We start from the raw sequence: 288,358 nt of genomic DNA on the forward strand, positions 1-288,358 counted from the left end.
ATCACACAGTTGTCCGGAACAGCTGATGCTCTCATGCATGCCTCAGTGTTGCTTGCCTCGAAGCGAGCATAGAAGTGATTTAGCTCGTCTGGTAGGCTCGTGTCACTGGGCAGCTCGCGGCTGTGCTTCCCTTTGTAGTCTGTAATAGTTTGCAAGCCCTGACATATAAGACGAGCGTCAGAGCCGGTGTAGTATGATTCAATCTTAGCGCTGTATTGACGCTTTGCCTGTTTGATGGTTCGTCGCAGGGCATAGCAGGATTTCTTGTAAGCTTCCGGGTTAGAGTCCCGCACCTTGAAAGCGGTAGCTCTACCCTTTAGCTCAGTGCGAATGTTGCCTGTAATCCATGGCTTCTGGTTGGGGTATGTTAGAGGGACGTCGCGACGTAAGAAGTCTGTTGAGGAGAGACTGACTCCATCACTTATTTTTATAAGAAACATTAATGTGTTGAAAATCCCAAATTGTTTGCAAAGTCAACTTACACACAGCTCTGACACACACACTTACCCCACCAGACATGCCACCATGTGTCTTTTCACAGTCCCCAAATCCAGAACAAATTCAAGAAAGTGCACAGTATTATATAGAGCCAATATAGCATGGCTATACCATCTCATATTGCTCAAGTGAACAGCGAACCTGGTTTAAAAAACAGATAACGCAACACCTCACAACGCCTCTCCCCTATTTGACCTAGATAGTTTGTGTGTATGTATTGATATGTAGGCTACGTGAGCCTTTTGTAAAATTGTTTAATTTAATTTATGTCCATGAGCTCTTCTTGTGTATGAATGTTCTGTATTATGTCATGTTTCATGTTTTGTGTGGACCCCAGGAAGAGTAGCTGCTGCTTTTGCAACAGCTAATGGGGATCCTATTTAAATACCAAATGCCAAAACTCACGGAAATTCTACTCTTGACCACTGCCGCACGCCTTTTTGACACAGTTTAAGGTCCTCTCCCATCCTTCTTTCAGAAAACCCAACCATGACTCCATCTTGCATCTTCCTGCCTACAAACAAAGATTCAAGAGGGAAGTTCCGGTGATCAGGTCTGTACAGTGTTGGTCCGACCAATCAGAATTCCCACTCCAAGACTGTTTTGATCACGTGGACTGGAATATATTCCGGGTCGCCTCTGGAGATAACGTCAATGAACATGCCGACTCAGTTACCGGATTCATAAAAAAATGCATAGATGACGTGATACCGATAGTATCTTTCAAAACGCACCTGAATCAAAACACGTAGATTGATGGCAGCCTTGTAGGAGAACTGAAAGAGAGAGATTCTGATTATCAACAGGGCAAGGTGACGGGGGACAATAGTTTGGTTAAACACTACAAATATGACTTGATCAAGATGGCGAAACACAAGTACAGAGACAAAGTCGAGGAGCCATTTCAGCGGCCAGACACAAGGCGTACAGTATGTAGCAGGGGCTCCTAACAATCATGGATTACAAAAAGAAAGCCAGCCACATCGCAGTCACCAACGCCACCCTACCGGACGAGCTAAACAACTTTTCTCAAGAGGACAGTGACACAATTATTGTGAGCTGCTGAGGAGCGCCCCCGATGACAACATGGGCTACAAACTCAGTCTCCACTGAGGACGTATGTAAGTCATTCAAACGTGTTAACCCTCGCAGAGCTTCCGACCCAGATGGCATCTCTAGCTGTGCCCTCAGAGCATGTGCAGACCATTTCAATCTCTCCCTAGCTCAGGCCTCTATACCCACCTGTTTCAAGATGTCCACTATCATCCCTGTGCCCAAGAAAGGGAAAGTAACTTAATTAAATGACTACCGACCAGTAGCACTCACTTCCGTCATCATGAAGTGCTTTGAGAGGCTAGTTAAAGACCATATCACCTCCTCCCTCCCCGAAACACTCGACCCTCTCCAATTCGCCTACCACCCTGACAGATCCACGGACGACGCAATCGCCATTGCACTACACACTGCCCTTTCCCACCTGGACAAAATAAATGCATCTGTGAGGATGCTGTTCATTGACTACAGCTCTGTCTTCAATACCATAATGCCCTATAAGCTCATTACAAAGCTCACGGCCCTGGGTCTGAACTCCTCTCTACGTAAATGGGTCCTGGACTTCCTGACGGGCCATCCCCAGGTGGTGAAGGTAGGCAACATTAACCCGTCGACACTGATCCTCAACACAGGGTCCCCACAAGCTTGCGTCCTCAGTCCACTCCTGTTTTCTCTGTATACTCACGACTGCGTGGCCTCACACAGTTCCAACTCCATCATCAAGTTCGCTGACGACCCGACAGTAGTATGCCTGATCACCAACAACGTCGAGACAGACTACAGGGAGGAGGTAGGCACTCTGATGGCGTGTTGCCAGCTAAAAAAAACTCTCCCTAAACGTTAGAACAACAAAGGAGTTGATTATGGACTTCAGGAGGAACCAGGCTGGACACGCCCCCATCCTCATCAAGAGGGCCGCTGTGGAGATGGTCAATAACGTCAAATTCCTCAGCGTACATATCTCAGAGAAGCTGAAATGGTCTAACCACTGACTCTTCAACCTCAGGATGCTGAAGAAAGTTGGCCTGTCCCCGAGTGACCTTAAAATGTTCTACAGGAGCAGCATAGAGAGCACACTGTTGGGCTGCATCACAGCCTGGTACGGCAACTCCGCCTCCACGGACCGCAAGGCTCTTCAGAGGGTGATTGGGTGCACCATTGGGTGCACACTGCCTGCCCTACAGGACACCTACAACACCAGTTGTCGCAGGAAGGCCAAGAAGATCATAAGGGACCCCGGCCACCCACGCCATGACCTGTTCTCCCCACTTCAATCACTTAGACGCGGGCAGTACAAGAGCATCATGGCAAAAACTGAAAGACTGCTCCCCACCCCCTCATTATTGTATTTCACTAGTCCTGCACGTTGGCGCTCGAAGCCTAAGATTGTCACTGTACCCTGTCATTACCCCTGCAACCTGTACATGTGACTATTAAACAATATGAACCTGAATTCTTCCAACAACTGTACACCCTGCTACATATCAGAGAATCTACTCCCACATACACAAATAACACCATGACCCTTATTCAGTCCCTGAGAAGAGTGAGTCATGTCAACTGACACCAGCTCCCTGACACAGCTAGAGGCAGGATACAGGAGACACCCTGGTGGATATAGAGAAATAGGTTCATTACCAATGTAAATCAACAAGTGGCTTGAATGTAAACTGCCTCAAGTCTCTGGAAAGGTTTACATTACTGTAGAGCCCTTGGTGAGGAGTTTAAAGTGAATGTCCATCTGTAGATGGGTAGTATAGGGAGTGTGTGTGGGTGTGTATTTTATATTTTAATATTTTAGTCATTTAGCAGACGCTCTTATCCAGATCGACTTACAGGAGCAAATAGGATTAAGTACCTTGCTCAAGGGCACATCGGCAGATTGTTCACCTATTCAGCTGTGTGTGTGTGTGTGTGTGTGTGTGTGTGTGTGTGTGTGTGTGTGTGTGTGTGTGTGTGTGTGTGTGTGTGTGTGTGTGTGTGTGTGTGTGTGTGTGTGTGTGTGTGTGTGTGTGTGTGACCTGTACAAGCCAGCCCGGTGTATGAAACACGAAACAGTTAAGTCTAGAGAATCAGAGAAGAGCTATTCATTCACAAGTTCACATGCTATGAAGAAACTTGAAAAATAAATGGAAGGATGTTCTGGCAGTTGCAAGGTATTGTGCAAATGTTGAATTTGGGAAAAGATATATGCACCAAGGCAAAGACAGCCTTTAGATAGCCTTTTTGAGAGTGACCTAAAGAAGATCCTTCTGTGTTTGCCAGTAAATGGCATGCTGTGTTAAATATTAGTCAGATCATTTTCCTCTCCAGATGCACACTCAAGTTTCTGCTGCTGTCCTTTTGCAGACATACTTCTTCCTTTTTTAGACTTCTTTTGCCCCCCCCCCCCCCCCCCCCCCTTACTACCCCCCCTTACTAAATTGCTGTGGAAAACCTTTTTCTTTTTTTATAAACCGATTCTCTACATCTCCTGTTCTTTTGGGATTTGGCAGCCAAATTTTGTATGACAATGACCATAGGAGTAGGCAAGACATCAAAAACAGACCTGGCGCTAGGCTAGTAATATAGCAGGATGGCAACAGAAATTAGATGACAGTAGCAGTATGAAACTCTCTGTGCCCAGAACCAAAAATGAAAAACTGCAATTTATCTTCTTGAATGTCTCAATCTTGGTAAAATTATCTGACATAGTGTAACTGCCTTTAAGGACAAACATGAGAGTAAAAAAAGAGAATGTGCCAAACGGCCATGAACATAATGAAGTTCGGGGGCTCATGGCAGCCAGACTTTGAGTGTTTCATTCCTCTGAGACACATACGTCTACGTCTGGTTTTCCATGTACTTAAAGGGTGAAAGAAAAATAAACTGTAAGAACCAAAGTGATGTGTTATGTAATCCCTTTTAATTTTATAGGGCCATTATAAAATAATGTGCTACTGCATTCTAGATCAAAGCAGAAACAGCTGCAATTTACATTTACCACAAACATTTTCTTCACAAAAAAGGTACAATAAAACAGAACATTAGCTACATACCACAGGAGGCTGCTGAAGGGAGGACGGCTCATAATAATGACGGGAATGGAGTGAATGGAAAGGGATCAAACATATGGAAACCAGAATGGAATGGTATCATACACACAGAAACCAGAATTGAATGGTATCAAACACATGGAAACCATGTTTTTGATACCATTCCATTGATTCCATTCCAGCAACTTCTGTAAGCCCGTCCTACCCAATTAAGGTGCCAAAGACTACCTGTGCTACAGTTGAAGTCGGAAGTTTACGTACACTTAGGTTGGAGTCATTAAAACTCATTTTTCAACCACTCCACAAATTTCTTGTTAACAAACTATAGTTTTGGCAAGTTGGTTAGGACATCTACTTTGTGAATATCACAAGTAATTTTTTCAACAGTTGTTTACAGACAGATTATTTCACTTATAATTCACTGTATCACAATTCCAGTGGGTCAGAAGTTTATATACACTAAGTTGACTGTGCCTTTAAACAGCTTGGAAAATTCCAGAAAATTATGTAACGGCTTTAGAAGCTTCTGATAGGCTAATTGACATAATTTGAGTCAATTGGAGGTGTATCTGTGGATGTATTTCAAGGCCTACCTTCAAACTCAACGCCTCTTTGCTTGACATCATGGGAAAATCAAAAGAAATCAGCCAAGACCCCAGAAAAAAAATCCACAAGTCTGGTTCATCCTTGGGAGCAATTTCCAAACACCTGAAGGTACCACGTTCATCTGTACAAACAATAGTACGCAAGTATAAACACCATGGGACCACGCAGCCGTCATACCGCTCAGGAAGGAGACGCGTTCTGTCTCCTAGAGATTAAAAAGCGTGTGCGAGCAAAGAGGCCTACAAACTTGACCCAGTTACACCAGCTCTGTCAGGAGGAATGGGCCAAAATTCACCCAACTTATTGTGGGAAGCTTGTGGAAGGCTACCCGAAACGTTTGACCCAAGTGAAACAATTTAAAGGCAATGCTATCAAATACTAATTGAGTGTATGTACATTTCTGACCCACTGGGAATGTGATGAAAGAAATAAAAGCTGAAATAAATAATTGTCTCTACTATTATTCTGACATTTCACATTCTTAAAATCAAGTGGTGATATTAATTGAACTACGACAGGGAATTTTTACTAGGATTAAATGTCAGAAATTGTGAAAAAACTGAGTGTAAATGTATTTGGCTAAGGTGTATGTAAACTTCCGACTTCAACTGTACATCCAGTATAATGTTGTTTACTGGCCATGTTCCGTGCTTGAAAGTGATAGCAACATGATTAAGACACTACTTACTGTATTGTTTAAATATATTTCCAACGGCATACCGTAAGCTATTTACAATAACAATATCCAAACCATCCCATTTACCGTTCCCCCGTAAATTCCCAGTAAATGTTGTATTTATAGATGTAGCCAAGATAGAGTGCGTATAACAAGTTTAGGATGCTTGTGAACCTTACAGAACTTATAAACTGTATTTACAAAACATACTTATAAAGATACTTCAGATGAATAAAGCACTGTGTTACCCCGGAGTGTCTTTGCATGGGGCATCAAGTAAAAGCATGAATATGATCACTCGTCATCCCATTATGGCATTTTCACTATGAACTACAGATGGCTATAAAGTCTGAAAAGATGGACACTGGTACGTTATTGTCTCACTATAAAACTGAAAACAAAGAGTATCAAGAGTAAACGCTGACTCTGCCTCATGCCAAGTAAAGGGGTTGAGTGCCATAGATAGTTCAGGTCTTGATTAGGAACAGTCAGTATATGCATTGCATTGAGAACAGACTTGGGTTGAAATACAATTCGAAATCTTTCAAATACTTTAAGCATTTGTGTTAAAATGCCAAGAGCGCCAGTTGGGCAGGGTTAGCACTTTCTAGACTTTTCTATCTGTTCTGTTAGGTTCTAAGTTCTGGTACAAATCCAGTCGGACACCAAAGGAAGCTTAGACTAGATTTATTTACCCAGACTGAATGCATAACATAACATACAAGTCACACAGCGTATATTTACACCCCTCGACTAGGCAGAGATCCCCTCCTTGTATGTTAAGATAAACAATCAGTCAGTTTTTGTTGCTGGGCAGAAACTAGGTCTGTTCCTCTTCGTTGTGATTGTCATGGCCCAGCTTGAGTCCAGAACCTTTGTGTGTGGGTATGTGTGTGTGTGGGAGATAATGCTACAGTTAGTGTGTCGTTGAGGTGGGCCCCTCTGGCTCCCTTCCCAGATGTTTCCTACCTCTTCAACTGTTATCCTCACATCGATATTGAGTTCCACCACCACTTCTCCTTTCCCTACAAGTTACTGAAACTAACTTGGCTTGACAGGAACCGAGACCCGACTATTGATCTTTTGCCTAATCCTTAAAAAGTCTATAAAAAAACTGAATGCCATATTGGTTCCCTCTTAGTGGCCAAGAACACTAGTGGATGTCCTCTGGTCTACAGTACCCTGACTGTCTCCACCATACATATTGTTCCATCCAGACAGTACAGAACAGTACATTCCCCATACACTGAGTATACCAAACATTATGAACACCTTCCTTATATTGAGTTGCAAGTGACATTGATAAGGGATCATATCTTTCACCTGGATTCACCTGGTAAGTCTATGTCATGGAAAGACATTCCTAACGTTTTATACACTAAGCGTATGTTCAAAGCATCAGCAACAGGGAGAGGGAGGGAGAAATATGTTATCTGAGCAGTAGGCCTAATTGCCAGAACTATGGAAGAAATCATCGTACAGCTACTGCTAGTGTGGAATACAGAAGGACAGTAAGAAGCACAAAAACAGTTAAGCATTCTGTATGCATTCAAATCAGTTTAATCTTGAATATTCAAATTTCACCTACTGTACTGTTGGGATATAGGTGATATATGGTACTGTACTGAACATACCAGTCTTTTCTTTCTGTCTAGGTCTGTCTGTGTGTGTGTGTGTGTGTGTGTGTGTGTGTGTGTGTGTGTGTGTGTGTGTGTGTGTGTGTGTGTGTGTGTGTGTGTGTGTGTGTGTGTGTGTGTGTGTGTGTGTGTGTGTGTGTGTGTGTGTGTGTGTGTGTGTGTGTGTGTCTGTGCCTGTGAGTGTGTGTGTGTGTGTGTGTGTGTGTGCGTGTGTGTGTGTGTGTGTGTGTGTGTGTCTGTGTGTGTGTGTGTGTGTGTCTGTGTCTGTGTGTGTGTGTGTGTCTGTGTGTGTCTCCATTCTAATGTAAATACATCTGTACATGTGAATGGGTGTGTTAGTATGTAGTAACGTCTGCGTGTCAGACTCGCAGGCTGCTGAGCGGTGCAGTCAGATGGTGATGTCACTGTGGCCCCTGGGTCTCAGTAATGCTGCTGTAACTCTCCAGGCCCTGGCATCCATCCCTCTGTAAAGCCTCACTGTGAGATCACAGCCAATGGGATAAAAGGAAGCTCTCTAGCTAACGAGGCCCGTTGGTCCCCATTACAGTATGGTGTAAATAACACAAGCGTCATCGTCAGGTCCAGACCTGGGTTGATATATCATTTGCTTTCTTTCAAATGTTTGAATGCGCTTGCCTGTCGTAATGGGAACCAGCCCCTGTTGTCATGACAGGGCGACCCTGATGGCGGCGTTGCCAGGGCGGAACAGACTCAGCCTCCCGTCCAGAGTCCCGGTCAGCAGCTGGGAAGGAGAGAGACAGAGAATAAGAATGACATCATCACGCTACCCTTTGACTGATCACATGAGGGTGATTATAAACAGAGACTGACTGTATTCCCTTTTCCTGACGACTTAAACTGAGATCTTCCGCTGCTCTACAGTATGTTCGCTACATACTTCAGTTTGAGACTGGCACCGTTGAAGTCGTTTCTGGGGACGTCAAAATGAGGGGTTCTGTACAAAACAAAGTCTTTAGCGATTGCATCTGTAACTAAACAGAGTAGCAAAGCCAACTACGAAATGTTCTAAATGCCGCATTAACTATGTGTTTTGGCTCTGGCCCAATCCATCGGTTTCTGGGACAAATCAGAACGGTTAGAATGTGTTTGCGTTCTAGAAATGGTCAGGGAGTTACTCAGATGGAGACTCGTTGAAGAGAAGAAACTAGCGCTGTGGGTGTGGCGTAGCGTTTGGCTGGAGCAAGGAGTTTGGGTAGCCAGGCAAGTATCCATACCTATCACGCTAAACTCTTTAGGGTGCCTTTCTACATGATCCTATAGTCTGATCCCAGATCTGTTTGTGCTGTCTTGCTAAGTCCTATAAATATCAACTGGCATGAAAACGACCGTAGCAGTTGGCAGTTTTCTCATGACAACGACCATAGGAGCACAAAAGACAGTAGAGAAATATCTGGGACCAGGCTAGTAGGCTATTCCCTCTATCATACTGTTGCATTTAACTCAGCATGATCCAAACTTCTAATTGGGGAAAGCCATGCAATATTGCATAACAGCACTGATCTCTACAACAAAGCTAAACTAAGAACTTTGCAGCAGTTAAATCCCAGGTTTATAATATCTCATAGCAATTATCAAACTGTCCACACTGTGGCCCAAATAGCACCCTATAACCTACATGCTCAGAAAAAAAGGTTATTCGGCTGTCCGCATAGAATAACCTTTTTTGGTTCCAGGTATAAGCCTTTTTTGATCCCGGTAGAACTTATTACCCTCTGTGGAAATGGTTCTACATGGAACTCAAAAGGGTTATTTCTACCTGGAACCAAAAGGGTTCCACCTGGAACCAAAAAGGGTTATTTAAAGGGTTCTCCTTGCGGACAGCGGAATAACCCTTTGAGGTTCTACATAGTTCTACATAAGTTGCATGGACTCTGTATGCAATAATTAACATGATTTTTTAATTACTACCTCATCTCTGTACCCCACACATACAATTATCTGTAAGGTCCCTCAGTGGAGCAGTGAATTTCAAACACAGATTCAAACACAAAGACCTGGGAGGTTTTCCAATGCCTCGCAAAAAAGGACACCTATTGGTAGATGAGTAAAAATGAAAAAAGCAGACATTGAATACCCCTTTTAGTATGGTGAATTTATTAATTACACTTTGGATGGTGTATCAATACAGCCAGTCACTACAAAGGTACAGGTGTCCTTACTAACTCAGTTGCCAAAGAGGAAAGAAACTGCTCAGGGATTTCACCATGACGCCAATGGTGACTTTAAAACACTTACAGAGTTTAATGGCTGTGATAGGAGAAAACTGAGGATGGATAAACAACATTGTAGTTACTCCACAATACTACAAAAGTAGGAAGCCTTGTTGCAAACATACATTCTGTTTGCAACAAGGCACAAAAGTAAAACTGCAAATAATGTGGCAAAGAAATGAACTTTATGTTCTGAATATAAAGCGTTATGTTTGGGGCAAATCCAACACAACACATCACTGAGTATCAAGCATGGTGGTGGCTGCATCATGTTATGGGTATGCTTGTCATTGGCAAGGACTAGGGAGTTTTTGGGGATAAAAAGAAACGGAATAGAGCTAAGCACAGGCAAAATGACATGGAATGTTCTTGAGTGGCCTAGTTACAGTTTTGACTTAAATCAGCTTGAAAATCTATGTCAAGACTTGAAAATGGCTGTCAAGCAATTATCAACAATCAACTTGACAGAGCTTGAAGAATTTTGAAAATAATGTGCAAAAAATATTGTACAATCCAGGTGTGCAAAGCTGTAATAGCTGCCAAAGGTGATTCTAACATGTATTGAGTAACGGGTGTGAATACTTATGTAAATTAGATATTTCTGTATTTCATTTTCAATACATTTGCAAACATTTCAAAAAAATATGTTTTCACTGGCATTATGGGTTATTGTGTGTAAAAAAGATATTAAGCCAAGCAGCCTGACCCACACACTCATGGATACAGACACACGCATTCACGGAAGTAGACACTCACGCACGCACACACACACACACACACACGTATGCACGTGCACACAGATCACACACAACTCTCCCCCACACACGTATCCCCTTGTCCTCAGCAGCATATCTCTCTCAAAGAGGAGGGACCATGATCTCAGCTATCCCCTGTCGGCCAATCAGCCAGTGACCCAGGCCAGAGCAACATTACCTCACCACTACGGCAGCCAATCTACAGGCTCCAATGCAACCTGGGAAACCTTCCATTTAGAGTTCATAGTGAGATTCTGTCCTGTGTGAGAGAGTCTGTGTCCTCAACAGCACTCCATTACCTATTAAGTGTACTACTTTTGACCAGGACCCATAGCGCTCTGGTCAAAAGTTGTGCGCTATAAAGGGAATACGGTGCCATTTGGGACGCATACTGATAAACCTTCCATTTGGGGTTCATAGTGAGACTCATGGTACTCATTCATAATGGGTTATGAGAGCTGTGGAAATTGATGGCACTCCGAGACATTAGTCAACACTGTACTGTGCTAGTCTGTGACCTCAGGTTAACATACACCAAAAAATAATCTGTATTTCATCACACAAAAGATCTGCACAGGTGCAAAAAAATGACAGGGACTATTCCATTGGTTTCATTGTGCCAGGCAAGCTCAATGAAGCACAAGTATTTAAAATATATTAAATATGATTGGAGCCAGGTCTGATATCAACGAGAGACCAGGACATCAGCTAAATGAGTGAATAGGCCCATATGCAGTCAACACCCTGATATGATAGGAAAGAGTCAGAAGATCAATCAAACACCAGTAGTCTGCTGAGCCCTAACCATGCACTTCAGCTAAACTTTCTGACGATTGATGAGTGAATACGCCCCTGTTGGGAAAGAGTCAGAAGAGTCTGAAGTGTTTGGAATGAAGATGAGTCAAACACCAGTAGGGCTGACTAGTTTCTATCAGGGTTTATTTATTTAATCAGACACACACACATGCGCACGCGCACAAACGTACGCACACACACACTGTCTAGCCCTATATCTATCAGGGTTTATTTATTTAATCTCTTCTGGTTTGGATGTTGATGCTGTAGCAGATCCTCCTTACAGGAGACACAGGGACAATACCCAGCTGTGTGTGGAACGCTAGGAGAGGAGAGTTCACTGACACACACACGCAGGGCTGGCTCTAACCTTTTGGGGGCCTTATGCAAGATTTGGTTGGGGGCCCCCCCACCTTGCCGCAAATCATTTTAATTTCACACAGTTAATTTCACACAATTCTACAATCTTTGCCATTTGGCGTTAAGAAAATGTAGCAATCATTCTATTCTAATTATTTTGGCTTGAGGCAGAGGGAATTTTTTTCTTCAATTTTACAGCTAATTTCCTGCAATTCTATCCATTTTATCATGTGGTGGAAATACATTTTAGCAGTTTTAAAGCTAATTTCCTGCAATTATACACATTTTTCCATGTACACATTTTTCCATGACTGATGCCATGTTAATATGATATCTGAGTGAGAAAGACTAACAAAATCAATGGTGGCCTCCTGGAGGTCAGGGCCCTGTGCAGGTTTTTTTTTTTTTATAGCTGGCTGGATTAACTAACAATCTAAACATTGCTAGCTGACATGGCTAATTGAGAGACTCTCAGTTCCTCACATAACAAGAGAAAAACTACTGGTCCTGCTTTATTTGGAGTGCATCTTCATACAGGCTTCATAAGCACTACATAGATGCTTCACAAATCATATATCATGTCATGCGCTATAAAGATTCATAATGTGGCATAAGTGTGTGACATAACTATCAATGTATTTATTCACATTTATTAGAGCATGAAATACAGTTATAGATGATTTGTGACCCATTTATGTAGTGCTTATGAAGCCTATATGAATGCTTTATGGTGGCCCCCTAAAGGACGGGGCCCTAAGCGACCGCTTATGCCTGGAGCAGGCCCTGCACACACGCTGACTGTCTGTTTGTGTCTCTCTCACTCACATGCTCTGCAGGAAGTCAGTCACGCCGCCCATACACATGTACACATACACGCACGTACACACACACATGGATCCATGCACACACACACACACACACACACACACACACACACACACACACACACACACACACACACACACACACACACACACACACACACACACACACACACACAGACACACATTTTGTTCTTATATTCTTGTGGGGACCTAAAATGTATTTCCATTCAAAATCCTATTTTCCCTAAACCTAACCCTAACCCTAAACCTTATCCTAACCCTAACCTTAACCCCAAACCTAACCCCTAAACTTAAAATAGCCTTTGTCCTTATGGGGACGTGGGAAATGACCCCATGAAGGAGAATTTTCCTTGTTTACTTTTCTTCTGGCAGTAAAACATTAAATGAACACAGTCCATTTAATGTGTGAAAGTGAGAAAGGGAGGCTGAACCTAAAAATACCCCTAACCCTCTAGCTAACCCTCCTATTACCCCTAACCATCTAGCTAACCCTCCTATTACCCCTAACCATCTAGCTAACCTTCCCATTACCCCTAACCATCTAGCTAACCTTCCCATTACCCCTAACCATCTAGCTAACCCTCCTATTACCCCTAACCATCTAGCTAACCCTCCTATTACCCCTAACCATCTAGCTAACCTTCCCATTACCCCTAACCATCTAGCTAACCCTCCTATTACCCCTAACCATCTAGCTAACCCTCCTATTACCCCTAACCATCTAGCTAACCCTCCTATTACCCCTAACCATCTAGCTAACCTTCCCATTACCCCTAACCATCTAGCTAACCCTCCTATTACCCCTAACCATCTAGCTAACCCTCCTATTACCCCTAACCCTCTAGCTAACCCTGCTATTACCCCTAACCATCTAGCTAACCCTCCTATTACCCATAACCATCTAGCTAACCTTCCCATTACCCCTAACCATCTAGCTAACCCTCCCATTACCCCTAACCATCTAGCTAACCCTCCTATTACCCCTAACCATCTAGCTAACCCTCCTATTAAATGGCCCTAACCATCTAGGTAACCATCATATTACCCCTAGTCATCTAGCTAACCCTCCCATTACCCCTAACCATCTAGCTAACCCTCCCATTGCCCCTAACCATCTAGCTAACCTTCATATTACCCCTAACCATCTAGCTAACCCTCCTATTTCCCCTAACCATCTAGCTAACCCTCCCAATACCCCTAACCATCTAGCTAACCCTCCTATTAAATGGCCCTAACCATCTAGCTAACCCTCCCATTACCCCTAACCATCTAGCTAACCCTCCTATTAAATGGCCCTAACCATCTAGCTAACCCTCCCATTACCCCTAACCATCTAGCTAACCCTCCTATTAAATGGCCCTAACCATCCAGCTAACCCTCCCATTAGCCCTAACCATCTAGCTAACCCTCCTATTAAATGGCCCTAACCATCTAGCTAACCCTCCCATTACCCCTAACCATCTAGCTAACCCTCCTATTAAATGGCCCTAACCATCCAGCTAACCCTCCCATTAGCCCTAACCATCTAGCTAACCCTCCTATTAAATGGCCCTAACCATCTAGCTAACCCTCCCATTACCCCTAACTATGTAGCTAACCATTTTCTTAAATGGCCCTAACCATCTAGCTAACACTCCTATTAAATAACACCAACCATCTAGCTAACCCTCCCATTACCCCTAACTATGTAATGTAGCTAACCATTTTTTTAAATGGCCCTAACCATCTAGCTAACCCTCCTATTAAATAACCCTAACCATCTATCTAACCCTCCTATTAGCCCTAACCATCGAGCTAACCCTCCTACAAGCCCTAACTGTTTAGCTAACCCTTCCAATACCCATAACAATCTAGCTAACCCTCCTATTAAGTTCCAACTGGAACTCAAAATAATTATAACTTCAGCTGTGTGAGTTTAAATGAAGTCATGCAATACAATAAGTGTACACATTTGGTGAATCATAATAACTCAGATAATCATGCATGTATGTAAGACGTGTCTTGTAATTAGAAATATGATGTTGGCTTCCTAGGGAGTGTGTTTATGATTTGATGCCATGATAATTATGACCTGACTGAAGGAAAAAAACAACACACTCATACATATTGGTTGGTAGATAAAATTAGGGTAGCAAAGCAACCGGTAGTTTCCCAAAGTTACCAGAATTTTCAGTCGTTTTGGTAATTAACAGAAAATCTATGGCTATCTATCAGAACTTTGGTCATTTTTACTTGAATAACTTAAAAAAAAAAAAAAATCATATATGTATGTAAGACGTGTCTTGTAATTAGAAATATGATGTTGGCTTCCTAGGGAGTGTGTTTATGATTTGATGCCATGATAATTATGACCTGACTGAAGGAAAAAAACAACACACTCATACATATTGGTTGGTAGATAAAATTAGGGTAGCAAAGCAACCGGTAGTTTCCCAAAGTTACCAGAATTTTCAGTCGTTTTGGTAATTAACAGAAAATCTATGGCTATCTATCAGAACTTTGGTCATTTTTACTTGAATAACTTAAAAAAAAAAAAAAAATCATATATAGTATTCATTTTATATACAGTGCTGTGAAAAAGTATTTGCCCCTTTCTAATTTTCTCTACTTTTGAAAAATAAAATTACATGTACTTTTTCGTGATATCGAATTGGTAGTTATAGTCTTGTCCCATCGCTGCAACTCCCGTACAGACTCAGGAGAGGTGAAGGTTGAGAGCCATGCGTCCTCCGTAACACAACCCTGCCAATCCGCACTGCTCACTTAACCCGGAAACCAGCCGCACCAATGTATCGGAGGAAACGCTGTACAACTGGCGACCGAAGTCGCTGGATCAAACCAGGGTATGTAGTGATGCCTCTAGCACTGCGATGCAGTGCCTTAGACCGCTACGCCACTCAGGAGGCCCTACTTTTAAATATTTTCAATACAGAATGTTATCAGATCTTCAACCAAAACCTAACATTAGATAAAGGGAACCTGAGTCAACGAATAACACAACAATTACATACTCCAATTTATTTCATAAACAAAGATTTGCAACACCCAATGCCCCTGTGTGAAAAAGCAATTGCACTCTTCCACTCAGTAACGGGTTGTGCCACCTTCAGTTGCAATGACTCCAACCAAACACTTCCTATAGTTGTTGATCAGTCTCATGTCGCTGTAGAGGAATTTTGCCCCACTCTTCCATGTAGAACTGCTTTAACTCAGTGACATTTGTGGGTTTTCAAATATGAACTGTTCATTTCAAGTCTTGCTACAACATGATTGTCTTGCTTCATGACCCAGCTGCGCTTCAGCTTCAGCTCACAGACAGATGGCCTGACATTCTCCTGTAGAATTCTCTGATACAGAGTAGAATTTATGGTTCCTTCTATTAAGGCAAGTCGTCCAGGTCCTGAGGAAGCAAGGCATCCCCAAACCATCACACTACCACCACCATTCATGACCGTCGGTATAAGGTTCTTACTGTGGAATAAAGTGTTTGGTTTTGGCCAGGCATAATGGGACCCATGTCGTCCAAAAATATATACTTTTGACTCATCTGTCCATAGAACATTCTTCCAAGATTCTTGATGATCATCCAGGTGCTTCCAGGTACATTTTCTGCAAACTTCAGTCAACCTTTTGGATGAGATGGGTCCCAATATGTCTGTCGAAAACCAAACACTGCATTCCACAATTTTTTGTTATTTGTAAACTCAGGTTCCCTTTATCTAATATCAGGTTTTGATTGAAGTTCTAATAACATTCAGTATTAAAAATATGCAAACATAGAGAAAATCAGAAAGAGGGCAAATACTTTTTCACGCCACTGTATCTGTGTCCATATTGTCCATGAGTTTCTTGTAGAAATAATGACAAAATAATCTAACGAACAATGGCATTATTTTCAATTAACTGCAACTCTTCCAACTATTGATGTTTTTCACAACTGCCACCAAACATTTACAGCAAAAACATACTGACATAGTAAAATAAATAAATACATGTGTGTAAAAATATATAAAGGATATTTCATGCTGAAACCCTCATATTAAACACCAATGGTATTCACTAAATTGATGGTTTATATTTCAGATCATGTTTTACAGCTTTGTCCTTACATTTTTATTTTAAAATCATAATTTCATATATTTCACATGGCCACAAAGTCAGAGATCATTACAGACACCTGTAAAAATCTGAAGAGCCACTAGATGTCTTGTGATAGATTACATGAAATCCTTGAAAAATACCAAAATTCTGGTAGTTTACTGGTAAACTTAGAAAGTTTCCAGTAATATACTCTCCCTTTGCAACCGTAGGTATAATAGTACATAGTAATTGCATCAACTTGCTGATTGTTCCCCATCCGCTTAGTACAGGGCATTCCATGTCTTTATGTCTGTCTGAGGTGGGCCTTTTAATGGGCAATCTACAGTTTCTACATCCATTAGTGGGCTTATAAATTAATGATATACACATCGATTCTTGAAGAATATAACTTATAAATGCCTCATGAGCTTAGTTCAAATATCTAGCCCCATCAGAACCCCCCAAAATAAGCTTGTTTTAGTCCTTTGATTGATTGTAAACAATGTAATTATAAACAAAGACTGTATTGCTTCAACATATGGTTAAAACGATATTTTTGATTTCATGGATCGTCAGACCTTTCATCCATAGTCTATGAATTTGAGAATGGTTACATTTCTCCAGCCCCATCCGTCAGCTTTTTACAGCTTCAAAACATGGTTAAAACTATCATTTTGATCACATGGATGGTCAGTCCTTGCATCCATAGTCCTGTCTATGAATTTGAGAGCCGCATCCCTCAGCTATTTAAACAAATCGGTGACCCATTTGATATTGTTTGAACTGCAGATTGCTGCTTTAACATTCCCAGGCAGTACAGACAGCCAGATCAGACAGACATATGGAAGACTGACATATGGAAGACTGACAGGGTCAACATTGCTCTTCAGTCCAGATGGTCTAGCTTACCACAGATGGTTGAGCTTACCCCAGGACAGGACCCCGACTGAGAAGGTTCCAACTACACACTGACACTGACTGTCTGTCTGACTGACTGAAGGATGGACGGACAGACGTCGTACTCATGGTTGGCTGGTCTTATCATAGGGGTTAACTACATCCTTATTACTACATCCTGGCTATGGCCACTACATACTGGCTATTAGCAAACAGAGTAGAACTGATCGCCAAATCAAATGGTCAATTGAGTAGTCTCGTTAAGTAGTTATGACATTACTCTTTCCATGAAATTTGATTCCTGAAAATATCTGACGTGAGACAATGGAAATACAGTACATACGTATTTAGACAGAAATGAATGGGTTTTGGTCTCAATAGGAACCCAGGAACCCAGGTAGTCTAGCAGTTATGAGCGTTGGGCCAGTACTTAACCCTAATTGCTCCTGTAAGTCGCTCTGGATAAGAGCATCTGCTAAATGACTAAAATGTTAAATGTACACCAGGACCTTTTCTACTGTATTGTTACATTCAGAGTATTATGTCTCCATAAAGATCATCTAGGATCACAAATCTCTTTCATTATTTTTCATTTATTTTACTAGGCACGTCAGTTAAGAACAAATTCTTATTTACAATGACGGCCTACCCCGGCCAAACTTTTGTCAAAAGTAGTGCACCATGTAGGAAATAAGCCCATAGGGCTCTGGTCAAAAGTAGTGCACTATATAGGGACTAAGGTGCCATTTGGGATGCATGCAGCCCAAGAATATCAATCACCCATAGCAACACACAATACATTTCCACATCACCTCCCCTTGGTTTGGGATCGGTTAATCCTCCCTGCAGACAACCCAGGTGTCTCTCTGTGTGTGTGTGTGTGTGTGTGTGTGTGTGTGTGTGTGTGTGTGTGTGTGTGTGTGTGTGTGTGTGTGTGTGTGTGTGTGTGTGTGTGTGTGTGTGTTCTTGGAACAGAGGCTGAGTGGTTGACTGCTTGACCTTAGTGTCTCTTCCATCCTCCCCTGTTCCCTCTCTTCAACTCCCCCATCTCATCTCCCTGCTACCTCATCTCATCTCTAGCACATATTACAGTATGGAACATCCCACAGTGATGTGTGTGTCATCTGGGATCCTAGCTCTACGGTAGGGAATAGCCTGCTCTGGTCTGTAACTCTGATAAATGTTGTGCTTAGGGAGGTTAAGATCCTTGTCTGGCTCAGACATTATTGTCAAAGAGAATGATGGAATCGCCATAATCTACTTTTTTATTTTTTATTATTGAATATTTAAAACATACAATATACTTGCAGTGAAGCCGCTCAACAACTACATCACATTAGTCATCTAACAGACTCACATCCAGAGCAACAGACAGAAGCAACCAGGGTCAACGCCCTGCTCAAGGGCACGTCGACAGATCTTCCACAACGTCTGGCGCGACAGGAGGAACGAATCGATGAACTCTGCGACCTCCTTCGCCAGTACATTTCTGCTTCACCGATATCAGGTGCCACAGCCTCCACTCGTTCATCTCCCCCCATATCCATGCCTAATAAATACCACGGCTCTCCAGGGAAATGTCAAGGATTTCTCATGCAGTGTAACCTGTACATAGACCCTCAACCCGCTGACTTCACCTCTGACAAAGACAGGGTGGACTTCGTCATCTCCCTACTCACAGGCAAAGCTCTGGATTGGGTCACAGCCCTGTGGGCCACTCAAAGTTCTGATATGTCCTCTGAATCACGTGTCCATGCCCTCTTCAAGGAGGTGTTTGACCATTCAGTTTCAGGTCGTCACACAGCTGTTATGTGAGCTGCGACAGGGCCGTATCTCCACCACTGAGCATGCCCTTGAGTTCAGTACCATGGCTGCCGGCAGTGGATGGAGTGAACCAGCTCCCATTACAGTCTACCGGAGGGGTCTTAATCGAGAGTTACAGACCGAACTGGCCTGCAGAGGAGATTTAACGGACCTAAACCAATACATCTGGATGTCCATATCCATTGGCACCCTACTGGTGAACCGCAGACCTATATAGTCGCCCATGGCCTGCGAGTCTTTCACGCCCTTCTTTCGTCCATCACGGTCCAATAGCCCAGAACCCATGCAACTCGTCCGCGCCCCTCTCATTGTGGAGAGAGTAACCACCTACTCAATAGCTGTCCCATTCGCCACCCCACGACGGGGTGACCACAACCCCTCCACTTCCACCCGGGTAAGCACCTTTACTTTTTTTTTTACCTTATCAAAAAGGCAGTTTGGGATCCCGGCTCTTCTTTCTGCTAATGGGGTCACTCAGTTTGTGGAGGGACTAGAGGACTCGGGGCTGCAGGAAATGTCATTGACGAACAATTGGCACAACAGTTAAGGATCAAACTAATCCCTGTTAATCCTCCCCTTAGGATCAAAGCGCTGGACGGACAACCTCTCGGAACTGGTCTTGTGACTCGCATGACCGAAAGGATCACCCTTCAGATTGGCCTCCTTCACTCGGTCATTCAGTTAATGGTGTTGTCTTCACCTCATCCTCGGTCACCCCTGGCTAGCCTTCATGACAATGCCACCTCCTGGCGGCAAGGGGAACTACTGTCATGGTCTCCCGCCTGTTTTAAAAACTGCTTCAGTCTACCCTTTCGCGCTACCTCTATAGAAAGATCGGAGTCTGCCATTCCAACCCACATCCCACCTGTATATGCCCAGTTCCTGAGTGTCTTCATCAAGAAAAAGGCGTCCATTCTGCCACCTCATCGCCCTGAGGACTGCGCGATCGACCTTCCTGGGGCATCGCCCCCTATGGGTTGGATCTACCCCTTGTCCATCCCAGACAAATGAGTTTCTCATTTGTAAAAAAAGAAGGAAAGGATGGTAGTCTCCGTCCCTGCATAGATTACCGACCCCTCAATGACCTTAACATCAAGAATCGCTTCCCTCTTCCTCTGATTCCGGCCACGGACAAGTTGGACAGGCTACCATCTATTCCAAACTGGACCTAAGTAGTGCTTACAACCTGGTCCGTATCCGAAGTGGGGATGAGTGGAAGACGGCATTCATCACCACTAGGGGTCACTAGGAATACCTGGTTAGGCTCTGCGGTCTCACCAATGCTCCCACAGTCTTCCAGTCCTTCATGAATGAAGTTTTCCAGGACAAGATCAACCAGTTCCACATCGTGTACATTGACGATATCTTGATGTACTCTCACTCCCTTACAGAAAACGTACAGCATGTACAACAGGTCCTCCAACGGCTACAGGACCACCATCTTTATGTCAAGGCTGAGAAGAGCGCCTTTCACGTTACTATGGTAACTTTCCTAGGGTTCGTAGTGACACCAAAATGGACGAAGGCAAAGTCACGGCCGTGCTTAACTGGCCCAAACCTACCACTGTAAAGGAACTACAACATTTCCAAAGATTCTCCAACTACTACCGCCAGTTAATCCGAAACTGCAGCAGCACAACCGCACCTCTCTCAGCCTTCACCAGTACCCTCCAATGGACCGACACCGCCCTTACTGCATTTGAGACCTTGAAACGCCTCTTCACCTCTGCACCCTTCCTTAGGCAGCCAGATCCTACCCTTCCTTTTGTTCTGGAGGTGGATGCATCTGAGGACGGCGTGGGAGCGGTTCTCTCTCAGCGGGACAGGACACCTTCCAAATTACACCCATGTTGTTTAAATTTAAAAACCAATAATATCTTGTCATCTGGTTTGCCTGATATAAGGAATTTCGAAATTATTTATACTTTTCCTTTAGATATTTAAGTATATTCTTAAAATTACATTTCCTTTTAAAACTTAAATATATTTAAAATCAAATCTTTTTTGACTTTTACTCAAGTAGTATTTTACTGGGTGACTCGCTTTTACTTGAGTCATTTTCTGTCAAGGTATCTTTACTTTTACTCAAGTAGAATTTTACTGGGTGTCATTTTCTATCAAGGTATCTTTACTTTTACTCAAGTATGACAATTGGGTACCTTTCCACCACTGGTCACAAGAAAAAACGTTACCATGATGAGATGAAAGGTCTACATGCACTGTGAACTGTGCTCCATACTGAGATTGGCTGTCTGTCCCCACCCTGAGCGTTGATTCATCATGCAAGAGGCCATAGAGAAGCCAGATTTAGACATTGCATATCATTTAACAGTTCCATTTCACGCCATGCTGCTCTCATAAATAATTTATTATAATTTACCGGTTTCTCGCAGTTATTTATCCTGGGAAATGGGAGTGGTTTAAATCTAACCGGGTTCCTGCCATTCAACCCTACTTTGAACTGTTGATTTGTGCCTCTTCCATCCATCGCATTGAGCCAGCTAGCTTAGCCTAGCAATAACTCACATTACAGACACACACACACACACACACACACACAGACACACACACACACACACACACACACACACACACACACACACACACACACACACACACACACACACACACACTAACTCACATTATGTAACTGAAGCTAAGAACACGTTTTTTTAGGTTGAGCTACAAGATCCATCAACCAGATACAGATAGCTAAAAGATGATAAAGAATGATTAATAAAATACATCTAGGGAGGCCCTATATGAAATACTTCCATGTTGGTTCATATCATTTGTCTGAAGACTTGCAACGCCAGGGTTGTGGGTTCGAATCAAATAAATACATGATCTATTTGAATAGTTGAAGGAAAGTCATAAATGGTTAGTTGAAAGTTTGAAGTGGTTAGTTGAAAGTTTTAAAGCGCCCCTGGCCTGCAGTGAGCGGTCAACACATTACTCCAGCTTTCTAAAGCTTTTCTCAGAAGGGGAACAGGGGAACAGAACAACATAACTCAATACAGAGAGCAGGGGGAAAGAACTGGAATGCTGACGTGAACTTGAAGCCCAGCATGTGTGTGTGCGTGTGACCCTGAAGGTCATCCACACATTATAACCAATCATAACCAGTCAAGGTTGCATCGTGATTCTCCACCCTTCTCTCATTGATTTTAAAGCATAAGATTGGTGCATTGGGTCTGGAGGGAGTTTCCACCATAGTATATCCATTACAGAAAGTGTTCAAGTGCACACTTCGGAAGAAGGGTGGATAATCTGTGCACAGCCTAAGATGTTTCTCATTGAAGGAATCATTTTGAGCAAAGCGGGACCATAGACATACATCATCGGACACAGAAATTATGTTATAGTTAAGAGTTATTTGGGAATACAAGGTGAAAGATCAGTTCATTGATCAGTGATTCTGCACAGTAGCCGATCCCAAACACTACAAGCATGTTTCCTTAGCGTGATACCCTAAGTGTCATGAACATTCATGCCAAGCATATCCGTCAAACGGATCGAAGGAGACTGAATGTGAACTTTCAAGATAATGGCGTGCTGCGTGTGATGTGTTTCTCATAAATATGTAATGAAACTAGCCCTGGTAAGGCAGCAACCTCAACTCACTCCCTCTCCTTGTCTCTATCCAATGTCTAGGTGGAGGAGAGATGTTAAAAACTACAAGAGCTCCCACTCTCTTTATCACGTGTCTAATAATGTAGAGTGGTTGTGGGGAGATGTCTAAAACCTTCCACGTCTTTGATCAATTCGCCTTTAAAAATTATAAACTTGGAATAGCTAACACAACGTGCCATTGGTTGCTGATAATGGGCCTCTGTACACCTATGTAGATATTCCGTAAAAAATCTGCTGTTTCCAGCTACAATAATCATTTACAACATTAACAATGTCTACACTGTATTTCTGATCAATTTGATGTTATTTTAATGGACAAAAAAAAATGCTTTTCTTTCAAAAACAAGGACATTTCTAATATGTTATGTGGTTACTGTTGATCCTCTGGGGCCTCTGTGTATATATATATGTGTTGTGTGTTGTGTTGCTGCACAGCTGTTTTTATGTCTCTCCAGAGATTTTCGATGGGGTTCAAGTCCGAGCTCTGGCTGGGCCACTCAAGGATATTCAGAGACTTGTTCTGAAGCCACTCCTGCGTTGTCTTGGCTGTGTGCTTAGGGTCGTTGTCCTGTTGGAAGGTTAACCTTTGCCCCCAGTCTAAGGCCCTGAGCGCTCTGGAGCAGGTTCTAATCAAGGATCTCTCTGTACTTTGCTCTGTTCATCTTTCCCTTGATCCTGACTAGTCTCCCAGTCCCTGCCGCTGAAAAACATCCCCACAACATGATGCTGTCACCACCATGCTTCACATAGGGATGGTGCCAGGTTTCCTCCAGACGTGACGCTTGGCATTCAGGCCAAAGAGTTCAATCTTAGTTTCATCAGACCAGAGAATCTTGTTTCTCATGGTCTGAGAGTCTTGTAGGTGTCTTTTGGCAAACACCAAGCAGGCCGTCATGTGCCTTTTACTGAGGAGTGGCTTCCGTCTGGCCACTCAACCATAAAGACCTGATTGGTGGAGTGCTGCAAAGATGGCTGTTCTTCTGGAAGGTTCTCCCATCTCCACAGAGAAACTCTGGAGCTCTGTCAGAGTGACCATCGGGTTCATGGTCACCTCCCTGACCAAGGCCCTTTCCCCCAATTGCTCAGGTTGATTCCTTGGCCGGGCGGCCAGCTCTAGGAAGTCTTGGTGGTTCTAAACTTCTTCCATTTAAGAATGATGGAGGCCACTGTGTTCTTGGGGACCTTCAATGCTGTAGAAACATTTGTAGGTTTTCTGTAGGTTTAAGTCAGTGTCCATGGCTGCTTATCGATCCCCAATTCTGCTCTTTTTTCCACTAATTAGTATTCAGAAATATAGGGTCCCACAGTTGACAGTGAATGTCAGAGCAAAAAAAGCCATGATGTTGAAGGAATTCTCTGTAGAGCTCAGAGACAGGATTGTGTCGAGGCACAGATCTGGGGAAGGGTACCAAATGTTTTTTTGCTCATCTTTATCAAGGGTGCCAATCATTTTGGACCTGACTGTATGTAGCTCTTCTGTTGACAACTGTCAATTATTAATCCCAATGACCTGGATTCTAGTGCAGTAGAAATTACCAATGTTATGAACCATTTTGTTGATAACAGGACACAAATTACCGTCAAGGAGTAGCTTACAGAAAGGAGATTTATCAAACTGTAGGCCCAATATATAGGCCATTTGCTCCACTTGGAGCTAAAAGGAATAAGTTAGTGTCAGACTACTGTGTATCTGTTCATGTTAAGTACAGTCATGAGGATTCTTGATTGATATTGATATTGTACTGCATTGTTGAGGAGAGTCAACAAGAAAGCATTTCACTGTACCGTTTACACCTGTGACCAATAAACTTTGATTTGATGTCTTGTGATGTTAGCATCAAGATTAATCACAAGGCATCCATGTCTTTGACCAGATGGTACATGCTCCATATGATGGGCTTGAACATTTACAAGCTTCCAGCATCCAATGAAACCTAGAATATTGCTGTAAATAAGCCAAAACTAGGTGTAACTCTTCTTTGATTGAGCATCAACTGAAAATTAAGATCATAGAAGAAGTTTGAATTTTGAAGATCATAGTAAAAGGCATGGGGGGAAGAAACAAATCAAATGCTCTACGTGAATGACTTGTGGTTCTGACTTCCATATCCTGGAAACCTGATATGTGACTTTCTCAAAAGACCCCATTATGACACACACCACCACCACCACTACCATGACACACCACCACCACCACTACCATGACACACCACCACTACCACCACCACCATGACACACCACCACCACAACCACCACCATGACACACCACCACAACCATGACACACCACCACCACAATCAATACCATGACACACCACCACTACCATGACACACCCCCACCACCATGACACACCACCACCACCACTACCATGACACACCACCACCACAATCAATACCATGACACACCACCACTACCACCACCACCATGACACACAACCACCACCATGACACACCACCACAACCATGACACACCACCACTACCATGACACACCCCCCACCACCACTACCATGACACACCACCACCACCACCACTACCATGACACACCACCACCACTACCATGACACAATCTTGACTCCCTGACTCTTACATATGCACACTGTCAGTTTAGTCAGTTAACTGAACTTCAGAGAGAAAGGGAGAGAGAGATATAGAGATGAGGACGTGACAGAGTGAGAAAGAAGGAAACACAGAGATTGAGGGAGAGAGAGAGAGATAGGTCGAGTACAGGTGTATTTGAGAGGATGTGTGGAAGTTAGTGGAGGAGTGTGATAGCTCTCTGAAACCAGTAGCTGTCTGTGGAGTGGAGCGTTGTGGAGGGAAACACTCTAATGCTCTACCTAACTGTCATCTTGACAGGGCAAAATTAACGAGGAATGAATCACCTAAACAGCTCTAAAGATGAGCAAAAAAGACTGTATAAAATAAATAATACAAATACTGAGCTATATTGTACGGAACAAAAAAAATGGGACAACTATATTATTTTATACTAATTAAATTGCTCGCCGAAAGTTATACTTTTTTCTCTCAAAAAGTTAGGGATCAAAATTATTGGCACCCCTGTTTTCAATCAAATCAAATAAAATGTATTTAAAAAAGCGCTTTTTACATCAGTAGATATCACAAAGTGCTTATACAGAAACCCAGCCTAAAACCTAAAACAACAAGCAATGTAGATGTAGAAAAACTCCCTAGAAAGACAGGAACCTAAGAAGAAACCTAGAGAGGAACCAGGCTATGAGGGGTGGCCAGTCCTCTTCTGGCTGTGCCGGGTGGAGATTATAAGAGTACATGGCCATTAAGGCCAGACTGTTCGTCAAGATGTTCAAATGTTCAGAGATGACCAGCAGGGTCAAATAATAATCACAGTGGTTATAGAGTGTGCAACAAGTCAGTACCTCAGGAATAAATGTCAATTGGCTTTTCATAGCTGAGCATTCAGAATACAAGCATTTCACTACACCTGCGATAACATCCGCAAATCTGTGTAAGCGACCAATAAACTTTGATTTGAAAACCTTTCAATACCGCACCTTGCAAGGTAAATGGCACTGAGGCTAATAATATAACATGTTTTATGAAATTGGAGAACACATTGGGAGGGATCTTAGACCATTCCTCCATACAGAATCTTTCCAGATCTTTGATATCTTTTGTCTGCGCTTATGAACGTCCCTCTTCAATTCAAACCATAGGTTTTCAATGGGGTTCAAGTCCGGAGACAGAGAATACAATTGCAAAATGTAGATTTTGTGGTCAATTCACCATTTCTTTGTGGATTTTGATGTGTTCTTGAGGTTATTGTCTTGCTGGAGGATACACTTGCGGCGAAGTTTCATGGCAGAGGCAACCAGTTTTTTGGCAAAAATGTCCTGGTACTTCAGGATTTTGGCACTGAGGTCCTTTGTCTACTTCCCCATAGACTTCTAGTCATTGCACCAACGCTATTTAGCATTGGCTCACGAAACTACCTCTAACTTCCTTCATACTGGACACAGGAACATAGAAATGGTATCCACAAGTTCATCTGACTCTGGGGAAGTAGATACAGTACATGGCATCATTAACAAGGGCTCCAGGACCAGTGGAAGCAAATTAGCCCCATAACATCAAAGATCCACCACCATATTTTACAGTAGGTATGGGATTATATCTGCTCATACATTCTTATTTCAATGCCAAACCCCACCTGTGGTGTGCGTGGCCAAAGAGCTCTATTTTCATGTCATCCAGCAAATGTCAATGCACGGTGCTACGGTCAGATGACATGAAAATAGAGCTCTTTGGCCATGCACACCAGTGGATGTTTGGTGTCGAAATAAGGATGCATAAGCAGAAAATAAGACCCTATACTGAGCTATATTGTATAGCTATTCAACACACAAGCACAAACTTGCATTGCATTGATGCACCAGCCTTCAATGCAACACCTGTATTGTTCAAACAAGAAGTTTTAATAAAGTAAAGTCATGCTATCCTCTTTTATAAACACGGCACATGTAGAAATAGTTGCAACAAGGCATCATCCCTGGCTGTTACAAGTGTGAAAGTACTTAGACAAGCACTTGCGAGGTAAGGGGACTTTTATGGTAGCCGATTTAGATCCTACACAGGAGACCTATTAAAGGTTTACAGAGGTATGCCCCTATGAAAACCGACAGGAGTTTACAAGACGAAGAAGGCCAGGGGGAATAACAGTAAAGCTGAGCGCTGGGATCTGTCATTATTGTGTAAATACAGGGGAGGCAGGGTAGCGTAGTGGTTAGAGCATTGGACTAGTAACCGAAAGGTTGCGAGTTCAAATCCCCGAGCTGACAAGGTGTTGTTCTGCCCCTGAACAGGCAGTTAACCCACTAGGCCGTCATTGAAAATAAGAATTTGTTCTTAACTGACTTGCCTGGAGAGCAGATGGAGTTTAACATATATTAAGAGGGTAGTGCTTTTTGAAGTACGCAACTACAGTATGTGATGACTTGTTACAGTTTCTCCTTACTCATGGTATTCACTTAAAGCCGCACTCTCAAATATTTGTATAATTTCAGCCAGTAGTTTGGAAAGTGGTGCTAATGAGCCAAAACAGGTCCCCGTTTTTTGTGTTCTACATCATCCAATTTGTGCAATATGTTACAAATGTCTTGTGCTTAAGGTCCCGGAGTGCATCTGTAATGTTTGCATAAAGATGTTTCACACCCACACCCTGCGAGCGGAAACATTGTTTAAGGGATAGTTCACGCAAATGACAAAATTACATGTTGGTTTCCTTACCCTGTGAGCAGTCTATGGACAAGGTATGACAGCAATCCTAGCTTTGGTTTTGTTTCCCTGGCACTGTTTTCAAATGCTAATGTTTTAGCATGTGTGGCACAAATCCATTGCAAGTTATGGTACCCATATTAGCATTTGTCAGCTAATATACTGTAGGTACCATGTGAAACTGTGAATACTGTAGGCCTACAGTACATGGGTGTTGGAGGATTGACAGTATTGATTCACATTGATATGGAACTAGGATAGACTCAAGTGTCAGGGTTAATTCAACCACAAGCTTTGTCTTGCTCTCTCCTGAGTCAAACCCTTTCAACAGAAGGGGGCCGTCTTTGTTTCTGCATCCAACTTAATCCTGTAATCTCTCTGTTATTTACACTTCTGGTTGTCGACCCCATACAAGAGAGAAACAACAAAGGAAATCCACCCACTCTGGCCAAACATTAGATCAACAGAAATCCTAAGTTAATCAGAAGCAGCCTGGTCCAGATCGGCCAAGGCACTCAGCACATCACGGCATTTTGGTGGATAGGATCAACACGAGACAGAGATAGAGAGAAAGAAGAGGGGAAACATTTAGAAGAAAAGAGAAAAGGGATGAGAGAAGAAGAGAATAGAGGAGAAGAGAGGACAGGAGAATAGAGGAGAAGAGAAGAGCGGAGAAGAGAAGAAGAGAATAGAGGAAAACAGAATAGAGGAGAAGAGAAGAGTGGAGAAGAGAAGAGCGGAGAAGAGAGGGAAGAGAAGAACAGAATAGAGGAAAACAGAATAGAGGAGAAGAGAAGCGAAGAGAGGAGAAGAGAATAGAGGAGAAGAGAAGAGCGGAGAAGAGAGGAGAAGAGAAGAAGAGAATAGAGGAGAACAGAATAGAGGAAAACAGAATAGAGGAGAAGAGAAGCGAAGAGAGGAGAAGAGAATAAAGGAGAAGAGAACAGAGAAGATAAGAGAAGAGAGGAGAAAAGCGAAGACAAGAGGAAGCAGCTGTTTCTGGATACAGAACTGAATTAAACCCTCCAGGGTCCTGACTGAAAGACTCACAAATCCCCCAGGACAGAATGCCTTTCCCATCTGCCTGAACTAGGGCTTGAACTGTCAAAAAAATGGAGCTGGCTAATGCTAGCAGTGATAGCCCACCGGTGTTTCTATCCACGGCTGGGTACAAATGCTTATTTCCACACAATCACAAGATGAAGATAAGGTGGAACTGGAAAATGGACAGGGATTTGTCTGGCCACCCATCTATTCGAGAAAATCCGATCCAGCTATCAAACAGCTTTGCCCAGCTTGAGACGGACCTACTAGCCCCGGGAGTCAGCACGGATCCTGGGTGCATACTAACAGCCGGCACCACCCAGTGGCACCCTCCTAAATTAGGACAAGACCGAGGTACTTTATTGTTGGAGCCAAAGCACAGAGAGAGAATCTGGCCGCACATTTTAATTAATTGGCAATAAAGATAAAACACAAGGTAAAAAACCTAGATGTAATTTTAGATTCAGAACTTAATTTCGAATCACACATTAGGAATGTGACCAAAATAGCTTTTTATCACTTGAGGAACATTGCCAAGGTGCAGACGTTTCTCTCTCAGGCTGACACAGAGAGACTCATCCATGATTTTATTAAGCAGGCTTGACTACTGTAATGCTCTCCTGTCTGGTCGACCCTAGAAAGCCATTGGTCAACTGCAAAACATACAGAAAGCTGCAGCACGGGTAGTGACCAAGACCAGACAGAGAGCACACATTACACTGGTTTTAAGGTCTCTGAACTGGCTGCCTGTGAGTTTTAGAATTATTTTAAGATTCTTCTTTTGGTTTTTAAATCAACCCCCGATTGTACACACCAATACATGCCAGACATGCTTTTAAGTTATGTACACAGTAGGTCCCTCAGGTCCTCTGGCACTGGCCTTTTTACTATGCCAAAGCCTAGGACCAAGAGACATGGAGAGGCAGCTTTTAGTTACTATCCCCCCAGCCTCTGGAATAGCCTGCCAGAGAACCTGAGAGGGGCTGAAACTGTGGACATTTTTAAAAGACATCTTAAAACACACCTTTTTAGCTTTTGTGCTTTATTTTTTGCTTTGCATTTCTTTAGGATGCTTTTTAGTCATTTCGTTTTTATTGTTATTCTTTTGTTTGTAGTAAATATTTCAGTTTTTATTTTCATTGTTTTTATTATTTTTCCCCCCTGTGAAGCACATTGCGTTGCAATCCATGTCTGAAATGTGCTGTATAAATAAAGCTTGATTTTATTTGAATTGTGTCACCACACAACGGTGAACGTCCAGAACAAGAAGGTTCTCTCTCTGCAGGGCTCAAAGTGTTATACCTTCAACCACAGGTGCATTACACTTTAAAGCCATCAACGGATTGTGGATGCAGGAAACGAGGCTTGGCTTGGCCGAGTCGTTATAGCATCATAGCCACCATAAGGCCAAGAGTGATGAATCAGAAGATTCACAATCATCAATCTCTCATCTCACAAAATGACTGTGGAGTCCAAAGCCCCAGTTCACATTCAGCGACTTTCAGATGCAGGACACAAAAAAAGTACAGTCATAAAAAAGATCCTGTACGCTCCTGTAGTTGAACTGAGTGCAACGTTTTGACCAGATGTCCTTTAACAGTCCTGGTTTGCCATGATCTAGTAACGTCTAGCATCATTTTCAACCGGTCTACACTAAAATTGCAACAGTTCTACGTTGTACCAACCACATACTCAGGGGAGAAAACTTTAGAATGTCAACCTTTCCAAGACCAACTTTTCTCTGATCCATTGGCTCCGATTTAGATGCCAACACTATGCCAACTTTAGCCCATATAGGCTAGTCTGCAATGTATGCTCCATTTGGTTTCTCTGTGTAATTTAATTTCATCCCGGCTATCTAAACCAATCCCACATTCCTGCTTTTAGCCTCCTTATGATGTAAGGCTTGGCACTTTACTCCTTATCCACACACAGTCAAGCCTGAGCCACTGATTCAGATACACACTGAGATGATGCCCTACTAACTAAGAGAATTATTAATCACATTCACTAAGCTCTCTGTGTCAGTGGCATAATTTTATTTAAATTATCTACTAATTTAATTATTACCAATCCCTTCCAAAACAGTCAACCCCAAACCATTGCCTGAGATACACATAATGGTGATGAAGGTGCCAGGTAGCCTAGCGGTTAAGAGAGTTGGGTCGGTAACCAAATGGTCGCTGGTTCGACGAGTAGACGAGGTTAAAAATCTGTCAATGTGCCCTTGAGCAAGACATTTAACACTAATTGCTACTATAAGTCGCTTTGGATAAGAGCCTCTGCAAAATGCAATGACCTCACTGTTTCAGATACACATAATGGTGATGACCTCACTGTTTCAGATATAGTATATATCTTTTAAAAATATATGTTCCTTTATTATTTTCCCCTAACCCTACCACCCCTCCCTCAATTGAAGTAAACTAATGGACAACAACATTTAGGATTATACATACCATATACATTTTACGGACACATGTTTTTAAACCCATCCTTTAGCTACCCTCAACCCCCCCATCTATCGCTGAAGACCATTCAGTTTGATTTCTATTTGCCATACACTACCGTTCAAAAGTTTGGGGTCACTTAGAAATGTACTTGTTTTCCGTGAAAACATAAATTAAATGATTTGCAAAATGAATAGGAAATATAGTCAAGACGTCGACAAGGTTATAAATAATGATTTTTCATTGAAATAATAATTGTGTCTTCAAACTTTGCTTTCGTCAAAGAATCCTCCATTTGCAGCAATTACAGCCTTGCAGATCTTTGGCATTCCAGTTGTCAATTTGTTGAGGTAATCTGAAGAGATTTCACCCCATTCTTTCTGAAGCACCTCCCACAAATTGTATTGGCTTGATGGGCACTTCTTACCTACCATTCGGTCAAGCTGCTCCCACAACAGCTCAATAGGGTTGAGATCCGTTGACAGTGCCAGCCACTCCATTACAGACAGAATACCAGCTGACTGCTTCTTCCCTAAATAGTTATTGCATAGTTTGGAGCTGTGTTTTGGGTCATTGTCCTGTTGTAGGAGGAAATTGGCTCCAATTAAGCGCCGTCCACAGGGTATGGCATGGCGATGCAAAATGGAGTGATAGCCTTCCTTCTTCAAGATCCCTTTTACCCTGTACAAATATCCTACTTTACCACCACCAAAGCACCCCCAGACCATCACATTGCCTCCACCGTCCTTGACACGTGATATGAAGCACTCCTCCAGCATCTTTTCATTTTTTCTGCATCTTACGAATGTTCGTCTTTGTGATCCGAACACCTCAAACTTAGATTCATCTGTCCATAATTTTTTTCCCCAATCTTCCTCTGCCCAGTGTCTGTGTTCTTTTGCCCATCTTAATCTTTACATTTTTATTGGCCAGTCTGAGATATGGATTTTTCTTTGCAACTCTGCCTAGAAGGCCAGCATCCCGGAGTCGCCTCTTCACTGTTGACATTGAGACTGATGTTTTGCGGGTACTATTTAAAAAGCTGCCAGTTGAAGACTTGTGAGGCGTCTGTTTCTCAAACTAGACACTCTAATGTACTTGTCCACTTACTCAGTTGTGCACCAGGGCCTCTCACTCCTCTTTCTATTCTGGTTAGAGCCAGTTTGCGCTGTTCTGTGAAGGGAGTAGTACACAGCGTTGTACGAGATCAGCTTCTTGGTAATTTCTCGCATGGAATAGCCTTCATTTCTCAGAACAAGAATAGACTGACGAGGTTCAGAAGAAAGTTATTTGTTTCTGGCAATTTTGAGCTGTCACGCCCTGACCATAGAGAGCCTTTATATTCTCTATTTTGGTTAGGTCGGGGTGTGACTAGGGTGGGTGATCTAGTGCATTTATTTCTATGTTAGCCTGGTATGGTTCCCAATCAGAGGCAGCTGTTTATCATTGTTTCTGATTGATCATATTTAGGCAGCCATTTCTCCACTGGTTTTTGTGGGATCTTGTTTTTGTGTAGTTGCCTGGGAGCAATGCATTTGCTGCACGTTTCGCTTGCTGTTTATTGTTTTTGTGAGTTTCATTTAATAAACATGTGGAACTCTACGTATGCTGCGCCTTGGTCCGAGTATGATTACCACGACGATCGTGACATGAGCCTGTAATCGAACCCACAAATGATTCTCCAGATACTCAACTAGTCTAAAGAAGGCCAGTTTTATTGCTTCTTTAATCAGAACATCAGTTTTCAGCTGTGCTAACATAATTGCAAAAGGGTTTTCTAATGATCAATTCGCCTTTTAAAATTATAAACTTGGAATAGCTAACACAACGTGCCATTGGTTGCTGATAATGGGCCTCTGTACACCTATGTAGATATTCCATAAAATAATCTGCTGTTTCCAGCTACAATAGTCATTTACAACATTAACAATGTCTACAGTGTATTTATGATCAATTTAATGTTATTTTAAATGGACAGAAAATGTGCTTTTCCTTCAAAAACAAAGACATTTCTAAGTGACCCCAAACTTTTGAACGGTAGTGTATATTTTTAACTGTGCTGTTTTACAAAAGTTCTGAACCTATAAACATTTTACGGACACAGCATATTTTACATTAGTTATCTTGTTTTTGATTCCACCCTTCAGCGCCACTCAACCCCTCCCATCTATCTCTTAACACCATCCATTTTTTATTTCTATTTGAGTTCAGAACCTTCTGGACCTTTCTATTCTCATAGTTTCGACAGATTGTAAATTAAAGATAAGCATTTTTTCTAAAAGCAATATTATATTATTGATCGATTGACTATGGCTTTTCAAATCACCCAGCACTGCTATTTGCAGAGTTAGCTCCCGGTAAATGTTCCAATTCTTTGGCCATTCCTGGACCTTCGACCAAAAACAAGCTACATATAGACAGCACCAAAACAAATGATCTAATGATTCTGTCTCGACGTAGCAAAATCTGGAGAGGTGGGATGGTTGTATCCCCCAGATACAGTGGGGAGAACAAGTATTTGATACACTGCCGATTTTGCAGGTTTTCCTACTTACAAAGCATGTAGAGGTCTGTAATTTTTATCATAGGTACACTTCAACTGTGAGAGACGGAATCTAAAACAAAAATCCAGAAAATCACATTGTATGATTTTTAAGTAATTCATTTGCATTTTATTGCATGACATAAGTATTTGATACATCAGAAAAGCAGAACTTAATATTTGGTACAGAAACCTTTGTTTGCAATTACAGAGATCATACGTTTCCTGTAGTTCTTGACCAGGTTTGCACACACTGCAGCAGGGATTTTGGCCCACTCCTCCATACAGACCTTCTCCAGATCCTTCAGGTTTCGGGGCTGTCGCTGGGCAATACGGACTTTCAGCTCCCTCCAAAGATTTTCTATTGGGTTCAGGTCTGGAGACTGGGTAGGCCACTCCAGGACCTTGAGATGCTTCTTACGGAGCCACTCCTTAGTTGCCCTGGCTGTGTGTTTCGGGTCGTTGTCATGCTGGAAGACCCAGCCACGACCCATCTTCAATGCTCTTACTGAGGGAAGGAGGTTGTTGACCAAGATCTCGTGATACATGGCCCCATCCATCCTCCCCTCAATACGGTGCAGTCGTCCTGTCCCCTTTGCAGAAAAGCATCCCCAAAGAATGATGTTTCCACCTCCATGCTTCACGGTTGGGATGGTGTTCTTGGGGTTGTACTCATCCTTCTTCTTCCTCCAAACACGGCGAGTGGAGTTTAGACCAAAAAGCTATATTTTTGTCTCATCAGACCACATGACCTTCTCCCATTCCTCCTCTGGATCATCCAGATGGTCATTGGCAAACTTCAGACGGGCCTGGACATGCGCTGGCTTGAGCGGGGGGACCTTGCGTGCACTGCAGAATTTTAATCCATGACGGCGTAGTGTGTTACTAATGGTTTTCTTTGAGACTGTGGTCCCAGCTCTCTTCAGGTCATTGACCAGGTCCTGCCGTGTAGTTCTGAGCTGATCCCTCACCTTCCTCATGATCATTGATGCCCCATGAGGTGAGATCTTGCATGGAGCCCCAGACCGAGGGTGATTGACCGTCATCTTGAACTTCTTCCATTTTCTAATAATTGCGCCAACAGTTGTTGCCTTCTCACCAAGGCAGGCCACGCTTGGAGGCCACGCTTGCTGTTCCTAATATAATGGAATATTTTTTTCTCATATAATTAAAAAAAAGGTTGCTAGGTGTAGGCAACGCCATAAGCAAATAGGTAAACTGGGATATGACTAAAGAGTTAATCAGGGTGATTTTTCCACAAATAGACAGGTATTTCCCTTTCCATGGGAGCAAGAGCTTATCTATTTTTGCGAACTTTCCATTAAAATGTATTGTAATGAGATCATTTATTTCGGGACATGAATACCGAGTATGTCCACATCAACGTAAGAGCATCACTCTTGTTTTTTGTTGTTGCTCTTTTGATATTTGGGATATGAACTATATCTAAACTATATCTAAACGTACATTTCCCTTTCACATTATTGCTTGTGTATGTTGTGTGGAGCTTGTGTATGTTGTGTGGGACTTGTGTATGTTGTGTGGGACTTGTGTATGTTATGTGGATGCTTGTGTGATGAATGTGAATATTGAACTTAACCCTAACAATTGCATGTACTGTATGTTTCTCTCTCAAAATGCACTTCAAAATGCACAACAACCACCATGTCTTCGTTCTTTAAATCCATTTTGCAACATGTTGTTTTGATATTTATTGTCCTGCAGGCATTCTGACACAATGATGAATTGTGTCAGAACGTTGATACTCAACAATGTTTGCCAGTACACATAGTTCGAGAGAGAGAGAGAGAGATAGATAGAGAGAATTAGAGATACAGACAGAGAAAGAAGACAAAGTCCTGTCAAAAACTAAACATAAGCACTTTTGCAGAGCACACTCAGTTCACTTCGTTATTGGTCACACCTGACCATCCTAAAGGCCAAAACAAGGAAACTATGCAGTGCATCTGAGGCCAAATAAAGTGGGAAAACAAGTTTATCAACTTTCAAAGCAGCATAATTTACCCATTTTTCCTCCAACTACGGTGTATGATATACCATTTCGAAGTCTTGGAAAGTTTCTGGATTTCTGTATCTCTACACAAGTGACTGAGAGCAACATACCATATTTCTCCTGCGTTGTCTTGGCTGTGTGCTTAGGGTTGTTGTCCTGTTGGAAGGTGAACCTTCGCCCCAGTCTGAGGTCCTGAGCGCTCTGGAGCAGGTTCTCATCAAGGATCTCTCTGTACTTTGCTCCGTTCATCTTTCCCTCGATCCTGACTAGTCTCCCAGTCCCTGCCGCTGAAAAACCCCACAGCATGATGCTGCCACCACCATGCTTCACCGTAGGGATGGTGCCAGGTTTCCTCCAGACGTGACGCTTGGTATTCAGGCAAAAGAGTTCAATCTCGGTTTCATCAGGCCAGAGAATCTTGTTTCTCATGGTCTGAGAGTCCTTTAGGTGCCTTTTGGCTAACTCCAAGCGGGCTGTCATGTGCCTTTTACTGAGGAGTGGCTTCTGTCTGGCCACTCTACCATAAAGGCCTGATTGGTTTAATGCTGCAGAGATGGTTGTCCTTCTGGAAGGTTCTCCCATCTCCACAGAGGAACTCTGAAGCTCTGTCAGAGTGACCATCGGGCTCTTGGTCAACTCTCTGACCAAGGCCCTTCTCCCCCGATTGCTCAGTTTGGCCGGGCGGCCAGCTCTAGGAAAAGTCTTGGTGGTTCTAAACTTCTTCCATTTAAGAATGATGGAGGCCACTGTGTTCTTGGGTACATTCAATGCTGCAGACATTTTTTGGTACCCTTCCCCAGATCTGTGCTTCGACACAATCCTGTCTCGGGGCTCTACGGACAATTCATGGCTTGGTTTTTGCTCTGAAATGCTCTGTCAACTGTGGGACCTTATATAGACAGGTGTGTGCCTTTCCAAATCATGTATAATCAATTGAATTTACCATAGGTGGATTCCAATCAAGTTCTAGAAACATCTCAAGGATGATCAATGGAAACAGGATGCACCTGAGTTCAATTTCGAGTCTCATAGCAATGGGTCTGAATAATTATGTACATAATGTACATTGTTTTGCTAAATTATCGGAAAACATATTTTTTTGTCATTATGGGGTATTGTGTGTAGATTGATGAGGGACATATATATTTTTTTAAAGTCATTTTAGAATAAGGCTGTAATGTTACAAAATGTGTAAAAAGTCAAGGGGTCTGAATACTTACCGAATTCACTGTATATATACACACACCTTCATGAGCTGGATTGCCTGTCTTTGCAATTCATTTATTGTTGTTTGCGCTCGTTAACATATTTAGCAAGCAGACTCCATTCTTTTGGCACCCCCTTATGTACTAAGCCGGTAATACCGTAAATCCTGGAATGAGAGAAGGACGGTATGACAATATGAAAATCTGGATACCGCCCAACCCTAGAGTGAAGCCCATGCTTTGACCACATGTATGTCCTATCTGTCCACTCCAGGCAGCAGACTGGGCTACAGAGGGGCTGAGTCTGAGAAAGTGAAGCACACTCTGACTGAGTGAAAGTTAGAGAGAAAAATAGAGAGCGAGAGACTGATGAAGTGTCTTTAAACTCCACAGTAATCAGGCCAGTAAACTATCCACGGTTCAATGTTTCCACTTTCAACAGAGAATCTCAACGTATCAGTGTGAAGGGTAGAAGAGAAGAGACAAGGGAATAGAAGAACAGAAGTAGGCCATGCATGCGTCTTCAAAACACGTGTCCAAATCGACTTTCCCATCCAAAGCAAGTAAATGAAGAAAAGAAGAAGGTCCCATGATACAAGCAACAGAAGTGATCGATCAATGTTGAGGGCTTTGTAAAGGGGTTCTTCGCAGACTACCGATGGCACTTGCAGAACTCAGGGTCTTTTATCAGACAATGTTCATTCTGCAAAAGTTTCTCTGAGGATGTAGTAGAGGCCTCCATGCAGGCATGTGTTGGCCTAGTCATTGTCACGGCTCTGAGCACTAGTAGTAGCACTGTTGCTTTTCATTTTTATTTCCTCCATAATGATAATTCAAGAGACTCTAATCACGAGAATGAATGGCTGTCTGCCTAAATGTACAGGGCCGGCTTTAAATACAGTACCTCCTTGCCAGTCCAAATAAAATATTGAAATATTGATAACTTACTTGACTGAGACACACGCTTTCTTCGGCGATATAGTTTCAGCAGAGAGAAAGAGGCGGGTGCACAGTGCACTGTTAAGATGCTGGATTGCCCTGAAGTAAATTGATAATTATATGATTACTCCTGTCTAAATAAAATCATTCAAAATACTTCACCAGGGAGCTTGACTTAGCCACAGAGGATCCTTAGCTTCTTTAAAAAAAATAGCTGCGGCTTGTTTCAAATCACAAGTGTGTAGGCATGCCTATTTGGGAAGCCCGCAATTTGGGGTAGTGCGCGTGTCAATAGGTCTAGCTGATTGAGTTGCGGTTGTCAGTGAAAAGCATCTAAAATGTGTGTGAAGACAATGTGTCTTGAGTATACTTGAAAATGTTGCATGAAGAAGAAGGGGAGGGGTGTGTGGCGAAGATATGGTGTGTCTCTCCCTAGAAGCATGCATATGTAGGAAAGTGCCCATTTGGCAATGTCTTATTTCTGATTGTCATAAATAACCACGTACATCATGTTTTTTTAAACATCCATTGCGAATGTTTTGAAAAATCTTTCCAACACTCCCGGCCTCGATAATCACCAAGCCTCGGTGTGAAAGAGCAAAATATTATGATCTAATGATCCCATATATCCAGTGGAAACGTAATAAAAAACAGCTGTCTGTCCCGAGCTTAACTGGCGCAGGAAACTCTTGAGGGCCCGGGAATAGGGTAGTTGATACAATGTTGCAAGTTCGCTAGCAAAAGCTTTAGCCGGACCCAGTGATGATTTGATACAATGTTGCACAAGTCAAGACAGATAGAAAGGGAGGCAGACAGGTGGAGTAGAGAGATACATGTGATTGAAAGAACCAGAATTTTCATCAGCATATTTTCTACTGTTTTATTTTGTCGACTTTAGGCCTACTGTATGTATTTTACTTAGCTGACGATGGAAGTTGTAGGCCAACTGCAGCATTGGCCTACAGGCTATCTCTGAGTACTATACTCTCATTTCATTAGCCTCCTATGGATCACAGTGTATCAATGTGTCCATATGGCAGAGGCTGGTCGTCTCGCCATAGTTGAATTTTAACATTTCGATTTTTTATCTTTTTACTTCAGATTTTTATAATTAACCACGTGACAATGATTTCGAGAAAAGTTATTATTGAAATTAAAATGTTCCACGAAAATGCGCATATAAAAATTATCATAACTGGCACACAGATCGGTAGAAATAGTAGGATCAATTGTAAGCCAAACTTGAAACTAACAAGCTACCTATGGTCTTTACTATTACACTCATAAAAAAATAGTGAACACGCAAGCTTGTGCACACATAGGAGGTCCCGCAAAAAAATTCGCCCCTCTATGGAAATTGAAGGCCCGTTCAACTGATTTGTTCTGGCGCTGGCCCTGTTTGTACTCATCCATGTTCCCAGTCACCTTAAAATGCATTGGTTCACGCTTTCAGTTTGGCGCAGATGTTTCCATCTATCCACGGTTTTTGGTTTGGATAAGTTCTAATCGTTTCAGTGGGAACAACATCCTCTATGGACTTCCTGATGAACTCAGAGTCAGCGTATACGTCAATGTTATTCTCAGAGGCAACCTGGAACATATCCCAGTCCAGTTGATCAAAACAATCTTGAAGCTTAGATTCCGATTGGTTAGACCAACATTGAACAGTCCTTACAACGGGTACTTCCTGTTTAAGTTTCTGCCTATGGGCAGGGAGGTGCAGAATGGAGGAGTGATCTGATTTGCCAAAGGGATGGCGGGGGAGGACCTTGTAGCCTTCCCAGAAGGGCGATTAGTAATCGTCAAGAATTCTTGATGAGCGAGTAGCGAAAACAATGTGTTGATAAAACTTCGGTAGCTTTTTCCTCAGATTTGTTTTATTAAAGTCCCCAGCTACAATAAATGCGGCCTCAGGATATGCGGTTTCCAGTTTACATAAAGTCCAGTGTAGTTCCTTGAGAGCTGTCCCGTGTTGGCTTGATGGGAAATATACATGGCCTTGAAGATGACCGAAGATAATTCTCTCAGGAGGTAATGCGGTCAGCATTTGATAGTGAAGTATTCAAGACCAGGAGAACAAAAGGACTTGAGTTCCTGTATGTTACCACAATCACACCATGAGTAGTTAATCATGAAACATACACCACCGCCTTTCTTTTTTTCCCAGAGAGTTATTTTTCCTGTCTGCGCGATATACAGAGAACCTTGCTGGCTGTCTGGATGGGGACAGTATATCTGGAGAGAGCCATGATTCTGTCTACTTTATTGACCAAGGACTGAACATTAGCGAGTAATATACTCGGAAGCAGTGGATGGTATGCACGTGTCCTGAGTCGGACTAAAAGCCCACTCCGTATTCCTCCTCTCGGTTGCCGAATCATGGAGCAACCCTTGGGATGAGTGGAAATGCCTCAGGGTTACGAACAAATGATCCAAATCAGGAAAGTTACATTTCTAGTCGAAATGGTGGTGAGTGACCGGCGATCTAATATCCCAAAGTTATTTCTGGCTGTAGGTAATAATGCAAGAAACGTTTTGAGCATATAATGTAAGCAAATAAAACACACACAAAAAAAATACTGCAAAGTTGGCTGGGAGCTAGGAAATGGGCGACCATGTCTGTCGGCACCATCTTGTCTTCAGGTCTAGGGCATCTTCTTAGAGGCATATGTCACACAGCAGCAACGTACCAAACATCTGATGTTGAACAAGAAGAGCCCTCGGAATGGAATAAGACTAGGGATGCTTCCACTTTGAGGTTTTGGCCTGGGCCCTCCTTAAAAGGATTTGTTTTTAAGCAAAATAAGGCTGGGAATCAATCCAACACAGCACACAGCGATAGACTTTTAAAGGCAATTTCCACAATGTCTGCAGAGATCACGTCCACAAATGGCCAACTGTAGTTTATCTCTACAATCATCAATAATCAACAAAGTTCATATTCTCTCCAACAAAAATGCCATATTTTCACATTCATCTGACACATACCCCACTAAATAAGAGCATGGCGGAGTTGCATATTAGGATCTATTTTCTGATTCCAGTTTGAATCATCAGTCAGAGGCGTCTTTTATCAGACGACATTGTGTTTCATTCTGCAAAAGTTTCTCTGAGGATGTAGTAGAGGCCTCCATGCAGGCATGTGTTGGCCTAGTCATTGTCACGGCTCTGAGCACTAGTAGTAGCACTGTTGCTTTTCATTTTTACCATACTGTACATGCCATTGAGAAGTTTCTGTAATAATAGCCAATTAATGGACTAAAAACAACGCTCAATGGAGAATCTCCTTTGAAAGTGCTTTTTTAGTCCAGAAGTAGTCTGCAAAAGTTCGGAAAACTAGCACTGAACAACAAGCCTAGCTGGAAAGTCCTGAAAAGTAGTTCTGGATGTGAAGGAATGTGGTAACCACCTTGAACGCCCTATGGATTAATTCATCTGAAGCCTTGACTGACTGGCAGGATGAATTTGTTAACCTCAACCTGTATTAGGAGTGGGGGTTTAAAATAATTTTAATATTCTAATAGTATCATGAACTTTAGTTGGATATCCAGATATTCTAAATAGATGTCTTTTTTTTACCTGTTACCTGCACTGTTGCGCGAGAGGCTGGCGCTCTATTGCTGCAGCTGCTGAGGGGCAGGTGAGATGGAAGTGAGCAGACGGAGTGAGAGAGAGAGACCAGTAACCAAGGCAACTCGGCTACAGTCAAGACTAGCCAACTTCTAGTAGTCACAATGTTATTTATCATCCCATATAAGAGTGCCTGTCTTGACAGGAGTAGCCTAGAGAAGCTAGCCAGCTATAGCTAGCTAGGCTAATTCTTGAGAACACATGATGCGCTTTCTCCCCAACCACATTCAGATAACACACCAGCCTACTTGTTGGTTGCTCGTTGTAGCCTGGTTCTCATTTCACTAACTTTTAATTCCATAATTGTATTCCATCTTGCATTGCATTTAGTGAACTCTCACTCCACTTGCTATACATTGAGACTCTTTGCAGCTTTGATTGTCCAACATAAACAAGCTTCACACGTGAAGGCTACCAGTCTTTTTATAGGGTGTCATAAAAACAACGTTAAAAAAGACCCATCCCACCTCAGAGGCTTAATCCGGCGTGGCCGGATTATCTTTTAGCAGACGCTCTTATCCAGAGCGATTTACAGGAGCCATGCCTTGCTCAAGGGCACATCGACAGCTTTCTCACCTAGTTGGCACGGGAATTCGAACCAGTGACGTTTCAGTTACTAGCTCAACGCTCTTAACCTCTAGGCTACCTGCCACCCTAAAAATGAAGAGAAACATTAATCTGTGTCTGAGACCTATAGTAATACTACACAGGTGTAGGGAGTTTCCTTACAGGCATATGCCACACAGAGGCAACGTACCAAACATTTGATGTGGAAGAAGAAGAGCCCTCGGGAATAGTTTGAGACTAGGGATGCTTCCACTTTGAGATTTTGACCTGGGCCCTCCTTGAAAGGATTTGTAAATAAGGCCTGGATTCAATCCAACGCAGGCCATTTCCACGATGTCCGCAGAGATCAAATCCACAAATGGCCAACTGTGGTTTTCATCAACAATCAATGAAGTCCATATTCTCTCCAACAAAAATTCCATGTTTTCACATTCATCTCAAACATACCCCACTAAATAATAGCATGGTGGAGTTGCATATTAGGGCCTGCTTTCCTGGCATTATGTTGAGGGGACTTTATGAAAAATAGTTGATCAATCTCTTCCTCCCCTATCTCCTGTGAGTCAGTCATCTTCCCCTTTGAGCCCAACCTCTTCCAGTTACCTGTTAACTAATGGATTTAACAGTGACTGACTACACTGCTGGGGACTAAACGTTATGGAACTCCCATAAAAACAAACTTTTAAATCACTAATAATAAATCCTCTGATACAACACATTGGAAACATTGAGATTTGAGCCAGAAACAAATATTTTTCAGTTTTTCATGTTTGTTGGTAACATATCACAAAGCGCTCAAGACTAATATATTTTGCAGGCAGAACAGACGTTAATATCTCCAATCAACTGACCTGAAAACAAACATAAATCTATGAATACCTATGAAGTAAGACTTTGAACGTTTCATAAATATTCTATTAAGGACAAGAACAAATTGTATTTTACTAGTCTCCCCAAAACTGCTGAAGTGAAGCAGCTTCAATTGTAAAACATGTCACTTATCTTATCAGCACTGTTCAGGATGTTTGGAAGCTAAGAAGAGGACTGAACTACTTATAAGCAAATGGACAGGGATATTTAGTGAGAAAAAGTTTTACTTACTATGACTGGTTGTCTTATCTGGCTACCTTAAGATCATTACCTCTGCATAAGAGCGTCTGCTAAATGGCTAAAATGTAAATGTACAGATGAGGGAGGGAGTAGGTATGAGAGGCTAGGGCAGTATTAGTATACAGTATTTCATCTATCACAATTCACAATGTAAACAACAGTTTCCATTCAAGACACATTACTCAAACAAACGACTAGGTAGCGTTGTAACCTCATCTAACTACTGAAAAGCAGTAACCATCATATCATCCAGAGTTTTATGGGCTTGACTGTTGTTTTAAAGGGGGGGGGGGGGGGGGGTGTCATGATAAAGAATGCAGAGAGCAGAAAATCTTTTCAGCAGAGGTATTTCAGCTAAACTTGTTTTGTAATACAGCTAAGGGATGGAGTTGTGATGAAGTAAGACAGTTGTGCTAAGCTCATGATGATTTATAAGTTATATTCTTCAAGAATCAACAGTAACTCATCTATCTGCTGAAGAGATTGTCTGCTCTCCACATTCTTTATCAGGACAATAACCCCCCCCCCCCCCCCCCCCCCCCCCCCCCGACAGTGCCGTCACTTGTTTTGGTATACAGCTAAGGTGGAAGCAAATGGCTTTTTTGTCCTGATAAAGAATGCAGACAATCTCTTCAGCAGATAGATGAGTTACGGTGAAAAGGTCTTGGCACACCAACCTTTCCTGGAATACAGCAGTAGTCTGTCTGAGGCTGAGCGTCCCATCTTTAAAGCTACAGTCTGGGATTTGTTTTTCAGCTAAACGACAGCCCCGCCACTTGTTTTGTAATACAGCTAAGGAATGGAGTTGTGATAAAGTAAGACAGTTGTGCTAAGCTCATGACAATGCATGAGTTATATTAGACAAGAATCAAAGGGTAAATATCAAGAATGGAAATAACCCTTAAACAGATTCCGAGGAGTGAGGCATGGCTTCTGCAGCTGCTCCGTGGGCCAGAGAGAGGAGTAGTGCTGACTGCTGACTGCTGACAGCTGACGCCATATGAAGTCATTAAGAAACATAGGCAGTGCGTCCCAAATGGCACCCTATTCCCTATATAGTGCACTATATAGGGAATACGGTGCCATTTGGAACACATACATAGCTTTCCTCTCAGAAAGGTGTTGAAGAGCCAAGCAGTGATAGAAGGAAAGGTGAGTATTAAGTGAAAAACTTACACAGAGTCAGCATGGAAAGAGGAGACTCGTTTCCAGAAAAAAGTTGAAATCTTTCTCTCCATTTTGTCCCAAAAAGGACTATGAACACATGACTGATATTCCCTTAGACACTGAGGCTCCCTATAATTCTCCATCAAAAGTTGTTGAGTAGCCTAATTGGTACTGGCTGTTGACAAAGTCTATCAGTAGCCTATTCTATTCTAAAAGCAACCAATCCTGAACATATAATAAAACCATGCCAAGTCAACCTGGATACCATCATCTCTTCAACTTTTCAACTTTCCCTCTGAGTACTGTTGAACACGTGGAAGTGAGTTATACAACCTTTATGTGATTTAAACACTGACTAAGTCTCCACTCCAGGCTTTTGGACCAAGTCCTGATCTTTACTGATCCTAGAGGGCTTCCATATTCTCCCAACAAGAAAACTTGCAATATCAGGGGATCTCATAGGAACAAAGCATATTAAGCAACTTGATCAAGGAAATGTTCTGTATCAACCACTTCAGACGAGGTACAAAATATACACTGAGTATACAAAACTTTAAGAACACCTGATCTTTCCATGACAGACTGACCAGGTGAATCCAGGTGAAAGCTATGATCCCTTATTGATGTCACTTGTTGAATCCACTTCAATCAGTGTAGATGAAGGGGAGGAGACAGGTTAAATAAGGATTTTTAAGCCTTGAGACAATTGAGACATGGATTGTGTATGTGTGCCATTCAGAGGGTGAATGGGCAAGACAAAACATGTAAGTGCCTTTGAACAGGGTATGGTAGTAGGTTCCAGGCGTTTTTTCCATGCTCAACAGTTTACCGTGTGTATCAATAATGGTCCACCACCCAAAGGACATCCAGCCAACTTGACACAACTGTGGGAAGCATTGGAGTCAACATGGGCCAGCATCCCTGTGGAATGTTCCGACACCTTGTGGGGGGGTGAAACTCAATATTAGGAAGGTTATAAAACAGCAAATTATTAGAGCAGTAAAGGAAACTGATATAAATACGAATGGAACACTCACTGACACTTTAATCGATTTGACAGTTTATGATATCTGTGGCCCCAAATATAGTTTGAATCCCCAAGCCGACAACCTGGAAATGTGTCAATGCGCCTTTGAGCAAGGCACTAACCCCAAATTGTTCTGAGGGTGTCTCAAGCAGAGTTGGGCCATGCAAAAAACACATTTCCAAATCACACAGGCATATTAATAAACACTTGTACATGTGTGAAACAGAACAAATACAAGCACCCAAATTATTATTTGATTAAATATGTGTGGTGGTCATACAACATACATCGCTTTACCTCAGGTGCTGAGTGTACTCTATATTTATTTCATACCATATTATGGACAGCAATCCACATCCAAACTACATCAGACTGGGAGTTGATCTGTGCAGGCTCCTTCCTCCCACACAGACCCACCAATCATATTCCTGCATATTGCACATTTTAGAGCACTATCAATAATATCAAAGCCTTTTATGACAAAAGCCTTCTCACACATCTGCAAAGCATTAATCATTGTTTTTCCTTGGAACACTAAAAGAATGGAATACATTTTACTACACTGTAAATCTGACATAAATACATTTCTAAAGTTTAGATTGCCATCCATTAAGATAATCCTAAAGTAGTTTGTCCCTCTATGACATCAGTCTATTACAGTCTATCAATCAGTTTATCTGTATCCACTATAAGTATCCTAATCTCCGTAAAGGCTCTGAAACACCGGTAGCGCTTGCCGGCCGAGAGTCGCAATTTGCAAACCGAGTGCAAAGCGGGCGAAAATGTCGGCAGTCAGACGTCCATCAGACGGTGGTCCTTTAACTTTGTAGAGTGGTGTGATGAATCACACTTGGTCCTCAATACTAACAAGATCAAAGAGATGTGCATAGACTTCAGGAAGCGAACAACACCCACCTCTGCAACATCTATCAAAGGTCAGAACATAGAGATTGTAGAGTGTGGCAAGATGGCGCCGACAGAGAGGGTAGCCTCGCTTCTAGTCCTTAGGAAACTATGCAGTATCTTTTTTTTAATGTATAATTTCTTACATTGTTAGCCCAGAAAATCTTAAGTGTTATTACATACAGAACTATTGGATATGAGAGCAACGTCAAGTTACCAACATTACGACTAGGAATACGACTTTCCCGAAGCGGATCCTTTGTTCGCACCACCACCCAGGGCATTTAATCTGATTCCAGAGGCCGGTCCAAAGCAACGTCGCTGGCAGAAGGTAGACGGAGCGGCCTTCTGGTCAGACTTCGGAGGCGTGCACACCACCCATCGCTTCGGAGTATATTACTCGCCAATGTCCAGTCTCTGGATAACAAGGTTGACAAAATTAGGGCAAGGGTTGCTTTCCAGAGAGACATCAGGGATTGTAACATACTCTGTTTCACGGAAACCTGGCTCTCTCGGGATATGTTGTCGAAGTCAGTACAGCCACCGGGATGCTTTATGCGTCGCGCCGACAGAAATAAACATCTCTCTGGGAAGAAGAAGGGCGGGGGTGTATGCCTCATGATTAACGGCTCATGGTGTAATCGTAACAACATACAGGAACTCAAGTCAATTTGTTCACCTGACCTAGAATTCCTCACAATCAAATGCCGACCATATTATCTCCCAAGAGAATTCTCGTCGGTTATTGTCACAGCCGTGTATATTCCCTCTCAAGGGAACTTCACTGGACTTTATGCAAACTGGAAACCATATATCCTGAGGCTGCATTCATTGTAGCTGGGGATTTTAATAAAGCACATTTGAGAACAAGGCTACCTAAATTCTATCAGCATACTGATTGTAGCACTCATGCGGGCAATACTCTGGATCACTCCTACTCTAACTCCACGATGCATACAAGGCTCTCCCCCGCCCTCCTTTTGGCCAATCTGACCATGACTCCATTTTGCTCCTCCCGTCCTATAGGCAGAATCTCGAACTGTATGTACCTGTGACAATAACTAGTCAATGCTGGTCTGACCAATCGGAATCCACGCTTCAAGATTGTTTTGATCACGCGGGATGGAATATGTTCCAGGTAGCCTCAGATAATAATAGCGATTTATAAGCTGATTCGGAGAGTGAGTTTATAAGGAAATGCATTGGAGAGCACCAGCTGTTCTAGATGACTGTGTGGCAAAGCTCTCGGTAGCCGATGTGAGCAAGACCTTTAAACAGGTCAACATTCACAAAGCCGCGGGGCCAGACGGATTACCATGACGTGTACTCAAAGCATGCGCGGACCAACTGGCAAGTGTCTTCACTGACATTTTCAACCTCTCCCTGACCTAGTCTGTAATACATACATGTTTCAAGCAGACCACCATAGTCCCTGTGCCCAAGGAAGCGAAGGTAACCTGCCTAAATGATTACCGCCCCGTAGCACTGACGTCGGTAGCCATGAAGTGCTTTGAATGGCTGGTCATGGCTCACATCAACAGCATCCTCCCGGATACCCTAGACCCACTCCAATTCGCATACCGCCCCAACAGATCCACAGATGACACAATCTCAATCGCACTCCACACTGCCCACCTGGACAAAAGGAACACCTACAGTGGTTCCTCCTTTAAAAGTTGAGAGCTTACGCTGCGGGACTTAGAGGTACCCAGGGTCGCGGCTTCAATGCTCCAGACCACTGCAAGGTGGTGTTAGAGCACTCATTATGCATTTAGGTCTCAAGATTTTTATATGACCAATCATATCGAGTGGTTCCAATGAATTTGATGCGAGCCACCCGTCCCTGGTGACTTTCTTCAGCAAAGATGGCTGACAAAACATTACGGCGGAAGCTAATTTAAGTAATTATAACGTAATAACGAGTCAAGAGAAGAATGTACAATTGAGAGGAATACGTTAGTTAATGTAGAGAAACGATTGTGTCACGTTCTGACCATAGTTCTTGTGTGTTTTACTTGTTTTAGTGTTGGTCAGGACGTGATCTGGGTGGGCATTCTATGTTGTGTGTCTAGTTTGTCTGTTTCTATGTTTGGCCTAATATGGTTCTCAATCAGAGGCAGGTGTTTTGTGTTGTCTCTGATTGGGAATCATATTCAGACGAAGAGGAGGAAGGCTGCCGTTACAGATTGTGCATATTTTTTTGTCATATAGTTAATTTACGAAAATATTTAGCAAGTTTTTATTCAGTCATATCCAATACCAGGTGTATCAAACTCCATTCTTTGAATGATGCTGTGTCTGCATGTATGCATTACAATTATACACTTCAACAGTGTTTACCACTCCTGCTCCTGGGACATCAATGTTTACATATTCTAACTATGCAATAGACTAGAAACATGATTTAAGTAAAGGCTGATTTGTAATTCATATATACAGAATAAAAAACTGTACATCCTGCCAGCACGCCCACAAGCAATCAACTCAGGCGGAGAATGACGCATGGAAGAGAGCAGGAACGAGATGGGAGTAACAATCCAGGCTATTTGCTCTGAGACCGGCATAATAATGTAATGAAACAAGCAGGGAGCAGGTATCGAACCCTCAACATTCTAGCCCGAAGTCCAGCACGCTATCGACTGTGCCCAAATGTATTAATTGGGGTTGGGGCCGATTGTGGCTAAAAACACTTTATAAATTGGAATCTTGAACATGAGTAAAGGGGAAAAAGTATTATTAGTTTTTCACAAGCGTAGCAGGATGGGCTATTAGCTGAACAATAGACTATTCAAGGTGTGCCACAAGGTGTGCCGCAGTATGACGCAACTTTTAAAAAGAGGAACCACTGTATGTGAGAATGCTGTTCATTGACTACAGCTCAGTGTTCAACATCATACTGCCCACGCAGCTCATCACTAAGCTAAGGACCCTGGGACTAAACACCTCCCTCTGCAACTGGATCCTGAACTTCCTGACGGGCCGCCCCCAGGTGGTAAGGTTATGAAACAAAACGTCTGCCACGCTGATCCTTAGTCCCGTCCTTTACTCGCTGTTCACCCACGACTGCGTGGCCAAACACGACTCCAACACCATCATTATGTTTGCTGACGACACAACAGTGGTAGGCCTGATCACCAACAACGATGAGACAGCCTATAGGGAGGAGGTCAGAGACCTGGCAGTGTTGTTCCAGGACAACAACCTCTCCCTCAATGTGAGCAAGACAAAAGAGCTGATTGTGGACTACAGGAAAAGGCGGGCCGAACAGGCCTCCATTAACATCGACGGGGCTGCAGTGGAGCGGGTCGAGAGTTTCAAGTTCCTTGGTGTCCACATCACCAACAAACTATCATGGTCCAAACACACCAAGACAGTCATGAAGAGGGCAAGACAAAACCTTTTCCCCCTCAGGAGACTGAAAAGATTTGGCATGGGTCCCCAGATCCTCAAAAGGTTCTACAGCTGCACTATCGAGAGCATCCTGACCGGTTGCTGACCGGTTGCATCACCGCCTGGTATGGCAACTGCTCGGCATCTGACCGTAAAGCGCTACAGAAGGTAGTGCGTACGGCACAGTACATCACTGGGGCCAAGCTTCCTGCCATCCAGGACCTATATAATAGGTGGTGTCATAGGAAAGCCCATAAAATTGTCAGAGACTCCAGTCACCCAAGTCATAGACTGTTTTTGTCTGCTACCGCATGGCAAGCGGTACCGGAGCGCTAAGTCTAAGACCAAAAAGCACCTTAATCTTGTCAATATGGGGGCGCTGTTTTCACTTTGTAAAAATTCGTTCCCAAATTAAACTGCCTCGTACTCAATTCTTGCTCGTACAATATGCATATTATTATTACTATTGGATAGAAAACACTCTCTAGTTTCTAAAACCGTTTGAATTATATCTGTGAGTAAAACAGAACTCAAGTTGCAGCTAACTTCCTGTCAGGAAGTGAGAAATCTGAAATCGGGCACTCTGTTCCAGGGTCAGTTTATTAATTTGCATGTAATCTATGAGTCGACATGCACTGCATACGATTTCCCCTAGATGTCAGTAAGCAGTGAGAATTGGAATGGTGTTGCTAGGCAGATCTGAGGCCATATAAAGGGTCTTGGAACTTGGGGTGCACTCTTTTTAACGTTCGTCATGGCGCAAGACAGACCTCAGGATGGCATTCTGAAAAGCTCTCGTTATAGGCCTTAGATATATCCAGCTCTGATTTTATTCGATATAGGTGTTAAAGACATCATAATGTAGTTATTTTAAACCGAGTTATATCAGTTTATATCAGTATATTGCGATTTTCAGATATTTCTTTGTGCTGCGTTATGAAGAGTTGGACACGGCTGGGCCACATAGCTAATGTTTGCTGCTAATTCCTAAGCTGAAGACGTCAATCTACAACCGAGCAACGATGATTCTGGACAAAGGACCACTTGCACAAGATTCTGATGGAAGCTCATCAAAAAGTAAGAACTATTTATGATGTTAATTCGTTGTTCTGTTGAAAAATGTAAAACTACTATTCCGCCATTAATTTCGGTGCGGTCTCGCTTTAACGCACGCTGTATGTCGTAGTAACGTTAATTTTAAAAATCTAACACAGCGGTTGCATTAAGAACTAATGTATCTTTCATTTGCTGTCCAACCTGTATTTTTTAGTCAAGTTTATGATTAGTTATTGATTAGATTAGGTGCCTCTCCCAAGATTTCTCCCGACATTTTGTTGGCAGCTTGGCTACTATTCTCATTGTATAACCACGATTTGTGCCGCTAAATATGCACATTTTCGAACAAACAATATATGTATTGTGTAATATGATGTTATAGGACTGTCATCTGATGAAGTTTTGAGAAGGTTAGTGAAAAATGTAATATCTTTTGCTGGTTTATTCGCTATCGCTAACGTGCATGAATCAATGCTGCTGTGTGGTTGGCTATTGTAGTAAGCTAATATAATGCTAAATTGTGTTTTCGCTGTAAAACACTTAAAGAATCTGAAATATTGCTGGATTCACAAGATCTTTGTCTTTCATTTGCTGTATGCTGTGTATTTTTCATAAATGTTTTATGATGAGTATTTAGGTAATTCACGTTGCTCTCTGTAGTTATTCTAGTTGCTTTGGTGAGAGTTGTGATGGTGGCTGCAATGTAAAACTATGATTTATACCTGAAATATGCACATTTTTCGAACAAAACATATGCTATACAATAAATATGTTATCAGACTGTCATCTGATGAAGTTGTTTCTTGGTTAGTGACTATTTATATCTTTATTTGGTCGAATAAAAAAAAATTGGATTTTTTTTTTTATATTTCTATTAGCTATCGTGGTTAGCTAATAGAAATACATATTGTGTCTTCCCTGTAAAACATTTTAAAAATCAGAAATGATGGCTGGATTCACAAGATGTGTATCTTTCATTTGGTGTCTTGGACTTGTGATTTCATGAACATTTTATTATATGATATCCCTGTGGCTTTAGGCTAGGCTATGCTAGTCAGCTTTTTTGATGGGGGTTTGTGACTCGTTAGACAGCTTCTACCCTCAATCCATAAGACTGCTGAACAATTAACCGGACTATTTACATTGGACTGCCCCCCACCCCTCCATTGGTTTTGTACACTGCTGCTACTCACTGTTTTTTATCTATGCATAGTAACTTCACCCCTACCCACATGTACAAATTACCTCAACTAACCTGTATCCCCGCACACTGACTCGGTACCCCCTGTATATAGCCTCATAATTGTTATTTTATTGTGTTACTTTTTATCATTTTACATTTTGATTATTTGGTAAATTTTTTCTTAACTCATCTTGAACTGCATTGTTGGTTAAGGGCTTGTAAGTAAGTATTTCACGGTAAGGTCTGTATTCGGAGTATGTGACAAATAACACAACTCTAAACTCTGTATGTTTGGGTATAAAGTGTATATTTATGTTGTATATACAGGGCACATTTGTTAAAATAAAGGTACAAATAAATAAATGAAAGGCCTGCTTACTCGTTGAATACATTTTTTTCATCCAAACCAAGGTTAGGGATCGCTGTTCTGATGTCCAGAAGCTGTTTTTGGTTATAGGAAATGATGGCAGAAACATTATTTGCCCAAAAAACAAGATCAGAGTAAAAAAATTGACAAAATAGCAGAATTGGTCAGGAGCCCGTAAGGCTGCTGCTATCCAATGCAGCTCCATCTTCCAAGTGTGTGTTTTCATACGTGTGTGCCTGCATGCTAAATACCCCACTGGGGATGTTTAATACCCCACTAAGCAGTGTGTCCAGAGAACACTCAGCGCCATAGCACAAGCCATTCTTACCTGTAAATCAACATGCTCTCCAACTACTCTGCTTCCTTCCAGCTCTACTTTCACTCCTGTCTCTGTTTAGTCCATCAGAGATATTTATAATTTCTACCTCGGATTTCAGGGTTTCATGGTTCAGTTCAATCCTAGTGCTGGTATCAAAAAACATCCTTCATCTTCATGGTGTTTGACGTGATGAAAGTTTGAGTTACAGTACACTGAGTTGTGTTAGACCCTAAACAGAGACAGAACGACAGAACTAGGCTACTTTTAGAAATACTGGTAGCCAGTTTAATTATTTAGTTGTGTGTTGATTAACGTCACTGCTATATTGAGGAAAGAAGCAGTGCCCTAGAGGCCCCTGTTAACCCCACTTAACTTGACTGGATGTTAGGCCAAAGTGTTCCTTTCCATCACCATGCGAGGTGAGAGTTGTAAAACGGATTGAGTGCCTCTGTCATCCTGTCTTGATGACTCCAGATTCAGGAGGAGAGCTAAAGAACTATAAACCATACTGCAACTTTAAATCTGACACATTGAGTTCAGTATGTTGAAAAAGATATATTCATCCACAATGAGATGAGACTGGGAGTTCATGGAGGGTGACTAAGGGCACTGAATATCGATATGCACTTTCATCTGCAATTTGACTGCTGTTCGTTCAGCGCGTTTACTTTATGTTACGGACTTTTTTGTTGCAGAATCATGAACACGTTTAAAGTGGCATTTAAATACAGTAGACTTGATCAAATTGATCAGAAATACAGTGTAGACATTGTTAATATTGTAAACGACTACTGTAGCTGGAAATTGTTGATTATGAATGGAATATCTACATAGGCGTACAGAGGGCCACTATCAGCAACCATCACTCCTGTGGCACGTTGTGTTTGCTAATCCAAGTTTATCATTTTAAAAGGCTAAATGATCATTAGAAAACCCTTTTGCAATTATGTTAGCACAGCTGAAAATTGTTGTTCTGATTAAATAAGCAATAAAACTGGCCTTCTTTAGGCTAGTTGAGTATCTGGAGCATCATTAGTGGGTTCGATTACAGGCTCAAAATTGCCAGAAACAAATAACTTTCTTCTGAAACTTCTCAGTTTATTCTTGTTCTGAGAAATGAAGGCTATTCCATGAGAGAAATTGCCAAGAAACTGAAGATCTCGTACAACGCTGTGTACTACTCCCTTCACAGAACAGCGCAAACTGGCTCTAACCAAAATAGAAAGAGGAGTGAGAGGCCTCGGTGCACAACTGAGCAAGTGGACAAGTACATTAGAGTGTCTAGTTTGAGAAACAGATGCCTCACAAGTCCTCAATTGGCAGCTTCCTTAAATAGTACCCACAAAACGCCAGTCTCAACGTCAACAGTGAAGTGGCGACTCTGGGATGCTGGACTTCTAGGCAGAGTTGCAAAGAAAAATCCATATCTCAGACTGGCCAATAAAAATAAAAGTTTAAGATGGGTAAAAGAACACAGACACTGGACAGAGGAACTCTGCCTAGAAAGCCAGTATCCCGGAGTCGCCTCTTCACTGTTGACGTTGAGACTCGTGTTTTGCGGGTACTATTTAATGAACCTGGCAGACCTTTAGTACAAAGTGGGATTCAACTAATCTAATAATCCTGGGGGTTTTCCTTTCCATGGAATCCACACAGCAGACATTACCAGACATGGGTTCAAATATTTTTCGAAATCCTTTCAATTAATTTGATTGAGCTTGCCTGGCACAATATTACCAATGGTATACAGTGATCCCTCGCCACTTCGCGGTTCACTTATCGCGGATTCGCTATTTCGCGGATTTTCATAATGCATTTTTTTTTTTTTTTTGGTGCATTGTGCTCTGCATTCTGATTCGCTAAAAACTCACTCCCGCTTCTTGTATCAAAACATGCTACGAATTGTGCTATCATTTTGTCGTCTCGTGCAGTTATGTGTACGTACATAAAACAGCTTGGCAAATTTACATTAAGTTGGCCAAATTATCTTGTAATTTCGAACATCTCCTAAACCCATAATGTCGACGAAACGGCCTGGACCGACAAAAGCACCTGCGGATGGGCCCAAACGGCGGAAGATGCTACCTATCTCAGATAAAGTTAAACTTCTGGACATGCTAAGGGAAGGTAAAAGCTATGCAGCCGTTGCTCGCCATTACGGAATCAATGAATCTTCCGTTCGTTACATAAAGAAGGAGGAAAAAAACATAAGGACGACAGCAGCAGTCAATTTTAATACGAATGCAAAAAGGGTTGTAACTGTCCGCAACAAGACCATGGTACGGATGGAGACGGCATTAGCTCTGTGGATTAATGACTGCAGGAAAAAAAACATAACCCTGGATACAAACGTTATCTGCACAAAAGCGAGAATGCTGTATGAAAACTTTGCTGTCAGTGACGGGGAAGAGGGAGAGGATGCCGGGCCCTCAGCAAGTGCTGCTGACACAGTGGGAGAGGATGCCAGGCCCCCAGCAAGTGCTGCTGACAAAGTGCCAAGCGCATTTAATGCAAGCAAGGGCTGGTTTGAAAAGTTTAAGAAACGCTTTGGACTTAAAAATGTTTGTCTGCACGGTGAGATGGCGTCTGCGGATACCGCTGAGGCAGAAGCCTTCGTGAACAATAAATTCAAGGCGATCATTGAGGAGGGGGGATATAAGCCCGAACAAGTTTTTAACATGGATGAGACTGCCTTATTTTGGAAACGAATGCCCTCCCGCACCTTCATCATGCAGGAAGAAGCCAAAGCCCCAGGATTTAAAGTTCACAAAGACCGTTTGACCCTGGCTATGTGCGGAAATGCCGCAGGTTTCATGATTAAACCGGGGCTGATTTACAGGTCTAAAAATCCCAGGGCGCTGAAAAACAAAAATAAGGATGATTTGCCTGTTTACTGGATGTACAATGCAAAGGCTTGGATGACAAAAGCGCTCAATCTGGATTGGTTCAAAAACTGTTTCATCCCGGAGGTCAAGTGTTATTTGAGAGGAAAGGGACTGAACTTTAAAGTGCTTCTGCTCCTTGACAACGCCGGAGGTCACGGTAATGATTTGGCATATGATGGTGTGCAAATCGAATTTCTGCCGCCAAACACTACATCCCTGATTCAGCCCATGGACCAAGGAGTCATCCGTGCTTTCAAGGCTCTCTATACGCGCAACACCCTGCAACATCTTGTTGACGCTATGGACTCGGATCAAGATTTCTCACTGAAGGACTACTGGCGTGGATACACCATCGCATCGTGTCTCCAAAACATTCAGAGGGCCATTCAGGAAATGAAAACGGAAACTCTGAAGGCCTGCTGGAAAAAACTATGGCCAGAGGCAGTGCAAAACGCAACCGGAGGCTCGCTTGACGAGGTCCACCACTCTGCCGTAGAAACAGCTGTGAATCTGGCTAAACAGATTGGAGGAGACGGCTTTAATGACATGAGTCCGGATGACATAAACGCCCTGATTGATGGAGACGCACAGCCGCTGACCGATGCAGAGCTGGCAGAAATGACAAAGCCACAAAGCGACGATGAAAGAGAAGAGGGAGAAGAGGACACGAGAGATGAGGAGGAAGGACTAACGCTTGGTCGCTTAGCAACCATGGTGCGAATGGCCACTGAACTTAAGCGAGTAGCTGAGGAATGGGACCCTTTGATGAGCCGTTCATTACAGTTCTCCAACGTAATCGATGGTGGCATGTCGGTGTACAAGGATCTTTTTGCAAAGAAGAAAAAAGAGCGACAACAGCTGCCTATCACTATGTTCTTCTCCCGAACAAACACACCTGCACCGCGGGCTTCAGAAGAAGAGAACACTGCAGAGCGCAGTCAGGATGCAGCGGCCCAGTCTGAAGAGCAGTGAAACGGCCTACACGTGAGTCACTGTATTTGTATACATGTAATAGTTGCTAATTGTAAAAAAAAAAAAAGTTTTCTATTTCGCGGATTTCACTTATCGCGGGTCATTTTCGGAACGTAACCCCCGCGATAAACGAGGGATTACTGTAGTCCCAAAATTGCTAACCCCACCCATATGGCACCCAGGGCAGACTCAAACAAACACTCAAAGTATTTGAAAAAACAAACACATACCATCATTTGAACCCAGGTCTGTAATCCCAGGGGTTCTCCATGGAATCCAACACAGCAGCAGAAATCACAGTGTGTTTTTGTATGCTGGGCCTCCCTCTGAAGCTGTGTCCAATATCCGATTAATAGGAGAGGAAGTCCAAGGGGAGCAGGACAACAAAATAAACCAGAAGCCTTATTCTATGTCTGGTTAATGAATTACCACCATGCTCAGACTGACTTGAGTCTGTACGGATATTTCTTTCACAATAAGTTAACAAGAGAGGGAGCGAGGTGAGTTGGAGGAAGTATAGTACATGACTAGTATACGACAACAGTATGTGGACACCTGCTTGACAAACATATCATTCCAAATTCAAGGAATTGAATATGGAGTTAGTCCCCCCTTTGAACTATAACAGCCTCCACTCTTCTGGCAAGGCTTTCTACTAGATGTTGGAACATTGCTGCGGGGACTTGCTTCCATTCAGCCACAAGAGTATTAGTTAGGTCGGGCACTGATGTTGGGCGATTAGGCCAGGCTCGCAGTCGGTGTTCCAATTCATGCCAATTCAGGCGAGTCAAGTTCTTCCACACCAATCTCGACATACCATTTCGCTATGGACCTCGCTTTGTGCAAGGGGGCATTGTCATGCTGAAACAGGAAAGGGCCTTCTCCAAACTGTTGCCACAAAGTTGGAAGCACAGAATTGTCTAGAATGTCAATGTATGCTGTAGCAGTAAGATTTCCCTTTATTGGAACTAAGGGGCCTAGCCTGAACTATGAAAAACAGCACCAGACCATTATTCCTCCTCCACCAAACTTTACAGTTGGCACTATGCATTGGGGCAGGTAACGTTCTCCTGGCATCTGCCAAACCCAGATTCGTCCATCGGACTGCCAGATGGTGAAGCGTGATTCATCACTCCAGAGAACACGTTTCCACTGCTCCAAAGTCCAATAGTGGCGAGCTTTACACCACTCCAGCCGACGCTTGGCATTGCGATTTTATACACCTGTCAGCAACGGGGGTGGCTGAAATACTCGAATCCACTAATTTGAAGGGGTGTCCACATAATTTGTTATATACAGAGTATACAGTGCCTTCAGAAAGTATTCAGACCCATTTGATTGTTCCACAATTTGTTACGTTACAGCCTCATTCTAAAATGTATCAAATGGTTTTTCCCCTCATCAATCTACACACAATACATCATAATGACAAAGCAAAATCAGGTTGAGAAATGTCTGCTAATTTATTAAAAATAAAAAACATGAAATATCACATTTACATAAGTATTCAGACCCTTTACTCAGTACTTTGTTGAAGCATCTTTGGCAGCAATTACAGCATCGAGTCTTCTGGGGTATGACGCTATAAGCTTGGCACACCTGTATTTGACGTGCTTCTCCCTTTCTTCTCTGCAGATGCTCTCAAGCTGAAAAACCCCACAGCACGATGCTGCCACCACCATGCTTCACCGTAGGGATGGTGCCAGGTTTCCTCCAGACGTGACACTTGGCATTCAGGCAAAATAGTTCAATCTTGGTTTCATCAGACCAGAGAATCTTGTTTCTTATGATCTGAGATTCTTTAGGTGCCTTTTGGCAAACTCCAAGCGGGCTGCCATGTGCCTTTTACTGAGGAGTGGCTTCTGTCTGGCCACCCTACTATAAAGGCCTGAGTGGTGGAGAGCTGCAGTGATGGTTGTCCTTCTGGCAGGCTCCACAGAGCTCTGTCAGTGACCAACGGGTTATTGGTCACCTCCCTAACCAAGGCCCTTCTCCCCCGATTGCTCAGTTTGGCAAGATGGCTAGCCCTAGGAAGAGTCTTGGTGGTTCCAAACGTATTTTATTTAAGAATGATGGATGCCACTATGTTCTTGGGGACCTTCAATGCTGCAGACATTTTTTTGTACCCCTCCCCAGATCTGTGCCATGACACAATCCTGTCTTGAAGCTCTACGGACAATTTATTTTGACCTCATGGCTTGGTTTTTGTTCTGACATTCACTGTCAACTGTGGGACCTTATATAGACAGCTGTGTGCCTTTCCAAATCATGTCCAATCAATTGAATTTACCACAGGTGGACTCCAATCAAGTTGTAGAAAAATCTCAAGGATGATCATTGGAAACAGGATGCACCTGAGCTCAATTTCGAGACTCATAGCAAAGGGTGTGAATACTTATGTAAATAAGGTATCTGTTTTTTATTTTTAATACATTCGCAAAAATGTCTAAAAACCTGTTTCTGCTTTGTCATTATGGGTTATTGTGTGTTGATTGCTGAGGAATGCATTTTATTTAATCCATTTTAGAATAAGATGTGACAAAATGTGGAAAAAGTAAAGGGGTCTGAACACTTTCCAAAGGCACTGTATATGTGAAAGACAGACCAAAGAAGAAGACAATAGAATGCGGAGGAGAGAGGGTGTAATTTTAAGAGGCGATCGGCCAGTCCTCACCTCGGGTGTAGCAGGGTTAAAGGTCACGTTGAGGATGGTGTCGGAGTGTCTCTCGAGCTTGTGGAGGTAGCTGCTGTTGCGGATGTCATACACATAGGCCTGCAGAGAGCAGAAAGGGGGTACATCAAAATATTTTGGCTGCTGATGTCAAAACGTAAAGTATAAGGTAGTCAATCTGTAACTTATAAACCTTCAAAGAAAGTCTGGATACTGCAGAAGAGGACCAACATAATAAAGTCTGTAGGTATTTGATTATTTTGTACAATTTGGAAGTTTCTACTCCAATCTCTTCTCCACGAACAAACTGACAAAGCAAAGTAAAGAGACTTTTCACAGTGTGTAAAAAATAAGAAAGAACAGTGAGGGAAAGATAGTTGGAGAGGAGGAAGAAGAGGAGGAGGAAGAGGAGGAGGGAAAGGAGGGATGAGGACGGGGGACCATAAGCCATGAACACAGATAAAACCAGATGTGGGGATGTTTGTTACCAGACGACGACTCATCAGATTCCTGCAGCTGCTTTTTATTAGGCTTCCCCGAAAAAGGCATGGGGATAGTGCTCCCTAGAAGGGCCCATAGCATGGTAGAGATACAGAGCTACAGATACAACCATAGAAATATAATTACTAGAATGTACATTCTTATTGATGCACTCTGATGGGGTTTGTAAGGCCAGGGCATCACATCAGGCAGTTGGAACAGGAAGGAATCCTCAATGAGGGGTCCAGTCCTGCTACCTCACCACAGAGGTCATCTGGCCCTGCAAGCCTTGCCTCATTCCAGCCTGAGGCCTCCTATAGATCTCCACAACAGCTGTAGAGTAAGAAAGGTAGGGGGTAACGGAACACACCTCTGAAGCCTAACATCAGGGCCTACAGTCTCATAATCTATGGCAATAATGACCAGGTCTCCCTTGGGACAGAGGTCTTCTGACATCAATGGGATTGGTTAAATGAAGAATTAAATCAAAAAAGACGGACAACATGCCGTAGGGTGATTCATTTTAAAATCGGCGGATGGTCCAGGGCTCTAAAGTGTGACCATTTTACTAGCATATGCACCTAAATATTTTCTTGTGCGACCTGGAATGTTTGTAGGACCACCAGAGTGCCTAGAAAAATAAAGGATTCTAGCTTTAAAATGTCAAATAGTTTTCATTGTACTCCTAAATTTATTTTAGTGCGGCGAATTTAGTGAATAAGGTCCGCGTAGAGTGATGAGGTCATGCATGGTTATGATGATGATCCTAATGTGTGACAACACTATGACTCAGTAGGGTCTACTAGCCTATAGTGATAACTAACTACTTACACTCAGTGCACAAAACATTAGGAACACCTTCCTAATATTGAGTTACAGCTCCTTTAATCCTCAGAACAGCCTCAATTCATCGGGGCATGGAATCTACAAGGTGTCGAAAGCGTTCCACAGGGATGCTGGCCCATGTTGACTCCAATGCTTTCCACAGCTGTGCCAAGTTGGCTGGATGTCCATTGGGTGGTGGACCATTCTTGATACACATGGGAAATTGTTGAGCGTGAAAAACACAGCAGCGTTGCAGTTCTTGACACACTCAAACTGGTGCACCTGGCACCTACTACCATACCCCGTTCAATGGCACCTCAATACTTTGTCTTGCCCATTCACCCTTTGAATGGCACACATACACAATCCATGTCTCAATTGTGTCAAGGCTTAAAAATCCTTCTTTAATCTGCTTTCTCCCTTTAATTTACAATGATTGAAGTGGATTTAACAGGTGACATCAATAAGGGATCATAGCTTTCACCTGGATTCACCTGGTCAGTCTGTGTCATGTAGTGTTTTGTACACTCAGTGTATATGTACAGTGCCTTCAGCAAGTATTATTCCTAATTTTGTTGTGTTACAGCCTGAATTCAAAATGTATTAAACAAAAAAAAATATCACCCATCAACATACAATACCCCATAAGGACAAATGAAAACATGTTTTTTTAAATGTTGCAAACACCCCTAGGTCAATACTTTGTAAAAGCACCTACAGCTGTGATTACAGCTGTGAGTCTGTATGTGTAAGTCTCTAGGAGCTTTCCATACCTGGATTGTTCAACATTTGACCATTATCTTTTTCAAAATTCTTCAAACTCTGACATATTCGTTGTTGATCATTGCTAGACAACAATTTTCAGGTTTTGCCATAGATTTTAAGTAGATTTAAGTCAAAACTGTAACTCGGCCACTCAAGAACATTCACTGTCATCTTGGTAAGCAACTCCCGTGTAGATTTGGCCTTGTGTTTTAGGTTATTGTCCTGACTGGGTGTATTGATACACCATCTAAAGTGTAATTAATACCTTTACCATGCTCAAAGGGATATTCAATGTCTGTTTAAAAATAAAATATCACCAATAGGTGTCCTTCTTTGCGAGGCATTGGAAAACCTCCCTGGTCTTTGTGGTCGAATCTGTGTTTGAAATTCACTACACGACTGACGACTTAACAGATAATTGTATGCAGTTGAAGTCGGAAGTTTACATAATGTCACGACTTCCGCCGAAGTCGGTCCCTCTCCTTGTTCAGGCGGCGTTCGGCGGTCGGCGTTGCCGGCCTTCTAGCCATCGCCGATCCACCTTTCATTTTCCATTTGTTTTGTCTTGTCTTCCCACACACCTGGTTCCAATTCCATAATTACATGTTGTGTATTTAACCCTCTGTTTCCCCAATGTCCTTGTCTGGAATTGTTTATTGTAAGTGTATGTGCACGTTATGTCTGGCGTGCGAATGGGTTTTGTCCCATTGTATATATTGTTTTTGTTCACGGTGATTTTTATTATTAAACTGCGCCGTTGGAACACAGTCTTTGCTCTTCTGCGCCTGACTTCTCTGCCGCCAGTGCGCACTCCTTACACACGCACTCCTTACACCTCAGCCAAATACATTTAAACTCAGTTTTTCACAATTCCTGACATTTAATCATCGTAAAGATTCCCTGTCCAAGGGAGGTTAGCATCACCACTTAATTTGAAGAATGTGAAATGTCAGAATAATTGTAGAGAGAATGATTTAATTCAGCTTTTATTTCTTTCATCACATCTTCAGTGGTTCAGAAATGTACATATACACTCAATTAGTGTTTGGTAGAATTGCCTTTCAATTGTTTAACTTGTGTCAAACATTTCAAGTAGCCTTCCACAAGCTTCCCACAATAAGTTGGGTGAATATTGGCCCATTCCTCCTGACAGAGCTGGTGTAACCGAGTCAGTTTTGTAGGCCTCCTTGTTTGCACACGCCTTTTCAGTTCTGCTCACATATGTTCTATGGGATTGAGGTCAGGGCTTTGTGATGGCCACTCCAATACCTTGACTTTGTTGTCCTTAAGCCATTTTGCCACAACTTTGGAAGTATGCTTGGGGTCATTGTCCATTTGGAATAACTATTTGTCACCAAGCTATAACTTCCTGACTGATGTCTTGAGATGTTGCTTCAATATATCCACATCATTTTCATTCCTCATGACGCCATCTATTTTGTGAATTGCACTAGTCCCTCCTGCAGCAAAGCACACCCACAACATGATGCTGCCACCCCCGTGCTTCACTGTTGGGATTGTGTTCTTTGGCTTGCAAGCCTCCCCCTTTTTCCTCCAAACATAACGGTCATTATGGCCAAACAGTTCTATTTTTGTTTCATCAAACCAGAGGACATTTCTCCAAAAAGTACGATCTTTGTACCCATGTGCATTTGCAAACTGTAGTCTGGCTTTTTTATGGCGGTTTTGCAAGCAGTGACTTCTTCCTTGCTGAGCGGCCTTTCAGGTTATGTCGATATAGGACTTGTTTTACTGTGGATATAGATACTTTTGTACCTGTTTCCTCCAGCACCTTTGCTGTTGTTCTGGGATTGATTTGCACTTTTTGCACCAAAGTACGTTCATCTCTAGGAGACAGAACGTGTCTCCTTCCTGAGCGGTATGACGACTGCGTGGTCCCATGGTGTTTATACTTGCGTACTATTGCTTGTACAGATGAACGTGGTACCTTCAGGCGTTAGGAAATTGCTCCCAAGGATGAACCAGACTTGTGGAGGTCTACAATTGTTTTTCTGAGGTCTCGACTGATTTCCTTTGATTTTCCCATGATGTCAAGTAGTTTGAAGGTAGGCCTTGAAATACATCCACAGGTGCACCTCCAATTAACTAAAATTATGTCAATTAGCCTATCAGAAGCTTCTAAAGCCATGACATCATTTTCTGGAATTTTCCAAGCTGTTTAAAGGCACAGTCAACTTAGTGTATGTAAACTTCCGACCCAATGGAATTGTGATACAGTGAATTATAAGTGAAATAAACAATTGTTGGAAAAATAACTTGTGTCATGCACAAAGTAGATGTCCTAACCGACTTGACAAAACGATAGTTTGTAAACAAGAAATTTGTGGAGTGGTTGAAAAACAAGTTTTAATTACTCCAACCTAAATGTGTATAAACTTCCAACTTTAACTGTATGTGGGGTACAGAGATAAGAGTTATTCAAAAATCATGTTAGACACTATTATTGCACACAGAGCGAGTCCATGCAACTTATTATGTGACTTGTTAAAGGAAAACTCCATCAAAAAACAATCTCTGGGTGTTTGTTTCATTAGTAAGTTGTTGACAAAGTCCCAGTATGTTTTGCTTGTCAGCAATCAAGTTTTCAAGATATTTAACTTACAAAATACAGAAATCATCCCTGTATGATGCATACGGTTTTGGGTGGAGTGTTCCTTTAAGCACATTTTTACTCCTGAACTTATTCAAGCTTGCCATAACAAAGGTGTTGAATACTTATTGACTCAAGACATTTCAGCTTTTCATTTTTAATTCCACTTTGACATTATGGGGTACTGAGGGTGTTGGGACAGTGACACATTGGTGGTGATGAGTTTACTAAAAATGGGAGGACAAACTAAGCTCTAAAAGCAAATAAAACAATCAATGTTATTTTTGTGTTTGCAGGTTTAGAGATAGTTTTCCCTCAACACTGGGAGTTGTGTAAGCTGAACATCTAACTTTACAGTTAAAGTCCAGGCATACACACTGAATCCCGAAGCCTTCTGATAACAGCTTTGTTCTAGTGTACTTGCCTACATTCTGTTCTTATTGGAGTGTGTGGAAACTGTGTCATATGATATAGGCCCTTACACAATTTCAATTTTTAGGGAGTCTTTTTGGGGGGTGTTCAGTTCTTTTTTGAGAGTTCTTTTTCCATGATTGTCTTGTTGAATATGAAGACAAATATAAATGCCTCTGGCTCACGCCACTCTCAGGGCGGTCACAAATAAGGTATGGTGTAGCTCACTACCGTACACACTTCACCAAGCCCCACCGGCTGCCAAGAAATGCCTGGAAGCGTCCACTCTCAAAGGAGATGCTCTCAAACTTTTGTTGCTTCATCGAGAGAAGACAAGTCCCTGTGATTAATAATCCGACAACCATCAGCATTCATATATTATTCCACTGCTTTCACCAAACACACAGAAGGAAAAAAGGAAGGTAAAGTCGGCTAGGGAGAAGAAGGGATTCTTCAGAAAAATCTTGGATGTCTTACAGACACAGTTTGATACTCACTAGTCTGGAAAAGTAATTAAAACCACTCTGCCTCAACAAAAATGTTGCATTGGAAAAAATACCATGAGAGGCGCTATAGGGACATAATATGTCATATCCTCCCTCAAAAACAAATGGGTTGAAGGAGGGAATGCATTTTTAAGTAGATTTAAGTAAAAACTGTAACTCAGCCACTCAGGAACATTCACTGTCTTCTTGGTAAGCAACTCCCGTGTAGATTTGGCCTTGTGTTTAGGGTTATTGTTCTGCTGAAAGGTGACTTCATCTCCCAGTGTCTGGTGGAAAGCAGATTGAACCAGGTTTTCCGCTAGGATTTTTCCTGTGCTTAGCTCCATTCTGTTTATTTTTTATTTAGAAAAACTACCAAGTCCTTAACGATTACAAGCATACCCATAACATGATGCAGCCACCACCATGCTTGAAAATATGGAAAGTGGTACTCAGTAAAGCGTTGTAATGGATTTGCCCCAGACATAACACTTTGTATTCAGGACAAAAAGTGAATTGCTTTGCCAAATATTTTGCAGTATTACTTTAGTGCCTGGTTGCAAACAGGATGCATGTTTTAGATTTTTTTTAATTCTGTACAGGCTTCCTTATTTCCACTCTGTCATTTAGGTTAGTATTGTGGATAACTACAATGTTGTTGATCCATCCTCAGTTTTCTCCTATCACAGCCATTAAACTCTGTAACTGTTTTAAAATCACCATTGTTCTCATGGTGAAATCCCTGAGCGGTTTCCTTCCTCTCCAGCAACTGAGTTAGGAAGGACGCCTGTATCTTTGTATTATCTGATCATTTGAAGTTTCACGATCTGAGATAGGTGGAGGTCATGGTTTCGTTGAATTGACATGAAATGACCCCCATGTTTTATACCTGAGCCTCGTCAGGTCATCAGACCGAAAAACCCCTGACTCAACTGTATAACCAGCCTTTCATCTTTCTACAAACATCTAAACCGTATAACCAGCCTTTCATCTTTCTACAAACATCTAAACTGTTTAACCAGCCTTTCATCTTTCTACAAACATCTAAACTGTTTAACCAGCCTTTCATCTTTCTACAAACACCTAAACGGTATAACCAGCCTTTCATCTTTCTACAAACATCTAAACTGTTTAACCAGCCTTTCATCTTTCTACAAACATCTAAACTGTGTAACCAGCCTTTCATCTTTCTACAAACATCTAAACTGTTTAACCAGCCTTTCATCTTTCTACAAACATCTAAACTGTTTAACCAGCCTTTCATCTTTCTACAAACATCTAAACTGTTTAACCAGCCTTTCATCTTTCTACAAACATCTAAACTGTTTAACCAGCCTTTCATCTTTCTACAAACATCTAAACTGTGTAACCAGCCTTTCATCTTTCTACAAACATCTAAACCGTATAACCAGCCTTTCATCTTTCTACAAACACCTAAACTGTATAACCAGCCTTTCATCTTTCTACAAACATCTAAACCGTATAACCAGCCTTTCATCTTTCTACAAACATCTAAACCGTATAACCAGCCTTTCATCTTTCTACAAACATCTCTACATTTGTTGTTAGATGTACTGTACATCATGCACTGTAAATAACAAACAATCATGAGTTCATAAGTAAACGAACACCATTGGGATAAAGATACAAGACAAAACATCAATCAAGACAGTTGATCGAGTCATCTGGCACAAAGATTTGGCTGAAGAACATGCTCGGTTATATTACAGATATATATCACTAAGTAAAGGGAGGGGAAAATGTATTCGCTTTGACCTCCAAAACCAGGGCAAGATTTATACCTGGCGAAAGAAGCATTCAAACCACATAGTTTAAGGTCTGGGTTTCTTATTACCAAACCACCAGGGTGCTATTCACTGTCTTTGCTCAACAGCCATCTAAAATAAGCTTAATGACTGGACTGAGTGGTAGGCCTCTTAGGTTGTGATGGTTCCCAGGGCCTTGTACTTTCTCTGTAACTAACATTTGAGTTAGAGCTCGAGTTGAGTGTGCTTGACCCTCTCACCTACCTGACTAATTCAGATTGGTGGAAGCAATCCATCACATTTTAGTACATTGTCCTAACCAGCTAAATGTTGGATGGCAAGTGGACGCTTTCATGTCTTTCACTAACAACTCTTTTATACAAATTAAATCTCTTACTGAGTCTGGTCCACACATGGCAAGAAGCTATGTTGAGCCAACTCTTTAAATACTAAATTGAACAGTCTTCTTCAAGGAATTGGACTCACCAGGCCACCAAAATAGCTACTACATGCATTCATATATTTTATCTGTACACCAAAACACGATAACCGTGTTCAAGTTCTGTGTAGAACAAGAAAGTACCTGACTTAAAAGTTACAAGTTATAGGCCTATACCCAAGGGTTCAATGTTCTATTCAGTGCTCTAGCTTTAAAGATAAATGTTTGAAGGTTAAACGCATCATTGGTTCCGTTGTTTACTCTAGTGGTCTACTCTAGTGGTCTATTGAAGTGATCTACTCTAGTGGTCTACTCTAGTGGTCTATTGAAGTGATCTACTCTAGTGGTCTACTCTAGTGGTCTATTGAAGTGATCTACTCTAGTGGTCTACTCTAGTGGTCTATTGAAGTGATCTACTCTAGTGGTCTACTCTAGTGGTCTATTGAAGTGATCTACTCTAGTGGTCTACTCTAGTGGTCTATTGAAGTGATCTACTCTAGTGGTCTATTGAAGTGATCTACTCTAGTGGTCTACTCTAGTGGTCTACTCTAGTGGTTTATTCAGTTCAATGTTCAATCGACTGTGCTGTTTTACTGTTTAGTGGCCCTGAAGCCAATTGAACAGAACTTCCCAACAACTCTGTGTCTCAACACAACTGTGCTAGTGGACAGCCATGGAATAGAAGTTCCACTGACTGTTGTCTTGGTTGGGAGGGATGAATTGTTGTGACGGATATACTCATCAGTTCTGGAGCAAGGCACTTAAACTCCCACACAAACTGCTCCAGGGGCACTGTAGTATGGCAGCCTCCTGCTCCAACCTGTATGTATATGCATATGTGTGTCTTTCGTAAGCATTGGGATAAAGTGGAAGTTACATTTTCATTGGACCTTGTGTACAATTGGACGGATAAACTGATCTTGATCTCTTGATCTATTCAGTGTTCTAATGGACTGTTTAGTGGCCCAGCAAAGGTAAACAGAACTCCCGAGCTCTACTTTGTGTCTCAACACAATGACAACACTGGACAACCATGGAAGAAGTTCCAAGTTCCACTGACTAATCTTCAGAAGAATGAATTCTTGTGACATCGGTAGTGTACTATTTCAAAATGATGTTCCAGTGTTCTGTTTTACTGTTCAGTGGCCTGTTTAGAAGGTTAACATAACTCCCCAGCTCAACACGATGACTTCATGTAAGAAGTTCCACTGACTGTTGTCTTGGTTGGGAGGGATGAATTGTTTAGACAGTTCTGGCGCTGGTTTGGCACCAGTCATAGAGAGGATCAACCCTTACAGAAAACCACATGATTTCACATTGAAAATCACATAATTTCACATGAAATTTCACATGTTAAATCATGTGAAAACATGTGTTTTAGGAACACTTTACACATAATCAAGTTTTTACATGTTCCAGCCATTATTATGCCGTGAAGCAGCCTCCACTGGTGAGAACATGTAAAGCAAAAGGTGATAACGTGAAACCATGTGTTTTAGGTACACTTCACACGTGATCACATGTTATCACATTTTGCTTTACATGTTCTCACCAGTGGAGGCTGCTGAGGGGAGAACGGCTCATAATAATGGCTGGAACGGAGAGATTGGAATGGCATCAAACACATGGAAACAATGTGTTTGATACCATTCCGCCCATTCTGTTCCAGCCATTATCACAAGCCCGTCCCCCCCAATTAAGATGCCACCAACCTCCTGTGGTTGTCACCTGTTATCACATTAACTTCACATAAGATCACATATGATCACGTGATCACATAAAAACATGTGTTTTTGGAACACTTCACATGTATTCACGTGAAATTCATGTGTTTTTTCCGTAAGGGAACACTAAACACAAAGCAGCTGCTCAATAAAAGACCAGAGATGAGATTTACTCAGAAGTCCAGAGGAAAGACAGACACGATTGGAAGAAAAAAAAACTGTGAAGAAAGAGGGAAGAGAGAGCAAATAAAATGTGACAATGAATGTGGATTTGTGACCTCTACACATCGTTCAGGAATGAGACCTTTCGCTTTGCCATGTGGTAAAAATCTGAGGTGAGTATGTGTTTTTTGGCCTTTGAAGATCCAATTCCATGACAGTCTTTGTCTCTCACATTCCCCGTCATGAATTCGAAAGCATTGGATTGGGGTAAGCACTGGCTTTGGGTTTCCACCATTTTTAAATCCATGACGGGGAGAAGGGTGGAGAATTGGGATGCAGACAATGTTTTGTACAGCAAGAAGAGGGAAGACCTATTCTGTAGCAGGTTTAAAAGGTGTCAGTCATGGAAATAACAGAATAGTATGGCCTGTACTGTGCCATGTTTCCCATGTACCATGTTTTAATCATGTACTGTACAACTACATACACCTAAACCACCAGCAGTACGTTTTGTTGTTTCATAGGCAGGCAACTAAGGCTACAGCCCAACTGGCAGACCGTGATTTTAACTGGTTTCCTGAGCAAATATGAAACAGGGTATTATTATTATATATTTCTTTGGACAAAAAATACTGAAAATAAACACCAGCAAATCTGCTCCAAGGGATTTTAATTTTGGAAAACTGTTCCAACGTAATCCCATGCATAATAGAGAGATATGTGATCGTATACAAATGTAAGCAAGGTTTGAAATTATTATGTTTTAATCAAATATTATATCTGTAGTCAATAAATTATTGTAGTCAATTTGTATTCAACAAATTATTAGTAATTATGTTCTGGCCCCCCGACCATCCACTCAAGACAAAGTATGCACTACAGTGCATCAACCTTTTCACCTGAGCGCTATAGTTACAGTAGTTGAGTGTGCCCCTGTCCATAATCTTATGCATTCTGCAGTTACTGCAGCCCAGATGGCGCACACGGCTTGTCGATAAAGTAAAGTCGGAGCTTTAGAAGTTACCCATAATAGCGTTATAACTCAATTTGAACCTATAACTCGAACTGGATGCCAGCGTATAAATTATACACCCAGAACAGAAAGAATTCTTCTGCAAATCCATCTCTATCAGGAGATAAAAGGAAAAGAAGGCATTGTACTGCAGTAAATCTGGACTGCTCTGTCTAGATGCCCTCTCACACACACATTCACACACACATGCATGCACGCACAAACACGCGCAAACAAATTAACGACAAACACACATACACTGGAATGAACTGCCTGGAAATCACATACAAGCACAAGCATACAGACATGCAGGGCCGGTTCCAGGCATAAGCAACATAAGCGACCGCTTTGAGCCCCACGGCTGCTAGGGGGCACCCACCCATTCTTTGACAATAATATAAAATTGGGGGACTCTGGATCAGCAGTTTTTCTCTTTTTATGTCAGTCACTGACAGAGACTCAAATAGCCCATGTCAGTGTTAATTTTGGCAGCTATTTTAGTTTTAGTCTTAAAATAACTTTTAGTCTTAGTAAAATGTTTGTAATTTCATCCATAGTTAGTTTTAATTATTATTAGTCGACTAAAACTGGAGTATTTTAGTCTCGTTTTTGTCAAACAGGTCACCTTTGGCTCAGTTGGTAGAGCATGGCGCTTGCAATGCCAGGGTTCAATTCCCACAGGGGACCAGTATTAAAATGTATGCACTCACTAACTGTAAATAGCTCTGGATTAGAGAGTCTGCTAAATGACTAAAATCTCACAGTCATAACTGTCAAGGGAGTAAATAACAGGAGAGAATTTGAGGCCAAAATTATTACTGTACTCCTAATATTCAACAAAAATCAACCGCAACTCGCATTTGTGGACTACAATGCGAGTGTGTCAACACAGACTAATGAATAACAGCACACATGGGAAAACAGAGCTTCTGTCGTGATCAAAGAAAACATTGCCTACATGAAAGTAAGAGAGTAAACATTGTTTCTAGTTGAGGTTAGTTACAAGTCAAGTCACAACTGCCTGAAATATTATGCATGTATGCTGGCTTATGATTGGACAAAACAGATGAAAAGGAGTTTCATGTCAAATTAAATGCCCATTAGTCTCACATGGAATTCTTGTCTCGTCCCATTTTCATCAACTAAAATGAAAAGTAATTTGTAATAGTTTGCGTTTTTTTCCAGGGCATCTCTTCTAGCTATCGTCATAGTTTTATTCAGGAATAAGTCGTTGATGAGTACTTTCCCTCATAGTTATTGTTGATGAAATTAACACTGCCATTCCATGTCAGCTAAATGTTCTTAGATTGGTAAATGAGTCTAGTCAGCTGTCTAAACTTGTAGTAATCATGGTTGAATTACCAACCGGGCACGCAGGGATTTTGTTAGTCACTCTCACTCAGATGTCATAATAACATGGTATAAGTCCCGTGGCAAAATGTGTAGAATTGCAGGAAATTGACTCTACAATTATATATTTTTTCTCTGCCGTCAAGAGGGGGCCACTAAAATGTTTTGCCCATGAGGTCTGGGGGCCCCTAACAAAATTTAGCTTTGGACCCCAAAAGGCTAGAGCCGGCCCTGCACGCATGCATGCACACACATACGCACACACACACACACACACGCATGCATTGATTTACCAGTGATGCGCTTGCCATGACAAGCATTCCCACTGCTTCCTATTCTCTGTGGGACTGTCTTGGAAAAAGCATGAGTCACGTCATTCCATTGTCAAATTAACATCAAACAACTCTAGGAAAATGTACTAAAGACATAAAACAGGTCAGTGGCCGTATTTAAAGTGATTCTCCGGTACTTTTGTATACTTTTTAGCCAGTAGTGAAAGTAGTGCTCATGAGCTGGAAATTGTGTACTACGTCACCAATGTGCAGATATTTGCACCACGTCATTGCTCTCTCTCGCTTTGCTGATGTGTGTGCATCTTGTTAGTTGTCACTCAAATGGTGAGGGGCTGAAGATCATTGGCTAGAACTCAAATTGCTAGGGAGTTGGCCCACATGGGAGGAAATGTAGGGAAAATGGCACAGCACAGCTTCCAGAATAACAGTTGCTTTCAAACTAGGGATTTTGTGGCTAATTGAGGTAAAACAGTAATTCTGCTCATAGATTATGCATGTATGAACTACACATTGACACATCCAGCCCAAAGCGGGAAGTTTCAAAAGTTCCGGAGCATGTCTTTAATGTTGTGTAAAATGGTAGTGCTTCCTATTCTCTGTGGGACACGGGAAAATTATTTACATAAAATAAATTACTATGTATCATGTGTCACTGTAACATAAAACAAATGCACCTACTGTACACTGTAATATGAAATACAGAATTGTACTTGCCACCTTGCTCCCTTTAAGTTACTGTCAAATTCATGGCAACCCCTTTACAGTGCATGATTTACTACAGCTATTACAATGTAGGGTGATGGCCTGTGACACCATACAGTACAGACTCCAGTTAAAGGTATTTAAGACGTATTACAGCGTATTACAGCGCTTTATGCAGACCAGGGCCATTGACACCACATCATAGATGCTTTCCATGACATTTCCTGATGTGTCATGTGTCACTTTAACATTAAACAACTCTAGGTGAAGATATTTCAGACTTATTACAGGTATTGAAGGTATTTTAGATGGTGTCAAAAATGATTAGTGCAGGGGAGAGGACGAAGCCTGTGAAATCCAGTAACATGAACCTCTGACTCTCCACCTGTATTTCAACCCCTACCTTTTAACTTCCATACCAGGTCACACTTTTCCATAGTAAGGAGGAAGATGAGGAAGAAGACAGAAGAGGAGGAGGAGGAGAGGGAGGGAAAGGAAGAGGAGGAGGAGAATAGGGAGGACAAGTAGGAAGGAACCACCACTCACACAGTTGTCTTCAGAGCCAGAAGCAATGAATCGTCCACAGGGTGAAAAGGCTGCGGTGCAGGGATGACAGCGATTCAAGTGGTTCTCATACCGCCGCACACACCTATGGAGAGACAACAGAGTGGGAGATTTAAAGAATGACAATGAAAACTACTATTGCTGCTCTATTTGAAAGGGCAAATCAATAGTGACATTTCATGATTCTGCTTAGATTTATTTAGGTGTGTTGTATTTCAGTTATTATGGATCCCCATTACTCTTCCTGGGGTCCAGCAACAATTAAGGCAGTAACATACAATAAAATACAATTTTGAAACATTAAAATACATTTTACAACAGATTTCTCAATACATTTGCAAACGATGGCCTCAGTCCGGGTATCCACAGTCGTTCTTATTGGGTGGTTGTGTTTGTGTGGTTACCCAGGATGCCAAATATTTCCACTAGTTGCAAAAATGCCTTGTTCAGAACACACACACACAACACACAAACATACTGATTTACGAGAATGTAAAATGTCAAACATCTCACTATTGAGATCTCAAAAAGAAGCAGTATCAAATATCACATTTATTCTGCTACCCTTAGGGACTAGGAACGAACCTAGTCTAGCAGCAAAGTGCCACTGCACCCCAGAGCAAGCTCAGGGACCGTAAAATATGTCAGAGACCGTAAAATATAAACATACACTGAGTACACCAAACATTAGGAACACGTTGCCCTCAAAACACCCTCAATTCATCGGGGCATCGACTCCACAAGGTGACGAAAGGGTTCCACAGGGATGATGGCCCATGTTGACTCCAATGCTTCTGAAGGGACTGTACATACAGTATGTATAGTATGTATAATACTGTATTATAGTCAAGGGACATCCTATGTACAGTGCATTTGGAAAGTATTCAGGCCCCTTCCTTTTTTTCACATTTAGTTACGTTAGAGCCTTTTTCTAATATGGATTCAATAAAAAATTAGCATCATCAATCTAGACACAATAACCCATAATGACAAAGCGAAAACAAGTTTTGATTGATTGGACATGATTTGGAAAGGCACACAGCTGTCTATATAAGCTCCCACAGTTGACAGTGAATGTCAGAGCAAAAATCAAGCCATGAGGTCGAAGGAGTTTTCCGTAGAGCTCTGACACAGGATTGTGTCGAAGCACAGATCTGGGGAAGGGTACCAAAAACATTCTGCAGCATTGAAGAACACAGTGGCTCATTCTTAAATGGAAGAAGTCTGGAACCACCAAGACTCATCCTAGAGCTGGCCGCCATCCTAGAGCTGGCCGCCAAACTGAGCAATCAGGGGAGAAGGGCCTTGGTCAGGGAGGTGACCAAGAACCTGATGGTCAATCTGACAGACCTCCAGAGTTCCTCTGTTGCGATGGGAGAACCTTCCAGAAGGACAACAATCTCGGCAGCACTCCACCAATCAGGCCTGTATGGTAGAATGGCCTGAAGGAAACCACTCCTCAGTAAAAGGCACATGACAGCCCACTTGGAGTTAGCCTAACGGCATCTCAGACCATGAGAAACAAGATTCTCTGGTCTGATGAAACCAAGATTGAACCCTTTGGCCTGAATGCCAAGCGTCACGTCTGGAGGAAACCTGGCACCATCCTTATGGTGAAGCATGGTGGTGGCAGCGTCATGCTGTGGGAATGTTTTTCAGCGGCAGGGACTGGGAGACTAGTCAGGATCGAGGGAAAGATAAATGGAGTAAAGTACAGAGAGATCATTGATGAAAACCTGCTCCAGAGCGCTCAGAACCTCAGACTGGGGTGAGGGTTCACCTTCCAACAGGACAACAACCCTAAGCACACAACCAAGACAACACAGGAATGGCTTCGGGACAAGTCTCAATGTCCTTGAATGATCCATCCAGAGCCCGGACTTGAACCCGATCGAACATCTCTGGAGAGACCTGTGCAGCGAAGCTCCCCATCCAACCTGACAGAGCTTGAGAGGATCTGCAGAGAAGAATGGGAGAAACTACCCAAATACAGGTGTACCAAGCTTGTAGCGTCATATCCAAGAATACTCGAGGCTGTAATCGCTGCTTCAACAAAGTACTGAGTAAAGGGTCTGAATACTTATGTAAATGTGATATCTGTTTTTATTTTGAATATATTTGCAAAACTCTAAAAACCTGTTCTTGCTTTGTTATTATGGTGTATTGTGTGTAGATTGATGAAAAAAAAAATATATATTTATAAGGCTGTAATGGAGCAAAAAGTGGAAAAAGTCAAGGGGCCTGAATACTTTCCGAATGTACTGTAACTACTGCCGTACACATATACACTGAGTATACAAAACATTAGGAACACCTACCTAATATTATGTTGCACCGCACCCCCCTTTTGTCCTCAGAACAGCCTTTATTCATCGGGGCATGGACTCTACAAGGTGTGGAAAGCGTTCCACATGGATGCACACAATGCTTCCCACAGCTGTGCCAAGTTGGCTGGATGTCCATTGGGTGGTGAACCATTCTTGATATACATGGTAAATTGTTGAGCGTGAAAAACCCAGCAGCATTGCAGTTCTTTACACACTCACTACCATACCCCGTTCAATGGCACTTCAATATTTTCCCTCTGAATGGCACAGATACACAATCCATGTCTCAGTTGTCTCAAGGCTTAAACATCCTTCTTTAACCTGCCTCCTCCCCTTAATTTTCAATGATTGAAGTGGATTTAACAGGTGACATCAATAAGGGATCATAGCTTTCACCTGGATTCACCAGGTCTGCCGTCCAAACACTTAAAAGACACACCCTCGTCCACTTACCCTCGCCTTATGCCCTTGGGGGAATCCCCGTCGCCATCTTGGAGGGCAGGCCAACTGATTAGCCAAGCAAGAGAAGTTTGCAACGTAAGCCCCTCAGCCCTCGTTTTTAGTCGAGTTTGCGAGTGTACAATTATGTTCACTCCGGGGCCTGAAACTCCCCATAATTAAATTTGCAAGAAGTCAACATACAAGTGTAAGTAAAAACGAATGCAAATAAGTCAGAAATATTGCTACTATTGCACATGACGGCACCACAAACACGTCTCGTAAAAAGTAAATATGTTTTTGTTTGGTTGTCTTTTGGAAATTGTAGAAATAAAAGCATTTCCTTCTTCAGAAGTTCCAGCTAGGCAGGCTAACGTTAGTTAGCTAAATCATTTGCTAGCTATCATAAAGTAGGCGCATATTAATAATTAGATACTTAATATAAGTAGACATGCATAATTGACTGTAGCGCATTTAAAGCACCCACAAGCTACCGGTGGCTGAAAACACAATAATCGCGGGATGAACGAGTGATGAATTTCCGGTCCATTTAAAAATCATTCCTTCCTCCCTCGCCCCTTGCCCTGCAAGTGTATACTCGTCAGACGTCATGATACGTCATCAGAAGTGTCCACTTAATTTGAGGGCTGAGGGGATAGGGTGTGTCTTTTAAGTGTTTGGACCGCAGCCCTGGATTAATTCTACTGCAGTACAGGCTAACAAACTGAGCTGAGCCTTGCTCTCTGCTAATGAACAATGTCGGATGTTGTGTGTGTGTGTGTGTGTGTGTGTGTGTGTGTGTGTGTGTGTCCTGGACTTTCACATTATAATCTCATCAGACCAAAAACTAGGTAAAACCTAATGACTGGTGTCCTCATAGGGGCCCATAACAGATGTGGATGGTGGTGGGGTGAACACCTTATTTTACATTGTGTAAGCCACCAATAGGTGAATGTCAATGTTAACGGGAATGTTAACATACAGACAGACAGACATACAGATACAGGTAGACAGATGAACAGACATACAGACAGTGAGCCAGACAGACAGGCTGACAGACACTAGCAAGCTCTGCCGCCGTAGTGAAACTTTGTTGCCAAAACAAAATAAGATGGCATTACAAAGTCAAAGGTCATGAAGCTTTCAATTCCAGCCAAACAAGTGGCAGAATGGTAGATTTTTCCACGTTGCTGGCTCTGAGATTAAAACCAGCGACCTTTCGGTTACTGGCCCAACGCTCTTAACCGCTATCTACAATCACACTGATGATGAAACATGGTGAAGCCCCAAAATTGCCTACCCTGGAAACCTGTGTTTCAGACACAAGGAAGTGGATGGCTGCAAATGTTTTACTTTTAAACTCGGACCAAACAGAGGTGCTAGTTCTAGGTCCCAAGAAACAAAGAGATCTGCTGTTTGATCTAACAATGTATCTCAATGGTTGCAGTCGTCTCAAATAAAACTGTGAAGGACCTCAGCATTAGTCTGGACCCTGATGTCTCTTTTGACAAAATTGTCAAAAACATTTCAAAAGCAGCTTTTTTCTATCTTTGTAACATTGCAAAAATCAGAAACCTTTAGTCTAAATATTATGCAAAGAAGCAAATCCATGCTTTTTTACTTCAAGATTAGACTACTGCAATGCTCTACTCTCCGGCAACCCGGATAAGGCACTAAATAAACTTCAGCTAGTGCTAAATATGGCTGCTAGAATCTTGATTAGAATCCCAAAACTTTATCATATTACTCCAGTGCTTGCATCTCTACACTGGCTTCCTGTTAAGGATAGGGCTGATTTCAAGGTTTTACTGCTAACCTACAAAGCATTACATGGACTTGCTCGTACCTCTATCTCCGATTTGGCCCTGCCGTAAGAGACTGGTACCAGACGAGCCTGGTGGGAGGAGCTATAAGAGGACAGGCTCATTCTAATGGCTGGAATGGAATCAATGGAACGGAGTCAAACATGTTGTTTCCATGTGTTTGATGTGTTTGGTACAATTCTATTGATTCCATTCCAGCCATTACAATGAGCCTGTCCTCCTATAGCTCCTCCCACCAGCCTCCACTGGAACATACCTACACGTACTCTACGGTCACAAGATGCATGCCTCCTTATTGTTCCTAGAATTTCTAAGCAAACAGCTGTGGGCTTTCTCCTATAGAGCTCCATTTTTATGGAATGGTCTGCCGATCCATGTGAGCGACGCAGACTCGGTCTCAACCTTTAAGTCTTAACTGAAGACTCATCTCTTATGTAGGTCCTATGATTGAGTGTAGTCTGGCCCAGGGGTGTGAAGGTGAATGGCAAGGTACTGGAGTGACGAACCACCCTTGCTGTCTCTGCCTGGCCGGCTCCCCTCTGTCCACTGGCATTCTCTGCCTCTGGGGGCTGAGTCACAGGCTTGCTAGCGTTCTCCCATGCCGTCTCTGAGAGGGATGCATAATGTCTTGCCAGGCTTTTTTTCGCTATACTCGACTTAAGTGGGTTGAGTCAATGACGTGATCTTCCTGTCCGGATTTGCACCCCCTCGGGTTTGTGCGGTGGGGGAGATCTTTGTGGGCTATACTCGGCCTTGTCTCAGGGTAGTAAGTTGGTGGTCTGTTGATATTCATCTGGTGGTGTGGGGCTGTGCTTTGGCAAAGTGGGTAGGGTTATATCCTTCCTGGTTGACCCTGTCCAGGGGTATTGTCGGGCAGGGCCACAGCGTCCCCCCGACCCCTCCTGTCTCAGTCTCCAGTATCTATGCTGCAATAGTCTATGTGCCAGGGGGCTAGGGTCAGTCTGTCCAATCTGGTGTAATTCTCCTGTCTTATCTGGTGTCCTGTGTGATCTTAAGTATGCTCCCTCTAATTCTCCAATCTCTCTCTCGCTTTCTCTCTCTCCCCTTCTCGGAGGACCTGAGCGATAGGACCCTGCCTCAGGACTACTTGGCCTGATGAACTTTGGCTGTCCCCATCCCCAGTCCACCTGGTTGTGCTGCTGATCCAGTTTCTGCTGTTCTGCCTGCAGCTATGGAACCCTGACCTGTTCACCAGATGTGCTACCTTGTCATGCTGTTGCTCCAGTTTCAACTGTTCAGCCTGCAGCTATGGAACCCTGACCTGTTCACCAGATGTGCTACCTTGTCATGCTGTTGCTCCAGTTTCAACTGTTCAGCCTGCAGCTATGGAACCCTGACCTGTTTACTGGATGTGCTACCTTATCCCAGACCTGCTGTTTTGAGTCTCTCTCTCGACCTCTCTCTCTCTCTCTCGATCTCTCGACCCCTCTCTCTCGACCTCTGAATGTACGGCAATGAAAAGCCAACTGACATTTACTCCTGAGGTGCTGACCTGTTGCACCCTCTATAACCACTGTGATTATTATTTGACCCTGCTGGTCATCTATGAGCGTTTGAACATCTTGAAGAACAATCTGGTCTTAATGGCCATGTACTCTTATAATCTCTACCGCGCACAGCCAGAAGAGGACTGGCCACCCCTCAGAGCCTGGTTTCTTCCTAGGTTCCTGCCTTTCTAGGGAGTTTTTCCTAGCCACAGTGCTTCTACATCTGCATTGCTTGCTGTTTGGGGTTTTAGGCTGGGTTTCTGTATAAGCACTTTGTGACATCCGCTGATGTAAAAAGTGCTTTATAAATACATTTGATTGATAACAGACAGACGACCTAATGCTTTTTTGTCTCACTGTGACTGAGCAGTAGGAGGAGGAGGATGGAAAGGAGAAAGAAGGAGGAGGGAAAGGAGAATGAAGGAGGGAAAGGAGAATGAAGGAGGAGGAGGGAAAGGAGAATGAAGGAGGAGGAGAAGGGAGGAGGGAAAGGAGAAAGAGGAGGAGGAGAAGGGAAAGGAGAAAGAGGAGGAGGAGAAGGGAGGAGGGAAAGGAGAAAGAGAAGGAGGAGAAGGGAGGAGGGAAAGGAGAATGAAGGAAATAAGAAGGGAGGAGGGAAAGGAGAATGAAGGAGGAGGAGGGAAAGGATAAGGAAGAGGAGGAGGAAAAGGAGGGAAATGAGAAGGGAGGAGGGAAAGGAGAATGAAGGAGGGAAATGAGAAGGGAGGAGGGAAAGGAGAATGAAGGAGGAGGAGGTAAAGGAGAAGGAAGGAGGAGGAGGAGGGAAAGGAGAAGGGAGGAGGAGGTAAAGGAGAAGGAAGGAGGAGGAGGAGGGAAAGGAGAAGGAGGAAGAGGGAAAGGAGAAGGAAGAAGAGGAGGAGGAGGAGGAGGAGGAGGGAAATGAGAAGGGAGGAGGGAAAGGAGAATGAAGGAGGAGGGAAATGAGAAGGGAGGAGGGAAAGGAGAATGAAGGAGGAGGGAAATGAGAAGGGAGGAGGGAAAGGAGAAGGAAGGAGGAGGGGGAGGTAAAGGAAGGAGGAGGAGGAGAAGGGAGGAGGAGGAGGAGGGAAAGGAGAAGGAAGAGTGTGTGGGGATAATATTTTTCCTGATTAATGACAGCACAGAGAGGAAGAGGTGGAGGAAGAGGAGGAAACAGAGTTTGGTCCAACACACTTTGGTCCAACACACCATCCCAGCGTTCTCTGAGTGATAACAATGCATCGTGTGTGTGAGTGAGTGAGTGAGTGATGACAATGCGACATGCTGCTGATGACTAACCCAGACAGGGATAGGAAGGTCTGTTCCCCTTGGATCCGAGCCGACGACGTTACTAAATCCACCTTGGTACTCTGAGTCACTCGTCAATGTAATCAACAAGCTAATCATAGAAATCATCTGGCTACTAAATGGCTAATGCTAGATTCCACTTCAATCACTGTCTCCTCAAAGGCTAGGTGAATAATATCATAGTCATTTTCCCATAAGAGGTTTTTGTAGCCACCATAATTGAATTTGCAGACCACTCTAAAGATAAAATATGTAAAAAGTTACTTTTTTTGCTTTATTTTATTATTTCTTCCCTTTCTTGAAACTAGACTGCATGATGTCATCCCTGTAAGAGACAGTCAAGTAATGCAACCACCTTTAACAAGGAAGCAGTTGGGCCAAAATTAGTTTTATTCTCTATTCATCCTTCTTTTTTTAAAGTTCCAGCGTATAATGCTAGATTACAGTATGGATTTAACAGTGGGGGTTTCCAGCAGATTTGGAGTTGAAGATATTTCTGAACTAAGCAGAAACAGACCGCTAGATATTCACTTTCATCTCAGAAACAGGAAGCATGCTGATGTGATGTTCAGGGCCTGTATTCCCAAAGCATCTCAGAATAGGAGTGCTGATCTAGGATCAGTTTAGCATTTAAATCAAAATGCATAATAAGGCAGACCCACCTGATCCTAGATTAGCACTGCTACTCTGAGAGGCTTCTGACTACAGGCACAGAATCTTAGAACACTGGTTACCCAGCACATAATGATGGGGAATGTTTTTTTTTTCTGCATCTGGGCTGTTGTCTCATTGTTTGGAAATGTGCTGGAGGCCACAACTGCACACACTATGACGTGTGTAGGGATAACACATTGCTGAGTAATAATAAACGCTGGTCAGTCCAGTGGTTTACATGGCTTATAAAGCCAGTTTCTCCCAACTGAGGCAACTATTCAAATAGGAGAAGCCACAGTACAGAAACATTGAAGTTTCAGTGGTAGCTGCGGTGCCAGTGGGAGAAAGAGTGTGTGTGTATTTCCTGGTAGATCTACACAACAGTTAAATTTAAACAACACGCAGGGAATATTACCCTTGGTGCTTAACCTACCCTGAAAAGCTTAATCAGAGTCCCAAATGGCACCCTATTCACTATCTAGGGCACTACTCTGGTCAGAAGTACCATTTGGGACGCAAAGGCATCTATTAACGTAAAGGTCATAATAAAAAGGAACGCTAATTCAAATGCTCTCATCCTGTGTGTGAGAACCAAACACCTTGGGTGTGTGTGTTCGTGTGTCTGTCTGTCTGGGTTTGTGTGTGTTTGTGCATGTTTGTGCATGCATGTGTTTATCCTTCCCAAACCGACCGCCTGCCTTCTTTTTATTCCGATTTTTTTTTAAATTCCCCTTTAATGTTCCTACTTCGCCTGCCAGGCAACATTACTAAGAACTTTCAGACCTGGGCTCAAATACTATTTGAAATCTCTTAAAATAAGTTCAGCATTCAGCTTCAACCTTCCTGGAGTACAGTACAACAGTGGGCAGGGTTTGCACTTTTGGAAAAAATATATACTGGTTCCATTGAAACACACAAGCTCAATCAAGCCCAGCTGAAGTATTTGAAATTATTTCAAATAGTATTTGAACCCAGCAATGTTAATATTGTGCCTTTTGTTCATTTTCTCTTCACAATCCAGGTTGGGTCTGCCTGGTTCTCGTTAGAATGAAAGATTACGACAACTAAGATCAACAACTATATTTAAAAAAAATCCCTCATATTTCAATCAGTGGACCAGAACCAAACAACAGATTGCCTGGTGCAACAGACTGGTGGTGCCTGGTGGGTGGGTGGGTGCGTGTGTGCCTGGCCGCCCTGCAGTGCATTCTGGACCCTGTGTCATCAACCCTGGGAGCGCTAGGAAGATGTTTGCAAACATTTCATTTTTGGGAAAAACAATATAACATATTTAGCGAAGAGCCGAACCAACTAAATGAATAACAGAGCTGTGTAACAATAGGAGCTGATTTCCTGGACACAGATTAAGCCTAGTCCTGGAATAAAACTATGCTCTATGGAGAATCTCCATTAAACTAGGTTTTTGAGTCCAGACTAGACTTAATCTGTGTCCAAGAAACTGTCTCTAGCTGGACTCCTACCAGTGGAGCCTAGCTCTCCTATGACTCCTGTTCATACTATATTAGAAGAATAACAGTGGGATGCTGGCTAATGGGTGACGGAGTTTGCTGAAGTTGGCTAGCTAGCTAGCAAGTGACAAGAACGTTATCCATCATGCATAGCAACCATCTTGTTTAGAAGGACGACCAGTCATTTTCTATAGACGGTAGCAGTTAATTGCGTTGGGCCAGTAACTGAAAGGTCACTGTTTCCAATCCCAGACCCGGCTAGGTGAAAAATCTGTCAATGAGCCCTTGAGAAAGGCACTTAACACTAATTGTGCCTGTAAATCGCTTGTGGTAAAAGCGTCTGCTAAATGACTAAAATGTAAATGTATGTGTTGACTTCATTGACCCAATGAGTCAGTCCCCCCACAAGGCCCGAGGTCGATGTCAGCGCCCACGTGGAAATCTATTTAGCATAATACAAAAATCCCCATAAAAATCAAGGTATCTGTTTTTTTTGTTGCATTGGATGCATCACAATCCACCGCATCTGCCTATGTCGTGACAGAGCTAGAGCGGTGTTTGTCAGACCATGAGGCATCCCGAAAATCGGTCTTCTCACAAAATCATCTGTAGCATCCAAACAGTTTGGGATGCACACTATTATGACCCCTCTGTGGAAAGGTGACTCTTACGAACATTTTGTTTTTGCTCTAGGATGCCCACAGGCCTCAGAAGACTTGTCTGAAGGTCCCCCGGTACCAGTTGAACAAATGTATGGAGGTATATATGGAGACTATTTAATGCCAAAAATAAGGTGTTAAATATATGTATAACATTTTTTTTTTTTTACAAATGTTTCGTGATCTTTCTTATATCTCTCAGACATAGGACTGACACTTCAGAACAAACTTCCTTTTGAATTCTTGGGGTACCATCTGTTGGTCTATGTAGTGAATCTGTTATTCAATATGTTGTATGGGCTAATAATTTTCTGCAAATATTTTTGATATATATTTATTTTATACTTCAAGGTATCTTAAAATTCTAAATCAAAGTAGCAAAATGATCCTTGGTATAACCTTGTTAAAACAATTCCATATAGCTTAGTAGAACCCCCCCAGGGCTTAAGACTCTTCTGGGTCATAAAGCAAACAGTATCCCTTAGGTCTTCAACAGCAAATACGTCAATTGTTAAAGCATATGTTGCAGCGATTAAAATATTTTTTTCTGAATATTGACAAAAAATATGATCTTAAGGGGGTTAGCAATCAGCGACGGAGCTGACAACAGATACTCAAAACAGACATAATTTTGCGATACAAAATACAAGTTCAATTTCAAACATTTATAAAATATGATTCATTTGAAAATCCCAAATAAAAACATAACCATTCAATCGGCTCTTTCAGCTCTGACCGAATTGAGTTGATGTTAGACAAAAAAAATAAGAAAATTCTTCATTCAAGTGGTATGCACAGTAGCAATTTAGCGTTTCCTCTGTTGCTTTATGACACTAAAACCTAATTAAATTTAACATATTTGAAACAAAATTCCTCTTCTATCAGGCAGATGGAGTTGACAGTTTGTTAGTGACCATGGTGATTCCAATTGTTTGTTTAAATCTATCAAAAGTAGAGAACTTTATAGACCATGAGTGGTCTTGTTGCACTACATGTAATGAGGACATGAAGGGGTACTTCTGGAATAGCTGACCATGCTCATTCCCGATTCATTTAGGATTTTAGACCAATCTGACAGAGTTCACGTAATCTCCAGACATCTTTTAGAACTCACAGTTTTGAGAGAAATATTCTTCAAGCTCAAAGAGGGCTATTGCAAGAAAATACACTGAAAACAAATATAAGCGCAACATGTAAAGTGTTGGTCGCATGTTTCATGAGCTGAAATAAAAGTTCACAGAAACATTCCATACACACAAAAAGCTTATTTCTCAAAAATTGTGCGAACAATTTTTTTTGCATCCCTGTTAAGTGAGCATTTCTCCATCCACCTGACAGGTGTGGCATATCAAGAAACTGATTAAACAGCATGATCATTACACAGTTGCACCTTGTGCTGGGGACAATAAAAGGCCACTTTAAAATGTGTAGTTTTGTCACACAACACAATGCCACAGATATCTCAAGTTTTGATGGAGCATGCAATTGGAATGCTGAATGTAGGAATGTCCACCAGAGCTGTTGCCAGGTAATGTAATGTTCATTTCTCTACCATAAGCCACATCCAACGTGGTTTTAGAGAATTTGTCCAACTGGCCTCACAACTGCAGACCATGTGCATGGCGTCGTGTGGGCGAATGGTTTGCTGATGTCAACGTTGTGAACAGAGTCCCCCATGGTGGCGGTGGGGTTATAGTATAGGTAGACATAAGCTACGGACAACAAACACAATTGCATTTTATCGATGGCAATTTGAATGCACAAAGATACTGTGACGAGATCTTGAGGCCCATTATCGTGTCATTCATCCGCCACCATCACTTCATGTTTCAGCATGATAATGCACGGCCCCATTTCGCTAGGATCTGTACACAATTCCTGGAAGCTGGAAAATGTCCCAGTTCCTCCATGTCCTGCATACTCGCCAGGCATGTCACCTATTGAGCATGTTTGGGATGCTCTGGATCGACCTGTATGACAGCGTTTTCCAGTTCCCGCCATTATCCAGCAACTTCGCACAGCCATTGAAGAGGAGTGGGACAGCATTCCACAGGCCACAATCAACAGCCTGATCAACTCTGTGTGAAGGAGATATGTAGCGCTGATGTGTACTGACTGGTTTTCATTAGTACACAGCGTTGAACGAGATCTTCAGTTTCTTGACAATTTCTAGCACAGAATAGCCTTAATTTCTCAGAACAAGAATAGACTGACGAGTTTCAGAAGAAAGTCCTTTGTTTCTGGCCATTTTGAGCCTGTAATCAAACCCACAAATGCTGATGCTCCAGATACTCAACTAGTCTAAAGAAGGTCAGTTTTATTGCTTCTTTAATTAGCACAACAGTTTTCAGCTGTGCTAAAATAATTGCAAAAGGGTTTTCTAATTATCAATTAGCCATTTAAAATGATAAACTTGGATTAGCTAACACAACGTGCCATTGGAACACAGGAGTGATGGTTGCTGATAATGGACCTCTGTACGCCTATGTAGATATTCCATTAAAAACAGCTGTTTCCAGATACAATACTCATTTACAACATTAACAATGTCTACATTGTGTTTCTGATCAATTTGATGTTATTTTAATGAACAACATGTGCTTTTCTTTCAAAAACAAGGACATTTCTAAGTGACCCCAAACTTTTGAACGGTCGTGTATATATTTTCCACTTGTGAAATACCCGTAAATGTAAATGTTAAGCTCAAATAATGCTACGCCAGTGACACACACACACACACACACACACACACACACACACACACACACACACACACACACACACACACACACACACACACACACACACACACACACACATCCTCCTCTACTGAGCCACAATACTCACTTCTGGTTTGTGACCCATTAGGGAGCAGTTTAAAGAGTTGGATGAGGTTGGGACATTACAGGTCACTTGTAATGAGGCCAATGTCTATATAGAACAAATCCTTAGCAAATAGACCAAGGCTTCGTCCCAATTGGCACCCTTTCCCCTATTCACCCTTGTGGAAAAAAAACATGAATTTCATATGTGAACACAAAACACATTTTCATATAATCACGGCATTTTATGTAAAGTTAATGTGGTAACAGGTGACATGTAAAGCAACACTTGATTACTTGAAACTACATGTGATCACATGTGAAGTGTTCCAACTCATGTGAGTTGTGAAATTAGGTGATTTTTCTGAAAGGGCAGTACACTACTGTTGACCAGGGCCGAAGGGGGCAATAAGGATCTGGTCAGAAGTAATGCACTATAGGCAGTTTTGCACCATTTGGGACACAACGCAAGCAAATATACTTCCATCTGTCTGAAAAGGTATATGACTGATGGCCAAAATGTTTCATTTTCACTTTTCTCTTTCTTTTCACTGAGATGATGTCACTTTATTTTTTAATGAAGCTTGGAAAAAAATGTAAGCTTTTCCGAGCTCTTTGGGTTTTGGTACCAAATCCTTTCAGGTACGTGATGTCAACACATGGTCATAGCAAGGCAATTAATATGACCCAAATGGCTTCCTATCTCCTATATAGTGCACTACTTTTGGCCAGATCCATATGGGCCCTGGTCAAAAGTAGTGCACTATCTGGAATAGGGTGTTATTTGGGACAGTCCCTGAGACAATGGAAAATAACTCAGTTTGGTTATAAATACAATATTAGAGTGCTCAGGGAAATATCCACTAATAACTAATGAACTGACACAGGCCAATGTTATGACCAGCTGCCTGTCACATGTGTGCTGTGTGCACCTGCATGATTAAATAGTCTGACATCATCAATATGAGATATTCCTTGGAGGATTCTACATTGACCTTTAACCCTAGGCTTAGGGGCAGAGGTAAATAAAATATCCTGACCTGTTTCAAGAAACCGTCTGTTAGGTGATAGGTTGTGAGTACAGGAAGACATCTTGACAGGAACCAGACTTTTGAAGAACAAACCCAAAACCTGATACGTATCTTCAGGAAGAAGAAGAAGACAAGTGAAATGGAGTGGAGGAGGGAGACAAAGATTTGTCTTTGTCGCTGAACAATGATCATGATGAGTAGGGTGCAAGGGTGTGTAGCCTCTATAATGTAGCATCAAGGCCACACCACAAAAGAAAAAGGTAAAGTTATCCTTAACTTGTCCAACCACTTCTACCAAGTAAATGTAAACTATGTTTGGCTTTGCTGAGACGCAGTGTTCCGCCTGCAGATTCTTAAATTGAGCAATGATATCGTCAAGGATTGAGACCGAAGGAAATGGCAAGAGAGATGAATGAAGCCCTCACACATATTTCAATATCACATCCACCATGTGGTTTCCTCTAAGAGACAATCACACACACACACAGACAGGATTGGGCCACTATATGACAGGCCGTAGAACAAGACCCTGACCAGAACATGACCTGGAAACGGGGCACAAATATTTATCTAAACGGAATCAGGCTTTGACAGACACTGTCTGGCCCTTGGATAGGACCAGAACTGGGTTCAAAAAACAATTTGAAATCATTTTGATTATTACCTGGTGCAATGGAACCAATAGAATAGTCCCAAAAGTGCAAACCCCACATAACCTGGCACTCCAGGCAGACAAAATCAAACGGTAAGGGTTTTTAAAAAATATTTCAAATAGTGTTTGAACCCAGGGCTGGATGGAACACATGGCATGTAAGCAGTCTCACTCAGCTCAGACACAAAAGAATGAGACACAGGATGTGTTCAAATTCCAAAGCAAAGTGGAGTTCGACATCAATTGGCATTGATAGCCACATAGGATAGGCTTACTCAAAGTCAATGACTCTAGCCTAGACCTACCCCTCAATAACCTGCATACATGCAGGTTGTGGATATCTATCAACAGGGTGGAAAACAAAATGTACAAAACGTAGTTCAAATTCATTTGTCAAGGAGATACCATACTAATCAACTTTGGAATTATACATTTAAAAAAATATTTTGTATGTTTATTGGGTAGAGAGAGACAGAGGAGAAAGGTAGGTGAGAGAGTGCTGAAAAAGCAGTGGGTCAAATTTGAACCCATGCTGGCAGCGGTACATAGTACATGTGCTCCAGAGGTAGCGGCTTAAACAGCTAGACCACAACTTATTTGGAATGTTCACATTTGAAGTTTTAGACATTTTATTAAATTATAATGTATGTGTATTTGAATAGACAGAAATGGGACCTATATCCCAAACATAGGGTGTTCTACAAATGTTATTGTGAACATTCAGATCCTGCTGAGAAGGATTTAGTGTTGAAGAATGAAAGTCCTTTCATAAGAGAGAATGGAATCCTCATTGAGAGAAGCAATGTATCAATCACAAAGTGCTTTATAGTAACCTGGCCAAGATCCCAAAGAGCAAGCAGGGGCAAAGTGGCAAGGAACAACTCCCTAGAAGGAAGAAACCTTGAGAGGAACCAGAATCCTAGGGGTGGCCTATCCTCCTCTGGCTGTACTGGGTAGAATTACTTTTCAATACATTTCAAAACAACTATTCAGATAACCTTTATTTGAAAAAACAAGTAGTTAAATATTGGAATATATTTGGAAATACACTTGGAAAGTATTTCAAAATACTCAAAAACACTGACGCAAATAAACTCCCATGTACTGAACTCAGTTATCCCAAAATAGTATTTAAAAAACATATTTTACTTTCAAATACAATTTGGTCAACTATTTTCTTTTTACAAATTACCATTCAAATACTCAAAGACAGTGCATTCAGAAAGTACTCAGACCCCTTGACATTTTCCACATTCTGTTACATTACAGTCTTATTCTAAAATTGATTAAACTGTTTTTTCCCCCTCATCAATCTACACACAATACCCCATAATGACAAAGCAAAAACAAACGTAACATTTTTAACCCAAAAAATTTAAAAACGAACTGAAATATCACATTTACGTAATTAAACAGACCCTTTACTCAGTACTTTGTTGAAGTACATTTGGCAGCGATTACAGCCTCGAGTCTTCTTGGGTATGGCGCTACAAGCTTGGCACACCTGTATTTGGGGAGTTTCTCCCATTCTTCTCTGCGGATCCTCTCAAGCTCTGTCAGGTTGGATGGGGAGCTTCGCTGCACAGCTATTTTCAGGTCTCTCCAGAGATGTTCGATCAGGTACAAGTCCGGGCTCTGGCTGGGCAACTCAAGGACATTGAGAGACTTATCCCGAAGTCACTCCTGCATTGTCTTGGCTGTGTGCTTAGGGTTGTTGTCCTGTTGGAAGGTGTACCTTTGCCCCAGTCTGAGGTCCTGAGCGCTCTGGAGCAGGTTTTCATCAAGGATCTCTCTGTACTTTGCTCCGTTCATCTTTCCCTCGACCCTGACTAGTCTCCCAGTAACTACAGCTGAAAAAAATTCCCATGATGCTGCCACCACGCTTCACCATAGGGATGGTGCCAGGTTTCCTCCAGATGTGACGCTTGGCATTCAGGCCAAAGAGTTCAATCTTGGTTTCATCAGACCAGAGAATCTTGATTTTTGCTCTGACATTTACTGTCAACTGTGGGACCTTATATAGACAGCTGTGTGCCTTTCCAAATCATGTCCAATCAATTGAATTTACCACAGGTGGACTCCAATCAAGTTGTAGAAACATCTCTATGAAGATCAATGGAAACAGGATGCACCTGACCTCAATTTCAAGTCTCATAGCAAAGTGTCTGAATATTTATGTAATATTCTATTTTCTATTTTTAATACATTTGCAAACATTTCTAAAAACCTGTTTTCGCTTTATCATTATGGGTATTGTGTGTAGATTGATGAGGAACATTTTGTATTTAATACATTTTTGAATAAGGCTGTAACGTATCGAAATGTGGAAAAAGTCAAGGGGTCTGAATACTATTCGAATGAAAATACTCAAATGCACAAAAAAAGCATTTATAGTGCCTTCAGAAAGTATTCACACACCTTGACTTTTTCCAAATTGTTCTGATCAAATATAGATTTTTTTTGTCATTGGCAAAGTGGAATAAATTTTTGGGACATTTTTACAAGTTAATTAAAAATGAAAAGCTGAAATGTCGAGTAAATACATTCAACCCCTTTGTTATGGCAAGCCTAAATAAGGTCAGGAGTAAAAATGTGCTTAACAAGTCACAAAATAAGTTGCAAGGACCCACTCGGTGTGCAATAGTGTTTAACGTGATTCTTTAATGAGTACTTCATCTCTGTACTCCACACTTAAAATGATCTTTAAGGTCCCTCAGTTGAGCAGTGAAATTCAAACACAAAGACCAGGGAGGTTTTCTAATGCCTCGCAAAGAATGGCACCTATTGGTAGATGGGTAAAAAATAAATAAAGCAGATATTGAATATCCCTTTGAGCATGGAGTAGTTATTAATTACACTTTGGATGGTGTATCAATTCACCTAGTCCCTACAAAGACACAGGTGTCTTTCCTAACTCAGTTGCCGGAGAGGAAGGAAACCGCTATCACCATGATGCCAATGATGACTTTAAAACAGTCACAGAGTTTAATGGCTGTGATAGGAGAAAACAACATTGTAGTTACTCCACTGGCTTCCGTCTGGACATTCTACCATAAAGGCCGTATTGGTGGAGTGCTGCAGAGATGGTGGACAGAGTGAAAAGGAACCCTGTACAGAATAAAAATATTCCAAAACATGCATCCTGTTTGCTACAAGGAACTAAAGTAATACTGAAAATATTGTGGCAAGGCAATACATTTTTTTGTCCTAAATACAAACTGTTATGTCTGGGTGAAATCCAATGCAACACATTACTGAGTACCACTCTCCATATTTTCAAGCATAGCGGTGCCTGCATCATGTTATGAGTATGCATGTAATCGTTAACAGGGCTTAAAATTAACACCCGCCACCTGCCAAACTCGGATCAATTTTGGCATTGGTGGGAAAGAATGTCTAATTCACCAGCCACATTGGCGCGTGGTAACACTCCGGGCTCTAAGGTGTGAGCATTTAATAAAGATAGTCAAGTATGGGAACAAGTGCGAGTTGTGATTTATAGCAAAATAAATATTCCAGTAGCTGTTTTCACAAGTATTTCTGCCATTTTGTTTCTTATCTGGTAATGCACAAAGAAATCTGAATCCTAATGTTATAGCTATCCCACCTCGCGCAGCAACACTGCCTGTCTGGGGGGCTATGAGTCTTGCAATATTTGTTTTTATAAGCAATGAGCACAGGCATAAAAGTTGGTCTAATTTAATCGAAAGTCTACTCAAGTGAGACTTTGTCCTTGTGTTTCTTAGCTATTTACATTGTTTTGTTCACAAGCTAGGTTGCTTTTCGTTGTTTGAGTTTGCTCCCACTGCTAGCAAAAAGAGACATCGTTGGCCTCCGCTAGTGATATTCTCACAGGCACACTTGATGACTCGAGTGGCCATGTTACCAAGGTAACCATAAAGGGGCAGCTAAACATTTTTGTATGATATTTTTGTTAAAATACTCATCATAGAATTTTTTATGAAATCGAGCAATATTTTGAATATGCGAGGGTCAGCAAGAGGAGTACACCTGCTCTAAAGTACATTACTAACACCTAGGCCAGCTGGCACTCAGCCAAAAGCTTTGTCATGATTTACGTTGAATTAGTGCTAATACTTTAAGGCTCATCCTTAACAATGCATAAGACAAACTATTTGGGATACTGATTGTTTTCAGATGTCCTGTAGTTCAAATATAGACCGGTCCCAGATCTGTTTGTGCTGTCTTGTTGACAATGACCATAGGAGTTGGCAAGACAGCTAAAACAAACCCGGACCAGATTGGTTACATCATGGGGCAAAGACAATGGAGTGCTGGTAAGCACTGTACCATCAGTGGAGAAGAGCTCAGATTTTACGGTTGCTCAGACCTGGGTTTAACAACTACACAGCACTTATCTCAGACCTGGGTTTAACAACTACACAGCACTTATCTCAGACTTGGGTTTAACAACTATACAGCACTTAGTTCAGACCTGGGTTTAACAACTTCACAGCATTTAGTTCAGACCTGGGTTTAACAACTACACAGCACTTAGTTCAGACCTGGGTTTAACAACTACACAGCACTTAGTTCAGACCTGGATTTAACAACTACACAGCACTTATCTCAGACCTGGGTTTAACAACTATACAGCACTTAGTTCAGACCTGTGTTTAACAACTACACAGCACTTAGTTCAGACCTGTGTTTAACAACTACACAGCACTTATCTCAGACCTGGGTTTAACAACTACACAGCACTTATCTCAGACCTGTGTTTAACAACTACACAGCACTTAGTTCAGACCTGGGTTTAACAACTACACAGCACTTAGTTCAGACCTGGATTTAACAACTACACAGCACTTATCTCAGACCTGGGTTTAACAACTATACAGCACTTAGTTCAGACCTGTGTTTAACAACTACACAGCACTTAGTTCAGACCTGTGTTTAACAACTACACAGCACTTATCTCAGACCTGGGTTTAACAACTACACAGCACTTATCTCAGACCTGTGTTTAACAACTACACAGCACTTATCTCAGACCTGGGTTTAACAACTACACAGCACTTAATTCAGACCTGTGTTTAACAACTACACAGCACTTAGTTCAGACCTGTGTTTAACAACTACACCGCACTTAGTTCAGACCTGGGTTTAACAACTACACAGCACTTATCTCAGACCTGGGTTTAACAACTACACAGCACTTAGTTCAGACCTGTGTTTAACAACTACACAGCACTTATCTCAGACCTGTGTTTAACAACTACACAGCACTTATCGCAGACCTGTGTTTAACAACTACACAGCACTCATCTCAGACCTGGGTTTAACAACTACACAGCACTTAGTTCAGACCTGTGTTTAACAACTACACAGCACTTATCTCAGACCTGTGTTTAACAACTACACAGCACTTATCGCAGACCTGTGTTTAACAACTACACAGCACTTATCTCAGACCTGTGTTTAACAACTACACAGCACTTATCTCAGACCTGGGTTTAACAACTACACAGCACTTATCGCAGACCTGTGTTTAACAACTACACAGCACTTATCTCAGACCTGTGTTTAACAACTACACAGCACTTATCTCAGACCTGTGTTTAACAACTACACAGCACTTATCTCAGACCTGTGTTTAACAACTACACAGCACTTAGTTCAGACCTGTGTTTAACAACTATACAGCACTTAGTTCAGACCTGGGTTTAACAACTACACCGCACTTAGTTCAGACCTGGGTTTAACAACTACACAGCACTTATCTCAGACCTGTGTTTAACAACTACACAGCACTTATCGCAGACCTGTGTTTAACAACTACACAGCACTTATCTCAGACCTGTGTTTAACAACTACACAGCACTTCTCAGACCTGTGTTTAACAACTACACAGCACTTATCGCAGACCTGTGTTTAACAACTACACAGCACTTATCTCAGACCTGTGTTTAACAACTACACAGCACTTAGTTCAGACCTGTGTTTAACAACTATACAGCACTTAGTTCAGACCTGGGTTTAACAACTACACCGCACTTAGTTCAGACCTGTGTTTAACAACTACACAGCACTTATCTCAGACCTGTGTTTAACAACTACACAGCACTTATCTCAGACCTGTGTTTAACAACTACACAGCACTTATCTCAGACCTGTGTTTAACAACTACACAGCACTCATCTCAGACCTGTGTTTAACAACTACACAGCACTTAGTTCAGACCTGTGTTTAACAACTACACAGCACTTATCTCAGACCTGTGTTTAACAACTACACAGCACTTATCTCAGACCTGTGTTTAACAACTACACAGCACTTATCTCAGACCTGTGTTTAACAACTACACAGCACTTATCTCAGACCTGTGTTTAACAACTACACAGCACTTATCTCAGACCTGTGTTTAACAACTACACAGCACTTATCTCAGACCTGGGTTTAACAACTACACAGCACTTATCGCAGACCTGGGTTTAACAACTACACAGCACTTATCTCAGACCTGTGTTTAACAACTACACAGCACTTATCTCAGACCTGTGTTTAACAACTACACAGCACTTAGTTCAGACCTGTGTTTAACAACTACACAGCACTTATCTCAGACCTGTGTTTAACAACTACACAGCACTTATCTCAGACCTGTGTTTAACAACTACACAGCACTTATCTCAGACCTGTGTTTAACAACTACACAGCACTTATCTCAGACCTGGGTTTAACAACTACACAGCACTTATCTCAGACCTGTGTTTAACAACTACACAGCACTTATCTCAGACCTGTGTTTAACAACTACACAGCACTTAGTTCAGACCTGTGTTTAACAACTACACAGCACTTATCTCAGACCTGTGTTTAACAACTACACAGCACTTATCTCAGACATGTGTTTAACAACTACACAGCACTTATCTCAGACCTGTGTTTAACAACTACACAGCACTTATCTCAGACCTGGGTTTAACAACTATACAGCACTTATCGCAGACCTGTGTTTAACAACTACACAGCACTTATCTCAGACCTGTGTTTAACAACTACACAGCACTTATCTCAGACCTGTGTTTAACAACTACACAGCACTTATCTCAGACCTGTGTTTAACAACTACACAGCACATAGTTCAGACCTGTGTTTAACAACTACACAGCACTTATCTCAGACCTGTGTTTAACAACTACACAGCACATAGTTCAGACCTGTGTTTAACAACTACACAGCACATAGTTCAGAATTGAGTTTAGCAACTATATAACACTTTTCTCCAAATAGACTTACAGTACATATTGTAATTTTTTTGTATGTGATGCCTGCAGGAATTGAAACCACAATCTTGGCATTGATAGTGCCACGCTCTTATCAATTTAGCCAAAAGCAACTTGTGCCTTTGCAACTATCCCCCAAAGCTTCTACCACCACACTGAAACTGCATGAGGTGGAAAAATGTTTTTTTTTTTTTTTTTTGCAAGAGCAGGGAGGAAAAAAGCTGCCAAATATCTCTCTTTCTCTCTGAAAGTGTGAAAAGTCTCACCAGCTCTCAGTGGAGGACATGTTTCAGGTTCCCTGTAGCAAGAGGAAATGGAAAGAAATAAAATGCTTTTAAACCACATGTGGAGTCAATTCCTGCTTTAGCTATCAAATATTTAAAAGTACTTATTTTATATAGCCCGCAGATTTTGAATGGTTCCGGATGGCAGTTGGTTTGAAGTTCTTGGTCTGTCAATGTGCAGTTAATCAGTAATCAAAGTCTCAAAAATGTGTGAGTGAAAAGGATTAGCGATTCCAACTGCATAAGAAATAGGGCAATCATGGTGTGGAGTGCCAGAGTGAGCGTCAGTTGCGGTTTAGAGTCAGTTGAGGGTGAGTCAGTTGAGGATGAGAGTCAGCAGTGGTAGAGAGTGAATGCTGCCACAGTGAGTCTCAGTAGAGGAGAATAGGGTAACAGTGAGTCTCAGTTGAGGAGAATAGGGTAACAGTGAGACTCAGTAGAGGAGAATAGGGTAACAGTGAGTCTCAGTTGAGGAGAATAGGGTAACAGTGAGTCTCAGTAGAGGAGAATAGGGTAACAGTGAGTCTCAGTAGAGGAGAATAGGGTAACAGTGAGTCTCAGTAGAGGAGAATAGGGTAACAGTGAGTCTCAGTTGAGGAGAATAGGGTAACAGTGAGTCTCAGTTGAGGAGAATAGGGTAACAGTGAGTCTCAGTAGAGGAGAATAGGGTAACAGTGAGTCTCAGTAGAGGAGAATAGGGTAACAGTGAGTCTCAGTAGAGGAGAATAGGGTAACAGTGAGTCTCAGTAGAGGAGAATAGGGTAACAGTGAGTCTCAGTAGAGGAGAATAGGGTAACAGTGGTTATGAACAGAGTGCCGGAGTAAGAACCAGTAGAGTTTGACCAACCAACCTGAGTGTCCTCAGGTCCCACAGCTTAACTCCGTCGGTCACTGCACTGGTCAGGAAGAGGTTGTAGGAGTCTGGAGTCTGGCTACTGAACATAGAGCCCTAGAGGATAAACAAATAAATAAATAAGATATTAAGGCTGGAATCCTTAATGGTGACACGTCTGTTAAAGAACAACAAAGAAGCTTCTGCAAACAACAAACACTGTTTTTCCCCCAACATTGCACGCACGATAGAAGAGCACAATATAGATTGCACTTTTTTTTTTACATGCTGCGCGACGCTTTCCCTGCTTGGCAAGAAAAACAATAACAGTGGTGATGGGGCAGTCAGTGCTGCTGTTTCCCCCTACTGCAGATTTAATCTTTAATGTTAAATTGAATGTGATTAATATAGAATTATTTTATGTCAAGTTAAGAAGAAAGAACACGTTTTAAACAGGGTGAAACAGCGAGGTACTACCCAAACGTGTCCGAAGAACACAGAACGCAAAATGTTTTGCCTCGGTGTGTCCATCTCGAAAAACAGTTCTATAATACATATATTATTCATATTCATAAGACTGCACAGAATTATCGCTGGGTAATTTACCACCCCTGAATGTGAGAGAGGCAGAGAGAGGCAGAGTAGAGATAATCCCTGCATGTGAGAGTCCGAGACAGTAGATAACCCCTGAATGTGAGAGAGTCCAAGAGAGGCCATTGAGATAACCTCTGAATGTGAGAGAGTCAGAGAGAGACAGTAGAGATAAACCCTGACTGTGAGAGAGGCAGAGACAGTAGAGATAATCCCTGAATGTGAAAGAGTCCGAGACAGTAGATAACCCCTGAATGTGAGAGAGTCAGAGAAAGACAGTAGAGATAAACCCTGACTGTGAGAGAGTCAGAGAGACAGGAGAGATAACCCCTGAATGTGAGAGAGTCAGAGAGACAGTAGAGATAACCTCTGAATGTGAGAGCGTCAGAGAGAGACAGTAGAGATAAACCCTGACTGTGAGAGAGTCAGAGAGACAGGAGAGATAACCCCTGAATGTGAGAGAGTCAGAGAAACAGTAGAGATAACCTCTGAATGTGAGAGCGTCCGAGACAGTAGATAACCCCTGAATGTGAGAGAGTCAGAGAAAGACAGTAGAGATAAACCCTGACTGTGAGAGAGTCAGAGAGAGACAGTAGAGATAAACCCTGACTGTGAGAGAGTCAGAGAGACAGGAGAGATAACCCCTGAATGTGAGAGAGTCAGAGAGACAGTAGAGATAACCTCTGAATGTGAGAGCGTCAGAGAGAGACAGTAGAGATAAACCCTGACTGTGAGAGAGTCCGAGACAGTAGATAACCCCTGAATGTGAGAGAGTCAGAGAAACAGTAGAGATAACCTCTGAATGTGAGAGCGTCCGAGACAGTAGATAAACCCTGACTGTGAGAGAGTCAGAGAGAGACAGTAGAGATAACCCCTGAATGTGGGAGAGTCAGAGAGAGACAGTAGAGATAAACCCTGAATGTGGGAGAGTCAGAGAGAGACAGTAGAGATAAACCCTGACTGTGAGAGAGTCAGAGACAGTAGAGATAACCCCTGAATGTGGGAGCGTCAGAGAGAGACAGTAGAGATAAACCCTGACTGTGAGAGAGTCCGAGACAGTAGATAACCCCTGAATGTGAGAGAGTCAGAGAGACAGTAGAGATAACCCCTGAATGTGACAGAGTCAGAAAGACAGTAGAGATAAACCCTGACTGTGAGAGAGTCCAAGAAAGGCCGTTGAGATAACCTCTAAATGTGAGAGAGTCAGAGAGACAGTAGAGAAAACCCCTTAATGTGAGAGCGTCAGAGAGAGACAGTAGCGATAAACACTGACTGTGAGAGAGTCAGAGAGAGACAGAGTAGTCAAAGAGAGACAGAGTAGAGGTAACCCCTGAATGTTAAAGAGTCAGAGAGAGACAGAGTAGTCAGAGAGAGACAGAGTAGAGGTAACCCCTGAATGTTAAATAGTCAGAGAAAAACAGAGTAGAGTCAGAGAGAGACAGAGTAGAGTCAGAGAGAGAGTAGAGGTAACCTCTGAATGTTAAAGAGTCAGAGAGAGACAGAGTAGAGTCAGAGAGAGACATAGTAGAGTCAGAGAGAAATAGAGTAGAGGTAACTCCTGAATGTTAAAGAGTCAGAGGGAGACAGAGTATAAGTAACCCCTGAATGTTAAAGACTCAGAAAGAGACAGAGTAGAGGTAACCCCTGAATGTTAAAGAGTCAGAGAGAGACAGAGTAGAATCAGAGAGAGACAGAGTATAATCAGAGAGAGAGAGAGGTAACCCCTGAATGTTAAAGAGTCAGAAAGAGACAGAGAGAGAGAGAGAGACAGAGTAGAGTCAGAGAGAGTAGAGGTAACCCCTGAATGTGAGAGAGTCAGAGAGAGAGAGAGTAGAGGTAACCCCTGAATGTGAGAGAGTCAGAGAGAGACAGAGTAGAGTCAGAGAGAGAGAGAAGAGGTAACCCCTGAATGTGAGAGAGTCAGAGAGAGACAGAGTGGAGGTAACGCCTGAATGTGAGAGAATCAGAGAGAGACAGAGTAGAGTCAGAGAGAGAGAGAGTAGAGGTAACCCCTGAATGTGAGAGAGTCAGATAGAGACAGAGTAGAGGTAACCCTTGAATGTTAAAGAGTCAGAAAGAGACAGAGTAGAGTCAGAGAAAGACATATTAGAGTCAGAGAGAGAGTAGAAGTAACCCCTGAATGTTAAAGAGTCAGAGAGAGACAGAGTAGAGTCAGAGAGAGACAGAGTAGAATCAGAGAGAGAGAGAGTAGAGGTAACCCCTGAATGTGAGAGAGTCAGAGAAAGTAGAGGTAACCCCTGAATGTTAAAGAGTCAGAGAGAGAGAGTAGAGTCAGAGAGAGAGAGAGAAGAGGTAACCCCTGAATGTGAGAGAGTCAGAGAGAGACAGAGTGGAGGTAACCCCTGAATGTGAGAGAGTCAGAGAGAGACAGAGTAGAGGTAACCCCTGAATGTGAGAGAGTCAGAGAGAGACAGAGTAGAGTCAGAGAGAGAGAGAAGAGGTAACCCCTGAATGTGAGAGAGTCAGAGAGAGACAGAGTGGAGGTAACGCCTGAATGTGAGAGAATCAGAGAGAAACATAGTAGAGTCAGAGAAAGACAGAGTAGAGGTAACCCCTGAATGTTAAAGAGTCAGAGAGAGACAGAGTAGAGGTAACCCCTGAATGTTAAAGAGTCAAAGAGAAACAGAGTAGAGGTAACCCCTGAATGTTAAATAGTCAGAGAAAAACAGAGTAGAGTCAGAGAAAGACAGATTAGAGTCAGAGAGAGATTAGAGGTAACCCATGAATGTTAAAGAGTCAGAGAGAGACAGAGTAGAGGTAACCCCTGAATGTTAAAGAGTCAAAGAGAGACAGAGTAGAGGTAACCCCTGAATGTTAAATAGTCAGAGAAAAACAGAGTAGAGTCAGAGAAAGACAGATTAGAGTCAGAGAGAGATGAGAGGTAACCCATGAATGTTAAAGAGTCAGAGAGAGACAGAGAGAGAGTAGAGGTAACCCATGAATGTTAATGAGTCAGAGAGAGACAGAGTAGAGTAAAAGAGAGACAGAGTAGAGTCAGAGAGAGACAGAGTAGAGTCAGAGAGAGACAGAGTAGAGTCAGAGAGAGACAGAGTAGAGGTAACCCATGCATGTTAAAGAGTCAGAGAGAGACAGAGTAGTCAGAGAGAGACAGAGTAGAGTCAGAGAGAGACAGAGTAGAGTCAGAGAGAGAGAGAAGAGGTAACCCCTGAATGTGAGAGAGTCAGAGAGAGACAAAGTGGAGGTAACCCCTGAATGTGAGAGAATCAGAGAGAAACATAGTAGAGTCAGAGAAAGACAGAGTAGAGGTAACCCCTGAATGTTAAAGAGTCAGAGAGAGACAGAGTAGAGTCAGATAAAGACAGAGTAGAGGTAACCCCTGAATGTTAAAGAGTCAGAAAGAGACAGAGTAGAGTCAGATAAAGACAGAGTAGAGGTAACCCCTGAATGTTAAAGAGTCAGAGAGAGACAGAGTAGAGTCAGAGAGAGAGATAGAGGTAACCCCTGAATGTTAAAGAGTCAGAAAGAGACAAAGTAGAGTCAGAGAGAGACAGAGTAGAGTCAGAGAGAGAGAGGTAACCCCTGAATGTTAAAGAGTCAGAGAGAGACAGGGTAGAGTCAGAGAGAGACAGAGTAGAGTCAGAGAGAGACAGAGTAGAATCAGAGAGAGAGAGTAGAGGTAACCCCTGAATGTGAGAGAGTCAGAGAGAGTAGAGGTAACCCCTGAATGTTAAAGAGTCAGAGAGAGATAGAGTAGAGTCAGAGAGAGAGAGAAGAGGTAACCCCTGAATGTGAGAGAGTCAGAGAGAGACAGAGTAGAGGTAACCCCTGAATGTTAAAGAGTCAGAGAGACAGAGTAGAGGTAACCCCTGAATGTTAAAGAGTCAAAGAGAGACAGAGTAGAGGTAACCCCTGAATCTTAAATAGTCAGAGAAAAACAGAGTAGAGTCAGAGAGAGACAGATTAGAGTCAGAGAGAGATTAGAGGTAACCCATGAATGTTAAAGAGTCAGAGAGAGACAGAGTAGATGTAACCCATGAATGTTAAAGAGTCAGAGAGAGACAGAGCAGTCAGATGGAGACAGATTGGAGGTAACCCCTGAATGTTAAACAGTCAGAGAGAGACAGAGTAGAGTCAGAGAGAGACATAGTAGAGTCAGAGAGAGAGAGTAGAGGTAACCCCTGAATGTGAGAGAGTCAGAGAGAGACAGAGTAGAGGTAACCCCTGAATGTTAACGAGTCAGAGAGAGACAGCGTAGAGTCAGAGAGAGAGAGTAGAGGTAACCCCTGAATGTTAAATAGTCAGAGAGAGACAGAGTAGTCAGAGAGAGACAGATTAGAGTCAGAGAGAGAGTAGAGGTAACCCCTGAATGTTAAAGAGTCAGAGAGAGACAGAGAGTAGAGTCAGAGAGAGACAGAGAGTAGAGTCAGGTGGAGACAGAGAGTAGAGTCAGGTGGAGACAGAGAGTAGAGTCAGGTGGAGACAGAGAGTAGAGTCAGATGGAGACAGAGAGTAGAGTCAAAGAGAGACATAGAGTAGAGTCAGTAGGAGACAGAGAGTAGAGTCAGGTGGAGACAGAGTAGAGTCAGGTGGAGACAGAGTAGAGTCAGGTGGAGACAGAATAGAGTCAGGTGGAGACAGAGTAGAGTCAGGTGGAGACAGAGAGTAGAGTCAGGTGGAGACAGAGAGTAGAGTCAGGTGGAGACAGAGTAGAGTCAGAGAGAGAGTAGAGGTAACCCCTGAATGTTAAAGAGTCAGAGAGAGACAGATTAGAGTCAGAGAGAGAGTAGAGGTAACCCCTGAATGTTAAAGAGTCAGAGAGAGACAGAGAGTAGAGTCAGGTGGAGACAGAGTAGAGTCAGGTGGAGACAGAGTAGAGTCAGGTGGAGACAGAGAGTAGAGTCAGGTGGAGACAGAGAGTAGAGTCAGGTGGAGACAGAGTAGAGTCAGGTGTAGACAGAGTAGAGTCAGGTGGAGACAGAGTAGAGTCAGGTGGAGACAGAGTAGAGTCAGGTGGAGACAGAGTAGAGTCAGGTGGAGACAGAGTAGAGTCAGGTGGAGACAGAGTAGAGTCAGAGAGAGAGTAGAGGTAACCCCTGAATGTTAAAGAGTCAGAGAGAGACAGATTAGAGTCAGAGAGAGAGTAGAGGTAACCCCTGAATGTTAAAGAGTCAGAGAGAGACAGAGAGTAGAGTCAGAGAGAGACAGAGAGTAGAGTCAGGTGGAGACAGAGAGTAGAGTCAGGTGGAGACAGAGTAGAGTCAGGTGGAGACAGAGAGTAGAGTCAGGTGGAGACAGAGAGTAGAGTCAGGTGGAGACAGAGAGTAGAGTCAGGTGGAGACAGTAGAGTCAGATGGAGACAGTGGAGTCAGATGGAGACAGTATAGTCAGATGGAGACAGTAGAGTCAGATGGAGACAGAGTAGAGTCAGATGGAGACAGTAGAGTCAGATGGAGACAGTAGAATCAGATGGAGACAGTAGAGTCAGATGGAGACAGTAGAGTCAGATGGAGACAGTAGAGTCAGATGGAGACAGAGTAGAGTCAGATGGAGACAGAGTAGAGTCAGATGGAGACAGTAGAGTCAGATGGAGACAGAGTAGAGGTAACACCTGAATAGGGTGCTGAGAGGCGTAGCTGCATTACTATGCTGAATGCTGGAATGGAAACAAATGTGTCATTCTTTTCATCTTCCCCCACCACCACAACCCACCGAGATGGGATAAGAGACTTTGTCTGTCCCCCAAACGGTACTCTATTCCCTATATAGTGAACTACTTTTGACCAGAGCTGATCAAGAGTAGTGTACTATATAGGGGATATGGTGTCATTTTGGAGACAACCTTGGAGTGAGGCTGTTTCTTCACTCACTAAAACAAACAGACTTTTTATCATCTTGCCCTTTAGGGATATTCATGGGGTCAATTTATGACTTTTACACCAGATTCTTTGATGATGCACATAATGAAGGAGAGGAGGTTTGTTTTGTTTAGGTTAGGTTTCCAGTAAGAATGTGGGAAAGTGAGTCTGAGAGAGCATTTCAAGTTGTAGTTTCCGAGAAGTGCCTCGGCTCTGATGATTTCCAGGTGATCTTTGCAGAGAGAAAGGAAAAGATGGAAAGTTTAAGCAGTGCTGGAGAAGCTGCTTCAGTTCACAATGTCTGAGCCACATGTCCGGTCAATATACAGAGATATGGTGCACACACAAATCCCTCTACGTTGAACTCTTCAATACTTTTTGGGGGGTAAGCAACACATCTTATAAAACAGCTTTATTTACATTGATGTACCTTTATTAAAAAACTTTGCTTGGTGCAAGAACCCAAGCCATCCCAGGGATAAGGTCGGAGAAAGTGAGGGGAGGAGATTAGGTGAGGAGAGGAGAGGGTGGATGTTATCTATGTTATGTACGCTTTGTGTGTGTGTGTGTGTGTGTCAGCTTTTTGTTCGCCCGCCCGCAATTACCAATAACCCATCAACAACCGCCCGACTATGAGTGAAAATCTGAGGCCCTCACCTGACCCTAACTCGCAAATATATAAAAGAGCGGAAATAATTTTTTACAAGGGGTACAGAATTGTTTTTGCCTGATTTAGATTTGTTTCTGCTTATAATTTCCAACATTTTGTTGGCTATTTGTTAGTCAACTTGTCTATAATTAGATAGATGTAGCTCCTCTTCTGTCATTAATGTTGCCCTAGAAGACTAAATTAACCCTTCCTCACCAGAATGTCATAAATCGACAGAAATAATTATCAACCTAGTTCACATCGGTACAGTTCTCTCTGTCATCTCTGCCTTTTTTGCTGAGCAAAGACATTTAGGAACCGGGAAGAAAATGCAATAACCAAAAATAAACAGGAACGATTTTCTGTGCAAAATGTCCAAATGACATCAGTTTGACAAAGCTGTGAAAACGACCCAACATGTTTCTGATCAGATTTAAGTGCAGCTTGGGTGCATATTTTGTGGTTGAAATACTATCAGCTTCAATGATGCTGATAAAGACAGCACCTCTACAGACGGTATCTAACTTTTCATTTGCATTTTCTCAAGATGCTGAAAGAAATAAATCATATTTCTCCACTCCTGTTCCTCAGTCAAAATGTTGGTGTATCATTTTACTGCTTTGTGAGAGGTTATAGACCGACAGTCAGTGTCCAGATTTCAGTTCCCATGTAACCCAACTGAACAATAGACTACAGTTCCCATGTAACCCAACTGAACAGTAGACTACAGTTCCCATGTAACCCAACTGAACAGTAGACTACAGTTCCCATGTAACCCAACTGAACAGTTGGCTACAGTTCCCTTGACGTGCTATAGGCCTATTTGAAGTCCCCGTCTTGTGACTGTGGAATTTGTACAGCCCCTCATAATCATCACAACCGGCACTGCTATCCTCCTCTTTAACACTTGACCAAATCTTTCCCAAACATGACTTTTCTGGACCTCCCTTCACTGTTTTTTCAACTGTCCCATTTCACAGCTTTTCTCTTCCTGAATTAAACTCTGACATTGTTCTTTTTGCCTCCGTGGATCAGCGTTAACATTTTCTGCCTGTTCCCAAAAGTATTTGGTGATTGGAGTGTAGGCTATTTGGCCCACGTACAGTTAGGCCCTAAAGCTTAGGCTCACACATTAATGCAATATAGCATTAACATAATGAAATAAAAACCTCAATGTAGCCTATAGATATAAATTGCACAAGAATGATACATTCATGGATTTTTTTATGTATTATCTTCTCTTTATTCAACCTGCCCTTCATCCATACAATATTTCATGACACTAAACCCACCCGCCCTTCATCCATACAATATTTCATGCCACTAAACCTGCCCTTCATCCACACAATATTTCATGCCACTAAACCCGCCGTTCATCCATACAATATTTCATGCCACTAAACCCGCCCTCCATCCACACAATATTTCATGCCACTAAACCCGCCCTTCATCCATACAATATTTCATGTCACTAAACCCACCCGCCCTTCATCCATACAATATTTCATGTCACTAAACCCGCCCTTCATCCATACAATATTTCATGTCACTAAACCCGCCCTTCATCCATACAATATTTCATGTCACTAAACCCACCCGCACTTCATCCATACAATATTTCATGCCACTAAACCCGCCCTTCATCCACACAATATTTCATGCCACTAAACCCGCCCTTCATCCATACAATATTTCATGTCACTAAACCCACCCGCACTTCATCCATACAATATTTCATGTCACTAAACCCACCCGCACTTCATCCATACAATATTTCATGTCACTAAACCCACCCGCACTTCATCCATACAATATTTCATGTCACTAAACCCGCCCTTCATCCATACAATATTTCATGTCACTAAACCCGCCCTTCATCCATACAATATTTCATGTCACTAAACCCACCCGCACTTCATCCATACAATATTTCATGTCACTAAACCCGCCCTTCATCCATACAATATTTCATGTCACTAAACCCGCCCTTCATCCATACAATATTTCATGTCACTAAACCCGCCCTTCATCCATACAATATTTCATGTCACTAAACCCGCTCTTCATCCATACAATATTTCATGTCACTAAACCCGCCCTTCATCCATACAATATTTCATGTCACTAAACCCACCCGCACTTCATCCATACAATATTTCATGTCACTAAACCCACCCGCACTTCATCCATACAATATTTCATGTCACTAAACCCACCCGCACTTCATCCATACAATATTTCATGTCACTAAACCCGCCCTTCATCCATACAATATTTCATGTCACTAAACCCGCCCTTCATCCATACAATATTTCATGTCACTAAACCCGCCCTTCATCCATACAATATTTCATGTCACTAAACCCACCCGCACTTCATCCATACAATATTTCATGTCACTAAACCCACCCGCACTTCATCCATACAATATTTCATGTCACTAAACCCGCCCTTCATCCATACAATATTTCATGTCACTAAACCCACCCTTCATCCATACAATATTTCATGTCACTAAACCCGCCCTTCATCCATACAATATTTCATGTCACTAAACCCGCCCTTCATCCATACAATATTTCATGTCACTAAACCCGCCCTTCATCCATACAATATTTCATGTCACTAAACCCACCCGCACTTCATCCATACAATATTTCATGTCACTAAACCCGCCCTTCATCCATACAATATTTCATGTCACTAAACCCGCCCTTCATCCATACAATATTTCATGTCACTAAACCCGCCCTTCATCCATACAATATTTCATGTCACTAAACCCGCCCTTCATCCATACAATATTTCATGTCACTAAACCCACCCGCACTTCATCCATACAATATTTCATGTCACTAAACCCGCCCTTCATCCATACAATATTTCATGTCACTAAACCCGCCCTTCATCCATACAATATTTCATGTCACTAAACCCACCCCCGCAGATATAACGGCTGGGACTGTGCGTTATGAGTCAATCCGCGCATCCCTAGTGTGTGTGTGTGTATTTGTGAGTTCTGGTGTGTGTGTGTGTGTGCTATATTATGTACACAGTCTTTCCAGGCATAGAAAGACATTCCCCATGATGATCCTGAGGCATTACCCCTCCGGCCCCTGTGCCCTGCACTGTCCCTAAGACCCCAAGGCAGCGCCCAGGTGGCCCCATAGCCCTAAGGCACCCAGAAAGAGGGATGACCCCACATTGACGCAGCGTGCCGCCTGAGTCAACACAGGTCAGCATGCCATGGCCGGTACAGCCGGCCCACAATGCGCTGCACACAATGGGGTGGCGTGACTAGGAAAAGACATGGTGAAAAGAGACTCAACACACTGTCTGCATCCCAAATGGCACCCTATTCCCTATATAGTGCACTACTTTACCCTGACTCTCACTCTACTGATTCGCCATCTAGCCTCAAAAGTAGTGAACTACATAGGGGATAGGCTGCAGCCTACATTCTATGCTATCCTATGTTGCGTGAAAGAGAAGGGTGCCAGACGTCTTTGGGCCGAGGGAGACAGGTGGTGGGAGAGCAGGTGGTGCGAGAGAGCAGGCGGTGCGGGAGAGCAGGCGGTGGGAGAGAGCAGGCGGTGGGAGAGAGCAGGCGGTGCGGGAGAGTAGGCGGTGCGGGAGAGCAGGCGGTGCTGGAGAGCAGGCGGTGGGAGAGAGCAGGCGGTGGGAGAGAGCAGGCGGTGGGAGAGAGCAGGCGTTGGGAGAGAGCAGGCGGTGCGGGAGAGCAGGCGGTGGGAGAGCAGGCGGTGGGAGAGAGCAGGCGGTGGGAGAGAGCAGGCGGTGGGAGAGAGCAGACGGTGGGAGAGAGCAGACGGTGGGAGAGCAGGTGGTGGGAGAGAGCAGGCAGTGGGAGAGAGCAGGCGGTGGGAGAGAGCAGACGGTGGGAGAGCAGGCGGTGGGAGAGCAGGCGGTGGGAGAGAGCAGGCGGTGGGAGAGAGCAGACGGTGGGAGAGCAGGCGGTGGGAGAGAGCAGACGGTGGGAGAGAGCAGGCGGTGGGAGAGAGCAGGCGGTGGGAGAGAGCAGGCGGTGGGAGAGAGCAGGCGGTGGGAGAGAGCAGGCGGTGGGAGAGCAGGCGGTGGGAGAGAGCAGACGGCGGGAGAGCAGGCGGTGGGAGAGAGCAGACGGTGGGAGAGCAGGCGGTGGGAGAGAGCAGGCGGTGCGGGAGAGCAGGCGGTGGGAGAGAGCAGGCGGTGGGAGAGAGCAGGCGGTGGGAGAGAGCAGGCGGTGGGAGAGAGCAGGCGGTGGGAGAGAGCAGACGGTGGGAGAGCAGGCGGTGGGAGAGAGCAGGCGGTGGGAGAGAGCAGGCGGTGGGAGAGAGCAGACGGTGGGAGAGCAGGCGGTGGGAGAGCAGGCGGTGGGAGAGCAGGCGGTGGGAGAGTGGTTCCCAGCTGAAGGAGGGATCAGGATGGGTTAATGCAAGTTAAGCCAGGCCACTAGGTGCAGTTCACCCAGTTAATCCAGGCTACTGCCTCTGTGACTGTGTGTGTGTGTTCTCTGAGTGATGACAATGCAGCGTGTGTGTGTGTGTGTGTGTGTGTGTGTGTGTGTGTGTGTGTGTGTGTGTGTGTGTGTGTGTGTGTGTGTGTGTGTGTGTGTGTGTGTGTGTGTGTCAAAGGCCTGTGTTGGGCGGGTCAGGTCAACACGAGAGTAGATCCGTGCCCCCTCTTCACAGTAAACATAGTCGGGTCAATGGGTGCAACCATCCTGTTGTTCCAGTTTTACTCAGTTCAACCCCATGATCATTGTCTGTCTGTTTGCTTGTCTGTCCATGTGTCAGTCTCTGTCTTTCTGCCTGTCTTCTGTCTGTCCATGTGTCGGTCCACGTCTCGGTCCACGTGTCGGTCTCTGTCTTACTGTCTATCAATTTGTCTGTTCATTTGTCTGTCCCCCTATCTACTGTCTGTGTCTGTGAGCGATTAAATATTCCAGACATATCTCAGATACATAAAACATGGCTACTTATAGATATTCCTATTGTTACAAAACTGGCTTGGTTTCATATTAATAACTTGGTCTTGTATGAGACATAATATATAATATTTTAAATAGAAATAGCTCTGAAACATGTTGAATTAATTTGACAGTTATGTCAAAGACTGGAATGATATGCACACCCCTCCTATACACTTGTATCATTTATTGAACATGCATGCATTTACTGCACAAAGGATATTTCCATATGTTTCCATGCACTGGTTGAGGCTGAGACCACTCTTGGGCTCCGGTCCAAATGGAAACCTATTCCCCATATAGTGCACTACTTTTAACCAATGTGTGTGTGTGTGCATGTGTGTGTGTGTGTGTGTGTGTGTGTGTGTGTGTGTGTGTGTGTGTGTGTGTGTGTGTGTGTGTGTGTGAGAGAGTGTGGCTTTACTCCTAAGATAGATTAATTATACCGATGATGGCTCAACGAGTCCTTCACTCTTGGAAACACTGATTACATCTTAAATGGCATCCTATTTCCTTTATAGTGCACTACTTTTAACAAGGGCCTATAGGGTGCCATTTAGGATATATCCACTGTCCCATCACGGTCTTCTTCATTCACACCACAGCCTGACACTTTCATCCCCAGAAAGAGATTTGTTTCTTACACAACGTAGGCTAAGACCCTATCATCTTATATAATACAACACCCATGTCTGGTATGCCAAGGAATACATCCTCTGACAGTCCAGTATGATGGAAGATGGGTGTTGCTGATGTACCACTGCATGCGCGCCCAAGGCAAGCTAGCTCACTTTCATTATGTCCTCCAGAAAAGTTCTGTGTCGTGGGAGGACTGTGAAAGAGTTAAAGGCTGAGTCCCAAAAGGCACCCTATTCCTACACAGTTTGACCAGATCCCTATGAGCTTTAAGGTAAACTAATACGGCTCCTTAAATAATATAATACCTATGTCTGGTCTGCCAAGGACTACATCGTCTGACTGCAGTATGGGTGTTGCGGACGTACCAAGACAAGACGACTGTGCACTTTTCCACTCCAATCTGTCCTCCGGTAAACTTGCTTTTAGTGATGCACTACTTTTAGGATACACACTTGCAATAAATTTGCTAGCCAAACGCACCAAATTCCGATCTACAGTAAAACATGGTGGCATATTACTAGGAAAGGGTTTGCTTTAATGGATTTCAGAGTGATTTTATTGACCTATAAAGCTGCATCTTTCGAGGAACCCAGTGTGCTTTCCAGAGATGGAGGAGTGTGCCATCACAGCCCCACTGAGGGAAGGAAGTGACCTCAGACCATGAGCTTTCAGCTTTTATAGACTCAACCATTATGTGGTATTTTAATCACTAACTCCATCCCTCTCTGACCTTTCCTGAACGAAAAACCCTAGTGACATCACCTCAATCACTTCAACATCCGACAATGTCATCTGAACTGTTCCATGTACATCCTAGAACGGTCATAATTCAAACACATTTTACAACATATAGGGCTGCTTTCTTGAACCCAGATGAAGCCTCCTCCTGGTAAATGTTTATGCTAGCCTATGTAGTGGTTTTGAATGTGTTGTGACTGTTGTGTGCTCAGGGTTCTCTTCTTACCTTGTTCTGTGTGATGTGATGGACAGCTCTGCTGTGGGCATCAGGGAGCTGTGAGGCCACTGTCCCTGTGTTCATGTCCAACACCTGGATGGAGCGGTCAGCACCACTCACCAGCACTATGTCTGACACATACAGCTGCTAAGGAAAGTCCATTACAGTACTCAATGGGCAGTTAAGTTTCACTCTGAAACTCACATTGATCATTCTTAAAGGGGCAATCAGGAGTAGAAACAATAACAAAGCATCCTTCCTGCCCGTTTCAGTAAAAAGCTGAGGGATGGGGCTGGAACAATGTAACCACTCTCAAAGAGCTATGGATACCATCCATGACATCAAAACTACAGTTTTAACCATGTTTTGAAGCTATGGGGTACAACAGTTGAACTAAGCACATGAGGCATTTATAAGTTATATTTTTCAAGACTCAATGGGTACATATCATCAATTTATAAGTTTAAAAAAATGTATGTAGCAACTGCCGATTGCCCCTTCAAGTGAAACTCCAGTAAGTTATACCACTCAGTGAGAATAAACCATTCATTTCAATATGTTTTATGAAACCATTCTGGTAACACAACCGTGTCATATCCACCACAGCACCAGGTCCTGCTGCTCTAACCTATTCTGCTCAGGAAGGGCTTCAAACCTCACGTGTAGCCTCCGGTCTGCCACAGTTGATCTTGGCACTAAATCAACACGATGTCTGCATCCCAAATAGCAACATATTCCATATTTAGTGCACTACTTTTGATCAGGACCCAGAGGGAATAGGGCACTGTAAAGAGAATAGGGTGCCATTTGGGACACTGACAATTACTTGAATGTTTCAGGAATGTCTCCATCCCGAATGTCTCCTTGTTAAAGAGTTTTACAATACATTTATTTTCTAATAAATCCTCTGAACCCTAAAGTCCATTTATAGCAATGTTTGGAGGACTGAGTGTCGTTTTTACTGAGGTATTAAGCTGCGTTGTGCTTGGCAACGGACAAAGTAGAAAGGAAAGTAGACATCCGATGATTGTGTAAGATTTTCCACTCTCTGTGTGTTACTGTGTTATTTGTGAGTTTGCTTAGAAATGGAGACTGCTCTCTGAAGAGATTCCTTGCTGTCAGTCAGTGAATGATATGGGTTATTGTTGATCAGCGCTAGTGATAAAGACTCTCTACAGATTGTGATCCATAACCAAAGGCTTTGTAGAATTGTGTTAACTGTAGATAAATACTATCAAATAGTGTCACTAATATTAAGAATAAACTACTATGGTAAGTAGCTATGAGGGTAGATGAATGCTTTTGGTAACGATGATCTAAGACATGAATGAACTGCTACCTCGGTTTGAGGAGAGATTGGATACTGATCCTATATTTCTCAGTTACAGTGATCACTGGATTGAGTGATGAAGGATACAGGAGTAGAAGTCATTGATGACTGACACAGCAGTGATGTCTGTTCCTGACTTTGTCTCTAAACATCTTGTCAGTTTGATGGCACTCCTCTGCTGGTACCTGAACAAGAATAAAGATAGATTTGTGCTTGGAGTTAAATCGTGGAAACTAGATATATACTGTAAGCTTCCAGTCTGGGTACTTAGTAATTCAAGTCAGATGCGGGCCCATACTCAAAAAGTGTCTCAAAATCATTGGGCATTGTGATCTAAAAAACAAAAATGATCCTGACTCAGCACTCCTACTCTGAGACTTTGAATGAAAACGGGCCCTGGCCTAAAAATACTGCCCTACACCCCCAATAACTGGTGTTGAACTGACGACTGCTAGCCATGATATACTACTGCTCTGTAGAGAGAGACTCAGTCTGGAATAAATGATCATGCAGTCAGCATGCTCTGTAGAGAGACTCAGTCTGGAATAAATGATCATGTAGGCAGCATGCTCTGTAGAGAGACTCAGTCTGGAGGAAATTATAATACAGGCAGCATGCTCTGTAGAGAGAGACTCAGTCTGGAATAAATGATCATGTAGGCAGCATGCTCTGTAGAGAGAGACTCAGTCTGGAATAAATGATCATGCAGGCAGCATGCTCTGTAGAGAGAGACTCAGTCTGGAATAAATGATCATGCAGGCAGCATGCTCTGTAGAGAGACTCAGTCTGGAATAAATGATCATGCAGGCAGCATGCTCTGTAGAGAGAGACTCAGTCTGGAATAAATGATCATGTAGGCAGCATGCTCTGTAGAGAGAGACTCAGTCTGGAATAAATGATCATGTAGGCAGCATCCTCTGTAGAGAGAGACTCAGTCTGGAATAAATGATCATGTAGGCAGCATGCTCTGTAGAGAGAGACTCAGTCTGGAATAAATGATCATGCAGGCAGCATGCTCTGTAGAGAGAGACTCAGTCTGGAATAAATGATCATGTAGGCAGCATGCTCTGTAGAGAGAGACTCAGTCTGGAATAAATGATCATGTAGGCAGCATGCTCTGTAGAGAGAGACTCAGTCTGGAATAAATGATCATGTAGGCAGCATGCTCTGTAGAGAGAGACTCAGTCTGGAATAAATGATCATGCAGGCAGCATGCTCTGTAGAGAGAGACTCAGTCTGGAATAAATGATCATGTAGGCAGCATGCTCTGTAGAGAGAGACTCAGTCTGGAATAAATGATCATGTAGGCAGCATGCTCTGTAGAGAGACTCAGTCTGGAGGAAATTATAATACAGGCAGCATGCTCTGTAGAGAGAGACTCAGTCTGGAATAAATGATAATGTAGGCAGCATGCTCTGTAGAGAGAGACTCAGTCTGGAATAAATGATCATGTAGGCAGCATGCTCTGTAGAGAGAGACTCAGTCTGGAATAAATGATCATGCAGGCAGCATGCTCTGTAGAGAGACTCAGTCTGGAATAAATGATCATGCAGGCAGCATGCTCAGTAGAGAGACTCAGTCTGGAATAAATGATCATGTAGGCAGCATGCTCTGTAGAGAGACTCAGTCTGGAGGAAATTATAATACAGGCAGCATGCTCTGTAGAGAGACTCAGTCTGGAGGAAATTATAATACAGGCAGCATGCTCTGCAGAGAGACTCAGTCTGGAGGAAATTATAATACAGGCAGCATGCTCTGCAGAGAGACTCAGTCTGGAGGAAATTATAATACAGGCAGCATGCTCTGTAGAGAGAGACTCAGTCTGGAATAAATGATCATGTAGGCAGCATGCTCTGTAGAGAGACTCAGTCTGGAATAAATGATCATGTAGGCAGCATGCTCTGTAGAGAGAGACTCAGTCTGGAATAAATGATCATGCAGGCAGCATGCTCTGTAGAGAGAGACTCAGTCTGGAATAAATGATCATGTAGGCAGCATGCTCTGTAGAGAGAGACTCAGTCTGGAATAAATGATCATGCAGGCAGCATGCTCTGTAGAGAGAGACTCAGTCTGGAATAAATGATCATGTAGGCAGCATGCTCTGTAGAGAGACTCAGTCTGGAGGAAATTATAATACAGGCAGCATGCTCTGTAGAGAGAGAGACTCAGGCGTGTGTGTGTGTGTGTGTGTGTGTGTGTGTGTGTGTGTGTGTGTGTGTGTGTGTGTGTGTGTGTGTGTGTGTGTGTGTGTGTGTGTGTGTGTGTGTGTGTGTGTGTGTGTATTACTATCCTTGTGGGTGCGGGAAATCCCCAAAAGTCCCCACAAGGACAAAGGCTATATTAGGCTTAGGGGTTAGGTTTGGGTTATGGTTACAATAAGAGTTAGGTGTTAGGGTTAGGGGTTAAGGTTAGGGTTAAGCTTAGGGAAAATAGGATTTTGAATGGAAATCAATTGTAGGTCCCCAAAAGGATAGTAAAACATATGCTGCGTGTGTGTGTTTTAGTTTTTATACCCTTGTGTGGACCAGACGTTCTCACAAGGATAGTAAAACAAGGAAAATTCGGATAAGTGGGGTCATTTCGCCAGTCCCCACAAGGAAAAAGCATATTTTAGGCTTAGGGTTTAGGGTTAGAATTAGGGTTAGGGTTAGAATTAGGGTTAGGAGTTAAGGTTAGGGAAAATAGGATTTTGAATGGGAATCAATAATTGTTGTTATGTCCCCTTGCTTAGCGTTTCTCGGCTAACGTGCTGGGCATGGCTATCTCCTCGTTGGTGATCTTCCCACATGCATTCCATACCCCAGTCAGGACATGTTAACATGATACTGTAGAATATAAACTTGTTGGTTTGATCATAAACAGGAAGTGGAGAGCCAACTCTTGTCCTTTGCCCTATGCATCTCTCTCTCTCCTACAAATGTGTTCTCAGAAGTGATTTTCAGGAATGCAGGTAAGTATGTGACTGTGATGTGACTGTAAACTAATTTAAATGATTTTACTGAGTTACAGTTCATTTAAGGAAATCAGTCAATTGAAAAAAAGTAAATTAGGCCCTAATCTATGGATTTCACATGACTGGGAAAGGCCCACCCACATAGGTTCCTGCCTTTCTAGGGAGTTTTTCCTAGCCACCGTGCTTGCTGTTTGGGATTTTAGGCTGGGTTTCTGTATAGCACTTTGTGACATTGGCTGATGTAAAAAGGGCTTTATAAATACATTTGATTGATTGATTGACTCGGGAGCCAGGCCCACCCACTGGGGAGCCAGGCCCAGCCAATCAGAATGAGTTTTTCCGCACAAAAGGGCTTTATTACAGACAGAAATACTCCTCAGTTTCATCAGCTGTCTGGGTGGCTGGTCTCAGACGATCCCACAGGTGAAGAAGCCAGATGTTGAGGTCCTGGACTGGCGTGGTTACATGTGGTCTGTGGTTGTGAGGCCAGTTGGACATACTGCCAAATTCTCTAAAATGATGTTGGAGGCGGCTTATGGCAGAGAAATTAACATTCAATTCTCTGCCAACAGCTCTGGTGGACATTCCTGCAGTCAGCATGCCAATTGCACGCTCCCTCAAAACTTCAGACATCTGTGTCATTGTGTTGTGTGACAAAACTGCACATTTTTGAGTGGCCTTTTATTGTCCCCAGCACAAGGTGCACCTGTGTAATGATCATGCTGTTTAATCTTCTTGATATGCCAGACCTGTCATGTGGATTAACTTTCTTGGCAAAGAAGAAATGCTCACTATCAGGGATGTAAACAAATGTGTGCACAAAGCTAGCTAGCTAAGCTTTTTCTGCTTATGGAACATTTCTGGAACACTTTACATGTTATGGAACACTTTACATGTTGCATTTATATTTTGTTCAGTATGAATTGTTGGGATGACACATAAAATAAAAATCTGTTGATATCCAAACATGTACCAATAGCCTCCTCCCAGATGCAATCAAAGATTAGTGCTTCCTAGCTGAGCTATTATACATGTTTGTTACATGTTTGGTTGAAATGTACAATAGAACGATGGAGACTGAGCTCCAACACCAGCAGAACTGGGGCACAGTGGAGAAGATGACCAAGGACAGCCAGAAGTTGGGAACCTTTTGTTGCCCTATCCACCAGCAAGCCCAATGGCAGATGAGTATGTGTTGTTCATATAATTAAAATGTGATTCCTATCATTAAAATATTGCTCCTATCATTACCTTTTAATGTCATCCTGTGTGATATCCAGCCAGGTTATAGAGATACCGGTGTAAGGAGGGGTCATACGTCAGCAGAGGCAACTTCTATCTATCAATCTATATACTTTTCTATCTTTCATATCCTTACCTTTTAATGTCGTCCTGTGTGTTGTCCAGGTGATACAGGTAGAGGTGTAGGGAGGGACCAGATGCCAGTAACAGGAACTTATCCAGGTAGTAGAACTGAGCCCCCCGGATGGTTTTTGAGAACTTCTCATCACCCCCCTGAAGGAAGAATAGTTATAAAAGCTTACAAATGGTTTATAACAAGTTATGAAACATATCTGCAGAATGTTACCAAAAGTGTGTTTGGTTAAGTGTTACCAAACCAATCACTACCTGATGAATAACTTTAATTATCTGGCATCCGTCTCAGCTGAGGGCCAACCATTTGATGACTGTTTAATAAGGGTTATTATGAGAAGTTATTTAACTTCTTATGGATCAGTGGGACGCTAGCGTCCCATCTCCACAACTTCCGGTGAAATTGCAGAGCACCAAATTCTAATTAAATTACTATAAATATTTAACTTTCATGAAATCACAAGTGCAATACATAAAAATAAAGCTTAACTTGTTGTTAATCCAGCCGCCGTGTGTCACGCCCTGACCATAGTTTGCTTTGTATGTTTATATGTTTTGTTTGGTCAGGGTGTGATCTGAGTGGGCATTCTATGTTGTATGTCTAGTTTGTTTGTTTCTGTGTTTGGCCTGATATGGTTCTCAATCAGAGGCAGGTGTTAGTCGTTGTCTCTGATTGGGAACCATATTTAGGTAGCCTGTTTTGTCATTGTGGGTTGTGGGTGATTGTCTATGTTAGTTGATGTTGCATGTCTGCACTCGGTTTCATTAGCGTCACGGTCGTTTGTTATTTTGTTTAGTTTGTATAGTTTGTTTAAGTGTTCTTCGTTTAATAAATAGAAGAATGGATTCACATCACGCTGCGTTTTGGTCCTCCTCTCTTTCTCCCAAAGAAGATCGTGACGCCGTGTCAGATTTCAAAAAGGCTTTACGGCGAAAGCAAACCATGCGATTATCTGAGGACAGGGCTCAGCACACAAAACATTACAAACAGTTAGCAGCCAAGTAGATTAGTCACGAAAGTCAGAAATAGCAATAAAATTAATCGCTTACCTTTGATGATCTTCGTATGGTTGCACTCACAAGACTCCCAGTTACACAATAAATGTTAGTTTTGTTCGATAAAGTCCCTCTTTATATCCAAAAACCTCCATTTTGTTGGCGCGTTTTGTTCAGTAATCCAATGGCTCAAATGCGGTCACAAGAGGCAGACAAAAGTTCCAAATAGTATCTGTAAAGTTCGTAGAAACATCTCAAACGATGTTTATAATCAATCCTCAGGTTGTTGTTAGCCTAAATAATCGATAAAATTTCAACCGGACAATAGCGTCGTCAATATAACAGAAAAACAAGAAAGGCGCGTTCTCGGTCGTGCGCAGCAAAGAGCTCTGGGGACATCCCAGGATCCACTCACTCAATGTGGTCATTCTCCCTCATTTTTCAGACTAAAAGCCTGAAACAATGTCTAAAGACTGTTCACAGCTAGTGGAAGCCATAGGGAACGGAATCTGGGTCCTATCCCTTTAAATGGAGGAAAGACCTTTATTGGAAAAACAGCCATTTCAAAATAATGGCACTTCCTGGATGGATTTTCCTCAGGTTTTTGCCTGCCATATCAGTTCTGTTATACTCACAGCCATTATTTTAACAGTTTTGGAAACTTTAGAGTGTATTCTATCCAAATCTACCTATAATTATATGCAAATCTATAATTATATGCATATCCTAGCTTCTGGGCCTGAGTAGCAGGCAGTTTTCTTTGGGCACGCTTTTCATCCAAAATTCTGAATGCTGCCCCCTATCCTAAAAATGTATATAGCCTCAAATAACATTGAAATTTACTATTGGAATATAATTATTGCTCTATGAGCCTCTACTTTCATGGCCTGATACCACATGTGCATTAAATAGATTTACCCTTTAATAGATGGGTTTAATAGATGGGTATAATAGAAGGGTTTAATAGATGGGTTTAATAGATGGGTTTCATTCATAATAGGAGGGTTGGTTGCATTCATAAATCCCTCTCTCTCTCTTTCCCCCTCTCTCTTTCTCACTTTAAAACGCTTTGAGGAGTTTTCCCTGGCCTCAAAGTCAGTAAGACACAGGAATTTCTATTTTCCATGTGGAAAAAGAGACTCATGAAAGAATATCCTTTGGATTGAAGCAGAGGGAGAGGGGCTGTGTCCTTGTCAGCATGCTATGCTCTCGTTGTGGAGCAGTTATGTGGTCCCCTTTTTTGAAGCCACTCTTTTCATATCTTTGATGCTTTTATTTTGGCAGTATAGAAGTAAAGAGGTTTATAGATAGAGGAGACAGTGGGAAAGACAGAAGCAGGTGGTCTTCTTGGTCGACATATGTTAGGAGCCGGGTGTGGTACCACTGGAACAGGCTCTGCATAATGTGGTACTCTTTAACAGAGAGAGAGAGGGGAAGAGAGAAGAAGAGAGGGAAAGAAAGGAGAAGAAAGGGACAGAAAAGAGAAGAGTGGGGAAGAAAGGATAAGAAAAGGACAGAGAAGAGAAGAGTGGGGAAGAAAGGAGAAGAGAAGGAAAGAGAGGAGAATAGAGGGGAAGAGAGGGGAAGGGTGAAGCGTTTTTCAGTGCCAAAAGACAAACCAAGAGATTATAGGCCGTCATGCCTCATCAGGCGCTTAGCCCCAGGGCTTGTAGGAGCTGCAACGTTATATAGCCTATCTAATGTAACAGAAATTCCTGAAAAACCTGGGAAAGATTCTGGAATTTTGCAACCCTAATCAGAAAACCACCAGCTGTGATGCGGAATGTATGACAGTTTGTTCCAACCTGAAAATAAAGTGCTGAACTAGTTCGAACCCAAGTTAGGGTTCATATAGTCCTTTTTCGTATTTTTTTAACATGTGAAATCAACATAGCTTTTTACAAAATAGCTAATTAATTTACTCGACCCATTAGCACAGAAGAGAAGCTTGCTATGGAACACTTAATTAAGCTAGTTATTTACATGTTTGATTGGTCAGATGAGGCGCAAATGAAATTTCACCGGTGGGGAGAGAGCAAGAGAGGGGTGGCCATGGAGGGGGCTTGGCTTGAAGCGCTGAACATCATGACATGATGTGAACTGGAATGTGTTTAGGCTTTTACTAGCATTATAACTTTACAGAATTATATACTAAACATTAGGAACAATTTTGGAACAAAAAATAACATTATTAACCAGTTCTCAAGATTTGAAAATAATGGTTCTGTTACAGAACACCAGAGATCAATGTCTTTCACAGTTCTTTTCCCTGAACCAATTCCAATGCCTGATAGATAGTGGATCTTCATTACACAGACATCTTATCAACTTCATTGTGCAAAGCCATGTGCAATAATTCTTCACCCTGCATAGTTTCCCTCCCCGAATTACATGTCTTTGTTGATGCCAAGATGCTTGCTTAAACTGCTTCAGTTCACGACAAATAGACAAACTGAAAGAGTTCCTGCCAAGTCTAGGATCTCCTCATTTAGAAGAGAGATGCTGGGATGGTTAGCAGCAGCTGAGGGGAGAAAACTGCTTTGAAAAAGAATCAGAATATGCTGCCAAAATGAAACATCACAATGCGCTCTAAACCGCTCTGGAGACAAACAAACTCTGTTGCCCTGTCTCCAATTGTCAGAAGCTTCTGTCAAAACTATTAAAGCAGTCTTCGGGAAAATTGGAATTGAATTGAGACGGAATTGAAATGGAACTGATCCCCACCCTGAAAAGCATGGGGATATAAAGGAAAGACATATACAGTATTATAAGCATTTCACACGGCCAATAAACTTTGATTTGAGTAAAATGTTCTGGGACTTCTAGGAGAGAGTGTGATGTCCAGTTAAGGAGTGAAGAGGATCTGCACATGCTCACAGCCAACAGACAAACAGATAGACAGACGAGCAGAGTTCTGTGCAGATGTTCCCTCTAACAACATCACACAACGCCGGGCCAAGAGACACAGTATGTCATCAACCTCATTAACTAGGTTTTTACTATTCCATGAGGCTTGTCACATCATGGACACTGGAAAAACCTGAGATGGAAAGTTACTATGCCACGATGATAGAACTATTTTGTTACATTATATACACTGAGTGTACAACACTTTTGCCCTCAGAACAGCCTTAATTTGTCGGGGCATGGACTCTAAAAGGGTCGAAAGCGTTCCACAGGGATGCTGGTCCATATTGACTTAAATGCTTCCTGCAGTTGTGTCAAGTGGGCTGGATGTCCTTTGGGTGGTGAACCCTTCTTGATACACACAGGAAACTGTTGAGCATGAAACAACTAGCAGCGTTGCAGTTCTAGACACATACCGGTGCGCCTGGCACCAACTACCGTACCACGTTCAAAGACACTTTAAATGTTTTGTCTTGCCCATTCACCCTATGAATGGCACGCATACTCTGCCTACATGTACACACTACCTCAACTAACCGGTGCCCCACACATTGACTCTGTATCGGTACCCCCCTGTCTATAGTCTCGCTATTGTTATTTTACTGCTGCTCTTTAATTACTTGTTACTTTTATCTCTTATTCTTATCCATATTTTTGGGAAACTGCATTGTTGGTTAGGGGCTTTCACTGTAAGGTCGTATTCGGCACATGTGACTAATAAAATTTGATTTGACATGTCTCAAGGCTTAAACATCCTTCTTTAACCAGTCTCCTCCCCTTCATCTACACTGATTGAAGAGGATTTCACAAGTGACATCAATAAGGGATCATAGCTTTCACCTGGATTCACCTGGTCTGTATATGTCATGGAAAGAGCAGGGGTTCCTAATGTTTTGTACATTATGTGTACAACACATTTGGGGATTAATTGTGTCTTCTGTATGTATGCTGAGTGTTTACCATGGTAACGGCAGGCTCAGGACTTCCAGTGGGCCAGATGCGGAGGGTCCTGTCTTCTGAGGCACTCAGCCACCACTGTCTGCTGTGACTCCAGGCCACACTGCTCACTGCCTTGTCATGACCTGCAAACACATCCAGAGTTGTGCTGAGTCAGCCTGGAGTTGATGAAACAGCAGTAGTGAGTGAACCTGGTACCCTTTTAAGATGAAGATCACTTCATTTGTCAAATGTACACAAAGTCCAACCGAAATTTGACTTCATCTTTAACCCTACCCCTCCGAAAGACACACATACATTTTCATTGTGCTAACCCATGCTGTAATGCCATGTACTGGCTCTGATAGGTTCTCAAATGGCACCCTATTCCCTAGTCCCCTACCCTTGGCCAGAGCTTCATAACGACACAGACAAAAGTAGTACCCTACATAAGGAATATGGTGCCATTTTGGACGCAGCTATTGTCTTTTCCAGCAAAGTTCCAGAAACTATATTATGGCCGGCTTGGCTTCACCACAGTAGTGAATCTGAAACCTGAGTACTGGACAGCTAAACAGAGTGAGGGTTACAACAACATCCCCACAGACACTGACATATACTTTCATACATCCACTGCTCTTGGAACAATGTCATGTCTTTGGTCTCAGGCACAGGAGAGAACTATTATAATGACCCTCTGCCCTCTAGTGGAGCCAGTCTAACAGCACCTAACCAAGCCCTGGCCTACTGAACTGTCCTCTAGTGGAGCCAGTCTAACAGCACCTAACTGAGCCCTGGCCTACAGAACTGTCCTCTAGTGGAGCCAGTCTAACAGCACCTAACCAAGCCCTGGCCTACTGAACTGTCCTCTAGTGGAGCCAGTCTAACAGCACCTAACTGAGCCCTGGCCTACAGAACTGTCCTCTAGTGGAGCCAGTCTAACAGCACCTAACCAAGCCCTGGCTGACAGAACTGTCCTCTAGTGGAGCCAGTCTAACAGCACCTAACCGAGCCCTGGCCTACAGAACTGTCCTCTAGTGGAGCCAGTCTAACAGCACCTAACCGAGCCCTGGCCTAAAGAACTGTCCTCTAGTGGAGCCAGTCTAACAGAACCTAACCGAGCCTTGGCCTAAAGAACTGTCCTCTAGTGGAGCCAGTCTAACAGCACCTAACCGAGCCCTGGCCTAAAGAACTGTCCTCTAGTAGAGATGGTCTAACAGCACCTAACCGAGCCCTCGCCTACAGAACTGTCCTCTAGTAGAGATGGTCTAACAGCACCTAACCGAGCTCTGGCCTACTGAACTGTCCTCTAGTAGAGATGGTCTAACAGCACCTAACCGAGCCCTCGCCTACAGAACTGTCCTCTAGTGGAGCCAGTCTAACAGCACATAACCGAGCCCTGGCCTAAAGAACTGTCCTCTAGTGGAGATGGTCTAACAGCACCTAACCGAGCCCTGGTCTACTGAACTGTCCTCTAGTAGAGATGGTCTAACAGCACCTAACCGAGCCCTCGCCTACAGAACTGTCCTCTAGTGGAGCCAGTCTAACAGCACATAACCGAGCCCTGGCCTAAAGAACTGTCCTCTAGTAGAGATGGTCTAACAGCACCTAACCAAGCCCTGGCCTACTGAACTGTCCTCTAGTGGAGCCAGTCTAACAGCACATAACCGAGCCCTGGCCTACTGAACTGTCCTCTAGTGGAGCCAGTCTAACAGCACCTAACCGAGCCCTGGCCTAAAGAACTGTCCTCTAGTGGAGCCAGTCTAACAGAACCTAACCGAGCCTTGGCCTAAAGAACTGTCCTCTAGTGGAGCCAGTCTAACAGCACCTAACCGAGCCCTGGCCTACTGAACTGTCCTCTAGTAGAGATGGTCTAACAGCACCTAACCGAGCCCTCGCCTACAGAACTGTCCTCTAGTAGAGATGGTCTAACAGCACCTAACCGAGCTCTGGCCTACTGAACTGTCCTCTAGTAGAGATGGTCTAACAGCACCTAACCGAGCCCTCGCCTACAGAACTGTCCTCTAGTGGAGCCAGTCTAACAGCACATAACCGAGCCCTGGCCTAAAGAACTGTCCTCTAGTGGAGATGGTCTAACAGCACCTAACCGAGCCCTGGTCTACTGAACTGTCCTCTAGTAGAGATGGTCTAACAGCACCTAACCGAGCCCTCGCCTACAGAACTGTCCTCTAGTGGAGCCAGTCTAACAGCACATAACCGAGCCCTGGCCTAAAGAACTGTCCTCTAGTAGAGATGGTCTAACAGCACCTAACCAAGCCCTGGCCTACTGAACTGTCCTCTAGTGGAGCCAGTCTAACAACACCTAACCGAGCCCTGGCCTACAGAACTGTCCTCTAGTAGAAATGGTCTAACAGCACATAACCGAGCCCTGGCCTACAGAACTGTCCTCTAGTAGAGATGGCCTAACAGCACCTAACCGAGCCCTGGCCTACTGAACTGTCCTCTAGTAGAGATGGTCTAACAGCACCTAACCGAGCTCTGGCCTACAGAACTGTCCTCTAGTGGAGCCAGTCTAACAGCACCTAACCGAGCTCTGGCCTACAGAACTGTCCTCTAGTGGAGCCAGTCTAACAGCACCTAACCGAGCTCTGGCCTACAGAACTGTCCTCTAGTGGAGCCAGTCTAACAGCACCTAACCAAGCCCTGGCCAACAGAAACAAACATCTCTCTGGTACGAAGAATGGCGGGGTTGTATGCCTTATGATTAACGAGTCGTGGTGTGATCATAACAACATACAGGAACTCAAGTCCTTTTGTTCACCTGACCTAGAATTCCTTAAAATCAAATGCCGACCGCATTATCTACCAAGAAGATTCTCTTAGATTATAATCAGTCGTGTATATCCCCCCCAAGCAGACACCTCGACGGCCCTGAAAGAACTTCATTGGACTCTATGTAAACTGGAAACCACATATCCTGAGGCTGCATTTATTTTAGCTGGGGATTTTAACAAGGCTAATCTGAAAACAATGCTCCCTAAATTTTATCAGCATATCGAATGCGCCACCCGGGCTTGCAAAATTCTGGATCATTGTTACTCTAACGTCCACGACGCATACAAAGCACTCCCTCACCCTCCTTTCGGCAAATCTGACCACGACTCCATTTTGTTGCTCCCAGCATATAGACAGAATCTGATTCCACGCTTCAAGATTGCTTCGATCACGTGGACTGGGATATGTTCCGGATAGCGTCGAACAACAACATTGATGTATACGCTGACTCGGTGAGCGAGTTTATTAGCAAGTGCATCGGTGATGTTGTACCCACGGCGACTATTAAAACCTTCCCCAACCAGAAACAGTGGATTGATGGCAGCAATCGCGCAAAACTGAAAGCGCGAACCACTGCTTTTAATCAGGGCAAGGCGACCGGAAACATGACCGAATACAAACAGTGTAGCTATTTCCTCCGCAAGGCAATCAAACAAGCTAAGCGTCAGTACAGAGACAAAGTAGAGTCGCAATTCAACGGCTAAGACACGAGAGGTATGTGGCAGGGTCTACAGTCAATCATGGACTACAAAAAGAAAACCAGCCCCGTCGCAGACCCCGGTGTCTTGCTCCCAGACAAACTAAACAACTTCCTTGCTCGCTTTGAGGACAATACAGTGCCACCGACACGGCCCGCTACCAAAACCTGCGTGCTCTCCTTCACCACAGCCAACGTGAGTAAAACATTTAAACGTGTTAACCCTCGCAACGCTGCCGGCCCAGACAGCATCCCTAGCCGCGTCCTCAGAGCATGCGCAGACCAGCTGGCTGGTGTGTTTACGGACATATTCAATCAATCCCTATCCCTGTTTGCTGTTCCCACACGCTTCAAGAGGGCCACCATTGTTCCTGTTCCCAAGAAAGCTAAGGTAACTGAGCTAAACGACTATCGCCCCATAGCACTCACTTCCGTCATCATGAAGTGCTTTGAGAGACTAGTCAAGGACCATATCACCTCCACCCTACCTGACACCCTAGACCCACTCCAATTTGCTTACCGCCCCAATAGGTCCACAGACAACGCAATCACACTGCACACTGCCCTAACCCATCTGGACAAGAAGAATACCTATGTAAGAATGCTGTTCATCGACTACAGCTCAGCATTTAACACCATAGTACCCTCCAAACTCGTCATTAAGCTCGAGACCCTGGGTCTCGACCCCGCCCTGTGCAGCTGGGTCCTGGACTTTCTGACGGAAGCCCCCAGGTGTTGAGGGTAGGAAACAACATCTCCACCCTGCTGATCCTCAACACCAGGGCCCCACAAGGGTGCGTTCTCAGCCCTCTCCTGTACTCCCTGTTCACCCATGACTGTGTGGCCATGCACACCTCCAACTCAATCATCAAATTTGCAGACGACACTACAGTGGTAGGCTTGATTACCAACAACGACTAGACCGCCTACAGGGAGGAGGTGAGGGCCCTCAGTGTGGTTTCAGGAAAATAACCTCACACTCAACGGCAACAAAACAAAACAAAGGAGATGATCATGGACTTCAGGAAACAGCAGAGGGAGCACACCCCTATCCACATCGATGGGACAGTAGTGGAGAAGATGGAAAGTTTCAAGTTCCTCGGCGTACACATCACGGACAAACTAAAATGGTCCACCCACACAAACAGCGTGGGGAAGAACTTTCCACCTTCTCCACTACTGTCCCGTCGATGTGGATAGGGGGTGCTCCAGCTGCTGTTTCCTGAAGTCCATGATCATCTCCTTTGTTTTTTTGACGTTGAGTGTGAGGTTATTTTTCCTGACACCACACTCTGAGGGCCCTCACCCCCTCCCTGCAGGCCGTCTCGTCGTTGTTGGTAATCAAGCCTACCACTGTAGTGTTGTCTGCAAACTTGATGATTGAGTTGGAGGCGTGCATGGCCACGCAGTCATGAGTGAACAGGAAGTACAGGAGAGGGCTCTTCAACCTCTGGAGGCTGAAGAAATTTTGCTTGTCACCAAAAACACTCACAAACTTTTACAGATGCACAATCGAGAGCATCCTGTTGGGCTATATCACCGCCTGGTACGGCAACTGCTCCGCCCAAAACCGTAAGGCTCTCCAGAGGGTAGTGAGGTCTGCACAACGCATCACCGGGGGCAAACTACCTGCCCTCCAGGACACCTACACCACCCGATGTCAAAGGAAGGCCAAAAAGATAATCAAGGACAACAACCACCCGAGCCACTGCCTTTTCACCCCGCTATCATGCAGAAGGCGAGGTCAGTACAGGTGCATCAAAGCTGGGATCGAGAGACTGAGGGACAGCTTCTATCTCAAGACCATCAGACTGTTAAACAGCCATCACTAACATTGAGTGGCTGCTGCCAACATACTGACTCAAATCTCTAGCCACTTTAATAATAAAAAATTGGATGTAATAAATGTATCACCAGTCACTTTAAACAATGCCACTTTATATAATGTTTACATACCCTATATTACTCATCTCATATGTATATACTGTACTCTATACCATCTACTGCATCTTGCCTATGCCGTTCGGCCATCGCTCATCCATATATTTTTATGTACATATTCTTATTCATTACTTTACACGTGTGTGTAAAAGGTAGTTGCTGTGAAATTGTTAAGATTTCTTGTTAGATATTACTGCATGGTCGGAACTAGAAGCACAAGCATTTCGCTACACTCGCATTAACATCTGCTAACCATGTGTATGTGACCAATCAAATTTGATTTGGCCTACAGAACTGTCATCTAGTGGAGACAGTCTAACAACACCTAACAAGCACTGGCCTACAATATGCCAAACCACTCATCCTTTCATTGATATATGACATCCACTGACTGGCCATACTAGTCTCTGTCTTAGCTGTTAAGAACCCAACCACACTGACTGGCCATACTAGTCTCTGTCTTAGCTGTTAAGAACCCAACCACACTGACTGGCCATACTAGTCTCTGTCTTAGCAGTTAAGAACCCAACCACACTGACTGGCCATACTAGTCTCTGTCTTAGCAGTTAAGAACCCAACCACACTGACTGGCCATACTAGTCTCTGTCTTAGCTGTTAAGAACCCAACCACACTGACTGGCCATACTAGTCTCTGTCTTAGCTGTTAAGAACCCAACCACACTGACTGGCCATACTAGTCTCTGTCTTAGCTGTTAAGAACCCAACCACACTGACTGGCCATACTAGTCTCTGTCTTAGCTGTTAAGAACCCAACCACACTGACTGGCCATACTAGTCTCTGTCTTAGCAGTTAAGAACCCAACCACACTGACTGGCCATACTAGTCTCTGTCTTAGCAGTTAAGAACCCAACCACACTGACTGGCCATACTAGTCTCTGTCTTAGCTGTTAAGAACCCAACCACACTGACTGGCCATACTAGTCTCTGTCTTAGCTGTTAAGAACCCAACCACACTGACTGGCCATACTAGTCTCTGTCTTAGCAGTTAGGAACCCAACCACACTGACTGGCCATACTAGTCTCTGTCTTAGCTGTTAAGAACCCAACCACACAGACTGACTGGTGTTTGTGTGTGGATCACAGGGCCAGATATTTAGAATCCTGTGGTCTGCTGACTGTAGAAAGCTCTATAAATCAACACAATTCACCTCCAAGAGAATGCTGCTATCAAAGCAAGCATCAGGGATATGTGTGTGTATGTGTGTGTGTGTGTGTGTGTGTGTGTGTGTGTGTGTGTGTGTGTGTGTGTGTGTGTGTGTGTGTGTGTGTGTGTGTGTGTGTGTGTGTGTGTGTGTGTGTGTGTGTGTGTGTGTGTGTGTGTGTGTGAGGGAGGGAGGGAGGGAGGGAGGCTGTGGGTTAGATGGAGTGCAGATGTTGAGCAATATCTTAAATTAGCTCCAGAAGCAGTTAGGGAGACATGTTGTTGTAGTGCCCATCTGCGGAGGAGAGCGGAACACAGCTTTCTCCCTTCTCTCCAAACCATCAATAAGTCCTACTCTTTCTCAGGAGAATGTAAAAGACAATGTTAACCAAACACCTTACTCACGCTCACGCCGTGGCAGAGAACCCGATAATGCTTCACCATCACCAGGATATATTTTTTTTTATCTAGATGTTAGAGGATATGGGTGGATGTTTGGATCTTCTCCTGAAGCCTTTTATCTTAAGCCTCTGGACCTGTTTCCAGTATCGTTTACGATCCCAGATTAAATAAGTAACTCATCATAGGGTATCAACAGTAAAGAAAATATCAGATAATAGTTGAGTTTAAATAGCATTCTGAAGAGTATTCACTTCACTCACCCTTTATATGAAAACAGTAACGAAGCATTAAGACAAAGGCCAGCAACACTCACTCCATCAAGTTCCTAGCATACAGGCTTTAAAGGCTAAAAAATCCTGTAAGGCTAAAAAATCCTGTAAGATTTCAAAGTGAATGTGACTCTGGTGCAGGTTACTATTTCCATCACGGTTAGGGGACACTTTGGGTCTTGGATAGCTTGGGCTGAGAACAGTGTGAAAATAAGCTAGGTAGTGATTTAGTCTGTATTCCACTAGGCTTATAAAAACAGGCTTATAAACTCAGTTCCTCTCTTTATTTTTCAGCCATATAGTAACTAAGTTTCACCCTCAGTAATAAAGTGGGAGAAAAAGAAAAACAATCCTCTCCACAGTTGCCTTGATTCACCTCAGAGCTAGAACATCATTCTCAACATGATTGACAGGTGAGATAGATAAAAAAAAAATGTGGTTCAATAAATAATAAAACAAATAGTCATCAAAAACCACACCGTCCTGTTCTTTGGGTTTTAAGGTTTCGACTGCTTTTCTTTTTCACTGAGACTTATTTTAAAGGAGAGTGAAAAGGAGGGAACAGGGAGGAAAAGGGAACCGTGGACCAAAACAGTCTTGAGGTAAAATAAACAGAATTTGAGGTTTCTAGTCAGTGTGTGTGTGTGTGTGTGTGTGTGTGTGTGTGTGTGTGTGTGTTTTTCTTGCCCCACTACCTGTGTAAACAGCTGGAGTGCCAGTGAGGGAGGACTTGTACAACAATACAGATCTGTCTCCCAGACCACACAGAATCTGCTTTCCATCTCCTGGGAAGAGAAGACAAAAAATACAAATAAACAAATATTTACATATATATATATTAGCTTGTATGATTCTAATGATTCTTGGTAAAGGAATAAATGAAAGTATGATAAAAAGAGACCAAAAAAAGAGAGAGTTACCTGAGTATTGGGTACAGCAAACTGGTGTAGGGGTTTTGACTGTGCTGAGGTTAGTGTGTGGGACACTGGGTGCTGCAGTGTCTCCTGGGTAATCACTAACGAGACATCCTCTAAAATAAAGCATAATTATGTTGATATTCATATGGAAAAAACATCAAGAATTTTGTACAAAACAAAGGGCTGGATTCCCAGACTAAGACTAAACCTACTAATGGTCTAAAATGCATGTTCATTGAAGATTTTCCATGAAACTAACTTTTAGTCCAGGTCTAGGCTTTGTACTGTATCTATCTGTCTGAGAAACCGGCCCTAAATATATCTGGACATGGTGGTCTGCTTACATCTTCTTGTTGGTCTTTGTAGGTCCTGGGGTCTTCTTCTGAACACTAGTCTTGGGTGAGAACATTGTCATTCTGAAAAGCAAACATATTTATGTAAAATTGCATTTTCTTCATTTTATTAACAACATAATATAATAACTTTAACCCTGAACCCCAACACATTGGCCTTAATATTGATGCAAGAACAGGGGCGGACTGGCCATCTGGCATTTGCCCGTGAATTTTTAGCCCAGTGGGCCTGTCTAACTTATTTTTTTTATGCAAAATGATCAATATCTGGCTAATAATGGGGGTGGGGACTCAAAGAAAAAAGGTTACTGGTGTATTACAAACGCAAGGGCCGATTTCTGGTCCCAGTCTGCCCCTGTGCAAGAAAACATGAAAGAGAGGGAAAAGCATTTTATTTAAAAAAACTTTCCACATAAAATATGACCAAAGAATAAATTAACTGGAAACTAAAACAGTGAACAGAAACTACACACCCCAAGACCAAAAATATATTCTGCATATACTTAACATTTATTTTTCTAACACTGTCTTAGTTAACACCTATGTAAAAAGACAGAAAGAAATGTAACAAAAACATAATCTATCTAATATGAAGGCTGGTTTAATATTGTAAGGTTTTGTGTGTATTTTCTCTGTGACTTATTTCCTTGTCTCATTATAGCTCTCTGATGTGTAACGTGCTCTTCCAATGGGTAGAAAAGGACAGAAAGTCTTGCTGTTGGAACAATTCCTCAACCGTTGGACTCCCGTCTCGCACACATGCACAACCTACCGGGGAGATTGTGTGTATCCTGATGACTTGACCTGTGTGTGGAAAACTAGAGGCTGCTCCTTCACACCACGTTTCCCTGAGCCAGAGAGGGAGAGATAAGACATGTAGTCATTGATAGGATATGCAGAGATTTATATGAACCCTTCATTCACCAACAGTATGAACTAGTTATATTCTACCTCATATGATCATCATTAGGATCCTACAGACATCTCTGTCTCTGTCCTCGTGGAGTAAGGGAGGGAATGATGGTGTGTGTGTGTCTGTGGGACGTAGCCCATTGCTCCTCTCCTTGCTGTCAGAACCTTCACTTCTCTGGAGTGGAGTGAGCTCACTTTTTCCACAGCCATTAAAACATGTGTGTGGTTTTCCCAAAAAACGTATCCTGTCGTCCGCAGGCAAAATAAGGACAAGTCAAATAGCCTCGTAACTAAGAAAAGCTATATTAACGTTACACGTTACATTTGAAAAAGGAGAGACGGTTATTTTGTGTTTTCTGGAGCATACTTTGATTGTTTTAACAAAGTCCTTTGTTCTTAACTAAAACTAGAAGGCAGTTTTATGAATGTTAAAAGTCTTTGTAAAAAGTGACACACTTCCATAAAATAAGAGCTGAACTGCACCGCACTGCTTTTGCCATAAGGTAACTAGGGAAGGCCGAACAGTGCAAACTGTAACTCTGGACTAAGGTTCCAAAGCTAGCCTAATTAATGGAAAAAAGCATCTAATCAACAATGGCATTATTTTCAATTAACTCTGCAACTCTTCCAACTATTGACTTTTTTCACAACTGCCACCAGTTTGACAACAAAACATTTACAATGAATCCATAAAATAATAAAAGTGTGTACAAAATAAATAATGGATATTTCATGCTGAACCCCTCATATTAAACACTACGGTATTCACCAAGTTGACGGTTTATATTTAGGATCATGTTTTACAGCTTTGTCATTCAAATTTTTATACAAAAATCATATTTGATTTTATAAACATATTTTACATATGATAAGGCCACACAGAGGGCCAGAGACAATTAGACACCTGCAATTATCTGAAATACACAAAAAGGCCACAATATATTCCTTGAAAGTTACCAGAATGCTGGTAGTTTACTGTTAAACTTAGAAAGTGTCCAATAATATACCCTCCCTTTGCAACCCTACTCTGGGCAAGAAAAAGCATTGAGTACAATTCAAGCCTCCAAGTATTGTAAAAATGGTAGGTAGCGGTGCAGTGTCTATTCCGTAACATAAGCCTGCCTCTGTGTGACTGTATGGCTGCATTGAGACTGGAGGCTGGAGCGAGTCCACAATATAAGGGGTACTGTATTCCGATCTGGCAATCTAAGAAATCAAATTGTATTGGTTGCGTACACATATTTTGCCGATGTTATCGCAGGTGCAGCAAATGCTTATGTTGCTAGCTCCAACAGTGCAGTAATACCTAACAATACACACAAACCCCCAAAATAAAAATAAAGAAATTAAGAAATATCGGAACGAGCAATGTCAAAGTCCGGAATATAAATATATATGCATATGATGGTGTGTATACACTGTATGGACAGTATATGAAAAAAAGGTGTGTACACAGTTATATAGGATGAGCCTTGACTAGAATACAGTATATACAGTACATATGAAGTGGGTAAAACAGTATGTAAACATTATTGACCAGTGTTCAATGACTATGTACATAGGGCAGCAGTCTAAAAGGTGCAGGGTAGAGTACCGGATGGTTGCCGGCTAGTAACAGTGACTAAGTTCAGGGCAGGGTACTGGGCGGAGGCCGGCTAGTGGTGACTATTTAACAGTCTGATGGCCTGAAGATAGAAGCTGTTTTTCGGTCTCAGCTTTGATGCACCGGTCTCCACCTTCTAGATTGTAGCAGAGTGAACTGGCCGTGGCTTGGGTGGCTGATCTTCTTTGTTTCCTGTGATGCCGGGTGCTGCAGTGTGCCCCCGGTGACACGGTGGGCTGACTGCACCACCCTCTGGAGAGCCCTGTGGTTGCAGATGGTGCAATTGCCATACCAGGCGGGGATACAGCTCAACAGGATGCTCTCAATTGTGCATCTGTAGAATTTCATGAGGGTCTTAGGGCCCAAGCCAAATTTCTTCAGCCTCCTGAGGTTGAAGAGGTTGTGTGGATTGACCATTTCAGGTTGTCAGTGATGTGCACGCAGAGGAACTTGCAGCTTTTCACCCTCTCCCCGTTGATGTGGATGGGGGTGTGCTCTCTCTGGTGTCTCCTGAAGTCCACGATCAGCTCCTTCATTTTGTTGACGTTGAGGGAGAGGTTATGTTCCTGGCACCACTCCGCCAGGGCCCTCACCTCCTCCCTGTAGGCTGTCTCGTTGTTGTTGGTAATCAGGCCTAACACTGTTGTGTCGTCTGCAAACTTGATGATAAAGTTGGAGATGTGTGTACCCACGCAGTCATGGGTGAAGGAGTACAGGAGGGGGCCGAGCACGCACCCTTGTGGGGCTCCTGTGTTGAGGATCAGCATAGGGGAGGTGTTGTTGCCTACCTTCACCACCTGGGGTCGGCCCGTCAGAAATCCAGGACCAAGTTTCACAGGGCGGGGTTCAGACACAGGGCTCCGAGTTATGGTGTTGAAGTCTGAGCTGTAGTCGATGAACAGCATTCTTACATACAGTTGAAGTCGGAAGTTTACATACGCCTTAGCCAAATACATTTAAACTCAGTTTTTCACAATTCCTGACAATTAATACTTGTAAAAATTCCCTGTTTTAGGTCAGTTAGGAACACCACTTTATTTTAAGAACGTGAAAAGTCAGAATAATAGTGGAGAGAATGATTTATTTCAGCTTTTATTTCTTTCATCACATTCTCAGTGGGTCAGAAGTTTACTACATACACTCAATTAGTATTTGGTAGCATTGCCTTTAAATTGTTTAACTTGGGTCAAACATTTCGGGTAGCCTTCCACAAGCTTCCCACAATAAGTTGGGTGAATTTTGGCCCATTCCTCCTGACAGAGCTGGTATAACTGAGTCAGGGTTGTAGGCCTCCTTGCTCGCACACGCTTTTTCAGTTCTGCCCACAAATGTTCTATGGGATTGAGGTCAGGGTGTTGTGATGGCCACTCCAATACCTTGACTTTGTTGTCCTTAAGCCATTTTGTCACAACTTTGGAAGTATGCTTGGGGTCATTGTCCATTTAGAAGACCGATTTGCGACCAAATTTTAACTTCCTGACTGATGTCTTGAGATGTTGCTTAAATATATCCACATAATTTTCCTGCCTCATGATGCCATCTATTTTGTGAAGTGCACCACTCCCTCCTGCAGCAAAGCACCCCCACAACATGATGCTGCCACCCCCGTGCTTCCCGGTTGGGATGTTGTTCTTCGGCTTGCAAGCCTCCCCCTTTTTCCTCCAAACATAACGATGGTCATTATGGCCTAACAGTTCTGTTTTTGTTTCATCAGACCAGAGGACATTTCTCCAAAAAGTACAATCTTTGTCCCCATGTGCAGTTGCAAACCGTAGTCTGGCTTTTTTATGGTGGTTTTGGAGCAGTGGCTTCTTCCTTACTGAGCGGCCTTTCAGGTTATGTCGATATAGGACTTGTTTTACTGTGGATATAGATACTTTTTTACCTGTTTCCTCCAGCATCTTCACAAGGTCCTTTGCTATTGTTCTGGGATTGATTTGCACTTTTCGCACCAAAGTACATTAATCTCTAGGAGACAGAGCGAATCTCCTTCCTGAGCAGTATGACGGCTGCGTGGTCCCATGGTGTTTATACTTGCGTACCATTGTTTGTACAGATGAACTTGGTACCTTCAAGCATTTGGAAATTGCTCCCAAGGATGAACCAGACTTCTGGAGGTCTACAATTTATTTTCTGAGGTCTTGGCTGATTTATTTTGATTTTCCCATGATGTCAAGCAAAGAGGCACTGAGTTTGAAGGTAGGCCTTGAAATACATCCACAGGTACACCTCCAATTGACTCAAATGATGTCAATTAGCCTATCAGAAGCTTCTAAAGCCATGACATCATTTTCTGGAATTTTCCAAGCTGTTTAAAGGCACAGTCAACTTAGTGTATGTAAACTTCTGACCCACTGGAATTGTGATAGTGAATTATAAGTGAAATAATCCATCTGTAAACAATTGTTGGAAAAATTACTTGTGTCATGCACAAAGTAGATGTCCTAACCGACTTGCCAAAACTATAGTTTGTTAACAAGAAATTTGTGGAGTGGTTGAAAAACAAATTTTAATGACTCCATTAAGGTGATATGAAAACTAGCAACTCAAAGCACTTCATGACGACAGAAGTGAGTGCTATGCGGCGATAGTCTTTTCAGTTACCTTCACTTTCTTGGGTACAGGAACAATGGTAGACATCTTGAAGCAAGTGGGGACAACAGACTGGGACAGGGAGAGATTGAATATGTCTGTAAACACTACAGACAGCTGGTCTGCGCATGCTCTGAGGACGCGGCTTGGGATGCCGTCTGGACCGGCAGCCTTGCGAGGTTTAAAATGTCTTACTCACGTGTACCATGGAGAACGAGAGCTCACAGTCCCCGCGAGCGGCAGTGGCCCGCGTTAGCGGGGCTGTGTTTTCCTTAAGGTAAGAAGGTGTTTAGCTTGTCCAGGAGCAAGGCGTCACTGTCCGCAACGTGGCTGGCTTTCCCTTAATTACAATCTGTGATTGTCTGAAGTCTCTGCCACATAGGTCTCATGTCTGAGTTATTGAATTGACTCCACGTTGTCCCTGTACTGACGTTTTACCGGTTTTACTGTTCTCTCCTAGTATGAAGAACACTAGCTGAACGTGAAAGACAAGTAAGTGCCTATCTGCCTGTCTGCCTACCTGTCTGAATGTCTACCTACCTACCTGCCTGTCTGTCTGCCTGAATAGCTGCCTGCCTGCATGTCTGCCTTTGTCTGTCAGTCTCCCCATCTGTCCATGTGTCTGTCTGTCAGCACATCTATCTGTCTGTCTGCCTTCATTCCTGCCTGTCTACCTGCCTTTCTGTATGTACATTGGTTTGTCTGTCCTTCTTTATGTATGTCTGCCCGTCTGTGCATTCATCCTTTGGTCTCTCTGTCTGCAACACAGTACACGGACTGATTGACTGACTGAAACCGACCACAGTACACAGCTCGCCAGCTGAGGGTCAGAATAACACATTCCTCTGCTGCTGTCCTGTCGGTCTACTGATGCCCCAGTCAGACAGACAGCACGTTGGTACACTTCCTCCTGTCCACACACACACACACACACATGCCAGGAAGGGCCTGGAGAGAGGCCTCATCACCACTCATTCACTCTCATAACCCCTCGCTCTTTTTCTTCTCTCCTCTCCTTTCTCCCATGTATCTCCCCCTCTATCACTTTCCTCTCTCCAGTCTACTCTCCCATCTCTCAGTGTGGTAACTCTGAAGTGTCCCCTTGGACTGTGTCCCTAAGCAGTGAGCACAGGTCCTGGCCCGCAAAGTACTGTATGGAATCTATAGGAAGGCAGTGGAGCATAAATCTTGCCACAACAACAAACACCCCATGAGTGGAAGATGTTGTCACACAGGACAGGATACAAATTAGAAACTGTATAGTGGTTTCAAAAAATCCTCAAAACATTTGTAACTATTCTATAACAATAACACACGTGTCATTGATTTGTGGCCTTGTTTTTCAAAACAACTTGAGGATCATTTAAATTAAGAAGGTGCAGTCATGTTGTTCATCTAATTTGATAAACTCTTTCTCTCTCTCTTCAGAGAACAGGAAAATATATTTGTTGTTGTTTTTAACCCTGTCTGGGCCGAACATGTGGAGGGTTCTCACTGACATGCCAAAGATGGAGTGAAACAGTGTTCCACACGTCCTCCCCATTAACCGAAACGGTACGTGTGTGTGTGTGTGTGTGTGTGTGTGTGTGTGTGTGTGTGTGTGTGTGTGTGTGTGTGTGTGTGTGTGTGTGTGTGTGTGTGTGTGTGTGTGTGTGTGACGTGAAACAGTGTTCTACACGTCTTCCCCATTAGATGGGGAATCCAGAGGAAAATGGCAGCATCATAGCCTATGTGCCTGCCTGCCTGTCTACCTAAGTGCCTGCCTGCCTTCATGCGAGCATGCGTGCCTGCCTGCGTGTCTGCCTGCGTGTATTCACCGCAAACTCCTTGTGTTTGTATTCTCCATGGTATATATAGTATGTGTATAATCAAAACAGCAAATGGCCATGAATTACGGGAATCCTAGGAAAGTTTTCTACTAGGGTTGAGCATGGTGTAGGCCGAGCTACACACATACACACTCTCTGGGGAGCCATGTTCTTTAACAGTAGATTTCTGTTAGCTTTAACTGTGTGTAAATCACAGTCTCTCTCTCTCTCTGTGTGTGTGTGTGTGTGTGTGTGTGTGTGTGTGTGTGTGTGTGTGTGTGTGTGTGTGTGTGTGTGCGTGCGTGCGTGCGTGCGTGCGTGCGTGCGTGCGTGCGTGCGTGCGTGCGTGCGTGCGTGCGTGCGTGCGTAGAACTAACTGTCTGTAATGGCAGTGTGTAAAACACAGTCTGTGCTACTGTCTCCAACAGAGTAAAGTCAGAGCTTCCAGGGTCTAATTATACACCACAGATCTGTCACTTTATCTACTGAACAAGACATGGCCTCACTTTATTTACTGAACAAGACATGGCCTCACTTTATCTACTGAACAAGACATGACCTCACTTTATCTACTGAACAAGACATGGCCTCACTGTATCTACTGAACAAGACATGGCCTCACTGTATCTGCTGAACAAGACATGGCCTCACTGTATCTACTGAACAAGACATGGCCTCACTTTATCTACTGAACTCAGACATGGCCTCACTTTATCTACTGAACAAGACATAGCCTCACTTTATCTACTGAACAAGACATGGCCTCACTTTATCTACTGAACAAGACATGGCCTCACTTTATCTACTGAACAAGACCTACTGAACAAGACATGGCCTCACTTTATCTACTGAACAAGACATGACCTCACTTTATCTACTGAACAAGACCTACTGAACAAGACATGACCTCACTGTATCTACTGAACAAGACATGGCCTCACTTAAAAAGACATGGCCTCACTTCATCTACTGAACAAGACATGGCCTCACTGTATCTACTGAACAAGACATGGCTTCACTATCTACTGAACAAGACACGGCCTCACGTTATCTACTGAACAAGACACGGCCTCACGTTATCTACTGAAGACACGGACTCACGTTATCTACTGAACAAGACACGGACTCACTTTCTCTACTGAACAAGACCTACTGAACAAGACCTCACTTTATCTACTGAACAAGACATGGCCTCACTTTATCTACTGAACAAGATACGGCCTCAGTTTCTCTACTGAACAAGACATGACCTCACTGTATCTACTGAACAAGACATGGCCTCACTTAATCTACTGAACAAGACATGGCCTCACTTTATCTACTGAACAAGACATGGCCTCACTGTATCTACTGAACAGGACATGGCCTCACTTTATCTACTGAACAAGACATAGCCTCACTTTATCTACTGAACAAGACATAGCCTCACTTTATCTACTGAACAAGACATAGCCTCACTTTATCTACTGAACGAGACATAGCCTCACTTTATCTACTGAACAAGACATGGCCTCACTTTATCTACTGAACAAGACATAGCCTCACTTTATCTACTGAACAAGACATAGCCTCACTTTATCTACTGAACAAGACAAGGCCTCACTTTATTTACTGAACAAGACATGGCCTCACTTTATCTACTGAACAAGACATGACCGCACTTTATCTACTGAACAAGACATGACCGCACTTTATCTACTGAACAAGACATGGCCTCAGTTTCTCTACTGAACAAGACCTACTGAACAAGACATGACTTCACTGTATCTACTGAACAAGACATGGCCTCACTTAATCTACTGAACAAGACATGGCCTCACTTAATCTACTAAACAAGACATGGCCTCACTGTATCTACTGAACAAGACATGGCCTCACTTTATCTACTGAACAAGACATAGACTCACTTTATCTACTGAACAAGACATGGCCTCACTTTATCTACTGAACAAGACATGGCCTCACTTTCTCTACTGAACAAGACATGGCCTCACTTTCTCTACTGAACAAGACCTACTGAACAAGACCTCACTTTATCTACTGAACAAGACATGGCCTCACTTTATCTACTGAACAAGATACGGCCTCACTTTATCTACTGAACAAGACATAGCCTCACTTTATCTACTGAACAAGACAGCCTCACTTTATTTACTGAACAAGACATGGCCTCACTTTATCTACTGAACAAGACATGACCGCACTTTATCTACTGAACAAGACATGGCCTCACTGTATCTACTGAACAAGACATGGCCTCACTTTATCTACTGAACAAGACATGGCCTCACTGTATCTACTGAACAAGACATGGACTCACTTTATCTACTGAACAAGATATGGCCTCACTTTATCTATTGAACAAGACATGGCCTCACTTTATCTACTGAACAAGACATAGCCTCACTTTATCTACTGAACAAGACATTATCCTGCACACCTGTCACCATCGTCTCACGCACCTGTGCCTCATGACACTCACCTGGACTCCATCATCTCCTTGATTATCTTCTCTATATCTGTCACTCCCCTTGGTTCTTTCCTCAGGTGGTATTGACTCTGTTTTTATGTCGGTGCGTTGTTTGTGTTATGTGTTTATTGTTTTATTTCATTATTAAAACACTCACTCCCAGAACTTGCTTCCCGACTCTCAGCAAAGAAAAAGAACACAAGGTTGAGTAAGAAAAGAAAAGCAGAACCTTACAGTGCCTTCCCCCCCCCCCCTGCATGGGTATCCACTGTTATGCAGAGGTAGAAAACGTGTCTGTCCAGAAGTTTGACCATCCCATCTGTTATGCAGAGGTAGATAATGTAATAATTCCATCCTGCCCTCTATATTTTCAGATAATGATGATCAGTAGCTCTAGTCTATGCGGCTGCAATTAGCCAGGGGAAGAAGTTACAGTATCTCTAGTAATAATAGATGTAGAATCCCCCTATGGAACATGATATAGTTTAAGGGAAGTGACCTGTAGCCAAACTAAGCAGTGGACATGCCAATCATAAAAGAAAACCATACAACGGACCGGTAAATCCTTTTAATAATATATATGCCTACAGTAATACTGTTATATGCCATTTAGTATACATTTTTATCCAAGTGAGTGCATATTTTACACATGTATTTTAGTATATGTGACCCCAATGGAAACCAAACCCACAAACCCTGCTGTTGCTAGCACTACACTCTTACCAACTGACCAACACCGGACCACAAACTCAAATTCATTCAACAGTGGTTCTTGGGTAACACTGTGTGGGCTATAACATGTGGTTGTGTGCATTAGTGTGTTTATGTGTGAAGGGGCAAGCCCGGTGCTTGTGTGTGTGTGTGTGTGTGTGTGTGTGTGTGTGTGTGTGTGTGTGTGTGTGTGTGTGTGTGTGTGTGTGTGTGTGTGTGTGTGTGTGTGTGTGTGTGTGTGTGTGTGTGTGTGTGTGGTAAGCCAGGACGGTTGATACTTGCTGCTGACCTGTTTTTGTGGGAGGTTTAGGACCCTTCTTTTTCAACTCAGCATTGAGAGGAGATTCAGGCATCAGAGGGGCACTAAAAGGAGGAAGAGGGAAAAAACTAAATTGCTCCTTAGCTACTGGAAATAAAAAAGCTGTGTGTGTGTTGCATTTTCCAATGGATGGTTATGGATGAATAACCCCCGCCACCCACTTTTCAGCAGTATGATACTGTTGAATCATCACAAAACGACACAGTATAAAAGGTTCAGAATAGGTCTTTAAGATGGTAATAGCAGGGAGAGCAGGAGGGGATGGAAGTTGAGGGTAGGGGGGCACACAGTCAGCTGTAAAGTAAAGTACCGGAACACACACACAGGCTGGGTGGTGCCAGTCGGGTGCCCTGGCATGCGTCTGCATGAGAGGAACACACACACACACGATGGCAATGGAGAGACCCTGTAAAGTAAAGTACCCCTACCCACGTACTCACACAATGCGTGCCAGTCGGGTGCCCTGGCATGCATCTGCGTGAGAGGGAGAACGAGCCTCAGTGCTGTTTCTCTATCTTGCTACTCTTTTATGAGTAAACATGTCCAATTACACTGATCTAATGGTGCCAACACACCTCAAGCAGCAACCGGTTTAGTGAATGGGGTTTGAACCACACATGCATGTAAGTTATTGGTTTGAAACAATGTGGGTACAGGGCCCAACCGTATAACTTTCTGTTTAACCCTGCAAAACCATCCATACATACCATGGTTACATAATTGTGAAATGTACATCTTATTTTTCACAGTGCTGTAAGGTCAAGCTGAAGACAGTTTACTGTCAAAACTTTGGTTGTTAATTGTATGGCATAAGTGCAACAGTGTCTAACTACGTATTTTTCTTTGTAAAGTCTTGGCCCAACATGAGCTCAGACATTCTTTACAGTTCACACTTTATTCATTACAGATTACACGGTCTTTGATGCACAGAGACTCTCATTTGTTAGAGATGTTCACAGGGTTTGTACAGACAGTGGCAAGTCAAATTCAAGGACTTCCAAGTACTTTTTCACACTAATATTTATTTTCAAGGACCATCAATTTGTAATAGTTCCTATTATGCCATTGTTTCTGGTCGCCACCAGGTGGCAGTATATCGCCACAACCTCATGAAAAATACTAAAAACGTACTATTCATCACTACCTTACAAGTTCTACTCAATAATACGTGTTCCACTACTTATTTACTACATACATGAGCGGTACGTCAGTACTGATGATGTTGACTGATTTCCTTATATGAACTGTAACTCAGTAAAATCTTTGAAATTGTTGCGTTTATATTTTTGTTCAGTGTACATGATAATAATATTAAATTGTCTTTATATTTAAATTGTCTTTATATTTTACTAAATTGTTGGTCCCACAGGCTGTCCCAACACATAACGACACAAAAGTGAATTCTGACATTAAAAGGCACTTAGTTGACTCTAAAATGTTGCATTCTATACCCATATGAAGAGAAACAAGTCATTCATGTATTTGATAACAAAAATTCTCTCATGAAACCCTATTTAAATTTTAGGGGACCCCACATGGGTCAAGGACCCCAACTTTGGGAACCACTGTACTACTAACCTCTCTCCCTGCTTGCTTCAATGCTTCCTCTCTCTGTGTATCTCCTTTGCCTCCTTCATTGCAGCCTGACTCATCACTGTCTATCTCACTACTCTCTATAAAGTAAATGTATTTTGTTATGAGAACTTATAGTAGCCCATCCTTTGATTATAGCTAACTTAATTTCAGTCAACTTCAGCTGCTAAGGTCAGGCTCCGTTCAATGTTAGCTTCTAACTTCATCCTTCTAGCCAGCTAGTTAAAGCTAGCTACTTAACTAGCTAGACATCTGACTGAAATATCAGCAAGTCTTTACCAGTTGTACACTCATTCTCCGAGTCTGTTTTTTTTTGTTTGGGGGATGCTATAGATGTGACGTTTGGCGCCTAATCAGTCAGTTTTGTAAAACTCGGTAGTCTGCCTGAAAACTAATTAGCAAGACCAATACATTTTTGTAATATTTTTGTAATATATTTGATCATTTTCTGTTCTCCTCTCATTTTAATTCAAGTACTTTTTAAGTACTAGCTTGAGTACATTTCTGATTTTCAAGGTATCCAGTACTTGAATTTCAGAGTGCCAAATTCAAGTACTTTAAGCACCTCACGCACCTAGTGCGAACCCTGTGTCCACTATACAGATATACCCTCCACCCCAAACAAGGTTTCCCCAGAAGTTAACAGAGGTACACACACACAAACACACACCTGGGCATGACGGAGAGCCCCTCTAGGTGCTGACAGAGGTTGTCCACGGACCCTGACCCCAGCAGTCTCACCTCCAATACAGACACCAGGGCCTCAAATAGAGAGGTCACCACAAAGATCATCTGGAGGAGGGGGAGAGAGAGAGAAAATGAAATTATGTGAGTACTGTACTGTGACTGAACACTTTTACTCTGTGAGGAGCATAGGTCATTGACAAATGTACTGTATGAGAAGTACTATATATTAGTGGTGTGAACGTTTAAACACTTAAACGAAATTAGGATCCTTAACGTTAACAGGCTGACCACACCACTCGCGTTGCAAAATAAATTTAGAAATCTATATTATTCAATTATCGCAACCACACTGCTCGAGAGCGTCTGCGTTGCCAAGGGCTAAAATAGAAGTCAGTTCTATTTGTGACGCAGATCGCGCTGCAAGTCCTGCCTTTCCTATCTCTTCATTGGTTTATAGAAGCAGGTACCCACATGCCATCTCCTCATTGGTTATACCCACGTGGGTGACTGAAAGACGAACGAGGTTAGTGGCGGTAATGCACCTAATTTATGAAAGTTGCCAATCGCAATATAAAGTCAAGAGAAGAAAAAGCCAAGAAAGAAACGATTTGGTTGACTGTTTTATGTGTGGATTCATTTTCGGGAATAGAGGACCTTGTGCATTTCAGGTAAAATAACAACTCAATGTTTATATCCCAGGACAAATTAGCTAGCAACAGCAAGCTAGCTAAATAGGACAAATTAGCTAGCAAGTGCAAGCTAGCTAGCTAAATTGCCATAAATGTTTAATGCTTTTCGACCTGTCCCCAAATTAATGTAATTGGTTCAGAGTTTGTTTTGATATTTTAACCTGCGTGTCGTGATCGTGTTTGGTGTGGGGGTAAAAAAAAAAATTATGCACGATGGCGCACGCGGCAGGCGGTTTGGGTTCCGTGTTAACGTTAAGAAAAATCCTTTATGTAGATGCAGAAAGTAAACAGCATAGTGGGTCAATTTCCACAACAACTAAGAGCGTTGAAGCACGAAGCTCAACTTCTCTGCTGTTTTGGTGCCCTGTCTACCACGTGCACATGCGCAGATAAAAATCAAATCAAATCAAATGTTATTTGTCACATGCGCCAAATACAACAGGAATTACAGTGAAATGCTTACTTACAAGCAAGCCCGTAACCAACAATGCAGATTTAAGATTTTTTTGTTTGTTGATATAACAAATAATTAAGGAGCAACAATAAAATAACGGCAGCGAGACTATATACAGTGGGTTCTGGTACAGAGTCAACATGTGGGGGCACCGGTTAGTCGAGGTAATTTATACATGTAGGTAAAGTGACTATGCATGGACAATAAACAGAGAGTAGCTGCAGTGTAAAAATGGGGGGGGGGGTGGGGGGGGGGACACTGCAAATAGTCCGGGTAGCTATTTGATTAACTGTTCAAGAGTCTTATGGCTTGGGGGTAGAACCTGTTAAGAAGCCTTTTTGACCTAGACTTGGCGCTCCGGTACCGCTTGCCGTGTGGTAGCAGAGAGAACAGTCTATGACTCGGGTGGCTGGAGCCCTTAGCAATTTTATGGGCCTTCCTTTGACACCGCCTGGTGTAGAGGTCCTGGATGGCAGGAAGCTTGGCCCCAGTGACGTACTGGGCCGTACATACTACCCTCTGTAGTGCCTTGCGATCGGAGGCCAAGCAGTTGCCATACCAGGCGGTGATGTAACCAGTCAGGATGCTCTCGATGGTGCAGCTGTGGAACTTTTTGAGGATCTGAGGACCCATGCCAAATCTTTTCAGTCTCCTGAGGGGGAATGGGCGTTGTCGTGCCCTCTTCACGACTGTCGTGGTGTGTTTGGACCATGATAGCTTATTGGTGATGTGGACACCAAGGAACTTGAAGCTCTCAACCTGCTCCACAACAGCCCCGTCGATGAGAATGGGGGCGTGCTCGGCACTCCTTTTTCTATAGTCCACAATCATCTCCTTTCTCTTGATCACGTTTGAGGGAGAGGTTGTTATCCTGGCAACACACTGTCAGGTCTCTGACCTCCCTATCGGCTGTCTCATTTTTGTCTGTGATCAGGCTGTTGTGTCGTCTGCAGACTTAATGATGGTGTTGGAGTTGTGCTTGGCCATGCAATCATAGATGAACAGGGAATACAGGAGGGGATAGAGCACACACCCCTGAGAGGCCCCTGTGCTGAGGATCACAGTGGCAGATGTGTTGTTACCTACACTTACCACCTGGGGACAGCCGATCAGGAAGACCAGAATCCAGTTGCAGAGGGAGATGTTTAGTCCCAAGGTCCTTATCTTAGTGATGAGCTTTGAGGGCACTATGGTGTTGAACGCTGAGCTGTAGTCAATGAATAGCATTAAGCATCTCCAATCCAAAATTAAATCCAGAATTGGCTTCCTATTTCGCAACAAAGCATCCTTCACTCATGCTGCCAAACTGACTATCCTGCCGATCCTTGACTTCGGCGATGTCATTTACAAAATAGCCTCCAACACTCTACTCAGCAAATTGGATGCAGTCTATCACAGTGCCATCCGTTTTGTCACCAAAGCCCCATATACTACCCACCACTGCGACCTGTATGCTCTCGTTGGCTGGCCCTCGCTTCATATCCGTCGCCAAACCCACTGGCTCCAGGCCATCTATAAGTCGTTGCTAGGTAAAGCCCCGCCTTATCTCAGCTCACTGGTCACCATAGCAGCACCCACTAGCAGCACCCACCCGCAGCACGCGCTCCAGCAGGTATATTTCACTGGTCACCCCCAAAGCCAATTCCTCCTTCGACCGCCTTTCCTTCCAGTTCTCTGCTGCCAATGACTGGAACGAACTGCAAAAATCACTGAAGCTGGAGACTCATATCTCCCTCACTAGCTTTAAGCACCAGCTGTCAAGAGCAGCTCACAGATCACTGCACCTGTACATAGCCAATCTGTAAATAGCCCATCCAACTACCTCATCACCTTATTGTTATTTATTTTGCTCCTTTGCACCCCAGTATCGCGACTTGCACACTCATCTTCTGCACATCTATCAACCCAGTGTTTAATTTGCCATACTGTAATAATTTCGCCACTATGGCCTATTTATTGCCTCACCCCCTTATCCTACCTCATTTGTACACACTGTATATAGACTTTCTCTATTGTATTATTGACTGTATGTTTGTTTATTCCATGTGTAACTCTGTGTTGTTGTTTGTGTCGCACTGCTTTGCTTTATCTTGGCCAGGTCGCAGTTGTAAATGAGAACTTGTTCTCAACTGGCCTACCAGGTTAAATAAAGGTGAAATACATATTTTAAAAAAGAAAAAGCATTCTCACGTAGGTGATCCTTTTGTCCAGGTGGGAAAGGGCAACAGATCATCTGTGGATCTGTTGGGGCCGTTTGCAAATTGGAGTGGGTCTAGGGTTTCTGGGATAATGGTGTTGATGTGAGTCATGACCAGCCTTTCAAAGGACTTCATGGCTACAGACGTGAGTGCTACGGGTCGGTAGTCATTTAGGCAGGTTACCTTGGTGTTCTTATGCACATGGACTATGGTGGTCTGCTTGAAACATGTTGGTATTACAGACTCGGTCAGGGACAGGTTGAAAATGTCAGTGAAGACACTTGCCAATTGGTCAGAGCATGCTGGGGGTAAACATCCTGGTAATCCGTCTGGCCCTGCAGCCTTGTGAATGTTGACCTGTTGAAAGGTCTTACTCACATCGGCTACGGAGAGCGTAATCACACAGTAGTCCGGAACAGCTGATGCTCTCATGCACACTTCAGTGTTGCTTGCTTCGAAGCAAACATAGAAGTTATTTAGCTCGTCTGGTAAGCTCGTGTCACTGGGCAGCTCGTGGCTGTGCTTCCCTTTGTAGTCCATAATAGTTTGCAAGCTACTGTGTGTGACTGTGTGAGAGCGACGTGTTGCATCGCGCTCATCTCAGTATCCTAGCTTATCCATTGATGATGGGTCCTGCTTTACTGAAGTTGTGAGACATTGCATGGCAAGAAATTGCGAGATACAGCATTTGATTGCAGATAGAAAAGCCTAGCGCACAGTTCTGACTATCTGCCAGGTGACCGACCTGCCTATACTGTGCCTCTCCCTCTTTTTCAATCACTCGCTAGCTCTCAAAGAAAGATGTGAGTGTTTGTGTTCTCGGAAGTGTGGCAACTGATCAGTATCCTTCATTCCAAAACCACTGAATCTTAAGAGAATATTGAGACTCAGAAATGGGAGTCGACACCAGAGTTGACTCCCATTTCTGAGTGTCAATATTCTCTTAAGATTCAGTATTTTTGAGTTGAGGAATCAATTCTTCACCACTACGTCATCGTCGTTAACAGTTGGAAAAATTACAGAGAAAGGCAAGCGACAGGAGCGAGGTGCTGTATGGCAATACTTTAAGAAGTTAAATGAAAAGGAAATGCAAACTTTGTGAAGTGGAATTTAGGTACAGTAATGGTAGTACAGGTGCAATGCTTAACCATCTTAAAGGGACGTATCGTGAGACCAAAACTGTTGCTGGCATCGACGCAGATGTATTGTGAATTCACTTTTTTTTTTTTTTTATCTTATCGCTTTAACGGAAAACAGATTAAAAAAATAACTGCAGTTTAAATGTTAAGAAAATATTTATATTTGTCACATCCCTACTATATTTGTAGTAAATCAAGTCAAAGTGGTATGAGAAGGGACATTTCCAAACAAGTCAGGGATGTATAGCCTGGGATCCACACTAAAAAGGCGACAATCTTTTTGTCACACCCTGATCTGTTTCACCTGTCTTTGTGACTGTCTCCACCCCCCCTCCAGGTGTCGTCCATCTTCCCCATTATCTCCTATGTATTTATACCTGTGTTCTCTGTTTGTCTGTTGCCAGTTCGTCTTGTTTGTCAACCAGCGTTTTTGTGTCTCAACTCCTGCTTTTCTCAGTCTCTCTTTTTCTCTCCCTCCTGGTTTTGACCACTCTGCCTGCCCCTGACCCTGAGCCTGCCTGCCGACCTGTACCTTTGTCCCAACTCTGGATTACTGACCTCTGCCTACCCTGACCCTGCCTGCCGTCTGCTACCTTTGCCCCTGCCTGCCTTGACCTGTCTATTGCCTGCCCCTGTTGGATTATCTATTGCCTGCCCCTGTTGGATTATTTGGGCGGCAGGTAGCCTAGTGGTTAGAGCGTTGGGCCAGTAACCGAAAGGTTTATAGATCGAATCCCCGAGCTGACAAGGTAAAAATCTGCCATTCTGCCCCTGAACAAGGCAGTTGACCCACTGTTTCTAGGCCGTCATTGTAAATAAAAATGTGTTCTTAACTGACTTGCCTAGTTAAATAAAGGTTATAAAAATAAATAAAATGAAACCATTGTTAATTTGACATTGTCTTCATCTGGGTCATACCTGATACTTTTGGTATGAGACACACTGGTGTGAGACACACTGCTCACCATCTTATGAGAGGACCTGTGTGTTGTATTCCTCCACCATTCTGTCCAATTTCCACACCTCTGAGTATTTTCCACACCTCTGAGTATTTTACACACCTCTGAGTATTTTCCAGATCTCTTGGAAGCTCATTTTGACATTTTACCCCATACAAAAAATCATTTCAATAAAAATGCACTGTATGTTTTCAAACTGTTGTTCCCTATACTTCATTTTGAGTGTCTTAGAGACTTCACATACACTGAACCTACAGTATTTTTATAACTATGCAATTAGCAGTTTATGGTTTCACGAGACTAGGACTATGAGAGATGTAAAGGCTTTACAAGGTTTGCCTGTGGTTTGCATCCAGGAGGAAAGTGAGTTTTTCTGTTCGAATGAGAGGCAATTATGTGTTACAGTGTAGGGTAGGCCTAATTTCAGGGAATTACACCCGTGTCGGTCTGCCTCCCCCTCCGTCTTGCTTTTGTCCTAAATTCCTATTCAGTAAAGTGAAACAATAGTGAAGCAGGTCTCAATAGTGATTTACTCACGCTGTTATCCAGTCCTTGGGACATGGCCCATGATCCAGCCATGGTGATGCTCAAGTTGGGGTGGTCTGTAAGAGAGACAGAGTGGGATAATAGCTTACATAAATAATAAGGGTGGAATACAAATGTCTGCTGAAGGGTAAAACCATAGATCTCAGGGACTCATCTGGCACCATGGTCTATGTAGGTGAGACAAACACACACCTATCATACACATGGGCATATGGTAACACACACACGCCTACCTATCTCCACTAACTCTTATCATACACATGGTCTATGTCGGTGAGACACACACTACACTGGATCCCCTAATAAATACAAATACTGTCATAACTCATGTACAGTATACAGTGCATGGTGTTATTCTTTTTCATCTTCCAAGCTGTTCTTCCCCGTTCCCCACAAGATCGACACATCATTCATTCTCTCAAACACACACACAAACACACACACACAGAGGGCAGTAGCATACCTCTGAAAAGTAGTGTCATGTGGAGCTCAGAGGTGCCCAGGTCAAGCAGGTAGAGGCCATCAGAGCTTCCCATCCACACCCAGCTGTAATCAATACAGGTGGCATAGAGAGAGAACCTTATGCCATATGGATAAACACTTATATATACACACACACACACACACACACACACACAGCAAAGGGGCACAGGAAGAGAACCATGTGGGAAAAGCTGTTACACATTATTCCATCAAAGGGCCTTTGATTCAGTAGATTGAAGAGGAGATTACAATGTAACCCCACACTAAAGAGGAGAATACAATGTAACCCCACACTAAAGAGGAGAAGAGAATGTAACCCCACACTAAAGAGGAGAAGACAATGTAACCCGACACTAAAGAGGAGAAGACAATGTAACCCCACACTAAAGAGGAGAAGACAATGTAACCCCACACTAAAGAGGAGAAGACAATGTAACCCCACACTAAAGAGGAGAATACAATGTAACCCCACACTAAAGAGGAGAATACAATGTAACCCCACACTAAAGAGGAGAATACAATGTAACCCCACACTAAAGAGGAGAAGACAATGTAACCCCACACTAAAGAGGAGAATACAATGTAACCCCACACTAAAGAGAAGAATACAATGTAACCCCACACTAAAGAGAAGAATACAATGTAACCCCACACTAAAGAGGAGAAGACAATGTAACCCCACACTAAAGAGGAGAATACAATTTAACCCCACACTAAAGAGAAGACAATGTAACCCCACACTAAAGAGGAGAAGACAATGTAACCCCACACTAAAGAGGAGAATACAATGTAACCCCACACTAAAGAGGAGAAGACAATGTAACCCCACACTAAAGAGGAGAATACAATGTAACCCCACACTAAAGAGGAGAATACAATGTAACCCCACACTAAAGAGAAGACAATGTAACCCCACACTAAAGAGGAGAAGACAATGTAACCCCACACTAAAGAGGAGAAGACAATGTAACCCCACACTAAAGAGGAGAATACAATGTAACCCCACACTAAAGAGAAGAATACAATGTAACCCCACACTAAAGAGGAGAATACAATGTAACCCCACACTAAAGAGGAGAATACAATGTAACCCCACACTAAAGAGAAGAATACAATGTAACCCCACACTAAAGAGGAGAATACAATGTAACCCCACACTAAAGAGGAGAATACAATGTAACCCCACACTAAAGAGAAGAATACAATGTAACCCCACACTAAAGAGGAGAATACAATGTAACCCCACACTAAAGAGGAGAATACAATGTAACCCCACACTAAAGAGAAGAATACAATGTAACCCCACACTAAAGAGAAGAATACAATGTAACCCCACACTAAAGAGGAGAATACAATGTAACCCCACACTAAAGAGGAGAATACAATGTAACCCCACACTAAAGAGAAGAATACAATGTAACCCGACACTAAAGAGAAGACAATGTAACCCGACACTAAAGAGGAGAATACAATGTAACCCCACACTAAAGAGGAGAATACAATGTAACCCCACACTAAAGAGGAGAATACAATGTAACCCCACACTAAAGAGGAGAATACAATGTAACCCCACACTAAAGAGGAGAATACAATGTAACCCCACACTAAAGAGGAGAATACAATGTAACCCCACACTAAAGAGAAGAAGACAATGTAACCCCACACTAAAGAGGAGAATACAATGTAACCCCACACTAAAGAGGAGAATACAATGTAACCCCACACTAAAGAGGAGAATACAATGTAACCCCACACTAAAGAGGAGAATACAATGTAACCCCACACTAAAGAGGAGAATACAATGTAACCCCACACTAAAGAGGAGAATACAATGTAACCCCACACTAAAGAAAGACAGTGTTGTCGCAACTGGTGAGATGGCAAGGTGCACACACACACAACCAACTGGTGAGATGGCAAGGCGCACGCACACACAACCAACTGGTGAGATGGCAAGGCGCACGCACACACAACCAACTGGTGAGATGGCAAGGCGCACGCACACACAACCAACTGGTGAGATGGCAAGGTGCACGCACACACAACCAACTGGTGAGATGGCAAGGTGCACGCACACGCACACACAACCAACTGGTGAGATGGCAAGGTGCACGCACACACACACACAACCAACTGGTGAGATGGCAAGGTGCACGCACACACACACACAACCAACTGGTGAGATGGCAAGGTGCACGCACACACAACCAACTGGTGAGATGGCAAGGTGCACGCACACACACACACAACCAACTGGTGAGATGGCAAGGCGCACGTACACACAACCAACTGGTGAGATGGCAAGGTGCACGCACACACACACACAACCAACTGGTGAGATGGCAAGGCGCACGTACACACAACCAACTGGTGAGATGGCAAGGTGCACGCACACACACACACAACCAACTGGTGAGATGGTAAGGCGCACGCACACACAACCAACTGGTGAGATGGCAAGGTGCACACACACACACACACAACCAACTGGTGAGATGGCAAGGTGCACGCACACGCACACACAACCAACTGGTGAGATGGCAAGGTGCACGCACACACAACCAACTGGTGAGATGGCAAGGTGCACACACACACACAACCAACTGGTGAGATGGCAAGGTGCACGCACACACAACCAACTGGTGAGATGGCAAGGTGGACACGCACACACAACCAACTGGTGAGATGGCAAGGTGCACACACACAACCAACTGGTGAGATGGCAAGGTGCACACACACACAACCAACTGGTGAGATGGCAAGGTGCACACACACACACAACCAACTGGTGAGATGGCAAGGTACACGCACACGCACACACAACCAACTGGTGAGATGGCAAGGTGCACGCACACACACACACAACCAACTGGTGAGATGGCAAGGTGCACGCACACACACAACCAACTGGTGAGATGGCAAGGTGCACGCACACACAACCAACTGGTGAGATGGCAAGGTGCACGCACACACAACCAACTGGTGAGATGGCAAGGTGCACACGCACACACAACCAACTGGTGAGATGGCAAGGTGCACGCACACGCACACACAACCAACTGGTGAGATGGCAAGGTGCACGCACACACAACCAACTGGTGAGATGGCAAGGTGCACACACACACAACCAACTGGTGAGATGGCAAGGTGCACGCACACACAACCAACTGGTGAGATGGCAAGGTGCACACGCACACACAACCAACTGGTGAGATGGCAAGGTGCACGCACACACAACCAACTGGTGAGATGGCAAGGTGCACGCACACACGCACACAACCAACTGGTGAGATGGCAAGGTGCACACGCACACACAACCAACTGGTGAGATGGCAAGGTGCACACGCACACACAACCAACTGGTGAGATGGCAAGGTGCACGCACACGCACACACAACCAACTGGTGAGATGGCAAGGTGCACGCACACACAACCAACTGGTGAGATGGCAAGGTGCACGCACACACAACCAACTGGGAGCATTGGGTTTGGCTGAATTTTCCCCTGGTTTAATGCTGTATAGTGCCTTCGGAAAGTATTCAGACCCCTTGACTTTTTCCACATTTTGTTACATTACAGCCTTATTCTAAAATGTATTAAATAAATAAAAAAGTTAGCAATCTACACACAATACCCCATAATAATGAAATGAAAACAGTTTATGTATAAAATGTATAAAGTATTAAAAACAGAAATACCTTATTTACATACGTATTCAGACCCTTTGCTATGAGACTCGAAATTGACCTCAGGTTCATCCTGTTTCCATTAATCATCCTTGAGATGTTTCTACAACATCATTGGAGTCCACCTGTGGTAAATTCAATTGATTGGACATGATTTGGAAAGGCACACACCTGTCTATAAGGTCCCACAGTTGACAGTGCATGTCAGAGCAAAAACCAAGCCATGAGGTCGAAGGTATTGTCCGTAGAGCTCCAAGACACGATTGTGTCGAGGCTCCAATCTGGGGAAGGTTACTAAAAAATGTCTGCAGCATTGAAGATCCCCAAGAACACAGTGGCCTCCATCATTCTTAAATGGAAGAAGTCTGGAACCACCAAGACTCTTCCTAGAGCTAGCCGCCCGGCCAAATCAAACCAAGAGCCCGATGGTCACTCTGACAGAGCTCCAGAGTTCCTTACAGAAGGACAGAAGGACAACCATCTCTGCAACACTCCACCAATCAGGCCTTTATGGTAGACGGGCCAGACAGAAGCCACTCCTCAGTAAAAGGCACATGACAGCCCGCTTGGAGTTTGCCAAAAGACACCTTAAGACTCTCAGACCATGAGAAACAAAATTCTCTGGGTCGATAAAACCTGAAAATAGCAGTGCAGCAACGCTCCCCATCCAACCTGACAGAGCTTGAGAGGATCTGCAGAGAAGAATGGGGAAAAACTCCCCAAATACGGGTGTGCCAAACTTGTAGGCATACCCAAGAAGACTCGATATGTAATCGCTGCTAAAAGTGCTTCAACAAAGTACAGAACAAACAAAGTAAAAGTTCTGAATACTTACGTAAATGTGATATCTGTTTTTTATTTGTAATAAATTTGCTAAAATGTATAAAAACATGTTTTTGCTTTGTCATTATGGGATATTGTGTGTAGTGTGATGAGGGGAAAAAATGTAATACATTTTAGAATAAGGCTGTAATGTTACAAAATGTGGAAAAAGTCAAGGGGTCTGAATATTTTCCGAAGGTACTGTATGTACATCATAAGGTGGAAACCAGGGAACTATAGTCATCTCACGCTGTAGGATAAATAAGACAGGGTGGCAGAGGAGAGGAGACAGGAAGAGGGAGAGGAGGCTCTTCAACCAACAACGATCGTGTCCAACATAGTCCACTGTTTAGTTTAAGTAGTGAAATCCATGCCTTGCCTCGACTTTACAAATAAACTCAGGAAAATGTTGTGTCTCTATAACTGCTAAAACATGTATTTTTATATACTGATGTGCCTGGTCTCAGATCTGTTTGTGCTGCATTGTCACCTCCTATGGTCATTGTCATGCCTTCATGAGTTAGCTGTACAGATGGTTATGTATACTGAGTTGAGTTGGTTATATAGCACAAACCAATCTGGGACCAGGCTTCTGTTGTGACACACTGCATAGCTTTGATGCCTACTCTAAGACTCCTTGTGATGGACATATCAAAGTCAGAGTCTTGTGCCCTGAGAGTCCTGACCATTCTATACTAATCAGCCAGTCACCCTATGGCCTACAGCTGCACATGCACCCCTTGTGCATCCCAGGCTTTGCATAGTGTCTACAGTACTTCACCATGGCAACAGGTGCGGATTGGACAGCCTGAGACTGTTAATGGCACTTTAGTTAGCCTTTAATAGGAAGTGTCCTGCTATCGCTGTGGAAACACCACTCTGACTCCCCAACATACCCTGTTAGTCACTACCAATAAAGACATGAACACCTGCAAGGCTGGAGAAATGTAAATGACGACGTTATATATTTACATTTATGATATCATATTTTCCTGGATCACTCAAAACTCCTGGTCTGTGGAAATAATGACAAATCAAGCACTCTCTACATGACCTGGGGAAACAGGCCTAGTAGGCTGTAATAGGCTGTGACAATGGGTTAAACACGTGATGTGTCAAGTGATAAATTAAGAGATGTGTTGCATTAACCACTTTTATCTACAGCACATGGACCCTGGAGAGAAACCCATTTTACCTCTGCTGCCCATGATCAATGTCAGGTAGCCGCCTGTGATAAGCACAAATTCTGAGGACTGGCTTTGCCATCTCCACTGGGTCTGGAGTGATTCCTGGAACGAAACACAAGAGGTGGCTTGGGGTCATTTATTATTTTATTTGACCTTTATTTAACTAGGCAAGTCAGTTAAGAACAAATTATTATTTACAATGACGGCCTACCAAAAGGCAAAAGGCTTCCTGTGGGGACGGGGGCTGGAATTAAAAATAAAACGAATAAAATAAAAAATATAGGACAAAACACACATCACGAAGAGAGAGACAAGACAACACTACATAAAGAGAGACCTAAGAAAACAACATAGCATGGCAGCAACACATGACAACACAGCATGGTAGCAACACAACATGACAACAACATGGTAGAAACAACATGGCAGCAGCACAACATGGTAGCAGCACAAAACATGGTACAAACAACATTAGAGCACAGACAACAGCATAAAGGGCAAGAAGGTAGAGACAACAATATATCACACAAAGCAGCCACAACTGTCAGTAAGTGTCCATGATAGAGTCTTTACGAAATATGACAAAAAATGCTATTGAGTTATTGGATGGACAGTCAGACACAGCATATTACTATATAACCCCAAACCTCCTACAGAACATAACTCAGTGTTCTGATTCCATCTAGTGTTAGGAAAAACACTTTCAAGTTTACATTTTATTTATTTTACTCATAATGTGAGAGAAAAAGTGGGAAATAAGTTCAAGTTCATGTTCCAAACGTTATGTGAAAATGAAAATGTGTCTTTGGCTAGCAGGCATATGGCTAAAACACATCACAGGAAACAAACAAATCACGTCCATAACTACTTTACTATCTTCTCTTACCTAGTATACCACCAATCTGTGGGGCCACTGTGTCCAGGTGTCTTTGGTGTCGTTGTTGCACCTTGTGAAGGTCCAATTTGGTCACCAAATGACATCTGTGGTCCTCAGGAAGATTGAAGCTCCACACCTGGAAATGAATGAATGAATGAATGAATGTCTGTCTGTCTGTCTGTCTGTCTGTCTGTCTGTCTGTCTGTCTGTCTGTCTGTCTGTCTGTCTGTCTGTCTGTCTGTCTGTCTGTCTGTCTGTCTGTCTGTCTGTCTGTCTGTCTGTCTGTCTGTCTGTCTGTCTGTCTGTCTGTCTGTCTGTCTGTCTGTCTGTCTGTCTGTCTGTCTGTCTGTCTGTCTGTCTGTCTGTCTGTCTGTCTGTCTGTCTGTCTGTCTGTCTGTCTGTCTGTCTGTCTGTCTGTCTGTCTGTCTGTTGTGTGTGTGTGTGTGTGTGTGTGTGTGTGTGTGTGTGTGTGTGTGTGTGTGTGAGAGAGAGAGAGAGAGAGACCAACCTGTCCATCAGCAGAACCAGTGACAAGCTGCCTGCTCTTCTCCAAGAACAACATACTGAGTAGTGGAGATGCTGGAGGACAGAGGGCGTGGACAGAGAGTTATTATTGATTAAATATCAAACCAAATGTACCGTAAACTGGTGTATCCACTGTTCACATACCTGACAATACAGCAGACTGATAGAGAATCTGTTCCATTTTTAATCCCCAAACCTTTCGAAAAAAGAAATTATCAATTGGTAAATGTTTAAAACCTGTTCCTATGGACAACAGTCTCTCTTGGAACAATAAACAGACGATCGCACACGTGAAATGATGCAAGCTACAGCTGACTTAGTAGCTAGTCATTTCATTTGTACTTAGAAAGCTACAGTGTAGCGTACACTTTGATAAGGGATGCAAAAACGACTTCAAGCAAAACAACTGAAGCCAAGTTATTTCACTGGTTAGTGAATAACCTGACTGTACCTTAAATGTGCGGTCTTCTGATATGGACACCAGGATGTCTTTGTTCCATGGACAGAACTCAGCTGCTGTCAAAGGTCCCAGGTGGCCAGCCAGCACGGACAACACTTCCTCTATCTGGAGGTCAGTCAAATAGACAACACATTCTCTATCTGGAGATCAGTCAAACAGACAACACTTCCTCTATCTGGAGGTCAGTCAAATAGACAACACTTCCTCTATCTGGAGGTCAGTCAAACAGACAACACTTCCTCTATCTGGAGGTCAGTCAAACAGACAACACTTCCTCTATCTGGAGGTCAGTCAAACAGACAACACTTCCTCTATCTGGAGGTCAGTCAAACAAACAGTGTATGCAATAGAAGATAAGATAACTTTATTGTCCAACTTTATTGTCCATTCATTTGTCATCATCTTACAAGAATTATAAAAACATAACACAAACACTTGTTATAAAGGATGAATTTGAGGGGTAGAGTACACATTCAGCATGCTGTACTTACATTGGCGTTGAGTATGTATACTTTCGCCCCTGAGCATGCAGCCACTCGCTCATCACAGGGACAAAATGACAGATGGACTACCTTGCCCAGTAGTGTCCCAATAACTGTACCAGACGCAACTACCCCTGAAAACATCTATGCTATTAGTATTTCAATAATTGTACTATATAGCATTGTAAATTGATTAATTGAGTGAGTGAGTGAGTAAATGAGGCCTTACCAGTATATAAAATGTTGCCACTGAATTTAAATGTATTGTTGTCTTACTGTTCATACAGCTATGAAGCAAAAATCCTCACCCTCCCTAGTTCTCCTGTAGCAGCGCCGGATGTCCCAGACTATGACATAATCTGCAGAGGCAGAGCAGAGCAGGAGAGGGTCTCTACCTGTCCCAAATACCATGGCAGAGATGTCTCCATGGTGACCAGTCAGTCGCAGGGCCTGCTGAGGGGAGGAGATGCATTGGAGTGTGGTGGAGCCATGTGATGCAATGATTGAACAAGCAGATTTCTTTACACTTAAAGAAATTCTCCAGTACTTTTGTATAATTTATAGCTAGTAGTTCTGAAAGTAGCGCACATGAGCCAAAAGTGGGCCCCAAGAATTGCGTACTACGTCACATACAGTACCGGTCAAAAGTTTGGACACACCTACACACTCATTCTAGGGTTTTTCTTTATTTTATTATTTTCTACATTGTACAATAATATTGAAGATATCAAAACTTTGAAATAACAAATATGGAATAATGTAGTAACCAAAAAAGTGTTAAACAAATCAAAATATATTATATATTTGAGATTCTTCAAAGTAGCCACCCTTTGCCTTGATGACAGCTTTGCAAACTATTTTCCTAAAGACTTTCATGGTCTGAGAGTCTTAAGGTGCCTTTTGGCAAACTCCAAGAAGGCTGTCATGTGCCTTTTACTAAGGAGTGGCTTCCATCTAGCCACTCTACAATAAAGGCCTGATTGGTGGAGTGCTTCTGGAAGGTTCTCTCATCTCCACAGAGGACCTCTGGAGCTCTGTCAAAGTTACCATCACGGTTCTGTTACCGTCACCTCCCTGACCAAGGCCCTTCTCCCCCGATTGCTCAGTCTGGCCGGGCAGCCAGCTCTAGGAAGAGTTTTGGTGGTTTCAAACTTCTTCCATTAAAGAATAATGGAGGCCACTGTGCTCTTAGGGACCTTCAATGCTGCATACATTTTTTTGGTACCCTTCCCCAGATCTGTGCCTCAACACAATCCCGTCTCGGAGCGCTACGGACAATTCCTTTGACCTCATGGCTTGGTTTTTGCTCTGACATGCACTGTCAACTGTGGGACCTTATATAGACAGGTGTGTGCCTTTCCAAATCATGTCCAATCAATTGAATTTACCACAGGTGGACTCCAATCAAGATGTAGAAACATCTCAAGAATGATCAATGGAAACAGGATGCACCTGAGCTCAATTTTGAGTCTCATAGCAAAATGTCTGAATACTTATGTAAATAAGGTATTTCTAAAAACCTGTTTTTGCTTCATCATTATGGGGTATTGTGTGTTGATTGATGAGGAAAAAATATAATTGAATCAATTTTAAAATAACACAGTAACGTAACAAAATGTGGAAAAAGTCAAGTGGTCTGAATACTTTCCGAATGCACTGTAGTCGCCAAAGTTCCGAAGCATGTATTTAACGGTGGGAAGCTACTGAGGAGGGCATATAGGTATTTTTATAATATCAAATCTTAGATGCCATCTTCTCCTGATGTGACCTTGAGTAAGGGTGTGTGTGTATGTCTCTGTGTGTCTCTGTGTGGGATTGTGGTTGGGAGATAAAACAGAACATCCTTTTGGCTAACATCCGTTTCCAACTTATACTGTAGGACTGTCTGTAACTGACCTTCAGCTCTGGGTCCAGGAGACAGTGTATCAACAGGTCCTTGCCTTGTAGTGGTGAGGCACAGTGAGAGGGACAGCAGGCCAGCTGCAGGTGAGATAGCAGTCTATCACAGGACAAGGATAGCTTTTCCACCATCAGTCTGTTGGTCCCTCTGCCTTCCCCACAACCATCCATGGTGATCGTTTCTAGCTATGTAGTTACTCTGAAAACAGCAAAATAAAGAAATCATAATCCATTGAAATAAATGGATAGCTAGTTAGGCTAATAACCCACTAAAAACATATTGATAACCCAAATAGGAGCAGCTAAAATATGATTTATCGCTATATTTGTTGCAGTAACTGCACTGTGTACTGTCACTCACAGACAGTCTTTCTAGTAGGTAATCACAGACAGTCTTTCTAGTAGGTAATAGCTAAGAGCTGTATGTAGTCTGTGGTAAGGATTACCCAGCTAGCTAAAGCTAGCCAACTAGCTAGATGGGTAACAGAGCACATGTCTTGCTAACTTACGTTAGCTAATACTTTAGGCAACAGTCGTATTCTAACAGTAGAATATATTCTGCAACATAGATAGTCACCCACCTTAAAATAAATGCAGGTTAATTGTATCTCTAGCTAACTAAATTAGCTAAATATAGCAAATTCCTCACTACACCCTTCTAGACCAACCGACAGCCTGCAATATGGGTCAAAAAGTATTCTGGAGGGTTGCCTGGATACCAGGGACAACAACAGCAGATGCTCAAGTTTCCCCTTTCACATGTGTTGTAGTACTTGCACCTACCGCCAAGTGATACTGTTGTCATGTGCATGGTTTTCAGAGAGCTTGAATACTGAATGGCCGGGTCACAACTGTTGTATGCTGGCTGACTGGCAACGTCAACAGCCGAACCTTCTAATTATTTCAATGGGCGAGGAGAAATAACGTATAATATTGGTCACAATCTGAACGTAACTGTCCTCGCACGGGAAGCACGAGGAGAAGGAGGTGCGATTGACCGGTGTTGTGGGGTGGCAGGTAGCATTTAGAGCGTTTGGTTAGTGACTGAATGATTGCTAGTTCGAATCCCGAAGCTGACTAAGTGAAATTTCTGTTGAAGTGCCCTTAACCAAGGCACTTAAACCCTATTGCTCAGTCGTCACTAATTAAGTCATAAACCCTGCCCATTTCTAAAATGTATGGTCTTAAAATCTGATTTTAAATCAAACCCTAACGTTAACCTTATCCTTAACCACACTGTTAACACTATGCCTGACCCTAACCTTAAATTAAGACAAAAAAGCTAATTTTTGATTTCCTTATTTTTTACAATATAGACATATTTTGACTTTGTGGCTGTGTTATCTAGTGGAAGCCTCGTTGCTCCAGGGTCACAGTTGATAATAGCTGATAATTGGCAATAAACCCACAATCCCTGTTCTTAAAAATAAAAAATTGTACCAGGCATTGTCTGAGCAAGGCCCATAAAATTGCCTAAGACTTTAGCCACCCCAGCCATGGACTGTTCTCTTCACTACCGTCTGGCATCAGGTCTCGGGCCAACAGGCTTATCTCCTAGCAATAAGACTGCTGAACAGCTAATCAATCAATGGCTGCCCAGTGCCCACCCTCATCCATGGACTATCTGCACTGACTCTATGCACACTCACAGGTCTCTATCCATACATTCACACACACTTACACGGACACTCTCTCTCATATACACACACACACACATATTTATGCCCACAGGTACAATCACCATATACGACGCTGCTGGGACAGGTTGGGGATATTCAGCTGTCAATGATGCAGTTGACAATATGGATGATATTTGCTTTTTATAATAATTCTCAAGCTGTTTTTAACCAAGTCCAATTGACAACCTAAAAATACATGTTTGTTGTACGCATAGTTGTACCTAGTGCTCAAAATACTGTACACTTTTGTTGTAGCTACCTAGTGTTCATGTCATCATTCAATCAGACCGAGACCTGTCCTTAATATAGCAACACGCCAATGTGATAGGAATATCCCTTGAGAAAAAATCTTAAGTGGATTTAATGTGATCCTGATTGTAAGTCCAGGGCCCAGTTTTTCTAAATGTTTAATCAAAATGATGCTGTGTTGTCTCAATCCTGATCCCGCATTAAATTGTTCCCAGCACAAAGCGCTGTGCCACCAGAGACTCTGGGTTCGCGCCTGGGAGGTCCGTGGGGCGACGCACAATTGGCCTAGCGTCGTCCGGGTTAGGGAGGGTTTGGCCGGTAGGGATATCCTTGTCTCGTCACGCACCAGCAACTCCTGTGGCGGGCCGGGCGCAGTGCACGCTAACCAAGGTAGCCAGGTGCACGGTGTTTCCTCCGACACATTGGTGCGGCTGGCTTCCGGGTTGGAGGCGCGCTGTGTTAAGAAGCAGTGCGGCTTGGTTGGGTTGTGTTTCGGAGGACGTCTTTCGACCTTCGTCTCTTCCCGAGCCCGTACGGGAGTTGTAGCGATGAGACAAGATAGTAATTACTAACAATTGGATACCACGAAATTGGGGAGAAAAGGGGGTAACATTTATAAAATAAAATGTAAAAAAAATTGTTCCCAGCAGAAAGACAACATTTCGCCCAAATGTCGTGATCATATAAAATGATCTTCATTGTAGCATATGATGTGGTGTGTTAGGGATTTGGTTAAGTTTTCGCTTAAAAACTGCATCCAAAAACATGGAGGGACCACATCTGACGAGGGAGCAGAATTTATCTGGATAAAAAAACTAGGCCAAGAAAGAGGATAAGCATTTTACTGATACGATACCGTTATGTACAGAAGTCCAGAAAGGACATGTAAAAAAATTTTTTTTTTAAGTATTTATCTTGTCGAGATCACAAGATCATTTTCTTTTCATCACGACATAACAGAAGTTGTTTTGTCGAGATCACGATCATCAAAAGTAGCATGCTTCATCCATTCATTTGTACAGATGCACGATACCCACCTCCTCAAGGAACCCTGTGATCGCAATGCGCTCGTGGGGCATTTAAGCCCTGAAAGATCCCTGACATGAAGTTCTGTCTCCCAGGCTGTGAGCCGCCCCCAAGACCACAGCCAATCGCATGCAAGGGACAACGCAGCTAACTTGTCTTCTTGTGAGCTAGCTAGGTAGTCTTGTTAACAAGCTTGTTATCTATGCTGGTTGTTAGCTTTTGTAACTAATATGTGTATAATTATAAGGGATAATATTTGAATCAGTGGAGGCTGCTGAGGGGAGGACGGCTCATAATAATGGCTGGAATGGAGTGTAATGGCTGGAATAGAATGGTATCAAACTGTTATGGGATTTTTATGAATAATGACTAAATTATGTATACATTTAACTTAGAACTATAACTAAACAGAATACTACTATGTTACTGTATGGATGTACAGTATGAATCTTATTATAATCATAATATTGAATACAATGTGGGTAGTTTTAGTCAAGAATTAGAACAAGGACTTTCTGTTCCTTGTTAGAAACGAATGGAGCTATCGTCAGACCGGCTGGAATGCTGTGTTCCTTACAGGACATTCTGTCTCTACCCAGGGAGGGGAGAGACCTTGGGCTGGTAGTAGATTGTTTAACAGGTGGCAGACAATGTGGGAAGGCTTGTGAAATATATTGCCATTGTATCCGAGAGGAGGAAGGACATTTTAAAACCTATGACGTCATTTTTATTATATAACCTGATGTAAATTGTACTATGATCAGTACTCTCGAGAATAAACGCTATTGATTGATTGATTTTGAGACTGGTTTCTGTCCATTTTATGCAAATAAGTATCTTACAAATTCTTATGAATGGACAGAGTGTTTTAATTGAATTGGTTGATGAACATATAGGAAAGAAATTCCTTTAACACAAACACATGAAACCATGTGTTCAATATCATTCCATTCACTCCATTCTGGCCATTATTATGAACAGTCCTCCCCTCAGCAGCCTCCACTGATTTAAATGTAATGCTCCATTCCTGACAGCCAATTAGATTCAATTTCAGCCTCAGAGCTTGATCAGATTTGCTAGCAGCCTCAGAGGCTGATAAATCAGGATTCTGCCTTGTAGGCTGTTTCATAGTTAAAGACCCTTGCAGGCTGACAAAGCAGTCAGTTTGCTTAAAACGCAACCACACTGCACACTGCCCTAACCCATCTGGACAAGAGGAATACCTATGTGAGAATGCTGTTCATCGACTACAGCTCAGCATTTAACACCATAGTACCCTCCAAACTCATCATCAAGCTCGAGACCTTGGGTATCGACCCCGCCCTGTGCAACTGGGTACTGGACTTCCTGACGGGCCGCCCCCAGGTGGTGAGGGTCGGTAACAACATCTCCACCCCGCTGATCCTCAACACTGGGGCCCCACAAGGGTGCGTTCTGAGCCCTCTCCTGTACTCCCTGTTCACCCACGACTGCGTGGCCATGCACGCCTCCAACTCAATCATCAAGTTTGCGGACGACACTACAGTGGTAGGCTTGATTACCAACAACGACGAGACGGCCTACAGGGAGGAGGTGAGGGCCCTCGGAGTGTGGGGTCAGGAAAATAACCTCACACTCAACATCAACAAAACAAAGGAGATGATTGTGGACTTCAGGAAACAGCAGAGGGAGCACCCCCCTATCCACATCGACGGGACAGTAGTGGAGAGGGTAGTAAGTTTTAAGTTCCTCGGCGTACACATCACGGACAAACTGAATTGGTCCACCCACACAGGCAGCGTTGTGAAGAAGGCGCAGTAGCGCCTCTTCAACCTCGGGAGGCTGAAGAAATTCGGCTTGTCACCAAAGCACTCACAAACTTCTACAGATGCACAATCGAGAGCATCCTGTCGGGCTGTATCACCGCCTTGGTACGGCAACTGCTCCGCCCACAACCGTAAGGCTCTCCAGAGGGTAGTGAGGTCTGCACAACGCATCACCCGGGGGCAAACTACCTGCCCTCCAGGACACCTACACCACCCGATGTCACAGGAAGGCCATAAAGATCATCAAGGACAACAACCACCCGAGCCACTGCCTGTTCACCCCGCTATCATCCAGAAGGCGAGGTCAGTACAGGTGCATCAAAGCAGGGACCGAGAGACTGAAAAACAGCTTCTATCTCAAGGCCATCAGACTGTTAAACAGCCACCACTAACATTGAGTGGCTGCTGCCAACATACTGACTCAACTCCAGCCACTTTAATAATGGAAATTGATGGAAATTGATGGAAAAATGTATCACTAGCCACTTTAAACAATGCCACTTAATATAATGTTTACATACCCTACATTACTCATCTCATATGTATATGTATATACTGTACTCTATATCATCTACTGCATCTTGCCATCTTTATGTAATACATGTATCACTAGCCACTTTAAACTATGCCACTTTATGTTTATATACCCTACATTACTCATCTCATATGTATATACTGTACTCTATACCATCTACTGCATCTTGCCTATGCCGTTCTGTACCATCACTCATTCATATATCTTTATGTACATATTCTTTATCCCTTTACACTTGTATGTATAAGGTAGTAGTTGTGGAATTGTTAGGTTAGATTACTCGTTGGTTATTACTGCATTGTCGGAACTAGAAGCACAAGCATTTCGCTACACTCGCATTAACATCTGCTAACCATGTGTATGTGACCAATTTGATTTGATTTGATTTGATTGAGTGTAGTCTGGCCCAGGAGTGTGAAGGTGAACGGAAAGGCACTGGAGCAACGAACCACCCTTGCTGTCTCTGTCTGGCCGGTTCCCCTCTCTCCACTGGGATTCTCTGCCTCAAACCCTATTACTATATTACCTATTACTTGAGTGGGTTGAGTCACTGACGTGATATTCCACAAACAAATTTGTGCACAGAATTTTTGAGAAATACGCTTTTTGTGGATATGGAACATTTCTGGGATCTTTATTTCAGTTGGACCAACACTTTACATGTTGCGTTTATTTTTTTCTTCAGTATATACAGCATATCATTTATTTTTCGTCTCTCTCTGTTTCATAATTTTCATTCAATTCGCAAGTGACCAGGTTGAATCTATATCTCAACCGAGAAATCGTCAAAGCGAAGGAAACAGATCCTCTCTGTCTCAGTAGTGTATGTGTAGCCCATGTACCTGATGCTGTCAGGTCAAAAAGAGTATAACATGATGTTGTCGCCCCTGGCATTGAATTCAATCACAAGGGAAACCAGCTAGCGTTTGGCTTCCCTTGATAAAAAAATTATAAAATAATAGCCAATCGGCATTGAGCTGAGATGAGCGAGCTCAACTCTGAATGGTCTTGGTGCAGCAAAAATCTTGCTAACCTGGGTAGGTCCCTTCACCGACATGAAATAAAATAAAAACACATTATGGCGAGCCTGAAACTAAAGCTCTTTGGTCGAGTCCGGATCAACAAGGCTATCGTTTGGGAACTTGTCAATGCATTTGCAGAGTTCGATACAGCCATGGCTGAACACCTTGGGACAAGCACCATATTTACAGGTATTTCAAACACCATACAGAATTACATCATTCAGAGCATCGCAGATGTGATACAAAGTCAAATTGACAATGAGATCAGTTCAGCACCCTTCATAGCAGTCCAGGTGGATGACATAACAGATATGATAAGGGTGTATATGTGAGAGATTCCTTTTTTTTATGAGCGCAGAGAAAAACTCAGAGGTGATTAGCGTCAGAGATTATTGGACATTGCTTTTGATCGGATCATTACTGTGATAAAGATTCAATTGCCTAGAGTAGTGCTCTGAAATAGAAACTGAAAGAGTTCATGTTAAGAGGTTTGTTGACATGAAGAGCATCGACTTCTTCCATATTCTTGATCATGGGTCATTTTCCGAGCACTCAAAGCAAGAGGGGTTTCTTGACAAAGTACTCACACAGCTGTTCCAGATGTACCCTTTCTTTAACAACCAGTGGATGAAAAAATAGCTGCAGGTACCCTATGCTGATGCCTCCTTCCACAAACCACCAGGTGAGCTGCTGCAATAATATGACCTGTACACCACTTTACCCGAGTTACGCAAGCTCCTGAAACTGATGCTCACCATCCCTGTTACAAGTACATCTGCTGAAAGGTCATTTTCCTGCCTGAAAATAATTCAAACCTACCTACGCAATAGCTGTGGACAAGAGAGACAAGAGACACTCACACATTTGGCTAAAATGGCAATGGAAACGTGTGTGTTGCATGAACTTAAGTCCAGCGGAGTACTGTATGACAAAGTCATTGACCATTTTGCCAGCATGAAAGAGAGGAGGATGGCATTCCTCTACAAGTAGGGTGAGTCAACATGTTGTTCTCTTTGTACACACACAGATTGATTTGCCTGGATTGATCATGGCGTTATTAAATTGCCATTGTAATAGACGAGGCATATACTTGATGTTGTTGTTTAAATGGTTTCTGTTTTCATCTTTGCCGTAAGATGATCAATGTCTATATATGCTTACAATTTGTGTACCATGTTCATTGTTCATTTATTGTTTTAGCTCGGTTTATTTCATGTTTGCTTCCATCTTTGCAGCAAGATGGTAATACTTAACTATTTATCTTGCCTGGACTGTGGGCATATATTCTGCACAGGTTTATTCTAAATTGCATATATTATTGTGATGAGTCAGTGTGAATGTGCCCGTTGAGAGAGGCGCTGTCCAACTGGCGGTGCTGATAGCGGAGGCCGCACCAGTAACTCTTTATCTCGCTGCTATACCATGTGCAACCGTGTTTCGATCTTGCCTAGCCATCTTGTCTCAAGACGACCACAATGGAAATAAGTCCCGGACTTTAATGTGTGTTATCCTCTATGATTTTACTCGTGTGCATGTATGGTTTTTTCAAGTTTTATTTGTGCTTGTTTTTTTAAATGGTCGAATGAATAAACTAAACTCTCTGTGATCCTGAATCAATAGTTAATGTGCTCGGAGTCTGTTTTAATGCACATATTGGGGTTACCACATCAGTATTCCAGGGGTTTCTCCCTATAGTTAGCCTACAACATGTCCAAGTTGAAGTGCATTGCTGTTGTATTTCCCATTAGGCTATTTTAATCTTGCTGCTTCGGAAAACATTTTAGTAAGGATGTTATTATAACTTGAGCAAACCGATGGTGAAATTAACTTTGCCAACTAACTTCAAACTTGCATTTGACCATGCTGTGTAGGTCATGTAACTGTTTGTTGCATGCAATATTTTATTTGTGGACTTGAATTTATTCCACCACTGTGTGACGTTTGTACTTTGGAACTGTCTGTAAACGTTGTAGGCTGTGGCTTATCAGCCTTATATTGGCTATCACGGTGCCGTATAAATGCATTTTAATGGGTTATAGAGAAAACAACGCAATTATCACAATATAGGTTGTCAAAAAATGGGCCTGGCTTGTTGTCCCAATTGGTTTTACCCACTCATACTGCTGGCGTCTGAACGTGAGAAGAGGGTAAAATGCATGTCTCACGGCCAGTGCGTGAAAGTTGGCAGCGCTGTATCAATACGACCGCTCCTATTTATAGAATTTATCTCGTGATCTCGAAAAAACAACTTTTGTTATGTTGTGATCATGAGATAAATAAATTGTGATATCGACATGAGGATGGATTTTTATTCATATGTCCTCTCTGCACTTCCGTAGTTATGGGAGTTGTAGCAGAGTTTCTAAACCCAGAGACGCAACATTGAGAGACTTTCGGGATTGCTTGCAAAACAGACAAGGCTGACTGGGGTTTGAGAAGTCATTGGGGGAAGTGAAAATGATTCCTTTGTTTTTTCTCAAAATCTAAAGGCACAACCTAGATTCGAGCCAACGTCGTCAGTAGTTGAACATGTTATTATTTTTACCTCGTGAAAGTGACAAACATTTAATTGTGTCTAAAACAACTTTAAATCGAAGGAGTTCTGCACTAGACGACGATTAGAACCGATGACGTGTTTCTACACATGAGTTTTGCTAGCTAACACGTGTGATCTGGGATTTCTATTGGAGAAGCAGTTTTAGCCTATCTTCATACTATACTGTCTTTGGTCGTAGCAGAGAGGAATAGAGAGGCCCAACTCGGCAGAAAATCTGTCTCCCTCCAGCAGGTGGCGATTTTTCGTTGTTTCGGCAACAAGCAATGAGTTTTTGTATGGAAGTCAATGAGAGTGCCGAATCTGGTCAACAAACAAATTAATGGTGTTTTCTTTGCTACGGGAGGTTTATTTGATCGATTTTTGTAAGTTTTGTAATGTTTAAGTTGTTATTAGTGTACTGATATAAGTAGGACACGTGACATCCCGGGAACTTTGAGGGAAAAAAGTGTTTATATCGGAGTTGCCTATGCATCTTTCTCCATTGAATACAAGCAGTTGACGTGACATATCAAGTCATTAAATCAAATTGTATTTGTCACACGCGCCTAATACTTTACTTTAAAAGCCCTTAACCAACAATGCAGTTTTAAGAAAAGATAGTTACAAAAGATGTACTAAATAAACCAAATAAAAAATTATTACACAATCAAATAACAATAATGAGGCTATATACTGGAAGTACCGGTACCGAGTCTTGTTAGTATATACATAATCTTTGGTTGTATTTTAAGGTTCCTGAGACTGAAAGACTTCTCAGTGGAGGAGTTGCATATTTTTGTCACAAGTCGTACCATCCCTAGCTAGGACCTTGGTCATAGAACCTGAGAAGGGAGATATGGAAGTTTTCGTTTTGTTGTCAATGTGTAGTTCGCCATTAAACCCATAGAAGAAGAAAAAAATGGGTTTCATCGACTTTGCTTGGGTTTTTTTTTAAATGGGGACGTAATAACAAATAATTGAATGTAGGTTGACCGTGAATGGACTCACATTCCAGTACAGTAAGTGGCGGTGTATGCACCTTACGATCCGCCAACTCAATCCCGAAGAAGAAACATCTAATTATTGTATCTTGCGAAAATTACTGTAGGGGAGGAGCCGATTGCGTGGGATGGGTGTCTGGTAAATAAACGTTGAAAGTAGTCAGATGGATAGCTAGCTAAATGAGAAGGAACCCATTTTAAGTGCTAACGCACTCTTTCAAGAAAGAATATTCGACTGAATCGGATATTTACATTTTTGTGTAGCCATATCAATGCCCAAGTGTGATATTTAGCTAGCATGGTGTTACAAAGGAAACATTAAGATGTTGTAGCTAGCAAGCTAACGTTATCACGAAGTTACACAGAAGGATACAAACTGATCATCCAAAGCTAGCTGACATACTACGAGCCAACGTTAGTGAACTACATTATCTTGTCAAGCAACGAAGAGAACACAACCTACATTTGGGAAATTGTAATATGAAAGAAGACGTGTCGGAAAAATTAGGATTTGTCCCTCAAAAAGACATCGTCTACAACAGACTTCTGCCATACGCGGATATATTAGACGAGGAATCCAATGACCTTTTGGGTAAAATCAAAGGAAACTTGGGCCGGGCTGTCCAGCTTCGAGAGATATGGCCGGGTGTCTTGTTTTGGACAAGGAAACTTTCCACGTAAGTGCTAACCCAGTTCAGTTGTCTGGCTTTCTAGATAACGGCTACTGTAGATAACTAGTTAATCAAATGTATTTATAAAGCCCATTTTACATCAGCAGATGTCACAAAGTGATTATACATAAATCCAGCCTAAAACCCCAAACAGAAAGCAATGCAGATGTAGAAGCACGTAGTTAATCATTCATCTGCTCTATAAGTTAATTTGGGTCGCTAGCTACATAATACATTTGCTTTTGCCAAATAGTGTTTAGAAGCTGCCAATAGCTAGCTATGGCTCGTTTTACGTTGGAGCAAGTGGGCTGCCCACCGGTAGCTAAGTTAGCTAGCTAACTAACATAACTATTTGATCGGTGTTGGCATCACTGACTGGGCGGGCGGTTGTGGATTTAGCTAGCTAGCAGGATTAGCCAGGCCAAGAAACAAGTTCTTACGTGAGGTAGCTAGCTAGATGTGTTTTGTGCTCAAAAGTGTGAGAATGCTAACATAGCCATGCAGCAGAGAGTAAACATTAAAATGTCAAGCCCGAGATAGCAAGCAACATAACTAATGCCATGTCATAAATCACGATATAATTCACGTTAGCAGTGGCCATAAGCAACGGCATGCTACCAATTGCTGTGTCATTAGAATATGGCGCTAACTAACTTGGCTAATACTCCCTAAGCATCTTGTTTGTAAACATGCTTGTAGTCTTAACTAGTTGGTTGTACTACCGGTAACTTGCCACAGAGTCATTACTTTATATTTATAACATAAGTTTCCATGTTCCCTAATGGCCCAGCTAGTTAGCTACTTGAGACACTGAGCGAGTTTGTTTTACATTGCTCGGTTAGGCGGGGTTTACTCAATTTGGACCACTTTATTGGTCCAAAGTGAAATTTCCACCCACCCGGAACACCGGGCTATGCAAAACGATTTTGCCCAATGTCACTGACATGACCCTATTGCCCAAATCCCTTTTAACAAACCATGCCTTCACTTATTGCATAGTCACTGACTGTATCAGAAGCACGTGAAGTCTTAGCAAGTGATCACAACAGCCTTGGTTAAAAAATAAAAATAAAAATGGTTTCTTGAGTCGTCCCATTAGGTTGTATATATGTGTTGATGGTTTTACATCAGAGTCCCAAGATTTAGCTAGCTGTATTGATTAGAGACTACAAAACCAAACAATCTCAAAGTGAAACAAGCATTTCTTAATTTCCCCAAACATTCCTAAATATAATCAATATTATTTTCCAGTAGGAAGTTCAGGTTTGCTGTCACATTGCTTTCAGCTACTGGTCATAACTACACAACACAAGTAGGCTTCCCAAATTACCATAGTCCCTAGTTCAGGGCTCACTAATTGTTAAATGTTTGCTTTCACACTCACTGTTCACACATAGCTTTATCACTGCCAGTCCTTATATGACATGCAGTCACACTTAAATTCTGTGTGGTTTCCTGAGGTATTTGGTGACACACACACAGTGCATTTGAAAGTTTACAGCCTTATTCTAAAATTGATTAAAAAATATATATATAATATCTCACTAATCTACACACAATACCCCGTAATGACAAAGCGAAAACAGGTTCAGATTTTTTTGCAAGTTTATACAAAATAAAAAACAAATACCTTATTTACATAAGTATTCAGATCCTTTGCTATTGTTGCGGTCCAAACGCATAAAAGACACACCCTCGTCCACTTACCCTCACCTTATGCCCTTGGGGGAATCCCTTTCGCCATCTTGGAAGGCGGTCCAAATGATTAGCCAAGCAAGGGAAGTTTACAACATAAACCCCTCGGCCCTCGTTTTCAGTCGGCGTTGCGAGTGTACAATTATGTTCACTCGGGCCTGAAACTTCCCATAATTCAATTTGCGACAATTGTACATCCGATAAGAAAAGTCAGTGAAAACTTAAAAACGTCAATGGAGAAATGAACATACAAGTGTAAGTAAAAAAAAAATTGCAATAAGTTAGAAATTGTGCTACTAATGCACATGACGGCACAAACGTCTCTCTTAAAAAGTAAATGTTTTTGTTTGGTTATCTTTAGGAAATTGTGGAAATAACATATTTTCCTTCAAGAAGCTCCAGCTAGGAAGGCTAACGTTAGTTAGCTAATTAATTTGCTAGCTATCATACAGTAGGCATATTAAAAATATATTTAATATAAGTAGACATGCATTCATAATTGACTGAAGCGCATATAAAGCACCCACAAGCTACCGGTGGCTGAAAACACGATCATCGCGGGATGAACCAGTGATGAATTTCCAGCCAAGGGTGGTCCATTTAAAAATCATTCTTCCTTCCCTCGCCCTGCAAGTGTATACTTGTCAGACGTCATGATACGTCATCAGAAGTGTCCACTTAATTTGAGGGCTGAGAGGATAGGGTGTGTCTTTTAAGTGTTTGGACCGGAGCCCAAGACACTTGAAATTGAGCTTAGGTTCATCCTGTTTTCATTGATCATCCTTGAGATGTTTCTACAACTTGATTGGAGTCCACCTGTGGTAAATTCAAATGATTGGACATGATTTGGAAAGGCACACACCTGTCTATATAAGGTCCCATAGATGAGAGTGCATGTCAGAGCAGAAACCAAGCCATGAGGTTGAAGGAATTGTCCGTAGAGCTTCGAGACAGGATTGTGTCGAGGCACAGATCTGGGGAAAGGTACCAAAACATTTATGCAGCACTGACGGTCCCCAGAAACACAGTGGCCTCCATCATTCTTAAATGGAAGAAGTCTGGAACCACCAAGACTCTTTCTAGAGCTGGCCACCTGGCCAAACTGAGCAGTTTGGGGAGAAGGGCCTTGGTCAGGGAGGTGATCAAGAACCCGATGGTGACTCTGACAGAACTCCAGAGTTCCTCTGTGGCGATAGTTGTCCTTCTGGAAGGTTCTCCCATCTCTGCAGCACTCCACCAATCAGGCCTTTATGGTAGAGGGGCCAGACGGAAGTAAATGGCACATGACAGCCTGCTTGGAGTTTGCCGAAAGGCACCTTAAGACCCTCAGACCTTGAGAAACAAGATTCTCTGGTCTGACAACCAAGATTGAATGCTTTGGCCTGAATGCAAGGCATCACGTCTGGAGGAAACCTGGCACCATCCCTATGGTGAGGCGTGGTGGCAGCATCATGCTGTGGGGATGTCTTTCAGCGGCAGGGACTGGGAGACTCGTCAGGATCGAGGGATAGATGAACGGCGAAAAGTACACAGATCCTTGATGAAAACCTGCTCCAGAGCACCCAGGATGTCAGACTGGGGTGAAGGTTCACCTTTCAACAGGACAATGACCCTAAGTACACAGCCAAGACAACGCAGGAGTGGCTTCAGGACAAGTCCCTGAATGTCATTGAGTGGCCCAGCCAGAGCCTGGACTTGAACCTGATCGAACATCTCTGGCGAGACCTGAAAATAGCTTTACAAAGACATTCCCCATCCAACCTGACAGAGCTTGAGAGGATCTGCAGAGAAGAATAGGAGAAACTCCCCAAATACAAGTGTGCCAAGCTTGTAGCGTCATACCCATGAAGACTCGAGGCTGTAATCGCTGCCAAAGGGGTTTCAACAAAGTACTGAATAAAGGGTCTGACGCTCGTCGGATATGGCAGGACTTGCAAACTATCACAGATTAGAAAGGGAAACACAACTGCAAGCAGTCCAATGACGCGGGCCTACCAGATAAGTTAAATACCTTTTTTTGATGCTTGCTTCGAGGCAAGCAACACTGAACCATTCATGAGAGCATCAGCTGTTCTCGGACTGTGTGATCACTCTCTCCGTAGCCAATGTAAGACCTTTAAACAGGTTAACATTCGCAAGGCCGCAGGGCCAGATGGATTACCAGGATGCGTACTCGGAGCATGCCCTGATCAGCTGGCAAGTGTCTTGACTGACATTTTCACTGACTTATCTACTTATTTCAAGCATACCACCATAGTCCCTGTTCCCAAGAATGCCCAGGTAATCTGTCTAAATGACTATCATCCTATGGCACTCGCATCTGTAGACATGTAATGTTTTAAAAGGCTGGTCATGGCTCACATCAACACCATCAATGCAGACACTGGGGACCCACTCCAATTCGCACACCGCCCCAACAGACCCACAGATGATGCAATCTCTATTGCACTCCACACTGCCCTTGCCCACCTGGACAAAATGAACACTTATGTGAGAATGCTGTTCATTGAGTTCAGCTCAGCGTTCAACGCCATAGCTTAGTGATGAGCTTTGAGGGCACTAAAGACAGGGATTAAAAGCCTCCCTCTGCAACTGGGGCCTGGACTTCCTGATGGGCCTCCCCCAGGTGGTGAGGGGAGGCAACAACACATCTGCCACGATGACCCTTAACACAGGGTTTCCTCAGGGGTGCGTGCTTAGTACCCTCCTGTTATCCCTGTTCACCCATGACTGTGTGGCTGCGAATGACTCCAACATAGGACTGATCACCGAAGACAATAAGACAGCCTACAGGGAGGAGGTCAGGGACCTGGCGGTGTGGTGCTAGGACAACAACCTCTCCTTTAACGTCCGCAAGACACAGGAGCTGATCATGGACTATAGGAAACAGAGGGCCGAGCACACCCCCGTTCACATCGATGGGACTGTAGTGGAGCAGGTCGAGAGCTTCAAGTTCCTCGGCGTCCACATAACTGAGGACCTATAATAGTCCAAACACGCCAACACAGTCGTGATGAGGGCCAGACAACACCTCTTCTCCTCAGGAGGCTGAAAAGATTTGTAATGGGCCCTCCGATCCTCAAAGTTCTACAGCTGCACAATTGATGGCATCTTTACTGGCTGCATCAAAGCTTGGTATGGGAAATGCTTGGCATACGATCGCAAGTCGTTACTGAGAGTAGTGAGTTTGGCCCAGTACATCACTGTGGCGGAGTTCCCTGCCATCCAGGACCTCTGTACCAGGTGCTGTCAGAGGAAGGCTCTAAAAATGGTCAAAGACTCCAGCCACCCAAGTCATAGACTCTTCTCTCTGCTACTGCACAGTAAGTGGTACTGGAGCTCCAAGTCTGGGACCAAAAGGCTCCTTAACAGCTTCTACCCCCAAGCCATAAGACCGCTGAACAGTTAATCAAATGGCTACCCACACTATTTGCATCAACCCCCATTCTTTGTTGTTGTACTGGCTCTATGCACACTCACTGGACTCTACTCACACACACACACACACACACACACACACACACACACACACACACACACACACACACACACACACACACTAGCATGTTGACGCCACAGACACACTTTCACACTCTTCACATACTCTGCTGCTACTCTGTTTATTATCTATCCTGATCAGGGCCTAAAATTAACACCTGAAAAATGTGGGTAGATTTTGACATTGGCAGGAAAGATGTCTATTTCACCAGCCACGTTGGCCGGTGATCAGGGCTCCAGTGCGAGCATTTCACTCGCATTTGTGAATAAAAATAGTAAAGCAGGATAACATTTATAGCAAAATGTAATGCTGCAGTAGCTGTTTTCAATGTATTTCTGCCATTTTGTTTCATAATTGGTAAATTAATCCGATAAAGTCAAAGAACTACGAAACCTGTGATAGCCAATCCCACCTCGCACTACAACACTGTCTGGCTTGGGGCTGTGCGCAGGTGAAGAGCTGAGTGAAATATTCTTTTTAGAAGCGCTTCTCACGAGGGATGCACGATATATCGGCGAACATATCGGAATCGGCCTATATTAGCTAAAAATGGCAACATCGTTATCGGCCGATTGTCTAGTTTAACGCCGATGTACAAAACCGATGTCAAAGCTGACGTGCATACCTAGGTACAGGTCGTAATGATGCCAAGTAAAATTTTACGCTACACGTGCAACACAGCATTCATAACCTATCCCACAATGTCTGCTGTGTGGATCAAGCAGTCAAGTCTCGCTGAAAATTTCTTACTCTTTCAAATGACTGCTGGACAACTCAGATGGTGAAATCCATTAAAGCCAATATAATGGAATTGATTGCCCTAGACCAGGGGTCGGGAAACTTTTTGACTAAGAGAGCCATGAAAGCAAAACATTTGGAAATTTATTTCAGTGAGAGCCATATAATATATTTTAAAAGTGAATTCAACTAAATGTCAGTATAATAAGCCTCTGAATTTATTCTTAAATAATGTTGATATAATACTCACCATTAATGCGACTTCTGGTGCTGCATGGATTTGCTGATGTCTTTGTAGTCTGGTTGGTACTTGGTGAGGTTAAGCTTCATGCAAGCGTTGAGGCTTTCATCCGTTAAACGTGATCGTAGGTTGGACTTGATGTTTTTAAGATGTGAGAATGACTGCTCACATGCATACGTAGATCCAAACATGGTCAATACAGCAATACTCACACGCTGCAGTGTGTGGTATGTGACAGGAAGCGCGTTCCAAGTTTTGAGAATCAGCTGGTCTTCGGGTTGAAGTTTTCATTTCTGTCCACATGTGCTTGCTCGCCAACTCCGCTTTCTGTCGTGTGATTCTTTCCAAATCTTCATTCAGTGACTTGAACTTATTCACCCACATGTCTGAGGCCTTCAGGTCAGCCACTTCTGCTTCAAAATCTCTGACGGAGACACCAGGAATGTAACTCAGGTCGGCTGTGTTCAGTGAACACTCGTTTGGAAGGGTGATGAACTTAAAAAGACGAGTGTGCTCACGAAATTCTCCAAAGCGTGCTTTGAAGGACTGTAGGAGACTGGATGTGCAGCGAGCTAGCTGGTGGAGATCAAAGTTTTGAATAGGCTCACTTGCTGTGCATGCATCTTTAAATTGGCTCAGTTTTTCAAAATGTAGTAAACGACCTGTTTCAAGATCCATGATGAAAAGTTCTAGCTTGTTTTCAAAAGCAAACACAGCTTGTTGAAGGGATAACACTGTATTTCCAATGCCTTGCATTTTCACGTTGAGCTGGTTCAGATGTTCAGTCATATCTACGAGATAGTAAAACTTGAGGAGCCACTCAGTTTCGGCTAGCTCAGGATGCTCGATGCCTTTCATTTCAAGGAAAGTCCGGATTTCTTTCAGGCAAGCCGCAAAACGGCTAAGCACCTTCCCTCTTGACAACCAACGCACATTGCTGTGCAAAAGCAGACCAGGATAGTTATTTCCAACTTCATCCAGCAGTGTTTTAAACTGGCGATCATTTAAGGCTCGAGCAACAATAAAGTTGATCACACGAATGACCAGCGACATCACTTCCCCAAACTGCCTGTCACACATCTCAGCACAAAGTGCCTCCTGGTGTAGAATGCAATGGAAACTTAGGATGGGTCTATTTTCATGTTCACGGAGAAGCGCCACAAATCCTTTTTTATTCCCCACCATACACGGAGCACCATCAGTACACACTGAGAGAAGTTTATCCATAGGTAGATTTTTTTCTTGAGCAAACTCCATGAAAGACTTAAATAAATCCTCACCTCTTGTGGACCCTTTTAATGGCAGAACTGCAAGACTTTCTTCGCGCAGTGTGTCACCAACAGCATATCTTGCAATCACGCTGAACTGCGACAAATGGCTCACGTCTGTTGACTCATCCAAAGCCAGGGAAAAGAACGGCGCTGCATTTATGTCCTTCACTTGCGTTTCCTCCACTTTGTTTGCCATCACGATGGTACGATCATGAACAGTTCTTGCCGACAGAGGCATGTCTTGTATCCGTTTAATTATCTTGTCTTTGTTCGGAAGATCATCAAAAAGTTAATTGGCTACATCCAGCATGAACGTTTTAGCATACTCGCCATCTGTGAATGGTTTTCCGTTCCTCACTATTGCTAAAGATCCAGCAAAGCTAGCGTAATTATAGTCACCTTGCCGGGTCCATACGCGGAGTTGCTGCTGGCTAGCTTGTACCCTGCTCAGTAGCTCTTGGCACGCTTTCTTTCTGCTGTCTCCCGCAGGGTATTTTGATGCAAAGGTAGCATGGCGCGTGTCGAAGTGCCGCTTTACATTCGACCGTTTCATCGATGTAATTTTGTCATTGCAAATTAGACACACCGCAGAACCTGCTCTCTCCACAAAGGCGAATTCTTCGGTCCATTCGTCCTGAAATGTACGATACTCGTCATCTTTTTTTCTTTTCGCCATCTTCTTCGTCGAAGGGTTAGCTTTGAGCTAATGACCGAGCAGACTGATTCAAAAGGAGGCGTTTACCTGTTTTACCTAGCAACCGCCAACGTAGGCCAGTATCATTTAATTAAAATAATGGACAATTGCTCCTGCAGCCCTGAACAGGACATGAGCAGTGAAAAATCGATGGATGGATTAAAACAAGTGAGAATATTTTGTTTTATCTGCGAGCCAGATGCAATCATCAAAAGAGCCACACCTGGCTCGGGAGCCATAGGTTCCCGACCCCTGCAGACAATCAACCGTTCTCTGTCGTGGGTGATGTTGGCTTTCACCGACTGGTCGAGCACCAGTACACACTACCAAGTGAGCTATTTTTCAGATGTTGCCCTACCGGAGTTACACAGTAATAGCGTCACTGCTATTAGCTTCAAGACATGCATACTATGGAACGCCGTTTGGGTCTTTTTTGTGTCAAATATACAGTAGCACTGTCAAAGCTGTACAAAAGTCTAAACACCGGCCACAAACGATGTGTTTACAATACCGCTTTGGTAATAAAGCATCATTAGTTCGACCGCAACTTCTGGGGTAGCTAGCTTTAGCTTGGTACTTAGCTAGCACCAATTCAACCAGCCTGAAAACAATGACCAGTAGAAACTGCAATCATTTTCATTATTCTTAGCAATTTAGGAATCCTTGTAAGTATTAGCTAGGTTGCCACTTGTTGTTTGCCTATTGAAATTGAACTTCAGTTCATGAAAATAGATAGCTAGCCAACTACTTAACCCTGTTGCCCAAAGATAACATTATAGGCAGCCAGCTAGCTTCAACTGGCTAGTGAGGCTCGACCGGACTTGCTTATCTGTTGTGAAGCTAGCCACAATAAGGATTAGACACAATAGTGGAATTTGCAGTTTGACTTCAAAATAAATGTATGACATTGATAGTGATGCAAATTAATACAGATAGTAGAATAACGCTGTACTTTTTGAAGGCTAACCACAAAGTCTACTACTGTGGCAAATCCTTATTGTGTCTAGCTTCACATAGATGGGTCCGACCACCATTAATGAAATACAAACTGTCTTATAAATTAGGGTTATTTTAGATGACACCTAGCTATATAGTTACTGAAACAGATGTCATTATATGTTTTTGGGGAAGAACATTGTTTGCATCCATGAGCGAGAGAGCTATTTTTTATGACCAGCACTGTAGATGCGCGAGACAACTTTACCAGCATCATAGCATATGTATCGATTAATCGTTGTGACAAATACAAGTGATGGTGTAATCAATGTGTAATAACTACGTAAAAAATGAATGAACGCGTTAAATTATGTGACGTGCAGTCATATTCAGGTCCTGATTGGTCAACAAGCTTATTTGACACATCAAATAGTGTTATCAACTGGTCATCGTTTTCTTATTTGACACGCAAAGATCCAAACGGCGTTCCATAGAAATCCTGGTTGAGAATAAAACGACTGAACAAATGAACAACGAAACAGCACAGCAAGTAAGTGAAAGAAATAGGTTTTGATGATGTTTTACTGGTAATGGGGACATATGTAAATGCCAACAAAACAACCTATTTTTTGTGTGTGTGTGTGTTTGACCTTTTTTTAACTAGGCAAGTCAGTTAACAAATTCTTATTTACAATGACTGGCTACTCCGGCCAAACCCGGATAATGCTGGGCCAATTGTGCGCCGCCCTATGGGACTCCCGTATCACGGCCGGATGTGATACAGCCTGGATTCGAACCAGGGACTGTAGTGATGCCTCTTGCACTGAGATGCAGTGCCTCAGACCGCTGCTTCCGTTAACTAACTGTACGAGAATGCTTAAAAGACCGCTAAAATTTTAAATATCTTATCGGTATCTTTTTTTTTTGGCCAGAAAATATTGGGTATCGGCCAAAAATATCATATTGGTGCATCACTACTTCGCACAGGTGTAAAAGTTGGTCTAATTTACTTGAAAAAGAAGTCAACACACCTAGGAGTCAGACTCAATCTCACAGGCACGAACATGACTTGAGTCGCATGCCCTTAGGGGCAGGTAGATGTTCGTCTCATCTGTGGTCTTTTGGTTAAAAGACTCAGGTCACAAAATTAAATTAAACGGTATACCACATTTACTTTTTACTACATAGTAATACATTTATTGTTTTAGAAACATTACAAAGCATGTTCATCTTGTTTTGTGGTTGTCACTTTAGGAGGGAAAGTATTTTGGCTAGTAAAAAAATCTGTGGCAGGTGGACAAAAAAAGAAACACAAAAGCATCAATACAGGACTAAGATTGAATCCTACTACACCGGCTCTGACGCTCGTCGGATGTGGCAGGGCTTGTAAACTATTACTGACTACAAAGGGAAACCAAGCCGTGAGCCTACCAGATGAGCTAAATGCCTTTTTATGCTTGCTTTGAGGCGAGCAACACTGAAGCATGCATGAGAGTACCAGCTGTTCCGGACGACTGTGATCACGCTCTCCGTAGTTGACGTGAACAAGACCTTATAAACAGGTCAACATTCACAAAGCTGCAGGGCCAGACGGATTACCAGGACGTGTACTCAAAACATGCGCTGACCAACTGGTAAGTGACTTCACTGACATTTTGAACTTCTCCCTGACCGAGTCTGTGATGCCTACATGTTTCAAGCAGACCACCATTGTCCCTGTGCCCAAGAAAGCGGAGGTAACCTGCCTAAATAATTACCGCCCCGTAGCACTCAGGTCGGTATCCATGAAGTGCTTTGAAAGGCTGGTCATGGCTCACATCAACAGCATCCTCCCGGATACCCTAGACCCACTTCAATTTGCATACCGCCCCAACAGATCCACAGATGACGCAATCGCACTCCGCACAGCCCTTTCCCGTCTGGTCAAAAGGAACACCTGTGTGAGAATGCTGTTCATTGACTACAGCTCAGTTTTCAACACCATAGTGTTCACAAGGTGGTAAGGGTATGCAACAACACATGTCACGCTGATCCTCAACACTGGGGCCCCTCGGGTGTGTGCTTAGTCCCGTCCTATACTCCCTGATCACTCGTGATTGCACGGCCAGACACGACTCCAACACCATCATTAAGTTCGCTGATGACACAACAGTGGTAGGCCTGATCACCGACAACGATGAGACAGCCTATAGGGATGATGTCTTAGACAACAACCTCTCTCTCAATGTGAGCAAGACAATGGAGCTGATTGTGGACTATAGGAAAAGGAGGGCCGAACAGGCCCCCATTAACATCGACAGGGCTGTAGTGGAGCGAGTTGAGAGTTTCAAGTTCCTTGGTGTCCACATTACCAACAAACTATCATGGTCCAAACACAACAAGACAGTTGTGAAGAGGGCATGACAACACCTTTTCCCCCTCAGGAGACTGAAAAGATTTGGCATGGGTCCCCAGAGGGTAGTGCGTACGACCCAGTACATCACTGGGGCCAAGCTTCCTGCCATCCAGGACCTATATACTAGGCGGTGTCAGAGGAAGGCCCAACAAATTGTCAACCTCCAGCTACCCAAGTTATAGACTGTTCTGTCTGCTACCGCACGGCAAGCTGTACTGGAGCGCCAAGTCTAGGTCCAGAAGGCTCCTTGACAGCTTCTACACCATTGAGCCATAAATATATATCAAATTGCCCCCTGAACTATTTACATTAAACCCCCCCCCCCTTTGTTTTTACACTGCTGCTACTCGCTGTTTATTATCTATGCATATTCACTTTATCCCTCTTCACTGTTGACGTTGATACTGGTGTTTTGCGGGTACTATTTAATGAAGCTGCATTTAAGGACTTGAGGTGTCTTTCTCAAACTATACACTCTAATGTACTCGTCGTCTTGCTCAGTTGTGCACGGGGGCCTCCCACTCTTTCTGTTCTGGTTAGAGACATTTTGCTCTGTTCTGTGAAGGGAGTAGTACACCGCATTGTACGAGATCTTCAGTTTCTTGGCAATTTCTCACATGGAATAGCCTTCCTTTCTCAGAACAAGAATAGACTAACGAGTTTCAGAGGAAAGTTCTTTGTTTCTGGCCATTTTGAGTCTGTACTCTAACCCACAAATGCTGATGCTCCAGATATTCAACTAGTCTAAAGAAGGCCAGTTTTCAGCTGTGCTAACATAATTGCAAAAGGGTTTTCTAATGATCGATTAGCTAACATAATGTGCCATTGGAACACAGGAGTGATGGTTGCTGATAATGGACCTCTGTACGCCTATGTAGATATTCCATTAAAAATGTTTCCAGCTACAATAGTCATTTACAACATTAACAATGTCTACATTGTGTTTCTGATCAATTTTATGTTACTTTCATTCCTTTCAAAAACCAGGACATTTCTAATTGACCCCAAACTTTTTATGTACAAATTACCACAACTAACCTGTATCCCTGCACATTGACTCGGTATTGGTACCCTCTGTGTATAGCCTCATTATTGTTGTGATTTTCTTTGTTACTTTTTAAATGATTTAGTAAACATTTTCTTAACTCTTTCTTGAACTGCATTGTTGGCTAGGGGCTTGTAAGTAAGCATTTCACAGTAAGGTCTACACCTATTGTATTTGGTGCATGTGACAAATGCATTTGATTTGATTCCTTATTCTGCATGTCAGATATGCATGTTTGTTCTGCGTAGTATATTTCTATATGAACGTTCCAGAACGTTGGGTATGGCGGCAGGTAGCCTAGTGGTTAGTGTTGGGCCAGTAACCGGAAGGTTGCTAGATCAAATCCCAGAGCTGACCAGGTAAAAATCAGTCGTTCTGCCCCTGAGCAAGGCAGTTAACCCACTGTTCCCCGGCGCCGAAAACGTGGATGTCGATAAAGGCAGCCCTCCGCACCTCTCTGATTCAGAGGGGTTGGGTTAAATGTGGAGGACACATTTCAGTTGAATGCATTCAGTTGTACAACTGACTAGGTATCCCCCTTTCCTATTGCTGAACGTGCCCCAGGCTTCAGTATACCTTCAGTATAGAATAGCCTATACAATTGATAAAGATCGATGCACAGTTTTGTGTGAACCATTTCAGAAGTTCTGAATGTAAGGCATTCGTCAGAGCTCCCCAAACCAGAAGAGACCTGTTCCAAATGTATAGGCTCCATCCTGGTTTATGGAAATAGCTGCACTAAGACAGTGTCTTCACACCTTGTTAATGTTGTAGCATTACATCAGGTTACTCTGTCTGTGTTGTGTAGGGAATACGGTGCCATTTGGGACTAAGCCTACATGCCAATGCATATGTCCGACCAGGCTATGACTGAGTCACTGCTGGCCCAGACTCAGAGACATGGAAATTCTGCTCTCAATAGTTGATCTAGATTCTAGAGCTACACAAGTATTTTGGCTCCTCAGCAAGAACAAGAATCATTCAGTGCAGGCATGGCAGGCCTATCTCTGTACAGTTGTTGCCTGGAGCTGAGTACATTGCAATGGCCTATGGGGGGGACTTAGCAATTTAGGCCAAGGTTTAATACAATATTGTTACTTTGCAAGCTTTGTGTGTGGGAGTTTCTTTCCTTGAAACGGAATCTAGCTAAAGGCCTAGCATCTTCTCCTTCCCGATCTGCTTTGCACATACAGTACCAGTCAAAAGTTTGGACACCTACTCATTCAAGGGTTATTTACTTTTATTTTTACTATTTTACTATGCAATAGTGAAGATACACAACTATGAAATAACACCATATGGAATTATGTAGTAACCAAAAATGTGTTAAGCAAATCCAAATATATTTGAGTTTTTTCAAAATACCCACACTTTGACTTGACAGCTTTGCACACACTTGGCATTCTCTCAACCAGCTTCAGGAGGTAGTCACCTGGAATGCTTTTCAATTAACAGGTGTGCCTTAAATTCATTTGTGGAATTTCTTTCCCCAATGCGTTTGAGCCAATCAGTTGTTTTTTGACAAGGTAGGGGTGGTATACAGAAGATAGGGCTATTTGGTAAAAGACCAAGTCCATATTATGGCAAGAACAGCTCAAATAAGCAAAGAGAAACGACAGTACATCATTACTTTGACTGACCTTCATGTCTTAATCTGGAAAATTTCAAGAACTTTGAAAGTTTCTTCAACTGCAGTCTCAAAACCCATCAAGTGCTATGATGAAACTGGCTCTCATGAGGTCCGCCACAGGAAAGGATGACCCAGAGTTACCTCTGCTGCAGAGGATAAGTTCATTAGTTACCAGCCTCAATTGCAGCACAAATAAATCCTTCACAGAGCTCAAGTAACAGACACATCTCAACTTCAACTGTTCAGAGGAGACTGCGTGAATCAGGCCTTCATGGTCGAATTGCTGCAAAGAAATCACTACTAAAGGACGCCAATAAGAAGACTTGCTTGGGCCAAGAAACATGAGCAATGGACATTAGACCTGTGGTAATCTGTCCTTTGGTCGGATGAGTCCAAATTTGAGATTTTTGGTTCCAATCGCTGTGTCTTTGTGAGACAGAGTAGGTGAACAAATGATCTTTGCATGTGTGGTTCCCACCATGAAGCATGGAGGAGATGGTGTGGGGGAGCTTTGCTGGTGACACTCTGTGATTTATTTAGAATTCAAGGCACATTTAACCAGCAAGGCTACCACAGCATTCTGCAGCGATTCGCCATCCCATCTGGTTTGCGCTTAGTGGGACTATAATTTGTTTTTCAACAGGACAATGACCCAAAACACACCTCCAGGCTTTGTAAAGGCGAGTGATGGAGTGCTGCATCAGATGACCTGGCCTCCACAATCACTCGACCTTAACTTCTTATGGCTGCAGGGGCAGTATTGAGTAGCTTGGATGAAAGGTGCCCAGAGTAAACGGCCTGCTCCTCAGTCATAGTTGCTAATATATGCATATTATTAGTAGTATTGGATAGAAAACACTCTGAAGTTTCTAAAACTGTTTGAATTATGTCTGTGAGTTTAACAGAACTCATATGGCAGGCAAAAACCTGAGAAAAATTCCAAACAGGAAGTGGAAATTCTGAGGCTGGTCGATTTTCAACCAAGATCCTATTGAAATCACAACGAGATATGGATGAGTTTGCACTTCCTACGGCTTCCACTAGATGTCAACAGTCTGTAGAACCTTGTCTGATGCCTCTACTGTGAAGGGGGGCTGAATGAGAGGGGTATTAGTCAGGTCTGCCATGACCTGACCATGCTTTCACCATGCGCGTTCACATGAGGGAGCTCTGTTCCATCGCTCATCTGAAGTCAATGGAATTCTCCGGTTGGAACGTTATTCAAGATTTATGTTAAAAACATTCTAAAGATTGATTCAATACATCGTTTGACATGTTTCTACGGACTGTTACGGAACTTTTGGACATTTCGTCAGCTTTTAGTGAACGTGCTTCCTGGCGTTGGATTTGTTTACCAAACACGCTAACAAAAATAGCTATTTGGACATAAATGATGGACATTACCGAACAAAACTAACATTTCTTGTGGGAGACCTGGGAGTGCATTCCGACGAAGATCAGCAAAGGTAAGTGAAGATTTATAATGCTTTTTATGAGTTTTGTTGACTGCACAATTTGGCGGGTAACTGTATGGCTTGCTTTTGTGGCTGAACGCTGTTTTCAGATTATTGAATATTGTGTTTTGCCGTAAAGCTTTTTGAAATCTGACACAGCGGTTGCATTAAGAACAAGTGTATCTTTATGAACAAGTGTTTCTTTATCCCATATGTGGGAACTCCAAGTCTGTTGGAAAATCATTCCTAGTTCCCTGGTTGAGAGAATGCCAAGAGTGTGCAATGGTGTCAATGCAAAGGGTGGCTACTTTGAAGAATCTAAAATCAATTTTTATTTGTTTAATACTTTTTTGGTTACTACCTGACTCCATATGTGTTGTTTCGTAGTTTTGATGTCTTCACTATTACTCTACAATGTAGAAAAGAGTAAAAATAAAGAAAAACCCTCGTACTACATTTCTTATTCACCTGCTCTATACTAGGCTATACCCATAAAGCTGTTTTTGTTGTTCAGGAACATGAGTCTCTGTGGCAGAAAGTTTGCACATATTTATTGTGCAGCAGCAACTTTATATTTAACTTTATATATAGGGATAGCCCAAAGCTCATTTTCTGTCCATTCTGCGCAATACAAGAAGTCAAGCATATATTATTCCCTGGCCAGCTCACTTTGAACCGTGGATGTTCAGGCTAGCTATAGGCCTAGCCCTACGGCTGCGGCCACATTTTGTGTCTGAAAATTCCTTATATTTCCAGTGGGAGTCCTCCTTTGACGGATGTTGGTGAACGGAGTTGATAGTCTGTCACACACTAGGCTTTAGTCCTTTTTGGATATTCAGCTCGTCTGAGAATAGTTGCGTTGAATTGAACTTTTGACTGGTAAAAACTGACAGTTGTTGAATGAATGTATGATTTAATCCGCGTTCATGCATCTTTGTGGCTGTAGCCTAAAGCTGTTCTTCTCTTGTAGGTACATGCGATTGTACGGCAGGAAGTTCAGCAAGGAGGACCATGTGCTGTTCATCAAGCTGCTGTACGAGCTGATCACCATCGACAAGCTGGAGATCAGTATGATGCAAGGCCTAGCCCGGCTACTCATCAACCTCCTCAAGTAAGACCCATGGGCTAAACACACGGTCACGCATGCAAACACACACATTGACATGCTGGAGATCGGCATGATGCGAGGTCTGGCCCGCCTCATCAACTTCAAGTTAGCATGGGCTACTGCTACACACACAGTGATGGGCTTCGCTCGCTCGTGGAGGGCCTCGCACGCTCAACCTCCTAAAGTAAGCAACACACAAACCCACATCAACAAGCTTGAGAACAGTATGATGCAAGGTCTTGCCATCCTCATCAATCAATGTCACATTATAGGACTCGAAACAGCCTTTATTTATTTATTGGTTTGTCAGTGACTGGCTGGTCTACTGTTTTCCTCATTGTGTGAGAAGTTCAAGTGTCACTCACATTTAGGAGTTGAAATACTCTCTGTAAATTGAGCCCTGCCCTCACCTAATTGTGTGAAGCTCTGAGGCAACAGTGACATAGTTTAAATGAAGTACTTTTACATGTTTTAACCCCACCTGCTCTTATTTCTAACAGGAAAAAAGAACTGCTGTCACGGGAGGATCTTGAGTTGCCTTGGAGACCCCTGTACGAGCTGCAAGACAGGATCCTCTACTCAAAGACTGAACACCTGGGACTAAACTGGTTCCCCAAGTACGCCCCTCTTCTCTTTTACCAGCACGGTTAAAACATCCTTTTAAATAATAATAACTCTGCATATTGACACATTGAAACCAACCTACTAAAGTCTGTGTTATGACATCATCATACACTGCGGGGTGACTTCCCGATTTAGAGTCGTCAACACAATGACATCCAAAAATCATCCAAGACTGCCGCTATTGGTTCTTCCCATTTTGAGCCCTTCCTTGAGGCATGCATGGAAGATTCTAAAAGCAGGAAGGTGGCGGTGCCCCGCTTCGCACGATGATGTTATATCAATGAGTCTACCTTTTTTTTATTTTTTATGGACCTCACCCCTGAATCTCTAGTGGTGTTATAAATGGGTTTATTGTGAAAAACATTGCTTTATTATGTTGGTATCTGTTGGCGCTGTATAGGTACTGCCTATTGCTATGCTACTGCCTAATACAGTTCAGCCCCACCCTTGATGCATCCTTTCTTACATGCACATATGTTCTGTTGTCCCTGCCCCCAGTTGTTGCCTGGGCTAATTTCTGAATGTGGAAAAATCTGTACCTACCCCCATATAGCCCTAGAGCCGCCTTCCCTGGTCATCACTAGCTTCCACAGCCACAAAGTTGGAAATACCGCCTATTTCTACAATTTTTATCTTCTACATTTATTTTATTTTAAACATATCCCTAACTTAACCACACTGCTAACCTTGTGCTTAACCCTAACCTTAAATTAAGACCAAAAAGCAAATGTTTGTTTTAATGGCTTTTTACGATATAGCCAGTTTTGGCTGTGCATTCTAGTGGAAACCCCCTCCCACACCTTTTTTCCCAGCAAGCAGTGCGAGGTGCTCTTGTATGGGTCTATGGGAACATTGTGTGTCACTACAAAGCCTTGCTAGCACATAACAGTCATCGGCTCTCTCACCAAAGGAAGCAAGCTGCTACTGTTTGTTTACTGATGCTTGGCCCTTCTTTGTTTTTAAAGAAAACGAGCAGTGAAAAAAAAAAAACATCAGAAAATGTGCGACGCGCTGCTGCAGTACAAAAAAAGGTGTTATAATTTTTTGGGATGTATTTAATTGAAATGGATTGGCTTTTCATAGTGTGAATCTGAATGTGTTTTTATGCCTTTGTCTCCTCTCACATTCAGTTCCCTACGGCCTCGTGCTTCCTCTAAACACGTAATGATAAAATTGTTTCAGAGGTGGTAAGGACAACGCTCTTTTGTGTTTTTTTATTTCATCCTTTTATTGAGGCACTTTTTTTGGTTTTAATTTTTCTATGTTGCATGTTGAAAACCAAAAAGCACACTGGACACCCCCACGCAGCTTGTTTGACATAAAATCAACTACAAATCAACCAAAAAGCAATGTTAACATTTCTCTCATATTGGACACTGTCGCACTGCATCTAACTGGACTATGTATCCCCCTCCCCCTTTCTTTGTCAAGTCCCATATGATTTGGTGGATTGACCCACTGTCAGCAACGTAGGTTTTGCAGCAGTACCCACTAGAGTAGCCTAGCCCATTCTGAAGTCACCGGTTTCTAAACGGCCATGATGGCTAACATCTTTGTGGTCCAAAAAAGCACAGATCTGTGCAAAAAATGCATATGGTTCAATGCATATGTTTTTTTGGCCTTAATCATGCTGCCAGATAATAATAAAGTTTACAGTAGCTTATGTCTTTGCGGTTCTGTTCGCTTTTGCACCACAAATGTTGCTGTGAGAGTCATTATAAGGGTAGAAGCTCTTGTATCACGCCCCCCCCCCCCCCCCCCCGGTATACTGGTATGAGATAGGGGTGATCATCATTGCGTGGGTTGAGTGTCGGGCCGTTGGTAATGGTGTTCTGGTCATGCTGCTTTGTATTATTATTTCAGTGCATTACTTTGGTGATTTTCAGTGTGGTCTGTCTGGGGGTTGCATTACACATCTCTCCTTCCTCCTAAAGTGTGCATTCTTTCACTGCTTCACACGCATCTCTCCTTCCTCCTAAAGTGTGCATTCTTTCACTGCTTCACACACATCTCTCCTTCCTCCTAGAGTGTGCATTCTTTCACTGCTTCACTCAAATCTCTCCTTCCTCCTAAAGTGTGCATTCTTTCACTGCTTCACACACATCTCTCCTTTCTCCTAAAGTGTGCATTCTTTCACTGCTTCACACACATCTCTCCTTCCTCCTAAAGTGTGCATTCTTTCACTGCTTCACACACATCTCTCCTTCCTCCTAAAGTGTGCATTCTTTCACTGCTTCACACACATCTCTCCTTTCTCCTAAAGTGTGCATTCTTTCACTGCTTCACACACATCTCTCCTTCCTCCTAAAGTGTGCATTCTTTCACTGCTTCACACACATCTCTCCTTCCTCCTAAAGTGTGCATTCTTTCACTGCTTCACACACATCTCTCCTTCCTCCTAGTGTGCATTCTTTCACTGCTTCACACACATCTCTCCTTCCTCCTAGAGTGTGCATTCTTTCACTGCTTCACACACATCTCTCCTTTCTCCTAAAGTGTGCATTCTTTCACTGCTTCACTCAAATCTCTCCTTCCTCCTAAAGTGTGCATTCTTTCACTGCTTCACACACATCTCTCCTTTCTCCTAAAGTGTGCATTCGTTCACTGCTTCACACAAATTTAAAATCATTATATTTGTGTTTTGAATGGGCTAGAGGGAGTTTCCATATAGGCCAAGCAGTCATTTCCTTTGAAATCTATAAAGAGAAGTGAACAAGTGCACATTTCAGGAGAAAGGAGAGATTAGGCTCTCCTCACTCAAGCCCTGAGATATAAAGCCCTTGGCAGAAATCGCTCATGTTGTCGTTCCCATTAGACTATTGAATTAAAGCAATGCAATCGGGTTGATTTGAAAAATAGTTAAATGAAACAGAGCTTAGAGCGCGGTTGAATGGGACAGAGGGGCAGTTTAGAACGCATGGCTTGAGCTCAGCATGCATGTACGAGTGGAGGGCAAGCCAGGGGATTGAGGGTGTTTGAGCGTAACGGCTGGGGTTATATTGGTCCTCAGCTAAATCTTTTGACACTTATGTGACACTGAGTTTAGTCACATGAGTCTAACCTTTACAAGCCATTATATACAGAGGCCCTATTGTAACTGTGCCAAAATAAAAGTAACCAAACCAAAACCACAGCAGTCAGAAGTCCTGTAATGTAGGCCTAGTATTGGTTGTATTATTTAGGCACCAAACAGAAGAAAATGGACAATGGCAGTAAGTAATGCTCATTTCAAGGGACTACTTGAACTTGTCCAAACCGCTTTCTGTTGGAAAACTTTTTCCGTTACAATCCCCAGATATGTTTACTGTTTAGTCAGGCTAGGTGATAAAAAGCCTCAGACAATGGCCGAGGGCATCTGCCTAAAGGGCAACTCTCTCCACTGTCAAGGTCAGCATTCATTACAAGTAATAACGGCTAGTCCTACTGTTTACATAAAGCCTCAGGCCTAGTCATTTTCCCTCCAAGACCTTTCCCCAAGCCCAATAAAAGACTTCATTCTGATGATTGTGAATGAACAGAGTAAATCTGTTAATTAGGTACCATTCATGTGCTGCTGTTACACTGCTGGCCCATGGCCATCCAGGACAAAGGTTGGGCGGACCTGGGATAGTCACATTGTTCTAGTCAATGACTTTAGTTCTGTAGATGTGTGGGGCGGGTGTTTCTGTAGTCCTTTTGTCATGCTATGCCAGTTTGTGTGTCCTCGATTCCCTTGCTGTGTGGATGTACACACCTGCCCAACACATCCCTTACTTTTCATCAGTGTTTGAGTTGATCCGGTACATACACTTGTCTCTCTACTGCTTGATTACAGGCACCATAATATATGAACACTACTGGAAATGATCACCACACCCTAAATGAGTACAGAGCCAGGCCTTTTCCCACGACACTTGATCAGTAGAATTTAAATGCGTGGTTTAGCTGTACCTGCAGTCAGTCAGTCATCCTTGTCCTAATTGCATTGGTGTGTTCAGTGTGCTCATTGTTTGATTTAAGTCACCTTAGACACATCTGTCTCTGTTCTGATGTCTCACATTTCTTTCTTTTTCTCTCCTCCCTCTCTGTTTTTAGCTCGGTGGAAAACGTTTTGAAAACACTTGTGAGAAGCTGCAGACCGTAAGTATATTTTTAAACCCCTATGATCTATGTATTTGTTCATGAATTCAGTTGCTGAGCTCATGGTTGCATTTAGACCTAATCTTGGGACACTTGTGGTCAACACTCACACAGTAGGAAGACCATCTTAAGAGTTATTTTGTCTAGGGGTGTGAACGTAATAATGTTTAAATGAAATTGAGATCTTAACATTAAAGATCCCTAACCTAAAATAATCTCCCACACTAAATAAAATCACTGTGCAGTGTGACCACCATTTTCCTCATGTGCCACGGCACATCTCCTTCGCACAGAGTTGATGAGGCTGTTGATTGTGGCCTATGGAAGGTTGTCCCACTCTTCTTTAATGGCTGTGCGAAGTTGCTGGATATTGGTCACAACTGGAACATGTGTCGTATGCATTGATCCAAACATGCTCAATGGGTGACATGTCTAGTGAGTATGCAGGCCATGGAAGAACTGGGACATTTTCAGCTTCCAGGAGTTGTGCACAGATCCTTGTGACATGGGCTGTGCATTATCATGGCAGCAGATGAATGGCACAACAATGGACCTTAGGATCTCGTCACGGTATCTCTGTGCATTCAAATTGCCATCGATAAATTGCGATTGTTTGTTGTTCATAGCTTATGCTTGCCCATACCATAACCCCACCACCACCATGGGGCACTGTGTTCACAACGTTGACATCAGCAAACTGAGGCCAGTTGGACGTACAGCCAAATTCTCTAAAGCGACGTTGGCGGCTTATTGTAGAGAAATGAACATTCAATTCTCTGACAACCACTCTGGTGGATATTCCTGCATGCCAATTACACTCTCCCTCAAAGCTTGACATCTGTGGCGTTGTGACACAACTGCACATTTTAGTGGCCTTTTATTGACTCCAGCACAAGGTGCACCTGTGCAATGATCATGCTGTTTAATCAGCTTCTTGATATGCCACAGCTGTCAAGGTGGATGGGTTATGTAGGCATAATAGAAATGCTCACTAACAGGGATGTAAACAAATTTGTGCACAACATTTTAGAGGCATAAGCTTTTTGTGTGTTTAAACATTTCTGGGATCTTTTATTTCAGCTCATGAAACTTGGGACCAACACTTTACATGTTGCATTTATATTTTTATTCAGTATAGAATAGAGGATATTCTATTCATTTTAGTTCTACCAGTTATCAACATATTGTTCAATGTTGAAAAAAATAAAGACCAGTGTTTATTCTGTGACTTTAGCTAATATGCTCTTTTTTTTTGTTGCCGTGGTATCGTTTTGGTATAGAGTATCGGGATACTAAACCTGGTGTCGAAGTCCAAACTCTGGTAACGTGACAGCACTTGTGCAATTATCACAAAACATATTGCAAGGCGAGACACAGATTACCAAGACATATGCGCACCACGGTTCATTCTGCCCGCCCCCTCCCATTCTCCCTGGCCCTGGCAGCATCGCATTAGTGGAAATCAAGACCGTTTCAGGGCAGGCCTGGTTATAGATAGATATGTTCAAGTCGTGTCATCTGGGACAATTGCCAACCCTTTCCTAACCTTAACCTAATTCTTCTAACCTGCTGTGTTAATTCTCCTAAACTGTTGTGTAAATTCTACAATCCTGCTACGAAAAGTCACTTCTGCTTGTCAAAACCAGAAGACCTGCCCTGAACAATCTTGGTTTCCACTAATGTGATAGAGCCTCGCGCTGGCTCGCCTGTTCTTTCTCTTCGCTAATGATGCGGTTGTGTGTTCAGTCTTCAGTCTGTTGCGTGTAGAATATCCTAGCCTTCATTGATGATAGGCCCTGCTTTACTGAAGTTGTGAGACATTGCAAGCCAAGAAATTGTGAGATACAGCATGCCATTGCGAGATAAAGCTTTTGATTGCAGATAGAACCATAGGCCTTTCTGTCTGCCTGCCAGGTGGCCGACCTGCCTATACTGTGCCTCTCCCGTCTTTTTCCATCCCTCGCTAGCTCACTAGAAAAGATGCAAGTGTTTGTTCTCGGAAGTACGGCAACAAATCAGTCTCTTCTGTTCCAAAATACCTGATTCTTTCACATGGCATGTTAACCAATTGTGCTAACTTCAGCACTCCTGCCATTGAATGATAGACCTAGTGTAGAGATGCAGACAGAGGCACGTGTCTACTCTGGATGAAATAAGACACATTCTGTGAAACTGTCAGGAACCATTCTCCCTCAGGGACTTAGTTTAGGCATATTGACTGACAATTTGTGACCGTCATAATGGCTAGTTCCATCCCTGGATGCAAAGCAAGACTAGGTTTGTGTGTGCATGTGTGTCGAAAAGCTTAGTCACTGAGTCCCTGAGTTGCTAGTGTACCTACTAGTTGGTTAATAATCCTATTAAATCTAATTCTGGCCTTGGGGAGAGTTTCCTGTTACTGTGAGCAGAGAAGAGAGGGAGCGAGAGGTCGAATACAGACATTGTCATCCTACTAGAAACATGGTATAGAGGAGGTGGACCCACTGGTTGCCCTCTAGGTTACAGAGAGCTGGTAGTCCCATCCACCAAACTACCAGGTGTGAAACAGGGAAGTGGCTCAGGGGTTAGGCTATTTTGGAATAGAGCAGACCTAACTCGTGCTCTTAAATTAATCAAAACAGGAAAAATTTACATTTTGGCTGGAAATTCTAAAGGAAATGATCTCAACAGAGAAACATATCCTCCACACTAGAATCCCCATACTTTAATGAAGACAGCGTCTAGAAGGGGAGATCAACCATTTCCAGGCCCAGGGACATGTACTGGTCTTTGGTGACCTAAATACCAGAACTGGACAAGAACCTGACACCCTCAGCACAGACGGGGACAAACACCTACCTGGAGGTTACAGCGTTCCCTCCCCTAGGCTCAACTAGGACAACATAACCAAATAAAATAGGTCACAACTCCTGCAGCTCTTTTTAAAAATGTATTTAACTAGGCAAGTCAGTTAAGAACAAATTCTTATTTACAATCACGGCCTACCCCAGCCAAACCCGGGCGGCGCTGGGCCGATTGTGCGACGCCCTATGGAACTCCCAATCACGGCCAGATGTGATGCAGCCTGGATTTGAACCAGGTACTGCTCTTGCATTGAGATGCAGTGTCTTAGACCACTGCGCCATTCTGTCGCACACTGGGTATGTACATAGTCAGTGGTAGGCTTCAAGGGGACTCCTATGGTAGGTACACCTATAACTCATCTCTTGGTAGTAGTACTGTAGACTACTTTATTACTGACCTCAACTCAGAGTCTCTGTGTTCAGTCAGCCCACTGACACCCCTATCAGAGCAAAATCATAGTCTACCTGAACAGAGCAATACTCAGTCATGAGACATCAAAGCCAAAGGAACTGAATAATATTAATAAATGCTACACAAGGAAGGAAAGTAGTGTGGAAACCTACCAAAGAACAATTAGGCAACAACAGTCAATCCCTTTTAGACAACTTCCCTTGACAAAACATTTCACTGTAATCGTGAAGGTGTGAACTTGGCAGTAGAATGCCTAAACAGTATATTTGACCTCAACTTCCCTATCAAATGTTTTTTATTTTTTTATTTAACTAGGCAATTCAGAACAAATTGTTATTTACATAGACGGCCTACCCCGGCCAAACGCTATGGGACTCCCAATCACAGCCAGATGTGGTGCAGCCTGGATTCGTGGATGTGGATGTGGTGCAGTGATGCCTCTTGCACTGAGATGCAGTGCCTTAGACCGCTGCGCCACTCGGGAGCCCCAAATGGTTTGATGAAGAATGCAAAAACAAAGAAGAATGCAAATGCAAATTCCATCTAAACACCGTTGCCCTATAGCACACAAAAATCTATACATGCCTCGGCCTAAACATCAGCGCCACAGGTAATTTCAACAAAGCTGTGAACGATCTGAGAGACAAGGCAAAAAGGTCCTTCTATGCCATCAAAAGGAACATTTGACATACCAATTAGGATCTCGCTAAAAATATTTGAATCAGTTATAAACTCAGCAAAAAAAGAAACGTCCCTTTTTCAGGACCCTGTCTTTCAAAGATTATTCGTAAAAATCCAAATAACTTCACAGATCTTCATTGTAAAGGGTTTGAACACAGTTTCCCATACTTGTTCAATGAACCATAAACAATTTATGTTAAGACACTAACAGCTTACAGTCGGTAGGCAGTTATGAAAACTTAGTACACTAAAGAGGCCTTTCTACTGACTCTGAAAAACACCAAAAGAAAGATGCCCAGGGTCCCTGCTCATCTGCGTGAACGTGCCTTAGGCATGCTGCAAGGAGGCATGAGGACTTCAGATGTTGGCCAGGGCAATAAATTGCAATGTCTGTACTGTGAGACGCCTAAGACAGTGCTACAGGGAGACAGGATGGACAGCTGATCGTCCTCGCAGTGGCAGACCACGTGTAACACCTGCACAGGATCGGTACATCCAAACATCACACCTGCGGGACAGGTACAGGATGGCAACAACAACTGCCCGAGTTACACCAGGAACGCACAATCTTACAATCAGTGCTCAGACTGTCCGCCATAGGCTTAGAGAGTCTGGACTGAGGGCTTGTAGGCCTGTTGTAAGGCAGGTCCTCCCCAGACATCACTGGCAACAACGTCGCCTATGGGCACTAACCTGCCGTCGTTGGACCAGACAGGACTGGCAAAAAGTGCTCTTCACTGACAAGTCGCGGTTTTGTCTCACCAGGGGTGATTGTCGGATTCGTGTTTATCGTCGAAGGAATGCGCTTACACCGAGGCCTGTACTCTGGAGCGGGATCGATTTTGAGGTGGAGGGTCCGTCATGGTCTGGGGCAGTGTGTCACAGCATCATCGGACTGAGCTTGTTGTTATTGCAGGCAATCTCAATGCTGTGCGTTATGGGGAAGACATCCTCCTCCCTCATGTGATACCCTTCCTGCAGGCTCATCCTGACATGACCCTCCAGCATGACAATGCCACCAGTCATACTGCTCGTTCTGTGCAAGACAGGAATGTCAGTGTTCTGCCATGGCCAGCGAAGAGCCCGGATCTCAATCCCATTGAGCACTTCTGGGACCTGTTGGATCGGAGGGTGAGGGCTAGGGCCATTCCCCCCCAGAAATGTCCAGGAACTTGCAGGTGCCTTGGTGGAAGAGTCGGGTAACATCTCACAGCAAGAACGGGCAAATCTGGTGCAGTCCATGAGGAGGAGATATACTGCAGTCCTTAATGCAGCTGGTGGCCACACCAGATACTGACTGTTACTTTTGATTTTGAAACCTCCCCCTTTGTTCAGGGACACATTATTACATTTCTGTTAGTCACATGTCTATAGAACTTGTTCAGTTTGTCTGTTGTTGAATCTTGTTATGTTCATACAAATATTTACACATGTTAAGTTTGCTGAAAATAAATGCAATTGACAGTGAGAGTATGTTTCTATTTTTTGCTGAGTTTAGAACCCATTGCCCTTTGGTTGTGAGGTCTGGGGTCCGCTCACCAACCAAGAATTCACAAAATGGGACAAACACCAAATTGAGACTCTCTGTACAACGTAAAACACCAAATAATGCAGGCCGAGCAGAATTATTCCGGTTACCCGCTAATGATCAAAATCCAGAAAATAACTGTTACATTTTACAACCACCTAAAAGGAAGCGATTCCCAAACCTTCCATAACAAAGCCATCACCTACAGAGAGATGAACCTGGAGAAGAGTCCCCTAAGCAAGCTGGTCCTGGGGCTCTGTTCACAAACACAAATAGACTACAAAGAGACCCAGGACAGAAACACAATTAGACACCACCACATGAGAAAACAAAAAGATAATTACTTGACACATTGGAAAGAATTACCAAAAAAACTGAGCAAACTGTAATGCTATTTGGCCCTAAACAGAGAGTACACAGTGGCAGAATATCTGACCACTGTGACTGACCCAAACTTAAGGAAATCTTTGACTATGTACAGACTCAATTGAGCATAGCCTTGCTATTGAAAAAGGCTACCGTAGGCAGACATGGCTCTCAAGAGAAGACAGGGTATGTGCTCACTGCCCACAAAATGAGGTGGAAACTGAGCTGCACTTCCTAACCTCCTGACAATTGTATGACGATGTTAGAGAGACACATTTCCCTCATTACACAGACCCACAAAGAATTAATAAAAGAATTTGATGAACTCCAATATCTGTTGGGTGAAACACCAGTGTGCCGTCACAGCGGCAAGATTTGTGTCCTATTGCCACAAGGAAAGGGCAACCAGTGAACAAACACCATTGTAAATACAACATATTTATGTTCCCTTTTTTTACAGTTTGCTCATTGTTACAACACTATTTAAACATGACATTTGAAATGTCTTTGTTCTTTTGTTGCTTGTGTGTTTGTGTAATATTTCCTGGTCACTTTTTGTTTTTCACTTTTGTTTATCCATTTCACTTGCTTTGGCAATGTATATGTATTTCCCATGCCAATAAAGCCCTTTGAATTGAATAGAGATGGAGTGAGGTGGAGGGCTATAACCCTGCATAACATCTCTTCTGAGGTTGAAGTGCTGTTGACATTGTGTTCACACATCTTCTCATGATCTGATTCCATTAGCTAAACTAAACACCAGCTTAACTGCCATTGCTTAATATACCGTGTACAAATGGAATGCTAAGCCATAGCAGCGAAAATATACATTCTATTGCCATATGCATATTGTTAGTCCTTGGCGAGTGGAAATTAATGTATATAGAAATTGTCTTTAGATTGTAGGCATATGGCTCATACACATTACACCAAACTGTATTCCAATAAATAATATAAGTGTTTTATTCTTCAGGTACTTCCCGGAGTCGGCCACCCAGGAGATGTTGGAGGAGTGGCGTCCACTGCTCTGTCCATTTGATGTGACCATGCAGAGAGCTATAGGATACTTTGAGCTCTTCCTCCCCACCACCCTATCCCCAGAGCTGCACCACAAGGGCTTTAAGTGAGAACACGCACACGTACGCACGCACGCACACACATCTCCACCACGTCATAGGGTCGCAAAGTTAATGGAAAATTTCCAAAAGTTCCCAGGTTTTTCATAAATCCCATTTGGTGGATTCCCTTACTGCTTATTCCGTCATGATTACAGGAAGGATTCCAGAATTGTTCATCTCTACGACATCCCAAAACTTGACCATTTTTAAAATACCATTTCAATGTTACCCCCAAAACATGATCACAATTGTTATTCTCTAATGAAAGGCAAGATAATATCTTGAGCATGCTGTAACTGCCACACGTATGACATTGGTTGTGTGTGTGTGTAGCACAGTAAGCGTTAGTATGGTGTTTGACAGACTGTTTGATGTTCACCAGGTTATGGTTTGATGAACTCATCAGCTTGTGGGTGGCAGTACAGAACCTTCCAGGTTGGGAGGTGGTAAGTTAGACATCACTCACTTGATTGACACTGTGTGTGTGGTAGTATTAGCCTGATGCCCGGTGTGTGTGTGGTAGTATTAGCCTGATGCCCGGTGTGTGTGTGGTAGTATTAGCCTGATGCCCGGTGTGTGTGTGGTAGTATTAGCCTGATGCCCGGTGTGTGTGTGGTAGTATTAGCCTGATGCCCGGTGTGTGTGTGTGGTAGTATTAGCCTGATGCCCGGTGTGTGTGTGTGGTAGTATTAGCCTGATGCCTGGTGTGTGGTAGTATTAGCCTGATGCCTGGTGTGTGTGTGTGGTAGTATTAGCCTGATGCCCGGTGTGTGTGTGTGTGTGGTAGTATTAGCCTGATGCCCGGTGTGTGTGTGTGTGGTAGTATTAGCCTGATGCCCGGTGTGTGTGTGGTAGTATTAGCCTGATGCCTGGTGTGTGTGTGTGTGTGTGGTAGTATTAGCCTGATGCCCGGTGTGTGTGTGTGGTAGTATTAGCCTGATGCCCGGTGTGTGTGTGTGTGTGTGTGTGTGTGTGTGTGTGTGTGTGTGTGTGTGTGTGTGTGTGTGTGTGTGTGTGTGTGTGTGTGTGTGTGTGTGTGTGTGTGGGGGGTAGTATTAGCCTGATGCCCGGTGTGTGTGTGGTAGTATTAGCCTGATGCCCGGTGTGTGTGTGGTAGTATTAGCCTGATGCCCGGTGTGTGTGTGGTAGTATTAGCCTGATGCCCGGTGTGTGTGTGTGGTAGTATTAGCCTGATGCCTGGTGTGGTAGTATTAGCCTGATGCCTGGTGTGTGTGTGTGGTAGTATTAGCCTGATGCCTGGTGTGTGTGTGTGTGGTAGTATTAGCCTGATGCCCGGTGTGTGTGTGTGTGGTAGTATTAGCCTGATGCCCGGTGTGTGTGTGTGTGGTAGTATTAGCCTGATGCCCGGTGTGTGTGTGTGTGGTAGTATTAGCCTGATGCCCGGTGTGTGTGTGTGTGTGGTAGTATTAGCCTGATGCCTGGTGTGTGTGTGTGTGGTAGTATTAGCCTGATGCCCGGTGTGTGTGTGTGGTAGTATTAGCCTGATGCCCGGTGTGTGTGTGTGTGTGTGTGTGTGTGTGTGTGTGTGTGTGTGTGTGTGTGTGTGTGTGTGTGTGTGTGTGTGTGTGTGTGTGTGTGTGTGTGTGTGTGTGTGTGTGTGTGTGTGGGGGGGGGGTAGTATTAGCCTGATGCCCGGTGTGTGTGTGTGGTAGTATTAGCCTGATGCCCGGTGTGTGTGTGTGTGTGTGTGTGGGGTAGTATTAGCCTGATGCCCGATCTGATTGTGCTGTCTTGGTAAGACGGCACAAACAGATCTGGCACCAGGCTATTGTAGTACAGTTTCCATCATTACTTTTGACAGAAACGTTGAACGATTCGATAGCTTATTCCTCAATGAATGTTTTCCTCAGCATCTTGTCAACCTGTTTGCCCGGTTGGCCAACGACAACATTGGCTACATTGACTGGGACCCTTATATACCCAAGGTAAGGACACATTTGTCTAGCTGTTCCTATAAAACTACCCCATCAATTCCACCCTACCCCATCACACCATTGGTCTCTTCCAGCAGGTCCCAATTCACTCCCTTCCCCTTGGCCTTAAAGTCAACTTTACTTCCTGATTTGGCCTCGTTTTTCATCAATGCTCGTTAAGAAATGCTATTGGCAGTGACAGAATAAAAACAAGAGTTGTCTTGGGGGTGTGGTTTGTGGGTGTTTCTTTGGTGTGTCTTTTCCTTTCAATCACAACAAACAAGGACAGTTGCTAGCCAGTTGAGTTATTGAAAGAAAGTTGGCAACCTGCATCAAACATGTCACGTTTGCTTGATTATGAGCTAGCTAGCTTACGTTAGCTAGCAGGGATCAAACCTGTCTTCAGGTGCAATGTTAGGAATGAAAATCTTCCTCTCATGTTACACGTTAGGGAGAGGCTATATATGTAGCTAGTTACATCACATTATTATAGCCTAGTATCATAGGGGCATAGCCTATCAAATAATGACATGTAGATAGCTAGCTATAAACTAAATATAGCTACTTACCAACACCACCAGTCTCAGGTTCATACTTACCAACAACACCAGTCTCAAGATTATTCAATCAAGACCATTCACCTCATAACATATTCAAAGAGTTACAAAAACATTACAGCTATGGTATTTTGAATCTGAAAATATTCACATTTAATAGTACATTTTGTTACATTTTAGTAGACGCTCGTCCAGACTTACAATTAAGTTGTAGAAACATCTCAAGGATGATCAATGGAAACAGGATGCACCTGATCTCAATTTCAAGTCTCATAGCAAAGGGTCTGAATACTTATGTAAATAAGGTATTTCCGTTTTTTATTTTTGATAAATTAGCATTTCTAAATACCTGTTTTCGCTTTGTCATTATGGAGTAATTTGTGTAGATTGATGAGGATTTAATTATTTTTAAATCCCTTTTAGAATACGGCTGTAACGTAACAAAATGTGGGGAAAGTCAAGGGGTCTGAATACTTTCCGAATGCACTGTATCCTGTGATCAGAATGTCATTTGCCAATGGTTGCCAATTCCTGTCCTTGTGTACCACCATCAGTTCACATTTTTAATGTAGCCCCAGACAAGCACACCTTGTCTAATCATCAGGACCTCAATGAGTTGAATCAGGTGGGGGTTTTTTTTTTGTCCGGGGATACAACAAAAAATGAATGCTGCTGGGGGTACTCGAGGACTGGAGTTGGGAACCACTGCATTGGACAACACATTCAATGAAAGAACAATAATGTATTGTTTCACACTTTTTGATCCTTTTTGATTCCAGATCTTCACCAGAATCCTACGTAGTCTGAACCTCCCGGTGGGGACCAGTCAGATGCTGGTTCCCAGATACCTGACAAACGCCTACGACGTCGGGCATGTGGTCCTCTGGGTCTCAGCTTTACTGGTCAGTCACTGTACACAATCTGTGTTGCCCAATTTTTCATGTATAATTGGCTGATAGAAATGAAGTATATGTATTTTTAGAGGGGGGGGGGAAATACTGTAATCATACAATGCAATACCATTAAGCCCTAGTTTATCAGATAGTTTGGTGCTAAACTAAAGGACAGGGCTACGGCACACAAGGATACCGTAGACAACCCTGAAGCTACGGCTGAGGACAGGAACGAGTACAAGAAGTCCCGCTGTGACCTCCAGAGTCATCCTTTTGCTCATTTGATGATGTAGGAATAAGGTGGAATCATACTACAGAGGCTCTCACACCTGCCGCATGTGGCAGGGGCTACAGTCCGTTACGGATTACAAAGGAAGATCTGCCCAACGATGCCGCTACCATATAAACTCAAAGATTTTTTATGCACGCTTTGACAATGATAACATCGTGCCGGTTGTGAGGGCCGCCACCGACCCATAGGGCTGGGTGATCTCGCTCTCTGAAGCCGACGTGAGTAAGGTCTTTAATCAGGTCAACACCTGCAAAGCCGTGGGGCCCAACAGTATTCAAGAGCACGTTCTCCGAGCATGCGCAGAGCAGCTGGCAGGCATTTTCACAGTCATTTTCGATCTCTCCTTGTCCCAGTCTGTAATCCCCACATGTTTTAAGATGACCACCATCATCCCTGATCCCAAGAACTCTTAAGGCTTCATGCCACGATGACTATTGGCCTGTAGCAACTTGTGGGATACATTTATATGGACAAAGTGCTTTGAGGGGCTGGTTATGGCACACATTATCGCCAGCATCCGAGACACCCTAGACCCACTCCGGCCCAACAGATCCATAGACGGTGCAATGTCAATTGCACTCCACGCTGCCCTCACCCACCTAGATAAGAGAAATACCTATTTTGGAATGCTGTTCATTGTCTACAGCTCAGCGTTCAACACCATTGTCCCCTCCAGGGTCGTCACCAAGCTAAGGACCCTGGGACTGAACACCTCCCTCTGCAACTGGATCCTGGACAACCTCTCCCTCAACGTCAGCAAGGCAAAGGAGCTGATTGTGGACTACAGGAAACGAGAGGCGAGCACTTAAAATGGTCCGCACACAGTCATGAAGAAGGGGAGTTAGTGCCTATTCCCCCTCAGGAGGTTGAAAAGGTTTTGCATGGGCCGTAAAATCCTCAAAAGGTTCTACAGCTGAACCATTGAGAGCATATAGACTGGCTGCATCACTGCTTGGTATGGCAATCGCACTGCCTTTGATCGCATGGTGCTACAGAGGGCGGTGCGGACAGCCCAATACATCACTGGGGCCGAGCTCTCTGCCATCCAGGACCTCTATCTCTCTGCTTCCGCAATGCAAGCGGTACCGGTGCATCAACTCTGACACCAACAGGCTCCTGAACAGCTTCTGTTCCCAAGCCATAAGATGGCTAACAAAATGGCTACATGGACTATCTGAATTGACCCTTGCATTGTATATTTTTATTTTTGCACAGTCTATGCACACTCACAGGGCCCTACACACACACATACACACACACACACACTCCATCATTAGCTCACACACACACATAATATGCACATACATTTATACAGACACTAGACACAGCCACACCCACTCGTATACAATCATCATATACGCTGCTGCTACTCTGTTTATCATATATCCTGATGCCTAGTCACCTTACCCCTATACATATATACCCCTACCCCTCCAGTATCCCTGCACACTGTAAATATGGTACTGAAACTGACCCTGTATGGTTACTTACTTCCTCATGTGTTTTTGTTGTACCTTAAGTTATTTTTAGTTTTACATTGTTATTGATTACTGCATTATTGGGTTTAGAGCTTGGAAGAAAGGCATTTCACTGTACTTGTTCACGTGCCATAAAAATACTTTAACAAGACGCAATAGTACCCCTAAATAAGGTTAAGGAAAAGAACAATGTAATTTTATTTAAACTCAGCAAAAATAGAAAAGTCCTCTCACTGTCAACTGCGTTTATTTTCAGCAAACTTATGTGTAAATATTTGTATGAACATAAGATTCAACAACTGAGACATAAACTGAACAAGTTCCACAGACATGTGACTAACAGAAATGGAATAATGTGTTCCTGAACAAAGAGGGGGTCAACATCAAAAGTCAGTATCTGGTGTGGCCACCAGCTGCATTAAGTACTGCAATGCATCTCCTCCTCATGGACTGCACCAGATTTCCAGTTCTTGCTGTGAGATGTTACCCCACTCTTTCACCAAGGCACCTGCACGTTCCCGGACATTTCTGCGGGGTAATGGCCCTAGCCCTCACCTTCCGATCCAACAGGTCCCAGACGTGCTCAATGGGATTGAGATCCGGGCTCTTCGCTGGCCATGGCAGAACACTGACATTCCTGTCTTGCAGGAAATCACGCACCGAACGACCAGTATGGCTGGTGGCATTGTCATGCTGGAGGGTCATGTCAGGATGAGCCTGCAGGAAGGGTACCATATGAGGGAGGAGGATGTCTTCCCCATAACGCACAGCGTTGAGATTGCCTGCAATGACAACAAACTGAGTCTGATGATGCTGTGACACACTGCCCTAGACCATTACGGACCCTCCACCTCCAAATCGATCCCGCTCCAGAGTACAGGCCTCGGTGTAACGCTCATTCCTTCGACGTTAAACGCGAAGACAAAACCTGGTGAGACAAAACCGCAACTCGTCAGTGAATAACACTTTTTGCCAGTCCTGTCTGGTCCAACGAAGGTGGGTTTGTGCCCATAGACGATGTTGTTGCCGGTGATGTCTGGTGAGGACCTGCCTTACCTGGACCTGCGTTCCTGGTGTAACTCAGGCAGTTGTTGTTGCCATCCTGTACCTGTCCCGCAAGTGTGATGTTCGGATGTACCGATCCTGTGCAGGTGTGTTACACGTGGTCTGCCATTGCGAGGACGATCAGCTGTCCGTCCTGTCTCCCTGTAGCGCTGTCTTAGGCGTCTCACAGTACCGACATTGCAATTTATTGCCCTGGCCACATCTGCAGTCCTCATGCCTCCTTGCAGCATGCCTAAGGCACGTTCACGCATATGAGCAGGGACCCTGGGCATCTTTCTTTTGGTGTTTTAGTAGAAAGGCCTCTTTAGTGTACTAAGTTTTCATAACTGTGACCTTAATTGCCTACCGTCTATAAGATCTTAGTGTCTTAACGACCATTCCACAGATGCAAGTTCATTCATTGTTTATGGTTCATTGAACAAGTATGGGAAACAGTGTTTAAACCCTTTACAATGAAGATCTGTGAAGTTATTTGGCTTTTTAAAGACAGGGTCCTGAAAAAGGGACGTTTCTTTTTTTGCTGAGTGTTTATTTTTTATATATATATATATATATATATATATATATATATATATATATATATATATATATATATATATATATATATATATAAAAAAATTATGTTAAGCATCTGTTTCTGTGATTTGCAGGGAGGCCCCAGTAAGCAAGCCCAGGCACAGCTCAGTGGCCTTTTCAACAGCATCACATCTTTCTTCCACCCATCCAACCATGGACGCTGGCTGGTGAGTCACTGGAAATCTCACTTCCTGTGGATGCCTTCTTTGGAAGGCTCAGGATCTGTTAGTACTGCTAGTTCAGAAATAACACCCTGATGACATATGAGAGAGAGGCAGCAACCAGCCGTGCTATAAACGGTTAACCTGATATCGGGGGCACACGCCATTCTGTTCTAGGAACATCCCCCCTCCTTCATCAGACCAGAGCCTCTGGCTATAGGCAGTGTCTTCAGTCATACACAAATCTTTATTTATGGGTGAGGGACATAGACCTGGGTTCAGATACCATTACAAATACTAAACCTGGGCTCGATTTGAGCATGTCTGACTCAATAGAATGTTCATAAAAGTGTACATTGTGCTCATTTGGCACTCCAGCTAAAATGAACATTAAAAGTATTTGAAAGATTTCAAATAGTTCTTGAACCCAGGTCTGGAGGGAGAGTTTTGTTTGTGACCCCGTTTTGTTGCTGGGAAATCCCAGCAACCCGTGAGATTCTCCCCTGACCCCTCAGATGTTGACATTTTATTGCAAGTAGATGAGTGTGTACAGACAACCTGACATTCTTGGGACCTGTGTCCAATTTGAGGGCACTATGTGTACTGGCTTGGCAATAGTTGTATTTTGTAATGTAATGGTCATCACTGAAGTGACATAGAAAGACACAGGGTTTGTTTAGCATTAATAAAATGACTTTGGCCTGACATTTGACATTCCGTCAGCCAGTTATGGAGCTGGATCTGTGACAGACATTTCAGATCTTAGTCCGTCGGTCTTTATATAGAGATAAAACTGTGCACAATCTAAGGCCATGCTGTCCTAACTAGGGCTGTTGCGGTGACTGTATTACCGCCACACCGGCGGTCATGTGTCATGAAGGCAGTCAAATTCCACATGACCGTTTAGTCACTGTAATTAGGCTTCTCCAAGCTCTGATGCTGCTGATGGTCATTAGTAGCCTACCAAACTTTAACTGTCTGGTACTCAGCACTCTATTGTACATCTAATCACTATGACATCAATGCAAATGTATTCGATAATCTAATCAAACACTTCATGAGAGGCCATGAGCTCATGTTGCCAACATTTCTATAGGCTATGCAATTGCATGAAAAAACAGAGTGATGGCCTTTATTAAAAAGAGGAGGATCAGCTTTCTATAGGCTAGGGCTACTATATTTATTTCTCAACTTTCCTAATATTAAGCACATTGCTTGTCTTTACAACAGGAGTATAGCCTACCTGGCTGGCATGAAAATAAACCACAGGGAAAAGTGTCCTTCATTCACTATTTAATTGCATCAATGACATGTATTTTTTTCCCGCTGCCCCTGTTTTGAGACAGGTGCATGATAATGGTCCATTCTAAATCAAACCAAATTTCACACATATTATTTAGTATATGTAAAGACAAAATTAAATCAGGAATAGGTTGATGGGTGACAATATTAGCCTATCACTTGTGAATTATATATTATCACTTGTGAATGATGCCCAGCGTAAGAAACAATGCCTTTTTTTGCAACTTTTTCTAATCATAGTCGCACACCTCATGTAGCCTAGCCCGTAGAACTATATGTTTTAATAAGGTTTGCATCACAACTAATGTGGCCAAATGACTTAAAATTAAGCTGCTTTACTTTTTACCTTTCTTTAACTATAAGCGGCGCGTGAGTTTCAAGTTTGGGGAAGATAATTTTCACCATAAAAATGCACCTTTTACATTACGTGCATAATCGCATTCGTGGTCATTTTTGACAAGTGTTTTCCCACTAATGGAACATTCCCGCTTATAGCCTACTGCTGTGTGCTCATTGCTGCGCTTATAATGTGAAGAAATAGCCTAATAGTTTATCAACATTTTAAGCTAAACGTTCTGGTCTGTTGCGTCAGCCACATTGCGTAAAAAAGTTTTTTTGATGCTAGTTGTTTTATTAATTTGGGATGTATCGCATCCCACAAATGTCCAAGGCTATGTTTGGAATATTTATGTCTCGGACAGAATAGAATAGATCAACTTTTGTACTATGGGGGATAGTAGATTGACGTAGGCTAGTGCTTTTACTGTTCGTTAGGCCTACTCATCTTGTTGGCTGACGAAAAGTAAATATGGACAGTTCTTCAAATATCTTCAATATGCACCTCTGAATTGAATAAGGATGTGCGCAGTTGATTCCCTGATGTGTCGGTCTTCACTTGTAGCCTGTGAGAAAGACCCGATCACGTGATGGAGCGCACTGCACTCTGGGAGAAGGGCATAACGGCCACTTGCCCGCAAAAGGCATGGATTTGTTTAGGGTGCATTACGGCCACACGGGATGCCACCGTGAAATTCTAGGCATTATCAAGTACTTGTCAAATAGAGCATAAAGAAATAGGTATTCCTATGTTAACTGCTCAACACAGAATAGCCACATGTGCGCACTCCCTCAAATCATTTGGAGAAAATATCCTTTCTATTTTATTCAGCTTTGTTCAATTGTATTCTTCATACTATGAAATAATGCCACGAAATTCTAAGCAGATCTTGTCTGCTAAATGAACTAGTGTAGCTAGTGTCCTCCCACCGGTCTCTGTCTTTATGTTCTCCCACCGGTCTCTCAGCCAGTGTCTCTCTAACCCTGTCTGTCACTGTCTTTATGTCCTCACACCAGTCTCTGTCTCTCTATCTCCAGATGAAGTTGATGAAGCTGCTGCAGCGCCTCCCAGCCAGTGTGGTGCGGCGGCTCCACCGGGAGCGCTACCGGAAACCCACGTGGCTCACGCCGGTACCGGACAGCCACAAGATGACAGAGGCGGACATCACAGCGTTCGTGGAGAGTATGATGCAGCCGGTGCTGCTGGCCATGTTCAGTAAGACGGGTAGTCTGGATGCTGCTCAGGCCTTGCAGAACCTGGCCCTCATGAGGCCCGAACTTGTCATACCACCAGTACTGGAGAAGTGAGTCAAATCAAACAGTCTGTCTGATTAGTGGATGGGCAGTGTTTCCTCTTTCATTGTATAGATGGGGCGGGCCCCACAACATCTGTTGTCCCCCAATGCCTAAAGCCTTCAACCCTTTAGTTGATTTCTATTTAACTTTAGACTCCCTGAATATTAAATCAGGACTTGTGTGCTCCGCCTGGAAAATAGGCAAATCTATGGCAAACACTGGGTAGAGGTTAGAGGAAAGAATTGGAATGGGGTTCTGTATTCCAAGAGGCAGATTAACTAAAGTTCTAATACAAATACCACAAAAACAGTAAACAAAGCTATTTGTCTTAGGGCTGGGCAATATAGCCAAAATATCATATCACAATATTTTTGGCAGTATTTGACATTATGTTTCTCAATTCTGTCTTGTCCTCTCTTTATAGAACGTACCCTGCTATGGAAACACTGACAGAGCCCCACCAACTGACTGCCACCCTGAGCTGTATGATCGGCGTGGCTCGCAGCCTGGTGTCTGGGGGCCAGCGCTTCCCCGAGGGCCCCACACACATGCTACCCCTCCTCATGCGGGCCCTTCCCGGGGTCGACCCCAACGACTTCAGCAAGTGCATGGTGGGTAATGGAGTTCAGGGGAAAGAAGAAGCTCTCGTAGGCCTACACTGGGTTATCTTGGATACAGAGATTGTCATCAATTTGGAAGTGCGTGTGTGTTGCAGGTCTAACTTTTGCTCTCCCTCCTTTCTGCAGATAACATTCCAATTCATTGCTACGTTTGCAACTCTTGTGCCTTTGGTGGACTGTTCATCTGCTGTTCATGAAAGGAGTGACCTGACAGAGGTGGAGAGAGAGATGTGCTCAGCCTCTGCAGAGTTTGAGGACTTTGTTCTTCAGTTCATGGACAGGTATGAGTATGGAGAATGAAGTCAATGTACACTATATATACAAAAGTATATGGACACCCCTTCAAATGAGTGGATTTGGTTATTTCAGCCACACCCATTGCTGACAGGTGTATAAAATCGGGCACACAGCCATGCAATCGCCATAGACCTACATTGGCAGTAGAATGGCCTTACTGAAGAGCTCGGTGACTTTCAACGTGGCACCGTCATAGGATGCCACCTTTGTAATAAGTCAGTTGGTCAAATTTCTGCCCTGCTAGAGCTGCCCTGGTCAACTGGTAAGTGCTGTTATTGTGAAGTGGAAATGTCTAGGAGAAACAACGGCACAGCCGCGAAGTGGTAGGCCACACAAGCTCACAGAACGGGACCGCGAGTGTTGAATCATGTACAAATCTTCTGTCCTCTGTTGCAACCCTCACTACCGAGTTCCAAACTGCCTCTGGAAGCAACGTCAGCTTCATGAAGCTCCCAACTGTTCGTCGGGGGCTTCATGAAATGGGTTTCCATGGCCGTGCAGCCGCACACAAGTCTAAGATCACCATGTGCAATGCCAAGAGTCGGCTGGAGTGGTGTAAAGTTCACCGCCATTAGACTCTGGAGCAGTGGAAACGCGCTTCACCTCTTGGCAGTCCGACGGACAAATCTGGGTTTGGTCGGATGCCAGGAGAGGGCTTCCTGCCCCAATGCATAGTGCTTACTGTAAAGTTTGGTGGATAAGGAATAATGGTCTGGGGCTGTTTTTCATGGTTCGGGCTAGGCCCCTTCCAGTGAAGGGAAATCTTAACGCTACAGCATACAATGACATTCTAGATGAATTTGTGCTTCCAACTTTGTGGCAACAGTTTGGAGAAGGCCAGCATGACAAGGCCCCTGTTCACAAAGCGAGGTCCGTGCAGAAATGGTTTGTCGAGATCGCTGTAGAAGAACTTGACTGGCCTACACAGAGTCCTGACTAGAGGTCGACCGATTTAAATAGGGCCGATTTCAAGTTTTCATAACAATCGGTAATTGGCATTTTTGGTCACTGATTATTGCCGATTAGATTGCACTCCACGAGGAGACTGCGTGGCTGGCTGACCACCTGTTAGGCGAGTGCAGCAAGGACCCATGGTAAGTTGCTAGCTAGCATTAAACTTATCTTATAAAAAAACATCAATCTTAACATAATCACTAGTTAACTACACATGGTTGTTGATATGACTAGTTTAACTAACTTGTCCTGCATTGCAAATAATCAATGCGGTGCCTGTTAATTTCTCATCGAATCACAGCCTACTTTGCCAAACAGGTGATGATTTAACAAGCGCATTTGTGAAAAAAGCACTGTCTTTGTACCTAACCATAAACATCAATGCCTTTCTTTCTTATATTTTTTTAAACCTGCATATTTAGTTGAAAGAAATTAATGTTAGCAGGCAATATTAACTAGGGAAATTGTGTCACTTCTCTTGCGTTCTGTGCAAGCAGAGTCAGGGTATATGCAACAGTTTGGGCCGCCTGGCTCGTTGCGAAATGTGTGAAGACCATTTTTTCCTAACAAAGACCGCAATTAATTTGTCAGAATTTAACATAATTATGACATAACATTGAAGGTTGTGCAATGTAACAGCAATATTTAGACTGATGGATGCCACCCATTTGATGAAATACGGAACGGTTCCGTATTTCACTGAAAGAATAAACGTCTTGTTTTGGAGATGATAGTTTCCGGATTTTACCATATTAATGACCTAAGGCTCGTATTTCTGTGTGTTATTATGTTATAATTAAGTCTATGATTTGGTAGAGCAGTCTGACTGAGCGGTGGTAGGCAGCAGCAGGCTCGTAAGCATTCATTCAAACAGCACATTCGTTTGCCAGCAGCTCTTCGCAATGCTTGAAGCACAGCTCTGTTTATGACTTCCAGCCTATAGAGTGAGTGAGTGAGTGAGTGAGTGAGTGAGTGAGTGAGTGAGTGAGTGAGTGAGTGAGTGAGTGAGTGAGTGAGTGAGTGAGTGAGTGAGTGTGACCGACAGAGCGACCGACTGACCGACCTATAATAACTACAACCTAAAACTTAACTGGGAATATGGAAGACTCATGTTAAAAGGAACCACCAGCTTTCATATGTTCTGAGCAAGAACATATATTGCACTTTTACTTTCTTCTCCAACACTGTGTTTTTGCATTATTTAAACCAAATTGAACATGTTTCATTATATATTTGAGACTAAGTTGATTTTATTAATGTATTATATTAAGTTCAAATAAGTGTTCATTCAGTATTGTTGTCATTATTACAAATATATACACTGCTCAAAAAAATAAAGGGAACACTAAAATAACACATCCTAGATCTGAATGAATGAAATATTCTTATTAAATACTTTTTTCTTTACATAGTTGAATGTGCTGACAACAAAATCACACAAAAATTATCAATGGAAATCAAATTTATCAACCCATGGAGGTCTGGATTTGGAGTCACACTCAAAATTAAAGTGGAAAACCACACTACAGGCTGATCTAACTTTGATGTAATGTCCTTAAAACAAGTCAAAATGAGGCTCAGTAGTGTGTGTGGCCTCCACGTGCCTGTATGACCTCCCTACAACGCCTGGGCATGCTCCTGATGAGGTGGCGGATGGTCTCCTGAGGGATCTCCTCCCAGACCTGGACTAAAGCATCCGCCAACTCCTCGACAGTCTGTGGTGCAACGTGGCTTTGGTGGATGGAGCGAGACATGATGTCCCAGATGTGCTCAATTGGATTCAGGTCTGGGGAACGGGCGGGCCAGTCCATAGCATCAATGCCTTCCTCTTGCAGGAACTGCTGACACACTCCAGCCACATGAGGTCTAGCATTGTCTTGCATTAGGAGGAACCCAGGGCCAACCGCACCAGCATATGGTCTCACAAGGGGTCTGAGGATCTCATCTCGGTACCTAATGGCAGTCAGGCTACCTCTGGCGAGCACATTGAGGGCTGTGCGGCCCCCCAAAGAAATGCCACCCCACACCATGACTGACCCACCGCCAAACTGGTCATGCTGGAGGATGTTGCAGGCAGCAGAACGTTCTCCACGGCGTCTCCAGACTCTGTCACGTCTGTCACATGTGCTCAGTGTGAACCTGCTTTCATCTGTGAAGAGCACAGGGCGCCAGTGGCGACCCCCACCTGTGGACGTCGGTCCCTCATACCACCCTCATGGAGTCTGTTTCTGACCGTTTGAGCAGACACATGCACATTTGTGGCCTGCTGGAGGTCATTTTGCAGGGCTCTGGCAGTGCTCCTCCTGATCCTCCTTGCACAAAGGCGGAGGTAGCGGTCCTGCTGCTGGGTTGTTGCCCTCCTACGGCCTCCTCCATGTCTCCTGATGTACTGGCCTGTCTCCTGGTAGCGCCTCCATGCTCTGGACACTACGCTGACAGACACAGCAAACCTTCTTGCCACAGCTCGCATTGATGTGCCATCCTGGATGAGCTGCACTACCTGAGCCACTTGTGTGGGTTGTAGACTCCGTCTCATGCTACCACCAGAGTGAAAGCACCGCCAGCATTCAAAAGTGACCAAAACATCAGCCAGGAAGCATAGGAACTGAGAAGTGGTCTGTGGTCACCACCTGCAGAACCACTCCTTTATTGGGGGTGTCTTGCTAATTGCCTATAATTTCCACCTGTTGTCTATTCCATTTGCACAACAGCATGTGAAATTTATTGTCAATCAGTGTTGCTTCCTAAGTGGACAGTTTGATTTCACAGAAGTGTGATTGACTTGGAGTTACATTGTGTTGTTTAAGTGTTCCCTTTATTTTTTTGAGCCGTGTATATAAAAATCGTCCGATTAATCGGTATCGGCTTTTTTTGGTCCTCCAATTATTGGTATCGGCGTTGAAAAATCATAATCGGTCGACCTCAATCCCATCAACACCTTTGGAATCAATTGGAATGCAGGCTGTGAGCCAGGCCTAATCGGCCAACATCATTGCCCGACCTCTCTAATGCTCATGGCCGAATGGACGCAAGTCCCCGCAGCAATGTTCCAACATCTAGTGGAAAGCCTTCCCAGAAGAGTGGTCTGTAATAGCAGTGAATTGGGGACCAACTCCATAGTAATGCCCATTATTTTGGAATGAGATGTTCGATGAGCAGGTGTCCACATACTTTTGGTGATCTATGTTTCCTATGTATGCATGTCATCAGTGGAACAGCATAGCAGTTCTAAACTATGTCTGTGTGTTTGTGTCTGTCCAGGTGTTTTGCCCTGATAGACAGCAGTACTCTAGAGCAGACCAGAGAGGAGACAGAGACAGAGAAGATGACCCATCTGGAGAGCCTGGTGGAGCTGGGACTATCTTCTACCTTCAGCACCATCCTCACACAGTGCTCCATAGACATCTTCAAGGTAGGACTCATTCACTCACTCATTCACTCACTCACTCACTCACTCACTCACTCACTCACTCACACTCAACCGTTTGTTTTTCCTGGCTGTACTCAGGTGGCTCTGGAGAAGGTCTTCAACTTTGCCACTACCAACATCTTTGAGACTCGTGTGGCTGGCAGGATGGTGGCTGACATGTGCAGAGCAGCCTCCAAGTGTCACCCGGCACAGTCTCTGAAGCTTTTTGTGCCCCATTGCTGCAATGCCATAAACCAGATCGCTGTCAGTAAGTATTCACTAAGTAGGAAGTGTGTTCTGTTTATGTGCAGGGCTATAAATCCAAATCTTGATTTAATCCAGCCATGATTTGATCAAGATGATGCTGTGTGCTGATTTGCTATGGAGGGTTTAGAGTTGGGGAGAAGTGGGAATCATTGGGTCTGAGTTGGCCTCAGAGTATCTCACCATCTCTGTCATGTTGTTCTTGATGATGATTTCCAGATGAAGAGGTGTTGAGTGAGGAGGAACTGGATAAGGAGTTACTATGGAACCTTCAGCTACTGTCAGAGGTGAGGTCATCATCCTGCGTTCATATCGACTGGACTGAGAGACTCTCTTGTTCCCTTCAACTGTCAGTAGACACCAAACAGGAAAACATTTTTGAAATGCGGGAGTTACTAACCTAATGTTGTCTGATAAGAAAGCTTCTCTTTGTTTTCCGTAGCAAAATATTTGTGTAGGTTTTTGTTGTTGTGCTCTAATGAACAGAACACAGGTGCAGTCTGTATTTTCTCTCCTAACCTTGTTCTCCCCAGGTGACTCGTGTGGACGGGGACAAGATCCTCCCCTACAGCACCCAGCTGGTTCAGATCCTGCAGCTGACCCTCCATCTGAAGTGTAAACAGGGCTACACCCTGGCCTGTAACCTGCTGCATCATATCCTGAGGTCAACAGCCCTCATCTACCCCACAGAGTACTGTAGTGTACCTGGAGGCTTTCAGCAGCCCACAGAGGACTACCTGCCCATCAAGGTATGTACAGTATAGGGTTAAGTACAGTGTTAGGGGGTTAGGGTTAGTGGTACATGCAGGGCTGGTGTTAGGGGTAACACATCTATCTACCCCACAGAGTACTGCAGTGTACCAGGTGACTTTCAACAGCCCATATAGGACTACCTACCCATCAAGGTATCAAGTTCAAAACTTTAGTTTTATATTTTTTCACATTCCTGCCTGCCAAATTTCTGCTACATATTCTTCTGTAGGAATATATTTTTATAACCCAGAAGACCCCGAAAAATGGTGATTATCGAGCACTTCTATCCATTTCTATCACAAATGGTGTTATTTTATAACTTTTTACATTATCTTCTTGATTGGTCTTATCATTTATCAGTCACTCTGGACCTTTCGGTAAGAAAGTGTCAAAGGAACCAGACCAGACTAGTAGAGTGGTCCAGGGCATAACATGTGGTGAAATCCTGCACGGAGCCTTCACTGTGCGCTGCCACTTTAAGAGCACATGAGTAGTAAGGAAGGAGGAAATAAAAGAGAGCTCGTTCAGCTCTTTGGGGAGGAGCTCTTGGGTGGCGCGACAGTTTTGATTGTGTGTGCTATGCTGCAGAAGTTGTTTGTTTTCAGCGTATGTAGTTTATAACGTATTTGACTCAATCATCGGTGTGATCGCTCTACTGCTTGGTTGTTTTCGTTTGGGACCGCGCCGTTATGGATCGTATGGATTAGTAGCAACATTGTTGCGAAGCTTTAACCTACAAACCAACACACCATCGGACAGTCAGACAGTACACCTGCACGCCTGAAGACCACAGCTAAGATCTCTCTTGTTCCCTTTCTCTTCCCTCCATCATTTCAGTGCTTTACCCTGCAACAGACTCTCTATTTTCCTAATGCACTTCCCAGTGAAGTTCATTGGAGCTGGACTATTATTGCCCTGCCAGAACTATTTGGGTGGACATTTTAGTTAAAAGGGAGATTGCTTTAAAGTGTGTATTATTATTTGAACTGTGTTGAGGTGGGGTGTACTAAGGACATGTGGCCGAGAAGATTGTGGACATTTTTAAGGCCTTTGTGTATATGACCACCCCCACATTCATACCCTCTGCACTCCTCCACTGGAAGAGAATACAAATTATTGCAAATCCTCTGTTGATGACTGGGTTCTTTATTGTATGAAGTTGCTGTTTAATTGCTCTGCCATTATTATTATTATTATTATTGTATGAGGTATTCTTGGTGGGGTTACCCCTGTGCTGTGATGTGGGATCTATAGGGTGTGTATTCTCTCTTCTCTCCACTGGCTATCTGGTAAACAGGCTACACTCTAGGCAGTCTCTTCTGCTGATGTGTGTATTCTCTCTTCTCTCCACTGGCTATCTGGTAAACAGGCTACACTCTAGGCAGTCTCTTCTGCTGATGTGTGTATTCTCTTTTCTCTCCGCTGGCTATCTGGTAAACAGGCTACACTAGGCAGTCTCTTCTGCTGATGTGTGTGGGTCTGGTAGTGGTACTCTCTCTGTTCTACTCTTTTCCTTTCGGCATGGTTAATACCTGCCTGGCGCCCGAACAAAATCTTCTTTACCCCTCTCTAATTAATACCGCTACAATGCCTCTGCCCTGTTAACTCTTTATTTCTCCCCCCCTCCCTTCCTCATTTACTCTCCTCAGCCCTCCCCCTGTCCACTCCATCCATAGAGATGGATGTAGGACACCTATCTTTGCCCATAGGAAGTACAATGGTGAAATCCCAGCCCACACTAAAAGGCTTTTGTGGCAAGTGCACCCTCTATCCATCTCTATGGAAGGGCCTGGAGTGTGATCCTATTATGTCTTCACTATGTCACCCCCAGTAGAGGTAGAGACATAACCTTTCTCCCCGAAGTGTGCACTTTCATGGATTTGAAAGGAAATACCTGGTATATGGAAACTCCCTCCAGGCCATGCCTTTTAACAATCCAATGCTTTAAAATGTGTGTGGAGTAGTGAACGAGTGTTCACTTCAGGAGGAAGGAGAGATTATTGGGACGCACCCCAGGGCAGCTTGTTGGCTAGCTCAATGGATTAAAGCCTGTATGGCACTAGATGCCAAATAAGGTGTCTTGCCTGCTGTTTTTAGAATTGATGTCAGGACTACAAGACAAGCACGTGTGTTTTGTATGTGTGTGTTGTGTGTGTGTGTTATTTGCGTGCATGTCAATGACTATATATGAATGGACAAAACCATTGATTCCTATGTGAAGACTCAATAGTGCATTTAGGCCAAATGAAGTTGGTTAAGATAGCGTCTCATGGAGACACAACATGCGCAGTTTGAGCTACTCCAGGAAGTGATGTTGCAGGCTCGCTCAGTGCTACCCCCTTTCATTGAGTAAATGTGTCGGCATGCATCAGTTTGGCTAGCCAAGGTCGGCTAGGCGACCCGAACGAGTGCTCGCATACTCCCTTAAAAAACATTCGCTTGAAAAACGAGAAAAAAACGTCATTGGTACTGTTTGTCCAGTATACACTTCCTCAAAATAGTCTGAATTAATCTAAGATGACTCAAGAAATCTGTCATTGATTTCAACGTTTTTGCTGAGGAGATTTTAGTCGTACATCTAACTAAGATGTTTGGTGCAGTATTTCTAAATGACCAAATGTGCATGAAAACTAGTCTTCTCTCATTGAACGACAACAAAGACCTTACTGAAGAATTACAACTGTTGACCAATCACCGACTTGGGCTTGCCTCAAGAAAAAATGTGTGGCCGAACAACTCACAAAAAAAACCGAACAAGAACTTTACAGTGTCGTCATAATATATGCACAAACTGTTTCGGCTGGTAAGCATGGGGATGCCTTAACTCCAATTGAAAGCTGACCGGTGTATTGCAGCCTGCTATTAGCAACTCAATTATCTTACATTTTTAAGTAATGCTGTGGGGAGTTCACATAGGTCATTTTATAAACATATGGCGTAGGTCCTTTTATAAACATATGGCATAGGTCCTTTTATAAACATATGGCATAGGTCCTTTTATAAACATATGGCATAGGTCCTTTTATAAACATATGGCATAGGTCCTTTTATAAACATATGGCATAGGTCCTTTTATAAACATATGGCATAGGTCCTTTTATAAACATATGGCATAGGTCCTTTTATAAACATATGGCATAGGTCCTTTATAAACATATGGCATAGGTCCTTTATAAACATATGGCATAGGTCCTTTTATAAACATATGGCATAGGTCCTTTATAAACATATGGCATAGGTCCTTTATAAACATATGGCATAGGTCCTTTATAAACATATGGCATAGGTCCTTTTATAAACATATGGCATAGGTCCTTTTATAAACATATGGCATAGGTCCTTTTATAAACATATGGCACAGGTCCTTTATAAACATATGGCATAGGTCCTTTTATAAACATATGGCATAGGTCCTTTATAAACATATGGCATAGGTCCTTTATAAACATATGGCATAGGTCCTTTATAAACATATGGCATAAGGCTGCATAGGTCAAGACATGATTATAATACATTGATAGCCATGACTTAGTGGACCAGGTACCACTGAGATTATATTATGTGGTTTGAATAGACATGTTCTCTATACAGTCCACAATCCACATGACCATAGTTACCCTCTTTGATTGTGTACATACAGTGCATTCGGGAAGTATTCAGACCCCTTGACTTTTTCCACATTTTGTTACGTTACAGCCTTATTCTAACATTGGACATTTTTTTATTTAATCAATCTACACACAATACCCCATAATGACAAAGCGAAAACAGTTTTTAGAAATTGTTGCTCATTTATAAAATATAGAAACTCTTTGCTATGAGACTCATTGAGCTCAGGTGTATCCTGCTTTCATTGATCATCCTTGAGATGTTTCTACAACTTGAATGGAGTCCACCTGTGGTAACTTCAATTGATTAGACATGATTTGGAAAGGCACACACCTGTCTATATAAGATCCCACAGTTGACAGTGCATGTCAGAGCAAAAATCAAGCCATCAGGTCGACGGAATTGTCCGTAGAGCTCCGAGACAGGATTGTGTCGAGGCACAGAAGGAAGGGTATCAAAACATTTCTGCAACACTGACGGTCCCCAGGAACACAGTGGCCTCCAACATTTTTAAATGGAAGAAGTTTGGAACCGCCAAGACTCTTCCTAGAGCTGGCATCCCGGCCTCCCTTCTCCCCTGAACAATCAGGGGAGAAGGGACTTGGTCAGGGAGGTGGCCAAGAACCCGATGGTCACTCGACAGAGCTCCAGACTTCCTCTGTGGAGATGGGATAACCTTCCAGAAGGACAACCATCTCTGCAGCACTCCACCAAGCATGCCTTTATGGTAGATTGGCCAGATGGAAGGCACTCCTCAGTAAAAGGCACATGTCAGGCCGCTTGGAGTTTGCCAAAAGCACTTAAAGGACTCAGACCATGAGAAACAAGATTCTCTGCTCTGATGAAACCAAGATTGAACTCTTTGGCCTGAATGCCAAGCATCACATCTGGAGGAAACCTGGCACCATCCCTACGGTGAAGCATGGTGGTGGCAGCATCATGCTGTGGGGATGTTTTTCAGTGGCAGGGACTGGGAGACTAGTCATGGTCAAGGGAATATTTGAGGCTGTAATCGCTGCCAAAGGTGCTTCAACAAAGTACTGAGTTAAAAAGGCTTATGAATACTTATGAATACTTATGTAAATGTAATATTTTAGTTTGTCCTTTTAAAAATCAAGTGTATTATTAAGAATTACATATTGACCCAAACTATCCGGTTTTCTTTCTGCATAGAAATATCTTAGGTGGGCCGCAGTGTAAAACAATCATTTTTATATTTTTTAATACATTTTTGTAATGTAAAAACACTTTCAGTGTAGAAAAGATAATAGACTTATATATTTTTTCATAATAAATATTTAAGAACTAACAACTTTTGAGCATAAGAACACAGCATTAGTCATGGCAAAGTGCTTTAAGTTACAGGAAATTTGCTTAAAAGCAGAAAAATGTATTTCAGCCCCAAGGCAAAATGTGTAGAATTGCAGGAAATTTGCTTTAAATTGAAAAATGTCTCTAAGCTACTGAGGAAATGTGTGGAATGCAGGAAATTGGCTTTAAAACACCAAAATTCTCTCCACCGCCAAGATGGGAGCCTCAAATGTTCTTTCCTAGTGGTCAGACAAATTTCAGCTGTGCTGACAGACTGGCCATTGCCATGCCAAGTAGCGTAGCTTAATCATGATGGGCCCAGGTGCCCAAAAAAATTACCGGGCCCTGTCACCACCCATATTTCCCTTAAAATTTAAAGAATTTTGTTGGTAATGCTGTGTGTTAATATTACTTAGATTAGGTTACAATGCTGTTACAATGCTAACGGCACATTTGAAGCTGTTACCAGAGAAGCCGCATTATAGCCAATACAGTCAGCACCATGGACGGCGGTTAGAAATTAACCCGTGTAAGTCGATCAGCACCACGGAAAGCACAAAGCGATCAAAAAAAAAACTATTTTATCTGCAAATAATAGGAAATAGCCTATATTATAAAACATAAATATATAGATCAATCTCTTGACAGACACTGAAACACAGCTGATGACCCAGTACGTGCTCGCTGAAGTTATGCAGGGGGTCAAAACTGACATACCGCTATTTCAAATGATCTGCCTCCCGCAGAGGCCTATTGCAAAACCACCAGAAAATCTATGAAAAGGAGCATTCAAACAGATTACTTAAATGGCAGCTTGCCTTTTAACAGTATATGATGTGTATGTGCTTACAATTATTCTTATAGCCTAGTTAAACGTATAGGCTATGATGACAATGAAATGGCTCAGCAGCCGTGCACCAGAACGTGGTTTCCAAAGACTGATCGAGCATAGTCGTAGATTGACAAGAAATGTAAATTCATCTCAATTAAGCTTGATTTATATAGGCTGTCTGGGTAGCCTGCCCTGTAGAAATATAAGCTTACTCACTCATTTGATTGGCATTCAACGGGACTTGCGCTCTGCGAAGTTGTTGACTATGGCATTCAAGTCCATGGTCCTGGCCCTGATGTTTTCAATGGTCAGAATGGCCAACCCACTCAGTCTCTCCTGTCCCATGCTGCTCCTCAGCATGCTGCTCCTCAGCATGCTGCTCCTATGATTGAATTATTTTCCGTTTGGAAAAGGAGCGCTCGGCACTGGCTACCGTTACAGGCAGAGTCACAAAAAGGAGCATCGCTGTAACTACTTCCCCAAATGTAGCAGTGACTGAATTGTAATCAAAAATTAGCATCTTGGCCAGGTCTCTCACTGTATTGTGCTTTGCTATTTCCTTCTTAAAACAGGCCCTGAAAGAGAGTAATTGGCCAGGGAAGCTTGCTGATATATCTTTGCTGTAATGTTCAGCCAGCCGGCTGGCGGTCTCGTAGAGCGCATCATCTGCGTTGGCCAGGGTAGTGGGATGGATGGAGTCAAACAGACTCGACGTTGCCCGCTGACTTTTAAATCTGTTTGACAGCTGGTGGATAACGATGTCAAGGTTTGCGTTAAAGACGTTGACTCTAAAACGACTCTCCCCATCAGACAGTCGCTTGTCCTCACATAGCTCATCAAAATGACGCCTCGCCTTCCTTCTCCGAGTGTCTTCAAATGTGTTCTGAGCTCCCCATTTGTCGGCAAGGGTCTTTGCAGTGACTTTGGCCTTCTCAAAATCCTGTCGGAATCCGGACCTCTATGTCCTTGAGTAGGCTGACTTCCCTGTGCAGGGAAGTATCATTTTGAAGACAACGTTCACATTTTCTTAAACCTTAGTCTTCAGAACGACTAAAAGTTAATTTTTCTATTTTCTTTTTCAGTGCTGCTGCATCATCCCTCTCGTTCTTCTTGTCACTTAACAGCACAATCTTGGTGAGGGCCTTCATTACGTCCACATATCTGTATCTCAGGGCGGCAAGGGACTCAAATCTAGATGACCAGCGGGTGGGACACAGTCGTTTTAGAGTTACATTTTCTTTTTCTGATGCAAAATCAAATATACCACTCAACATTGACCATCTCTTTATGCTATGCCCAAAGAAGGTGTATAGCAGTTCAACAGTATCATAAAACTGTTTAGTCGTTGAGAGCCAGGTTAAGACTGTGCCGCGCACAATGCACATAAACAGCAAGCTGCTCTTTTTCGGGACATTCTGGCCAGCACACCCGAATAGACCCTGCTCATGTTAGCAGCTCCATCATACCCCTGCCCACGACATTTTGAAATATCCAGCCCATTATCCTCTATGCTGCCCAGGATTTTATGTTGAATCTCAGCTGCTGATGTGTCAGCAGTCTCCAGAAATCCCCAAAACGACTGTGATGAACAGATCTGTAGTGACATTATTTGCATCCCTTATCACTCTCACATAGTGATAAACTGGGCTTAACTGGTCTACTTCGGATACATCTGGTGTGGTGTCCATAATAATAGGGGAAAAATGGTGGTTCCTCCATCTCTCCCTGAATGTCACACTTCACTCGCTCGGCTAAGATATAAATCAGCTCATTTTGGATTTGAGGACTGAGATAGTTAACGGATCTTGAAAGTTATTTCAGAACTGGGTCGTAAATGACAGCAGTTCAATTATACTGAGAAAATTCCCACTGTTGGCCTGCCCCAGCTTTTCACGGTGCCATCTGAATGCCGAATTACATGACGTAAGTATGAGAGTTAAATGAACTATGCGCTCCAACACCTGTCGGCAGAGATTTGCTGCGTTACTCACGTTACTCAACTTTGTCTTTTTTTCGGCCGTTGTCTCGCTAGCTCAACTATTGCTTAAAACGATGACAGAAACAACAACGCTTTGGAAAGTATTTGCACAATGAATCCCATAATGCATTACATTATCTTAACATGGTTTTGAATAATATGATTTATTTAGCAAATTAATTTGATTTATTGTCATCAATACACAAAAATATCATGCTGACTTATGTAGTGGCAAAAAAACATTTTGTTGGTGAAACCATCAGTGTGATCATTTATCATATAGCCTACTTTAAAGAAAGATCTTCTCGTCAAATCGTAGATAGGAGATGGACCTGCATCAACAATTAATACTTGGGCATGGTGGGGCGGTATGCAAATTACATAAAGGGCCCATGGCTCCACAGATCTGGGCCCGTCACCGGGCCCATGTATGGTGCAACTGCACCGGCTGAAGCTACACCACTGGCCACACCCCATGCCTACAGTCCAACCAATGTGTTTTTTTGGGGGACAAAACTTACTGATGCTGATTATACTGTTTTACTGCAAAGAAATTAAAATTATAATTTTTACACACTGAATTCTCACAAATTTCCATCCAACAGAGCAATTGTCTAATACATTGTTACAATAACACATAATGAGAATGGCCGCAAGTGTTCAGATTGGATTGAGATTAGTTTGTTTTATTATATTTATTGAATATTGGTTATCGGTGGAATTATTGACCGATGTATCAGTAAAAGGACAATATCGTCTGATATATGGGTTGGGCTCTACTCACGCCCACCACCTAAGTCCCTTTTTGATCCCGAATAAAACCATGTTTCTCTCCCTCTGTGTCTCCAGGATTGGGGTCGTCCGGGGGACCTGTGGAACCTGAACATCCAGTGGCACGTCCCCAGAGTGGAGGAGACCAGCTTTGTGTTCTACGTTCTAGACCTGATCCTACAGCCAGAGCTGCTCCGATTACAGAGATACGCCCAGGGAGAACGGGACATGACCAGGTGAGGGATAAACAAAGTAACTAACTAAAAGATAATGAGAAAAGGGTCTTATTCATCTGTTATCAAACAGAAGGAAACAGACACACAGAAGGACTACAAACTTTCCCAATTAGAGAAACACGTTTTGCCAGGACTTTACCAGGTTGAAGACACATTAAACAGTGTGCCAGCGACAGGTTAAGTCTGGAGTAGACAGGTGGAGGTGCAAGGATAGGATACTACACCACTACTTCAGTAATGCACACAGTAGCAAAAACGTTTTGCAATGGTCAAGTGTGCTATTGTCCTGAAGAGTTTAGCTGCTACCTCCATTTCAAAACATTTTCACCCTGCTGAACACAACCCTGTTCTGCTCTATAATATGTAGTCAGTGTTATGTGGACCCTGCATGTAACTGTCTTAATTCTGTTTTTCAGGGATGACGTCCTACAGAGTTTGTCCATTGTACAGCACTGCCTTCTGGGAGCAGGTAGCCTGTTGCCCCTGCTGCAAGGAGAGCCCATCCATGAACTGTGAGTAGAACACATTTAATTTGCGAACAAGCTTAATCAATAAAATGTATTTATAAAGTCATTTGTTGTCAGTGTTTTACCAACAGTGTGTTTTAACTGTGAAACCTCTTTCTCCGTCAGGGTGACTAGTATGGTGAATCTGGGGGAGACTAACCTCTTCACAGGGATGGCCGATGGTAGGGAGTATTACTAACTACCCTTATAGTTAGCTGTGCTCTGATTTCTTTGTGTGGGCAGTCATAGTGTGGCTAGCCAGAGTTGTAATGCCTCAACTCTCTCTCCCTCCCTGCAGATGTGTCCAGAGAGAACTACAGAGATGCTATCTGCAGAGTGATGAGGCAGCTGCTACGTGAGTAGTGTCCGCTTCCCTTCTGTCGGTGTAACCACAACCCCACCTAACATTAAATTCACATCCTCTCTGCCTCTGTAACAACACCACACCCAAGAACAAACCCTTGTCCCCTCCTGTTTTTGTAACCACAACACAACCGCCCAACATCAAACTACAGCCAGCCAAACAACTGTTGTTATACCATGTGACACTTATCACATCTACCTTCCAGATACTGTGTCCTGTCATCGACTGTGGTATTATCATTGTCTTGGCAAGATTACTTTATTGTCCAATGTACACAGATGTCCAATGGAAACTTGTCTTCTGCTGTACTTGGCTTTTCTGCACATGTCCAGATCTAACTAACACAGAAAGTGTAAACCTATCCAGATCATTTCCCTTCCTATAAGTGTAATGTTTTTTTGAAATTGCTTTGTGTCCACCACCTTATGACGCTCTTCACATATTAAGATTGAATAAACCATCTCTAAAACATATCCATGTTTTGGTTTGTTCTGTTTTATTTCCTCAGATCACATTCTGGAGCACTCAGAGGATGACACCAAGTCTCTGTTCTCCATCATCAAGATCATCAGTGATCTGCTGCACTTCAAAGGCTCCCACAAACAAGAGTTTGACTCTCGCTGGAAGAGCTTCAACCTGGTCAAGAAGTCCATGGAGAACAGGGTGAGAGATATAGCTAGAACGCCATACTGGAGCCATGGCTGAGATTGTGGTGGAACTCCCAAATGAAGTTGTATTTCTCTTGAGTGAATGAATGCTGGTCGTTTACAGGACCCACATACTTATCTGACATATCTTTTGTATGAGTTGAGTTTTGCATTTTTTTGATTGATTCTTCTTTTTTTTAATTGATTCTGGTATAATCACTTACTCATTTGTCTTCTAATACACCTACAGCTTCACGGCAGGAAGCAGCACATCCGAGCCCTGCTAATCGACAGAGTCATGCTACAGCACGAGGTAGGGTCTCTCTCCCTCCTCTCTCTCTGCCCTCTCTCTGTTCTGTCCATTCTCAAGTGTCTGCTGCTGTCATGGAAGAATCTGTGTGTTTACCCCAGGTTGTAACCTAGCTGCTGTGTTTTGTGTTGTCCAGCTGCGTAAGCTAACAGTGGAGGGGTGTGAGTACAGGAGTATCCACCAGGAACTGATGCGGGATCTGCTGCGGCTCTCTACCAGCACCTACAGTCAGGTTAGCTCAGTTCACTACCACACATGTTTGTTTTAGTAGCTCCAGCAGGTAAACAAAACATTACTGTGGTGAGAGAGATGTTTTATCAATCTTGGCTTCTTTTCCTTGATTCCTCTCTCCTCGCCACCTCAACACATTCATCTCCACTGATGTTTTTTGAGGAGGCGGCAAGGAGACAGGATGCAAGGAATATTTGAGGGTATGTACCTCGTGTCCCTCCAGGTGCGTAGCCGGGCTCAGAGTGTGCTGTTCACAGCTCTGGGGACCTATAACTTCTGCTGCAGGGACCTGATCCCCCGCGTGCTGGAGTTCCTGGAGCCAGACCGCTCCGACGTTACACAGCAGCAATTCAAAGTACGACTGGCCTGTCTCTGTCCTGTGTCTCTCTTATCTTGAGCACACACATAAACACCCCCCTACCTCATCCACACACACATGCACATTGTCTAGGCTGGTTATTGCAGATTGATAATTGATCAATCGATTGATTGACTGACTAAATGACTGACTGACTGACTGGATGATGTAAATAGAGAAATGGAATATAACTTTGAGTCCTCATATTCGCCATCCTTCCTTATCCCGCCTGTCTCTCCTCTCTTCAGGGTGCCTTGTACTGTCTCTTGGGGAACCACAGTGGGGTGTGCCTGGCCAACCTGCACGACTGGGACTGCATCACCCTGACCTGGCCTGCCATCGTCCGCTCAGGACTCAGCTCAGCTATGTCCCTGGAGAAGCCCTCCATCGTCCGCCTGTTCGACGACCTCGCTGACAAGGTCCACCGCCAATACGAGACCATTGGCATCGACTTTGCTGTAAGATACCCTTCCTGCTTTTCCACTGGTGGAAATTGTCATTGCTACCATCTGGTTGTGAATGGTTTGTAATGACGTAATTTCAACTTGATCTGATTGTAAACTGAAAGTAAGGATGTCATTTCAACCAACTTTGCCTGCTGGGTTTACTCTCAACTCTTTTTTTCAATGAATGACAAAACGTATATACTATTGCCTGTTAGGCGTATAGAAGTACAGTGTGACATAAGCCTTCGAGAGTAAAGCTTTGTGACTGAATAGGCTTCAAACATGTCTCTGAAGTTGAGAATCTACAGGTCATCTATATATTAGTGTGCTTGGCCTGAGATGGCCTGTCTTTACCTCCACTAGCTATATATCCCATCATATCCTGTATAACATTTATGATTAAACTAACTCTTATCTCTACTGTAGATCCCGTCAGAATGCCGTGTGGTGGCGGTGCAGCTCCAGACCTCCGGTGTTCCCCTGCCTCAGAACCCTGTCCCCTCAGACCAAGAAGAAGCAGAGGGCCTCAGGAAGCAGGAGGAGAAGAACCTCGACTCAGTTCAGTAAGTACCAGAGGAAGAGCTTTCACTGCTAATGAATAAACACTACAATACTGTTGATGAACTGTACACAAGATCTTCAAATTACAGTCCTATTGGTGTCTTATTGCAGTCTAGCAAAGGTCTGCCGTTCCTGTTGTTAAACTAATTTCTCAGTTATGTCTACAGTATAATGTCCCCAGTATAAGCCACTTTACAAGCTATTACTGGTTTGTCTCCCTCAGGAAATATGAGAGTCTGGTTGGTGAACTTCTGGACTGCCTCAACGACAGAAATATGTAGGTTCACCTTGTCTCAATGACTGAAACAAGCATAGAAATGTATTGTGTTTAACAGATATGATAGTCTGTTGTCTAGATTCAAGGGAATCATGTCAGCTCTGTTCCTTTACGTGTCTAACTGCAACATTTTCAACTTCCTATTCATCAGTGCACTCTGTAGCAAAACGTTGTGCAACGGAAACCATTTTCATCATGTTGTACAAAGATGTATTACTTTATTACCAGGTAGTACCTCCCTTCACTCTGTCTCAAAAAAAAATGTACCCGCTGCTCTGCATGTTGCAGGCCCTGGAAGTTTGAGCACAATGCCATTGGATTCATGTCTCTGTTGCTGAGAGATGACCACCCTCTCCCCTCCCCTGCTGTCCTGTTCTTTGTCAAGAGCCTCAACCACGACTCCCTCCTGGTCCGCAAGGTGGGCGCTGCCACACAACCACCACTATCCATACACACACACACACATGCACTAAACACAGAATCACTAACGGACAGACCCAGTCATGCATTCAGTTTCATTCACTACATTGAGAGAATCTATTTTGCATGAGAACTCTTCAAGATGGCAGCAGTCAACAACGTTACAGTAAAGTTTCACACATAGATTCACATTTATCTTCAAACATCAGCCATGTATGCATAATCCTCGTTATAGTGTTTCATTTTAAGATATAGAAACACATTTTTTGTGTTTATTTCCCCCACTAGTTGGCGATATCAGCAGTGGCAGGGATCATGAAGCAACTCAAGAGGCCGCATAAAAAAGTACCAGTCAGCCCCAACGAGCTCTGTAAGTAACCACTCTCGAGTTGTACTTCCTGTCTCCTCGCTCACTAGTCCCCTTACCTGTGTTCAAATAGTATTTGTTTCAAGCTTTACTTGATTGGGCTTGCTCTGGTGCAATGGAACCAAAGGAATAGTCCCAAAATTGCAAACCCTTTCCATCTGGCACTTCAGGTAGGCTCTATAACAGTATTTCAATCAAATGTATTTATAAAGCCCTTTTTACATCAGCAGATGTCACAAAGTGCTGATGCAGAAACCCAGCCTTAACCCCCAAACAGCAAGCAATGCAGATGTAGAAGCACCTACAGTACCAGTCAAAAGTTTCCTTATTTTTACATTGTAGAATAATTGTGAAGACATCAAAACTATTAAATTACACATGGAATCATGTAGTAACCAAAAAAGGTGTTAAACAAATCAAAATATTTTATATTTGAAATTCTTCAAAGTAGCCACACTTTGCCTTGATGACAGCTTTGCACACTCTTGGCATTCTCTCAACCAGCTTCATGAGGTCAGTCAATCCGGAAAATTTCAATAACTTTTCTTCAAGTGCAGTCGTAAAAACCATCAAGTGATATGATGAAACTGTCTCTCATGAGGATCCCCACAGGAAAAGAAGACCCAGAGTTACCTCTGCTGCAGAGGATAAGTTCATTAATTACCAGCCTCAGAAATTGCAGCCCAAATAAATGCTTCACATAAGCAAGCATCTCAACATCAACTGTTCAGAGGAGACTGCGTGAATCAGGCCTTCATGGTCGATTTGTTGCAAAGAAACAACTACTAAAGGACACCAATAATAAGAAGAGATTTGCTTGGGCCAAAAAACACAGTCAATGGACATTAAACCGGTGGAAATCTGTCCTTTGGTGTGATGAGTCTAAATTTGAGATTTTTGGTTCCAACCTCCGTGTCTTTGTGAGACGCAAAGTAGGTCAACGGATGATCTGCTCATGTGTGGTTCCCACCGTGAAGCATGGAGGTGGTGGTGTGGGGGTGCTTTGCTTGTGACAAGCTCTGTGATTTATTTAGAATTCAAGGCACACTTAACCAGCATGGCTACCACAGCATTCTGCAGCGACACGACCATCTGGTTTGCGCTTAGTGGGACTATCATTTGTTTTTCAACAAGACAATGACCCAACATACCTCCAGGCTGTGTAAGGGCTATTTGACCAAGAAGGAGAGTGATGGAGTGCTGCATCAGATGACCTGGCCTCCACCCAATTGAGATGGTTTGGGATGAGTTGGACCGCAGAGTGAAGGAAAAGCAGCCAACAAGTCCTCAGTATATGTGGGACCTCCTTCAAGACTGTTGGAAAAGCATTCCAGGTGAAGCTGGTTAAGAGAATGCCAAGAGTGGCTACCTTGAAGAATCTAACATATATTTTGATTTAACACGTTTTTGGTTACTACATGATTCCATATGTGTTGTTTCATGGTTTTGATGTCTTCACTATTATTCTACAATGTAAAAATAAAGAAAAACCCTTGAATGAGTAGGTGTGTCGAAACTTTTGACTGGTACTGTATTTGAAAGTAAACAAATACTATTTGACCCCAGGTGTGATTATAACAGCTATACAGCATGTATCTCAACACCTCTCTCCTCTCCTGCTGGTATGATAGCAGGAGACAGGCCTGATAACCAGTGGCTCCAGCCAGCATTATGGTCCTCTCACTGCCTCTCTCCCTCTACCAGGTGGTCTAAAGGAGCCGGCTGGTATGATAGCAGGAGACAGGCCTGATAACCAGTGGCTCCAGTATAACAGTAGCAGTTTGCCTCGTACCCAGCAGGACTGGGAGGGCTGTACATTCGTAGAGAAGACCCACTGGGGATACTACAGCTGGCCACAGAAACTCATGATGTACTCTCCCTCTGAGGAGCAGCCCAAACAAGGACTGACCAGAGAGGAGATGACAGAGGTGAGGAGATGACACAGCACACACAATGGCCAAAGTCTAATTCGCTACCCTTGTCCCGAAGTGTACACTTGGACACTCCTTCCTGATTGATGTGAAATTAATGTATTAGTGTAGGGAATATGGTGGAAACTCCCTCCAGCCATGCACGCTTTCAATACAATGCTTTCAAATGTATGAGCAGGAGTGAACAAGTGCACACTTCTGGCTGAAGGTTAGAGAATCAGAATGCAGTCTCACTCTTTGAAAACGCTATATAACATCCTGCTGTAAAATGTGATATCTCCAGTCCGCTGTTTCTTCTTCTTCTCCTTCCAGCGAGAGCAGATCATCTACGACCACTTTTCAGACCCAGTGTTCATCAACCAGCTGATTGAATTCCTCTCTCTGGAGGACCGGAAGGGCAAGGACAAGTTCAGCCCCCGCAGGTTCTGCCTTTTCAAGGTGAGGGAGACACAGATCAGGATTTAAGACCCTCCCAATCTCAGAGGTATTTCCTGAACCTTCATTAATACCTTGTTCTCTATCCCGCCTCTTGTTCAAAACATCGGAGGACGTGAGTTCTCTCTTCATAGTCTATTCGCTTCCGTCTGACGTTTTGAAAAGGAGACTGCAAGGAACGAGGGAAGGATAAACCCAGGAGGGTTTTTTGTAAGCCAAATCTTTAGGCTTCCGTAACTCTGTCTTATTGCCACTCCTCTATCTTTCAGGGTCTGTTCCGTAACTTCAACGATGCCTTCCTGCCCGTGCTGAAACCACACATGGAGCGTCTGGTGGCCGACACACACGAGAGCAAACAGCGCTGTGTAGCAGAGATCACTTCTGGACTGATCAGAGGCAGCAAGCACTGGAGCTACGGCAAGGTAGGAACGAACACACACACTGGAGCTACGGCAAGGTAGGAAGGAACACACACACTGGAGCTACGGCAAGGTAGGAAGGAACACACACACTGGAGCTACGGCAAGGTAGGAAGGAACACACACACTGGAGCTACGGCAAGGTAGGAAGGAACACACACACTGGAGCTACGGCAAGGTAGGAAGGAACACACACACTGGAGCTACGGCAAGGTAGGAACGAACACACACACTGGAGCTACGGCAAGGTAGGAACGAACACACACACTGGAGCTACGGCAAGGTAGGAACGAACACACACACTGGAGCTACGGCAAGGTAGGAACGAACACACACACTGGAGCTACGGCAAGGTAGGAACGAACACACACACTGGAGCTACGGCAAGGTAGGAACGAACACACACACTGGAGCTATGGCAAGGTAGGAACGAACACACACACTGGAGCTACGGCAAGGTAGGAACGAACACACACACTGGAGCTACGGCAAGGTAGGAACGAACACACACACTGGAGCTACGGCAAGGTAGGAACGAACACACACACTGGAGCTACGGCAAGGTAGGAAGGAACACACACACTGGCGCTACGGCAAGGTAGGAACGAACACACACACTGGAGCTACGGCAAGGTAGGAACGAACACACACACTGGAGCTACGGCAAGGTAGGAACGAACACACACACTGGAGCTACGGCAAGGTAGGAACGAACACACACACTGGAGCTACGGCAAGGTAGGAACGAACACACACACACTGGAGCTACGGCAAGGTAGGAACGAACACACACACTGGAGCTACGGCAAGGTAGGAACGAACACACACACTGGCGCTACGGCAAGGTAGGAACGAACACACACACTGGCACTACGGCAAGGTAGGAACGAACACACACACACTGGCACTACGGCAAGGTAGGAACGAACACACACACACTGGCTCTACGGCAAGGTAGGAACGAACACACACACTGGAGCTACGGCAAGGTAGGAACGAACACACACACTGGAGCTACGGCAAGGTAGGAACGAACACACACACTGGAGCTACGGCAAGGTAGGAACGAACACACACACTGGCACTACGGCAAGGTAGGAACGAACACACACACTGGAGCTACGGCAAGGTAGGAACGAACACACACACTGGCGCTACGGCAAGGTAGGAACGAACACACACACTCGAGCTACGGCAAGGTAGGAACGAACACACACTGGATCTACGGTAAGGTAGGAACGAACACACACACACACACACACACACACACACTGGAGCTACGGCAAGGTAGGAGAGAGATACATACACCATGGTCAAATAAGCGCACACACACCAGACTCATAATCAGTACTTTACATTTCTCCACTTGCCAGGCAAATAAGAACGTGTGTGTGTGTGTCTGACTTAACTGGATAAATAAAAGTTAAATATTTTTGAAGTTCTTGACCTTTGACTCTGGACCTGTGTTCCCCTCCCAGGTTGAGAGTCTATGGGAGCTGCTGTGTCCTCTGCTCCGTACAGCACTGAACAACATCACTGTAGAGACCTACGCTGACTGGGGCACCTGCATCGCCACCGCCTGTGTAAGCTGCTAGCCATCCCTCTCATATCAGCAGTCCATTTCTTTCAGCTTCTTTCTCAATCAGTAGTTCCTCCATTCCCAAATGCATCCTCTCTCCTTACTACTTTCTCAAAGCATTAGAGGAGAAGGCCAGACCGGGAAGGACCTTGGATCTTCTCTTCCAATGCATTTAAGGAGGCGAGGAGTGAATGCAGGAATGAGGAAAGACTGTCCCATCTGACATGATTCTGTTTTCCTGCATCCACATCTTTGACCTTTGTGTTTTTGTGTGGTACAGGAGAGCAGAGACCCCAGGAAGCTCCACTGGCTGTTTGAGATGCTGATGGAATCTCCAGTCAACGGGGAGGGGGGATCCTTCGTAGACGCCTGGTGAGGAGAAACCTTACCAACCCTTGAACTGTCAGATAGACAGGCAGATCTCTGTACGGTCTTTCTCCCAGTTTATGAACTGTCAGATAGACAGGCAGATCTCTGTACGGTCTTTCTCCTAGATTATGAACTGTCAGATAGACAGGCAGATCTCTGTACGGTCTTTCTCCTAGATTATGAACTTTCAGATAGACAGGCAGATCTCTGTACGGTCTTTCTCCTAGATTATGAACTGTCAGATAGACAGGCAGATCTCTGCACTGTCTTTCTCCTAGATTATGAACTGTCAGATAGACAGGCAGATCTCTGTACGGTCTTTCTCCTAGATTATGAACTGTCAGATAGACAGGCAGATCTCTGTACGGTCTTTCTCCTAGATTATGAACTGTCAGATAGACAGGCAGATCTCTGTACGGTCTTTCTCCTAGTTTATGAACTGTCAGATAGACAGGCAGATCTCTGTATGGTCTTTCTCCTAGATTATGAACTGTCAGATAGACAGGCAGATCTCTGTACTGTCTTTCTCCTAGATTATGAACTGTCAGATAGACAGGCAGATCTCTGTACTGTCTTTCTCCTAGATTATGAACTGTCAGATAGACAGGCAGATCTCTGTACGGTCTTTCTCCTAGATTATGTTCCATGCACACGCAAAGGCCCCCAAAGCAACATTCAGTCTCTTGTCAATTGAAACCAATAAAAACCAAACTCTTGAAGGTGTGGGGGGGGGGGGAGCTAGGCAGTGTAGACCCCCACATGTACAATGGTAGGTAGGGGAAACACTTTATTTTTGTGTTAGTGTCTATAACTCTCCTCTCCAGTCGTCTGTATGTGCTGCAGGGAGGCCTGGCTCAGCAGGAGTGGAGGGTCCCTGAGCTGCTCCACAGACTGCTGCAGTACCTAGAGCCCAAACTCACACAGGTCTACAAGAACGTCCGCGAGCGCATCGGCAGGTAGGACCTCTCTTACATCCATTGACCGAACACTAATGCAATATTTTAAAAGTATACTATCGATATACTTTTCAAATGGCGTATTTCCACTAACACTTACCCCAGTGTTTTACCCAAAAGGCTGACTTGTTTCCACCTCCACGGCCTGGCCCCAGGTTCTCACTGAGCCATGTTCCTGCTCTGACTTGTTTCCACCTCCACGGCCTAACCCCAGGTTCTCACTGAGCCATGTTCCTGCTCTGACTTGTTTCCACCTCCACGGCCTGGCCCCAGGTTCTCACTGAGCCATGTTCCTGCTCTGACTTGTTTCCACCTCCATGGCCTGACCCCAGGTTCTCACTGAGCCATGTTCCTGCTCTGACTTGTTTCCACGGCCTGACCCCAGGTTCTCACTGAGCCATGTTCCTGCTCTGACTTGTTTCCACGGCCTGGCCCCAGGTTCTCACTGAGCCATGTTCCTGCTCTGACTTGTTTCCACCTCCACGGCCTGACCCCAGGTTCTCACTGAGCCATGTTCCTGCTCTGACTTGTTTCCACGGCCTGACCCCAGGTTCTCACTGAGCCATGTTCCTGCTCTGACTTGTTTCCACGGCCTGGCCCCAGGTTCTCACTGAGCCATGTTCCTGCTCTGACTTGTTTCCACGGCCTGGCCCCAGGTTCTCACTGAGCCATGTTCCTGCTCTGACTTGGAGCTAAGGCCCTGGCCTCTGGTACTTTTCATCTGGCATTTACTTAATGGCTGACTGTGAACATGGATGAATACCTTCCATGGTTAACAACTAGTCACAACGAACTGTCTTGATGATGCAGAGGTTGTTAATTATGCTCTTCACAAGTCCTCAGTGTCAGCCCTGGCTATATGGAAACACAGTTCCCCAAAAATAACACTAGAGCCCACGTAATCATAATCTGGTGGTGTAATGGAAACTGCCCAAAAGATGATGGTAAGGGACAGCTTCCCACTGTTTTTCTTCTTCACTGATGTTTACACACACCCACCATCATGCTCTCTTATTGTTCCCCTCCCTCCCTCTCTCTCTGTCCTCCCCCTTTCTCTCTCTGTCCTCCCCCTTTCTCTCTCTGTCCTCCCCCTTTCTCTCTCTGTCCTCCCCCTTTCTCTCTCTGTCCTCCCCCTTTCTCTCGCTGTCCTCCCCCTTTCTCTCTCGCTGTCCTCCCCCTTTCTCTCTCGCTGTCCTCCCCCTTTCTCTCTCGCTGTCCTCCCCCTTTCTCTCTCGCTGTCCTCCCCCTTTCTCTCTCGCTGTCCTCCCCCTTTCTCTCTCGCTGTCCTCCCCCTTTCTCTCTCGCTGTCCTCCCCCTTTCTCTCTCGCTGTCCTCCCCCCTTCTCTCTCGCTGTCCTCCCCCCACCTCTCTCTCTGTCCTCCCCCCACCTCTCTCTCTGTCCTCCCCCCACCTCTCTCTGTCCTCCCCCCACCCCTCTCTCTGTCCTCCCCCCACCCCTCTCTCTGTCCTCCCCCCACCTCTCTCTCTGTCCTCCCCCCACCTCTCTCTCTGTCCTCCCCCCTCTCTCTGTTCTCCCCCCCTCTCTCTCTCTGTTCTCCCCCCCTCTCTCTCTCTGTTCTCCCCCCTCTCTCTCTGTCCCCCCCTTTCTCTCTCTCTGTCCTCCCCCCTTTCTCTCTCTCTGTCCTCCCCCCTTTCTCTCTCTCTGTGTGAGCCTCCCCCTTTCTCTCTCTCTGTCCTCCCCCTTTCTCTCTCTCTGTCCTCTCCCCTCTCTCTCTCTCTCTGTCTCTTTCCTCCCCAGCGTCCTCACCTACATCTTCATGATAGACGTCAACCTGCCGTACACCCAGCCCACAGCCTCGCCTCGCATCAAGGAGTTCACAGAGCGGGTACTGCTGCGCCTCAAACCCCTGACGGAGGGGGACGAGGAGATCCAGAACCACGTGGTAGAGGAGAACGAGGTGGGGGAGCAGGACGAGAGGACACAGGCCATCAAACTACTGAAGACAGGTACGACCCCTAACCCTAACACAGGCCATCAAACTACTGAAGACAGGTACGACCCCTAACCTTACACAGGCCATCAAACTACTGAAGACAGGTACGACCCCTAACCTTAACACAGGCCATCAAACTACTGAAGACGGGTAAGAGACCAGAGGATAGGGAGAGCGAGAGCATATTGATGATAAACCCAGTTGTAAAGCAAAATAAAACAGTCTCCGCACATCTAAGATCAATGCACATTTGTCATTTTAATGTGTCAACCTTTCGGTTACAATGACCTTTGTCAGAGCATACAATGTAATAAAGGTTTTCTATTTGTTTCCAGTACTCAAGTGGCTGATGGCCAGTGCTGGACGCTCCTTCTCCACGGCTGTTCCAGAGCAGCTCCAGTTGCTGCCACTGCTGTTCAAGGTGGGTGGGTCAAGGAAGGAAGACACCTGGAGAGGAACCAGACTCAAAGGGGGAGGCCTATCCCTAATCCCTCTTCACTCTCCTCTGTCTTCCTGTTGTAGATCGCCCCGGTGGAGAATGATGACAGTTATGATGAGCTGAAGAGGGACGCTAAGACCTGTCTGTCTCTGATGTCCCAGGGACTGCTCTACACAGAGCAGATACCACTGGTCCTACTGGCCCTGCAAGAGGTAGGGACACGCATGCTCTGCAGGTGGTAGGTCACCACACACACACGTGCACGCAGTGTGGAAGGTGAGTCACTGGGCCATGCGCCTTTCATTTCTGACGCACACACACTTTTTCCACATTTTGTTACATTACAGCCTTATTCTAAAATGGATTAAATAAATAAAAAATCCTCAGCAATCTATCAATTGAATTTACTACTGATGGACTCCAATCAAGTTGTAGAAACATCTCAAGGATGATCAATGGAAACGGGAAGCACCTGAGATCAATTTCGAGTCTCTTAGCAAAGGGTCTGAATACTTATGTAAATAAGGTATTTAAGTTCATTTTTAATACATTTTCAAAAATGTTTTAACCTGTTTTCACTTCGTCATTATGGGGTGTTGTGTGTTATTCCTGAGGATTTTTTTTATTTAATCAATTTTAGAATAAGGCTGTAACAAAATGTGGGAAAAGTCAAGGGTTCTGAATGCTACCTGACGGCACTGTAATTAAACCACTAGGTCTAAAGGCTATACCTACGCTGCGTTGTATGCCTCTTGAGTAAATCTGAGCAGGAAAAAACAGTGTAGGCTATTCCATTCAAACAACTAGACCCTATGCACACATTCTAATCAAATTCCAAATCTTAATTGGTGCATTTCAAACTTCTTTTGTGAGGTGCAGCCGGGAACAAGTTCTGTACGATGGCGAGTGGTGTGGTCGATAAATCAGATTTGGAGGATCCTCCATCATTGTTTAGATCTCCAGTTTAGGAACATTTTGGCTTTCTAATAGAAGCAAAAATGTATTGAACTTTGTAGGATATCGACTAAATGTATTTATTAGACCATTTAATTAATTTGCCCAAGATAATAAGACATGCATAAGTGATTCAAATTTTCCTTCAACTTTCTGAAGCGGCAACAGTGCGTGAATTCCCCCGTCTGTGTGCGCATCTGCTACTTTGTAGCCGTTAGCGATTATGCTAATGACTACGGTCTTCTGGTAGATGGAAAGGCTCTCCCAAAAACCTACAAAGTAGTCTAAGCTGACCTGGCAGAATGATATCAGGATTATTTACATCACTTCAGTGGTGATTTGTTCAGCAAACTCTGCAATCACGTGTGCTACAGAAACAACGCTAACCAAGCAATGCTCTTGCTGGTGCGCACCTACATTGCTTTATTTAACTAGGCAAGTCCGTTAAGAACAAATTCTTATTCACAATGACAGCCTACCAAAAGGCCTCCTGCGGGGATGGGGGCTGGGATTAAATATAAATATAGGACAAAACACACATCCCGACAAGAGAGACAACACAAAACTACATAAAGAGAAACCTGAGACAACAACATAGCAAGGCAGCAACACATGACAACACAGCATGGTAGAAACACATGACAACAACATGGTAGTAACACAAAACATGCTACAAACATTATTGAGCACAGACAACCGCACAAAGGGCAAGAAGGTAGAGACAACAATGCATCACGCGAAGCAGCCACAACTGTCAGTAAGAGTTTTCAGTCAAGTTCAAGGGTATCTAAACCCAAAAATGAATATTTATTTTCACCAGACCACAAAATGGTCTCCTGATGGGGTTGAAGCATTGTCTCCTGATGGGGTTGAAGCATTGTTCTGGGCTTAGAACCTCCAATTGTCTCCTGATGGGGTTGAAGCATTGTTCTGGGCTTAGAACCTCCAATTGTCTCCTGATGGGGTTGAAGCATTGTTCTGGGCTTAGAACCTCCAATTGTCTCCTGATGGGGTTGAAGCATTGTCTCCTGATGGGGTTGAAGCATTGTCTCCTGATGGGGTTGAAGCATTGTTCTGGGCTTAGAATTGTCTCCTGATGGGGTTGAAGCATTGTCTCCTGATGGGGTTGAAGCATTGTTCTGGGCTTAGAACCTCCAATTGTCTCCTGATGGGGTTGAAGCATTGTTCTGGGCTTAGAACCTCCAATTGTTTTGTTTTCCTATTAAAGTAGTTTGATTTTGAGACTGAAAAACTGGTAAAAATCTGAAACTTGTATTAACTGAATTAGGGGGTAAATTAAACATGTTATAGGGCCCTACATTATATGGCTCATCTATTCCTTTCTTAGTTTTTCATGTTTTACCCCCAAAAATGTAACCTGCTTTACCGAAACCGAACCATGACCCCAAAACCTCAGATGCCCATCAAACCGTGGGTTTGGTGAACCTTTACACCCTTAGTTGTTGTTTTGTAATTAACGTTCTATGTTATCTTCCAGATAGCGGGCAGCAGTTCGTGGCATGCTCGCTACACGGTGCTGACGTACCTACAGATCATGGTCTTCTACAACCTGTTCACCTTTCTGAGCGACCAGGGAGCCGTCAACGACGTCAGAGCACTGGTCATACGCCTGCTGGAGGACGAGCAGCTAGAGGTAATGCACGCACACACACAGACGTATACTGTACGCACAGACACACACACATACTGTACACACACACACACACACAGACAGACAGACAGACAGACAGACAGACAGACAGACAGACAGACAGACAGACAGACAGACGTACTGTACAGACACACACACACACACAGACGTACTGTACAGACACACACACACACACAGACATGTACTGTACAGACACACACACACACACAGACATGTACTGTACAGACACACACACACACACAGACATGTACTGTACAGACACACACACACACACAGACATGTACTGTACAGACACACACACACACACAGACATGTACTGTACAGACACACACACACACACAGACATGTACTGTACAGACACACAGGAAATTCATGTGGAAAAGGAGTTGAACAGGCATGAGTGGATGATCATTATACGGAACAAAGACATGGATATGTAGACTGATTAATGCCAGATAACATCACGGCTGAAAGAGCGAGGACAGCAGTGTGGGGAGGTAGGCCTATTGGTTACAGATCACATTGTGTAATTGCTGAGCAATCTGTCAGAGTGTGGGGGGTGCTCACAGGCCCTTTCCTCCCTGTTTTACAGTTCTGTGTATGTAGGGATTAGGCACTCTTCCTCCCTCTGTCTACCTCCTCTTTCTCCCCCTCTGGTCCCTCTCTAACTTGTTGCTATGGAAACCACTGGCTGCACGAGTATTCTGTTGCTATGTGAAGGAGATTAAGGGGGAGGGGGTGAATAGATGGATTTTTCCATTTCTGTCTTTCTATCCAACTGTCCTCTAGGGAAGGCTGTGACGATTATGGAATTTTAGGTCACGATTAATTGTCATGCAAATAGGCATGGTAATTGTAGTAATAGTTTGTTTTAATGGTATGTTTTGAGCTTATAATGCATCTTTGAAAATTTAACTATGTCTAAAAAACAAATGGTTTTGCTGACCTTGGAACTTTTGAAAATGAACCTTCTCCTCACTACCCACTTAATGTCAAAACGGAAGAACTGCTATTGGGTAAACTATATCTAATTGAAGTTGAATCCAGCCTTCTCCTAAAATGAGTCTATTAAGACCATTATGACAACAACAAAATGAGTTCACGGTTATTGTCCATAATTATACCAGCCTTACTCTGGAGCCTAATATATTGACTTCCCTTGGCTGCTTGACACCTCTCGTTGCTAGGCGACATAAATTGGTTCACTCAATCAGTGACAGGATTGGGTTAAAGTTAAGTTAAACAAGTTAAACAATTTAAAGGCAATGCTACCAAACACTAATTGAGTGTATGTAAACTTCTGACCCACTGGGAATGTGATGAAAGAAATAAAAGCTGAAATAAATCATTCTCTCTGCTATTATTCTGACATTTCACATTCTACTAAATGTCAGGAATTGTGAAAAACTGAGTTTAAATGTATTTGGCTAAGGTGTATGTAAACTTCTGACTTCAACTGTATATGGACACACACACACTGTCACATTGTGTAAATAATGAACTCTTTCCCCCTTTCCTTCTCTACCTCTGTTCTCCCTCTGTCCCCCAGGTGAGGGAGATGGCTGCCACCACGCTGAGCGGTTTCCTCCAGTGTAACTTCCTGTCCATAGAGGGCCCCATGCAGAGCCACTTTGAGGCCCTCTGCAAGACCCGCCTGCCCAAGAAGAGGAAGAGGGAGCTGGGCTCCGTGGTGGACACCATCCCCTCCGGAGGTAGCTACTAACACAACTTTCCAATGCTTTACTTAGAACGCATACTGTTCCTGGTAGCGCTACAAGCATACTGGCTCGGTTCCAATATCCACACTAGAATGGCTAATGCATAGCTTCATTCTAAGTGCTATGCTAGTGTGGATATTGGAACAACCACTGTCTACATCAGCGTTTCCCAAACTCGGTCCTCGGGACCCCAGGAGGTACATGTCTTTGATTTTGCCTTAACACTACACATATGATTCAAATGATCAAAGCTTGATGAATAGTTGATTATTTGAATCAGCTGTGTAGTGCTAGCGCAAAAGCCAGAACGTGCACCCCTTGGGGTCCTGAGGACCGGGTTTGGGAAACCCTGGTCAACATGCAACGGTCCATTGCCTTACCTGGAACACAGTTACACAGTTGTGTTAGATGGTCTTCTAGATTGTAGTTTCCTTGACCTTACTAAACCTGTTATACCTCAGCTTTTCAATGCTCCTTTTCAGTCTTTTCCTCCCTGTGTGTGTAGATCTGGTGCGGCGTCATGCTGGAGTGTTAGGTCTGAGTGCCTGTATCCTGTCCAGCCCCTACGATGTTCCCACCTGGATGCCCCAACTACTGATGAACCTCAGTGCCCACCTCAATGACACACAGCCCATTGAGGTGAACAGGACTCACACACACACACACACACACACACTGCTCTCTCACACAAACACACACACCTCAACGACACACAGCCTATAGAGATGAGGGGGACCCCAAACACACGTCTCTCTCTCCCCATTCCCGGTCATCTTGTTCCTGAATGCGTCTTGCGTCTACTCCTGCAGATGACGGTGAAGAAGACCCTGTCTAACTTTAGGCGGACTCATCATGACAACTGGCAGGAGCATAAACAGCAGTTCACTGACGACCAGCTGCTGGTTCTGACCGACCTGCTGGTCTCTCCCTGCTATTACGCCTAGATACCTGGTACGTGCACACACAGCAGCTAACAGTAACACCCACACACCTGCTGGTCTCTCCCTGATACTAAACCTAGATACCTGGTACGTGCACACACAGCAGCTAACAGTAACACCCACACACCTGCTGGTCTCTCCCTGATACTAAACCTAGATACCTGGTACGTACACACACAGCAGCTAACAGTAACACCCACACACCTGCTGGTCTCTCCCTGATACTAAACCTAGATACCTGGTACATACGCACACACACACACACAATTCAAACGTATGCTTGGGTGGAAAAATCCCAACACAAATTACAGTACCTTATAAACAATACAAGGCACCAAGCATTAATCCCATTATCCATTATGTCTCTCTTTAGGGCCAAGCATTAATCCCATTATGTCTCTTTAGGGCCAAGCATTAATCCCATTATCCATTCTGTCTCTCTTTAGGGCCAAGCATTAATCCCATTATCCATTCTGTCTCTCTTTAGGGCCAAGCATTAATCCCATTATCCATTCTGTCTCTCTTTAGGGCCAAGCATTAATCCCATTATCCATTCTGTCTCTCTTTAGGGCCAAGCATTAATCCCATTATCCATTCTGTCTCTCTTTAGGGCCAAGCATTAATCCCATTATCCATTCTGTCTCTCTTTAGGGCCAAGCATTAATCCCACTATCCATTCTGTCTCTTTAGGGCCAAGCATTAATCCCACTATCCATTCTGTCTCTTTAGAGCCAAGCATTAATTCCACTATCCATTCTGTCTCTTTTTAGGGCCAAGCATTAATTCTGCTATGCATTCTGTCTCTTTTTAGGGCCAAGCATTAATTCTGCTATGCATTCTGTCTCTCTTTAGGGCCCTGGTGCAACTTTCAGGAGATTTTTATGTTTTCTTAACGGAGGAACGTCACCCTCGATGCCCTCTTTGAGCCACTTGACAATTCCTCACTCTGGCATTAGACTGGGAAGGCCTCAGACTGAACAAAAAGCGGTTTAGAGTAGGATTTGCCTTTCAGATCATATTGAATACCATTAAATGGACAGGGGGCCTGATTCTCGATCAGCACCACTACTCTGAGACACTGTGTGAATACAGGCCCAGAACAGAACACACCAGCCTGCATGAGGGTAGACCGAGCCCTCACATCCAGGACCCTGCACTCTGGCCAGACCAACGGACAACATCTGGGTCGTATTCATTAGGCATCAAACGGAAGACAATAGAATGAAAAACAGGGAGGAACTACCTGGGACTTGTCCATTAAGAACCGCTTGTTTTTTGTGGGGGGGTCCTTTTTTCTCTCTTTTTTTTAATGATGTACCCTGAGGACCCTGAAAAGGGGGGACGTGGGGAACACGAATGCGTAATGGTTGAATGGATGGAATAAAAGTTGTGTATTTAGCGCTGATTTACATTTTTACTACACTTAATATTTAAGGATAAACCATAGCAGGGATGATTGTCCTGCGGTTTGTAATACTACTGTACAGTTTTTCTTAAATTTTTATTTTCTTTATTTGCTTGCGTGTGTTTATGTGGAATGCTTGATGATACCCTACCTCTGGTCCAAGGTGTAGTGTGCCTTCCTCCACTAATTCACCACCACTTGTGGAGGAGTGCACGCTACGCCCTGGACCAGAGCTAGTCCCTGTCCCCCCGTACTATTGCTCTTAGCACAAAATCCCCTCAATGTTATCAACTCTGAGCCAACTAACTGTATTATCCCAGTAGAGGGTAGAAACTGTACTGTCACAGTTCTCCTATAGTGAAGTGTTCTTAGCCACAGTCTGTATGCGTTTAGATTGAGAATGAATCCCAAATGGTAGCATATTTGTTTAGTGCACTACTTTTGACTACGGCCCATAGGGCTCTGGTCAAAAGTAGTGCACTATATAGGGAATAGGGTGCCATTTGGGACTTAGATCAGATTTGAACCTTCCACACACATTTACGTACATGACGTTTGTGTACATTGTTTAATCTATATATGATATGTGCATATTTTATAATGTGTATATAGCATATGTATATAACATAAATGCACAAACATGTATTTATTTATTTATTGGTTTGAAGTGCTGATATTATTATTCTAAGAGTTGCTGGTAATGAAAGATTTTGGTTTGTGAGTAAATAGGTTGTTCATCTTTTTAGTGACAGAGCTTTTGATTTCATCCTGCTCTCTCATTGGCAGTGGTATATATGCAGTAGATGGAGTGATTGTGTGTGTTCATTCCCCAAGGCTTTATGTGTGTGCTGTGTTAAGCTGATGAGCGCAGTTTTATCGTCATGGCATCTGTCTAAACACCTCTCAGAACCACAAGGGACTGGTAATTCCTTGACACAGATAATTGGAGAGTCTCCATTGAAACAAGGCTTTTCCAGGACAAAAAAGCCAAAGTCCAGGACTTGGCTAAATCTGTGTCCGGGTAACAGGCCCAAGGAATAACCAAACCTCCTGTCCACCACCTTAGCATCACACCCCTTCCTCTACTCTACTCTACAATACAATATTATTCTCCATTCTTTTTTTAAAAACCCTAGTGAGAGTTATTTTTTGTTCATCCATGAAGACTTGAAAAGCTAGTCTCATTGAAGCATCGGTTCAGTTTAGTACTTCACTCATGTATAGTGTAGTGCCAAAACTGCATAGATTTTTTTTATTTTAGATGTACTGTTTGCTTATATTTAATGATGAAAATAAATAAATGGGTTGCTTGTAACACATTTCTAGTGTGTGTCTGTGCCAGTTGGTTTTGAGATGACTCATATTGAAGTTAGTCACAGCTGTGGCCATATGCATCATCATGAATAGGGCAGCAATTGACATTAGAAAATATGGTACAGTGCCCATACATATCAAGTAGACACGTCTTGGATATGCAGTGCAATATAAAGTAGCACTTTGACTGGTTTAACTGTACCATGTCGAGAGGGTCCTTTTATCTTACACCAAGGTCGAGGAGTTGGGTCTCAATGTACAGGTGGTAGCCTATATAACAAAGCCACTGTAACCTACAGAGGGGATTCAAGAATGAGTCGGACCCCATTTCTCGACTAAAATGGTGTGACTTATTCTCCCATGAGAATGGGTTTGTTATTCTTTTGATTTCATTAGGGACAGTTGGAAATTTACTTTGGGGGAGGGGGTCCAAAATAGGGGAGTGTTTGGTTTTTATTGGGTACAGGGGAGGGTAGTGCGTTTTTCCCTGGTTTACATTCACTATTTTGCATGTTTTCCTATATAATTTCTTCCATCCTTGACAAATGTTTTAATTTGCTTGAATACACCTCTATATCAAGGTGTTTTGGTACTTCCCTTATGCACTACGCTTTTCCACTGCAAACTTTTACAATACCACAGGTCAAAATAGTCTGTCCATCCTGCCCTCTATCCACCATTCATCGTGACATTAGTGGTAGGTGGATCATTTGTCAGATCTGCAATAGGCTAACTAGCAATCATACCACACATAAAAACATTCAAAGCTACACCAATTTTCTATTTGAATCCACAAGAACAAATACAAATAGCTGATAGGCAGCGGAGAGGCCAGGCTCATCCTTGCTCATGAAGGAACAGTGAAGACATGACACGTAGCTCAAAAAGCTCCCCTATTGATCTTGTTAAGGGACAATACAATTATCCTACCTAGACTAACACCACAATGCAATGAACAATTGTATTGTTTTCAAGTGAGTACAAAATTGTACTCTAAGCTGCAGTTAATGTACATAATGGCGCAAAAACCCTATGATTTGAATTTTAAACTCGACAGTTTAAGGTTTAGAAAGGGACAGTAGCAGGCCAGTCTGGCTGTATTTTTACTTCTAGAACTGATATGCGTAATCTGTTGCAGATCATCATTCTCCCAAGTCGTTCTATAGTAATGTGGCCACACATGTTCCTGGCAGGCCCAGTTATTCAGGAAAGCTTAATGTGCACTGCCTCTTCTCCAATCTGAGCAGCTATTCTTTACGCACCTAGAACCTAGTGCTCCAAATTTCCTAAATATTTGTCATTTCACTTTTAAAATGTAACTTTTATATGTGGCATAAACACAACCAGTCACATAGTTTTAATCTGATTAGGCTACTTCAAAGGTCTCCTGTAGGCATGCGCCCATGTGTCCAAAATATAATTCCAGCATCCTCAAAATGGCCTGACATTAGGGTTGCAAAGGGTCGCTAAATTTCCAGAATTTGTCCATAATAGTAAGCCCGAGAATTTTGCTTAAATTCATCAAAAAAGTTAGCTTATAAAAGGGAACCTTTTTGTGGGATACACAAGGCAATTCAAGGTCTTGTGGCATATTTTGGTTAAACTATCCCCAATTCAATGGAATTGCAACCCTCTGCATGCACTGTGCATTCTTCCATCACATGTACAGCTGATTCTCAAGATCTTGCACACTGAGATGCTATTGAGCCCACACTACTACACTGTCTGAGCCAAGGACTACATGCTTTCTGGTAAGTTTTGATTACAATACTGGGTGAGGTGAATATATTTTATATGACACATTATTTTTTGTTAACTAGTAAATAGTAGCCTACAGCAAAGTGTTTAAATCATGTCTAACTTGTTAACAATTTCTACTAGTTAGTTTTTGCTACCATGTGGGTTTTAGCTTGCTTGAGCCTGCTAACTGAGTGTTAATTCACCTGTTTCCATACATGTTTCATTTTAAAACATTGATCTTACAGTGGAGTTGTTTAATCTAACTGCTTAAATATTTATCTGTACATGGAATTGTCACAAAATGCAGTTTATTAGGCTAGATTAAATACATTTTTAACTTCATAGGGTGGTGAAAGTGCACAGTGATGAACTTGATGCTCCTTTCAATAAATATTGAGGGTCTTATTCTGGTGACATGATGATCGATGCTTGGCTGCCGTTTGACAAATAAAAATCTCATATAGGCTATACCTGCACTGTATCTGCGAGCTGTTTGCTAGAGCGCATGTGCCAATACCAGAGTGGGCACATTGGCTATACCTAATCAACATTTCTAGTGACGGAACCATCAGTAGACCTAGATTTGATCATGCGATGGAAACCCATTTAACTTGTATTTTTTATTCAGTACATGGGAATTTAACCGCAAAAGTTATGTTGACGTGCACTACGTATTTAATCACAGACTTTTATCCTCAAGTCAATTTGATGGAAACACTATGCAGATTTTACCAGTTGGATGGGAACCTAGCTATAGACACCCTAAAGACTCTGGCAAGTGCCCTAGTCCAGTGTTACTTTGATTATGCCTGCAGATTATGGTTCACCAGCAGCCACAAACATATAAAGAGTAAGTCAGAACAAGCTTGTAACAAGTGTACTTAAACTCACCCTTCATACTAATCTGGAGGTAGAACATTTTAAGGTAGGCTGGCTATCTGTGGGGGGGGAAAAGTAGTATTAATTTAGGTCTGGTCCACAGAATTATCACAGACTCAGCCCCCAGATATCTATCCAACTATTTTTCATTTGTTAGATGTCCACCAGCATAATGCCAGAGACTCTAATATTCACTGTTCGAAATATGAGTCTTATCTGGTAAGAACATGTGTATATATCAGTGCTGTTGAGTGGAACAAACTACCACAGCAACTCAAAGCCATAGCAACCATAACCACTTTTTAAAAGAATGTCAAAAGATTGCTAGTGTGTGAACAGTAAAAACTATTTTTGTCTATTGAATTGAATTTATTTTGGGTAACAGGCATATACAACAAAATGTAAAATATGGACCCAGAGGATATCACTTGAAAGTATTCTTTAAAACGCTTGTTTCCAAAGTGGTCCGTGATGGTAAAAACAATAACACATATAATGATTAAAAGGCAAGACAAAATTACGAGCAACCATAAATACATTTATTTATATTGACATCCTAAAAAGTGTCACTATTCACTGCACTTCTCCCTAACCTTAAAAATCAACCATATTAATTTCACATTAACCCTGTAATGTGTCTGTATCTATGCAATTGTATATTTATTTATGTAAAAAGTAGGGACAACAATGGATATATAGTCTGTTCGACTTTATTGTACAATCCCAATCCCAGTCACTTAAACAAATATTTGTACTGTGTGTATATTTTTTTTAACTGACAAATAAAATCAATCGCAAACTTTGCAGCGGCCATTTGACATTTGATAGATATAAAGAGACATCTGTTACAAAACACCAAAAAGTTTAATGATGTGGAGATTGTCAAGCCCAGGATTCCATACTGGGTAGTCCTACAAGGTAGGGAGGGTGTATTTTCTTTTTGTTGAGATTGACATTGTCTATTTATTGTGGTGTTGAAAACGCAAACCATGATATTGAAGTGCCTGAAGTTGGTATGCTTTGTTTATTGGTTGTGTGTTGCATTGGCACAGAAACCTGTTGGTGGAAAATGTGTTGCATATATTTGATATACTTACAAATATAGCATCAAAATGTTCAATCTGATTTTCCCCCTAGCTGATCATTGTCTGCAGCTGTCTATGATCATAGTGTAGGCCTAATGGAACAAGCAGGGAGAGTGGGCTTGTTCGTGGTGGTCAGCCAACCCCCATAGATAGCCCTGCTTGGCATCAGCTGTGCCACAAAAGCATGCTAATTGGCTAAGTCCATATTCACGTTCATAAACACAGGGTTGGTTTTAGGACACCACCCTCCCCCCAGTAAATTTTGATTTGTGCATTAGAGTGAGACGTTCAAGCTAGAGAGGTGGACATCCCGAGGTGGTACCTGGTACCCTCACGTGCCGCACATCTCCCATGACTACACACACTCATCTCCCATGACTACACACACTCATCTCCCATGACTACACACACTCATCTCCCATGACTACACACACTCATCTCCCATGACTACACACACTCATCTCCCATGACTACACACACACATCTCCCATGACTACACACACTCATCTCCCATGACTACACACACTCATCTCCCATGACTACACACACTCATCTCCCATGACTACACACACTCATCTCCCATGACTACACACACTCATCTCCCATGACTACACACACTCATCTCCCACTTCTTGTCGATGTACAGTGCACCGCCGTCTTCTCCAGGATATCTTTGGGGATCACATTAACAAGAAGATAAGAAACATACATTTTTTTAATGATATAGTGTGAATTAAAATGTGTGTGGTTATTATGGAGGCGGACGGTAAGTTTCCAATTCCAAATATGGAAATGTACGGGTTATATATCGACGATGTACATTTTCGCATATTGTTTTCTCTAGCCTACACATCAATATGCCAATGTCTATCATTTTTCTAGATGCGCTTTTTCAAGTAACCCGCAATATTAGGTTGCATTCAGAATAGATAGGCTATATGGTCTATTATTGCTTCTGATCATCACCTGTGAAGGAATACTTTTTCCTTTGTAATGCCTGTAGCTGGGATGAGGCAGGGATGGAGAGAGGAAACCTTCAGTAGGTATTGGTTTTCATCATACGTAATTAAATGACCATGATGACCCATTTACTCTCTTGACATTGAAATGCTTTTACGTCACAGAGCATTCACACGAACAAACTGATACATGCAAATGCGGTAGGCAGGGGGCCGCCAGGGATTTTGGGCCCCATGAAAATATATCACATTGGGCCCCACAACCACAGGCCACACCAACCCTGCGTAATTGCTGTAACCACACACCTCCAGAACCCAATCGACCCATTCAAAGCTTTAAATAACTCTACCTTCGCAGGCTTGCAACTCTCTTGTAGTCCAATATTTACTGTACGATATTTACTGACGGTGAGCTGTGAAAATATAACACTGTGCAGACATGCATGCAACATTCTGCATGCAGTGAAATTCATTATTTGATGCAAGACTGATACCCTCTAAGAAATGTGCTAAAGGCCATCTTTTACAGTCTAAATGTAATTTTAGTGGTACAATTCTTGAATGGAAAATTATCTTAACATTAATGAATAACTGAAAATAAAAATAACATTAACCTCTTCAATTCAATTCAAATCAATTAACATTATCATCTATAGAATGATATAACAAACAAAATAATAAAATCAGCAGCAGATTTTTGAACTAAGTATACAGTTGAAGTCAGAAGTTTTACATACACCTTAGCCAAATACATTTAAACTCAGTTTTTCACAATTCCTGACATTTAATCCTAGTACAAATTCCCTGTCTTAGGTCAGTTAGGATCACCACTTTATTTTAAGAATGTGAAATGTCAGAATAATAGTAGAGAGAATGATTTATTTCAGCTTTTATTTACTTCATCACATTCCCAGTGGGTCAGAAGTCTACATACACTCAATTAGTATTTGGTAGCATTGCCTTTAAATTGTTTAACTTGGGTCAAACGTTTCAGGTAGCCTCCCACAAGCTTCCCATAAGTTGGGTGAATTTTGGCCCATTCCTCCTGACAGATTGAGGTCAGGGCTTTGTGATGGCCACTCCAATACCTTGACTTTGTTGTCCTTAAGCCATTTTGCCACAACTTTGGAAGTATGCTTGGGGTCATTGTCCATTTGGAAGACCCATTTGTGACCAAGCTTTAACAGCCTGACTGATGTCTTGGGATGGTGCTTCAATATATCCACATAATTTTCCTACCTCATGATGCCATCTATTTTGTGAAGTGCACCAATCCCTCCTGCAGCAAAGCACCCTCACAACATGATGCTGCCACCCCCGTGCTTCACGGTTGGGATGGTGTTCTTCGGCTTGCAAGCCTCCCCCTTTTTCCTCCAAACATAACGATGGTCATTATGGCCAAACAGTTCTATTTTTGTTTCATCAGACCAGCGGACATTTCTCCAAAAAGTACAATCTTTGTCCCCATGTGCAGTTGCAAACCGTAGTCTGGCTTTTTTATTGCGGATTTGGAGCAGTGGCTTCTTCCTTGCTGAGTGGCCTTTCAGGTTATGTCGATATAGGACTCGTTTTACTGTGGATAGAGATACTTTTGTACCTGTTTCCTCCAGCATCTTCACGAGGTCATTTGCTGTTGTTCTGAGATTGATTTGCATTTTTCACACCAAAGTACGTTCATCTCTAGGAGATAGAATGAGTCTCCTTCCTGAGAGGTAAGCCTGCTGCATGGTCCCATGGTATTTATACTTGCATACTATTGTTTGTACAGATGAACGTGGTACCTTCAGGCATTTGGAAATTGCTCCCAAGGATGAACCAGACTTCTGGAGGTCTACAATTGTTTTCTGAGGTCTTGGCTGATTTCTTATGATTTTCCCATGATGTCAAGCAAAGAGGCACTGAGTTTGAAGGTAGGCCTTGAAATACACCCACAGGTATACCTCCAATTGACTCAAATGATGTCAATTAGCCTATCAGAAGCTTCTAAAGCCATTACATTTTCTGGAATTTTCCAAGCTGTTTAAAGGCACAGTGAACTTAGTGTATGTAAACTTCTAAACCACTGGAATTGTGATACAGTGAATTATAAGTGAAATAATCTGCCTGTAAACAATTGTTGGAAAAATTACTTGTTTCATGCACAAAGTAGATGTCCTAACCCGACTTGCCAAAACTATAGTTTCTTAACAAGAAATTTGTGGAGTGGTTGAAAAATGAGTTTTAATGACTCCAACCTAAGTGTATGTAAACTTCCGACTTCAACTGTACATGCCAACTAGAAAATCAGCAGCTGTAAAAGTGGACATGGAAAATGGAAAACAAAATAGAAATGAAAAGGCCTGATGGTGGCGCTAGAGGAAAGGTCAAGTGGTCACCAAATCAATAGGTTTCTTCCACTTGGGGTCTTGATTGTGCACAACACATATTATGGCAATCCAGCCATTACTTTGAGATATATCTTGTTCTCCATCTTGTTCTCAGCCTGTGGGCATCGTGTGTAGTGATCCAATATCCATAGCCTTGCCATTTAACAGTTATCACTGACCCTTGCTCAGCCTTACTCACCAAGAGCCCAGCGCCGAGCCTTCTTGCTAGCAAAGTCACTGATCAAGTCTTTGAAGTCCAGCTTTCTAGCTAACTGACTTTCAATGGACAGCATGACAAGACTGCAAAGCCTGTCCTGGGACATAGCAGACCTCAAATAGTTTTAGCTTACTGAAAGCTCTCTCGCCACCAGCAACAGTCACAGGCAGTGTGCAAAATATACTTAAAGCAAAGCACACTTCTCCAAAAATGCTTTGCAGCTGCATCTTACAATTTGCATTCTGGAGACCAAGAGGCGACAAGTTAGGGGGGAAAAGTGGCAGCATATACAGTGTTCAGGTGTCTTCATTTTGAAACTCAGGTGTAAGATCTCTGGAATACTCCATGATCAGTGGTTGGCACACAGAAGGGACTTTATCCTCACTAATCTGCCCAACTTTCAGAACAGCAGAAGATTATTCTACAATGTTTGCAGTGGTGTGGAACCTAGTGTCCAAGTCACTTATGATGTTGTCCACAGCAGTCAAAAACACTGTGTTCTGAAACACCGTTGCTGCACTGTCCTGAGCTGTCTCCTCTTGAGAGGTCTCATCATGGAATCTCTTCATTTTCCTCTGGTGGCTGGTGTAGCAATCAGTGTTGCCTCAGACAGGAGAGACTTCCATCTCTAAGAGTCTGCATCTCTTCCTTTAAGGCTCTGATATTGGTTGCCTCTGTGTCAAGTGAGATTTTTCCTGATGTGAGAATCACATTCCTATCCTCAGTGCATTGCAGTCCGTGCAATTATGCCAACTGACATGTCATTCAACACAATGCTGCTCATCTCCTTCTTCAGTTGGGAGAAGGGCTGGTTCAGGGTTATGGGGAGACGGGGCTGCTGAGCCTGAAGCGGCATCTGTTGGGCCTGGCACCAGGCAGGGGCAGGGACAACTGATTTAGTATGAATAGCTTGCTAAAAGTTTGAAAGAGGATCGAAATGTAAACACTCTGAATTTTCTGTGAAGATATTAACCTCACTAGGGTATGTGGGACGCTAGCGTCTCACCTCGTCAACAGCCAGTGAAACTGCAGGGCGCCAAATTCAAAACAATAGAAATCCCATAATTAAAATTCCTCAAACATACAAGTATTTTACACCATTTTAAAGATACACTTGTTCTAAATCCAGCCACAGTGTCCGATTTCAAAAAGGCTTTACGACGAAAGCACACCAAACAATTATGGTAGGTCAGAGCCAAGTCACAGAAAAACACAGCCATTTTTCCAGCCAAAGAGAGGAGTCACAAAAAGCAGAAATAGAGATAAAATGAATCACTAACCTTTGATGATCTTCATCAGATGACACTCATAGGACTTCATGTTACACAATACATGTATGTTTTGTTCGGTAAAGTTCATATTTATATTAAAAAATCTCAGTTTACATTGGCGTGTTATGTTCAGTAGTTCCAAAACATCCGGTGATTTTGCAGAGAGTCACATAAATTTACAGAAATACTCATAATAAACATTGCTAAAAGATACAACTGTTATGCATGGAATTTTAGATCCACTTCTCCTTAATGCAACCGCTGTGTCAGATTTCAAAGAAACTTTACGGAAAAAGCACACCATGCAATAATCTGAGTACAGAGCTCAGACACAAAACCAAGCCATACAGATATCCGCCATGTTGTGTGGTCAACAGAAGTCAGAAATAGCATTATAAATATTCACTTACCTTTGATGATCTTCATCAGAATGCACTCCCAGGAATCCCAGTTCCACAATAAATGTTTGTTTAGTTCGATAAAGTCCATCAGTTATGTGCAAATACCTCCTTTTTGTACGCGCGTTTAGCCCAGTCATCAGAATTCATGAGGCACGATCACTAGGTGCAGACGAAAAGTCAAAAAGTTCCTTTATAGTCCGTAGAAACATGTCAAGCGATGTATAGAATCAATCTTTAGGATTTTTTTAACATAAATCTTAAATAATGTTCCAACCGGAGAATTCCTTTGTCTTTAGAAATGCAATGGAACGCAAGCTAACTCTCACTTGAACACGCGTCGTCAGCTCATGGCAATCTGGGAGACCTTACTCAATCCCCTCTCATTCGCCCCCACTTCACAGTAGAAGCCTCAAACAAGGTTCTAAAGACTGTTGACATCTAGTGGAAGCCTTAGGAAGTGCAATATGACCCCATAGACACTGTATATTCGATAGGCAATGAGTTGAAAAACTACAAACCTCAGATTTCCCACTTCCTGGTTGGATTTTTTCTCAGGTTTTTGCCAACCATATGAGTTCTGTTATACTCACAGACATCATTCAAACAGTTTTAGAAACTTCAGAGTGGTTTCTATCCAATTCAGTACAGAGACTCTCTGGATGATTACTTTTTACCAAAAACTAGGAAAGAAAAATAAATTGTTAGTTTTATTAGTACATTGTAAATAAAATATTCTATTAATGATGTTAGATTAATAATTTAATATTGAAAAATTTATGAAAATGTTTTACCTAATGTTTAAAAAAAAAAAGTCGGTCACAGTCCCTTAGAAGTGGTTCTTGTGGTTCTGCCAGACTTTGAGAGCACCTCAGTGCATCAGATCCCCATACCTTCAGACTAACTTACCACCTTGATGTATAGATTAATTGATTGGTTAATTGATCAGCTACTGCACCTTCAGTCTAACCTGGAGAGGGTTAGGGCATATAGGTCAGTGATACTAAGGGGTCACTATATTGTTATACCACCACTAATGTTACTACAAGACACCAGAGAGTAAACAGATGCTCATTTTCTGAATATCATGTGGTATTGAACTGTTTTTTTTTTTGAGGTGGAAAAAAAGTTAAGGTATAGAATAATATACCCTGGAATATAAAGATAAGTATCCTAGTCCAGAGGGGAAAGCGTGAAGAATAGAGAGATACGTAACAGTACTGATCCCAAAGCGTTATTGACATTGTTGAATTGACTGGAATCTTTTTTTTTACACTGACATGACGTCTTTCTCTTCATAATAATACAGTATTTGTGAGTCTCATACATTTTCTATGATATCAATAAATATTTTGCAAGTGCAATGTGTCCAGTGCGCTCCTGCCAAAGAACATACAGTATATTAGAAATTCTTCATTTTATAGTGTTCTATGTACAGATGCTATATTACATTGTATAACGTAAATAATCATATAAATTCCTCAAGATTAGACAACTAGCAGCAGGAGTTATGGAATTACTCCTCTGATTTTCAGATCAAACTGAAGATCCAGAAAGGTGAACAGCACCTTTTATGAAGGAAAATATCAGAGCCCTCTGGTGGTCAGCTAATCAACCTGCATCTCAAGCTTTTGTCATATGACAGTTATGCAGTTATGTGTCTATCCATAGAGCTCTCTACTTGGAAATAACCCGTTTTTGGACCACTTCAAAATAGAGAGCCTTAATGGCGCTGCCCATGCTCTCAGACGACCATAATGGGACAGATACAAAGATGAGTCGTCTAACTAAGTCTGTGGTATCAAACAGAATTTTCTGTTCAGTTGGCCTTTTACTAAATGTATAATGGTTCAAGCTGAATGCTAGTTAAACAAGAGCTTTATTATATTGTGGCTAGCTCTCCCAGACAACAGAGTATGATTATCAATCATTTTTGTGATATTTTTATTGAATTATTTCTTATTTCAGTGTATCCCTCATTTTAACCATAGAACACACCAGATTTAGAAATCCACAGGAAACATCTGATGCATTACATAACAAATGTTCATCAGAACTCGTCAATTACATCGGGGGATTTGAATTCACAGCACATCAAGTTAAGTTACTCTCACTCACCCTGTAACATAACCATGGTTGGGGTCAATTCAGGAAGTACACTGAAATTCAAATCCCAATTTAACTTATTGCTTTTGAATGAGGAAATACTGTAGCACTTGGAATTTCAGTTTACTCCCTGAATCGAAATGGAATTGATCCCAACCATGACACCAGAACCCCACAGTTAGTTTGTCTGCACATTTTAAAATTCAAACGAACTATCTACAAAACCAAAGTGTCACGGACAAGCATCAAATCAAACTGAAATAAATGAAGATAATTTAGAATGTTGACAATAAAACCAACTACAACATGGAAGCTGGTTATCTGAATAATGGCGGTTCTGTCCTGGCATATGGCCAGAAGACACTAGAACTAATGTGATGAAGATAAAGCACACAAGGAAGATATGGAGTCAGCAGGGTCACATTCTGTGAGTCTCTGTCCCATTTAGAATAGGATTTCCATATGCTTTTATCATAAGGCTTTTGAAGCAGAATGGGTCTGGTACAGTCCATAGAGGAGGTCTAAGCCAGGGCATTAGCGAGGGACTGTGGTCCTGGCTTCCAGGGGCCGTTCCAGGATCAACACTTTCTCCATGTCTGTCTGAACCTCCTGAGCAGTGCCATGGGCCTTGGTGCATCCATTCTTCAGTTGTCCATTTTATGCAGCCTAAATCCATGTCCTTTTCTATTGCGCTTCTTATTCCCCTCTGTTCATCCCTCCTCTTCTCCATCCTCCTGTTCTGTTAGCTGGAGACAGATAGAAGGCCTTTCTCATCAGCTGTGTCCAGGATCTGGCATATGACTGGAGACTCAACCTGATTGAGAAAAAATAACAGGGTTGAGTTTATTTGCCATTTGTAGTGAATACATTGGAAATCTGCAACAATGTGTTCAAGTGTTGAACCATAAGACGATGCGACAGTGATGTGTGTATGCAGTCTTACCCCAAGGACGTACTGACAGGTCTGAGGCTCCAGCATGTACACAGTGACGGCATGGGGAGACTCAGACTCCTTACACCTGAGGCAGAGGAGAGGAAAAAGACTTGAATCAGAGACTCGCGGTGTATTCAGTGATGTGAAACGTTCTGAACGTTGCAGATAGAAATAGAATCAGTAGAGCTGACAAGATTCCCTGTTCTACACCATACAGTTCTATCTGATGAGCTTATAAGCTCCGCATGTCACTCCAATGGAGAAGTGGTCCTCTGTAGCTCAGTTGGTAGAGCATGGCGCTTGCAATGTCATGATAGTGAGTTTGATTCCCGCGACCAACCGTACGTAAAATGCATGCACGCATGACTAAGTTGCTTTGGATAAAAGCGTCTGCTAAATGGCATATATAAAAGTATGTGGACACCCCTTCAAATTAGTGTATTTGGCTATTTCAGCCACACCCGTTGCTAACCGGGATATGAAATTGAGCAAGCAGCCATGCAATCTCCATTGACAAACATTGGCAGTAGAATGGCCTTACTGAAGAGCTCAGTGAGTCACTGTGGCACCGTCATAGGTTGCCACCTTTCCAACAAGTCAGTTTGTCAAATTTCTACCCTGATAGAGCTGCCCCGGTCAACTTTAAGTGCTGTTATTATGAAATGAAAACGTCTAGGAGCAACAACAGCTCAGCCAAGAAGTGGTAGGACACACTAGCTCATAGAACGGGACAGCTGAAACGCAAAAAAAAAGTCTGTCTTCGGTTAAAACACTCACTATCGAGCAACGTCAGCACAATAACTGTTTGTTGGAAGCTTCATGAAATGGGTTTCCATGGCAGTCAAGCCTAAGATCGCAATGCCAAGCGTCGGCTGGAGTGGTGTAAAGCTCGCAGCCATTGGACTCTGGAGCAGTGGAAACGTGTTCTCTGGAGTGATAAATGACACTTCACCATCTGGCAGTCTGACGGACAAATCTGAGTTTGGTGGATGCCAGGAGAATGCTACCTGCCCAAAGCATAGTGCCAACTCTAAAGTTTGGTGGAGGGGGAATAATGGTCTGGGCCTGTTTTTCATGGTTCGGGCTAGGCCCCTTAGTTCCAGTGAATGGAAAGCTTAACGCTATGACATTCTAGACGATTCGGTGCTTCCAACGTTGTGGCAACAGTTTGGGGAAGGCCCTTTCCTGTTTCAGTATGACAATGCCCCGTGCACAAAGCGAGGTCTATACAGAAATGGTTTGCCGAGATCGGTGTGGAAGAACTTGACTGACCTGCAGAGCCCTGATCTCAACCCCATCGAACACCTTTGGGATTAATTGGAACGACAACTTCGAGCCATGCCTAATTGCCCAACATCAGTGCCCGACCTCAATAATGCTCGTGGCTGAATGGAAGCAAGTCCCCGCAGTAATTTTCCAACTCCATATTAATCCCCATGACTTTTGAATGAGATGTTCGATGAGCAGGTGTCCACAATATACATGTAGTGTATATTGAAGATGCACTATGCAGCAATCACTTCGCCATTTCCTGGTTGCTAAAATTCTAATAGTTCTAATTTCAGTTTGTGACAAAACAAGCAAGTATAGTGTAGAGAATCATTGTACCATCTAAACCACTGTGAAATATATTTTCCATAACCAAAAATCTTTTCTTTTCAGCTGTTTGAATCTGGTGTACAAAGCTGAAAGTAAAAGACGCAATAACAACACTTTTAGACGGGAACGCATAGAAATATGCACATAGAATAAATATCCCACTTTCAATGAGAATGACAGATCTATAACTTAGATTTCTATGTACATTTGGTTGGGTCGCTGCAAAAAATGACATGTTGCAGCTTTAAGTGTGTCAATACTTGACCAGGCCTCTTTCAGGCAGAGTGGAAACACTAATGATGACCCACTTGAGCTTGACGATGACCTGTCTTGGTTTCCCCGTCATGTCACACATATCCCCGTGGCCGTAGAAGTGAGACACCAGTCTGGGGAGAAGAAAGTACAACAACCATGAAATCCTCATTATCAATCACAAATGTGTTGTTCTCATTAAACATGTTTAGGTTTCCTGGAAACAGGTGAATTCTATTACTGAATTAAAAGGCCCTTACAATGGATATTCTCCATCGAGCATGCTTTTTAGTCCAGAGGTAGGCTTAATCCTTGTCCCGGACACCAGCCTCTAATGCCCTATTTCTAAAATAGTGGTACATTCATTATCAACATACTGCAGATCAGTGTGATCTTTTAATAAACTGATTGTAGAGCTGGCTGACATACTTGACTTTCTGCACCCCATCGTTTTTGAGCTGGTAGGACCGGGCCACGTTCTTCTGGGCCCACTCCAGGTGTTCCTCAGTGTTCCAACTGCCCACTACCACCATGTTCTTCCCCTGCTCCTTATCCTGGGAGAGAACACATACATCAATCAACCGTCCTATATTATACTGAACAAAAATATAAAATGCAAGTGTTAATCCCATGTTTCATGAACTGAAATAAAAGATCCCAGAAATGTTCCATAAACTCAAAAAGCTTATTTCTCTCAAATGTGCACAAATTTGTTTACATCTCTATTAGTGATTATTTCTCCTTCGCCAAGATAATCCATCCACCTGACAGGTGTGGCATATCAAGAAGCTGATTAAATAGCATGATAGGTGCACCTTGTGCTTGGGACAGTAAAAGGCCACACTAAAATGTGCAGTTGTCACACACAACACAATGCCACAAATGTGTCAAGTTTTGAGGAAGTGTGCAGTTGGCATGCTGATTGCAGGAATGTCCACCAGAGCTGTTGCCAGAGAATTGAACATGAATTTCTTTACCAACATATTTTTTTTAAAGAATTTGGCAGTACGTCCAACCGGCCTCACAGACCACGTGTAACCACGCCAGTCCAGGACCTCAACATCCAGCTTCTTCACCTGCGGGATCATCTGAGACCAGCCACCCGGTTTGCTCAACCTGTCAGAAACCATCTCAGGGAAGCTCATCTGCGTGCTCGTCATCCTCACCAGGGGCTTGACCTGACTGCAGTTCGGTGTCATAACTGACTTCAGTGGGCAAATGCTCACCTTCGATGACCACTGGCACGCTGGAGAAGTGTGCTCTTCATGGATGAACCCCGGTTTCAACTGTACCGGGCAGATGGCGTCGTGTGGGCGAGCAGTTTGCGGATGTCAACGTTGTGAACAGAGTGCCCCATGGTGGTTGTGAGGTTATGGTATGAGCTACGGACATCGAACACAATTTAATTTTATCGATGGCAATTTGAATGCACAGAGATACCGTAACGAGATCCTGAGGCCCATTGTCGTGCCATTAATCTGCCGCCATCACCTCATGTTTCAGCATGATAATGCACAGCCCCATGTCGCAAGGATCTGTAGACAATTCCTGGAAGCTGAAAATGTCCCAGTTCTTCCATGGCCCGCATACTCACCAGACATGTCACCCATTGAGCATGTTTGGGATGCTCTGGACCGACGTGTATGACAGTGTTCCAGCTCCCGTCAATATCCAGCAACATCGCACAGCCATTGAAGAGGAGTGGGACAACATTCCACAGGCCACAATCAACTCCATGTGAAGGAGATGCATGAGACAAATGGTGGTCACACCAGATACTGACTGGTTGTCTGATCCATTTCCTTATTTTTATTTAACCTTTATTTAACTAGGCAAGCCAGTTAAGAACAAATTCTTATTTACAATGACGACCTACACCGGCCAAACCCGGAAGACGCGGGGTCAATTGTGATACAGCCTGGAATCGAACCAGGGTCTGTAGTGACGCCTCTAGCACTGAGGTGCCACTCAGGAGCCCTAATATGAACTGTAACTTAGTAAAATCTTTTAAATTGTTGCATATTGTGTTTATTTTTGTTCAGTGTAGATATTTTGAACATACCAAAAAATACATGATGCACCCAAAGTACAGGAAATATTTAGCTTTAAGCATTTTAACATTACCAAGCTACTAAGTAGAGAACAGGGGAGGCTGTTGGGGGGGCTATAGAAGGACAGGCTCATTATAAGGGCTGGGATGGAATCAATGGAATGGAGTCAAACACGTTGTTTCCATAAGTTTGATACACATTAGAGAACACTTACCTCATGGTACTGATGCACATGCTTCCCATAGCAGAACTCATACTTCCACCACCCCACTCCCTGGAACACACCGATTCCAGACATCAGACAGATGCTATAGTTTGCTACAGTATGAGCTACGGAAGAGGTGTGTTACTTGAGCACCTCTTCTAACCTCCTCTGTCAGTTCCCCTTTTGGTATGTATACATGTAATACATCAGGGAACAATAATGTTATATTCAATTGAATTGAATAAACAACAGCAGCCAATGAGCAGTAGCCAATACGGGACTGTAGCCAATGATCGGATGTCTTCTTCAACAGCCAGCCAATCAGCATGCCTCATACTAACCCCATGGAGACAGTAGGAGCCACTCAGGAACTCTTTGATCAGCTGCTCGTCCGTCAGGCGGGAGATGTGGGTGGTTCCAACTGTAATATGAGTCTGCCCGCCCACCACCAGGGGCTTATGGGTAGAGGAGAATGCCTCCTCTCTCACCGGGGACATACTCTCCTCCTGGAGAAAAAAAGGGAGGGGAGGTGGTTGGCTTCTAAACCTGAGTCTTGTTCAGTAGAGTAGGGAGGAATGCAAAACGCTTTACCATGGTGTGGCCTACTAGTCCTCCACTACCACTGCCTCTTCCACCAGTTTCATCTCTCCTTCCCTCCTCCCCCCTCTCACCTCTCTCTCCATCTCCGGGGCAGTAGGAGCAGTGAAGGGAGGTTTCAGTAGCTGTTCCTGCTCCTGGTTCATCTGAGAGAGACTGTGAGGCTGCAGGGGAGAACCAGACAGGGCCTGGCAGAAGATGGCATTCACTGGGGACGACTTGAACCTAACACACCATGGGATAAAGATATGACTCCAATAGATCTCAAACACGGGACAATACACTAATGTTTTTGAGAAAGATAATTGTAAAAATAAAAATTGAGCACAATTACTTATTGGTTTATTTTCATTTTTGATAAGAAAATTCATAAAATTTTAGGTTATTTGTTGATGCAAATAAATATACAGATTTTAAGGTTGTCATATTGGGGTCTTGAGAAATTATTGCGAACAAAAATGGGTTCCCCAGAAATTCTGGAGGAAAACATGGGGTCCCAAAAGTTTGAATACCACTGCCTTAACTTATACTAACTACGAGACTATTCACTATGTCATTCTGTAAATGAGTTAAATCAGCTATGCTAGTTTTGAAATAGATCAAACAAGGGAAACTGATTGGGTAGATCTGCTGCTACCTGTATTTGGGGTGTGCACCTCATACTTGTACACACACACACCTGTATTTGGGGTGTGCACCTCATACTTGTACACACACACACCTGTATTTGGGGTGTGCACCTCATACTTGTACACACACACACCTGTATTTGGGGTGTGCACCTCATACTTGTACACACACACACCTGTATTTGGGGTGTGCACCTCATACTTGTACACACACACACCTGTATTTGGGGTGTGCACCTCATACTTGTACACACACACACCTGTATTTGGGGTGTGCACCTCATACTTGTACACACACACACCTGTATTTGGGGTGTGCACAGATCAGATGGGTCAGCACCACTACTTCGTACTCGCAGGTAGTGACCTCAGCGATAGAGAGGATCTCATGCTTTGCTTCGGGGTGGCAGACATACAGCACGTTGGTGGAGCGTGGCGTGTCCTGTTTCAGGACGCAGGCCGTCCCGTGGCCCATCAACACCGGGTAGTATGGAGCGAGCTGGCCCTCCACGTTCTTAGTGGGAACCTACAGACATTTATATTTGTGTCTTTTAACAGAGATAATCGGTGTATTCAACCTAGGTAGATAAACTAACCAGATCACAGCAAGTAAGGTAGAGACCAATGATTAGAAAGAGAAATTAAATGAAAATAAGACAAAAGATTCAAAGAAGTCTTATCAGGTGTTTTTTCAAATGTATATGAGCCAAACTGCTGGGTCAATGTCAAACAACAAACCTCTTTCTCCGGTTCTGACTTAGGATTCGTCTCCTCAACTTTCTCTGCCTCTGTAGTCTCTGTTCCTGAAGTGGTTGAAGACTCAGTCTTCTTGGTCATGCTTCCCAAGACGTACTCCTGAAGTTTGATCTGCTAAATAAAACAGCAAAAAATTATTTCACCTTTCACATTGATTGCTTTTTTTCTATGTGTTGCAACATACTTAAATGGTAGACAATTTAATTATGGTGAAAGTAACAATTTTCCACTGACCTGTCCCGTCTCCTTCTCTTCATGGTATTGTCTCACATGCTTCCCATGACACACCTCATACGTCCAGTATGACTCGATCTACAATTAACACCACAACACATGCCAGAAGAGAGTGGTTAGCCTATCCAAAGTGACTGACAGCACAGTGAGTACATTAAGGGTAGTGTTGTCACGATGCCAAAACGTTACTAACGATATGATGCCTAGTATCACGATACCAAGGGGGAAACAATTCAGAGTGGCCTAGCGTCCTTTTTGCCCCGTACCCCGGACGTTTTCCCCCATTTTCTAAATGTTCTGCACATGTGCTACGCAAAAACCTGTCACTGAAATTCACACTTCTACTCAATACAACACACTGACTAACTTCACACGGTTCAGCGTATAATAGAAGGGCCGATTTGCTCATTTTCAAATGCCTAGCTGTGATTTGGCTGGAGGAATGGGAGGAAGGAGTATACATGCATAATGATCTGCATGTCATTGTGGCAGTAAGGGAAAACACTGCATGAAACCTTTACTCTTCAGTTAACACAGACACATACCTCCCTCCCTTCCTCACACACACTGTCTCCCTCCCTCAAACACACACACACCTCTCTCTCTCTCACTCCCTCTCTCTCTCCCACAAACACACACGGCTACCAACTTTTAAAATGTTAGGCACCAAACAGAATTCAAGGATCACCAGAAAGAGATTTTATTTATGATATAGTTTAGGTTTCAATTAGTCCTACACGAATCCTATCTCTGAAGCACATCTCATGAGCAGCAGACTCGTTTTCTTTCTTCCTGTGCCAATCGAATTTGCCTAAACCTACTCTCAATTTACCGGGTTGTTAGCTAGCAAGGTAACATGACTGAACAACGTTGTTTGTTATCAAACCAATAATAAGCGACCAGGGATTAGTTCAAAACAGCCTGCGATATGGATTGTGAAATTATATCAAATGAGCACAAATCCCGATGGAAAGAAAAAAGGTATATTGGTAATATGGGTCATATACTGTATTTTCAACCGTTTAGGCTAGAGACAAGCCGTTTTCTCTGCTGTAATTTTCTCTTTCTGGCACTCAGAGGCAGTGTGACAGCGAACTTGCAGTCTACTCAGACTGGCCTGTGCCCATGTTTATAACAGGCGATGAAATTATACAATGTATCAACTTTGCTCGCTCTGCACGCTGCTCCAATGTAAGGTGAGTGAGGGCTGGTAGGGGATGTTGAGAGAAGCAGGTGAGTGAGGGCTGGTTGGGGGATGTTGAGAGAAGCAGGTGAGTGAGGGCTGGTAGGGGATGTTGAGAGAAGCAGGTGAGTGAGGGCTGGTAGGGGATGTTGAGAGAAGCAGGTGAGTGAGGGCTGGTTGGGGATGTTGAGAGAAGCAGGTGAGTGAGGGCTGGTAGGGGATGTTGAGAGAAGCAGGTGAGTGAGGGCTGGTTGGGGATGTTGAGAGAAGCAGGTGAGTGAGGGCTGGTTGGGGATGTTGAGAGAAGCAGGTGAGTGAAGGCTGGTAGGGGATGTTGAGAGAAGCAGGTGAGTGAAGGCTGGTAGGGGATGTTGAGAGAAGCAGGTGAGTGAGGGCTGGTAGGGAATGTTGAGAGAAGCAGGTGAGTGAGGGCTGGTAGGGAATGTTGAGAGAAGCAGGTGAGTGAGGGCTGGTAGGGGATGTTGAGAGAAGCAGGTGAGTGAGGGCTGGTAGGGGATGTTGAGAGAAGCAGGTGAGTGAGGGCTGGTAGGGGATGTTGAGAGAATCAGGTGAGTGAGGGCTGGTAGGGGATGTTGAGAGAAGCAGGTGAGTGAGGACTGGTAGGGGATGTTGAGAGAAGCAGGTGAGTGAGGACTGGTAGGGGATGTTGAGAGAAGCAGGTGAGTGAGGACTGGTAGGGGATGTTGAGAGAAGCAGGTGAGTGAGGACTGGTAGGGGATGTTGAGAGAAGCAGGTGAGTGAGGACTGGTAGGGGATGTTGAGAGAAGCAGGTGAGTGAGGACTGGTAGGGGATGTTGAGAGAAGCAGGTGAGTGAGGGCTAGTAGGGGATGTTGAGAGAAGCAGGTGAGTGAGGGCTGGTACGGGATGTTGAGAGAAGCAGGTGAGTGAGGGCTGGTAGGGGATGTTGAGAGAAGCAGGTGAGTGAGGGCTGGTTGGGGATGTTGAGAGAAGCAGGTGAGTGAGGGTTGGTTGGGGATGTTGAGAGAAGCAGGTGAGTGAGGGCTGGTTGGGGATGTTGAGAGAAGCAGGTGAGTGAGGGCTGGTTGGGGATGTTGAGAGAAGCAGGTGAGTGAGGGCTGGTTGGGGATGTTGAGAGAAGCAGGTGAGTGAGGGCTGGTTGGGGATGTTGAGAGAAGCAGGTGAGTGAGGGCTGGTAGGGGATGTTGAGAGAAGCAGGTGAGTGAGGGCTGGTAGGGGATGTTGAGAGAAGCAGGTGAGTGAGGGCTGGTAGGGGATGTTGAGAGAAGCAGGTGAGTGAGGGCTGGTAGGGGATGCTGAGAGAAGCAGGTGAGTGAGGGCTGGTAGGGGATGCTGAGAGAAGCAGGTGAGTGAGGGCTGGTAGGGGATGCTGAGAGAAGCAGGTGAGTGAGGGCTGGTAGAGGATGCTGAGAGAAGCAGGTGAGTGAGGGCTGGTAGAGGATGAGGCTGGTTGATTACAGCTGCCACGCGTGATATGCACATGAAAGTGATGTGGATATCATTGAACCAGTGCATACTAATGGCTGTTGCTTAAATTCAACTGAATTTATGAACAACACTGATTTCATAACAGGAGCCAGCCGAAAAACTTGGTAGTATCATATGAAACGGTACGCTAAAATGTTGGTATCATAAGTATCATGACCTTTTGGTTCCGTGATATTACCATTGTACCGGTGTACCGTGCAACACTACCTAAGGGGGTTAAACCCATGACATTGGTGTTGCTAGTATTGCAGTGGTACTCAAGATAGTCTATATTTAGACAGAAGTAGAAGTGAAACTGGACGGTTCTCACTCTGTAGGAGCAGCTGCTCTGTTTGAACAGTGGGTCCAGTAGATCACCTGGAGTGGGACCAGCATACTCCTTGACATCATCCTGAGAGATAGAAATAGAGGGAGAAGAGAGACAGAGGGGAGATAGAGAGAGAGGAGAGACAGCAAGAGAGATATGGAGAGGAGAGACGGCGAGAGAGAGAGAGGGCGAGAGAGAGACGGAGAGAGAGAGAGAGAGAGAGAGAGAGAGAAGGGGGGAGAGAGAGAGAGAAGGGGGGGAGAGAGAGAGAGAAGGGGGGGGGAGAGAGAGAGAGGAGAGACAGCAAGAGAGAGATGGAGAGGAGAGACGGCGAGAGAGAGAGAGAGAAGGGGGGGAGAGAGAGAGAGAAGGGGGGAGAGAGTGAGAGACGGAGGATAAGTGAGAAGCAATAATTGAAAAAAGGAGCGAAGCATAATTCTTTATCTAGCTAGTCTAATCTTTATACTCACGTCGTCTCCATTTGACAAGGAAGGCAGGAGACATTTGTATTTCTCCTTCTCTGTTGTTGTCATGATGACAAAGTCATCATCTTTGTAGAGGGCACCGGAGGTTGGCTATGGAAGGACATATTTTGGCTCAGTTAATAATACTGTACTGAAAGCATGCATGTTTACTAGCTACATCATCTCAGATTGTAAATGTTGTAGGGGGTGCAACCCTTTACAGGAGTCATAACAGGCAATGACAGAGACTATGTATTATCAGCTTTTCATTGACAATCATGTCAACAGCCACAACAAGGAATACCTAGCTAGCTAGGTAGGCTTAACATGCTTTATCACCATTTAAAACAACGTTTGTCAATAAATATTATTATTTTTAAAAGCCATGATTTAACACACACACAACACTCACCAAGGTGAATTCGTCCCCGGGCCAGTTGATTTTGAATGGGATTTCATCAGTAAACGAAGGAGATCCCCCTCTGTTAGCCGACACATGACAACACAACTCCAACAAACCCCCAAACAACACGAACAGCAGCCTAGTCCGGTCCATTGCCTCTGCAAGGCTGGTTCGCTAACTACCTTCTATGGTGCCTGTCAAAGATAGCTAACCACAGTTAAAACTGGTTTAGTTTCCGGGTAATTGTACAATTATGAATCCATCTGGCTGTCTCTTTCGTTTGTCAACACAGCAACCAGGAAGTAGCTCGTCGCTTGCCACGTGTATTTCCGGTACATCCGTGTTAGCATTTACTGAAACTGAAAAGTAAGTCAAAATATATTACCCAGTTGTCTGGTTATAGTTCAGTTTGAAGCACATCTGACATATCGGCTTCACTAACCACGTTTCCATGCGTGTAAAGTCATACCGTATACAAACATGTTACGACCGTTGTGACGGAAACAGGAAGTTTCGGTAAATTGTAAAACATGCGACATATAATTTGTTCATTCGACATTATGTGGGTAAAATGTATTATGCGATAAATGGCGGTGGAAACGCCTTTATGCGCAAATACTGATATAATAACCATCATATCGAAGCAAACTTGGAGTCACGCGATAATATGGTGTGTGTTCCTCCCACGATGACTCGGGAAACCATGCCGTTCTTTAGGATACATATTAAGTAAATTATGATGAATTAACTTCACAGGGTGTTGAAAGCGCACGCTATAAATGCTCCTTTCCAATAAACATCGAGGGTCATATTCTGGTGATTGCTGTTTGACAAATATTCTGGTTTTTATCCATGATCTCATTTTTGGGGCGGGAGGTAGCCTAGTGGTTAGAGCGTGGGACTAGTAAACAAAGGCTGCCTCAATGCCTCTTGGTCCTATGCTTTGGGATAGTTAAAAGGCCAGTGGCAGAGGGACCTACTGGATACATAACTAAAAAGCATGTCTGACATGTATTGGGGTGCACATTCGTGGATTGATTTAAAAACCAATAGAATAACCTTAAAATCAATTCTTAAACGTACAGGAAGCCAGTGCAGAGACCTTAAAACCGGTGTAATGTGTGCTCTCCATCTGGTCTTGGTCAGTACGCATGCTACAGCATTCTGTATGTTTTGCAGTTGGCAAATGGCTTTCTTGGGTCGACCAGACAGGAGAGCATTACAGTCAAGTCTGCTTGTAATAAAAGCGTGGATGAGTCTCTCTTTATCAGCCTGAGAGTGAAACAGCAGCACCTTGGCAATGTTCCTCAAGTGGTAAAAAGCTATTTTGGTCACATTCCTAATGTGCGATTCGAAATAGAGTTCAGAATCTAAAATAATACCTAGGTTTTTACCTGGTGTTTTATCTTTATTGCCTGTGAATTAAAATGTGCGGACAGATTCTCTCTGTGCTTTGGCTCCAACAATAAAGTACCCCGGTCTTGTCCTAATTTAGGAGGGGGAAGTTGTGAGCCATCCAGGTATTTAAATCACTAATACAGTAATAATTTATTTGTGGAGCTAAAATCCTCTGGTGACACAGAAATGTATAGTTGTGTATTGTCCAACAGTTGCGTCAAATTGTCTGGATGTCCTTTGGGTGGTGGACCATTCTTAATACACACGGGAAACTGTTGAGCAGCGTTGCCGTTCTTGACACACATCGGTGCGCCTGGCACCTACTACCATGCACTTAAATCTTTTGTCTTGCCAATTCACCTCTGAATGGCACACATACACAATCCATGTACCAAATGTCTCAAGGCTTAAAAATCATTATTTAACCTGTCTCCTGTTCTTCATCTACACTGATTGAAGAGGATTTAATAAGTGACTTCAATAAGGGATCATAGGTTTCACCTCGATTCACCTGGTCAGTCTATGTCAAGCAGAAGAGTGCCCCCTGGTGACACCATTTGGAAACTCAGGGTTTTCTCTAAACTGGCTTTTTTCTAGCAACCTTTCTAATGTTCACAAAATGTTCACAAATATTGATATTTGGCAGCTGCATACTGTAATGAATTGTACAATTTCTCCAAAATATTTTATGAAAAATAACATGCTTTTGTACCTGCATTTGACTTGAACTTGGTGTGCAGAAAACTGTTTCAAGTTTTTTTAGTCATATGCACAGGATATACATGGTACACAGTACACCGTCCAATGAAATGCTTACTTACAGGTTCCTTCTCGAAAATGCAACAGCAATAAGAAATAATAAAATATACAAATACGAACGTAAAGTAAATGGCTCAGTAGAATAGAATACATTTTTTAGCATACGTATAATACAGTAAGGTACAATTTATTGTCCAATATTTACACGTGTTGTGGGGAAGGGGGGATTGGGGGGCAAGTGTTTAAATTGTGCAGTATTTTGCAAGTCTGGTAGCAGCAGTTATGATGTGTGTGTAGCATCATGAATGTATACTGTATATGTGTGTGTGGATGTGTGAAAAACAATCTGCCATTATATTAAAGACATTTGAATTGAAGGTGGTGGAACCATCTGTGCAATGTCAGTTTCATTCTAAAACACAGAGAGAGTGATAGACAGAGAGAGAGAGTCATTATCTCACTTCCCTTTAGCAACAGTGGCTTTGTCATTCATGCTGAGAGAGAGAGAGACTCCAGCCAGGCAGGTGCACTGTGCTCATTAGGATTCCTCTTCCCCCAGCAGGCAGGTTCTCCGTTCCCCAGACACACAGACGATGTACTCTGATGGTCCTGTCTCTGGGGGATGGGGACAGTGTGTGTGTGTGTTTCACTCTCTGAGTGTGTATGTGTCTCTAGGGGACGGGACACATTCATGTTACGACAGCCACAGAGGAATGGGTCGGTCTCCTCCACAAGCTCTTACTGTAATTTGAAAAATCCTGCTGGAATAAAGACTGAGCAGAGGGGAGAAGAGGAGAAGGTAGAGGTAAGTGAGGGCTCATTTAAATGGCTGAACTTCCTCAATCGTGCTGTTGTTCAACTACTTTTTCTGGTCTGGTCTGGTTTGACATTGGATGTATTTAATGATGTTGGAAAGGCATAACCTATATGTGGGACATAGGCCTATTTTAGTGATTTGCCATCCAGTCTCTTACGCTATTGCTTTATCAAAAAAATGTAGGCCAAAAAACAATAAGATCATATTCAACTTAAGTTATAGTATAAATACTTTTAGTGAGCTTAACTTATTAAAAATAGATACAGCAAACCAGTGTTACAGACAAGATTATATTTTGTACATACCACACTAAAACCCTGAAAGAATGTTTGTCAGACAAATATATACTTACTCTTCTGCCTTTTTTATAAAACATTCTGTGCAGTCCACTTTCTGCTTGAGGTGTTTTTTGACTGTCCTGCATCATTTATGTCTTGTGGAGAATGGACACACCTTCAGGCACGATACCTTGCCAGACTATGCCTCAACTCTGCCCCCAGTGGACATGTTTTAGAACAGCAGATTGAGGCGTTGAGTGGCGCTGCAGCCAATATCAATTGTGCAGACAGAGCAGCGACTTAGAGTACTTCCCAAATGGCACTTTATTTCCTATTTAGTGCACTACTTTTGACCAGAGCTGTATGGGATCTGGTCAAAATTAGTCTACTATATAGAGAATAGGGTTCCATTTGGGACACATCATTACAAACAGAAGATCTCATCTCAGCCACACAAAAACTGCACCGACAGAGAGACTATCTGCATGGCTGCTGTAAGATCATATCATATTTCACGTCTCTATAGGCATTTATTACCGTCCTTGTTTTCTCAATTGTGCAGCTATTCATGTCGTTCATATTCTGCTTGGTCAGCATCTTCTGGCTCGGCCCTTCCAGAACAAGAGATAAATGTCAGAGATGAGCCAAGGAGGAGGCAGATACTGTGTCCCAAATGGCACCCTATTCTCCACATAGTGCACTACTTTTGACCAGGGCCGTAGTGCTCTGGTCAAAACGAGGGCACTATGTAGGGAATGTGATGCCATTTGGGACTAACCACAGGAAAGGGAGTATTTACTATAAATGGACGCATTGACTGGAAGACAGAACACATACTGTAAATACAGACAAGATGAGGAAGTCGAACAAACTTTTCCACAGCTTACATGATCATCAGTATGTCTTAATTGTTTGTTTGTCTATTGCTAACCAATTTTATATATTTAAAACCTGAAGAAAGTACTTATTGGATAGTGTTTGCATGCATTTAAGATTGATTCTGTATATGTATTTATATGGGGGGAAAAGCCCAATTAGGTATCTTAGAGAAACAGTGTTTTATGTTGGGAGATGTCAGTGGGCAGATTGAGGGTTATGATGGAGAGAGAGATGCATGTGAGGAAGCTTTCTCTACCTCTTGGTGGAGCTGTTGACATGGCTGAGAAAGGGAGGAAGAGGAAAAGAGAGAGAACAGGAGGCAGGAGAGGAGAGATTACAGCAGAGATTTAGAGACAAAGAGTGAGAGGCTTAGGATGAGAAAGGGATACGGAGGAACAGGGTAGGATACATATAGAGAGAGGAACACAGGAGAGAGTCTTCTCCCTCCCTCCCTCCCTCCCTCCCTCCCTCCCTCCCTCCCTCCCTCTTTCATACCTCCCTTGCATACATACTCACATACACGTATCATGTCTCCATGCTACTCACCCACACACTCCTACTCCCATCCTGGATGCTCCCTCTCTATTTCTGTCTCACTCACATTGTTCACTGTTCTTTTTCCTCTTTTCTTGAAGTCGTGAACCGTATAGCAAACACACACACACACTCACTCACACACAAGCACGTCAACTCCAATCAACAGAAACTGGATAATTTATTTTTCGTACCTTTATTGCTTTAGTGTCTTCTATTTATACTCAAGTACCTTCCTTTATTTTGGAGACTTACAGTAAGCAATTATATTATGTTTCTTATTCCATGTTTCCATAGTAACTGTGCCCATATTCCACCACGCAGAGTGATGAGATGTCACATAATTAATTTTCTTGATTTTGTTTATAATTCTAATTTTTTAAAGCACACGCACATCTGAGTAATCATGTTTCCGGTGCGTGGGAATGTGATTACTTCAAAGAAAAGAGAAACCAGCACACTGCTCAAAACACAGACATTTATTAGATTTGGTTTAGAAATCTCAGGCAGTTCCCACATTTTCTCTTGAGTAGATAACGTGTGTATGTCTCTGTGTGTGTTTCTGTGTCTGTCTCTGTGTATCTATTTGTGCGTGTCTGTGTGTTTATGTGTGTGTGTGTGTGTGCGTGTGTATGTGTGTCTGTGTCTCTCTCTCTGTGTGTGTAGGCGTGTGCGTGTGCAGTTAAAGTGGGTGGAAAGGGATAATGTTTTTCTGTTCCTCAGAGAGATAGGCTGATTGAATCCCTCCTGCACAAGACGGAAATAAATTAGAAGTTAAACATTGAGATCAATTGTATGGCTGTCTGGCACTCCACTAGCTTCCAATTAATATAAAATTGCATCATGCCAACAAAGATACACTTAATTCAAAGCAATCAGTAGCATACACTTACAAAGCTTCATCAAGCTTAGAATACTGAGATGCACAAACCATGTCATGTATCTCAAAATCCTCTTTTCACAAACCCTTTCTTCATGAAGCTATGAAACCACACCTTTAACTCAACCACCTGTTGTTCCACTTAACCACCACATTCTGAAAGAGAATCCCCAGCATTGCAATTTAATCTTTCTTCATCGTGTAATTTACCACTGCACCTTGAACAACAGCTATGAAACTACACATTTGTTACCGTAACTCGAGCACCTGTTAGTTTAACCACACTCCACCATATTGCAAATGAGTCTGTCTGTAACCACATAAAGTCAGGGAACCAGTTCATTCTTTAACAACATTAGACGTCAAGCAACAAAACCAATCAGTGGAACTGTGGGACATGAAAGCGATAAGAGCTGGAGGGTTTAACAGAGAGAAACTTTGCCAGCCTGATCAGAGATAGAGCTAGGCTACTGTGTGTGTGTGCGTGTGTGTAATACTGTACTGTAGCGGCTTTACACACCTCTACTGAGAGAGTAATGAGAAAAGCTTTTGTTTCTGAAACTGACTCAGAAACAATCTCTAGCCCCTTCCCCCTAGGTATAAGTAATCTAGTAGTTTGATATTGTCACCTGATAGGCAAGGTAGACATTTTGCATATCGCTTGTCCTTTCAGATATACTGATCTAAGAGTCGTGGCTAGGGGGCTATGTGCTAGGGCACCAGGGAGGAAGGGATAGGGGGCTATGTGCTAGGGCACCAGGGGGGAAGGGCTAGGGCACCAGGGGGGAAGGGCTAGGGGGCTATGTGCTAGGGCACCAGGGGGGAAGGGATAGGTGCTAGGGAAGAAGGACTAGGGGCTAGGAGGGAAGGATTAGGGGCTAGGAGGGAAGGACTAGGGGCTAGGAGGGAAGGGGCTAGAGGGGAAGGGGAGTCAGGGCTAAGTGGTTGCTTCTGTACAGAGAGCCTAAGTAACCTACCAGAAAAAGTAGAGGGGGGGGGTCAGCTGTGTGGGAACACCAATACTGCTGAGATTGACTCAGACACCACCCACAGAGGAGATGATGCAACGTGAGGACATTGAGTCTTGTCAACCCCACCATGTAAACCTCCAAGGTCTTTATAATTACATGAGTGGGAGGAGTAGTGTGTGCGTGTGTGTGTTTCTCCAGAATTCTGCCTTTGTCATCCAGTCTATTTGGGCCACCCTTGATGAAAATCAAGACACACACACTTTGGATATAGTGTTGCTATGTCTGCAATTTCATGTTAAATTGAGTAGCTTATGGTCATTTTAGGCCTATAGGCATTTTTTTTTTCTAGGCAGACTGCACTACTGAGGTTCCAGGCTTGCCTCCCTTGATACTTAATACAATTGGAACTAGGTAGAAAACACTCATCAATAAATATCTTGCTCTCACACGCTCAACATTTCAGGTAATTTCTAGAGGACTTATGTTTTACAAATTTAGTTAGAATTAGAACTCAAATAAAGAACAGAACACACTCTTGGAATGTGTTCCCCATTTAGGTACATAAGTGTTGTAGGTTATACATTGCATTCCACTGAGGCTATGTAGGCTGTTTCAGGGAACTATGAACAAACTCCTTGAATAGCTGCACTTGAGTGAAAAATTGCTGAAACCCCCAGAAGTACATTTTGTCTTTAAACTAGAATGGAAAGTGGGTTAACCGCCTTGAAAATGCAGCCTAAGCAGTGTGCATAAGCTGGAAGAGCTTAGGGAGGATGGAGAGACTTTTCAGAGAGAGTGAAAGTCGTTCAGTGTTTCCAATGCAGAAAGTGAATTGTTAGAAGTGCTGTGTGGATTGGTGTGGTGATGTCAGCGAGCGGAAGTCATTGTAGAACAAAAAGTTTTAAATGCTGTTATAAACCCAGAGCCATGACCATCCAATATGCTGGAAAATGAAATGTCACTCTCTCTCTCTTTAGAGAGGTTTCTCCTCAGTTCAACTCAGACACATCAAGTGCCTTTGGGATTTTACTTATTTCTAAAACAGTGGCAGTCAGTGCCGTGTATGATGAGGGAGGATGATTATTTGTTTTATGATGTTAGGTTCTGACAAACAGAGTGAAAAACTAAGGGAGAACTAGTCAAAGCTCAAAACAACTTTATTCACCCACTGGGTCAAACAGCTGAGAGGACAAGACATGTTTGCACAAGCACATATACCCTCCTTCTAGGCGGAGTTTCCTCCTTGCACATCTAGTAGACAGCCAATACATATCTGTTGCTAGGCAGGAACTTAATTGGTTCCTCTCATTGGTGTTGTCATGGCCCTGCCTCCTATGTGTGTATGTCACAGGACTGTTCCTTCTCACTTCATCTGACCTGATCTCGAGCCGAATTCCTCACTCCTGCCTAATCCATGGCTATCCAACCTTATCAGTGATCAAACTGTTGCCCTTTGCCTCTCTCATTAGGAGCCATGAGATTTAACAATAACATGTTCTGACAGAATGTAAACTTTCTGCGCTCCCCCTAATCCACCCTCCATTGACCCCAATATCTATATTCATTATACACTACCGTTCAAAAGTTTGGGGCCACTTAGAAATGTCCTTGTTTTTGAAAGAAAAGCACATTTTTTGTCCATTAAAATAAGATCAAATTGATCAGAAATACAGTGTAGACATTGTTAATGTTGTAAATGACTATTGTAGCTGGAAACGGCTGATTTTTTAAAATGGAATATCTACATAGGCGTACAGAGGCCCGTTATCAGCAACCATCACTCCTGTGTTCCAATGGCACATTGTGTTCGCTAATGCAATTTCATAATTTTAAAAGGCTAATTGATCATTAGAAAACCCTTTTGCAATTATGTTAGCACAGCTGAAAACTGGCCTCCTTTAGACTAGTTGAGTATCTGGAGCATCAGAATTTGTGGATTCGATTACAGGCTCAAAATGGCAAGAAACAAATAACTTTCTTCTGAAACTCGTCAGTCTATTCTTGTTCTGAAAAAAGAAGGCTATTCCATGTGAGAAATTGCCAAGAAACTGAAGATATTGTGCAAGGCTGTGTACTACTCCCTTCACACAACAGTGCAAGCTGGCTCTAACCAGAATAGAAAAAGGAGTGGGAGGCCCCAGTGAACAATTGAGCAAGAGGACAAGTACATTAGAGTGTCTAGTTTGAGAAACAGATTCATTAATTCAATTCATTAGTAGAGTGAATTTGTTCCATAAAGTGTACATAAATAAATAAAAAAGTGAGAAAGATAAAAACCTAATACACCTCTAGACAAAGAGTAAATGGATACATTAATATAGTAAAACAGTGGACCTGAGAAACTAAGTTATCTAGGGAATATAGATGTAGTCTCTCTTTATATGTGGTAGTAATTAACTAACAGATGCATGTCTGTATTTCCAGTCATGTGAAATTCATAGATTAGGGCCCAATTAAGTTATTTCAATTGATAGATGTCCTCATATGAACTGTAACTCAGTAAAATCTTTGAAATTGTTGCGTGTTGCGTTTTATATTTTTGTTCAGTATAGTAAAACAGTGGACCTGAGAAACTAAGTTAACTAGGGAATATAGATGTAGTCTTGTCCACCAACCATCTCTCTTTACATGTGGTAGTAATTAACCTGTGGACGAGGTAACAACACTACAAAAAAGGGTTTTCAGAGAACAAAAGGGAGTCGAAATGGAGTCTGAATCTTTTTCTTGTTCTGTCTGTTCTGCACCACTGAAGCCGAGACAGCTTTATGACTTCTTCACTGAGAAGCTGCACCTAATTAAAACTACTGGAGTCTGCTGTGTGTGTGTGTGTGTGTGTGTGTGTGTGTGTGTGTGTGTGTGTGTGTGTGTGTGTGTGTGTGTGTGTGTGTGTGTGTGTGTGTGTGTGTGTGTGTGTGTGTGTGTGTGTGTGTGTGTGTGTGTGTGTGTGTGTGTGTGTGTGTGTGTGTGTGTGTGGACTTATCGACTGTGTCTCAAATGGCACCCTGTTCACTATAGTGTACTACATTTGACCAGGGGCCATAGGGTTACACGTGCTATCTGGAAAATGTGAACATGCTCCAAACATACATGCATCAAGGAGATTCAATACATTTATGACATCTCAGATTTCTTTTATATGCCTTTGTGTGTATATATATTTCTTTCTTCTAATTATTTTATAATTAAGCCACGTGTCTATGGAATCACAGTATGATTGTACCATTAATGGAACAGTTTGATATTATAGCGGAAGAGAACTTTTTGGTATTGCTGTACGATTAGAGAATAATTGACTCAACACCCAAACGATTAGATATTTCTAAAAACCTCTTATTTATTGGCATATAGCCCTAGTTGGCATGACTGGGAGTATCCATCACAGTGGGCCCTGACACACACACACACACACACACACACACACACACACACACACACACACACACACACACACACACACACACATATGATATATGATAACCAGAAGCTCATTAAAATGGCTATTTGCATTGACCCCCCTTTTTTTTTGCACTGACATTCTTTCACTGGACTCACCCAAACTCTCACACACACTACATTGACATTCCAACACACACACACACACACACACACACACACACACACACACACACACACACACACACACACACACACACACACATTGACGTCACACACACATTCACACACACTTTCACACTCTGTGTGCAATCCTGATTGCCTAGTGACTGTTACCCCTATCTACATGTACATATTACCTCAATCACCTCAACTACCTCATACTACTGCACATTGACTCGGTTCCGGTCCTCCTTGTATATAGCCTTGTTATTGTTTTAACTTGTTACTATTTTATTCATTTTTTTGCTAATCTTTTATTACTTTTTAACTCTGCATCGTTGGGAAAGCGCTCCTAAGTAAGCATTTCACCACAAAGTCTACACCTCTTGTATTCGTCTCATGTGACAAATAACATTTTATTTGGTTTGATTTGACCTGCGTTAGAGCTGTCAAATCAGCAAATGGCTTTGGGGATAACCGGCAACTGCAGAGCAGTTCCATTGTTTTTATTTAGACAGCGTCGGAGGTGTTAGAGCCTTGAAATCAGTAAATGTCTCCCAGCATTATACCCATCAAGAACCTGGCCATTGGATGCGCCGACTCACATTAGTAATAATCCCATGCAGCATTGTTACAAGTTGGAATGTGTGTTGTAATTTACACCTCGATTAGGCTGATATAAATCCTTATTATTTTGTTTAATGATTTCAATTCAAGTGTCGTTATCTCTATATAGCCTACATATAGCCTTAAGTCTAGGCTTATGTTTCTACTTTTTCCAGCCTTGTCCTCTCCCTGTGGTCAATGCCCACGTTCAACCCCCACCCTAGGGCACAACCCAAGATCCTTTCCTCCAGCCAAGTCTCCAGCGGTCAAAGAAGACAAAAGAAGAGGCCTGTATAATGCAGAGAAGAAACTTTACTGAAGTATATGTACAATACTTATATTACACAGGTAGGTGCAGTTCATCTCCAGGTAGTCCCACGTTGTCCCCCTCTTCTCCGCCCGCCTCTGGTTATCTACTGATCAGCAGCAATGCCTTATCAATATGGTTAGATTTGTTGTCAGTTTTTCTATTTACATTTAACAGTATCCCTCACGCCACTCAGTAATCTTGGAAATTATTTAAAAGTGTACACTATTATGAGACTGCAGAGGCTATATTCAATTACAGTGCATTTGGAAAGTAAACAGAACCTTTCACTTTTTCCACATTTTGTTACATTACAGCCTTATTTCAAAATTGATAACATATTTTTTCCCCTCATTAATCTACACACTATACCCCATAATGACAAAGCGAAAACATTTTTTTGACCATTTTGCTAATTTATATATATAACAAAAACAGAAATACCTTACTTACATAAGTATACAGACCCTTTTGCTATTAGACTCAACATTGAGCTCAGGTGCATCCTGTTTTTTTATTTATTTAACTAGGCAAGTCAGTTAAGAACAAATTCTTATTTACAATGATTGCCTAGGAACAGTGGGTTAACTGCCTTGTTCAGGGGTAGAACAACAGATTCTTACCTTGTCAGCTCGGAGATTTGATCTAGCAACCTTTCGGTTACTGGCCCAATTCGCTAACCACTAGGCTACCTGCCGCACCTATTTCCATTGATAATTCTTGAGATGTTTCCACAACTTGATTGGAGTCCACCTGTGGCAAATTCAATTGATTGGACATGATTTGGAAAGGCACACACCTGTATATATAAGGTCCCACAGTTGACAGTGCATGTCAGAGCAAAAACCAAGCCATGAGGTCGAAGGAAATGTCCGCAGAGCTCAGAGGCAGGATCAAAACATTTATTCTGCATTGAAGGTCCCCAAGAACACAGTGGCCTCCATTAATCTTAAATGGATGAAGTTTGGAACCACTAAGACTCTTCCTAGAGCTGGCCACCTGGCCAAACTGAACAATCGGGGGAGAAGGGCCTTGGTCAGGGAGGTGATCAAGAACCTGATGGTCACTCTGACATAGCTGCAGAGTTGCTCTGTGGAGATGGTTGTCCTTCTGGAAGGTTCTCCCATCTCTGCAGCACTCCACCAATCAGGCCTTTATGGTTGAGCGGCCAGACGGAAGCCACTCCTCAATAAAAGGCACATGACTGCCCACTTGGAGTTTGCCAAAAGGCACCTAAAGACTCTCAGACCATGAGAAACAAGATTCTCTGATCTGATGAAACCAAGATTTAACTCTTTGGCCTGAATGCCAAGCATCACGTCTGGAGGAAACCTGGCACCATGCCTATGGTGAAGCATGGTGGTGGCAGCATCATGCTGTGGGGATGTTTTTCAGTGGCAGGGACTGGGAGACTCGTCAGGATCACGGGAAAGATGAACGGAGCAATGTACAGAGAGATCATTGGGGTGAAGGTTCACCTTCCAACAGGACAACGACCCTAAGCACACAACCAAGACAACGCAGGAGTGGCTTCGGGACAAGTCTCTGAATGTGGCCCATCCAGAGCCCGGACTTGAACCCGATCTAACATCTCTGGAGAGACCTGAAAATAGCTGTGCAGCAACACTCCCCATCTAACCTGACAGAGCTTGAGAGGATCTACAGTGAAGAATGGGTGAAACTATCCAAATACAGGTGTGCCAAGCTTGTAGCGTCATACCCAAGAAGACTCGAGGCTGTAATTGCTGCCATAGGTGCTTGAACAAAGTACTGAGTAAAGGGTCTGATTACGTATTTAAATGTGATATTTCATTTTTTTTATTTTTATACATTTGCTAAAAAAATCTAAAAACCTATTTTTGCTTTGTCATTATTGGGTATTGTGTGTAGATTGATGAGGGACGAAAACTATTTAATACATTTTAGAATAAGGCTGTAACATAACAAAATGTGAAAAAAGTCAAGTGGTCTGAATACTTTCCAAATGCACTGTAGGTATGAGTAGTTAGGTAAAAGATGCAGTGCCTCCTTACCTAATTCAGTGTTTTAATACAACAGATTTCCACCTTCCACCTCTAGATTAAAATGTCCATTCAACTTATATCTCTGGACTGTCTTCTCTTCCACTGACTTCCCACAGAATCAGTGCTGACGGTATGCTAGCCGGGTGTGAGATAGCTGGCCGATGCCATCTCACATTGATGAGACGGTGATATCATAATAAATAGGTAATATTTTTATTAAAACTTGCATGACATACCAGCAGTAACCTTCACACACTGAATAACATCCTCCATTTTAAACAAGCTTGAGGCAGAAGGCCACAGTTGTGTTCAATCAGCTATTTAGCAATGCTTGAAAGTGGCCCTCTAACAATTAAAGGGGCATTCCACTCAATCTAACATTGAAACAAACAGGTAAAGACTGAGCTGATTGGAAAATATAAATTAACCGGAAGTGATAATACATTGACATTTTAGGATCCTAGATATATAAACACAATATAAATACATTGAAACAAATTACAGTGATGCTCCTTCACAGCTGGCTTGCCTCATTATCTTTTCATACTGGTGAGTATAGAAATTAACCTTTGCCAGTCAATTTGGAGTCCTGTCATGGCAAATTTAAATTGAACATTAATCAAAGCCATCTTGACGGAAATTGAATGATTGAACCTTCTCCCCTCACCCTTCCAGTCTGTTAGGCTACAAACATCCCACCATGCACCCTTGATTGTGTCTTTATGGTCTCTGTTAGTTGACGTTTAAATGTTTTAACACCATGTTAAATGTATGATAGGAGAGAAAAGTAAAGGGTTGTTTTCTTCTAGTCTAGTAAAGTTTTGTAATTTAATACTCAATAAATGAAATGAGATTCATACATAATTTTAGCAGTTATTGAGTTTCAACTTGAAAAGAGGAAAGCTGATTGGGTATTGACAGTTTGGCATCGGTCTGCCTCTCTTCCAAATGGCACAGACAGGGAGTTTGCCCTTTCAATGATCCCTATGCTGTCAGAGAATGCCCTTTTTGGAATAGATCCCATGTAGTGCAGTCTAGGTTAAAACCTCTAAAAACTCACTCACTTCTCAAACAACTCAACATTGAAAGCCAAGCTGTGAGCAAAATCATAAAAAAAATTGTTAAAATGGGTCAGTTTATGGCTCGGATGATTCAGAGTTGCTGTAACAATGATAAAGGTTAATAAATCACGAAATAAACTCTAAAAGAAGTTTGGTAAGCTTTACTTAAAGGGCCAATCAGCAGTTGAAACAATACCAAAGTTCTGTCCCTGCCACTGTTTTGGTCAAAAGCTGAGGGATGGGGCTTAAAGGAATCACTGGCCACTTTAAGGAATGGAACACTAGTCATTTTAATAATGTTTACATATCTGGCAATACTCATCTCATATGTATATACTGTATTCTATACTATTCTATGGTATCTTAGTTACTTAATAATGTTTACATATCTTGCATTACTCATCTCATGTGTATATACTCTTTTCTATACTATTCTACAGTATCTCATTCACATAATTATGCTTACATATCTTGCATTTCTTCATCTCATATGGATATACTGTTTTCGCTACACTCACAATATCATCTGCTAATCGTATGTATGTGACCAATAACATTTGATTTGATAAAGGGGCAGTGCAGTTAAAAATGTGATTTCTGGCCTCCCGAGTGGCGCAGTGGTCTAAGGCACTGCTTTTCCAAGATGGTATAGCAGTCAGACGTCCTTTGTCCTCGTCTTGTCGTGTCCTGTGTATATATATATTTACATATTTTCTTCGCATATCTTTTTATATTTATATATTTTTTCTTCTAAAAACTCAACTTCAAAACATTCTCCTGCAACCCGCCTCACCAATATAAAAAAAAAGTATTATTCACCTCAAATCTGAATTCCACAACAGAAGCGAGCCAGAAGCTAGCCAGAAGCTAGCCAGAAGCTAGCCAGTTCACTGGCTAACGTTAGTATTCAGCTAACCACGGTTGGCGGTCACCAGCTATCCTTTAGCTCAAAAAGCTGTCGCCAGTTTTGTACAACGCGACTCAGACCAGAGCATACCGGACCTATTTTCTCTCCATATCCCCGGATTTCTACCGCAAGCTCTGGACATCTACACCTGGATCTTGCAGCTAGCTAGCTGCTATCCGAGTGACTATTGGCTTACGTCGGTCCCGGAGCAAACATCAATTATTCCGGAGCTAGCCAGCTGAAAGAGTTCCATCAGCCACTCCTGGGCTACAATCACCTATTCGGACCCGATTTACTGCCGATACGGAGCCCTACCGGGCCTTCACGACTGGACTACCGACGTTATCTACCCGAGAGAGTTATCCAACTGGGCCCTCCGTCGCGACGTAACCTGAACGCCCATCTGCGGCCCGCTAATCATTAGCTGTCTTATCGGCTGCTATCTGAATAGGTCTATCGGACAATTTTCTTGGGTCACTATAACTATATCTATTTTGCCAATTGGATTGGTCCCCTCTACCACACGGAACCCCACTAATCTACCGACGGAAACGCACGAGGTGGCTAAAAACAGACCATCCTCTGCCAGCTTGCTACCCATGGCCCGGCTAGCTGTCTGAATCGCCGTGACCCCAACCAACCTCACTACTCACTGGACCCTTATGATCACTCGACTAAGCATGCCTCTCCTTAATGTCAATATGCCTTGTCCATTGCTGTTCTGGTCAGTGTTTATTGGCTTATTTCACTGTAGAGCCTCTAGCCCTGCTCATTATACCTTATCCAACATTTCAGTTCCACCACCCACACATGCGATGCCATCACCTGGTTTCAATTATGTTTCTAGAGACAATATCTCTCTCATCATCACTCAATGCCTAGGTTTACCTCCACTGTATTCACATCCTACCATACCTTTGTCTGTACATTATACCTTGAAGCTATTTTATCGCCCCCAGAAACCTGCTCCTTTTACTCTCTGTTCCAGACGTCCTAGACGACCAATTCTCATAGCTTTTAGCCGTACCCTTATCCTACTCCTCCTCTGTTCCTCTGGTGATGTAGAGGTGAATCCAGGCCCTGCAGTGCCTAGCTCCACTCCTATTCCCCAGGCGCTCTCTTTTGATGACTTCTGTAACCGTAATAGCCTTGGTTTCATGCATGTTAACATTAGAAGCCTCCTCCCTAAGTTTGTTTTATTCCCTGCTTTAGCACACTCTGCCAACCCGGATGTCCTAGCCGTGTCTGAATTCTGGCTTAGGAAGACCACCAAAACCTCTGAAATCTCCATCCCTAACTACAACATTTTCAGACAAGATAGAACGACCAAAGGGGGCGGTGTTGCAATCTACTGCAGAGATAGCCTGCAGAGTTCTGTCCTACTATCCAGGTCTGTACCCAAACAATTTGAACTTCTACTTTTAAAAATCCACCTCTCTAAAAACAAGTCTCTCACCGTTGCCGCCTGCTATAGACCACCCTCTACCACCAGCTGTGCTCTGGACACCCTATGTGAACTGATTGCCCCCCATCTATCTTCAGAGCTCGTGCTGCTAGGTGACCTAAACTGGGACATGCTTAACACCCCAGCCGTCCTACAATCTAAGCTTGATGCCCTCAATCTCACACAAATTATCAATGAACCAACCAGGTACCACCCCAAAGCCGTAAACACGGGCTCCCTCATAGATATCATCCTAACCAACTTGCCCTCTAAATACACCTCTGCTGTTTTCAACCAAGATCTCAGCGATCACTGCCTCATTGCCTGCATCTGTAATGGTCAGCGGTCAAACGACCTCCACTCACTGTCAAACGCTCCCTGAAACACTTCAGCGAGCAGGCCTTTCTAATCGACCTGGCCCGGGTATCCTGAAAGGATATAGACATCATCCCGTAAGTAGAGGATGCCTGGTTATTTAAAAAAAATGCCTTCCTCACCATCTTAAATAAGCATGCCCCATTCAAGAAATGTAGAACCAGGAACAGATATAGCCCTTGGTTCTCTCCAGACCTGACTGCCCTTAACCAACACAAAAACATCCTATGGCATTCTGCATTAGCATCGAACAGCCCCCGTGATATGTAACTTTTCAGGGAAGTTAAAAACCAATATACACAGGCAGTTAGAAAAGCCAAGGCTAGCTTTTTCAAGCACAAATTTGCTTCCTGTAACACAAACTCAAAAAAGTTCTGGGACACTGTAAAGTCCATGGAGAATAAGAACACCTCCTCCCAGCTGCCCACGGCACTGAGGATAGGAAACTCTGTCACCACCGATAAATCCACTATAATTGAGAATTTCAATAAGCATTTTTCTACGGCTGGCCATGCTTTCCACCTGGCTACCCCTACCCCGGTCAACAGCACTGCACCCCCCACAGCAACTCGCCCAAACCTTCCCCATTTCTCCTTCTCCCAAATCCAGTCAGCAGATGTTCTGAAAGAGCTGCAAAATCTGGACCCCTACAAATCAGCCGGGCTAGACAATCTGCAGAAATTGTTGCAACCCCTATTACTAGCCTGTTCAACCTCTCTTTCGTGTCGTCTGAGATTCCCAAAGATTGGAAAGCAGCTGCGGTCATCCCCCTCTTCAAAGGGGGAGACACTCTTGACCCAAACTGCTACAGACCTATATCTATCCTACCCTGCCTTTCTCAGGTCTTCGAAAGCCAAGTCAACAAACAGATTACCGACCATTTCGAATCCCACCGCACCTTCTCCGCTATGCAATCTGGTTTCAGAGCTGGTCATGGGTGCACCTCAGCCACGCTCAAGGTCCTAAACGATATCTTAACCGCCATCGATAAGAAACAATACTGTGCAGCCGTATTCATTGACCTGGCCAAGGCTTTCGACTCTGTCAATCACCACATCCTCATCGGCAGACTCGATAGCCTTGGTTTCTCAAATGATTGCCTCGCCTGGTTCACCAACTACTTCTCTGATAGAGTTCAGTGTGTCAAATCGGAGGGCCTGATGTCCGGGCCTCTGGCAGTCTCTATGGGGGTGCCACAGGGTTCAATTCTTGGGCCGACTCTCTTCTCTGTATACATCAATGATGTCGCTCTTGCTGCTGGTGAGTCTCTGATCCACCTCTACGCAGACGACACCATTCTGTATACTTCTGGCCCTTCTTTGGACACTGTGTCAACAACCCTCCAGACGAGCTTCAATGCCATGCAACTCTCCTTCCGTGGCCTCCAACTGCTCTTAAATACAAGTAAAACTAAATGCATGCTCTTCAACCGATCGCTGCCTGCACCTGCCCGCCCGTCCAGCATCACTACTCTGGACGGTTCTGACTTAGAATACGTAGACAACTACAAATACCTAGGTGTCCGGTTAGACTGTAAACTCTCCTTCCAGACTCACATCAAACATCTCCAATCCAAAGTTAAATCTAGAATTGGCTTCCTATTTCACAACAAAGCATCCTTCACTCATGCTGCCAAAGATACTCTCGTAAAACTAACCATCCTACCGATCCTCGACTTCGGCGATGTCATTTAAAAAATAGCCCCCAATACCATACTTAATAAATTGGATGCAGTCTATCACAGTGCCATCCGTTTTGTCACCAAAGCCCCATATACTACCCACCACTGCGACCGGTATGCTCTCGTTGGCTGGCCCTCGCTTCATACTCGTCGCCAAACCCACTGGCTCCAGGTCATCTACAAGACCCTGCTAGGTAAAGACCCTGCTAGGTAAAGTCCCCCCTTATCTCAGCTCGCTGGTCACCATAGCAGCACCCACCTGTAGCACGCGCTCCAGCAGGTATATCTGTCTGGTCACCCCCAAAATCAATTCTTCCTTTGGCCGCCTCTCCTTCCAGTTCTCTGCTGCCAATGACTGGAACGAACTACAAAAATCTCTGAAACTGGAAACACTTAACTCCCTCACTAGCTTTAAGCACCAGCTGTCAGAGCAGCTCACAGATTACTGCACCTGTACATAGCCCGTCTATAATTTATCCCAAACAACTACCTCTCCCCCTACTGTATTTATTTATTTTGCTCCTTTGCACCCCATTATTCTATTTCTACTTTGCACATTCTTCCACTGCAAATCTACCATTCCAGTGTTTTACTTGCTATATTGTATTTACTTTGCCACCATGGCCTTTTTTTGCCTTTACCTCCCTTATCTCACCTTATTTGCTCACATTGTATATAGACTTATTTTTCTACTGTATTATTGACTGTATGTTTGTTTTACTCCATGTGAAACTCTGTGTTGTTGTATGTGTCGAACTGCTTTGCTTTATCTTGGCCAGGTCGCAATTGTAAATGAGAACTTGTTCTCAACTTGCCTACCTGGTTAAATAAAGGTGAAATAAATAAATAAATAGATCGCAGTGCTAGCTGTGTCACTAGAGATCCTGGTTTGAGTCCAGGCTCTGTCGCAGCCGGCCGCGACCGGAGGAGCCATGGGACGGCGCACAATTGTCCCAGTGTCGTCCGGGTTAGGGGAGTGTTTGGCCGGCAGGGATGTCTTTGTCCCATCGCGCTCTAGCGACTTCTGTGGTGGGCCTGGCGCATACACGCTGACATGGTTGCCAGGTGTACGGTGTTTCCCCCGACACATTGGTGTGGCTGGCTTTCGGGTTAAGCGGGCATTGTGACAAGAAGCAGTGCGGCTTGTTTGGGTTATGTTTTGGAGGACGCACGGCTCTCGACCTTCGCCTCTCCCGAGTCTGTACGGGAGTTGCAACGATGAGACAAGACTGTAACTACCAATTGGATACCACAAACATTGGGGAGAAAAAGGGTTAAAAAAAGTTTTTTCTTTTAGGATATTTCCACACTATGAGGTCGAAATTACACTCTGAAATTGTGAAAATAATGATAATGCTCTTTTTGTGTAAGAGCTGTTTGAAAAAATTGCATTATCACTATTTTCACAATGTGATCTGATTATAACAGTGACTGTTCCTCTGGGTAAGGGCTCTAAACCATCCTATCAGCCATACAATGATGATTTAAAAATAACATTACAAAGACTGCATGGGGGCTTTAATCCATCAATCACATTTATTTTATAAAGCCCTTCTTACATCAGCAGTTGTCACAAAGTGCTTCTACAGATATCCAGCCTAAACCCCCAAAGAGCAAGCAATGTAGATATAGAAGCACAGTGGCTAGAAAAAACTCTGTAGAACAGTAGGAACCTAGGAAAAACCTAGAGAGGAACTAGGCTCCGAAGGGTGGCCAGTCCTCTTCTGGCTGTGCTGGGTGGAGATTAAGAGAGTACATGGCCATTAAAGCAAGACCATATTTTGAGGATATACAGTGTTTGTTTACATTTACTTTGATTACAACATTGGAGTAAAACAAACTTATATATTGGGTTCTGATGGGGTACGACATTTAAACTAAGCTCATGAGGCAAGTTCTATTCTTCAAGAATCAAATGGGTACATATAAATAATTTAGTCCAAAAGTGGATGTAGCCCACTGCTGAATGTCCCTTTAAAGCCTGCAGTTAACATGTTTTATAACTTGCTATAAACATGAACATGAATATGTTTATATCTGCCTCACATGCTGCCCATTGGTTACGGCAGGCAGCTGAACTTCGAATATAGCATGAACCAACACAAAACAAAAACCTAACCTAATCCAATTCAGCAGCACTTAACAAATAAAGACATCGCCAGAATTGATTTGTCTCTCTTCCAGTGAATGACAGAAAATTCAATCCAAGACAGCACTATTCTTCCACTAAAACACCCACCTAAATTCTGTCTATGCTTTTATCCTCCAGACCTTTACCTTCTTATCCTGCATGTGGAGGAGGAGAATCAATTCACTTCTGCTTCTAGTTCTTAAGTTATTTTAGCTGGTGGAGGGGGAGGAGAGGAGGTGGAGAGGAGGCAAAGAGAGGAGAGGGGGAAGAAGAGAGGAGAAGAGTGGACTGGTTCCCCGGAGGATCCAGGTGAGTTTGTTAGCCTGTCGGGCCGTTGGCAAGTTGGCTCTAAGGCGCTTCAGATGTTACAGGTTCATTATCCTGGAGCAGCCATCTGTCACTTGGTCCTAGCGGGGCCTGCCGGACCCACACACACGGTCGCACACACACACACGGTCTGGTCTGAGTGACAGAAGCCATGCTGCTCTCCTTCCCCCATACCCACACACCTCCACCTGGCTGCAGAACTCTTCACAATGGGGATGGGTTGGGATGGATGGAGGAGGAAGCAGGGAGGAAAGAGGATGGAGGAGAGAAGAGGGAGGTCACATACAAGGTACACAAAGGGGAGCTCTGAAGTCTTTAACCCACAAACCAAACCCAAGTAATTAACGATGCATTCGCGGTTTTTAACTCTGTCTCCCACAGTGGCTGAACTGATGGGCCGTTTGGCTCCTCATTTCAGTGCAGCTGGGATAGAAGGAGGCTTGTTGCCAACCTGAACTCTCACCTCCACAACATAGAGAAAGGGAGAGAGAGACTTGACTTCTTGTCTTACTTTAATCAGACATCTTCATTACACTAAAACCACCACCACCACCCCCATCAAAACGCATAGCATGCCACTACAACCTCCACAAAATCACATTACAATACATTTAGCAGACACTCTTATCCAGAGCAACTTATAGGAGCAATTAGGGATGTGAACCATCAACCTTTCAGTTACTGGCCCAACGCTCTAACCACTAGGCTACCTGCTCTAACCGCTAGGCTACCTGCTCTAACCGCTAGGCTACCTGCTCTAACCGCTAGGCTACCTGCACCCTCCAGCCCCACATTACAACTGTTCATCCTCTCCAGACGTACAGACAGCCCCGCTGAGCCCCCATACCTCCTGAAATGTCTCAACACAGTTAATCATTTTATGAAACTCATATTCAACCAAAATGCACACAGAGACCATCCCTTTGGCCCAGTTCAGCCTTATTAGCCATATGGACAACGTGGCCTGGCCAAACAAAAAGTTCAACAAAACACACAAACTCACTATGTCCTCCGGATCCTCCTGCCAGTCCCCAGTACACAGCATCAATCAGATTTAGAATGCTGTGACAATTTTCTGAAGTTAAGGTACAATACAATAATGTGTAATCTGAATAAGAGTGTTATGATTCAGGGGATGGATGCATGGTGGGTCTACAGTTGGAAAATGTAAAGAAAGGCCAACTTTAAGAGTTTAATCATTGGTTCCTTGAAGGTGTGGTGTTTAACAGTGACTTCTAGTTATAATTCTAATTTCTAATTTCTCTAGCAAGAAGGAGAAAATTCCTTTAAGATATGACTGCAAAATAAACTAGATTGTCCTATATGGGAATCTACACAAACACATACACACACACGTGGGATATGCTGATATAAGCATGCACACACTCACGGACACAGGGGGAGGGAGGACCATCCTGTAACCTGCCTGTCGGTTCCTCTGGCATCCCAAACCACGCCAGCTGGCTCTGTTCTGATTGGCTGTCTCCTGACAGAAGACCTGCTGACTGGATACTTTTAGAACTGACCTTTAACCCCACCCCCTGCCATCTATTACCCTAGCCTGGTCCCAGATCGGTTTTTGCTGTACAGCCTTGTGTTTGATGTTACAATGACCATAGGAGTTGGCAAGACTACAGAACCTACTAACCAAACTCTAAAGTGCTATCCTTACCCTTTTCTTTTAAAATGAACATTTTCACTTGAAATGATATTGAACGTTTTGACCGACCTCATAAATGATCAACTTTAGATTACCTTTTCATTGTAGTGGAGAATAGCTTTACACAATGCTTTGTGTATGACAATTTTCAACTGTCATGAAATCTGGCAACATACTGTACTATCGTGAGAGGTGAGGCAATGGTTACCAAAACTCCTTCATTTGTGATTGATATGTGGAATCACAACATTGATGCCTGTCTTCCAGATAGTGTTGCTGTGTCTGCCAGCTCCTGTAGGGCTCCGGTGAGGTGGAGAGAAGGTACATTGATAATATCTAGATAAAGGATCCCATACAGTGCCTTCATCAAATGTATTGAAATTGATATATGGAATTATCTAATTTACACAAGTATTCACACCCTTTTTCTCAGAAGTGGCTTCGGTCTGGCCACTATCCCATAAAGCCCAGATTGGTGAAGTACTGTAGAGACCGTTCCTACTAGCAGGTTAATCTTCAAATCTTCAAATAATATTTTTGAAGGAATCTCCTTGCGAATGATTTTGTATATATATTGTATCTCCACCTGGCTGTAGTTCTGTGAGAGTGGTCATTGGGTTCTTGGTCACCTCTCAGACCAAGGTCCTTCTTGCCTGGTTTCTCAGTTTGGTCGGACAGCCAGCTCTAGGCAGAGTCTGACTAGTTCCATATTTTTTTCATTTCCCAATGATGGGGACCACTGGTGTCTTGGAAACTTTCAACACTCTCTTCCCCAGATATATGTTTTATAACCTTCGCCAGAAATATGCCTCATCCCAAATCTATCTAGGAGATCTACGGACAGTTCCTTGGACTTTATGGTATAGTTTCTGCTCTGACATGCACTGTCAACTGTGGGATCTTATATGGACAGGTGTGTTTCCTTCTAAATCATGTCCAAACAATTGAATTGGCCACAGGTAGGGCTGTAAATAACTGCCAGTCTCATGGTAATTGACCGTTAATTAACATAAACACATGTATCATCTCCTGGCTTCCAGGCATAGCCTACAAGCCACTGATGCAGACCTTTGGAACATCTACATTTAAAAAAAGTACAATATAGCCTACACCATCACAATAAATACATTAATTATTTTAAACAGGTCTAAATATTGTAAGCATATGAAGAAAATGTAGTCTATTTCAGAAGAAAAGAATGGCATA

At 43.2% G+C, this 288,358-nt stretch overlaps 3 protein-coding genes across 4 annotated transcripts; 1 reads left to right on the forward strand and 2 right to left on the reverse strand.

Moving 5' to 3' along the window:
• Nucleotides 1–8,169: 8,169 nt before the first annotated feature.
• On the reverse strand, nucleotides 8,170–158,186 carry wdr27 (WD repeat domain 27). Its single transcript, XM_038974620.1, has 22 exons — nucleotides 158,013–158,186; nucleotides 156,425–156,569; nucleotides 156,126–156,250; nucleotides 155,626–155,739; nucleotides 155,319–155,370; nucleotides 155,158–155,228; nucleotides 154,659–154,785; nucleotides 147,586–147,650; nucleotides 141,593–141,714; nucleotides 139,300–139,373; nucleotides 129,687–129,762; nucleotides 128,906–128,977; nucleotides 128,565–128,674; nucleotides 128,340–128,429; nucleotides 120,401–120,522; nucleotides 115,542–115,678; nucleotides 111,298–111,395; nucleotides 109,890–110,011; nucleotides 96,263–96,360; nucleotides 73,190–73,292; nucleotides 59,622–59,720; nucleotides 8,170–8,247 (listed from the first exon to the last, which is right to left on the reverse strand). The coding sequence occupies exons 1-22, from the start codon at nucleotides 158,184–158,186 to the stop codon at nucleotides 8,170–8,172; spliced, it is 2,274 nt and encodes a 757-aa protein (XP_038830548.1).
• Nucleotides 158,187–168,012: 9,826 nt separating this feature from the next.
• LOC120030049 (proteasome activator complex subunit 4B-like) lies at nucleotides 168,013–242,439 on the forward strand. Its single transcript, XM_038975365.1, has 43 exons — nucleotides 168,013–168,545; nucleotides 185,108–185,248; nucleotides 185,746–185,862; nucleotides 189,944–189,988; nucleotides 196,792–196,941; nucleotides 197,319–197,382; nucleotides 198,808–198,882; nucleotides 200,207–200,329; nucleotides 203,806–203,898; nucleotides 206,569–206,834; nucleotides 207,251–207,437; nucleotides 207,573–207,727; nucleotides 211,959–212,109; nucleotides 212,206–212,374; nucleotides 212,590–212,657; nucleotides 212,904–213,119; nucleotides 221,703–221,860; nucleotides 222,277–222,372; nucleotides 222,493–222,548; nucleotides 222,665–222,721; nucleotides 223,239–223,393; nucleotides 223,628–223,690; nucleotides 223,824–223,919; nucleotides 224,142–224,273; nucleotides 224,525–224,734; nucleotides 225,149–225,285; nucleotides 225,507–225,560; nucleotides 225,849–225,978; nucleotides 226,269–226,350; nucleotides 228,052–228,275; nucleotides 228,591–228,716; nucleotides 228,983–229,135; nucleotides 230,611–230,715; nucleotides 230,992–231,083; nucleotides 231,905–232,036; nucleotides 233,796–234,004; nucleotides 234,327–234,412; nucleotides 234,514–234,642; nucleotides 236,883–237,038; nucleotides 238,606–238,768; nucleotides 239,280–239,413; nucleotides 239,584–239,725; nucleotides 240,568–242,439. Exons 1-42 carry the CDS (start codon nucleotides 168,349–168,351, stop codon nucleotides 239,716–239,718), a joined length of 5,487 nt encoding a protein of 1,828 aa, XP_038831293.1. The 5' UTR covers nucleotides 168,013–168,348; the 3' UTR covers nucleotides 239,719–239,725; nucleotides 240,568–242,439.
• Nucleotides 242,440–253,269: 10,830 nt separating this feature from the next.
• Nucleotides 253,270–264,906, reverse strand: LOC120029575 (endoplasmic reticulum lectin 1-like). Of its 2 annotated transcripts, none has more exons than XM_038974850.1 (13): nucleotides 264,568–264,906; nucleotides 264,162–264,266; nucleotides 263,695–263,775; nucleotides 260,713–260,790; nucleotides 260,461–260,589; nucleotides 260,025–260,248; nucleotides 259,168–259,318; nucleotides 258,838–259,002; nucleotides 258,506–258,565; nucleotides 256,670–256,794; nucleotides 256,297–256,374; nucleotides 254,399–254,474; nucleotides 253,270–254,269 (listed from the first exon to the last, which is right to left on the reverse strand). In XM_038974850.1, the coding sequence occupies exons 1-13, from the start codon at nucleotides 264,709–264,711 to the stop codon at nucleotides 254,198–254,200; spliced, it is 1,488 nt and encodes a 495-aa protein (XP_038830778.1). In that variant the 5' UTR covers nucleotides 264,712–264,906; the 3' UTR covers nucleotides 253,270–254,197. The 2 variants fall into 2 exon arrangements, with proteins under 2 accessions (XP_038830778.1, XP_038830777.1); XM_038974849.1 differs by having other exon boundaries at nucleotides 260,461–260,592; nucleotides 264,568–264,898.
• Nucleotides 264,907–288,358: the final 23,452 nt, after the last annotated feature.

This window comes from Salvelinus namaycush, chromosome 35 (assembly GCF_016432855.1).
Source record: "Salvelinus namaycush isolate Seneca chromosome 35, SaNama_1.0, whole genome shotgun sequence".
In the NCBI taxonomy this organism is placed as follows: Eukaryota; Metazoa; Chordata; class Actinopteri; order Salmoniformes; family Salmonidae; genus Salvelinus; species Salvelinus namaycush.

What these genes read in the sequence shown, in the direction of transcription:
- LOC120029575 (XM_038974849.1), bottom strand. Translation starts at nt 264,711, where the DNA reads ATGGACCGGACTAGGCTGCTGTTCGTGTTGTTTGGGGGTTTGTTGGAG. An exon ending in TGTGCACACCCCAAATACAG is followed by an intron (nt 259,319 to 260,024) that starts GTGTGTGTGTGT and finishes ATGGTGTGTTAG; the next exon opens with GTTCAAGTCGTCCCCAGTGA. An exon ending in CCCCGGAGATGGAGAGAGAG is followed by an intron (nt 259,003 to 259,167) that starts GTGAGAGGGGGG and finishes TTTTTTCTCCAG; the next exon opens with GAGGAGAGTATGTCCCCGGT.
- wdr27 (XM_038974620.1), bottom strand. Translation starts at nt 158,186, where the DNA reads ATGGATGGTTGTGGGGAAGGCAGAGGGACCAACAGACTGATGGTGGAA. An exon ending in TATACATACTCAACGCCAAT is followed by an intron (nt 155,740 to 156,125) that starts GTAAGTACAGCA and finishes ACTGACCTCCAG; the next exon opens with ATAGAGGAAGTGTTGTCCGT. An exon ending in ACAAAGACCAACAAGAAGAT is followed by an intron (nt 128,675 to 128,905) that starts GTAAGCAGACCA and finishes GCTTTATTTTAG; the next exon opens with AGGATGTCTCGTTAGTGATT.
- LOC120030049 (XM_038975365.1), top strand. Translation starts at nt 168,349, where the DNA reads ATGAAAGAAGACGTGTCGGAAAAATTAGGATTTGTCCCTCAAAAAGAC. An exon ending in TCTGGGTCTCAGCTTTACTG is followed by an intron (nt 200,330 to 203,805) that starts GTCAGTCACTGT and finishes TGTGATTTGCAG; the next exon opens with GGAGGCCCCAGTAAGCAAGC. An exon ending in CCATTGGCATCGACTTTGCT is followed by an intron (nt 224,735 to 225,148) that starts GTAAGATACCCT and finishes TCTCTACTGTAG; the next exon opens with ATCCCGTCAGAATGCCGTGT.